At 46.9% G+C, this 272,415-nt stretch overlaps 2 protein-coding genes across 3 annotated transcripts; both read right to left on the bottom strand.

Annotated features, from left to right (window-relative positions):
* Positions 1-29,269: 29,269 nt before the first annotated feature.
* On the bottom strand, positions 29,270-34,579 carry LOC138520439 (amine oxidase [copper-containing] 3-like). The gene is made up of 2 exons (XM_069632828.1): positions 33,001-34,579; positions 29,270-29,688 (listed from the first exon to the last, which is right to left on the bottom strand). The coding sequence occupies exons 1-2, from the start codon at positions 34,577-34,579 to the stop codon at positions 29,270-29,272; spliced, it is 1,998 nt and encodes a 665-aa protein (XP_069488929.1).
* Positions 34,580-124,618: 90,039 nt separating this feature from the next.
* LOC138521388 (amine oxidase [copper-containing] 3-like) lies at positions 124,619-266,552 on the bottom strand. Of its 2 annotated transcripts, none has more exons than XM_069634176.1 (4): positions 264,822-266,552; positions 173,786-174,071; positions 130,038-130,167; positions 124,619-126,665 (listed from the first exon to the last, which is right to left on the bottom strand). In XM_069634176.1, the coding sequence occupies exons 1-4, from the start codon at positions 266,404-266,406 to the stop codon at positions 126,378-126,380; spliced, it is 2,289 nt and encodes a 762-aa protein (XP_069490277.1). In that variant the 5' UTR covers positions 266,407-266,552; the 3' UTR covers positions 124,619-126,377. The 2 variants fall into 2 exon arrangements, with proteins under 2 accessions (XP_069490277.1, XP_069490278.1); XM_069634177.1 differs by lacking the exon at positions 264,822-266,552 and adding an exon at positions 200,142-201,937.
* Positions 266,553-272,415: the final 5,863 nt, after the last annotated feature.

Here is a 272,415-nt window from a genome sequence, read left to right as displayed (position 1 = left end):
CCAACCTGTGTTGGTACTCATTTATCGACCTCAGAAAGATGAAAGTCTGAGTTGAGGCGTTTAAGAACAGGCTAAATCAGTGACTGAAGTGTGCTTGAAATAAACCTTTAAGGAGTCTAGCAATTATTACATAGAATTCCAGAAAGACACATTATTTGGAATTTAGGGTCAGTGCTGAAAGTGTTAGACTTGTGGCACTCCTGGTCATGGTGCTGGCCACAGCCCACAGCCCAGGAGCTTGCATTCCCCAAAAAAAGAAATTATTTTTTTTAGAGGTCGCAAGGGAGACCACAGAGATCGCAAGGGAGACCTCAGAGGTCGCACTTGTGTCCTCTGGCGACCCCTAAATGAACAGCTTGCCCAAAACAATGGCTATTGAAATGAAGCATTGCTTACGAATAGTGTCCACGTTGCATGCTCCGAAAAACAAAGAGAGTGAAAGGTTGTATTTGTGAGGTCCCAATTAGACCTGCCGTGCAGTATCTGATGGGCCTGCGCTGCCAGACATGGGAGGGGAGGTGTGGTGGCCTGGAAGGATGACAGGACACTCTATGGGTGGAGTGGGTGTTTATTGAGACACCTGGCAACAATAACAAGGTGGGAGGGGTAAGTATAGTCCTGGACAGGATTGGGGTCCATACTCACAGTTGCGCAGTCTAATTATTCAGTTAACGCCACTTCATACAAAGTGTCATGGGATCTGACACAACTTAACCAGCAAGAGCACCCAGGAGGCTGTCCTCAGCCTTGGTATTACGCTCTGCTGCTTGAGGCCTCTTTCAGATGGGCCCAGTCACAATCTTAAGCTCCTTTCCAGGAGGAGCACTGGGGCTGACTGGCTTGGTCAGCTTCCCGCCGAGTTCTGTCCCTTCTTCTGTCTTTGCGCTCTTCGCGCGCGTTACATTCGCGAGATCACGCGCTGCCGCGATCTCGCGAGGAGTCCCCACAGGAGATTATTTTTTTTTCTGTACCGTGTCACCGGGGTTGGGAGGGGATATCATCCTGCCTGACATAGCACAGCGCCTCTTGAAAACAAACTGCTGCATAACTTGATTTACAGTTGGCAGGTGGTGGGCGGACCGCCTAGTCTCCAGGTTTATCCCGGAGACTGCAGGTTTTTACGCTCTTCTACGGGTCTCGGGAAGAGCATGGAGACCCTGGGATTTCGTGCTGCCTGATCAACTCCACCCACACTTCCACGTGATTGTCATACAAACAGGAAGCTAGCACAAATCCCGCTCATATTGACGTCATTGATGTTGGGCTTGGGCTTATTTTTGCAAAAAATGTGGGCGGGAGGATCGGTGGAGTCTTGTCAAAAAAGGGTGGAGTGTCGATGATGTCACCCTCCTGTTTTCCTTCAACAAATGTTGGCAGGTCTGATTGTGGGTGCCTTCCTGAGCAGGGGAAGATGGTGGGTATGAATGAGGGGCCCATGCCCAGTGTGGCAGCAGGTCTGGCATTGTTGAAGCTGCTTTGAGATCCACCTCTGTCCCTCTCATGACCACATTGTGTACAAATCTAGATTTTGTTAATTCATTCGTTCAATTTTTTTGCTTTCTTTAATCCCATTTTCTCGGTGGTTGTCATATAGCATTTGTAGCAGTTGCATTACAAGTACAGCTGGACCGCCCTATATCTCACAAACACGCCGCAACCCCCTGCTCAATGACGCCTCTTTGGTGCAGTCACCTAAGAAGGCTAAGTGCATGCCCTGGCAGGAATGGGGCCAGCCAGAGGTGTTGTTAGGCCTGAAAAAGATCCGGGGCTACGCTAATGTCGGGACTGTCGAGACTCGGGGCTAGCTAGCCTTTCGGCTGTAGCCCATGAGCTTCTATCTGGGGCTGCAACCAAAATACCTGGGGCTATAGCCCCCTCACAATCCCCCCCCACCCGCGAGCGACGCCTCAGGGTTCAGCCTCAAGTGATATCACACAATAGCCAACTTCCCTCCAAGCACGTGCGTGTTTGCTTTGGGCTATCTGGCATGGGTAAAACCCATACATAAACGAACTCCATGTCCCGTCCCCAAGTGACCTTAAAAAACAGAGGGGAAAAAGGTAACACACAGGGGTCACTGCTGATAAATCACATGTGCTGGGAATCAAGCAAGGCACCCTCTGAATGTGCCATGAGGTAATGTAACTCCAGGCCCCAGCATTGCAAGCAAACCTGTACCAGTATCTCACCAAGAAATGGATGTGTGGGCTGCAGGTGACACGTAGATGACTGCAGTAGGCGCGTTAACCTATTGAGCTTTCGACTCCACAGAGACCAGGAGGCTGGCTATGTATCAGGCCTCCCTTCCGCCCATTGAATCCATCTTTCACCTGAATTCAGAGGATATTTTGCTTCACAAAGAGATGCAAATCTTCACAGCGCTATAAATACCGAGCAGAGCAGCTAAGGGTTTGGCTTAACCCCTTAAGTGCCAAGGGCGAGTCTTTTTGCATAGACTTGCATAATAGCCTGGCACTTAATTGATCATGGTGGGTATAGTGATATGGACAGGGCAGGGGTATAGTGATATGGACAGGGCAGGTTTCTGTCCTCTCCCACTGTACTGTTGCCACTGCCTGTTAATTAATATTTAAACAATAACACATTGCTCGCCTGGGTTTTACATTTGCTGGTATAAGCGCCAGGTATAACCTAAGAATGTTGCACTAGAGTACAGCTTGCAGGGACAGGCCATGTGAGCAAGGGCACACAGCTTGTGGGTGTTTGGTTCTTTACCCACCCATTGACTGTCAATGGCCATGATAATCACTACGGCCGTTCCCACCCACTACCTGCCCGTCCCCGCCCAAAACACACCCTTCTCGGATCTATTTGAGCAGTGGGCTATCAAGGAGTAACACAGAACTTTCTCCTGCCAGTGTTATTTCTAAGCAGTCTGTGGGAGGTAATGGCTTAGTTGCAGCTGTAAATGTGCTACTAGTGCAACACATGCATTAACCATGTGTGTCTGCATCCACATGATTCTGTTCCTTGCGCTGAAGTCCTTTAAAAAACAAACATTGACAAAACCTGCCGTGTTGGCTTGTTAATAGGTTTTCAACAGGCATCATCAAGGACATGCTATTATACACCCAAGTAATAAAGCCATGTTCCAGAGGAAGTGCCATTACAGCACTGGCAAATGCCGATCCCATGGCTACACAAAAGTCAAAACTGTTCACTTTGCCAAAGTTAGTTTACTATGGTCAGTAGAAAAAGGAACATGTTATCCATTTGGAATAGCATGCGGACAGGTTCAGCGTTTAAATACAAGAAAGAAGAGGTTATTCAAAAAAGGAAAAATAGTTTAAAGGTAGCATAGACGTATTTAGTAACACAATGATAACAAAACATAAAGCCTATTCTAAATATTAAAGATACATTCAGAAAGTCTTAAACTATGAAATAACATTGACTTACGTGATACATACTGCGACATGACTATAAGCAATTTGGTAATATGTAAACAAATAAATGTAACCATTTAGGAACAATAATGTTGTAATATTAAGCATGCAATTTACATGAATACGATTATTGTATAACTGAGATTAGGATGCAGTATTTTATAGAGATAATTAACCATGAGGAAAGGACATGTTGGATTTGGGACAAAAGAGAAAATTATATATGGAGACGAATATGTCTGAGCAGGCAGTGAAGCAACGCAAGCAGCCTTACAGATAAGGGATGTATAGGTCACTTTTACTCCCTAAATATAAGCAAATACTCCCTAAAGATAAAAACAGGGAGTAAAAATGCTCCCCCAAAAATGGAGCTCAGACACATAGCCTCTGTGCCCTGCATTCATCCAGGCAGCTCCATGGATATGTTTGAGCAGTAGTACACATAGTGGCACAGGAAGACACACTTCTATTTTTACTACCCGATCCAAAAGATATATACTGGTTTGTTAAATACTCTCATTGGGAATGAGACTTACCTTTTTACTCCCAAAGAAATAATTTTTCTCCCAAAATACTACCACTTTAAAATTTCATCTTGAGCACTGGATGCAATTATTATTCTTATCATTATAGTTTTTTTATACTGCGCCAGTTCTCCACTGTAGTGGTCTCAAAGCGAGTAAACTTTGTCCGAGATAGGAGCATTAAGTTTCTCCCACGGAACACAGGCCTCTAGCCTGCTGGAAGGTATTGCCTGGAAAAAGGGGTTATAAGAGAGATAGTAGAGTGTGTTGTAGATGGAATGGAGCTCACCTTCCGAGAGCTATTCTCCATACTCAAAGAACTTGAACACACAGCCCCACCGCCTCTCTTATCCATGTTGGAAAAGCTTGGTGCTCCACTATTCAAGCAGCCCTTGCATTAAAATTGACAAACTACAAGACAAAATCCTTTCCAAGCAGAAACTCCTCCTCTTCAAACCCCCTTCCGCAACCCAGCCGCCTTACTCCTCCCTACCCCCACAACCACCCCTGTCCATATTCCATTTTACGGCCATCTCTATGGAAGACATCACCACCACGGTCCAACACCTCACACCTTGAACTGCAGAGGCGATGCCTGCCCGGCCCACATAATTAAACTTTGCGCAGCCACTCTGGCTCTCCCCCTAGCAGACTTTGTCAATGCCTCCTTCCTATCCAACAACGTATTGATCTGTCTCAAAACAGCACGGGTCTGGCCCCTCCTCAAAAAGAAATTCCTCAATCCTCCCCTCCCCGCCAACTACCGACCGATCACTGCTGCCCGTTTCCTGCTCAAAATACTTGACCACATTGCGTATTCACAAATTCAAAATTACCTCGAACAACACCAGCTACTAGGCACCAGACAATCTGGATTTAAACTGAAACACAGCACCAAAACTGCCCTCCTGGACCTTAAAATCCAACTAGACCTTACCCGTGATGCAGGAAACTTGGCTATTCTTCTCCTCCTAGACCTATCAGCAGCATTTGATCTCGTAGTGCACAATGTCCTTTGCCAACATCTCCTCACAAACGTTCACTTCTCGCACCACGCGGTCCACTGGATCAAATCATTCCTCAGTGAGCGCACATCCAAGGTCTTCATAGGTGACTACTCGGCAGACCCCATCCCCGTGCCAGGCGGCATCCCTCAAGGTTTTTGCATCTCCCTGCAATGTACAATACTTACACCAAAACACCTTTTGATCAACTTGATGCCCTGGGAATCCCATACACAAACTTTGCAGATGACACACAAGACCTTTTGCCAATCACAGGGAACTACACCCAGGACAAAGAAGTGATCAACCAGTCATACAATGTTATACAGAATTGGATGGCAGCCCACAACGTATGCCTCAATGACGAAAAGACTGAGTTACTCACTGTGGGCTCCCCTCACTGTCTTCATTCCCTTGACCTACTCCTGCTTCACCATTGAGGGAACCTTCATCCAGGTCTCCAAGCACGTCAAGTCACTGTATGTTTATCTTGATGCAGAACTTAACATGTCCCGCCACATAAATCATAAATGCGCTGGCCTCATCCTCATGCACAGCCTACACGGCCAAGCTCATCTCTTTGAGCAGGAACTGTATCTCACCCTCCAACTGTCTCACGCTCACGCAGGCTATCATTGTTAGCAAGCTTGCCTACTGGAACGTGCAGTTTTCCGGCAGATCTCCCAAGAACATGACAAAGCTCCAACTCCTACAAAATAAGGCACTGAGAGCTGCTCCAGGCCTTAAACTCGCCGACCAGATCACCGCAGTAAGAAGGGAAGTTCATTGGCTACCTGTAAAAGCACGAATTGACTTTAAATCAGTTGTCCTATCACACTGATGTCTCCACCAGAACGCCTCTTCCTATTTCATCCGTGGATTGTGACTAAACCAGTGACCCGATGCCTCCGGTCCTCATTCAGCTGCCCCTTACTCACACCCAGATTCACCTTAAGCAAGCAGGGGGCACCAGCATCTGGTTAACTGCCCCCACCCTCTGGCACACTCTCCCCGACCATATCAGAAACCTGGCTTTTTTACAAATATGTGTAACTGAACTCAACTATGCTTACCTTCTACTGCTATTTTACTGTTTATTGACTGTTTGCTCTCACAATTGCTGTACAAGCAGAGTGATACCTCAAAGTCTGGGTGCTGTACAAATGAAAAAATTCAAATAAATAATAAAATAAATGGTGTGTATTTTAAACAGGGAAACTCTGTGTAAGCGAGTGCTCAGAGTATGGAGTTGTGGTGTTGTGAGTGCAAGTTTGGGCAATTGAAGGTATGATAAGAGGGTATGATTAAATGTATAGTTTCAAACTAATGGTTAAATTGGTCAAATATTGGTGCTTCATTTTGTGGGACACGCTATTGTTGATTGATGTATTGGGCGCTTGGAGCGTTGCTACGCCCATTGCTCTTTCACAAGCTTTGTAGAATGACGTATGTCCACAGGCCATGTGGATTAGGTAGAGTTTGCTGAGCGAGAGTATTGTACGCGGTAGGTTTTGAGCATGATGACGTCGCTCTCCATCAAGTGGTTGACATGAATCATGTGACATGGCTACTTGATTACATAATTTAGGTGGAAACTGTCACGGCTCGCTCCCTTCGCTCCCGTTCCCGCCACTTGGGGGCATAGTTTGGGGTTTATTCCCTACTGGACATTTCCTCCGAACCTTATGCTACAGTGTCCTGATGAATTGGGAGCGCTAAAACCTTATTTCCCAAATTACTTCCCTTCCGGATCCATTCCAGGTTTTTGGCAGTCAGCATGCTACTGCTACTTTAATCAAATGACTATGCTTCCCAGAATGCCTGGCTCACTGCTTCACCTCCTCCCTTGCAGGACAAGGCTGGGTGGAGGATAGGCAACACCTGTGGCTGCAGGTGCAGCAGGCGGCACGCCTGAGGGGTGTGCTCGTTAAGCAGCTTTAAAAGCCTCAGTTTGCTTCAGTCCAGCGCTGGTCATTGTTGCAGCGTTCCTGTCGTGACTGGTCCCTTGTTCCTAGTTTTTGTGCCCAGTTTCTAGTTAGTGTTTCTTGTTCCTTGTCCTGGAATTCGTATTTGTATGCCTAATTGATTTCTGCCTTCTGGAAATCCCTTTCTCCCTTTCTCTGTCTGCAGGCAGCCTTTCTCTGAGCTTTCCTTTTGCTGCAGCCCAATTGCCTGTGTTCACTGTTTCCTAGAAATTGTCCTTTGCTACTGAAAGACTTGTTGCATTAATCTTTCCTTTACAGGTTTTGTTTCCTGCCTTTTCACCTTGGATGGGTGGGAAGGTTTCCCTTTTGATATCGTTTTCACTGCTCCTGATCCTTACCTTCTATTGGGATCCATGCCATGTTTTCCTTTACACTTTTGCATTTATTTCCTATTTTATTATTAGGTGTGGGAAGCTGTTGTAACTAGCTCCTGTGTGATTATCTTTTGTTTTCCACACTGTACTATTCCTTCTTGCCTCTTGACTTGGGTTTAGGTATTTAGTTATCCTCACTCTTTGCCTTTACTGCCTTCTGGGTTCTTGTTTGATTTACAGGGTTGTGGGCTAGTACTGACTTTTGAGTGGTCTTTCCGGTCCTCGTGAATACGGACATCCAAGTGGTTTTTCCGGTCTTCGTGAGTACTGGCATTCATGTGGTCATTCCGGTCCTTGTGAGTACTGTTTCCAAATTCTTTATTCAGTACCGTCTAGAGTGTCAGCTCACAGATTCTGTCCCTGCTTGCCCTCTACGTGGGCTTAGCGCTGTCAGTATCTGTAATAGCATAGTGGGTAAGGAGTTTGCCGACTTTCCTTTCAGTCATAAGGAGGTTCTAAGTGCTTACCCTACATTCCTTTTTCATATAGTGGTATACACGAGTCTTGGATATTGAATGCACATTGTTAGATTCAAGGTTGTTTACTGTGTATTTTGTGCACATTTCCCCTGCCATATCCATCGCCTTCTTCCTTTCCTGACAGAATGACCAGCCGTTGTTCCCGTTTGAACATGGCCAGATTACGAAGGAAAGGTAGCAAGGCCTCTAACAAGTTTATACAGAAAGCTTCCCTTACAATTGCCCGTGAAAATCGAATCTCTGCTCCTGACTTAAATGAACTCCTTGACACGAATGGGTATTTACGTGCACAGTATTTTTCCCACTGGGTGGCCCATCGTACATTGCCTGATCCTAGCTCTGTCTTTAATTCTGATCCAGAGTCTATGTCCGCACAAGCCTTAGCAGTGGAAAACAACACACTGCTAGACTTTATACACACAAGTACCTCTGTTATTGAACCCCATGACTCCGATTGTGCTTTACCTCAGATTGAACAGTTTCATGATTCAAGCATGAAGAATGGAGGGGTTCCTTGCATATCTTCTGTTTTCTGCCCTCAGTCTACAGCTTACTCCTCTGCACAGGTTCTTACTGTGGTCTCTAATGCCAAGGGGTCTGATGCCAATAGTCTGCTTAAAAGAAACACAGACCACGTCGGTAAGAGAGAGTATAGATCACAAGACCTGCAAGCAGTAGATGACAATATACAATCAGTGCACTTCCAGATGGCTAGGGCAGGATCCAGCCCTGATGCCACCGTGCCTTCCCCTGTGCCTACTGATAGGGATGTACAGTTAAGGCGGGACATGCTAAAAGCAGAATTTGAGGAGTTAAAACAAGAATACATTTCCGTAAAAGAGGAGAATAAGATGTTACAGTCTTTTCTGAATACACCTCCAACTTTATCCGTTGATGAAGTGAATACTGTTCAGTCCCTGAGTGCGGAGACTTTTGTAAATCATGATACTTGTCAATATGTAAGATCTATTGGGAGTGAAAGTCTTTTTTCAAGCACAGCGCTTATTCAGGGCACAGGTTCTGACAACTGTCCTACCGTTTGTCTGGAATTGCTGTTAGCTGAAGATTCACAAGCCACTCCTTTACCTGAGGCTTCCTGTGTAGCAGTTTGTCATAACTCTGAGCTTGAACACACACATGCTTCTGATTTCCAAACACAATCCACAATGGTGGCATACACAGAATCAGTCACAACTGTAGGCTTAGGTTCTGCCCTTGATCTAGCTGCTGAGACTGAAGTTGACATTCAAGCTGATGTGGAAAACGATGCTACCTCTGTGTTTGCTCTTCCTCCTGCCAATTTCGGTCACTACGAGCAGTCAAAGACAGTGCAGAATTCATGTTTTGATGGACTCATTCCACAGATTACTGAACCAAAAACCCGGCAGGCGATCCCTGAACTGTTGATTGTTAATCAGCCACTTTCAGAAGCTAAGACAGAGGAATGGTCAATCGACGAAATCCTGATTAACAGAGACTTTACTATGGTGATTCCTCTGGTTGATTTTGACTTCTACAAAGGAAGAGACTCTGTGTCATCCACTAAGGAGAGGGACGGCAGGGGTACAGCTCAGACTTTGGTTACTGGTGCCAAGGGGTCAACTGCCTTAAAGGGGCTTTCCATTCCTGAACCACAAGTGTGTCTGTCGACTTCTGGGACTTCAGACTGTCCTCCTACTACCATTGACTCTTCAATAATCCTGTCCACAGCTCTGCAGTCATCGTTGGCACACGTATCTTCGATCAATAAAAAATTGCTATGTCTGCCAGTCACCCAAGAGCCTTCACCATGTACGCAGTCAGAGCCAAAGACCTTGACAAGTTTGTCTTCAGCTAACAAGATAGCTCCAGTTTGCATGCCCTCAGCCTCAGAATTTCCTCTGGCATGTCTGTCTTCGGCTACAGTGACTCATCCAGCAGATTATCCTTCAGCCATGGAGCCTTCGGTAGTACATTCTAAGTGCATGCCTTCGGTCCCAGAGCCTACTGCTAGATTGGCTTCAGTTCATGAGAGACCTGTATCCTGCTCAGCCTCGCTGCCAATATCGGAGGTGTACCTGTCTACACTGTCAGATCCTGCTGCATATTCTTCTGCTCCAGAGATCCCTCCTGAATCCCAACCATTTACTGATGAACGTCCATCTTGCCCATCTTATGCTTCAGGGGGATCACCAGAATGTCTGCCTTGTACACAAACCAATTCTCCCAACTACTTGACTGTAGCATCAGCGCCTCACGAATATGCAACATCTGAGCCTGAGACTTCTGCCAGCTCTCTCTTCAGAAACATCAAGCCGGATCACGACTCGGGAGGGCCTTACATGCGAGGCCGCTGGACTTGCCTGGAGTATTATGAGAGAGAAACGGATGCCATCCGCCACGGCCCAGTCACCGAACGAGTAGCCGACCAGGATAGCGGGCTGGACGGTCCGCGTTTGGAGTCCGGTTTGGATCAACCGCTTGACAACCCTTTTGTTGCCGGATCCCACATGAGCCTGAGGGAAGTGACGGGCACGGCCCTCCAGCTGCAGCGCCAGTTGGGTGCTAGTAGCCAAAGGAGGGGAATGTCTGCTGCAGTTCAAGATGTGCCTGTTTTTGCTCCCGCTGCTAGTATGCCTGATGTTCCGAGTACTGCGTCTAACACTCCTATCAGTATGCCAAACGTTCCTGCGGTTGTATCCCACATGCAACAAGGTGGCTACATGACTGTCAACGGGAGTGCCAGCCTCGTACAACCCATTGGATCTCCAGACCTCCAAGGCATGGAACATATGCAGGCGAATCTTTGTCACTTTCAACCACAAACCTTTACCCAGATGGATGACAGAGTATCCGAACCTCTACCTCAGCCGCCACCTTCCTCTTCCGAACATAAACATTTCCTGAAACCTGCTGTTTCCTCACCTCCTGTGTGTCCACTCTCGGCAGTGAGGCTAACAGAACTTCTACCGTTGTCTAAGGCATGTTGCACCAGCCTGCCTCTCTCCTCAAAGATGTATGCATATCCTCTTCCAGTGACTAAGCTTCCTGGACCTTCCAACTCTGCTTCGGGTCCTGCAAGTCCTTCATGCCTTTCTTCGACCCATGAGTCTCTTCCTCACCGAATTCCTGCCTATGACTCTTATAGACTGCGGCCTGATTCTATGCATTCCAGTCCTTCTACTTTTGCCCGCGGGTCATCGTTTCCATCAGTGCTGCCTCCAAAGACAAAGCGCTCCTGTCGTGGAAGGAAGATGTTTTGTGTGGGTGACGGTCACCTGGAGTCGGCCGTGGGAGGGGGTATACTGTCACGGCTCGCTCCCTTCGCTCCCGTTCCCGCCACATGGGGGCATAGTTTGGGGTTTATTCCCTACTGGACATTTCCTCCGAACCTTATGCTACAGTGTCCTGATGAATTGGGAGCGTTAAAACCTTATTTCCCAAATTACTTCCCTTCCGGATCCATTCCAGTTTTTTGGCAGCCAGCATGCTACTGCTACTTTAATCAAATGACTATGCTTCCCAGAATGCCTGGCTCACTGCTTCACCTCCTCCCTTGCAGGACAAGGCTGGGTGGAGGATAGGCAACACCTGTGGCTGCAGGTGCAGCAGGCGGCACGCCTGAGGGGTGTGCTCGTTAAGCAGCTTTAAAAGCCTCAGTTTGCTTCAGTCCAGCGCTGGTCATTGTTGCAGCGTTCCTGTCGTGACTGGTCCCTTGTTCCTGGTTCCTAGTTTTTGTGCCCAGTTTCTAGTTAGTGTTTCTTGTTCCTTGTCCTGGAATTCGTATTTGTATGCCTAATTGATTTCTGCCTTCTGGAAATCCCTTTCTCCCTGTCTCTGTCTGCAGGCAGCCTTTCTCTGAGCTTTCCTTTTGCTGCAGCCCAATTGCCTGTGTTCACTGTTTCCTAGAAATTGTCCTTTGCTACTGAAAGACTTGTTGCATTAATCTTTCCTTTACAGGTTTTGTTTCCTGCCTTTTCACCTTGGATGGGTGGGAAGGTTTCCCTTTTGATATCGTTTTCACTGCTCCTGATCCTTACCTTCTATTGGGATCCATGCCATGTTTTCCTTTACACTTTTGCATTTATTTCCTATTTTATTATTAGGTGTGGGAAGCTGTTGTAACTAGCTCCTGTGCGATTATCTTTTGTTTTCCACACTGTACTATTCCTTCTTGCCTCTTGACTTGGGTTTAGGTATTTAGTTATCCTCACTCTTTGCCTTTACTGCCTTCTGGGTTCTTGTTTGATTTACAGGGTTGTGGGTTAGTACTGACTTTTGAGTGGTCTTTCCGGTCCTCGTGAATACGGACATCCAAGTGGTCTTTCCGGTCTTCGTGAGTACTGGCATTCCTGTGGTCATTCCGGTCCTTGTGAGTACTGTTTCCAAATTCTTTATTCAGTACCGTCTAGAGTGTCAGCTCACAGATTCTGTCCCTGCTTGCCCTCTACGTGGGCTTAGCGCTGTCAGTATCTGTAATAGCATAGTGGGTAAGGAGTTTGCCGACTTTCCTTTCAGTCATAAGGAGGTTCTAAGTGCTTACCCTACATTCCTTTTTCATATAGTGGTATACACGAGTCTTGGGTATTGAATGCACATTGTTAGATTCAAGGTTGTTTACTGTGTATTTTGTGCACATTTCCCCTGCCATATCCATCTCCTTCTTCCTTTCCTGACAGAAACCTTGTTACTGCTTGCAGCGTGGTTTTACCACGCGATCGCTATGAACACATGACAAGACGTAGATAAGAAACAAATTTAAACTGTGGCGCTTTTTTCAATCCACAAGACCCATTTTCCTGGGATTATGAGTTTAAGGCATCCACTCCAAGGGACAGCTAGAGTCTTTTGTAAGGACAGGTACCTAGGTTCTCAGGTCAAATTAAACGGGTTTTCTCGCCTCTCTCTTTTTGGGTGTTCACATTACGTATTGGGATCCAGAGAGGAAATAATGTTTACCCAATAGGCCTTAAGTGTCAAAGTGTTCTGCCAGTTCACGCTGGTGGCCTTTTTAACATTTTTGTACCAGGAGGAGGCCAAACGGATAAAAGTACACAGAGTACATAGTTTGTTTCTGACATAACTCTATCTTGAAGTTTTCAGAGGAACCTGTAGAGGGGATCCTCACGGTTCCCTCCCTACTAGGCAACGTTACATCCCACAAACTTGCACAGAAAGACATGAGTGGAACAAAATAGAGGTTTTGAAGAGACTGATAAGGACAGAAGAACATGGAGCTCTCATGACTGAATATCTGAGGGCACATGCATCTCAAAATGGATTAATTATACACATCGAATGTAGAATATTTCTAAAGAATTTGCAGTTCCAAAAAGACTGGTCTGTCATAGCAAACAAATGCACAAGGGACTGGCTAATCACCTTCCCCCAGAAACTCAATGTCTCCAGAGCTCTTATCTTCTCCAGGCTGACTACTGCAACAGCCTCTTCCTCAATCTGCCTAACTCCTTCCTTTGCCCCCTTCAACTTATCCAGAACAGGACTGCAAGACTTATCCTCAAGCCCAGGGACGACATTTCTCCAGCCCTAAAATCTCTCCACTGGCTCCCAGTTGCAGCAAGGATCAAGTTCAAGTCCCTCTGCATCATCCACAAGGCTTTCTGGTGCATGGGACCCCGCTACATTCAACTCTCTCTCCCTAAATACCTCCCTGCCAGAGCCCTACGCAGTGGTGGGTGGTGAAATTTTTAACTGGAGGGGTGTAAATTAATGTCCCAGCTATGCCACAGTGACCAAGCATAGTGAGGAAACCCACACCAACAAAAAGGGAGTTCAGGAGGGTTCTCCCCCGAGATTTTATTAAAAATAATAGGTTAAAATGGTGAATTTTAGAGAGCACTTTTTAGAAAAATTGGGGAGAAAGCAAACAGTTTGCAATTGGTTTTGTAGGGTAACTCATGAAAAAATACAATAGATGCAAGTTACCAACAGTGGGCAGGAACATTTCTCTAACACATTTTCATGATGCCTTTTTGCAAAATATGAGCCAGTATACAATATTCTCACACTGGCTGTGCCCATACATTTCCATGCTGACTGCACCATTATACCCTAGTAGTCCCATATATGAACATACTCCTGTTTGCTTTGTGGATAATAGCAGTAATGATACTTTAAGAATACATGTCCGTGTTTGTTCTGCCAATACATGGCAATATCCCCATGTAAGAGCATACTCCAATTGACTTTACCATTAAAAATGCATGCCAAAGTATGAAAACATGTCCAAATTGGCTGCACTAAAATGCCAGTCCAGCTACATAATAACACGTATCATGCTTGCTTTATCAAAGGAACCCAATACAAAATGTCATACCGCAATAATAAATGGCTAGACGGGTTGCAAAAAAGTGCCAGTCTTGCTTCATAATAAGACTTATCATGTTTGCCTTACCAAAGAAGCCCAATACAAAATGTCATACCACAATAGGAAATGACTAGACTGGCTGCATTGAAATGCCATTCTAGCTACGTAATAACACTTATGCTTGTTTTATCCAAGATCCCTAATACAAAAGGTCATGCCACACAAAAAATAATACCACTGATCCTGCTTGCTTTATCAAAGATGCCCAATACAAAATGTCATGCCTCAGTAAGAAATGGCTAAACTGGTTGCATAAAAAATGCCAGTCTTGCTTCGTAATAACACTTATCATGCTTGCTAAATGTCATACCACGATAAGAAATGGCTAGACTGACTGCATTGAAATGATAGCCTAGCTACATATTAACACTTATCGTGCTTGCTTTACCAAAGACGCCCAATGCAACATGTCATGCCACAGAAAGAATAATACCACTGATCATGCTTGCTGCCCAATATAAAATGTCCTACCACAATAAGAACTGGCTAGACTGGCTGCATTAAAATGGCAGTTTAGCTGCATAATAAAACTTACAATGCTTGTTTTATCAACCGTGCCCAGTAAAAAATGCCATGCCTGCTCCATGGTGCACCAGCACCTTTCACTCAGACCTAATCACATTAGTGATAAATGTGATTATGAGTGATTGCGAGGTGCAGCGGAGGCCCATGGGGCAGATGCGTGTCCAGAGCTGGGGTCCCAGGGTACATCCATGGCATTTATTACTGGGCATAGATGCCAAGGAAAAATTGCCATGCACACCCCCTGAGGCCCAGAGCACCTCAAAGGCACACATTAATTGTGTGTGTGCAAGGTGCTAGGGGTCCCAGTCATGGTATTTTTTTTTTACTGGGCATCTATCAGAATGTGTCATTCGGCTGTACCATGTGCTTAGGATATGACGTCATTTCATCGCCAGATGTTTTTCATGGGTTTTTTACAGCAGATTTTATTCACCAAAAAATCATCAAATTTTTTGGGGGGGTTAAAAAATTATATAAATTGGGTGTGGGTGTACGGGGATATAAAAAAAATAAAGGGGATGAGGGGTTTGGGGGGTAACCCCCCAAAAAATTAAAAATGCAATGATTTTTTGCGAAAAGAAATCAGCAGTAAAAAACCCGCGAAAAAACCTCCCGCGATGAAATGACATGGAACTGTGTTTAGAGACCACACAATTGTGAGTATTTATTCTGTTTTTCTGCAGCTGGTCCATTTGTCGTCTGGGGATTAGAGTGTGTCTTCATATCTCTTGACCTTGCCTGTGGGCCCTGTCTCATGCGCCTTGCTCTCTGTCTCAGCTCATCTCCTGCTCAGTCATTTGAGGCCTGCCGTAATTTTCCTAAACCTTATAATGTAGTTTCTACAGTGTACATGTTATACTACATTCCCCATAGGTTAGTCACACTTAGTTCTGCCAGGTTCCATATATATTCCTGCAGTTCCATAGGGTTATTCGCGTTAATCATCTGCAAGCTTGCTCAGGATCTCTTGTGCCTTGTGGTTCTGCGTTGCTGCATTTGGCTAATGACAAAATAATAAAGCATTATGTATACCATAAAGTATGTATATGTATCTGTCCTCTAGCTATAGAACTGTGCGCTCATGTTGTTCATGGCTTTGAGTTTGTGTTTGTGTGGTGCAGTGCGGACTGCACGTGTGCTTCATGTTTAACACTGCAATATCGTGGTTTCACTAATAATGTCAGTAACATTGCTTCTTGGTGCTTAGTCCAGGCTGTCCATGTAGGTGTCTCTGTTCGCGATCATGGGCTCTTCTCCCACACATGGAAAGATCTGTGTTGCATTTAGTTCTTATGGCTGACTGAGAGGCTACCTCTCGGTATACTTGTCAATCATTGGTGCGTTTGGGATTCGTCCAAAATAAGCTGGGTGGCTGCGAGCATTTCTGGACTTTCGTCTCGTCGTGAACTTGCTGGGGAGGAGAGGTGGTACCAGGACCCCGATTCCCTCTTCACTTCTCAAGACCTTACTTTTCTCTTCTTCCTTCCCTCTCCCCCTCCCCAGCTAATGTCCTGTCTGCCAATGATTGGCTGATTGGTTTCTTCAGAGTCTTACAGAGCACCAGGCCCCCCTAGTCCAGTGTACCCCTGCTCTTGGTCTCCCTTGACCCAACGTCAACCTGCACTTGCCCTTCTGGGCCCCTCCCCCTGCACTGGCCTGGCTTTGCCTGCATCCTTGTAGCCTTTAAGGAGTTTAAAGACTTTAATCTAACTAATGAAATACCCAAACGAGTATACCCATACACAACAGACACTTATAATACGGATACGCAACAACAGGAACAGATACTGACCAACTATCAGGGAGGATATAGGCAGCAGAATAACAAAAAATTCAGGAAACAGCCCACTGTCGGGAATTGGAGTTTCTCAAGCAACAGCTTGGAAGATGAGAATAAAGCAAGCACATCCGACATCGGACAACTAAATAACGCATGTAGGAACCCAGAATGTGCCATTCACTTCCAAGACAATACAGTCATCCAGACAAATAACCAAAATTCATCAGGGCTTCCATTTTATGACAGGGCACACAGGGAAGGGGCAGGTTGCAGACCAACTCCCCATGAGTGACCAGGAGCAGCAGAGGGAGAGGTTGTTTCCCTCCACAGAGTTATTAGTAGTCAATTTGTTTACACATGATCTAGACAACTCTGAACTACAGGTACTACAAAAAGGTCTACTATTTGTCCCTACGGCAACATATGACCCCTTTACCACTAGTGACGAATTATCTAAGCTAATTTAGGGGAAGCAGAATGAACAGAAAAAAATGGCATGAAAGGCCGGCATAACACTTCAACCCACCAGCGAGTGGGTTGACAACAGAATCTTACACCTTTGCGAAAGCACTTTTCAAAGCAGTAGAGAAATTGGAACAAAATCTCAAACCAACTTTTAATAATTGCAGTAGACAAGAAAGAACTGTCTTAAAGACACTAGTCATGAACAGTAGGATCATAGTGAAACCGACTGACAAAGGCGGGCGGTTATAGTGATGAATATAGAAGATCACAGCAACATAGTTGTCACGCGCTGGGCTTCCCAATGCTTGTGGAATCGCTGGCGGCTTAGACGCCATTGAGCGTTCCATTATGTTCGGAAGCCCAGCGCTCGTCCTCGGTCTAGTGGTTGCGACGTGCGGCCGCCGGAGGATTGAACTTCCTGTTGTTGCCAGCGGCCGTTGCATTGCAACAGTGGATTTCCGTGTCCTGGTTTTACGCTGCCCTGTGTGCCCGGTTTGTGTGCTTCTCCATTCCGCCCCTTGCTCTGTTCCTCCCGAGCTGCTTCATCCTTACTTAGCCGTGTTCCCCCTGTCCTTCCTTGTCCCGTTCTACTCCTCCTTGCTGATCCCTTCTGGCTTCCATGTGCTTCCATTGCTCCTCCAGAGTTCAGCCCTCTGCCAGTCTGATCACATATACACCTGCTGTCAGAACTGCTACCAGTGCAGTCTTCAGTTCCCTACAGTCCACGGCAGAACAGGACCCACTCCAAAACTGAGGATCTCTATAGGTTTTTTTTTTTAGCCTTCCGTCTTTTTTCCCCTTCTGAGGGCTTGTTCCGAGAGAGCAGCCAGTGGTGCGCTGTGGTCTATCAGCTACCACGGTGGCTACCTCTTGGAGCAGGCCTTATCTCTACAAAAAAAAGGAGCCATCAGAAGGAAGAAGGAAAAGAAGACTCAAGAAACACCTCAGGGTTCAGGTGAGGAGGAGGGGATAGAACTGGACTTGGAGGGTGTGGAGAGCTCATGTGATAATAGTGAAGGTCCTCATTAATGACAGGAAAAGCTATGTCCCTCTTGCAAATGACCCTAGAAAAACTCTACAAGATTTGATTAAGCCAATCATAGCAGTGGCAGAGGAGGGTGGATAGATAATCAATAAGGAGGCAGATTTCCTGACACCCAACTCCCCACGAACATGTATACCACCACCAGAAGTCTCTATTCAATTGATCCTACAACTCACAGAGATTGCCCTAACAAGAAATGTTTTCTATTTGAAGGCCTTGTTTCATCAACAAGCCTTGGGCACAGCCATGGGGGCTACTTTGCCCTCAGTTTAGCCAATCTTTACGTGAACGCTTTCGAGGAGGATTGTATATATGCCTATAATCCGTATATCCAACATCTTGAGATTTGGTGTAGTTATATTGATGACATTTTTGTCATCTTGACAGGCAATGAACCAACTTCTTTGATTGGTTAAAAGTACAAAACACACATTTACATTTTCCCAAAACACAAAGCAAAAACACCACAGTTTCTCAGATATTCACGTAACTGCTCTAACCATCAAGACTATGTACAGCAATCTCAAGAACTGAGTGAGAAACTATTTTCAAGGGGATACCCTAAAAAAACAGTCAGGTGGGCCTGCAAAAGGGCACAGAATATCCTGCGAGAGGTTACCTTACAACAACACCCACGTACGGATGTGGGGCAGTATTATAGCAGTGTTAAGTAATTCTCCCCAGGCAAATAAAATCAAAAAATATATTCATTGACTATAATGTCAGCACCAATAACATCAATTGGCCTAGGTTCACGATAAAGACGACGCATGAATCTTAGGTTTGTCCTGGTGAGCAGTTACCAGGCCGCTCAACCACAGAGTAACAGAGTCAAAGTACACTATCGGCACTACCCCCGGTGTTAGGCCATGCACCCTGCGGTACCTGTTCTGTTTGCCCACAAATGACTCATAGTCAGACAATAAACATAGGTCTTAAGACACTGTGGGAACAAAGATCCTTTACTAATTGTAATACCAAGAAAGTGATCTACATTATCACCTGCCCCTGTGGACTCAGATATGTAGGGATGACAGCGAGGAAAGTTGCGCACAAGTCATGCATCAGTACTGGAAAAGTAACTGCCCGATGATCACACACTTCATGGAGAAATCACACCCCGAAAACAATCTAAGATGGACTATTACAGAACAGATAAAACTCCCAGTGAGAAGATGAAACATTGGCAGACTGCTTCTACTCAGAGAACAGACCTGGGTACTAGTACTGAAAACAGACACAATGGGATGAATGAGAGCATCCTGTGGCAACAACTAGCATTCTGTAGCACTACATACATGTTCACTTTAGAGAGACACTATGTAGGTTCCTCTTGATGAACACATATGGATATTTTCACCATGTGTTAGCACATGGGTGCTACATCAACATCACAGAGCCCATTTACAGATTGTTAAGTGACTGGAATTGCACCTGGAGCTACAATTGATGGCTTGTCTTTAGAGATGTGGATAGACTTTATGTTATAGAACAAGTCTGGCCCACTACACAACTAACGGCCCCTACAGAGTAAGAGGGCGCTTGCAGCACTCAGACTCTAAAGTTTTGAAAGCATTCTCTATGAAGATAGTCCCATTGATATGAGCCCAGAATACGTTTGATAACAAGAACACACTCTAGATCAGGTAACAATGATTAGTAAACTACGTGAACGAGACTGGAAATACAGTTCACAACAAACTGAAGAGTATATGTAGACGCTATCAAGATCAGGATAACATTGCTAGAACCCAGACATATAATATAGCCAAATACGATGAGAAACTATCCTAAAATGGCTGCCAGAATTGCCCGCATCATCCGTGTGGTGTCCGTTGCCATGGCCACGGGCGCACGTGTGTGCAATACACTGAAGTTAATGTGACTCAGTGAACAACCAGTCCAATCGTACACGCGCCAATTACCGACATGGAGACAACAACAAACACACCTTCGAGGTAAGCACTCACTGAGTTAAAACAGAGACTTCAGTAGGAACTGACGGTTTAATAAGACCCGTGATATGGATGTGGTATTCCTTATGGTTAAGGAAAATGCAATGATATTGGTGTATAAGTAGTAACACAGGAGCACCCAGTCGATTTCCCAGCAGACACAGAAAGCTAAAGTGTAATGCATCTACTCTAGATTTGCCTAATAAGACTGGTGATAAGTGTGTATCATTACACACTTTAATAACGCAGGAGAACAGGGAAAAAGCAATGATGTTTGAGTTTTAGAGCATGCACGTTGTCATTACAGGAGAATGGGGAACATGCAATGCCGCCTGTTTGTAATTGGAAATACCCGAGTATCCAAGCTTGTGTACTTCCTAACAGACACATGAAGCTAGAAATATAGGCCGATTTATTATTCAATTACAAGATGTGATCAATGCACATCGGCACAGTGAATCCAGTATGACTGATAAATAGAGTTACACAATGCAGTTTACCACTGCATGTCTATGCACAGAGGTACACCAAGCAGTCTATCATGGAGCATGGCTAAATAAAGGATCCAGCATTGTCTATAGGAGAAATATGACACCCTACACAATTACTTGAAAAGTATCCTTTGTTTTCCCAAAGGAAACAAAGACAAGCAATCGAAGTACATAATACAACTATTGACCACACTCTGTGATAGTTGAGCCTATTTTCCAGCCTAACAAGCTACGACTAGTACCACACTAGAGGTGCTTTTATCGATGAGTGTAAGCAAAAATGTTGAGCTAAACATAATATCACGACGTACTTCAAGAAAATCTCGATATCCGTATGACCGCAAAGAACTGAGTTTACTAGAGCACTCGTATGTGTCTCTTTTTAATGTCCCTACAGATAGTGGGATGAGAATTATAATTAGAACAGCACAAAGCTATCATAGCTGTTGATCGTTCTGGTAAAAGAATGAGAAACCCGGAGGTTTGGAAGCATCCCAGAATTGTCCTACCTGAAGAAGGTGGCACATGCAGATAAGTTCCACTGAAGCCAGTCGACTAGTGAGGATGCGCCTAAGATAACTGCACATGCCCAAGAAGAATGAAAATATACATTGATTGAAAAAGAAAATAATCTTTCACTTACTCTATTCTTTTGACAGTTTTTGGAAATTAATTTGGAGAAACGTACACAAAAAAAGCAAATAATTCATAAGAAGATATCTGCACAGGCAATACATCTGTACGAAGTTCTTATCTCTAGCAAGTTATACAATTGTTGTCCTTGACTAGAGTTTTTAAACAAGGGGCTTGGACAGTAAATAATACATTTTGAACTGTTTACTAGTCCAGACACACATTTTTAGCATTTCAGTGTTTTGTTGTCATACAAATCAGATTTAAAGTAAGAGAGGGCCAGTTTTCCCTTTCTATCCCTCACCTAGATAGACAGCCCACCACTGCTTGCTAGGATAGTGCATCCACTTCAAGGGACAGCTAGAGTATTTTGTAGGAACAGGCACCTAGTTTCTCAAGTCAAATTAAACTTTTTTGTTCTCTCTATCTTTTTGTGTGTTCACATAACGTATTAGGGTCCACAGAGGACATTTGATTGCCCAATAGCCCTTAAGTGTCAAAGAATGAGGATTTTTATACATACCTTCATAATAGTATCTAGACAAGGACATCTTTATTTCTCCATTCATAAACTGTAAAATAATTTCAGTCCCTTTAGATTCCATCAAGTACAAAGGAAACTGAAATCAGACACAGTCTGTATGACATAGGGAGGCCCAAGAAGACTATGCTTGTCGAAGGTACGTGGGATGTCTATTGAGGTACACAAAACAAAATGGAGTTGTTTTTTTAAAAAAACATAAGGAGAGTTTCTAGCCCTATTTTGGCATCTTTGATAACACTTTGGGATTATTTGTCTCTGCTCCCACTTGTGTGTTACAGGTCCTCAAGTGAAGGAAATCACTTTTGGAATGGTCTACAACCAGAAATCTATTTCTGGTAGAAGTATCTACTGTCTAATGAAACAAGTACTCCATAGCTTAGTATGCAACAATGTGTAGTTATTAATTTATTTAAGCATTTAAATTGGTGAGGGATCTATTTAGTAACACTGTCATGTTTCCTTTTGACCACATAGGGAATACAAATCATGCACGTCAAGAAATGTCGACAAGATGTAATATAATGTAGTGTCTATTTTGATTAGACTCCTAACTCCAGCAATTTGAGCCTTTTTGAATCACCCAATGGCCATACCACAATAGGAGACGAATTGAAGCAGACCCTTGAGGAATGTCCCACATTGAGAGGAAAAGGGACAGAAACATGTAGGGTCGAGTTTGTGGAATGCAACTTAATTGGTGGCACGGCTACTATTTCCATCATATTGATGGCATTGGGTTGTATTGAATGGGGATACACATGAACTAGCCTCAGTCTACCTTTGATTCTCTGAATTTACATTGTGTGTCAAGTCTCGTGGTGAATATACATGATGTAGGGTGGTCAGTCTTCTTACATGTTTTTGTTAAATACTACTGAATTGTTAATGTATTTGCACAAGTAATGTTTTTAATGTATATGAAAAAGAAAAAAATATGTTGTCTATGTTACCATGTACAATTATTGTGAATCATTTCATATTGTGTAAAATACATCTTCCATGTTAAATAATTCATGATTCTGTGATTTTTCAGAATTTCTATATGTTTATCGATATTTTTTGTATCATGGGTTATTTGGGATACTTGAAAAATATATACTTTTTGAACAAACAGTTGCCACATTAGAGCCTCTATTAGGAACCATAATGTCCTGTTTTGTTCAAATACCTTAATTTACCCAAGGTTTCTAGAGGAATAATTTCCCATTCATTTTAATATGTTTGTTGTACCAAATGTAATAATTGGAGAAAAGTCTTAACAGGAGGATAAAACATCCTTTAGTGTAATAGTTTTAAAACACCACATTATCTTTTACAATTGTTTATGAGGAGTACATTGGTATTATAAAGGTTGGGGACATCATTCCTTTTTCAATTGTGAGACACACCAAAGGGGTTAGAAATGTCCTCAGATAGGAACCAAGCATGTGATTGTTTAAAAATAAAGGTGACACAATACAATTTGAAAATCATGAATTTGACCACCACATTATTTTTGTTACATTAAAGTTCCCTCAGAGCAATTCATGATTTAACCCCTCTATAGAAATGCAACTCCATTTTATTGAAGAACAATACCAGAAATAGAGTGGGTTGGTCCTCAACTATAACAACACAAACTTGAAATATTATAATCATTCCATATATATTGTTGTGTGTTTTATCAAAATTGTTTGTACTCAATACTCAGTACTCAAATACTCTGGTTGGCTTTACTTTAAATCTGACTAAAGTTATGTGATTGATTGATTGGCTGACTGCTTCTTTTTTTTTTTTTTTTAAATATATTTTTATTGGCATTTCTTAAACATTAACTTTGCGACTCAACATAGTCCCAAACTTCCCTTTCCCACCCCCCTCCCTCCCCTCCGGTATTAGTGTCTCTGCGGTCCTTCGAGTCCCATGTGTGTTTCTGATTCAGCTTGTAAACATGTCTAAGATTCGGATGTTATGTGGGCACCATTGGAGCATGTAGTCACTTTGCAGGAATTCTATGGTGTCTCCCCAGTCTGTAGCGAATCTCTGTCTGTCCCCTTGGAGGGTATATGTTATCCTTTCCATCGCCACATATGTCCATATCCTGTGGAGCCATTCTTGCGTGGTTGGGGGGGTCTTTTGTTTCCAATGTTGTGCTATTGCCAGCCAGGCGGCTATGAGGAATCCCATAAAATGACGTTTTTGTGTCCTATTAAGTGTTTTGTCTGTGGGAGCCCACATGCCGCACATCCAAATCTCTTCTTCTAGGTTGGCCGTGTCCTTGAATATTTCTTGCATCTTATTTTTGACATCCACCCAGAACTGTTTTAGCTCTCGACTGTCCCACCAGATATGTCTCCAGGTGCCCACTGAGTCACATCCCCTCCAGCAGTTATTTTGTGTTGTCGGGAACATTTTATGTAGCCTTTCCGGGGTGTAGTGCCATTGGATCATCACTTTAGTCCATGCTTCCCTTGTTTGAATTGCTCGCGTCCACTTGGGAATTATATACCACAGGTATGTCCACTGCGTTCTCGGGATTTGTTTTCCTAGCGTAATTTCTCATTTTTTCATGTAGTACCATGTGATGTGTTCTTCTTGGACGTTGATGAATTTGTAAAGGGAGGAGACAAATTTCTTTTCTCCCGTTTGGGTTAGTATGTAGCTCTCAAACGGGGTTGGATCTCTGGTCAGTGCCTTCGTGATTCTGGGTGACATGTGCCAGTGGTGGATTTGCTCGTACTGGTATCTGTCCTTCTCCGTGAGGCCTAGTATATCCTGGCAGTCTGTGAATGATCTTATCTGCCCTCCCTCAAACATGTCGCCCACTTTCGTGCACTCTGCGTTTCTCCATTTCTGGAATGTGCCTTTTTCTACCCCTGGGGGGAAGTCTGGATTGTCGAACATTGGGATGAATGGAGCTGGGTCAATCGTGAGGGTTTCTCTTTTGGTGGCTCTGTCCCAGATGTCCATTGTGGTGCTCAGGATTTCGCTTCTCTCGATGTTTTGATGCCTGTGTGTGGGTCTCTTCTATAATAGATGTTGCAAGTTGGATCTCGCCACTGCCCTGTCCTGAGCCATCCACCATTTATCTGATGTGTCTGTGATCCATTCGTGTAACACCCACAGCTGGGCCGCTTCGTAATATTTCCTGAAGTGTGGGAGCGCCATCCCTCCGTCTGGTTTTTGGGCGGTAAGCGCTTGTTGTGAGAGTCTTGGTGTCTTGTTTTGCCATATGTATTTAGTGATTAGTTTTGTGAGTGACTTGAAAAATGATGTTGGGACTCTTATGGGGAGTGCTTGGAAGTAATAGAGCAGTCTGGGTAAAATCGTCATCTTAGTGACCGTTATTCTGTCCCACCAGGATACTTTCAGAGGGTTCCATCTGCTCAGGTCTGATTTGACTTGTTCCAGGAGTTTCGTGTAGTTCCCGGGGTATAGGTCTCTTATCGTGGGTGTAAGGGTTACTCCTAGGTATCTCACTCCTTCCTCTGCCATTTGGAGACCTAGATCTTTCGTTATCTTGCGTGTCTCCACTTTGTCTCCGGCCAACGTCATTACCGACGATTTCTGCTTGTTTATTTTGAGGCCTGATATTTCTCCGTAATCATCAATCAGTTGGATAAGATGCGGGAGCGTCGTACTGGGTTCTGTGATGGTCATCATCATGTCGTCTGCGTAAGCTGCTGTTTTATGATTTAGACCTCCCATTTCTATTCCCTTGACTTCTGGCGTTACTCTGATTTTTTCCAATAGTGGTTCGAGGAATATTGCATAGAGAGGGGGCGACAAGGGGCATCCCTGCTTCGTACCCCTTCCTATTCTGATGGGGTTTGAGAGCTCCTGATTGACTGCAATCCTAGCGGTCGGTGTGTTGTAGATGGCTCGGATCATGTTTATGAATTCATTCCCCATTCCCATTTTCTTGAGGGTTGCCATCAGCATCGTCCATTCGACTCGGTCAAATGCTTTTTCTGCATCTAACGATATTATTGCTGATGGAAGTTTCATGATGCCTGCCTTCTCTATGAGATGTATAATCCTTCTTATGTTGTCGTGTGTTTTTCTGGTGGGGATGAAACCGGCTTGTTCCTGGTGGATTAGTGTGGGGAGTAGCGGCGCCAGCCGATTCGCTAGTGTCTTTGTATAGAGTTTGGCATCTATATTGATTAGGGCTATCGGGCGGTAGGAGCTTGGGCTCTCTGGGTCTTTCCCCTTTTTATGAAAGACCAGAATCTTTGCTTCGTTCATCGAAGGGGTAATGTTATTTTGTAATCTGAAGGTGTTGAATAGGGTGGTCAGATGTGGGATCAGGGTTTCCGCATATGTTTTGTAAAATGCCGCGGTGAAGCCGTCCGGCCCCGGGGCTTTATTCTTTGGCAGGTCTCTGATTGCCTTCCTCACCTCTTTTGGCGTTATTGGCGCATCCAGGGCTTCTTTCTCTGACGGGGATATTGTTGGCAGGGAGATGTCCTCGAGGAAGGCCTCTTGTTCTTGCTCGTTCGGGTGTTGCGAGGAATATAGGTTCTGATAGTAGTTTCGGAATACTTCTTTAATGTCTGTTGTTTGTGTTTTCTTTGTTCCTTGTTCGTCTTTTATGGTTTGCACCGTTTGTTCCTGCCTTTTGCCTTTCAATTGTCTTGCTAATAGTTTGTCCGCTTTATTGGATTTCATTGCATACCAGTGTTTCGTGTATAACAGCTGTGTTTCTGCTCTTTTAGTTCTGATAAGGTCTATTTGGCTCTGTATGTGTCTGTATGCCCTTTTGATCTTTCTGGAGGGGTTCTTAGACATTTCTTCTCTTGTTTCTTCCATTTTTACTTCGAGTTCTTCTTCCCATTTGTGTGTGATCCTGTCTTTTTGTGCTTTTATAGCTATTATGTGTCCCCTCGTCACCGCTTTGAAGGCTTCCCATGTTGTGCTTGGGGTGACTTCCGGGGTGGTGTTGTCCTCAAAGTATTCCTCTATTTTCTCTCTGATGGTTTCTTTCGCTACTGGGTCTTGTATCACTTCAGCAGGTAATGTCCATCTCCATAGGTTCGATCTTTTCGCAAATTTTGGGAGTGAGATCCACAACGGAGCATGATCTGAGAGCGAGATATGGCCTTTTTCGATGTCTTGTATTTCCCCTACTAGTGTCCCCGTTGTCCAGATATAATCTATCCTGGAGCTTGTATTATGTACATGCGAGTGGTAGGTATATCCTTCTGTCGTTCCTTTGAGTCTTCTCCAGATGTCTTCTAGAGCTAGGTTTTGCATTGCCTTCTTCAGCGCCTGCTTGGGGGATCCTTGCTGGGTGCCTTTGGGGTTCGAGCGATCTTCCATGCGGTTCCATGCCAGGTTGAAGTCTCCGGTCAGGATTATCTCTCCCTCTGCGAAGGGTTCTAGGTTGTTTATTGTGTCTTTGATGAAGCCTTCCTGGCCTGTGTTAGGCGCGTACAGGGTGGCTATTGTAAGTATGCGGTTATGTATCTGGGCCTTCGTGAATATATATTGGCCTTCCTTATCTGTTAGTGTCTCTTTGATCCTTACTTGCAAGTGGTTTGCAAAGGCAAGGAGTACTCCTTTCTTTTTTCCTTCATTGTTTGATTGTAGGATTAGCTTGTAGCCTCTTAGCCTGAACTGTCCTCTCTTTTTTTTCTGTATGTGAGTTTCTTGGAGGGTGATTATGTCGAATTTTTCTTTGTGTAGGAAATGTTCTATTTTCTTTCGTTTCACTGGTGAGTTCAGTCCTCTGACATTGTACGTTAGGATTTTCAGCCCCATTCTTTTTGGTTGGTTTGTTGTTTCGTATTATTTCCACCTCGTGGGACTCGACTGCGTTCGTTGATACCGGTTTTGGGGTCCCTTCCCCTTTGAACTTTCCCTTCTATTTTCTCCCTCTCCCACCTCCCCCCCCCCAACTTTGTCCCTGAGGAGGGCACTGGGCCCTATGGTTGCTCTGGCGTTGTGCCTTTGCTCCATGCCCTCTAACTTCTCAGGGGTAGCGGTTTGCAGGGAGTCCTAAACCCTGCTTGTGGAGTGGATTCCATGGCCGTCCTCCGGCACGGCCGTGCTTGTGGTCGCCTCCTGCTCTGGCTGTCTTAATTTTGCGGATATTGCCTTCCCCTCCGGGTGGTTCTCTCTCGTGTAGAGGGGTTCTGATGTCTCAGCATTTTTCTGGTTTGCGTGATTGGAGTCTCGTTTTCCGTTTCTCCGTTTGCCAGCCCTTCGGTTGTCTCCTTTGCCTTCGGGGTTCACTATCGTTTGTGGTCTCTGGTTCCTGGTCTCCCAGGATCTTAAGGCCGTCTTCGCAATTCGTTACTTGGTGTTGTCTTTCTTCCCAAGTGAATAGGAGGCCGAATGGGAATGTCCATTTGTATCGTATTTGTTTTTCTGAGAGGATTTTTGTTACTTGACTCATTTCTCTTCTTTTTCTAAGCGTTGATTGGGCTAGATCTTGGAACAGCTGGATTTCCCTCCCGTTCATTCTTATTTGCCCCATTGTTCTGGCCTTCCTAAGAATTTGTTCTTTCTGTGTGTATCTTGTCATGGCCACAAGTACGTCCCTTGGGCGGGATCCGGGTTCGCTTGTTCTGCGGGGCCCTACTCTGTGTATCCTGTCTATTTGGATATCTTCCTCTGATCCCTCCTGTATGATTTCCTGGAACACTTGTTGTACTGCCGTTAGGAGGTCTTTGTCGTCTTTTGTTTCCGGCATGTTTTTAATTCTGATGTTCGATCTTCTAGACCTGTTCTCCAAATCCTCGCATTGGGATTCTAGTTCCTGCGCTAAGCGGGCAAGTCTGTCTTGCGCTTCCGCTTGTTGGAGTGCCTCCTCATCCATGTTCTGGACCGTCTTTTCCAGATTGTCTGTTCTCTCTCCGAGGTTGTCTATATCCTTTTTTAGTTCCTGTACTGCTTGCTTCATTTCGTCCTTCATGTTGTCAAATTGCGCCTGGGTAGATGCGATGAACTGTTCCTGAAATTCCTTGAACCAGGATTTCATATCGTCCCTCGTGGCCATATCTGCGTTTTCTACCTGTTCCGGTGTGTCGCCTCCTTTATGTTTTTGTTTGATTGGACGTTTGGGTATCGAGTGTCCCAGTCCCCAGATTTGGGTCAGGTCTTGGTCTTGTCTGGGTTTGCCTTTTTCCGCCACCGTTGCTTGTGATTCACTCTTCGTTCTGGGCTTTGACATGTGTTTGGGCCTCTTCGCTTGGATTTTTTTGATCTCCTGAGTGTGGGCGGTGGAGTCGTTTCTTCTGTGGGGTTTTCTGGGGCTTATGATTCGCTTCTGAGATTCCTTTAGCGGGCTTCTCCTTAGTGGTAATTCGTTTGTGATGGATGCTTGTGGAGTTCTGCTTTCTCGTGTTTCCCCGTGGTCTCTGCTTCGTTTTTCTTTCTCGGCTTTTTGTTACTTGCCGGGACCCGGGTTAGACCCTGCCTGATGGTCTCCCCTTTTCGCGTTTGTGTTGTGTTTCTGCTGTCTTTTGCTAACCCGCTTTTCTGCCTTGTGCCGGGGGCGGGGGGAGGGTCTGCCGTGGAGGTTCCCTATCTCCCTCCAACTTTGGGTGTTGCACGAGGATTTGTCTCCCCGTCTTCCCCCTGCCTCGACGTGTCTTTCTTTTTTCTCTGCGCTGGATGGGGGGAGGTCCTCTTGCCAACGACTTTTGTGGGGATATCTCCTTCCCACTTATCCCTCTGCCTTCCCCCCGCCTCGTACCTTTGATCCGTTAGTTGCTCCGGGGGCTCTCTCGAGGGTCTGCCGTCCGCCTCTCAGCCGCCGCGGGCACCTCGCTCCCTTCGCTGGGCTCGCTCGATTCCTGATGTGGGGGTGGGTCTCGCTGTCTGGTCTCGTCCTTATCGGTGTGCTTCCCGCCGCTGTGTGCGGCGTCGGATCTGGGGCTGATCTTGCGCTTGCGGGGTGCGCCGGTTGGGGAGTTGGGGAGCTTGCTTCGCTCCGTCTGGCTGTGACCCGGCTGGTTCCCCTCGTTCCGCCCGGGCTGGTTCTTTCGGCGGGAGTCGTGCCCCTTGGTGCGGGACGATTCCTTGCTTCGTGCGGGGGAGGGGAGGGTCCGGGCCGGCGCTCGATCTCTTTTGGTGTTCCCCACGTTCCGTTGCTTGTCGGAGGGAGGTTGTTTCACCTTCCTCCCTATCTGGGGGGGAAGTCGCTTCTCGGGTGTCTCGGTAGGCTCTCGAAGTGAGGTGCTTAATGTTGCGGCCCGAGCCGGGGGACGGAGCTACGCTCACACACGTCCGCTCCGCTCGGCCGCCATCTTGGAATCCTGGCTGACTGCTTCTAAACAACAACAACTAGTTACATATACTGAAGGTCAGGAGCCTGTGCAATCTGCTAATCTAGACATTAATGTGTGTGTAATAAATGTAATAGTCTTTTTAATAGAAGAAGAGATATTAATGCTGATATATTTAACATTAGTAGGGCACCATTTCATTCACACATCTTCAATTTTACCCATAATAAAAAACGTGTTTAGAGAGAGGATTTCTGATTTGTCCTTTCTTAGCTTACATCAAGAGAAGCATGAAAGAAGACCAATAGAATCCAGAAGACATCCAATTATGGCACCTAAATGCAACAAGAACATGCAATACTTTGTCTGCATATCCAAATTAAATGTCTGCCCTATTACCTTTGACATTGGGTATATCAGGGTTTAGTCTAAGCATTTCAAGGAAGGGCTGCATGCCAATAACACATATTATCAGTGATAACAGGTAGGCTTGCCTTGTGCCTCTTGACAGTGGAAAATGGTGAGAGAATTGGACATTTATAAAAATTGATTCTTTATGATTTGATTAAAGAAGCGTATTCAGAGAAATGAAGTTAGAAACAATGCCATGCCAATTTAAAGAATTGAAAAGAAAATCCCATTCTGCTCAAACAAAATTTTTCTCAGCATCTAAGTCTATATCCACAAACCTATCATATGATTGATGGAGAAGATGATTTATATTGAAACAGAGAAATGTGTTAGGCGAGGAGACGTGAACCTTAACATAGCCTATGTTATCTGGGTTAATGAAACAGGCAGACAACATTCAATCCAATTGGCACAGTATTTTGCAAACATGTCATTATCAAATTTAATCAAAGAAATTGCGTAGACAGTTTTGGATGGTTTGCTGTTTTTGCCATGTTTAGGAAATGAAATCACTATACCTCCGGTAAAACAGCATGCAGATTTTTGTTCTCAACAAAGGAGGCAAAAAGATCGAGTCATTTGGGCGATAAATCACTGAAAAATATGCATTGAAATGGTATGAAAACTCATCTTGACCAGGCACTTTACCCTTTTTTAGATACTTGGTGGCTTTATACATTTCACTTATGCTAAAGGGAGAATTCAGTGAAATAAGATCACAGTCTGCTTAGGTGATTCTCTGCAATATACTAAAAATAGATTCGAAATTGGTTGTGTTGTAATGTGCATCTTTACAAAGGTCAGTGAAGACTTGCAAAATATCCTTTTACATAGTTAAACTAACTCTAAATATATTTCTAATTTTGGGAGTCCTGTTTCGTTCCTATTTGATTTTCAAATAAGAAGCCATTGTCTTACTAGTTTCATTACTTTTTAATAGATAGTTTGAATTTGCCTTTTAGCAAGGACCCACCAGCATGCTCACATGTTTTTTTTTGTTGAAATCAATTCTTTATTTTAGAATATGTTTCAATAAATCAGGGTTACGTTTTTCATTAGATGGTTTCCGAAATTATTTTAACATGGGATTATGTGTCATCCTATTTTATTTTTGAAACAAAAGCTATTATGTGACCACTGAGAGCATCTTCATAACAATCCCATTAATTAACTATCAAGGTATCATCCTATTGATTTTAATAAATTGTTTTTGAAAATCCTTCATGGACTGAACACATTTTTTCAATACAAAGTAGGGTATTTTGAAACCTACATCTATTACAAGAAATTATTTAATCTGCAGCTCAAAAGAAGTGATCACAGGATAGTGATCAGATATTAAAATACATTCCATATAAGAGTCAATATTTACACAGGTATGGAACTTTGTATGACACATAGAATGAGTATGTGTTACACATATATTAAAAGATTATATCCTGCATTTATCCATTACAAAGCCTAATAAAAATTGCTAAACAAAATATTGTTTTTTAAAAAAAAAGGTTATAACATTAATATGAACATTTTAATCATCTATGCTAATTTTGCAAACTATTGTCTTTCTTCTAATGCACTGTCAGTCTGTGGTCTATCGGAGGTTCAGATCTCTTGCAGTAGTGCCCCTCTCAAAGCCCACAGAGCTTTGATGGCATAATAAATAAGTAAAACAATGATCAGATATCACACTGAAGCAAAACATTAAATACAATGCCAATGTTTACACTTATCATTATTCAGTAATATTTTTATGAACAATACATTAGATATGACTATTAGAAAAAATCCAGAAAGTGGTAGTGAAAATAAGTAGACACAATGATAATGAATAATATTTTAAATGATTGAAGTTATATGATTGGGAGTTCCAGGATGTTGCCTCCTTGATCAAAGAATTTAACTTACTGTTATGGAAAAAAGCTTTTTTTTTAAGTTTAAAAAGTGAAAGTGGCAATGGATTACAAGAAAAAAGAATGTATTAAAAATATAATTTCGGGGGCTATTATTTTAAAACTATGGGCCTCATCACGACTTTAAATGTGGCAGCAAAGCTACAACCGCTGCATTTAAGGGTTGGCCCAATTACGAGTATGACCACATTCACCTCCAACTCGAGCTGGAGGTGAATGTGACGGCGGAGAGGGCATTTTCGGTGCTAAAAGCACCAGCGCAATTGGCGCAAGCGCTAATAGCACCCCCCCACCCCAGGGATTTACTGCCTTGCAGCTACTCGTGATGCCGTGCTAATATCGCTGGACCGAGTAGCGGTAACGCTATTTGCGTTGGTGGTATCCCAGCGCAATTGAAAAACATTACCGATAACACACAAATGCCTTCATGGCAATGAGCTGGAATATCTCAAGGAGCGTCTCAAGTGGTACAAACCAACCCGTGACTTGCGCTCGGGGGTCTCAACATCTTGTGTTCTGCTAAAGCACCAAAGGCCCCCGTGCGGGTGGAACATCATTTCAGGTCTTAGCACCGGCATCTTGGAACGCTCTTCCTACCTCCACGAGGTCTGAATCTCCCCTGTTATCCTTCAGGAAAACATTTAAAACTCTCCGATTCTCTGAATTATTTTCGTAAAGCAACCCCCTGATGAGTGACTGATTTATAGCTTCTGCTCTGAATCTTACGCATTGCTCTTCAATTTCAGCCTTGCTCTTTTGACTTTCCCTTGTCCGTTAGGATGCTATGGTATTGCGCTTTGACGCCCATGTGGCTTTAGCGCACAATAAATAATTATAATAAATAAATAAATAAATAAATATAAATAAATAAATAAGAGATGGACTTGCCTGCGATGTCGAAGTCTACTTTATAGTTCATAGAATGGGTATGGAGGGTTCCCAAGATGTGTTCTCCAACTCTAGACCCGAAATCCAGACCATCGCCGTAGAGGAAGGAAGAACTGATGTAACCCGTTAAGGAGACTTTGGCTTCGATCGCTCCACTTTGATAGAAGATAAAGTCCCAAACGTAGTCATAGTTGCTGATTGTCGAGATGGCCCTGATGACTAGAACAGTACTAGATAACCCTCCATAACGCATAGACTTGTGACTGGAATAGTGGCGCCTCAAGGGAACACCAGAGTTTTGCTCAAAAATGCATATCGAGTTTTTGACAGTTTCGGGAGTCTGGGATTCCATTATATGGTGCGTATCCACGTAGGAAGCCAAGTAGGGGCAGTCTACCCCTCTAACCAGCTCACGAGACCATCTTCCAATGGCAAAACAGCTGTCTATGTACCTGGTCACTATGCCGCTAGGAGCATTGGAACCATAGATTGCAGTGGCCTCCTGCACGCTCAGCTCATAGATAATCCTATCCCCATTAAACCTTATGTCAAAAAGCCGCAATCCTGAATTGACATTTTTCCCAAAGGAGAATCTCCAGGACATGAAGTGCACTTGGTTGTCCTTTACACTGTAGCGTGGGCCAGTAGGTTCATACTGGAAGGGGGCGTTTGCAGTGCCGAACAGCTTGGGCTTCAATGAAGCAATGTCCTCTTTGGGTTGTTGCCCAACTTTTAGCACACTCACTTTGCCCGCCTTATACTCTTCTTCCAAGTGCACCATATCCTGGAAGTATTCACCCTTGTAAAACACTTTTGCCACCCTCCAGTTTGAGGTATTCAGACTTTGATGATCTACAAGAATTTCCAGGCCTGCCGGATACAGGAAAGTCTCACTGTCAGTCATATTTTGGGACAAGACAAACCAAGTTCTGCGGTCCCCAGATCGAAAACCCAATGGGGAGGAGTTAAGATCTGTACAGCTTGCCCCATTGTACCCAAACGTGTCTTCTATAAATGTCGGTGCCTTGGCAAGCTCTTTCTGGAAGATTAAATTGTAGACATCCCTGTGCTCTTTTTCAATCACTGGTCGGCGGTAGTAGGGGAGATGGCCTTTGTACTTTTGCAGCGTGATATCCAAGTGGTACGTTGGGGCAGGCAGAGGGCCCACTACATACTCTGTGATATTGGGCACTGGCTGGCTGCCGAAGAAAACCACTGCTAGCGCCTCCCTCTTTGGCCTGGGTCCACTTTTGTCCAAGTAATTCAGGGCTTCTTGCTTGTTGGGATACTGGACATCTAAGAAGTAAACACAATTGTCAGAAGGCTTTGCTTCGGCCGCGTCGGCCAAGTCCACGCCAAGGTTCTCCTTGAGGTACTGCACCACCTGAGATAGTTCCGTAGGGTTGAGGTCAGAAAACACCAGGCTTTGGAGTTGGCCAGTAGGGTCTTCCTCCAAGGCATCGCGAGTTAGTGAGGTGCAGTTTTCAGGTCTATCTCCCCTAGGAAAACTGACCCAGACCAGAGCCATAATGGTTATCCCAGCTACAGCAAAAAGCAAGAGACTCACCTTAACATTCATATTGTGGCGGTTTAGACGGCAGAGGGCAATTCACATGAATGCAACAATGTCACACGCAAGGCTTATATAGAGACCAAATCTTGTAATGATATACAGCTTATATCTAAATCCTCTGCAATCTGGTTTCGTAAGAACTGAAACATTAAGGTCAGCCAAAAAGGGAGCTTTAATGTTTGCGTAGAGCAGCAAGTTCTGGTGTTTGTTTGTGCTCAAAAACAGAGCAGTGACTCTAAGACTGGCTCTTTTTTTGTGATGGGGTGTGGTAAGACTAGGTCAGGGTGCGAGGCAGCGCAGAGCTGACTTCCTATTAGAAACAGCCTGATTATATATAGCAAAACACCAGCCATTGAGTCCCATCACTCAACCACAATCCCCTTACCCGTCCATAAGCGGCTCTCTGCAGCCACATGTTCGTCATTTGCACAGCGGAGTGCAAAAGGACAGGGCAAAATGTGGCATGCAAGTGTGTAAGATGCCTTTTGCCATGCGCTTTTGCCCTCCCATGCAAATGAAGTAAACACTACCTGTCATGTACGCATGGTGCAAAAAGCAGGCAGGACCCAGAGAGATCCCTAGCATGTGCACCAGAATGAACATGCGTACTGGACGCAAATGCTGGAGTATAGCAAATTACATTCCACCCCTCCTCTCCGCCATATAAATTGATGTAGGTGAACCGTGAGATAATGGAAGGAACCAAAGCCTTACTCTAAGCTTTTAGACCTTCCATTAATGTTAGGGCCCAACTAAAGTGAGGCCCCTAGTAGTCTGCAGGAGCCAATCATAGTGCTTGTTAAATCAGACCTTACCTGCTGAACTAGTGTCCTCCTCCCTCACCACGCATCCTCTCCGGGACGGCTCCTTTCTTGGAATGGCTGCCATGGAAAGTAAAAGAGGCCCTGTCCTTGAGCCCTCTTTCCCTCTTTATTCTGCTGCAATCAATGTTGGATTGAGGAAGACTGCCTTCTCATGATTGGACGCTAGTGCGAGCCAGGTTCGGACTGGAGCAAAACATTGTCTCGGGCACCAATGAAAAAGTGGCCCACATTTGCAATTGACAGGCAATTTAGTAGTGCCTAAGGGGGAGGATTTTGATGACATGTGATGCAAAATGTGCATTTTAAGGAATTATTCAGTAGCACTGGTCAAAACTACTAGCCGCCCAGTGAAGTAACTTATCACACTGGGTCAGATGGGGCAGAAAAGTGGCCCACTTTGACCAAAAATCTGGCCCAGGCTAGAATTTGGTGTTTTTGGTTTGGGGTTGCCCTATTCCCCTATAGGCCCGTCCTTGTGTGGTGCGAGTGTGCGCTCATCAGTGCTCTGTCTTTTTCAATAGCCCGCTGCCCTCTTTAAGAGCCCTTGTTACAATCACACCATTTATTTTAAAATTTGTTTATTGGCATTTTCAATAACATCTGTTACATATTTCCATGTTGTGCCTTATTCCTGTATAATCAAAATACATTTTAATTTTAACTTTAACAAACAGTAACAACTGTCTCCTTACAGTGTTCACGTGAATCAGCTTGTCTCATCCCTGGGGGATAGGGGTGTTTGGGAGGGGGCATTCATGTTGTTTGCAGGGTGTGGGGGGGATGCTTCCCAGAGGCCCGTAGTGTCTCTCATTGGCTCTCATCTGGTCTTCCTGTATGTCTTGTAGGCATGTTCGTTCTAAGCCGTTGGCTCAGGGGGGCTTGTCGTCGGAGGGGAGAAACATATGTCTAGTGAGCTCTTTCCATGCTTCTAAGGCTCTGCTGGACTCGTCGGTTGATCTGGCCACGCTTTCTTCCCAGGCCCTGGTCTCAGCCAGGAGCCATCGTTCCATTTCTCCATGCCATACAATCACACCATTACCTTGGGACGGCAGACCGTTGCCCGCTTTTAATACGGCCCACTGTCGGAGCAATTCAACATAATGTTGAGGAGAACAGCGTGAACGGCATTGAAAAGGCAAGCAATGACTTTCTAATCCCCTTTGGCTCTTCACCAAAATAAAATGGAAGGCACTCGGGTTGGGAGAAGGAGAAGCATTCGAATATTCTGCTTTATTGTCAATCTAAAGGGATCAAAACAGGTTTTGAAGCCAACTCCTCCTGGCAGTGAAGATTTCAACACATTATGCTTACATTTTCCAATTAAGATCCGCTTATATGATGGGAGCGAGTTAGACATTGTTAAAGCTTCTTTGGGGCACACCTCTGCCCTTCGGACACAAATTTTGGATTTTATGAACGCGTGTTCAATTTAAATATGTATGTGTTCAGCACTGGTCATTGGGCAGGATGTTCCCTGATTTCGGATACAGCAAAGTACTGCCCTTCTACATGCATGCTTGAAATCCATTTGCACCCTTGAAGTGTTTTAATGAATGCTTCCCTCTGCTTTTGTTGCCACTGGGATTCAAACCCAGGTCGCCAGAACCAAAGTCAAGAGACTTACCCACTAGATCTCAGGAACATTGGACCAGGGAGCTTGTGAATATACTTGTTAGGCTTGTTAGGCTTGTGCTTTGCAGAAAACATTTAGGTACAGCTTTATAGGCTTAAAAGGTGTGCACCTTTTATACTTTGTTTGCAACAGTGTAGGAAGCACTCCTCTTTACTTGGGTTATTTTCCATCTGTTCATCATTTCTTAATCTCATAAAATACAAATGTTTATTTATTGAGGAGGTGAACATTTCCTGTGTCCTCCTCCCTCTAACCATCACCCCACCCCAGTCCTCTCTGGTGGGATCCCACAGTTAATAATTTCCATTTCCAGCACTGTACGTATTCATATATTTTTTTGAATGGTAGCACTTTGGCTTGCACCGATTTGAAAGCATGTTTAGGAGTTGCATTTCAGAAACAGGTAGATGGTGTCATGAGTCCCTAATGCTCCCAAGCACAACCACAGGCCATCTGACCGATTGGGCCTCTATGGCGTAGTCAAGCAAGCAGCTTAGAGCTAGTCCTTGTATCTGGAGCCTATCCTGCCTAGTCTGCACTAGAACAGTGTCACAGCCTGTCCCTTCGTAGCCAAACGAAGATTAGCTGACCTCCATCTAATAGTGATGTCCTCAATTACTGCTCTGAACTGGCAGGAAAATGCACCCACCAAAGAGAGAGCCAGTGAAGACAAGGCAGGTCTGCAGACACCGAGGTAGTGTGAGGGATTTCGCCCTAAATTACCCATGACATGGACCCCTTGCTCACTATGCCTTAGAGAGGCTCAGCTTCACCTCACTGAAGAGGCCCAACAAGGCCAAAACACGTGGCTGGGGTTGCTAATGGTACTCTTTTTCAGAGGAGAATTTCCAAGCATTTTGGTGCTGGACTGCCCTTGTGTGTGGGGCCAGACTGTTATGCAAATGGCTATTTCTCTTCTGTGTGGGTACAGTGAGCTAAAACATGGCTGTAGACCCCCCCTGAGTGGATGAAATTCCACAAAACAGGATATTTAACCCATGTTCGTTCTCAGTAGAGGGGCCCTGACATCCTTGTATAATTTGTAAAACTTGGGGTTTCTCCCTAAGTTACTGAGGGTAATCCAGACATGGATCACCTCGTTCACTGTGCCTTAGGCTCAGCTTCACCTTTCTGAGCAGGCCTAACAAGGCGGAAACACGTGTCTGGGGTTGATGATGGTACTCTTGAGCAGAGGAGAATTGCCTAGCCTTCTGGTGCTGTACTGCCCTTATGGGTGGGTCCAGACTGATATGCAAATGGGTAGTTCTCTTCTGTGAAGGATGCAGTGAGCTAAAACGTGACTGCAGACCCACCTGAGTAGGAAAAATCCCATAGAGCAGGATATTTGACCCATGCTCATTCTCAGTAGAGGGGCTCCTACACCCTTGTTTTAGTAGTATGAGGGAATGCCTCTCACCACTCAGTTTGAGTCCCCGTCACACTTTGCACCCTAAATAAACTCAAACTCACTGTTTGTTTTTGTTCATTCTCCCCCTGAATTTCCTTTCCTACCTCACCCCCTACCCATCTTCACTCTCTCAAAGTTAACTGGTCTCTCCCAGTCCCCCCCCCATCCACCATGGTGTTTTGAATAAAATTAAAGAAAATTGCAAATGTTCATGCATACCCTTCCCTGGAGTCTGAGAGGTGCGTTGTAGTGATAGAAATCTCTACCTGTCGTAAATACCTATCGGTAGAACATTTAACGGCTTTGGTAATGTTACATTTTTCTATCTGTCAAACCATCCTGCAGCTGGGAAAATTTGTCAGTGTAGGATAATTTGACATGAATGGTCATGTCCATTTCTCCCACCCAACAGAAAATCCTAGCGTCACGGAAATGTAGTGAAACGTCAAGGGGTAGACGAACATTGCAGAGTAAGACAATTTGACAGTGTGCCATTTTCTTCAATCCATCAGAAATTCCTACCTATAGAAATATTTGAAAATCAGATGGGTAGGATTATTTCACAGCACAGGAAAATACTACAGCAAGGTCTTGTCATTTTCTCCCATATGTCAGAAATTCCTATGTGCAAGAATATGTGATAAATACAGATGAGGGAAATGTGATGGGGTAGTAAAACCTGACAGCAAAGGTAGTGCCATTTTCTCCTGCCCATCAGAAATTCATAGTTTCAGAAAAATAGAAAGGCTCCTGGAATAGAAAAATGTGATAGGACAGGAAAATCTGGCAGCAAAGGTTTTGTCATTTTCCGCCATCCATCAGAAATTCCTATCTGTAAAAAAATCCACTGATAGGCCAATTTTACACGGTAGGAACATTTTACAGTAGAAATGAAGTCATTTTCTGCTACCTATCAGAAATTTCTATCTGCAGGAAAATGCGAAAATCTGCAGAATAGCAACATTTGACAGGATAGGAAAATATAACAGTAGCCCGTCATGTTATGTTCTCCAATGCATCAGAAATTCCCATTGTAGTAAAATGTAAAATAAAATCCAGGAGTAGGACAATTTTACATGGTAGGATATTTTTTACAGTTGAAATCATTTCATTGTCTGCTAACCATCAGAAATTCCGATCTTCAGGAAAATGTGAAAATCTGAGGGATAGGAACGTTTGACAGGGTAGGACAATGTAACAGTAGCTTTCATATTATGTTCTCTGATGCATCCGAAATTCCTTCCTTCAGAAAAATCAGAATATTTTTGGTGTAGGTGAATTTAATAGAATAGCACAATTTGACTGCATTGATGATGGCATTTTTTCTAAGGGGTAGCACATTTTGATACATGGGAGGCTCCTTTGCCATCCACACACCTATGAATGTGCCACAGAACTTTGTTTAGGCTGAAATAAAGACATTGGAGGGTTTGATGAGGTGGGGCCAGGGAGCAGCAGGCATGTCCAGAGACATAACTCCATGTGTATGAAGAATTACCCATAGCTATGTGTTTGTACACATAGAGCTAATATTTGTCTGTCATCCAATTCATAAGAACAAGGGTCCTCTAGTAATGTTCTAATGTTCTTAGGGGCACACTTTTGTTCATAAACTCGGGTCCCGTGGGAATACCTAGATTCTAACGAGACTCAGAGAATATGTCATTAGGTCTCAAGACTATCGCGAACAAACGCTGTTGGTTCATAGAATAAGTATGTAAAAAGATGCAAGAACATACCGCAGCTGTGTCAGAAACTCACTGCTATCAGGAGTGTTCTTATCAGATTTAAAGAGCAGATGTCTTCAGTCAACTATTGCCATTCTGCGAGGTCTGCAATAAACAAATACCCATTAGGCTGAGTGTTCACTAAAGTATGGCATAGTAAGGATAGCAAGATATGTTAAAGTACGCTAGACTGGCAAGCGATTTACCGTCCGGCCCATCATACTCTGAAAGCATTTGTAACCCATAGCAACAAGAGACGCGAGTTTCCAAAATGGTTGTTTATAACAAGCGACACTTGTACGTTATGGCGTGATGACGTTGTACAACAATAGTGCGTAATCAACGGAGACTGACTTCTCATGATTAGATGCTAGTGCGAGGCAGGGTCGGACTGGGGAAGAAAACTGTCTCGGGCAGCAATGAAAAAGTGGCCCACACTTGCAATTGGCAATTCATTCCTTTTGTGACAGACTGTTTCAGTACTACCAAAGGTGGAGGTTTTTCATAAAATGTGATTCAAATTGTGCATTTTAAGGAATTATTCAGTAATACTGGTCAAAACTACTAGCCGCATGGTGAAGTGACTTATCAAACTGGGCCACATGGACCAGAAAAGTGGCCGGCTTTGACCGAAAAAACTGGCCCACACTACCATTTTGTGTTTTTGGTGCGGCATTGCCATATTCCCGTATAGGCCCGTCTGTGTGTGGTGCGGGCGTCGATTCATAAGTGCTTTTTCTTTTTCAAATTGTTGCTGGCAGCGGCCGTAGGCTGCACCAGCTCGGCAATAGCCCACCGCCCTCTTTAAGAGCCCTTTTTACAATCACTCAATATATTTTAATGTTTTTATTTTTATTAGTTTGTTACAAAATTTTAAAAAAGAATTAACCTTTTGATTAACAATTCATGATGTTTATTTGTTCAAAATGTACTCTCACAATCGTTTCCAATCCTTTATGCTAACCACATCTTTTATTTGACAAGTTATTTGTGGTTACCACTAAAAGCTTGGATATTGGGTCTAAGTATGTAGTTAGTGCGAATGTTAACTTAGTCTTCATTCCTTTACAGCATAGTTTCCACCATTCTGCTCCACTTAATGATGGTCTTTTTGCTATGATGACTCCCAAATGTCTTGTTCTCAATGATCTTAGAGCAGGGCAGAACAAGGTTATATGTTTTAGTGTTTCTGCTCCCTTATTGCAGAGTCTGCACTCATTACACGGACGACGGTAAGGGTTAACGGTCACCGTTAATGGCAACGGTGACAGTTAACCCTTACCGCCGTACTACGAGGTCCCTTTGCGGGTTGGAGGATTTAACGCCTGCTTCTTGCAGGCGTTAAAATCCAACCCGCTAAGGGACCTCGGAGCTAATTACGGCAACCGTAATTTACGGTGCGTAATTAGCACCTTCCCCATCCCCATTATGCCCTATGGGGCAAAAATGGGAATGGGGAAGGGCAATGGCGGAAAGGGGATTTACCGCCCCTCCAACCTTGGAATGGGGCGGTAAATCCCCTTTCCGCCAAGGCGGTGCCGGTATTTTACCGGCATGAGCCATGGCGCTAATAGCGCCATGGCTCACCGCCTACCGTGTAATGAGGCCCATTGTCTTTAAATGGGTTACATTTTCGGATTTCTAAAATGTCCTTTGTCGGAAGTACATTAAAGCGAAATTTCCTATATAACTTCCGATGATGACTATTCGGAAACTTTTCTAAATATTTCGGTAATGTATATATGGCTTTTGACTCATTACATATGTTTGGAACCAGTTTGTATTTGATTCTTTGATCTGAAGTATCCGTCCAATCTCGAAGCCAAAGCACTTTTTTCACGGCCTCTGGGTTGAGCTATAGCAGAGCCCTGTTTGTGTTAAGCTCCAACAGTGTTTGTTCACAGCGTTCAATCCATTCTTTCAATATGGGTTCATTCATAATACCGCCGTGTTTTGGCGCAAGATGTTAAATGTCGGAAGGATGTCGTCTGTCACCCTTTTTCTGTAGAGAGACAGCATATTCCCCGTCACTCTGGCGTTAATAAAAATCAGCCCCAGTTCATATCTCAGGCTGATTCTCTGCACCCCCCTTGGTAGCCGCAGAACTCCTCTCCAAAAGCTGTACTCCAAGGTTGGCCATAATGTCCAAGGACATCCCAGTGCACAGTCTGCTCCATGGATTAAGGCAGGAGCCACCTTTTTCTTGTAGAAAGTTGTAACTGCTCTAAGGGAAAATGTGCAATATTTCTTGTAGATGATGATCCCTTGTGCTGTTAGTTGTTTATTCTTTGCATTTATACTTGCAACTCAGGGGGGCATCATTTATGCTGGAATTGATCCGCAACCTCATTCCTAGATAGTTTAGCATTACCTTGGGAAGGCACACCATTGCCCGCTTTTAATACGGCCCACCGTCAGAGCAATTCACCATAATGTTGAGGAGAACAATGCGAACAGCATTTTAAAGGCACGCTTTGACTTTCTAATCTCTTTTGCCCCTTCTCCAAAAAGAAAATGGAAGGCAATCAGGTTGGGAGGAGGAGAAGCATTCACATATTCTGCTTTATTGTCAATCTAAAGGGATCAAAACAGATTTTTAAGCCAACTCCTCCTGGCAGTGAAGATTTCAACACATAATGCTGGCAGCGAGTTAGACATTGTTAAAGCTTCTTCGGGGCACACCTCTGCCCCTCGGATACAAATGTTGGATTTTATGAACGCGTGTTTAATTTAAATATGTATGTGTTCAGCACTGGTCATTGGGCAGATGTTCCCTGATTTCGGATACAGCAACAAACTGCTCTGTCTACATGCATGCATGAAATCCATCTGCACCCTTGCAGTGTTTTAATTATTGGTTTCCCTCTGGTTTCGTTGCCGCTGGGATTCAAACCCAGGTCATCAGAAACAAAGAGACTTACCCACTAGATCTCAGGAACATTGGATCAGGGAGCTTGTGAAAACTGTCATGGATCCATTCAAAGACCAGATTCTGATATCCTCTTCATAACACAGTTATTTTAATCACATATATATCAAATTTCACAAATACAGAAATGTTCAGCTCAATGCGTTTCGGGCATCGCCCTTCAACAGGAGCCAGTATCTTTCACGTCTTTCTACTTATTGAATTTTCCAAGTTACCTGCAATTTATATAATCAACATATTACTAAAGTCACATTAAATAAAACACTTCATTCAATGCAGCTTAAAAACAAAGGAAGGCCATCCCTTATCATTGAGGACTGTATTGCTTAGCCACTCTAACAATGTAGAATATCTCCCAACACTGTTGTGAGTCCCCTTGTCTCAAGACAGTTGTGCCTGTACATAACTCCAACCTTTATGTGAACATCTCACTCAATAAGTGTCTCATTGGCTATGTGTTACATCACACTATAGTATGATAGGTTGAAGCAAGTTTCATTACCTTAGTGCCCTTGATACAACAGGCTGCATGATTGTGTTCTTAGGTGCACACTTGTGTTTATATGCTCCGGTTTGTGGGAATAACCAGATTCTAATGAGAGTCAGAGAATATTTATTTAGGTCTCAAGACTATCGCTAACAAGGGCTGTAGGCTGATAGAATAAGTATGTAAAAATATGCAAGAACATACCGCAGCCGTGTCAGAAACTGGCACGGTTTTAAGGGATTTAAAAAATGATTTTGGTAATCGAAGGACTACTCAGAGTGAGTCCCTAATGGGTGTCAAATGCCTGTAAAGTAACAAATAACAATGTGTCAAATTCTCATATGTCAATCTCTTAGGGGTTAAATGGCCGTTCATGTAATGGTTACTCAGCGCTATCGGGAGTGTTCTTATCAGACTTAAAAAGGGGACGTTTTCTGTCAACTATTGACATTCTGCGTGACCTGCAATAAACAAATGCCCATTCAGCTGAATGTTCATTGAAGTATGACATAGTAAAGATTGTAAGACATGTTAAAGGATGCCAGACTGGCAAGTGACTTACCATCCGGCGCGTCGTACTGAGAAGTTCTAAAAGCATCTGCAAGCCATAGCAACAAGAGACACAAGTTTCCAAAATGGCCGTTTATAGGAAAACAACGCTTGTAATGTTATGGCATGATGACGTTGTACAACAATTTTGCATAATCAACAGAGACGCTTTGAATTGCGAGCGTCATGTCCAATCACCTCAAAATATAAATGTGTGGTATATGCTATATTAAAAAAAATAATATTGATGTTGCATGTGAGCTCAATCTGCCAGTATATATTACAGGCATCTCAGAAGTTCTCCAAAGGACTCTTTCGGATTGACACTGAAAGAATCAATGCATTCATAAGGAATCAACATCTTAAGACTGTTCAAGTAATCCTCAATGTGAGGGTAACCTGTTTCTATCGTAGCATAGCAAATATCAAATATGAGTTCCCCCACATGTCTCAGCCCTCCTGTCTGTCCTCTCAAAAGATAAATGTGTTAGAACTCACATTTCAATTAATAGTACAAGGTGCCTCAAGTCTGGTCACCCATTTGGAATCATTAATCCAGTCAATAGTAGAGCCCAAGAAGAGTCAAAATCTATTGGAAGTCAACTTGATGTCTGAGCAATGTCCAATTTCAATTTCAATGGTACATCGAGGTCCCACTATTAACAATATCTCATGAACTGAGCAGGTTTTAATCACTGTTATAATATACACATTGTCCAATAACCAAGGTATCACAAATCCTAAAAATAAGTATTAGTAAATAGACATTAGGTAAGAGTTACATGTTAAACAACATCACCAGATCTTATACAATTTTATTTTAAAAAAGAGTTAGTGAGAATTCCTCATTTAGTCCTGTAGGTTCCATAGCGTCTGGTTTATGAATCCAGTACATTTCCCTCTTTGTCAGCAAGGTGTTAGCATTCCCACCCCCTGTGGACATACGTACCATTTCCAGAACAACACATCTCAGTTGTACAATGTTGTGTCACATGTTTGCAAAATTCCTTGCCACAGGTGACTTCTGAGTGTTATTTCTGATGTTGGACTTGTGTTCATTTAGTCTATACTTGATCTTTCTGATGGTTTGGCCCACACAGAATTTACCACAAGGGCAAATGAGGCCATAAATAACAGATTTGGAGTCACAAGTTGCAAAGTTCTTCGGTGAGATCTTCTGTCCAGTACAGGGATGTCTTATGTGGTCCCCTTTTCTTTTAACATTGTTACAATGTCCTCAATGGAGACATGTGAAAGTGCCACATTTTGGTTTACTCAATAGCATATGACCTGACCTCACTTGTTTTTCTGCTTGGACTGGCTTATTTCTAAAATGTCTGCCTCTTTTAAAGGCTATCTTCAGTGTTGTGGGAAAAAGTCTCACAAGTAATGCATCCAATCTCGTGATTTGCCAGTTCTTTTTAGGTAGCCTCTTAATTTGATCACTTTGCCTAGAATATGTCATAGTGTGTATCAGGTGTGGAGTTTTACCCCTTTCTGTTGGTTGTAATAGGTTTGGTCTACTGAGTTTGTTGCTCCTCTCCATAGCCTTTGTTAAGAAAGCCTCTGGGTAACCTCTTTCTTTAAATCTTTCAGTAATCATGTTCAATGCCCTTTCATGTGTCCTGTCGTCAGATACTTTCCGTCTTATTCTCATGTACTGGCTAAGGGGAAGGTTATCTTTAAGATGCCTTGGATGAAAACTTGAATAGTGTAATGCATTAGTAACATCAGTTTCTTTGTGATAGACCATTGTTGTCAGTTTGTTCTCCACCTGCATGATCTCGACATCTAAAAAATGTATCGTCAAACCTGTTACCATAGGGGTGCAGGGGACGGGAGTGTCCATTACTGGAGGACACTTGTTCTCATTATTGTTTCATGCAGCTTTCATTGCAGGAGCTGCGATTATCTCCCCCGCATCCTTGAACAGCATTTAAACACATAGATATTATTCATATAGTAGATCACTACCATTTGGTGTGCTGGTCACTTATTCCCTTATTCTATAGAGATCCAATTCACACAAACATCTCCCAGCTTGAGTTGAGACATTGGGGGATGTTTGATAGGTTAGAGTCCCAATTGGTTTGTACACTTGCAGACAATATTTATCAGTGACGGTTTTACCAGTGTTGGTCGTCCACTTAGCTTTGATGGGAATGGACGGCTAAAGAAAAAGATTTTTGTACATTCCCGATATGTAGTGCAGTGTGGACGTTGACCTTAGGGGTGGCTACATGGTTTGAACTTGTTTTAATGAGCTAGAGGCTCCACCTCAATACATGCGTACAGCAGGGCACAAGTGCATTAGTTTTCAGCAAGTGACCTTCATATAACCTTAGGCAGCTGGCCAAGTGCTCTGATCGTGTTCACATCCCTTGGTTTGCATTGTAGCCAATTAGAGCATTCTGTCTGTATGGGCTGGTGAGCCAATAGTGCCAGACTCTTTGGCTAGAAATACGCCCCAGTCAAGAATGTTGAGCCTTTGGGGTGTATTTGGGAAGACAGCCCTGGAAGATAATGATGGAGGTTCAGTGTATGGCCTCCTACCAACCCAGAACTGAAAAGATGTTATCAAGTTGGCACTTCACTTTGCTGTTCTAATGGTCGAGTTGCCCAGGGTATCTGCAGTGAAACATTCACTGAAGGGTAATAAGCCAATGTCAGTAGCTGCTGACCTAACATGCCTGTCTCTTTATATCAAGTGCTGCAAACCCCAGATTTTACTTGTATTGGCAAACCTCAATGTCTGGCTACTAGGGTTCAAGGTAGCTGTGTTAACATCTCCCATAACCAGAATTATGGGCAACGTGTCTCCTTCCTTTGAGAAGGGAGCCTATATTAGTGGAGAGGCTAAACTGGTTAATACAGAAGAATCTTTGTTGTGCTGTTGGCCATGAATATACATAATAATAATAATTTGGCATTTATATAGCGCTATGAACCCTCAGGTATCTGAGCGCTGTTTATTATTACCCACGGTGTGTGGTGCTCATTTATCGACCTCGGAAGGATGAAAGGCTGAGTTTGGCCCCGCCGGGATTTTAACCTGCTTTAACAAGCTCTGCACGGATGTCAAAGCGAGCGTTCTACTCGCTGTGGCACTTGCCCGGCTAACATATTGTCAGGCCGATTCATGGAATAATTAGCGCGGCGCAAGTGGGCAAAAACGTGCGAATCGCAGTGGAATAGCGAAAATCGCAGTGCAATTGCGAAAATCGCACGAAAAGCAGCGCACGTCGATTCATGGAAGGCCGTGCGCGAGAAAACCAGCGGATGTGCGATAAAAAAGTGCGCGGCGCACATTGGCGCACAGGCCATCTAACAGCGTGCGCCAGGTCACAGCAAAAATCGCACAGGCCACAGCGAAATTCGCACATAGCGCGTCGCACGCAACAAAAGTAGGCGGAACACGGGCGTAACACTCGGAATGGGGAACAACTTGCCAAAACGTGGGCGTCACGGGGGAAGTACAGGGCACAAGTGCGCGGAACGCCCACACGCTCGCCTACAACACGTATTCATGGAATAGAATAGGGCAAAAAAGCGCACGCTCAAACCAGCGCACAGGCACAAACACGACCGCCACAAGAAAGCAGGCGGTAGCGTCTCTGCGGCTGTAAGAAATGTGCGCCAAAAGGTGCGCCAACAAATAGCACCTATATACTGCCATGATGAATGTCCCATACTGTGGCCCTCCAGGAAAAATGACGTGCAAAGGGGTACCCACAAACACGGACACCCGCTGACAAAAAATACGTGTGCGTGTATACCGGGGTGCGCGGGAAGTCTAACACGCGATTTCAGCAGGGTACGTGCATCACAGGGGTTCGCGTGAAGTTATTCACGCGATCGGGCCTGGGGGAGCGGGCTACGTGTATTTCAGGGGTTCGCGTGAAGTTTCACACGCGATCGGGTCTGGGGGAGCGGGCTACGTGTATTACAGGGGTTCACGTGAAGTTCCTCACGCGATCGGGCCTGGGGGAGCGTGCTACGTGTATATCAGGGGTTCGCGTGAAGTTTCACACGCGATCGGGCCTGGGGGAGCGGGCTACGTGTATTACAGGGGTTCGCGTGAAGTTCCTCACGCGATCGGGCCTGGGGTAGCGGGCTACGTGTATTACAGGGGTTTGCGTGAAGTTCCTCACGCGATCGGGCCTGGGGGAGCGGGCTACGTGTATTCCAGGGGTGCGCGGGAAGTTCCACACGCGAATAGCCTGGGGGCGCGTGTATTCCAGGGGTGCGCGTGAAGTTCCACACGCGAATAGCCTGGGCGCGCGTGTATTCCAGGGGTGCGCGTGAAGTTCCACACGCGAATAGCCTGGGCGCGTGTATTTCAGGGGTGCGCGGGAATTTCCACACGCGAATAGCCTGGGCGCGTGTATTTCAGGGGTGCGCGGGAAGTTCCACACGCGAATAGCCTGGGCGCGTGTATTTCAGGGGTGTGCGGGAAGTTCCACACGCGAATAGCCTGGGCGCGTGTATTTCAGGGGTGCGCGGGAAGTCCCACACGCGATTACAGCAGGGTACGTGTATTTCAGGGGTGCGCCGGAATTTCCACACGTGAATAGCCTGGGCGCGTGTATTTCAGGGGTGCGCGGGAAGTTCCACACGCGAATAGCCTGGGCGCGTGTATTTCAGGGGTGCGCGGGAAGTTCCACACGCGAATAGCCTGGGCGCGTGTATTTCAGGGGTGCGCGGGAAGTTCCACACGCGAATAGCCTGGGGGCGCGTGTATTCCAGGGGTGCGCGGGAAGTTCCACACGCGAATAGCCTGGGCGCGTGTATTTCAGGGGTGCGCGGGAAGTTCCACACGCGAATAGCCTGGGCGCGTGTATTTCAGGGGTGCGCGGGAAGTTCCACACGCGAATAGCCTGGGCGCGTGTATTTCAGGGGTGCGCGGGAAGTTCCACACGCGAATAGCCTGGGCGCGTGTATATCAGGGGTGCGCGGGAAGTTCCACATGTGATTTGACAGTGTGGGTCCTCCCAGGTGTACCCTGTACACCCTCCACGGCCCCTGCAGGACGCCCACACCACAGGGGACTACCCTGCATCCCTGGTCATGTCCCGCAGGCAGCCCACCCACCATGGGCATGCCCCCCAGCAAAGGCACATGTCTCCTTGAACTAATGAACACCAACTCATGTCCCCTTGCACCCCCACCCCCCAGCACTGTGGGGCACCTGCCAGCAGGCCCCCACCCATGTCCAACTCATGTCCCCCACCACCCCACCCCCCAGCACTGTGGGGCACCTGCCAGCAGGCCCCCACCCATGTCCAACTCATGTCTCCCACCAACCCACCCCCCAGCCACCAGGGTCACCCTCCACCAGGCCCCCACTCATGTCTCCCACCACCCCCACCCCCCAGCCACCAGGGGCACCCTCCACCAGGCCCCCACTCATGTCTCCCATCACCCCCACACCCCAGCAGTGCAGGGTCACCCTCCACCAGGCCCCCACTCATGTCTCCCACCACCCCCACCCCCCAGCAGTGCAGGGTCACCCTCCACCAGGCCCCCACTCATTTCTCCCACCACCCCCACACCCCAGCAGTGCAGGGTCACCCTCCACCAGGCCCCCACTCATGTCACCCACCACCCCCACCCCCCAGCCACCACGGGCACCCTCCACCAGGCCCCCACTCATGTCTCCCACCACACCCCAGCAGTGCAGGGTCACCCTCCACCAGGCCCCCACTCATGTCACCCACCACCCCCACACCCCAGCAGTGCAGGGTCACCCTCCACCAGGCCCCCACTCATGTCTCCCACCACCCCCACCCCCCAGCCACCAGGGTCACCCTCCACCAGGCCCCCACTCATGTCTCCCACCACCCCCACACCCCAGCAGTGCAGGGTCACCCTCCACCAGGCCCCCACTCATGTCTCCCACCAACCCCACACCCCAGCAGTGCAGGGTCACCCTCCACCAGGCCCCCACTCATGTCACCCACCACCCCCACACCCCAGCAGTGCAGGGGCACCCTCCACCAGGCCCCCACTCATGTCTCCCACCACCCCCACACCCCAGCAGTGCAGGGTCACCCTCCACCAGGCCCCCACTCATGTCTCCCACCACCCCCACCCCCCAGCCACCAGGGTCACCCTCCACCAGGCCCCCACTCATGTCTCCCACCACCCCCACACCCCAGCAGTGCAGGGTCACCCTCCACCAGGCCCCCACTCATGTCACCCACCACCCCCACACCCCAGCAGTGCAGGGTCACCCTCCACCAGGCCCCCACTCATGTCACCCACCACCCCCACCCCCCAGCCACCAGGGGCACCCTCCACCAGGCCCCCACTCATGTCTCCCACCACCCCCACCCCCCAGCCACCAGGGTCACCCTCCACCAGGCCCCCACTCATGTCTCCCACCACCCCCACACCCCAGCAGTGCAGGGTCACCCTCCACCAGGCCCCCACTCATGTCTCCCACCACCCCCACACCCCAGCAGTGCAGGGTCACCCTCCACCAGGCCCCCACTCATGTCACCCACCACCCCCACACCCCAGCAGTGCAGGGGCACCCTCCACCAGGCCCCCACTCATGTCTCCCACCACCCCCACACCCCAGCAGTGCAGGGTCACCCTCCACCAGGCCCCCACTCATGTCTCCCACCACCCCCACACCCCAGCCACCAGGGTCACCCTCCACCAGGCCCCCACTCATGTCTCCCACCACCCCCACACCCCAGCAGTGCAGGGTCACCCTCCACCAGGCCCCCACTCATGTCTCCCACCACCCCCACCCCCCAGCCACCAGGGTCACCCTCCACCAGGCCCCCACTCATGTCTCCCACCACCCCCACACCCCAGCCACCAGGGTCACCCTCCACCAGGCCCCCACTCATGTCTCCCACCACCCCCACACCCCAGCAGTGCAGGGTCACCCTCCACCAGGCCCCCACTCATGTCTCCCACCACCCCCACACCCCAGCAGTGCAGGGCCACCCTCCACCAGGCCCCCACTCATGTCTCCCACCACCCCCACCCCCCCAGCACTGTGGGGCACCTGCCAGCAGGCCCCCACCCATGTCCAATCCATGCCCCCCTGCACCTGGGTCCCAACATTCCCCAATCATGTCCGTAATGCCCATCCTCCCCTGCCAAAAGGCCCAACCAACTATCACACCCACCCACATATCAAAGGCAATTACATGTTACACCCCCAATTTAAATAATGCAATTGAACACATGTCTGTCACACACAATGGCTGCAAGTGAATGACAAAACACCCAACATGACATGCCTGAAAGCAATGAGATGATACGACACATTGAAGATTAAAAAAATAATATGTATTGAACAGCAAGTAGAATGGAAATGAAATAAGAAAAAACACAAAGCAAATCAAACAAAACAAGATGAATGTCCAAGAAAATAATCTGAAAAATTAAAATAAGCCAATGAAGAACCATGAAGAAGATCATCCTGGGTCCATGAGCCCAACCAAATTAAACCTAACTATGACTACTAACTAAAAACTGAACTATATACAAAAAAGTGTTGCATTGTCCAATCGCAACCAAAAAAAAATCAAAAAAACAAAGGAAACCTAACCCTAACTATACAACTATATACAAAGGCAGCGGGCTATTCGGACGGCTCACTGGTTGTTGTCATGGGCCAGGGCATCATCGAACTCCTGGTCAATGGCTTGGAGGCGGGCATGTTCCCTGGCCCCGAGGTCCCGCAGGGATAACGCAGTGTCAAGCTCAAACTCCCTGCGAAGACCCTCGAGGCACTCAGCCCGCCTCAGCGCCCTCCGCATGGAGTCCTCCGCCCTGACCATCGTGAGCCGTTCCTCCTCTGCCCGCTGCCGCTCCGCACCTATCCGCTGGCACAACCGCTCCCACACGGAAGCCACTCCCATTCCAGGGTTCTCCTGCCCTCCGGCCGATGCCTGCACCCCTGATGTTGATGGCCCCGAGCCATGATGCCTCCCACGTTGAGCCTGCTGCTGCCTCCGACGCAACTGCCTGTGCCAGCACGACGGCATCCAGGCTGATGGAAACCACCGACGCCGTCGTGCACGTGCCCTGCCCGATGATGCCGTCACATCCTCCATCTGCTGGGGTCCAGTTGCTCTGGTGTCCACCCCTGCTGGATCTCTGACTCCCGACTGTGGCAGGGATGGGATCCCCACTGAGCTGGCTGCATTGGTCGGGGCAGGTCCACAGGGGGCCCTGGTGGCATCTGGGCTGGAAGACGGCAAGGAGAACGACTGGTGGATAGCCTGCACAGAGGAGGAGAGGGCCGCCACATTGGCCAACACATGCAGGAAACCCCCGAACATGGCCGATCCCAATTGGGCCACGTCGGCACGGTGCACTTCGTGATGACGTGCGTGCTCCTCCCGGGAAGCACGCACGGCATCACGAATCACAGCCGTGCGCATCGCGACCCCAATCAGGACCTTCTCCGCACGGCCAGGGGTTCCCACGTCCGCAGGTGGAGGGGAGTCAGGTGACATGGACATCCCCTCTACCTGCGGACAGGCCTGGGACGGGGCATCCCTGCTGGTGCATGGTGGTGCACTCACAGGGTCAGGGACAGCGACATGCACAGGCCCCACCACGGTGACCTGTGCTGCCTCCTGCCCCTGGCCCTGGACTGCACCACTTGCACCAGCAGGGATGCCCCCACCAGGCCCCATGTGTGCCCCAGTGGCGGCCTCCTCCTCCTCTGTGCAAACCACCAACCTGGATGGCTCCTCACCGTCTCCCACCGTAGCAGGCCCCTGTGGGGGCTCACCCACCCCTTCCGCTGCAGCCGTGGGGGCATCCCCGCCGCCTTGCTCCACAGCGCCGTCTCCGCCCTCTTCTTCACTAGCCGCTGCGTAGAGGGAGACAAAGAACACAAGCATCAGGGCACTGTACAATGGTCCCCTAGACAGGAAGCAATAGCAGATGAGCACCACAGTCAAAGTACACTTCCATCATGTCCCTCCACAACACATGGGTCAGTCCAGGCAAAACACACACAGTAACAGGCATGGTGCATGCCATGGACATTTCCATGCATGTCCAATGGACTCTTGAAACATTCAATGATATGTAACTCACATGCATCATGGCTCATGCCCATCACATGCACACACTTCACCTCAGTCACATCCATCTGGCCCCAAACACACCAAACACAGCGGATACAAGGGTAATTTGGCTGCTTTACTGAATCTGTGCATTGTCACACACATGTGTCATGCATCCATGGCATGCACAAGTCACAGACACGCAGGTCAGGCACACAGACATGGCTACCATATATGTACCTGGCATCAGCACCCATCCCTCACCCCCACCCATGTCCAGGTACAGAGACTGGCATGCTCTCATGTTCAAAATCTGCATAGGGCTCCCCATGCGGCATTTCAACACATGCAACAACCATGTGCATCACACATCACTGGTCGCACATGCATTACCATGATGTCCCTGCACACATACATGCATACATGGCCTATGGCACACATACAGGCAAGTATCATAGAACCAGCACACCGCAACATGCCCTGTCTCACACAGTAATGCATGGACACTTACCGCTCCACTCCAGACGGGCCTCCCTCTCAAGGATCTGGGCGTGGAGCGCTGGGCGTACGCGTTCCAGGACCCTCATCTGGATGGAACTCATGCGGCCCCGGCCCCCCTCCACGAGGCGCCGGGCCTTCACAAGGGTCCTGGACCTCAAGTCCTCCCAGCGCTTCTTGATCTTCAGGACGTCGCGGGTTGCCACCCCCTCCGCGTTGATGGCAACCACACAGTCGGCCCAGATCCTCTGCCGTCCTTCCTTGCTGGCGCGGGACGATCCAAAGAGGGCATCATACTGCCCCAGGACATGCTCCACCAGGACACCAACTTCGGTGACAGTGAAGCTGGTGCCCCTCTGCCCCTCTGGCCTGGGGTTGCCACTGGTGCCAGATGTGGAAGTGCCCGACATGGCAACCCCAGAGGCAGGTGTGGGTGGGCAACTGGGTCCTGGGGCTGGGCTGTGGAGCGATGTAATCCCAGTCGGGAGTCTTCAGTTCCAGCAGGGGTGGACACAGCAACTGGACCCCTGCAGATGGCTGATGTGCAGGCACCAAATGGCAGGGCACGGTGGCAGCAGGCAGGCAGGCAGGCAGGCAGCAGCAGATGGCACGTGGGAGGCTGCTCGGGGCACTGGGGGGCAGTAACTCGGCCTTCTGGGCAGGAGCGTGGTCTTCCGTGTGTCTTCGCGTGGCCAGCTTGATACCGAGTGATTTGGCACGTGAAAATCCTGCACGTCAGCGTGAAATCCGAGGAAAGGCCCTTAGCGCGTAAGCGCGTCAGCACGCATACGCGATTCTATTGGACCAGAGTCCCTCAGCGCGTAAGCGCGTCTGTGACGTGACCCGCACGGGTGTTCCCCACTCAGCACGTGATGACGGGGCACACGTGGAGATACTGCACGTCAGAGTGTCATCGCGTGTAATTGGACAAAAGTGCGCGTACACGCGATTGGCCTATGTACGTGTATTTAATGGGTGCGCGGGCACTTACACACGCAAGTACGTCAGCGAACCTGTATCCCGTGGTGCGTGTGAATTTCCACACGCTATTGGACTGGGAACTGGATTCCAGGGGTGCGCGGGTCACACGCTGTATCCCGTGGTGCGTGTGAATTTCCACACGCTATTGGACTGGGAACTGGATTCCAGGGGTGCGCGGGTCACACGCTGTATCCCGTGGTGCGTGTGAATTTCCACACGCTATTGGACTGGGAACTGGATTCCAGGGGTGCGCGGGTCACACGCTCGCCTAGAACACGCGCAAAGCATAAATTTGCGGACTTTAACAATAACAAGCTCAGACGGCAGGATGAACATACCGTTCCTAGCAGCAGTGGCAGTGGGCTACCAAAGGAGGAGGAGGAGGATAGTCAGGGCCAGAATATTCACACCCAGAACCAGCCTTTTCGGGATGCCTGATGACCAGGTGTATGGGAGGTACAGGTTTCCACCACACATCATACTGGACCTGGTGAGTGAGTGGGAGGATGACCTCACATCACCCACCCTGTGCTCCCAAGCACTCAGCCCCCTGGAGAAGGTCCTCAATGTACTGCACTTCTTAGCCACTGGATCATTTCAGCGGACAAGTGCCATAGTGGGTGGGGTGTCACAGGCCACCCAGTCACGCTGCCTACACCAGGTCTTGAACATCATCACTGCACGCCCATCAGTCCGCAGGCACATATACCTGCCCAGAACACCTGCAGAAAGGCATGCTGCCGCCCTGGATTTTTACGCTGTGGCACGATTCCCCAAAGTGCTAGGTGCCATCGACTGCACCCATGTGGCTCTACGTCCCCCCAGGGCATCTGAGCACATCTATAGGAACCGCAAGCACTGGCATTCCATCAACGTGCAGGTAGCATGTAATGCCAAGGGAATCATCACCTCAGTATATGCCAACTATCCCGGCTCCACCCACGACAGCTTCATTTACCGAATGTCCACCCTAAGCCGGGACCTAGAAGCTGGGCGGCATGGCGATACATGGCTGCTTGGTGAGTATGTATGCCACTGCACATGCATGCATGTTGGATACTGAGCAAGGTCACAACCCCACCAATGATACCAATCACCACCTCCACAGGGGACAGTGCCTACCCTCTCAGCCCCCACATGATGACGCCAATTCGGAACCCCACCACGCCACCCCAGGTAAGATATAACACAGCCCACATTACAACCAGGGGCATAGTGGAGCGCACATTCGGAGTGCTAAAGTCACGCTTTCCCTCCCTTGACCGTTCTGGCGGGCAGCTGTTATACGCTCCCCCAGTAGTGTGCAGGATCATAGTGGCAGCATGTGTCCTGCACAACGTTGCAACACGCCGGGGCCTGGCCGTGGACATGGTGGTGGCCCCACATCCCCAACCACATGCACAGCCGCTGCGCATGGGAGGGGAAAGGGCACGGGGGGAGGCAGCCCGTACACAGCTAGTGGCTAATTACTTCACATAGAAATCACACCCCTGTGGAGTGCACACTGCCCTGGCACATTCCATCTGACAATCAATGATGACTCAACCTGACACTGATCCTGAATGTCTGGAGAATGAACCGGGAATACCATGTCAGCCTGAGATTGTTCGCCTGGAAGTGTCACAATGTGTGCATCCCTACCCACACAGACACCACCAATGCAGTTTTGTGAAGTTACACATTGAAGCAGCTAAAATGAATACCCACTTGCAAAATGCAACAAGAGGACAGTGCCATGTCAGCCAACCCAACCCCAGCACCGCCACACGACACACCGTGCCATGTCATGCTAATTGCAGGTAAACAAAGTAATCCCCACAACATGACATCAGTCTCACTATGTACAGTGGCACTATTAGAAACCTGCAACACCTGAAATGCTCACAGCAATGCCGGACCAACAACATACTTGAGCACGTAGTACCATAAACATGACATCACAAATGTTACATATTAGTAGTCTCACCACCTGGAAATGCCTGCACTCCCACCACTACCAACTGTGCAGTGTTGTCGCCATGTAGAGTTGTAGGTGCACTGCTGCCAACATGGTCCCCATCTCCAGACTAGAGGTCCTTGTGTGGACATGAGGAAGGGACCTGCAAATTGGGAGGTAGACACAGAAGAAGACTTACACATCAATGCAACATGCAGTGTACAACACAACAGCAATATGCACTAGGAATGTATACACAGTATTGACTACAGACTGGCCACACAGCTCATGGGAGTCCAACGTCACTGTGTAATTCACTGTCACTTGGGCACACCCTTTGCAAGCCCATGGAAACGGGAAGCAGGAGGGGTGTGTGTGACTCAAACCCAAGCATCTGAACCAAATACATTACAAGCCTGCATGTGCCCAGCCACAATGCAGCGTATGCCCACAGGAACCACGGAAGCCAACAGATCGTCCCAAAAAAATTGGGAATAAAAGAAATCGAAATAAAAATAAAAATAAGAAACAATCAAAAATGGCCATTGATGGGCCCGGGGGGGTTGGGGAGGCCACCCAGGAGGTCCGAGGACAGGATGCACACCAGAACCCACCTGCGTGGATCCTGGGAAGATAAAACACCTCCATGGGCTCATGGCCCACACGGCTACCCTATTGTGGGAGTATCACTGCTGTCGCTATTATCACCCTGTGCAGCTGCATCCGGAGGTGGTTGCACTATGGGAGGCAGCCCACGCAAGGCCCTAGTCTGCTCCTCCATGGCTGCAAGCATGCGGGTGTGGTAGGTCTGGTTCTGGAGGATGAGTGTGCGGAGGTCCCCATGCAACAACTCACGGGATGCCCGGACCTCCGCCCTCGTTGCCTGCATCTCAGCTGAGAGCGTACGGGTGAGACGCTCCAGCTGCTGTTCTGTCCTTTGGTGTGTTGAAGCCTCAAGCTCAACAAGAGTCGTCCTGAGGTGAAGGAGCTCCTGCCTCAGGGCTTCCCTGTGGCCCTGGGACTCAATGGAGATGGCCTCCTGCAGAGTCGCCAGTGCCGCCCGCCTGTCCCTGTTGGACCCCAACATGTCCTCCCTGTGTGACTGGCAGATGGAGTCGGTTGCCTGCTCTAGTCGCTCCATCAGCCTTTCTGGGGGGACAATGGAAGTGGCCACCCTATCCATGGCCTGAGCCATCATCTCGGATGATGCAGCCTGTTGGGTTGCCATACCGTAAATGGATTGCTCCCATGCGGTATTGCCGGGTGGCGTACGGCCACCACGTCGGCAGGCACCACACCTGTCTGGGGCAAGGCGAACTGCGCCTTGCTGTGCCGGCACTGCCTGAGGCTGCAGGACTGCATTCCCCCTCTGATCTGCTGGCCCAGGAACAGGATCAGATGTTGCGGAGTGTGACCCTGCATCCGTAACCACCGAAGGCGTAGCTGCCAACACTGACATCCCCATGGAGGGTCCTGACCCTGGTGCAGGTGGGTGAGACAGAACAGACTCCCTCCCTGGAACACTCACCTGCGACGGCACGTAGGTCTCATCCGAATCAACACCTGAGTACAGCTCGGGGGAGGTGCAGCCAGAGACACCCCTTGAGAGCACGACCTGCAGCACTTGTGGGTTCTCCCCCACCACCACACCACGTCCCTCACTGGTGGTTGGTCGGCCCTCGGACCCCTCCTGGGTCTGCACCATCTCCACAACCCCAGCAGTATCAGGTGCGTCTTCCCCTGCAAAGACATGAAAACAAAGAAATGGAAACAGGCATTAGCACCATGGCACACAATGAGGGCTGAGAAGCAAGAGAACCAGTACTTGATTGACACATGTCCCACATGACTAAAACCCTCCCATGCATGCACCCTCACTGCGTATGAAGTGCAGGCAAATGGCACACACTGATGACACCAAGATGGAAGATGAACACATTTTCTGCATGCTGCCTGGCAGTGGCATCACACATTGGCCTGTGATTGCCAGGTGAAACACACATGCCATCACACAGATGGCATGTACCATTGCTATTGAGTGAAGATGGAGAGGAGGGCAGCACCTATTCATTCAGTCCAGTTCCCGCATGTAATTGCTTTTCTAATTCTAACAGGTCAGATTTTTCACCTGGAGCTGCCAGTCTGAAATGGTCCAATTGCACAGGGACATGTGTGTACAAATGATATCCAGGTAACAAAGTCACTCCACTTTACCATACCCATGTCAGACATGTGACTAGTGGACAGCGACATGCCTAGTGAAAGTGGTGGAATGCAAACAAACTGACTGAATGAACAGTGAAAAATAAGCAAATATGTTGTGGCAAGGTGACACTTCAAGGGCAACTGGCGTGCAGTTGGGCTAGATGTCTACTGTTGGCAGAAGGGATACTGCTATGGCCAAATGCAGCTGCGCAGGAAGGATTGCAAGAAGCACATGGCTGACCCATACGACTCAGGTGCACACACTCTCACCTGGCACACAAACAGAAGCCCTCACACACACACCATGCACATGGATGACACACACATGCATGTGCACTCACCGGACAATGCCTCGTAATCAGCCAGATCTCCCACGCCTTGGATCTGTTCCTCCGTGACGTAGGTCCCAGCGACTGACTCATGTGGAGTGAGTTCCATGTCTACTACTGGAGACCCACCTCCAGTCACTAGAGTTGCGGCATGACTTGAGGCCAGCTTACTCTTTGCCCTGCGCTTTAGGTCATTCCAGCGCTTATAGCAATCATTGGCTGTGCGCCTCACAATTCCAAGGGCACTTACGATGTCCGCAACGGTCTGCCAGTGTGCCTGGCGTTGTGCAGGTGTGGTCTTGGATCCTGCAACAATGACCATCTCGTTGTCATGTCCGGACACATACTCGACAAGTGCATTCAGTTCGTCATCCGTGAAGCTGGGCTTCCTGGACGGGCCGGACTGTGTAGCCGTGTCTGGGGCATCAGCCTGTGCCGGACGAGCACTCTTCCTCTTCCGCTTGGAAGGTGGTGGTGATCCTGAGTGTCCTGCGCCGCTCTGGACACTAGGGGCAGGAGCCCTGGTGGACTCTGTATCAGGAGTGTGGGATTGCACACTCAGCATGGGAGTTGGTGCAGGCATTGGCTCTAGTGTGATGGTGTCAGGGGGAATGTCAGCAGCATGGACTAGGACCGACACTGTCCTGGCTGGGTGTGTGAGGGCTGGGGTGGATGGAGCCGCAGCTGCCCCTGCAGCCTCTCCGCCCTGCCTCCTTGGTGCAGCAGATGACCTTGCTGCCCCAGATCCACGTGGCATGATGGCATCAACGTGCACCAGCGCACGTGTCGTAGCCCTGCTGACCTGGAAGTCAGCCATGGAGTCAGCCAGGTCTGGTGCCACAATGGGCTGGTCCAACAAGGGCTGAGCATGGATGGTGTCAGCCACATCAGCCTCAATGGGAGGGGGGGGATTATGGGTGCCCGTGACTGGTCCTCCACACATGGGGGGACAGGCTCATCCTGCAAGTTACGACCACGCCCCCTACCGGATCCACCACGGCCACCACTTGTGGCTCTTCCACCTTTGCCACCCTTACGGAATCCTCGCCTCCCAGCCATGGCACTGATGTTAATGTGCGTATGGGAGTGGATGTAGACTATTGTCCTGGGCAATTGGGGGTCAAAGGGGTTGGGTACCAGATGGTAATTGTACCCTAGTGCTCTAGCAAGGCTGAATGTAACCCCTGGGGAAAGATGACGGGTCACGCAACGCACAGGAGGCCCAAAAAAGGGAGATGACGTGCACGCAACCCCTCCTAGACCACGTGTGCAGAAAGAAAAACCTGCACTACGCTGTGGCACCCAGAAACACAAGAATGAACGTATGCGTGTCACACGCAGCCTAGAATGACCTCTGAAGGGGTAGGCTACACACGGGGCAAGCACAGATGTTAGATACGTGCGTGACTCACCGTCTGCCTGGTAAACGAGCGTGTAAAAGGAGCACGTTTGGTTGGCAACACCCCCGCCAAAAGAAGATTTGTACGCTGTCTGAGGAGACAGGACAACAGTAGAAGGGAACACTGTTTGAGGGAACAGGCCCAGGTAAACCAGTAAAAGCGAAAGAAGAGAAAAAGCTGTCAGAGGTTACAGGGAATACGAACTTGAAACGCCGTGAAGTAAATCGCGTGTGAAACGACAAGAAGTACAGAATTCACCCACTCGCTCTCCACGAAAAGCACGTACAAGGAAGTGGTGTTCTACGGGTACCTTTTATACAGGCCCACACGTCCAGCGTCACTTACGCGGCGTGTACGCGCTAGGGCCATTTCCACCAATTACACGCTTTGTCACTTCTGCGTGTAGGGACATTTCCTCCAATTACACGCTTTGTCACTTCTGCGTGTAGGGACATTTCCTCCAATTACACGCTTTGTCACTTCTGCGTGTAGGGACATTTCCTCCAATTACACGCTTTGTCACTTCTGCGTGTAGGGCCATTTCCACCAATCACACGCGATGAGACTCTGACGTGCAGTCTTTCCACGTGTGCTCTGTCATCACGTGCTGTGCGGGAAACACCCGTGCGGGTCACGTCACAGACGCGCTTACGCGCTGAGGGCCTTTGGTCCAATAGAATCGCGTATGCGTGCTGACGCGCTTACGCGCTAAGGGCCTTTCCTCGATTTTCACGCTGACGTGCAGGATTTTCACGTGCTAAATCACTCCGTACCAAGCTGGCCACGCGTAAGCACACAGAAGACTACGCTCCTGCCCAGAAGGCCGAACTACTGCCCCCCAGAGCCCCGAGCACGCTCCCACCTACCATCTGCTGCTGCCTGACTGCCTGCTGCCCACGTGCACTGCCATTTGCTGCCTGCACATCAGCCAGGGGTGCTGTTGCTGTGACCACCCCTGCTGGTACCGAAGACTCCCGACTGGAATTCCATCGCTCCACAGCCCAGCCCCAGGACCCAGTTGCCCACCCACTCCTGCCTCTGGGGTTGTCATGTCGGGGCAAACACCATCTGTGACCACTGACAACCCCCGGCCAGAGAGGCAGAGGGGCACCAGCTTCAGTGCCACCGAAGTTGGTGTCCTGGTGGAGCAAGTCCTGGGGCAGTATGATGCCCTCTTCGGAAGTTCCCGCGCCGACAAGGAAGGACGGACTCGGATCTGGACTGACATCGTGACTGCCATCAACGCGGAGGGGCTGGCAGTCCGGGACTTACAACATGTCAGGAAGCGCTGGGAGGACTTCAGGTCCAGGACCCTGAACAAGGCCCGGCGCCTCTTGAAGGCAGCGGATGCCAAGGGGCGCCGGGGCCACTTGTCGGAAAACCAGATGGGGGTCCTGGAACGCATATCCCCAGCGCTCCACGTCCAGGTCCTGGAGAAGCAGACCCGTCTGGAGTCGAGCGGTGAGTGTACATGCATCCTGATTGTGAGCAGTGCGTGTGGTGATTATTCGGTATTGTGCAGGTTGCACATCTGTTTGTATGGGGTCGAGTATGGGTGGGGGTGTACATGGCCGTGGGGCTGACACATGCGAGGGCTGTAATGTGTGAGACATGGATGGTGGTTGTGTGTGTAGGCTTGCATGGCAAATGCAGTTGTGCATGCACACATGTTTGTATGTATGTGTATGTAAGTAGACATGTCCGTGATGTCACGCATGTATGTTGTATTGGGCTGCATGTATGAGCACTGTGTACATGTGCATGTGTGTGTATTTGACAAGGGTGCAACAGTGATGCAACATGGATGCATGTGACTGCAGTATGTGTAAGCCTGATTGGCAGATGTGACATGGATGCCCGTCTGAACAGTGCGACACTTGGCCGAGGTGTACACATGCATGCAAGTGTGGTGGTGTGTGTACATGTGTGGTGCACTTCCTGTGTTGCATGTGATGTCTGGGTCACCTTTGGCTGCTCATGCTGTTGTATGTGTATGGATGGTGGTGGCAGTTGCGATATGGCTGTGGTATGGCTCATGTGTGCGAGTTGCAATGACATGTGTGTTGGGGATTGTGATGACATGTCTGAGGTTTGCCAATGCCACTCATGTGCAACTGTCATGTGTGTATGTGTCCATTGTACAGTGCCCTGATGCCTGTGTTTTGTTTCTCCCTGTCTGCAGCGTCAACTGATGAAGAGGGCGGAGAAGGTGCTGTGGAGCACACCGGCGGGGATCCGACCGCCAGCCGGAGACGCAAGGCCCGGCTCCCCTCCCGTGTTGTCATCTCGTCGGGGAGTGAGGAGTCCGGTGCCGCGTCCCAGGCCGCAGCTGCCGGGGGGAGGTCCAAGAGGCAGAGGTTGGAGTTGGACTCCTCGGCAGCAGAAGGGGCAGCTGGGACCCCACAGGGCCCAACAGGGGAAGATGGCACGGAGTCATCCAGGTTGGTGGGGGGTCTGGTGGAGGAGGAGGCCGTGCAAGCACCAGAGACGGGGTCTGGAGGTGGGGATCCCACTGGTGCTAGTGGTGCAGTCCAGGACCAGGGACAGGAGGCAGCACAGGCCGCCGCGGAGGTGCCTGTGTGCAATCCTGTCCCCGATCCTGTCCCTGCATCATCTTGCACCAGCAGGGATGCCTACGTCCAGACCCGTTTCCAGGCAGGGGATGAGAAGACGTCAACTGGCCTTCCTCTGCCTGCGGACGTGGCTATCCAGGTCCGGGTTGAGCCTGTCCTGGCTGGTGTGGCGTTGCGTCAACGGGCCATGCGAGGTGACCTGCAGTCTTTTCATGGAGAGACTGCACGTCATCTGGAATGGCTCGTTGACCACGTCAGCCTGCTGGGACAGGTCACCCAGGCCGGATTCCTCCGTCTGATGGGGCTTGCTCCGACCCCCTCCTCAACTGGACCCCCTACGCGCTAGTCGTCCTCTGTGCCATCTTCCCACCCATCAGTCACCTGGGTGCCCTGTGGAGCGGCCTCTGACGGTGCGGCCAGGCTGGTGGAGGAGGCATCCCTGCCACAGTCGGGAGTCGGTGGTCCAGCAGGGGTGGCCACATCAACAAGTGCACCCCAGCCGGTGGAGGATGTGCAGGCAGCAGGAGGCAGTGCACGGGCAGAGGCAGAGCAGCAGCAGCAGCAACATGGTGGGAGCCATGAAGGCTCGGGGGTTTCGACATCGGAGGGGCAGGCATCGGCCGGAGGTCAGGGGGACCCAGGACAGAGAGTGTCTTCCGTGTGGCAGCGGTTGGGCCACGCCATAGGTGCGGAGCGGCGGCGGGCGGAAGAGGCGCGGCTCACAATGGTCAGGGCGGAGAACTCCATGCGGAGGGCCCTGAGGCGGGCCGAGTGCCTCGAGGCAATCCGCAGGGGGTTGGAGGAGGACACAGCGTCGTCCCTGCGGACCCTCGGGGCCATGGAACTGGACCGCCTCCGGGACATCGAACAGGAGTTCGATGATGCCCTGGCCCGGGACACCACAGAGTGAGCCGCTGGACTTGCCCGCCGCCTTTGTATATAGTTCTTTAGTTTTAGGTTTCCTTTCTTTCGTATTATGATTTGGAGTCGACGGACACTGCTCCACTTTTTGTATATAGTTGATTTTTAGGTAGATTTTTTAGTAGGTTTCCTTTGTTCAGTTGGGCTCATGGACCCTTGTTATTTTTGTACATAGTTCTTTATTGCATGGAGATTTTTTTACATTTGACTTTGGACAAAATTTTTTTCTATTTGGATTTCAAGTTTCATTTTTTCATACGGACATGCAGCTTACTTTTTTCTCATTCACATTGTAGTTAGTTTTCTTTCTTTAGCATTCTTATTTTTTTTCAATACAATTTTGTTTGCATACTTCACTGTGTGGTATCATCTCATTGGTTTCATGCATGTCATGTTGTGTGTTTCCCCATTCAATTGCAACCATTGTGTGTGACGGACATGGCTTCATTAGCTTCATGAACATTGGGGGTGTAACATGTGATTTCCATTTCCATGTGGGTGAATGGGTTACTTGGTAGGGCTTTTTGGCTGTGGAGGCTGACCATTACGCACATGATTGGGGATTGTGAGGACCTGGTGGGGGCTGCCCATGGTGGCAGGGCGGTGGGGGGTGGTGGGAGACATGATTGGGGGCCTGGTGGAGGATGCCCCTGGTGGCTGGGGGTGGGGGTGGTGGGAGACATGAGTGGGGGCCTGGTGGAGGGTGCCCCTGCACTGCTGGGGGGTGGGGGTGCAGGGGGACATGAGTGGGGGCCTGGTGGAGGGTGACCCTGGATGCTGGGGGGTGGGGGTGGTGGGAGACATGATTGGGGGCCTGGTGGAGGATGCCCCTGGTGTCTGGGGGTGGGGGTGGTGGGAGACATGAGTGGGGGCCTGGTGGAGGGTGCCCCTGGTGGCTGGGGGGTGGGGGTGGTGGGAGACCTGAGTGGGGGCCTGGTGGAGGGTGCCCATGCACTGCTGGGGGGTGGGGGTGCAGGGGGACATGGGTGGGGGCCTGGTGGAGGCTGCCCCTGGTGGCTGGGGGGTGGGGGTGGTGGGAGACATGAGTGGGGGCCTGGTGGAGGGTGCCCCTGGTGGCTGGGGGGTGGGGGTGGTGGGAGACATGAGTGGGGGCCTGGTGGAGGGTGCCCCTGGTGGCTGGGGGGTGGGGTGGTGGGAGACATGAGTGGGGGCCTAGTGGAGTGTGCCCCTGCACTGCTGGGGGGGGTGCAGGGGACATGAGTGGGGGCCTGGTGGAGGGTGCCCCTGGTGGCTGGGGGGTGGGGGTGGTGGGAGACATGAGTGGGGGCCTGGTGGAGGGTGCCCCTGCACTGCTGGGGGGTGGGGGTGCAGGGGGACATGAGTGGGGGCCTGGTGGAGGGTGACCCTGGATGCTGGGGGGTGGGGGTGGTGGGAGACATGAGTGGGGGCCTGGTGGAGGGTGCCCCTGGTGGCTGGGGGGTGGGGGTGGTGGGAGACATGAGTGGGGGCCTGGTGGAGGGTGCCCCTGCACTGCTGGGGGGTGGGGGTGCAGGGGACATGAGTGGGGGCCTGGTGGAGGGTGCCCCTGGTGGCTGGGGGGTGGGGGTGGTGGGAGACATGAGTGGGGGCCTGGTGGAGGGTGCCCCTGCGCTGCTGGGGGGTGGGGGTGCAGGGGGACATGAGTGGGGGCCTGGTGGAGGGTGACCCTGGATGCTGGGGGGTGGGGGTGGTGGGAGACATGATTGGGGGCCTGGTGGAGGATGCCCCTGGTGGCTGGGGGGTGGGGGTGGTGGGAGACATGAGTGGGGGCCTGGTGGAGGGTGCCCCTGGTGGCTGGGGGGTGGGGGTGGTGGGAGACATGAGTGGGGGCCTGGTGGAGGGTGCCCCTGCACTGCTTGGGGGTGGGGTGGTGGGAGACATGAGTGGGGGCCTGGTGGAGGGTGCCCCTGCACTGCTTGGGGGTGGGGTGGTGGGAGACATGTGTGGGGGCCTGGTGGAGGGTGCCCCTGCACTGCTTGGGGGTGGGGTGGTGGGAGACATGAGTGGGGGCCTGGTGGAGGGTGCCCCTGCACTGCTGGGGGGTGGGGGTGCAGGGGGACATGAGTGGAGCCCTGGTGGGGGCTGCCCATGGTGGCTGGGGGGTGGGGGTGGTGGGAGACATTAGTGGGGGCCTGGTGGAGGATGCCCCTGGTGGCTGGGGGGTGGGGGTGGTGGGAGACATGAGTGGGGGCCTGGTGGAGGGTGCCCCTGGTGGCTGGGGGGTGGGGGTGGTGGGAGACATGAGTGGGGGCCTGGTGGAGGGTGCCCATGCACTGCTGGGGGGTGGGGGTGCAGGGGGACATGGGTGGGGGCCTGGTGGAGGCTGCCCCTGGTGGCTGGGGGGTGGGGGTGGTGGGAGACATGAGTGGGGGCCTGGTGGAGGGTGCCCCTGGTGGCTGGGGGGTGGGGGTGGTGGGAGACATGAGTGGGGGCCTGGTGGAGGGTGCCCCTGCACTGCTGGGGGGTGGGGGTGCAGGGGGACATGAGTGGGGGCCTGGTGGAGGGTGACCCTGGATGCTGGGGGGTGGGGGTGGTGGGAGACATGATTGGGGGCCTGGTGGAGGATGCCCCTGGTGGCTGGGGGGTGGGGGTGGTGGGAGACATGAGTGGGGGCCTGGTGGAGGGTGCCCCTGGTGGCTGGGGGGTGGGGGTGGTGGGAGACATGAGTGGGGGCCTGGTGGAGGGTGCCCATGCACTGCTGGGGGGTGGGGGTGCAGGGGGACAGGAGTGGGGGCCTGGTGGAGGGTGACCCTGGATGCTGGGGGGTGGGGGTGGTGGGAGACATGATTGGGGGCCTGGTGGAGGATGCCCCTGGTGGCTGGGGGGTGGGGGTGGTGGGAGACATGAGTGGGGGCCTGGTGGAGGGTGCCCCTGGTGGCTGGGGGGTGGGGGTGATGGGAGACATGAGTGGGGGCCTGGTGGAGGGTGCCCATGCACTGCTGGGGGGTGGGGGTGCAGGGGGACATGAGTGGGGGCCTGGTGGAGGATGCCCATGGTGGCTGGGGGGTGGGGGTGGTGGTCGACATGAGTGGGGGCCTGGTGGAGGATGCCCCTGGTGGCTGGGGGGTGGGGGTGGTGGGAGACATGAGTGGGGGCCTGGTGGAGGGTGCCCCTGCACTGCTTGGGGGTGGGGTGGTGGGAGACATGAGTGGGGGCCTGGTGGAGGGTGCCCCTGCACTGCTTGGGGGTGGGGTGGTGGGAGACATGTGTGGGGGCCTGGTGGAGGGTGCCCCTGCACTTCTGGGGGGTGGGGGTGCAGGGGGACATGAGTGGGGGCCTGGTGGGGGCTGCCCATGGTGGCTGGGGGGTGGGGGTGGTGGGAGACATTAGTGGGGGCCTGGTGGAGGGTGCCCCTGGTGGCTGGGTGGTGGGGTGGTGGAAGACATGAGTGGGGGTCTGGTGGAGGGTGCCCCTGGTGGCTGGGGGGTGGGGGTGGTGGGAGACATGAGTGGGGGCCTGGTGGAGGGTGCCCCTGGTGGCTGGGGGGTGGGGGTGCAGGGGGACATGAGTGGGGGCCTGGTGGGGGCTGCCCATGGTGGCTGGGGGGTGGGGGTGGTGGGAGACATTAGTGGGGGCCTGGTGGAGGATGCCCCTGGTGGCTGGGGGGTGGGGGTGGTGGGAGACATGAGTGCGGGCCTGGTGGAGGGTGCCCCTGGTGGCTGGGGGGTGGGGGTGGTGGGAGACATGAGTGGGGGCCTGGTGGAGGGTGCCCATGCACTGCTGGGGGGTGGGGGTGCAGGGGGACATGGGTGGGGGCCTGGTGGAGGCTGCCCCTGGTGGCTGGGGGGTGGGGGTGGTGGAAGACATGAGTGGGGGCCTGGTGGAGGGTGCCCCTGCACTGCTGGGGGGTGGGGGTGCAGGGGGACATGAGTGGGGGCCTGGTGGGGGCTGCCCATGGTGGCTGGGGGGTGGGGGTGGTGGTCGACATGAGTGGGGGCCTGGTGGAGGATGCCCCTGGTGGCTCGGGGGTGGGGGTGGTGGGAGACATGAGTGGGGGCCTGGTGGAGGGTGCCCCTGCACTGCTTGGGGGTGGGGTGGTGGGAGACATGAGTGGGGGCCTGGTGGAGGGTGCCCCTGCACTGCTTGGGGGTGGGGTGGTGGGAGACATGTGTGGGGGCCTGGTGGAGGGTGCCCCTGCACTGCTGGGGGGTGGGGGTGCAGGGGGACATGAGTGGGGGCCTGGTGGGGGCTGCCCATGGTGGCTGGGGGGTGGGGGTGGTGGGAGACATTAGTGGGGGCCTGGTGGAGGGTGCCCCTGGTGGCTGGGTGGTGGGGGTGGTGGGAGACATGAGTGGGGGTCTGGTGGAGGGTGCCCCTGGTGGCTGGGGGGTGGGGGTGGTGGGAGACATGAGTGGGGGCCTGGTGGAGGGTGCCCCTGGTGGCTGGGGGGTGGGGGTTGTTGGGGTAGACATGAGTGGGGGCCTGGTGGAGGCTGCCCCTGCACTGCTGGGGGGTGGGGGTGGTGGGAGACATGCATTGTTGATCAGTAGTGCAAGGTGACATGTGGGTTGGCTGGGGGGCATGCCCATGGTGGATGGGCTGCCTGCGGGACATGAGCAGGGGTGCAGGGTAGTCCCCCGTGGTGTGGGCTGCCTGCAGGGGCCGTGGAGGTTGTGGAGCATACACCTGGGAGGACCCACACGGCCAATTCACGTGTAGTACTCCCCAGAACCCCTGAAATACACATACCCTGCAGAAATCGCGTGTGGAACTTCCCGCGCACCCCTGGAATACACATACCCTGCTGAAATCGCGTGTGGAACTTCCCGCGCACCCCTGGAATACACGTACCCTGCTTGCACGGGGCCAATCGCGTGTGGAACTTCCCGCGCACCCCTGGAATACACGTACCCTGCTTGCACGGGGCCAATCACGTGAGAGACTTCACGCGAACCCCTGAAATACACGTAGCCCGCTCCCCCGGCCCGATCGCGTGAGAAAGTTCACGCGAACCCCTGTAATACACGTAGCCCGCTCCCCCAGGCCCGATCGCGTGAGAAACTTCATGCGAACCCCTGAAATACACGTAGCCCGCTCCCCCAGGCCCGATCGCGTGAGAAACTTCACGCGAACCCCTGAAATACACGTAGCCCGCTCCCCCAGGCCCGATCGCGTGAGAAAGTTCACGCGAACCCCTGTAATACACGTAGCCCGCTCCCCCAGGCCCGATCGCGTGTGGAACTTCCCGCGCACCCCTGAAATACACATACCTTGCTCGCACTGGGCCAATCGCGTGTGGAACTTCCCGTGCACCCCTGAAATACACGTTCCCCACTTGGCTTTGCTGTTTGCCAGCCCGGTGAACTGGTCCAGGGTTAGCGCAGCCCTTTGCGATGATTTAGCGATTTTGATGGCTTTTCCTTGCGCGAGGGCGTTCTTCGGGGCGTTACTGGCGCTGCTGCAGGGTCGCTGCGATTCTCTGCGCCACGGCTGGTTTGGGAGCCTAAAATCCATGAATACGCTGTGCGCGGAAATCGGTTTTAGCGCACGTGCCTGGCGCAGTCAATCGCACGCGGACACTCTGCGCCAGCCGCTTGCGACACTTTTCTGCGAAATTCTATGAATTACCCTCTGAATATGTTAGGCATGGGAGCACCCTTCAAAGTTAGTTCTAATAGTTTCATGTCATTTCTATGTATGATATGATTATTAATCTCACCGAGGGTAGATACACACGCTGATGGCCCCCCCTTTGGCGCACAGGATAAACAGAGAACATTATCAGGGCTGTGCCCTTGTAAAACACATGAGACCTGACAGTGTAGCTCAGCCCTGTGGGATAAGATGAAAACCTTGGACAAGCGGGTGATCAGGAGTCAAAAACTTGACTTGCAGTTTAGTCATTGCATGGAGTGTAAGACAGCAACTGGTCAGGGCCTCTCAATCACAGCCATTACTACAGCTATCTATTTCCTAACGACACACATCACAAAACAACCCTGCTCCACTTGTATTGTCTGGCATGGACTGTGCTACAAATCATCATCACCACCATCCTGCAAGCTGTTGTGTTGGCTATGGGTAGATGTTGTTCTATAGTCTTCGTCAATGACGTTTGTGTCCATTTTTATAAGTGTCCATTCTTCAACATAAGGCACTGCGAGGCTTCCATTGCAGTTAGAGACAATTTACGACTTTGGAGGTAGCCATGCCCTTAATAAGGGCATGGCTACCCCCAAACCTGGGTCCAGGTTCCCTGAATGGGGAAATACTGGGCCATTCCGACTTTGGAGGGCCCGGTATTTCCCCATTCAGGAAACCCGGACGCGGTCCATCCCCATTCTCATTTGAGCCCCATAGGGCTCAATGGGAATGGGGAGCATACTAACAATGGGCCCGTTAATGACGGGCCCGTTGTTAGCATGCTGTGCTGCTCGCGGGACCCGCTAAGGACATCTGGTAAAACCAGGCATCCTGAGCGGGCCCTGCGAGCGGACCTCGTAATGGGGCGGTACGGGGTTAATGGCTCCATCACCTTTACCAGCGCCGTTAACCCCTTACGGCCCTCCTCATAATGAGGCCCAATATCAGAAGCTGCACTGACAACTGTTGTGGACTTCACACTGGTAGGGAGCAGCCTAGTGAGACGACAGCAGCTCAAACAATACTGCTGGCCAGATGGACTGCTTGCTGTACCCATACTGTAACAGGTCGTCATCCCTTCCCACGAGTGAAGTGTCTAGGGGGTAGGCATCAGGCATCCATGCAGACTGCAGTCTGTTGCCATTTATGACCTAGCTATAGTCAGGCTGCTGAATCCATGGGGAGGTTGTGCCACAGACTCTCCTCCCCAGAGGCTGCTTTTGCACTGCTCAGAAAGGATTTAACAGGTATTAGTAATGTGCTGCCCATTGACTCAGCCGTCGTCCAAGAGCTTGCCATGGCCAGTTTAGTTGGTAAAATTTGGACTGGTTATTCTTCCTGCTGATTATTGTTTGTGTGTCAATTGATGTTTCAAGCACTGCCGCAAAGCATCCTTGCACATTTGCACAATGCCATATCCTTGTGATACTTGCAACTGTGAGTCTCCCGTGAAACATGTGGATGAAAAGCGTCCACTTTTACTTTGAAATGTTGGTCCACAAGGAAGCTACTAAGAAAGGCAGAAATCAGGACCCTTCCAGCCATGCTGCATTTTCATCGCCTGCCATGGCATGGGCCCTCGCCATGTTGGTCAGGTTGTGCTCAAGCATGTACACCAGAGACGGAACCTCACTAGAGGATTTGTTGTGACAGCTAACCCACTTGGCAGCTTCCCCGAAAGATAGCTGCTGCAGACACAGGGCCTGATCACGACTTTGGCGGTAACCCTTAAATCCGGCGGTAGCGCTATTACCGCCGGATTTAAGGGTCCGCCAAATCAGGACTTCAGTGGATTTTGTCCCATCTCTGAGCTGGGGGGAAATCCGCCGAAAATTCGCGCTATTACTGCCGGCGGGAAATCCGCCGGCGGTAAGAGCGCAAAAATTCCCCATTGAGCCCAATGGGGAATGGGGCTTCCCGTATGGGCTCAATGGGGAATGGGGATTAACATTACCGCCGAACTCGTGATCCGGAGCTATTAGCGCCAGGGAGTACGGCGGTAGGGCTAATACCGCCGGCGGTAATACTGCTGGCGTTACTGCCAAAGTTGTGATCAGGCCCACAGTGTTAAAATGTCCCATATAGAGCAGCTCTGCTGTGTGAGTGTTGCAATAAGCTGTGATGGCATTGCACTGCTCAAGCATCCTGCCCAGCATGTGAAAAGTAGAGTGCCAAAGGGTGTCAAATAAAGTCTCCAGGTTGTGCAGTGGCAAATTGGGGTACACATGCAGTTGGCACAGTAGATCTTTGGCATGGTAAGCCTTGAAATGGGAGCGGAGCCATAGCGTCCATGCTCTCACAGGCTTGCAGCATGGGACCACAAGGAGAGGGACATGTACAAAACAGAGAATAGGCATTTTTTGTCAATTCCTAAAGCAGCAAGGACATTTGATCCATTGTCTTCTGCATTCAAACTATGAGGCCTTAGCTACTGTGCTTCCACCTCCTGCACCTTTTCTGAGATGTCAACTCCCCTGCAGTGTCTGTCCTGAAACTCTTCCTTGCACAACATCGCCTGATGTCAAACTGCAAACACCTGCTGCCCCCTTCAATTGCCCAGGGACACCTCTTAGCTTTTCCTGAAAGGAGAGGCCTCCCATTAGTTACAGTAATGTAGGTCAATGCTAGGATCACTGCTCTACATGTCCATGGTAAAGGGGAATTTTTGGCCCCCTGAACTTCTTTCATACCCACCTCACTGTAGCCATAACCCTGTCATTCAGTTATGGTTCAGCTTGTGAGAGAACAAATGTTCCAGGAACTTCCCAGTCATGAGAGACTTTTCCCACAAGGTGCCGAAATCCAAGATTTCCCACAAGTGAGAAGGCTAGAACATTATAACCAGGCTAGCATCGAGCAGGCGCTGGGGTTTGTTATATTTTTCTCCTTGCACAAACACTTCAGCAACTCTGCTTTGATGCAATGGTGAACACTGCTATGCTTCACCAGAGTCCAGGGGGAAGAGGTCTGCTCCCAGTTGCTCACACTGATGCAGCTGCAGTATTAGCACAGGTAACTGTGCAGGCTGGCGGAGGGATGCTGCTTGTCTGATGGTAGAGGGGATGAAGCATCGCAGATCTCTTGCCGTCTTCCTAGACCTGTGCTTGTTGTCGATGCATATGGGACTGCAAAGCTTTGCTTTGGCACGCTGTGGTCCAGCAGAGTGTGCAAGTGGCTAGATCCGGCTGGCTGCAGTTTTTTCTCAGGGAAGTGCTGCTGCACTTTTGACTTTCGCAGAAGAGGGCTAGTAGGGCACCGGCTAGGTTCATGTGGACTAGCTGGGGCTGGCCATGGTGTTGCTGGGGATGTTCTGGATGACACTGGATGAGGTGATGTGCTTTCAGATCGGCACCGGGGCTCTGTTTCTCAAAGAGACTCTATTCAGGTAGGGGAGTGAGGTTCTATTAATAGTGCAGCCTCTTTGTGGTGTTATTCGCCTCCACCTTGGCATCACTGCATTTCAGCAGCAATGCTTGTTCCCGTCAGGACCCTGATGGAGCATAGCCTTTGTCTTGATCATCATCGATGTCATCATCATTACTGTCCGACCACCTGGAGGATAGGAGCAGCAGAAAGAGGGACCTGGGATTTCTTAATCTGCTCATGCTGTTCACCTACTCCATCTGCCGTCTTCCCTAATCTTCTTTAGATAGGATCTGCACAGCTCCCCGCTCTACCTCTGAAGTGCTCTGATGAACTGAAAGGGCATTCTCCTCTAATGCTCTCGATGGATGTTCATTGTTGTGGTGCAATACGTGTGCATTTTCATGTAGTGGAGCATGTCCCACTGAGGTACATGTGACAAGAGGGGTAATGTTATGTCGTCTTGCATTTGTATAGCGCCTACTGCCATAGTTCATGGTGTCAAAGCACTTTTGCCTGCCAGAGGGGCAAAGGAGGAGTATGATAGAACATGCAGCAGTGGTAGGGAGGAGAAAAGTTGAGCAGCAGTGTTAAACATGAATTGGATGATGTTTTCAATTGACCACGTTTAATTCTGGCCTGCCTAACGTGCGCAGCACATGCTGAATCAGGGGTGAAAAGACTGTGAGCAGCACGTCTCACCCTACCTTTCACTCATGTGGGTGCTGGCCTGTTGTGCCATATGCGTGTTCTCTCTGAATCCCTACTACTGCCTCCCAGCACACATAGATCAGCGTTCCTCCCCCAAAAGCTGCACTCAGAGATTCCGACTCCTTCCGCTCCTCCACTCAGGTGTCGCCAAGTGGCTTGTGTCTCCTCCACTTACTCCAAGAAATGGACACTGCCCGGTGTGCCACCTGCCCAAATCTCTGCTGCTCCTGCACTGCAAAATCAGGCGAGTGTGCCCCTCCCAGAAGCTGCCCTCAAGGATTCCTAGCTCCTCGCGTTGCCCCACTCATATCCCATCCGATAGCATCTGTCTTGCCGACTCGCTCCAAGAGACGGACACTGACTGGTTTGTCGTCTGCCTCCCCAAATCTCTGCTGCTCCTGCCCTCAACAAAATCAGGCAAGCGTGCCCTCAGCATTCTGTGACTCACCCCCCTCCTGCTCCTAGATCTTGCCCTATAGCACCTGCCTTGTGCACTCACTTTAAGAGTTGGACATTGACTGGTGCATTCATTTCCTTTCTGAAACGCAGCTGCCACCTCACAGGAAAATAAACTGGGTGTGCCTCTCCCACAGGCTGTTCTCAGAGATTCCCGACTCATCCCAATCTTTTTCCCACTCCACCTGAAGGTATGTGTCTCATCCACTTGCTTCCAAAGACGAACACTGACTCCCGTGTCACCCGTTGCCACACCAAATTTAAGCTGCTTCCTCCACGCAATATCCTGTCAGTGCGTCTTTTCCACAAGCTGCCCTTAGGGATGCCCGGCTCCACCCACTCCTCCTCTCAGGTGTAATCCGATTACACGTATCTCACTCATTGGATTCAAGAAACACACCTCAACTGCTTTGTCTCCTGCTGCCACCCTTAATCTCTGCTGCTGGCTACTAGCACAATTAGGGGAGCGTAGCTTTCCCACACGCTTCCCCTCAGTGTTTTTCCGCTCCTCCCGCTCCTCCTCCCTCCCCAAATCCCTGCTGCTTCAGTCCCAGCAAAATCAGGCGAACCTGTCTGTTTCTGCCACAAGTTGCTGTCAGGGATTCCCGGCTCCTCCGCTCCTGGTTCCCGGTGTCACCTGATGGCACTTGTCTCGTCTACTTGCTCCAAGAAATGGACATTGACTGGTGTGTTATCCGCCTCCCCGAATCTCTAGTGCTGCCACTTGCTCTGTTCACTCGCTCCAAATCACTAAGGGTCACAGAGTTCTGCGTAAACACACCCAACCTTAAATCTCTCTCACTGGTCGCGCACTGCCTTTCCTACAACTACACTAAATATCCCGAAAGCTCCCCCAATATCCTAAGCCTGCTCAGTAAAACCTAGGAGAGTAGAGCAATGCCTCAGCTTGAAGCTGGTTATGTTCACCAATGCATGGGGCAGCAGAGATATATACAGCTAAGCGAGATAGAAGTCAGGTTACATATTTCACAGTAAATCCTGGGACCGCAAATATATACCTCTAGCCGAAAGGACACGTTCAGGTTAAACAGCTCTCAGAGATATACCTCAGGTTGAAGGACCTGATCTAGATAACGGTCAGGTCACAGATCTCTGAGCAATGCCTCAGACAGCAGAGCTGCCCTTCAGATGGAAGCAGTTTGGTTAGGTATGATATGATGGGTATTTATAACGCGCTTAATCCCCATAGGTTTCTAAGCGTGGACTGAACCTGTGTTGCTCCGTGTCGTCTTGCTTCCAAGGCAAGCACGTTGCCCCTGAGCTATCCTCCCAAGACGGTATCTTTAGGTTGCATATCTCTGAGATATGCTTGGGACAGCAGTTATATACCTCAGGGAGAAGAGGCTACACTAGGCAACATTCAGGTTATCACTCAGTAGTGCCTGGGGCAGAGATATACCTCAGATGGAAGCAGGTAAACTAGGCAACATTCATGTTGCGCATGAACAAATAATGCTTGAACAGCAGAACTATACCTCCCGTGGAAGCAGCTAAACCAGATAACGTGCAGGTTGCGCATTCCTCAATGGGATCTGAGGCATTAGAGATACACCACACGTGGAAGCTAAACTTTAATGTTACACAGTGCAGTGTAACGCCTGAGGCAGCAGATATATACCCAGGGACGTCATTCAGGGGTTGTCGGGGGTCGCAACCCCTGTGTTCTCCCTTGCTACCCCTGTGGTCTCCCTTGCTACCCCTAAAAAAAAAAGAACTTTTTAGGAACCTTGCAAAAAAAATATGTTATTTTTAAATTAAACTGAGGCTCCTGGGCTGTGGCCAGTAGCTTGTGGCTCTTTGTTTCTACAGCGGCTGGTTTTCTGATGGCTATAGCTGGTAAGATAGCTCAGTCAGTTGAACGCTCGCTGCTGCAATGCGTGTGTGATCTGTAGGTTGCAGGTTCAACTACCGGCAAGGTCAACTCAGACTTTCATCCTGCTGAAATTATAAATTAGTACCAACACAGGGTAGGTGATATTGTATGCATATTGTACGTTCTATATGAAGTGCTTAAGCGTAAGTGCTACATATTAACACATCATTATCGTTTGGCCTTGGACGTCTGCTTGCATTCACAGTAATTTGGTAATATGGGCCTATTCGCACTGATATTAACGATACATATGGTGATCTATTCCTGTATAAATGTATATCACTTTACAGTGATATTATAACCATATTTTTCGAAGTGTACTTAGAAACAATGCTATGTGATGCCATTCCCTGTTTTGTCAAGGGGTGAAAGGTCATGTTTCATCACTTCTTGTGATGTCACTTTCAGGGTGGGGTGAAATGGCCACTTCCTGTGATGTCATCAGAGGTCAAGGGTCGTGTGATGTCACTTCCGCTACCATTGGCATTTTGGTGAAATGATGTCCCTGTATATACCTCGGGTAGGAGTAACTAAACTAGGATACTTCTTGGGACAGCAGGGTTATATTATAGCCCAGGGTGCCTCTCAGTAATGCCTGGGACAGCAGAGAACTTTCTCAGGTGTAAACTAGGTAATGTTCATGTTACACATCTCATAGTAACGCCCGTGACAGCAGAGATGGACCTACAGCTAAAGCAGCTAAAATAGGCTATGTTAAGGTTTGAAATACCTTGTAAGGACTGGGACAGGAATTACAGAGCTCAGATTGAAAGAGCTAAAATAAGCTTAATTCAGGTTGCATATTTCTGCAAAATGTGCGGGACAGCAGAGATATTATTCAGGTGGAAGCAGCTAACTTAGGCAATGTCAGGTTGCATATCTTTCATTAATGCCTGGCACGGCAAAGACGTATCCCAGGACTGAGCAGCCAAACAAGGTAATGTTCAAGTAACACATCTGAAACTCCGCCATTGGCCAATCGAGCTATACGTCAGATTGAAGCAGCTAAAACACACATGGTTCAGGTTACACGTCTTTCACTAATGCCTGGGACAGCAGTGAGGTATCTCAGGTCTCAGAAGCTAAACTAGGTCGCACTTAGCTCCGCATGCCTCAATAATGCCTGGGATAGCAATGGTTCCATGTGTTAAAATACCCGCAAAAATATCGTCATACAAAAATATCGCCATTTTTTTGTGGTGATGTTGAGCCAATGAACCTGCGGGAGACATCCCTGCAACCCCCGGTCCCATTTACCCCATAAATTATCCCCACCAACAATATCGCCTATGCCTTACCCCACAACCATATAGATGGCGATATTATTGGTGGGGATAATATTACCTGATACCATAGCAACAAGATAACTCAGTACGGAGCTGCTAAACTAGGCAACGTTCTGGTTGCGCATCCCTCCAGAATGTCTGCGACAGGAGTGCTATAGCTCAGTGGAACCAGCTAGACTTGATATCGCCCAAGTTGCACTTGTTTCAGTAAGGCCTTGGAGAACAGAGATATACGTCAGGTGGAAGATGCTAAACGGCGTCACGTTCTGGTTGCACATCAAAGGGAAACGCCTGGGATAGCGGTGATATACCCCAAGATAAAGGAGTTAAGAAAGATTACATTCAGGGTACACATATCTCAGTAATACCGGGACAGCAAAGATATACCCCAGCTTAAACTTTCTGAACTAGGTAACCTTCAGGTTATACATATATCAGTAATGTCTGTGACAGGAACCGGGTACTTCCAAGCAGCACCCATCAGCACCACGGGTTTCTCATCTGCCTCTCCCATTGTCCCACTAATGAAGCCCATCCCCCTTTTTCTTGCAGTGCCACGCGCAGCGAGGCTGACAATAGCAGCAGAAGGGGTATACACAGGGCTACTTGTGTGTGAGGGCGAGAGATGAGATTGTATTTGGACTGACAGAAGATTGTGTCGCTTTGTCGGAGTAGCCCCATTCGACCTTCCTTTTATGTGGTTAACTTTTATAATGCGATTAGAACATCTAATAATAATAGTGCTTTGATTAAATTACGAGGATGTTCATCAGACATATCAGAGAATGTGTTGGAAGCCATACTCATTACCATTTTGGGGAGGAGATTTTAACATTAAACTAGGGAATGGTCCATTGGAGGAATGGACTGGCGCACAGGAAGATCTGGAATGGGGGATACCTAGCCCTGTGAATATATAGCCTCGTATTTGTTATAAGGTATGTCTCTTTGATATTTTCTTTTGGGAACATGGTTTGAGAACTGTGCATGGATGCACTACCTCACATATCCTGGCTCAGGAAACCTTTAGAAGGAGCAGAGGGATCTTGGCTATTGACTATTTTATAATCCTTGCTCAATATTGGAATGTTATGAGGGATATGAGGGTCATTCAAAGGTATGAAAGCGATCACCACCAGCTGGAACTTAAAGATCTAATAAGGAACACTAGGAATATATTGGAAGAACAATAATTGAAAGTGAACTAATGAATAACAGAAGAACTGCTATTTGTTTGTTTATTTTTTACATTTGCAAAGCGCACCAAGCCCTCTGGGATAAAGGCACTGGTTACTGGAGTAAGAACAACAGACAATATGACAGGTGGAGATTTAGATGAGCACGTGTCTTAAGTTTTTTCTGAATACTTGGTAAGAGCGTTCAGATCAGAGCTGCGTGGCAGATTGTTCCCAAGACTGACCACAGCCACTGGGAAGCTGGAGCACCAGCTCGTTTCCTCTGAACCTGCGGGTTCAGAGCGGTGGTTGGGGGACGATCTGAGTAGTCTGGCTAGTGAATGTTTCTTGATCCTTTAGCCAAGGTATGAGGGGGACTTGTTGGTTAGGCAGCGGTGGGCAATTGTGAGGATTTTCAATTTGATTCTTTCCCAGATGGGAAGCCAATGGACAGTCCTTCTGGCCTCCGAGATATGGCCAGATTTACTCAGGTCCAGAGCTGCTCGGAGTGCATTATTTTGATTGACTTGAAGCCTGGTCAGGTTTTTTTCTGATGTTCCACAGAGTAAGGCATTGCAGTAGTCCAGTTTGGACCCCACACGGGCGTGGGCCACCGTGAGATGGTATGCAGTAGAGAGGAAGAGAGGAACAGTATGCGTGCTCGTGTGAGTTTGGTGGTGCAGGCTGTTGCTGACGTGATATTGTTCATTTGATGAGTCATACTAAGTGAGGCATCTAAATAAATGCCCAATGTTTTCACTGAAGTGGAGACAGGTAACTTGTGGCCATCTATGTTGAAGATGCAGTACGCCGGGTTGAGGTTTGCAAGACTGGTTGGGGGCCAACTAGGAAAAGCTCTGTTGTTTCGTCATTCGGACAGAAGCTATGCTGGGCCAACCACGTTTGGATTGTCCCATAAACAATGTTTACAGTTGTTAGGTGGGAAAACATCAATTGTTTAGAAATGGACACAATAGCATTTACTAATCCTCTCCCTGAGGTATTTGAATTTTTAGAGAAGGAACTGGATCCTCATATAATGATAAAACATTTGGAGAAGCTTTTAAAGACTATTGTACTAAATGTGATACTAAATGTGATAGAGTCCAGACCCTTTCAGCAGGGGATAGGGACCTCTCTCAGCTGGGGCAACTAGGCCTACCACAGGGTTTCCCAGAGCCGGTTCTGCTCCAGAGGTTGGGTGTGGGAGTTTGGAGGGCCCCCGTCCCTGGCCATTCTACCTGTACCATCATGACCGAACTGAGCCCCAGCTTTTCTTTCCCCAAACCTGTTATGCACAGTGCTGGGCAGTTTCTGTATATTTACCACATAGGACTAGATCACCCAAAAGGACTGGCAGTTGAAGAGAGAGTGAGAAACCCACCCGGGGGAGAGCCTGCGAGGAACCGCAGGATTGCTAAGCAAGCCACACATCAAACCTGCAACTACAACGCTCTACGAGGCGCAAACTTGGACAGTGATCCTACTTATAGCAGGACCACGGAACAATTCACAAACCAATCCAGCACTGCATATGCTCTATGTGACTCAAAATGTAAGATGTTCCGACATTCAGTCATACCACAGAGCTAGCCCCATATCAAACCGGCATGCGACATTCTCTGTTCAGTCTTGATAGGATGTTGGACATTAACTGGATTTTGAGCCTGTCACCATTACCAAATGCTGGCCGCCACACACTCAAAAAGGAGATGGGGCTTGCACCCATGATATGTATTTTCTTAGCTGTAACCTTGCCCCAGTGGCTGGCCCGGGGAACCAGCTAAAAAAGGGGCACATGAAACAGTAAAGTGTGAGTTGGGTGGAACAGTCAAGGGAGAAGGAGGCCCAAAGACCAAGCAGAAGAAGGTGGGTACACACGAGCGTAAAGGAGGATTGCTAAAAGCTTCTTCAAGGTGAGGTATTAGTTGATGGGAGAAAGTGGGACGAGTGAGTGAGTGAGTGAGTGAGTGAGTGAGTGAGTGAGTGAGTGAGTGAGTGAGTGAGTGAGTGAGTGAGTGAGTGAGTGAGTGAGTGAGTGAGTGAGGCAAATAGGGGAGAGTATTGTGTGTATGAGATTGACCGGAAAGGAACCTGAGTGTAAAAGAAGAATGACTGAGAGAAAAGATGTGGGTAACGTGTTGTGTAGAGTAGTGTGGCCAGGGGGCAGTTTAGCAGTATGGAGAGGTGAGAGAGTAATAGTGTGGAGATGAAGAGAGTATAGCTTTCACGCACCAGCTGGGGGCAGACATCGGCTTTAACTGCCCACCAGACTGAGCTTGGGTAAGCCCAAACAAAGCTCAGGCCTCAACTCGAGCTGCAGCCTGTTAAAGCCCATGTCTGCCCACCAACTGGACCGTGAAAGCTATTTGCACCCTGGGATTTCCCGAGGTGCGGATAATTTTCTTTTTTTTTTGTCTGATGGGAGATGAGCGCAGCGCGAGCCCATGTTCTGTCGGAGAAAAACAAATGTCAAAAAAACAATAGCCGCCGGATGACGTCGACCATGGAAAGCATGTCCCTTTTCTATTTTAATGGCAGCAGCCAGATGTGGAGAGCATTGAGACCAAGGCACAAGGCTCCGGTCCCACAGCTAAAATGGGGTGGGGGGAAGGCAACTGTGTTTTTCTAACATGGGGGGTCAACAGGGAGAGCCGCCCTGTTGTCTCCACATGTTAGGGAAAGAAATTCAAAATGAAAATAAAAGGGCCTCGGGTGGCTGGAACAGTGGGCAGGGATTGTGTTTTCTTGCCTGATGTTCCACCCACCTGACTGGCTGAGCACCCTTCCCCACGTATGAATAGCAGTTAGCAGAGGGGGGAGTAGTAGTTGTTTTGTCGGGTCTCACACTGGAAACCGCACCTCTCTGTCTCATGCTCAGGGCCCACTCCTTTGCAAAACACACTGAGCCACTATCTCATTGAAGCTTCATCAGTAATTCTTTTTCTAGCTCTTCCCTTTCCTGGCCTCTAGTAACCCCTCCTCTTCCTCCCCTTCCTTCAGGTCCTCAACACTTCCTCTCTTCCCTTAAGGTCGTGCCAGGTAAAGGTGGCCCTATGTCATTTCGCCACAACAACTCTCCCCTAATTATCATCGAGCTACCTCCTCTCTGCTCAGCTCAGGCCTGGTGCAGAGTCGTCGGATGGTGTTGATGCTGTCTCCTGTCAGCCAGAACTTCTACTTTAATGCCATTATGTCTCGTCTCCTGTTTGCCCCCTACGGTTCATATGGGTGTCTTCGATGATCTCTGTATGGCGATCTTCCCTCCTTCTGTGTTCCCACCCGTGAAAGTCTCCTTTCACTCTGCTCCTACTGCTCTGAGCGCCCGGTTTCTCCTTTGGTGGGAAGTGAATCCCTTCTCTGCACACAAGCTCGAAGTGATGGCTTCTCCCGCATCTGGCACACCAATGCCCTAGTGCCGGACATGGTCCGCTGTGGGGGAATCGCATCCTGCACATGTAGCAGATACTTTCTTCTCCATCTGGCAGCAGCGTGTTGTATTGCAGTCTTCTCTCGAAGCCCAGTTGTCTTTATGGCCCCCGCGTCTGATGTGCGTGTATGCCAGCTACCTGCTCTCTCTCCTTCGGCCACTCCATCTCTGTTGCTTGGGTATCCACCCTTTTGGGGATGTGTGCCAGCTCCAGGATCTCTGCAAGAGAGAGAGGTTCCTTCAGAAGATGCACCCTTCTATTATCCGGAGAAAAGTATTGCCGCCTCGTGCGTGAAGTTTGCAAAGTCAGAGTGCACAGTCCTCTTTTGCAATCTGATAACAAATTCTCCTATTGTCTCCTGAGGTAGCTGTCAGCATTTGGTGAGCAGTTTCTAGATGAGTGTGGTGATGGCCATCCCATATGTCACTCTCTCTTGTGGTGGGATCGTCGTAAGAATCCCCTTGACCTCCCTCCCCACGATGTTTGTGAATACCCCGAGAAGCATTGTGCGATCATTCTCCCTCTGGGGTTTCATGTAATCTGTAAATTCCTCAGCCATTCTTCCCATCTGGGCCCTTGGTCCTGCTGTGGCTGCAGTTCAAACGGTTTTGGTCAACTAAGAAACGCTGCCCTTGCCGTAATTGCCAAACCACCCATTCCTGGGATTCCCTGTTCTTCCGGCATTCTACAATGTTGGCCTATAAGCGGTCTACCCCGCGTCCTCACTGTTGCTTCCCTTTTTGGCTCTTGGTTGCGCCCGGTGCGTCCTCTGTGACCATCTCCCCCAATTTCCATCCTAGCCAGTATGCGCTCCTGCCTGCCGCTTTTGCAGGTACCTTTCCCAATGCCACTTGTATACACCTCACTCCGTGTTTCTGGGGTCACCCCTTGATAAGTCCCCTTTACCTCCACGGAGAGCAGATGGCTGGTTTCTCTGTATATTTGCCTGCCCATTCTTCCTCGGGGCACCAGGCACTGGTGGGAGTGGATGGCCCATCTTCAGTTTTATGTTCTTTTCCCTTTTTCAGTGGACGCCGGGTTGCCACTGGCCGAGGAGCCCTGCCAATGGAGTGGCGCACCCTGGAAGATTGTGGGGTGCCATCTACTTCAGCTTTTTCCTCACGGATGACAGCCTACTTCTCCTGTGCAGCGGGCGGTTTTTCGTTGGGCCTCAGCAGGGCAGATTGCCTTGAATTTCACTTGCTCAGCGGGCAGAATGCCCTCCTCCCTCACTGTCGGCGGACTGCCGTCTTCTTATGTCCCCGGCGGACTGTGTGTTCTTGCTGGTTGCTTTAATGCAGCGCCAGCGGATTGGCCCCTTCTCTATGATGGCAGATTGCCTCGATCGTCAATGCCAACTGCCGTGGGGTGGTGGGCTTGTAGATATCCTGGTCTTGAGGGCTAGAGCAGCCGACGTACCCCCTGGATGGGTCGGCATAGTTCCTCTTGCAAAGGCATTGTGGGAGTGCCTCTTTCTGATCAATAGCGGGCAGACAGCCCTCCTCCTTCAGCTGCATGCAGGCTGTCACCTACGTAGCCCAGACTTGTGCTTCCGTCGGACATGGCGGACTACGGTGTTGCTGTCTTGCAGTTGCCGTCTATTTCGTACGTGCTTTCTGCGTAAATCAGGAATGACGGACTGCCCCGGTCCATGGGTGCGCATCCTCTCACCTTATGCTGTGTGCGGATTGCCCCCTTTCTTCTGGGTGGACTGCCCTGTCTCCTCTTGATTTGCCCAGGATCGGCAGACGTTGTGGGGCATACTGCCTTTTTACCTTTCGGCAGATTGCCCTTTACTTCTGGGCGGATTGCCCTTTTGCCACTGGGTGGATTGTCCTCTTTCTGCCGGAGCAGGGATCGGTCGGTAACATGGGTGGATGTGCCCTTTTCTGTCTATCGCACGCGCTGATGTTTCCTCTGGTCGTCACCAGTTGTTTGGTTGGGCCTCGAACTAGAAACCTCACCTCTCTGTTTCATGCTCAGGGTCCACTCCTTTACAAAACACACAGAGCCACTATCTCATTGAACCTTCATCTTTAATTCCCTTTCCAGCTCTCCCCTTTCCCAGGCTCTAGTAGCCTCTCCTCTTCCTCCCCCTTCCCTCTGGTCCTCAGCACTTCCTCTCTTCCCTTAAGGTCATGCCAGGTAAAGGTGGCCCCATGTCATTTCGCCACAACAGTAGTGAGGAGAGGGAGAGAGTAATAGTATGGAGAGAAGGGAAGTAGTAGAGAGCAAAGGAGAGTAGGAGTAAGGAAGAGAACAAGAAGTGTGGAAGAGAGGGGAGAGAGTAGAAGGAAGGGAGAGGATGGATAGAACATCAGAGCACGTATTTCAAAAGTTTGCAAGGGTAAGACCAAGTGAACCTGGGTGAGTGGGGGGCACCTCTTCTAGATAACATTCATTTTGTGTATCAAAGGTTAGGATTCACCTAGATTGTTTCAAAAGGGAGTGAGAGAGTAATGGTGTTTGCCTTTATGCCTTCACGACCAGATATCGTGTGCAGTGAGAGGTGAGAGGAAGGGTGTAGTGCGAGGTGAGAGGAGGGGTGCAGTGAGAGGGTAGGGGAGAGGGGTGCAGTGAGAGGGTAGGGGAGAGGTGTAGTGAGGGCAGGCTAAAGTGGTGTGTGAGAGGTAAGGGAAGGGGTTGATTAAGGGGAGAGAATGAGAGAGTAAGAAAGGTTGTAGGAAGACCAGAGGGAGTAGGAAGGGACAGGAGATGTTGATAGATAGAAAGTAAATTAATGGGGTTGTATGATCAGGGAGAGGAGTGAAAGGGAGCGACTGAGGATAAGAATGAACAAGCATTTGAGATTGGCACTTTATCATCAAGTCACGTTGACAATCGTGGGGAGTGTTGGGCTAGATGTAGATAGTAGGCAGGACCGATCACTAGTGGGGAATCTTGCTACGTGAGGGAGAGAAAGCCGTTGGGATATCAGAGAGCGACGCCCATTAGCGTATTTTACCACCCCTTCTACAGCCCAGTGTGTTACATTGAACAGCTACCTTTCATGACATTGAACAACCCGAACATTGTAAAAGTGAATATCCTGCATAATTTCTTTCCTAAAAAAAATAAAAACTCTTGAACTGTCTTGGAGACTCTGCACATTTTTTTAATTTTTTGTTTTTTAATTATTTTAAAAGAACACAACAATTCATATTTAACCTTCAAGTAGTCAAGTAACAAGGAGCAAAGTGTTAAACACAGTGAACGTTCCCCCCCTCGACTCATCTCAAGGGTAGACAAGGCTTTTGCTTCAAGTCTGTCACCTGCTAGAAAGCCCGTGCCTTTGCCTCTATTGGACAGTTCATGGGTCACTGCCACCCAGGATGCAGCCTTTTTTATTCCTGTGTGGGACATGCGACGTAGTGGGGTTCTCCGCGTTCCGGAGGTGTCTAATGCACGCTCCGTCCTCCCACACTAGCTCTTTCATTCTAAGGGCCATCAGTGACAGAACAATTCACAAAGACGTGTCTATAAGTAACGTAGACATACTTTTGACTTACTTCTGGAGAGAGACTATTTGATGCAGAAAGAAGTCAATATCAAGTAACCTTTTCTTACTCCTGATTTGCTGTTCAGTTAACTGAGAAGTAACTCCGAGAAACCTTGACTTACTCCCTCTTACTGATCAATTAATAAAGAAGATAGCTTGTGTAACTGGCTTACTGCTAACCTACTATTAGATTCACAAAGACGTTACTATGAGTAACTGGCATACTCCTGAGTCAGAGATGCTCATAGAAACATTTTATGAATCGAACATCCATCTCCACGAGTACCTCAGAGATACTCAGGGTAACCTATTTGTTAATTGTCCCCCGCCTTGATAATTGTGAGGTAGTTGGGAGATGCAGGATATTGTTATGCAATATGTTTGTGAGATAATATCCAAATGCAAAATCAACTGTTCTTGCACTCACCAGACACCGGGCGCAGTGTCTTATAAATAGGGACCTGTGGTTCCTCACACACACACACTCATCGCTGCCAACTGAGCTATCAAAGCATCGTTTCCGCACATATGTTACAAGGTCATCAAGTTAATATTAACATTTTAATCATCCTCTATGCTAAAGTAAGTGTACTTTATTGGGCAAAGTATTGTCCATCTTCTAATGCACTGTCAGACTTAGGTCTATCGATAATTCACATCTCCTATCTGTTAGGAGTGCACCTCTCAAAGCACACAGCATCAGATATTACACTGAAGCAAAACATTGAATACAGTGCAAACGTTTTACACGTATCAATATTCAGTAATTCTTTAAAAAATGATACATCAGACAGGAATATTAGAAACAATGAAGAATGTGCTAGTGAAAATAAGTAGACCGAATATTACATATTTACTAACATTTGAAATGCATGATGACATATTATTGGGGGTTCCAGGATGTTGCCCCCTTGCTTAAATAATTGAATTTATTATTAAAGAAAATTACTTTTAAAATAGGTAAAAAAGTTAAAAGGGCAATGGATTAAAATTAAAAATAAAGTATTGCAAATATAATTTAGGAGCCATTATAACAGCATATAAAAAATGCAAATGTATCCTTTTTTCGGCATTGATCACTATGGTTAAAAATAAAATGCAATGCTTCATTCTTCATACTCACTTTATTAAAGTGGCTTGTATTCGTGTTCACATGTGGGGCCAATTCACAAAGATCTGTGAGCGCAGAGATGTGAGGGCTCTTTTTCCCCACATCTATGCACATGCAGATTCCATATGACATGTCCCCGATTCATGTGGGGGACATTTGAGATGAAGGAGGGCTTAACATATTTTTTTATTTAAAACATCACAGGCAAACATTGATAACAGAGTGGAGGACATGGGACCTTGACAATGGAGTGAGAAATGTGACTTGAAGACCAGACGTTGCAGGGGAAGGTGAAAACATAAACCAGAAATGAGGATAGGGCACAATACCATAGGAAGGGATGGTGGCGGAAGTGTTAAATTAAGGATGGTGGGGTGATGGAAAAGTGATGTAGATTCGTCCCTGAGGGTAGGGAGGGAGGGAAGCAGGGTGATGGAGTAACATATAGTGCTAGGAATCAGCTTCTTCAGAAAGGAGGTGGGCTTTGAGGTTAGATTTAAATAGTGATAGAGTTGAAGTAGTACAAAGAGGGAGAGGAAGAGCATTCCAGAGTAGGGGGGCAAGGAGAGGGAGAGAGCGGAAATGAGTGGGAGCGCAAGGGGTTCAAGTAGTGGCAGGGTGGTGAGCTGAGGATGATAGTAACGAGCAAGGGCATATGGAGTGATATGAGCAGATAGGTAGGGTTGGACAAGTCCATGTATAGTTTTGGAGATGATGAGAAGAAATGTATACTTAGCTCTTTGTTTCATAGATACCCAGCCAATCGGGCGACAGGCAGAGGAGGTGGAGGTAAAGAAGACAGGTTGAAAAGTGTGAGGACCATGAAGTTGAGGACTTTCTCCAGAGGAGAAAAAGCCTAGTTGCGAAAGCCATAGAGGAGACTGTCACTATAGTCAGATCTAGAAAGGACTAAGGAGGAGATTAGCTGTTTAACAGTATTGAAAGAAAGAAGTTGACACATTTTGCTGAAATTGAGGATGTTGTGTCTGGCTGCAGTGGCAGAATTGTTAATGAAGAGCAAGAAGTTGTGTGATGGGTCGAAGATGACACCAAGGTCGTGAGCTGAAGCAGGGTAAGGAAGGTAGTTAGGAGAGAGGAGAAGAAGAGGGGCAGAGGAAGAGATAACCTGTTTGGATAGGAAGTAGAGAACTTCAGTCTTAGTGGAGTTGAGCATGAGCGAGCGAGATGCCATCCAATATTTGTATAATTAAAGGGGGTGGGGGGGAGGCAAGGCTGTTCAAGGACATCTGAAAGTGACTAGTGGCAAAGTATGAAGCAAAACAAGCAAGTGCCTTATCTCTGATGCCAGATAGATAATGTGAAGAGAAGGTCAGAATGGTCGACAGTATTGAAGGCAGGAGAGAAGTCAAGAAGAATAAGAATTGATGAACAGTTTGAAGAGCTAGTCCCTGGATTTCCCCTCTTGTCCCCCATAAGTATGTCATCCCGAAGAGCCAGAAATGCAAGATGCCAGTCACTGTTTTTCCAGCCCCCAGGAGGGCCGGTGACATCCACATATGCAAATTGATATTCTCTCAGACAACCATTCAAACAATATCCAGCAGACGTCTTCCTGGATATAGAGTGTCTCATTGATCATGGATGCAGGTGCCTCACTGGACTTGATTGACCAATGACATATATCTAACTGTGCTGATGAAATAGCAACATTAGCCATGAAGCATACTTGCATCCCTGCACGAGGTTACACAGACACACACATGCACACATGAAGAACATGCTTACACAGTTCTGTAGATAGAGGACAGATACATATTCTGCCCCCTCTTCCATTCCCCCTGGCACTTCTCCCCTTCCCTCCCCTCTTCCCCACACTTGCATGATCTGAATGACACAAGGCCTATTAAGATAATTATTTTGTCCTTCCTTGTTTCCCCCTCCTTGTCTTGTTGCGCCTAGAAATACCTGTGTACAGGCACGTTATAAATGCCACATCATGCCTTTCACTATTGATAACATTCCAATTACTGATCAAACCATGTTAAGACACTCAGAGTCTACCTCGACTCCGACCTGTCCATGGACAGACAGTTCAATACCATCGCCACCTCCTCAGTCTACTACTCCAAAGTACTTAACGCAGCCAGACCTTTCTTAGCCCGTCAAAGCTGCTTCACGATTGCCAGGGCAATCATCGGGTCTAGACTTGACTATTGTAATGCCCTTCTCATGGGGACATCCAACAAAAACTTGGCCAAACTTCAGCTAACCCAAAACAATGCACTAAGGGCAGCCACCGGTACTGCAAGAAGAAACCATATCTCTGAAATCCGAAGGCAAGTACACTGGCTCCCTGTCAAACAGAGAATTGCCTTTAAAACTCTTGCCCTCACCCACAAATGCCTTCACGAACTTGCCCCCCCTACCCGACTAACAGAATCAAAAGGCATTCCGCCACAAGACCGCTCAGATCCATCTATGCCAACACCATTGTTACGCCTACCTCACGGAAAGTGCGGCCCGGTGGCTCCAGCTTCCCCACCTTAGCAGCCACGCACTGGAACGCCCTGCCTCCTCACCTAAGGCTCATTGAGTCCCACCTAGCCTTTCGTAAAGCTATCAAAACCAGACTTTTTGTGTAAATCTAAATCGGTATCCTCCATTGCCTATATGTCTGCCAACACTGTAACTAAGAGCCTTCTAGCACCTGTATGTTATCTCAAATCTGTGTTTCCTCTGTAACAGCGCCTCGATGCCTTATGGGCTGCAAGTGGGCTTAACAAATGCAAATAAATAAATATCATATACATACTGACGAAAGCCTTTATTATTTTTTCTCATTAGCCAAACCCAGAAACGCAAGAGAAAGCTTGCAGCCGCTTATGCAACTAACCATATGGAACTAAAACATCATATAGGGAACCTTGAAGGAACAAATACCACTAACCCATGAGGAAACTAATACAATATAGATATATAGAAACTATAGCTCAACTATAGAAGAATTACATGAAGCCACAGGCCTCGGAAGATGGAACGAAGGAAAACAGATTTCGTAGCACACTGTTCAGGACTGGTGCTCGCAGCCAAGGTCAGAAGCAAGCAGAACATTCCTGGCTCCAGAGACAAGGAGCCACCTGCAAAGTAGCAGAATACATCCACACTAATTGCAGACCAGAAAGCTCAATTTTGCAGACTTCAGGAACGTGGTGTGGCCGAGCCGAACAATGGCCATTCACCCACGATGGGAAGAGGAGCAGTTCCCAGCGAAGCAGACACAAAGTGATACATGTGTTGTTTTACAATGTTGCAACCCTGCAGGCACTCTCTAGGGCAAAGTGGTTATAATGACGGCAACAATGGGGACACATAGTCTTTCTCAATGCCTTGAGAAGGTGCATGGAGAGCTGAGAACAGAGATGGGTCCCCGGCCTAGGGCGACCAGCTCCAGCCAATCAAGGAACACAAATCCAGGGGTGGATGGCAAAGGGCAAGGGCCAATCCAATGGTAATCCTGGGTCCCTGCAACAATGTAATAAATAGTGTCTGGGGAAGGCTCAGGCAAAGCCACTTGACATGAGAGGGCCAGTTAGCTAACCTCTGTAGTTGCCGGCTATACCACCCAAACACCCAATTGTGCATGCTCTTAGGTTTTTGGGGAAGAGCTCTGACTTGTCATGTCAGATCTCAACAAAAGCCCCTGACATGGGCTCAGGAGCTGTGATTGCTGGACATTCTGCATTCCCTCTATGATCCCTGTCTGTTATGGAAAATAAAGGACAGTTCAAACTTGCCCTTGGCTGAGTACTTTGTCTGTATGACCGGGGGAGGGTTTGTTGGGCATGGGTGCTCTGAACTGTGTAGTGAGGATCTCAGTACTCTGGAATAGCCAAAACAGGTTTGAATGACATCCAGAAGAGATGAAGCTGCTGACATTGAGGAGAGCTGTTTTGGTAGAATTTAGAGATTAGAAGCCATATTGAAAAGAGCCCGGGAGGTTGTGACTATCAAGGAACTCAGTGAGTCGTTTGGATGCTACTCGCTCTAGGAATCTGGAATAGTGTGGTTTAAACGAGACAGGATGAAAGTTGGAAGGACAGTCAGGATCAAGATTAAAGAGAGGGATCACAGTAGCTGACATATAGGATGAAGGAAAAGTATCATTATCACGAGAGGAGTTGATTAAGGAAGTAAGATGTGGAGAAACACTGGGAGCTATGTTCTATGCAATGTTTGGGGACAGTGGGTCAGTGAGGCACAAAAATGGTAAGCCATGAGAAGTAAGGCAAGAATCTCATCAGGGTTGGTGGACACAAAAGATGTCATAGGAGCGGTAAATGAGGACAGGAATGGTGGAGGAAAGTGAGCAAGAGGAGGGGATAGAAGTTAGATATTAAAGGTACTGTGAATGGTAGAAACCTAATAAGCAAAGTAGAGATCAAGACCATTTGCAGAAATAGAGGAGAAGATGGAAAAGGGTTTAGGAGGTGAGGGAATTGAGTTGAGCCATTTCTGGAGGCATCTAGGTTGGGAGGATTGAGACGAAATTAGAGAGGGATAGAAGTCATGTTTGGCAGAGTCAAGAGCCGAGGAGTAGTTTTGAAGAGCAGTGAGGTACAGTTAGAGATCTGAGGAGTGTCTTGACCTTTGCCAAGTGTAAAGCCTTTTGCGCATTGTTGTTTTCAGGGTGCGGAAGAGAGGTGTAATCCAGGACTCTGGAGCAGAGGATTTAGTAGTAAATGTGGAAAGAGGGTAGCGAAAGCAGAAGGGAGCATAGAGAGTAGTGTTAAGGTTAGTGAAAGCTTCTTCAGTGGATGGAAAGGTGAGTTTGCCATAGGAGAAGAGAGTTGTGTATGTTAGAGAGATAGTCAGGGATTATGGAGGAGGGAAACCTGTGCTTAGTAACAGTAGTATTAAATGGAGAGCATAAAGACAAAGCAGGAGTGGAGATTGAGGCAGAGATAATAGCATGATTGTAGGGAGATGGAGCGCTGGAGATATTAGAGGTGAAGAGTCGAGAGGAGATGAGAATAAGGTTGAGTTTCCATTTGAATGTGTGGGCAGTGAGTGGACAGAAGAGTGTTAGTGGTTAAGGTGAGAAGGCGTAAAGTCAGTGATAGAGCAGCAGAGAGGGAGAGATGTTAATGTCACCAATGACAATGAGGTGGTGATCAGGAGGGTTGATAGTCAATGTGTTGGGAGATGTGGTCAAAGAATTGACCTACTGTACCAGGTGGCCGATAGAGAGAGATAATATGAATGTGTTTGGGGCAGTGATTGTGGAGATTGTGTATTCAAAAGAGGGAGAATTAGCAGGAGATAGGGGAGTAGAAGAGATAGGAAGTTTGGATGATGAAAACAGTCATACACCACCACCCCTGCCAGTGAGGCGGGGAGAGTGGGTGAAGGTGTAGGCAGGGTCATGATGGGCAGCAAGGGTTCTAGAATCAGAGGGAGAGTTCCAGGTTTCGGTAAAGGTAATGAGGTCAAGAGAAGGTGAATGAGAAATGAAGAAGTCACAGGTAAAGGAGGTTTTATTACAGATAGACTGCACATTCCGAAGAGCAATAGAAAGAGGGTAAACTATAGAAGCATAGCACACTTAGTCTGAGAAATAGAGAGGTGCTGAGGTTATATGAGAGAAGAGGAAGTGTAATGAAAGATGGGGTTGGAGTAGGTTTTGTAAATGGAGAGAGTAGTGGAGCAAGATGAGGGGTGGTGTTGAGGAGAAGAGATGATAGGGATGGGAAGAGATTTGAGATGGATTTGAGCAGAGGAGAGCGCAGAGAGAAGTAGAAGGGAAAGATCGATCCTGGATGCATCTAGTAGGTCCACTGACCTCTGCAGGCAACCATAGCTTGATGGAATGAGTGCCTCTGGTGGTGTTGTAATGAGCTCTATGTTACGCTGAGCCCAGTTGAAGCCCCTTTTGGAGGTGGAAGGACCTTTCTTTTTAAACATATTTTTTAATTGTGTACTTCGGTTCCTTACAAAACTTTAATACATAACAACAAATCACAATTCACAATTCAAAACATAAAACTTCAAATGATATGTAAAAACATTTAGAAAGTAATTGACTACATTCATACAAAATGATCATACAAGCTTTTAATAATGTATATATTCATCCCTTCTAAACGCTTTAAAAGAAAATTCCAGATATAAAAAGCTGCAGTTGTAATTACCAAAGACCCGAAAGAAAAGTAGCCCAAAATTGATCTGACTCGATATTCTCCAATCTAAAAACGAAACTTTTATAGCCAGCTATATAATTTTCATGAAGCTCCGGGCAGCTAGTTAACGCAAGTCTAATGGATTCAACATTCCTATTACACAATCTGCACAAACGTAGATTGCATGGAGCCACAATATCAAGTCACATATTGGCCTACTCTTACATTTACGTCAACCCAGGATTGTTCCTCTATAGGGGACTCAGTACCCTTACCCTGTAGGCCCAGAGTCCGATTAACATTGGCCCAGAATTTGTTTTCCTTGTCATTACAAAGTTGGTGAAGCATGGATTGATAAGTAGATAACTAAAAGGATTGGAGAAACAACATGCCTGTTTTACATAGTCAGCAAACTTTGTCTTGTGTGCTAAATGATGTATTATTTGACATCTATCCCAAAGTTTAGATTTATATTTTAAATTTCGAATTGCTGACATTAAAATAGATAATACCTCCATCTTAAAATCAATTTCTCTGAACAATTCACTTATTTTTGCTTCAAATATGCAAATTGTTTTAGTTTTCTCCTTCTCTCCCTTTGCCGTAGCAGAAATATTCCTTAATAAAGTATCAGTTTTAATATCCACATGAACTAATTTAAGAGAAAACACACCTCGACTAACATTATTTCTCTTTTCAAAAAAGGCTCAAAGCCATACAAAATTCCTGGAACTATGCAGCTATTATTTAATTTCACTAATCCTGCAACAGAGTATCCACCTTTGTATGTAATAAGGACTTAATTACCTGGATTTTGTTCAAAGTCTTTGCCTTAACATAATCCCGCAATAGGTCCCTATTAAGCCGGGAGCTTATAACCGTTCCCAATTAATTATATTCTGTACAAATCTCAAATGTGGTATTTCCAAGTTTCCAATTAAACTTTCTTACTTTTTGTTTGTTTTCTCCTATTATCATAATTCTTGTTTTATGGGGATTTATAATTAGCCCATTATTTTTAGAATAATTCTCAAAAGCCCAGGTACTCCCCTGTAAGCCTATCGCCATTTTATTTAACAACAAGGTGTTCATCTAGGATTCAATGACCCACTTGACTTTATAATTGCAAACACTATAGGAACATTTGGCTTCTCCCAACACATTATAAGCCTGACTCACGACAAAGGGTGTATCCTTGATTGGTTGGCAGACTTCAACTGCAACATCTCAATCCTCTCGAATGAGCCTTGCCCGTGGTCGGATCATAGCATGGTCTCCTTCATTGTTCCCATAAGCAAATTACCCGTTACCTCACCACCTATGGCACCAGCCACCCTCACAAGAAACGCAAGGAATATCACAGCAGCCCATATTCTCCCTCTGCTGAAACCGCTAACAGCCTTGCAAACCACGACAGATGGCCCTATTTCCATGTTTGAGCTATACAACCAACCCCTACTGTATGCCATTGATGGGATTGCTCCTTTGGGCAATCGTTAACAAAAGCCGCTAGCTCACCTCAACACTTGATTCACCCCAAGTCTTAAATCCCTCCGCTCAACTAAACGAGCAGCTGAGACTGCCTGCAAAAAGAACCTTTCAGTGCCTAATAAAGATGTATTCACAAATCTATCAAAATCACACAAACAGGCCATATTCCTAGCCACAAGCTCCACCTACAATGACAGAATAGCTAAGGCCAAGTTAGACACCAGAGAACTCTTTGCTATACTCCGAGAATTAGAATCCTAGTCCCATTACCAGGCAGCCAACTGCTCCAAAGATCTCCCATGGTGTTCCAACATTCAAAACGCCCTTCTAACCAAAATCGCAGGACTACAACTAAATATTCTAGGGGGAAAAAAAGAGTACTCTCTGCTGGAGCCTTACCTGTCACAATACCGACAGCACCAGCCTCTCACTGCCAGCATTTTGAATTCAACCCTGTAACTGAATAGGAAGTAATCAGCCTCATCAAAGGCCTAAAACCCTCTAATTGTCAAGCAGACATTTGCCTAACCCAAGTCATTAAAGATTGCGCATCAGAGCTAGCGCCTTTAATCTCCTCGCTCATCAATTTCCTTTGTTCGCCACGGCATAGTGCTCTCCAATCTAAAAGCTGCATGGGTACTTCCCCCTCCTAAAAAAGCCGTCACTAGATCTCAACTTACCTACTAACTACCGTCCAATCATGACGGTTCTGTTTTTACTTAAAATCTTGGACAGAGCAGCCTATCTACAAATCCCAAAACATTTTGGAAGTGAACAACCTTCTTGGGCTAGTGAAAAACTCGCCCTCCTCCTCCTCCTAGACCTCTCAGCTTCCTTTGACCTTGTAGATCACAAAATGATTTGCCAAAACCTCTCCTTGGCAGCCCACTTCTCCAGTAAAGCTACAACTTGGATCGCATCCTTTTAATCAAAAAGATCTGCCTCAGCACCTCCAGCCCCAGTCACTTGCAGAGACCTACAAGGCTCAATCGTCTCCCCAACCCTATACAATATTTTTACAAAAACACTTTTTGCGACCTCCTCGACACCCTGGGTATCTCTTATACTAATTATGCAGATGACACCCTAATCCTCATACTATTATCAGGCTCCCACTGCACCGACAGCAACACACTGCGCATGGTTTATGAAACTATTGAGGCTTGGGTGGCCTTACACTCACTGTGCTTACACAACGACAAGACTGAGTTGCTCTTGATCGGATCACAACCACACTTGAATAAACTAGAAAGAGCATACACATTCTTCATTATTGACAGCCTCACCATCCCAGTCTCTAAAGAAAACTGTTGGGGTTTATATTGACTCCTTACTATCTCTAACTAGACAACGCAATCCCCTCTGTGTCAGTGTTAAGATGGATTTCTAAACTCTGACCTGGTGGGCAGAGGTTTAGGAGGCAACTCTAGTTTAGTGGAACAGGGGAACCTTCTGGACAAGCCAGACCAATCTAGGTAGCTTGGCAGGCGGTCAAGACTAAGGGCCTCATCACGAGTTGGGCGGTAGCCCTTAAATGTGATAGTAACGGTGTCAGTGCTGCATTTAAGGGTCCGCCCAATCACAAGTGTGGTGTGTTTAGCCCCTGCTCAGAGCTGGGGGTAAACATGCCGGAAAAATGCGCATTTTCAGTGCAATTACTGCCGGCGGTGTTCCCGCGTTTTAATTGCACTGACAATTCCCCATGGGTCTGGGGAATGAGGAGTAACAGTTAGCACCCAACCCGTGATCCGGCGGTAATACCCAAGCATCATGAGGGGTGAGAGCGATCGGAAGCCCACAATGAGCACACAGAGTAACGAACCAGAGATTACGCTTAGACAATTACATACCAAAAATATATATACATGTATTGTCGGCCGGACCAATTGACACAAGTAAACTTCAGTTATATAAAAACAATTACCACACAATTCCTATACTAAATAATATATACAGTACGTTTTCTAATGTGACAAAGGAGTAAAACACAGCCACAACCTGTAAGGAAAAGGGTGAGTTAATACACTAGGAGCATTAGACAATTCTTCAGAGTCATTCTCTAACTTTCGCAGTGCAGCCCTAAGAAGTTGGGAGCCTTGTGCTCGACAGTACAGTTGTGCGTAAAAACGCATGATTGCGCAGGTAGAACAAAAAGCGTGTCTTCTTTAAGGGGCTGTAGCGAGTCAGGAAGGGGCTTGAGGTGATGAAGAATTGGTTCCCACTATTCGTGTAGGATCTGCCATTGGCAGCAGAGCAATTTCCAAAAGGTAGGAATAGCTAAGGAACGGAAGCTAACCCAGCCAAAAGCGAATACCCTTTCAGGGACATTCGTGCATAAAAGAGATTGGTTGTGTGCCATGGGGTCACCGGTAAGTGATGCAAGTACTCACTGACTCTCAGCACAGTACAGACCAACCTTTACCAGTTTAGTCACAGTCACTAGTAGGTTTGAGTCCTGCAGTTTCACGGCGCTCCGACTGTCAGTGGCTGCGGGATAGAACGATTGTCTGTGATGGGACAGTTGACTTGTCTCAGCTTCCGAAGGAGATACAAAGAAAATTCTGGTGCAGCAGGCTTCAGGGCACGGGAGGGCAGGTCAGCAAGGCACCTACAGCGACCATCACCAACAGGTAGTGATGCAGGAATCGCAGATGTGTGCAGCGTAACGCACTCTCCTAATTCACGACCCAGGGCTAGGCCATCGGAATCGGGCATTAGAGGGCACAGAACCACAAGCAAGCAATGCGTTTCTGTGGGATACCCGGAGGTAGAGCTGGACAGGTCACTGAATAGCCCAGGAACACTTCCGAAAGAGCACCTTCAGTAGGTAAGCAGGGGAAGCCGAGAGTAGCTGTTCCCACTAATCCAAAGGGGTGAAGCACCATTGCAGGCCTTCTTGATAAATGAAGAAAACAGGGGTTTGACGGGACAGCTGAGGACTCAGGGTGCCAAACCTTCCAATTCATCTCCAGCGGTTTCACAAGTACATTTCTTCTTTGCAGGATACTTGGCTCCTTCTTTAGTTCAGAGAGAACTCAGGTGATCGATCTGGAATGGATGCAGGGCCCCTTCTTAGTTTTGCGCCAAAATCAAGGACTTCCAATCGAAGATCTGCTCTCATGGAGGCATCCCAGGCATGGACCAATCATGGCTGACGGTGGTCCCAGTCATGCAGGCATTCCAGTCATCCTGGCAGCAGTAGTGTGGTTTGGGACCAGACAGTCCCAACTCACTTGCTGAGCACACACACGTGACATGCAGAAGCCTGGTAAAGAGATTGTTTTTTGCGCAAGGCTGCATGCCCAAATAAGGAAAACCCAGGTCACTCAACCTGGGGAAAGGCAAGGGACCGAAATGGCCATAGGACAGAACAAAAGACTTTGTGGCTCGGTCATTTTCGGACCTGGCTACAGTCATGAATCAAACGCTGTAAAAGCGATGTGATCCTGTAAAAAGAAGTACAACACTTTAAAAAGTAACTGCTGCCCCCAGTTCGTCCTAGGCACACATGAACAATCACAAAAAAATCCTTTGAGGGTGTCTAGGGGCATAAAACAGAAAGGACCCCAGCGCACGGTACTGGAAGGTACATTGTGCACTGTTAAAAAGTTACCAAGAAATGGCAACAGTATGAAGGACATGTCAGTTCCCCCATAACAAGTCAGAAAAAGCCCATGGCTGTGCTCCACTGGCAAAAGTCAGGATGGGCTAGACAAACAGAAGAAAAAAGTTTGGGGGTCCACAAATGGGAAAATTACACATTGATGAAATCTCTCACTCAGCATACACTGCTAAATGGATCAACGTTAGCAGACCCTTCCTCTCCACCGAAAATTGTGTCACAATCGCCAGAGCCCTCGTAGTCTCTAGATTAGACTACTGCAAAGCTCTCTACGCAGGAACCACTACAGGCAAGATCAAAAAACTTCAGATCAAACAGAACAATGCGCTTAGAGCAGCCTTAAGCATCCCCAAAAAAGACCACATATCACTAGACAGAAGAAACGCTCACTGGTTACCCATTTGTGAGCGTATTCCCTTCAAAACTCATACCATAACCCACAAATGCCTCTCCAACTCTGTGCCTAAATATCTCTCCAGAAAATTCTAAAAACCACACTCAGTCAGACCAACCCGGTATACTCACTCCCACCTCCTCTCTACATCAAGATTCAGAATGCAAAGCACTTGGGGCTGCATTTTACCGGTGGTGGCAGCTAAGCATTGGAACGTCCTACCTCTAATTCTAAGAACAGACCCATCGTATTGGACCTTCCGATAAATGCCTCAAAACCTGTCTTTTTTAACAAGGCAACTAACTAGATCCAATCGCCCAATGCGATTCAAGCACGACTAAAATAATGTACCCAGGCTCAAGCACATTTTAACACTCTGTATGTATTGTTATATTTTGACCTTTTGTAACCAAGATCCCTCATCTCAGGTTTCTCTGCCTATGTATTATTAAGGGTTTCATTTTTTTAATTTTGAATTGGCTTATAAAAATCAACCTTTCAAAAAGAAGAAGAATTCTTTTATACAAATCAAAATGTACATCTAAAAAATAATTATCTTCCATTCACTGTATTTACAACATTATTATCACAATACAGCAAATTGTAATTAATTTATCACAAGAAAAAAAGGGGTGCCTTTGCACAATTCATATTTCATCAAATTAGTCATGCTCACAAGTGCAGATTTCACCAAACTAATCAAATTCTGTCTTTTCCAGGTTCAATCCATTCAAAAAGTGTATCACTGCCAACTTTATAGATGTTTGATTACAAGTAATCAATACCTCCCACTTTGTGTCAGATGTTAAGAGACAATAATCGCCAAGTAGGTGATAGAAATACTTTTTTCTCTGCACTATTAGCTCATTACATTCAGTTAACAAGTGTTTCAATGTTTCAATACTCGCTGCATCCTTGCAGAATCTACAAGTTGCATCACCATCTTTGTCAATACTCCACCTATGGGTTAGCTCCTTAGAGTGCCATATGTTCAGGCGAAATCTTAAATATTGATGTCTTGCTTTGGCACTAGGAAACCTCACCAGATAGGTTTCTACGACAAGCACTTTTTTGCTGGAACAACTGTGTTCCCTCCATCGCCTTGACTTTATACAAAGCTCTCTATTAAGGATCCAGTCCCATTGATATATATTTTTTTACCTCTGTCTGGGTTAGTCTCTAAAACATCATTAGAGACATTCAAATCTTTCAAATGTTGCTGGACTTTTGTTAACCAAATGCGCATCTGTTTACTTGATGGATTCAATACATGATTTGCAACCACATGCATGATGGATTTATCATTTGCTGTCAACAAGTATGTTCGATAAAATGCAACCATTTTCCATTTATATCCCATACTCAGGAATACCAAACCCAACTTGTGTCTAGTGGTCTGCATGGGTTGACCTTGTGGTAACCTCATTACCCTTCTCCAATAGGATCCCTCTAGCCTTGTCCAAAAGGGGTCGTCCCTCCATGCTCTAGTCTCTGCACCATATAGTAATAATGGTATTGCCTTTTGTTTATAGAAGTGCCGGACGGGTAGCAGAGAATATTTTCCGGACTTTCCCATGATTACACAGGCCTGAGATGTTACAGTTTTTACTTTCTTCTTGAGATCTTCATAATATGGTGCATCAGAAGGATGGTCATTTGTATTAAGAACCAGATATTTATATTCGTGTACAATATCCACAGGGTCATTCTGTAACAGCCACCACGGCTGCTGCGTCTTTACTTTCATTTGTGAATTGATGTTGACCAAAAGTTTGCATTTCTCTTTATCGGTTGTCAGATGGTTTCTCTCCACATATGTATGCACGTGATTCAGTAGCATTTGTAATCCCCTGGGAGTCATTGCCAGGAGATGACAAAGTTTTACCACTATGTAACTATTGTAACCATGGCCTGGATGCCTACCGGCTTGATGCGCTTTACAAATACCAAAATAAATCCAAATAAATACATGTGGTGATAAAGGAGGGTTAATCAATAGGATAGGAGGTTGGTCCTGCAGAAAGTAATTATCAGGGGAAAGCGCATGATGATGTCACAGTTGATGCATCATGGTGAGAGGTATTGAGTTTGTTCATGGTGGTAGCGGGCTGTCAAGTGTTGTGTATGTGATATTAAAGAAGGGGACGTTTTAGTGGTGCCTGAAGGTGTTGTCATATTCTAGCCATTGGTATCTTTCACTGGGTGCCATTAGTTGGTTTGGAAAGAGGGAGTCAGGGGGTGGTATGGAGTTCCTTCATAATTTGTCTTTGTGTGGGTGTTAGTCCATTGGGAGGTGCTGTTTCTGCTGTTGGAGTGTTGTCTAATTTCTATTGATTATGCATTGAAAACCTAGGATTTTCTAATTTCTCCTGCATTTCGGGTGGTCTTGTAATGTGCAAATGTGGCATGGTATAGTGTTCCAGAATTCCTCCTCCACATAGAGAAGGCAGTACCTCTGTGTTTTTCTCTGAAGAAGCTCCCGGTTATTATTAGTGCATTGATTCTAGATCTTATCTCTTTACTTGGTTAGTAGTGTGAGATCTTCTTTTGGATTCATTCTGCTGCTTGACCTTGGAGGCACTGTGCGAGACGTGGAGGGTCTTTATATTGATTATGTTTTAGCTGGTTGCCCGTGCAATGCTCTTAAGAGCTAGTGTTAATTGTCCCCTCTTGTTAAGGTTGGGTAATAGTAGAGGCACTGTGTGTGGGCTCCATTGTAGTTTGTTGGTGAGGTAGTTTGGCATACCTGGATATCTGCTGTAGGAGAATTGTTCTGTGTGGCGAAGTAAGATAAGCCATGTTCTTTTTGATTGAGTTTAGATGATTGAATCCTGTTTTGACTCATGTGTTGACTTGCGGTTCCAGTATGTGGATGATGTCCATTAGTATGTTGAGATTCTTGATCACGTTGGATGTTCTAGGAATGTTTTACACTTTGGGAGGGCATGGATGAGGAATTTCAGGAGCAGGGAGTTTTTGGAAGTTAGCTGTCATTCATTTACTTGTGTGGGGCAGTTGCTGGTTGGGTTACTGGAGGTTTTCTCCCCCAACATTTTGTATCTGACTTGATGTCACCCACATAGTTGTATGATCTTTATCAGTGGTGCCATTTAAATGTTGAAAAGGAGCTTTGATAGGCTTGATCCTTAAGGAACTCCATAAATTATGGTTTGTGGGTTCCAGATAAAGGGGAGAGACAGATAAGGTTTAGTGTTTTCCACCTTGTCCTAGTGGTAATTATATGGCCATTGTGTGTATGGAGTTTATGCATTGAAGTGTTGATAGTAAAAGGTATAATTTGAAGGTCGCTCCTTAGTACACAAATTGGTAGGGGGTTCGCAGGCCTTCTTCGCAGGAGTTTGCATAGAAGCTGTGGCCTGCAATGTACATTGGTCTTTTTGCTCATTTGTTTGAGATGAAAGTTGTCAATGTATGAATTCAGACTTGCGGACAGTGATTCTGATGGTTCCTCAAAGCAAATGTTGAACTCTCCAAGGATGCTTGTGTTTTATCGCTAGGTTAGCAATTACGTCTGAGATGTGTCCTGCGAAGGCTGGGTACCAAAATAAAAGAATGTTCAACGAAGGTTATATAACAAATAGGAGACTTTAATTACACTGGACATGCAAACACAGTAATCAAAACATAACACACCCGTGTAAGAGAGGGCACAGAATATGCAAGCATTTATGAAAGTGTTACTCTGGGTCTGAAGAAAGGAGTGCATATGATGTATTGTCAGTTGCAAAGTCACTTTCTATCTAGTAGTTCTTCAAAAGGTAAGCAGTGGGGTCTTAAAATGTCATGGCAATCAAGGAGGACAGAACCACTTCAAATAGCTTTAAGGCCAGTTCTTGGTGTTTGACATCATTAGGACAGGCTTTTAGGTGCTTTACGACACCAAGACTTCGAGTTGGTTGTTCCCAGTGGATCGAGTGCATAGAGACAACCGAGGTGACTCGAGATAGTCCAGATGTGCATTGTGGTCCTGTGGTCGTGATCATCTCGAATTGGGTAAAAGAACAAGTAGGTGATGGTCGAGTCAGTGTTTCAAGTTGGTCAAGTCATCTCGAAAACATCCAAAGAGGTGACATGGGTCTTCAGTGGCAATTGCCTGTAGAACAGCTGGAGCAATGCCAGATGATGGTCGAGTCAGAGGCTTGATGGCTCGAAAGAGGATCCAAAAGAGGTGAGTGCCAAAGGTATCTCTGGGTGCTTACAGCGGCTTGAAAAGCAACTTGAAGTGGTCGAGCCGCCTCAAGAATGCATTAAAGTGGTCAAACAGTGACCACAACTGGTTCCTGACTTCAGGTTGGGAGGAGACCTATGTTCTCCACTTCTCATCCAGGGTGGTTGCCAGAGAGCAGAGTTCCTGGGTACCAGTTGTCTCAGCTTGCAGCAGGCCTTGTCCACTCTAACTCTGCATTCTCTCCTGTCTGCCCTGCATCAGAGAGTCTCTACTAATGATTACATTGGTGTGAGCTCTCCATTGTCCTTGCAGGGCTGGCCTTCGAAGCAGGGATTCCCAGATAGCCCCACAGGGAGATTACCTGCCCTGAGAAGGCGATAAGGCTTTCCAGAGAGAACAAAAAGGATGTTTTTTTTGGGCTGAGCCCAAATAGCTGTTTTGAATTGAACCCAGTCCCAGGCGTGGATACACATACACATACGGCCCAACCAGTGAAATGAGTCCCCAGCAGCCAGTCTGCCAATAAAATGTCACTCAATGTTTTTGACCAGTATAATTGTAGATTCCTAGAGGTCACCATGTCAAAACTAGACACTCTTTACATTTATAATCTGTCACCAGAGTCCTGTAGCATACAATGATATAATATTGGATTAAGGCTGCCCACGTTTAAAAGCAGTTCCTGGCTGATGGAAAGGTTGGGTTCAATGAGGTTTTCCGCTGGAATACACATTTTCCTCTGCAACTGCCATGTTGACAAACTACAAGGCAGCTGCTAAGAGGTGTAAGAAGACATCTGGGCAGAGTCTGAGGTTTGCATTCTACCGTTCAGCATGGAGCCACAGCAAAGTGGAATTTGATTATCAGATCTCATTCCCAGGGACAGATCTACCTGCATGATTTGACATTAAAAATAAATAAATCTCAGGCTAATAGAGCTTGGAAGATGGCATTCTGTCACGTGGTGCCAGGATACTGAGAGCACTGGAAGCCCCAATGGAATTTAGCATGGGTTTTTATGAATTGAAATAAAATGCCATTGCTTTTTAGCATACTTTCTTAGTTAATAATATGCTTTCTATAAGTCTGTCGTTCAGTAATGATCGATTCGCCGTTTCTAATTGACATCAATATGAAATCAATTAATCTCCTTATGGCCAATGGGCTTTCACAGAGAGGCACCATTTTGTATGCATGTAAAGCGACATGGAGAGTTTGTCTCTGCTATGTGGGCAATTTGCATTGCAGATGCTATTGTGTCTTGCAAACCTGCATAGCAGACGAATGCATCTATCCCATATATGATTATGTTACACACTCAGTGAGCTGGAAGACAACTCGAGTGCAACCAATGACACCACCTGTTAGCCTTGGGGCCCACGGCTGACCCGAAAACGCAAAATGCTGGTGTGGGCCAGTTTTTTGGGGTCACAGTGGGCCACTTTTTTGGCCAATGTGGGCCAGTCTGATGAGTTACTTCACTCTGCGGCTAGTAGTTTTGACCAGTGTTGCTGAATAAATATTCTTTCAAATGCACAATTTGCATCACATTTTAGCAAACAACTCCCCCTTGGTTACTAGTCAAACAGTCTATCATGAAAGGAATGAATTGCTATGTGCAACTCTGGGCCACTCTTTCATTGGTGGCCGAGACAGTTTTATAGCCCAGTCCGACCCTGGTATCTTCCCTAGTTCGTTAATGCGGATGGCCTGAGTTCTACATGGGGTATATGGGGCGCTTTATGGAGGGGCATGTAGGCACCATGTGGCGATCCCAAGGCACTGACCCGGCTGGTAGAGTGCTAAAGTCCTCGCTTCGAGGCATGGGCCACTGCAGCAGGCCAAGCATTCCACATCTACCTTCTCTTCTCCCATCACATGGGTTTCACTGGTCATTGCATCTGCAGGTGTAGGGCCAGTCCTTCCCAGGCCCTCTATAGTAATTGCTATCGGCTAATGGGGGCATGTTACTCTCCGCCCTCTATCGCTCTTCTCGATCAGTGCCCTTAGTGATTGCTAAGCCCGCCCTTTAACAAAGGGGGTACATCCTATCAGGGGCATATAGTCTGGGAGAATATCTCAAGTGCAATGCGCTTGTCTTGGAAGCAAGACAGCGTCAAAACCTGGTCCTTAGAGGCTGGACTCCGGCATGAAGCGCAATATAGGAACATCATTTTTTGTTTTTTATAGAGTCGGCTGCATCCCAAACTTGAGGTGCCTTCTCCCATGCTCTAAATCAGCAGAACACAGCTAAAGGAGTGGGGGAGTCCTGGAGGGTCCTCAAGGATAATCCTCCAGAGTCGACTATTGTGTGGTTTACCCTCTTACCTGAATCATTAAGGCACGCTCACTTTCATCAGGGACGTCATTTGGGGGTCGCCAGGGGTGGCAACTGAGACTCCTGTGATCTCCCTTGCTACCCCTGCGGTCTCCTTTGCTTACCCTAAAAAAATATATTTTATTTTTTACATTAGTTTTATTTTTTTTTATTTTTTTTTACAAACCAAAGCTCCTGGGCTGTGGCCAGCACTATATGGCTCTTTGTTTCTGGAGTGGCTGGATTTCGTGTTCAGTCCTCTTAAAAAAAAATGGAAACAAGAAAACAGGGAGTTCCACAAATGTAACAGTGACCCTACATTTTTCCGATCTCCCTGGCATGCTGTTCAGGATATTTGTTTCCATGTATGAGTTAATGAACCCTCCCAATGATATGTATTTCGCAGACCTCTGAAGCCTGAAAAATAGATCCACGCAAGCTTGACATGTGGCCAAATTTGCACCAGAGCTGCAGATGAGCTGGCCTGCCGTTCACAGTTACCAGTTTAATTGTATCCACTACAGAGTGTAATTTGCTTTCTGACTTTGAGAACATCCAGACATGTAATTGCTTATTTTACTATAGCTGGTAAGATAGCTCAGTGGGTTGAGCTCTCTCTGCTGCGATTTGTGTGTGTCTGATCTGCAGGTTGTTGGTTCGAATCCCAGCAAGGCCAACTCAGCCTTTCGTCGAAGTCGCTGCATGAGTACCAACACAGGTTGTGTGATATTGTATGCACATTCGTTCTATATAAAGTGCTTAGGCATAAGTGCTATATAGTAACGCATCATTATCATTTCACCTTGGACGTCTGCCTAAATTCACAGTAATTTGGTAATATGGATCCATACAGACTGATATTAACGATACATATGGTGATCCATTCTTGTATGAAATGTATTTCACCTTACAGTGATATCGTAATCATATTTTTTGTTGTGTACTTAGGAACAATGCTATACCAGTTCCCGTTGTGTCAAGGGGTGAAAGGTTGTGTGCCATCGCTTCCTGTGATGTCACTTCGGGGTGGGGTCAAATGACATTACTTCTTGTGATGTCATTGGAGGTCAAGCGTCGTGTGATGTCACTTCTGCTACCCCTGGCATTTTGGTGAAATGACGTCCCTGCACTTTCTCTGTCCTCACTCTAACCTGGCAGCCAGTCAGTCAGTCCAGGCACTTCCCTTGTGTCTACTTTCATCAAATCTGGGACATCTAGTTGGCATCACAGGCTTACAGCAGGAAACAAAGTCACCAACTCATGCAAAATTGCTCTCCCCATCATACCTCACTCAGCTCAGTAGTTCTGATTGACACAGTGGCTGTGTCTCTGCAGGCTCGCACTGGCAAAAGGGCAATGCCCGAACCAAAAACGCAAAATGCTAGTGTGGGTCAGTTTTTTGTCAAAGTGGGCTACTATTTTGAGCCAATGTGGTCCAGTTTGATGAGTTATTTCACTAAGTGGCTAGTAATTTTGACCATTGTTGCTGAATCAATATCCTTTAAACTGCATACTTCACATTATATTTGATCAAAAACTCCCCCTTGGCTATTATTCATGGGCCTCTGCAAACATAACATAAATGAAACCTGCATACCATATTCATACATCAGGAGCACGTGTGTGAGATACACTGAAAATACAAAAAAAAAATATTTTTTTTATTTCTAATGAAGGCACAACTGTACTAGATATATTTTATGTTCCAATTCTAAGTCAGGTGGATCTTCCTTTAATTACTATAACATATGTCGGAGTGATGCCTACCCACACTAAATAAGACAAAACTTTTTTTCTATCTCAGCTAACCCACAAACATGACTACCATTCTGGGTGGGCCTGACATTGGTGACAGACATAAGGAACCATTTCGTCATTGATAAACAATATTTCAAATGCAGGCAAGGGGGCAGTGGAAGAATTCATCACTGCCGCTGCGGGGACCTAGACAGGCCTTAGCGGTCCATTGAGGCCGGCTCAGGGCACAGTAAGAAGTGGCAGGCTCTACCCCCACATAGAGTCCTCCTGTTCAAACTTTTAAAATCAAATCACTGATCATTTTAGCGGATTCGGCGAGCTTTGTATTAGCCCAAAATCAGGTGATTCAAAGTTTTCTCAAACTAATTTGATTGGGACTAACACACAGGTCGATGATATATATATTTGGTGGGGCTCTGCCTTTTTATTTGTAAACTTTATTTAACAAGTTGGCAATTGTATACAAGAGGTTCATTCAGTCGTATTGTTCACATTCAGTATATTTCTATTGCATGCATCACATTACAATCATGTTTTGTTTATTATACATTTACTTTCACGCACACAGTTCAGACCATAAATCCATTACAGTGTTTTTACACATGATATCAGTTTCCGGTTGTCTTTTCCATATACGTTTGGAATGGAGCCCATATGTATTTAGGCCGCAACATTGTTACAACGGTCTGTACATAACTCTCCTCTTTATCATTCACATGTGCCATTTCAGTGAGCAATCCTCATTCCGAGGTTGGAGGTCCGGTACCGAGTCCGCCCTCGTTCAATGGGGACATACCGGTTTATTCCGACCTTTGCGGGACCGGTAAGTCCCCATTGAAAAAGCCATTCCCCATTCCCATTTCAGTCCCCATAGGGCTCAATGGGAAGGGGGAAGGCGCTAATAACGGTAGCGCAAATTGCGGTACCGTTATTAGGTCTGAAGTCCCTTAACGGGCCCCGTCCATAACGTCTGGTAAAACCAGGCGTTAAGGAAGGGACCCGCTAAGGGACCTAGGAATAGGGCGCAAAGGGATTACCAGCACCAATTTCCTTAACAGTGCCTGGTATCCCTTTGCGCCCACCTCGTAATGAGGCCCAATTAGTGTCGGTGCCTCCTTAGCCTTCCATCTACGTAGTATACATTTTTGGCGATTATGCAGCCAATATTAAAAAATCTGCGGATTTTAGTTTCTGCCTTACCTATCTAACCCAGGAGATACTTTACTGGAACTAGCGTCTGGGGTATATCTACCATTTCACATAGCGTTTGTGCGATTTGTTGTCAGTAATCAGCAATCTGAGGGCAATTCCAGAACATGTGTATCGTAGCGGCTTCTTCAGTGCAACATTTTGGACAGAGGTGCACATTTAGCGGGTTGAATCTGGTGATATGTTTGGAGGTATAATGGAACCTATTCGGCACCTTATATTGTATCAACCGCAGGCGTGCATTAAGCGATACCTTCCTGGTTAAGTTGCACATTTTCTGCCATTTGTGTTTTAGTCGATCATTGACCCTGTATCCCCTTCCCATTTTTCTCTCAGTATGTTTCTTGGGGGAGCACCGTCTTGTATTTTTGAATATAGTCTTGCCAGTAGTTTTTTCCTGTTGTCATATTGTTTCATCATTTCCATATATTCGTTGAAATCGGCCTCTTCGGGGTATGATGGCCATTTTTGTCTTACAGACGCTCTCATGCAGTATTTTCACTGGGTTGTCGCCCAGTTTGTCTTTAAATTAATTTAATGTGAGAAATCTGCCTCTGGGGAAGAGATCTCCTAGTTTCATCGTCTTGTTAGGGTCCCACGCATTCTGGACATACGTGTCCATAGTAGGGGGACGGTCGGGATATACCACAGCGGGAAGTTTTTACTGTATGGCTTTATAATTTTTAGTCTTGCCATTATACGCCTCCAAGCATATAATGTACTGTGTAGCGGGTCGAAAGGGCAGGGGTCAACCCTATATGTGCATATCAGGGTGGTTTCTATGTCATTTGGCGCTGCAGATCGCTTTTCAAGGTCGATATGGAAGTATTTGCTGCCCGGGCTATACCATAGGCAAGCGTAGTGGGCTTGAGCAGTCAGAGGATCGGGAGGATAGCTCAGCTGCAACGCGCTTGCCTTGGAAACAAAACGACATGGAGCAACACAGGTTCAATCCCCGGGTCCACACTTAGAAACCTCTGGGTATTAAGCGTGTTAAAAATAACCTATCATATCATATCAGATAATGCAGCTCAAAGTCGGGGGGCCGCAAGCCCCCCTCTGTGGTATGGTTCAGTGAGGGATTCCCATCTTGTCCGGGCAGTGTTCCCACACAATATGAATCCCACCGCTAGTTTCCGGAGCGAGTTAAAGAACTGTTGACCAGGCCAGATTGGTATAGTATTGATGTAGTATAGGAGTTTTGGAGATACTATAATTTTCAGGATGGCGATCCGGCCTATTAGTGACAGCAGGAGTTTACCCCATAAGTTAATTTGTTTTTGAGTGGTAGTCTGCGTGATTGTTTTCGTATAGAAGTTTGTGTGACCGTGCCACCCTGACCCCCAGGTATTACACAGATTCCCCCGCCCACTTTATCCCATGCAGTTACACTGTTTCAGTAGTTTTGTCGTTAAGCGGGAACAATTCCGATTTCGTTGTGTTAATTTTATATCCTGAATATAAGGTAAAGGTGTTGACTTCGGTGAGGACTGGTACTATGTTTTCTTCAGGGTGTTATAGGTATATTAGGGTATTGTCCGCTTATAGCGATATTATCTGCGGGGGACCCCATATGTGTATTCCACTATGACTGTGGAACTCACAAATTCTACCTGCGAAAGGTTCTATTGTTAATGCAAAGACCAATGGAGAGAATGGACATCCCTGTCTGGTCCCTCTAGCTAGTTCGATTGCCTTGGAGTAGTTCCTGTTAGTTCATATCTTGGCTTCAAGGGCAGTGTATAGCAGTCTTACACATTTGTTGAATGCCTCCCCAAGTCTCATGAGCTTTAGGACCCGGAATAAGAAGTTCCATGACACTGAATCAAAAGCTTTTTCAGCATCCAGCACCATCGCTGCTGCCGGAATCTCAGGGTTTATCTGTGCCATAGTGCCAAACAGTCTTCTCAAATTTAGGGCCGTTGATCTGCCCGGAATAAATCTTGCCTGGTCCGGGTGCACTAGTTCGGAAATGTAAGGCAGTAATCTATTGGCCAGTGTTTTTGCAAAAATGTTTGCATCCAAATTTATTAGAGAGAGTGGGCAGTATGAGGACATTTTGTTTGGGGGTTTTCCTGGTTTTTCAAGGATTGTTATGGCCACCTTGGTAAGGGAGTGTGGCAATGCACCAATGTTGCAAGCCTCCTCCCATACTTTGAGCAGTTTAGGGGCTAGGATGTATTTGTAAACTTTGTACAGCTCGATGCTGATCCTGTCGTGGCTAGGGGCCTTACTGGATGCTAGGGAGGTTATAGCTTCAGCAATTGCTTCCTTTGTTATAGGGCGGCTTAGTTTATCGCTGGACACACTGTCTAGTGTAGGTAGTTTAGTGTGTGCCAGGTAGTCCCCCCACCTCCTCCTCTATCACTGTGCCATTGTTTGAGGACAATGTTTGATACTACTCCTTAAACATGTTGTTTATTTCATCAGGTCTGATAGTAGTTAGCCCATTGGGTTTTGTGATCCCACTAATGTGTTGTGTCTCAGGTTCCCCTTTAATTATCCCTAGCAGCCACCGGCCGGGACGGTCCTCTTCACCATATCGTCTGGCCTGTACACTCTTTGCCATAAACCGTGTTTCTCGATCAGCTAAGTCACAAAACTTCAGTCTGCTACCTTTAATGAGCAATAGTAATGGGTTGTCGTGTGTTCTACCATATTCGTTTTCTAGATCCTTAAAGTCCTCTTCAGTCTTCCCCAGTTCCCTTCTAGTGGTCTTTAAAATACCGGATGTCGATGCAATCATCACTCCACGGAGCCATATGTTGAATATCTCCCATACCGTAGAAGTTCCGGTCACTAAGTTCTCATTTTCTATGAAGAATGCTTCAATATTGATCGTAAGTGTCTCTACCAAGGAATCGTCCATCAGTGCTATTGGGGGCATTCTCCACATGGATTCTGGTTTGGGTGTGTATGTCTGATGTGTTTCGAGTACAGTTGGTGAGTGATCAGACCATGTGCGTGGTAATATTGTGGCTTCACACACGTCGTCTGCCCAGGACGCCAGAGGTCAATTCTGGAGTGGGTATCATGCACTGTAGAATAGCATGAGTATTCCGCGGAAGTGGGATGTTCTGCTCTCCAAATGTCTACTAATCCATGTTGGGACACAATCTGCTTTATCGTGAGGGAAGCTTTGGTCATGTTTCTATTTTTGGTGCTTGATTTGTCCATGGAGAGGTCAAGTATTGTGTTGAAACCCCCCCCCCCCGAGAATTGGGATGTCGGGGTTTGGCCTATCAGAGTTTCCACTTTAATATAGAATGCAGGGTCATCTGTGTTAGGACCCTATGTATTTACTAGGGTCAGCGCTCTGTTATTGATGGTGCCTGATACTACGACATACCTGCCGTCCGGGTCTATATGTGTTGATCAAGTGAATTAACGTTATCACTTCCCTTGCCTGTGATGAATAGTTTGTGTAGAATCTGTACTTTCCCCATCTATGTGCATCTGCCTGTGAGCGGCCTCCGGAGCGTGGGTTTCTTGGAGCATTACTATATCAGGTGTGTGACGTTCGATGTATGTCCAGATCTTTCTCACTTTTATTGTGTTGTTTAGCCTTCTCACATTCCACGAAATCAGCTTAAGGTTGTCTGCCATACCATACCATAGTCTTCCTCATCCCAATTCTATCCATTGTTCCATACCCTATTAATCATTGAAAGTAACCTAGCTTGCACACCAATTGACACTACTTTTCTCAACTTTTCTCCCCATAACTACCGGGCTGCTGCCAACGCAGATTGCTTGAACATTGTACAATTGTGTACCCCTCCTTACCTTCCCTTCCCACCCCCCACCTTCACCATCAACCCCAACTCGATGATGTGACCACTGTAAACTTTTGGATAAACCCTGGGGGGCTGTGTTGATAGCCTTTACCGTCTGTCCAGCTCAACGTACCCCCGATCTTCATTTCTGTTTGTCACCGTTACTGTAGGGTGTCAGAGTATTCCAAGCTAATTAAGTTATCTCTCATCACTTTCAATCATTGTCATATACATGTTCTTCCTAATTGTTATGCGGTTCATTAGTCTGCGGGTGTGGTTGTCTTGGGAGCATGGGTATTGATGCCTCTACACACAGTGCTTGTGTGGGATTCTCAAAGAAGGGCTCTTCCCCATGTTGAATCCTCAGTTTGGCTGGAAACATTAGGGAATACTGCACTTTCCGGGCTCAAAGTAGGCGTTTTACTGCGTCATAGGACCTTCTTTGCGTTTGTACACCAGCTGCAAAGTCTGGATATATGTGTATGGTGTTGGATTCAAAATGTTATAAGCCATTTTCCCTCAGAGGATTGTGTTTCTGTCCCTTTATCTCAACAATCTAGCAATTATTGTCCTCGGGGTTGGGGGGCTCGTGGGCGTGAGGGAGGGGCGAGTGTACAGTGCGCCCTCTAAACGAGAAATTGCGGTGACAGTTTGGAGGTATCAAACAATGTTTTTAAAAGGTTCTCCATAAATGCTTCCATGGGACCCTTACTTGCCGCTTCAGGAATCCCCACCACACGGATGTTGTTGTGTCTCGCTCTTGATTCCAAATCCTTGCATCTATTTGTCACTTTCTTTAACTCGGTTTGGATGGTATTCAGTATGCGGTCATGACGCAATATTGTGTCTTCATTTGTGCTTATTCGTGCTTCAGCATCTGTAATGCACCCACTTTCTTTCTCTAACTTTGCCTTCAGGGACCCTTTTGTGCCACCTATGTCATCCAGCTTACCGTTAATAGCCATGAAGCCGTTTGTAATAATTGATCACCCCTCAAGTTATCGTCTCCTCCTTCCATTGATGAGATGTTTGAAAGAGGGGGAGTTTTGGAAGTTGACGGTCTTGGGCCTGTGAATGAGTCCGTTGGGCCTTTCTTCTTGTTGGCCCCCTTTGTCATGGTACTGGCTCCGCTGCTTCAGATGAAGTTACCCACACAGGTTTCCTTTTTAGCGCCAGTGAGTCTTCTCTCTGTTGTTAATTTTGATGGTGTCTTTCGGTCATCCAGCACTCGTTCTGCAGATGGGGTGTCTTCCTCAGTCTTGGACTGTTAGCTTGAATTGTTCTATAGATTGTGTTAGGACCAGAGGTGATCCCGAGTGGTCTCAAAGTGGATCCGGTTTGACAATATCTTCTCTCTAGCTTCCTTACTGTTACCGCCTTTAGCGCTTCAGAGCTGGCAAGGGAGCCTAATCACATATAAACAGAATGTGGGGGGCTGTGACAGGCACTGCTTATTATACATTTGTTCTGCGATTTCTACAATTGAGGTGCTGTGTCCTGTTTATTTCTTGGGTCTGGCCTCATGGGTCTTGCAAATACATGCACTTGTGCGCTATGATTTATGCCCAGTGCTGTTTAAATTACGTGGCTGACTTGGATTTTCAGGTTTGGGCCGAGAGGTCCCTGTATCTCCTCACATTGTGTTCCTGCCCAGGGTGAGGGAGCAGAGCCTGTTCAGCGGGTTCTGCCCATGGTGCCTTCTTTCCCGGAGAATCTATGACTAGCTTAATTACCAGTCTGCTTCAAGAGGGTATGTGGCGAGTGGGACATTATCGGTGCGATTTCACTGAGCGGTTCAAATTACCACAAAAGAGAGGTAAGTCTAAGTATCCTACCATGTCTCCCTAGTCAGAGTATGTTGGATTCCGCGGCTTGTGCAGTCGTACTATTCCGGGTTTGGTGATCAGAGGTTGCCCTTCCGCAGTAGCGAAAATCGCTGGAACGTGTGATCCGTGGGGATTCTTCCCGGGTTGGGTTCTCTGGTACTCAATCTTGCACCGTGTTGCCTCCGGCTGCCTGCTTCGGTCTGCAGTCGGGGTTCGTTCTTCCGGGCGGGCACCGGTGGGGGACGCTTAATTCGCTTTATTCGCTTCCCACGTCTTTCACGATTCGGCTGTTGATACCCGAGTGTTCCTGCTACGAAGAGGCGGTCAACTTGGGTAATACAGCTGTGTGAACACACCAGACCTACAGTTTTGCAGATGTTAGCATTGTCCTGGTTTCCGTTCAAGCAAGTTTTGTTTTCTCTCGGGGGAAGGAATATTCCAATTTCTTTCCCCCTGCGGCAGATAGTTGGGGTATTGTGTTAACTCGTGGTGATGATCTGGATCCTGCTAGTTGCTTCCTCAGAGGCACAGTGTCCTGGGCGGGTGCGGGCACTTCACCCCTGCAAGCTGCATGCGCGTTCCTCCGGCGCTAGCTAGAGCAGATCTTCCAGCCGAGATATCTCACGTTGCTGCTACGTTGCTCTTACTGTTTTCAGGGTGGGGATGTACAACAGTCTTCTGCACCCTGTTGTCTTGTTTAATTCAGACAGTTATGTGCGGCAACATATATTGTCCTTCAGGATTGATAGTGGGTACGTAGCCTCACGTTTGGGCGGCCATCTTGTTTGGCTGCTCCACAGCGCCCCTGGGCTCTGCCTTTTTAAGTAAATGAACTGCAATTTTGCTAATGATTCCCAATGTATATCTGTCTCCCTCCTAAAATGTGTCTAACTTGGGTCCTGGACCTGACTCTACAGTCATCAAGCAAATAAGCCCATGAGCTACTGCTAACTAGAAAAGGCCCCTTTAAGTCTGTGTACAAATGAAGCTATCTTCTTACTGTCAACTGTCTTGGGAGGATAACTCAGGGGCAACGCTCTCGCCTTGGAAGTAAGACGGCGCAGTGAAACACGGGTTTGATACCTCGGTCGGTGCCCGTTATAAATAACCACTTACAATTACTCCCAAAATCAATGTCAACTGGCAGCGCACTACGGTTCTGCTACGACCATCAGGCACACAGTCATTAATCATCGCCCTTGCTGTAAGACATATATATGGTGTCATAACTTACTCTTTTATGGGGCTTGGCCTGGACATGCTAACAAGGCCCATGCACTGGCATAGCACTCCGTCATGCATTGTAAGTTCATTGAAAGCCGTCAGCTTCCATTTTATAGCCATCCGAACAAAGTACATAAGGTGAAATTCATCAGCTAATGCTTCCATGACACAAGTCGTTGTCAAACGCCAGCACAAGAACAACCGGTTTGAACCGCCGCATCAAACCAACTTTCATGGTAACACTCTCAGCTCGGGGGTTGGGGGAAGGTTCTCAAGGCTCCAAGTATCAACAGTCAAAATGGCAGCTGACTTAGAACAAGGAAAGGTTTATGAGAGTGAACAGTTCATTTAAAAAGTTCAGTGCATGGAGGAAATGTGCAAATCACACAGTCCTTATATAGAGTGTTTATTTCACCATAGCATCTGATCATGACACGAGGAGAAGTTGTGCAAGGAATACCTCCTCACTGTCCTTATATGGAGGGTTTATTTCACCATCGAATCTGGTCGTGGCATCACCATAGAATCTGATCATGTCAGGAGAAGATTTTGTGCAAGGAAAACCTCCTCACTGTCCTTATAGGGAGGGTTCATTTCACCATTCGGTCATGGCACAGGGAGATTCTGTTCAAGCAACACCTCACTGTCCCTCTATGGAGGGCCCATTTCACCATAGAATCTGGCCATGGCACGGGGAGAAGTTGTGCAAGGAACACCTCCTCACTATCCTCATATGGAGGGTTAATTTCACTATAGAATCTGGTGATAGCATGGGGAGATGTTGTGCAAGGAACACTGCCTCACTGAACTTATATATATGGATGGTTCATTTTACCATAGAATCTGGCCATGGCACGGGGAGAAGTTGTGCAAGGAACACCTCCTCACTGTCCTTATATGGAGGGTTCATTTCACTATAGAATCTGATCATGGCACATGGAGAAGTTGCAAGGAACATCTCAATGGGGAAGATCCACTTTTTTGTCTACTGTGGTTTTGCATAAAATCTCAAAATGATTACTCCTCTGATGGCAGGAACCCGCAGATGCAGACCAAGAGTCTGGGGTTACCCGATGGCTCCTTGTCATAGGGTAAGCATGTTCCAGTCTCTGGCTTTCTTGCAGTTAGGTACTTTACTCCAATTCGTCCTATTGAAGTGAACTAAAACTCCAAACTTTCTAGAGGCCACCAGTGGGCGCCCTCATGTTGGCTGCCTGAGCGAGGTACTCCCGGATCACAAGGTCAGAAAGTGTGAAGAGCCCCCACTTAAGGCCCCAACAGCCAGGCACCTGCTGAGCCACACAGTTTGGGAGGATACCGGTGGCTGACCTGAAATTTGAGAAGAATCAGCTGTGATTTGATGGAGATAAGGTGCAATGGAGATAGCAGCAGGAAAACTAACGTGTTTTCTGGCGCACAGCGCTCCAGGGTGATCACTCACACGGTGGTTCCCGGAGTGGTTTTGGGCCTGCAGAGTGCTTCTTGGCCCGGCAGAAAGTATGAAACCAACAGGACTGGGATTTTGGGACTGGAGGAGGGCTGGACAGGTATCTGCTGGGTGGCCCCCATCGCAGTAACGAGTTTAAACCTGCCTGAGTGGTGTGAGGTACAAGGAAACTGTGGTCCCTAGTTGGTTTGATACTGGGTATGGTCTCAGACATGAAAGAGTGTTCGGAGGTGCAGGTGGCCCTGGGGGACGATAAGGGCCACGAAAAGGATCTGCCACCTGTAAAGTGGAGAAGTTCAAACGAGCTGTGCTCAAGCGTACTGACAAGGTGGCGGGCTCCCCCATCATAGGTGGTAAACCCAGAGCCTGAGGCAGTTTAAGATGTACGCCCCCATGCTACGGCTAGGGGAGTGTGCCTGCCTCACTGGATGAATATCTGCACAGGGACAGGATCTGGCAGCTGAGATGTGGTAATAAGGGTTCGTGGAGAGAGGTACTAAGTGGCACCCTGTAGGACGGTAGAGGCTACTGGCTTCTAGAGACACTGGGAGCTGTAGAGGTGTGGGTGTGAGCGGTGACCGACTGGTGGTGAAGCCTGAGGAGGAGAGATACAGAAGCCCCGACCCCCGCATTGATTGAGCACCTAGTAGTGGAAAATCTGGAACATCACACAGCATTTGAAAGATGATTTGGCTACAAATGGTCGAGAAACCAGAAAAGCAAATATAGAGACTGAATTGTACCTGTGGTCGACATCAACCGAGTGCTTGTAGGTGCCCTGGAGGGGCAAAAACCCTAGAGGAGTACTAAGGAGGTGCTCATAAATATCAGGGGGCCTCCCACTTCGGGGCCCAGAGCAAGGACCCTCAGAAAGGTGGCAAATTATCAGAGGTCCCTACCTGTTGCAGTCGGGGGAGGGGGGTTCCCCTAACTTTACTTTAGGCTGAGTGGGCAGCTTTGACTGTCTTGACATTGATGACCTGGAGAACTACCCTACAGAAATTCCAGTTCCACGCCCCTACTCAGGCCCTTGACAACATTGAGTCTTCCTGACCTGCGACTATGCCGGAGGATCCAGTATCCACTAAGAAGGACAGAGCTACACTCATGTAGGAAATCACGGGCATGCCATTCAACGCTGGGGCAAAGGCTGGACAGAATAGACCAGAGGATTGACTCCATAGATGAGGGGGTCCAAGGCCTTGAGTTCAACGAGATATCTTTGGATATGATGGAGACACAAATAGATATGTGGATTTCGGAGCTGGAGAGCAGAGAGGCGGAGGTCCAATTGAAAATGGTTGAATTCCAAAACAGAGGGCGAAGAAATAACCTCAGTTTCTTTGGTTTCCTGAGAAAAAGGGAGAATCCAAGAGTGACATCAAATGCTCTATAATGGAGATCTTGAGACTTCTATTTGGCTCAGATGTCCTTGATGAGCCTACAATCGTTAGGGTGCACCGAGCGAGGGTGGCACCAGATCCCCAAGGACAATCCTGTCGATATTTCATTATTACTAATAAAAGATGAAGATACTGGACAGTGCCTCGAGGTCAGGCCCTATCGACTAAGACTCCACTAAAATGACTATGTATCAGGACCTATCAGCCTTCACACTAGAAAGGAGAAGGCAATGTGGTCCGCTCACAAAATGGATGAATGATAAGGGCGTGAGATACCGCTGGGGCTTCCCTTTTTCAATTTCGTTTGAACATGAGGGATATTCCTACAAGCTAGTCACCGAGGACGACATCCAAAGAGGTTCCTCTGAAATAATGAAAGAGCCCCAGCCCCAATTTCAAAATCCAGGAGGTGCAAGAGAAGGGTCTGTGGGCCAGGATCTACGAATGGACAAACGAAAGATCCCTTAGTCACACACATTTAAGAAGCTTAACACCCCTCCAGGCAGAAAACTGAGCAAATGACTGTGATGTTCTGAGTTCTCTACAATACTGCTTCCGTTGAAAGAGGTAACTTTAAGATAAGAGTTTATGTTTAGACATTTCTTTGCTCTGTTCTAGAGAGGTTTGGGGAGTGGAATAAAGCGCAAGGGGTTGGGGGAGTATAAACATTTTGACAGTGGGAGGGGGGCTCAGAGTATTGTGCTTTGCAGTGTTGCTCCTAAGATCAGGAGGACTGCTGGTGATTTGATCCTGTCTTGGGTGATGTGTCTGAGCAGGGTTGGATGCTGGGAGAGCGGGTGAGTGGGAAAGGGAAAGTTAAGGTTTAAGAGTGTGTGTTGGTTTCATGATAAGCAGCTTCAGACATGTGGGTGTTTACAGCCGGCCCATGCGAAATGTGTCTTAAAAGAGGGTTGTCTCAGGAGCGGGAGGAGACATGCAGCATTCTGGCAATGGGTAAATGATGACAATGAGTGAGATGACAACCGTCTCCCTCAATTTACGAGGCCTTAATTCACCAAGTGAAAGGTTGCTGGTTCTACAGGAGTTTAAGAGGGCAAGCCTGGACTGGCTATGTCTGCAGGAGACACATTGGGAGAGGGGTAGGAAACCCGACTTAATGGCCAGGAAAGTGGGAGAAGTAGTTGTGGTCTCATATGTAAAAAAGAGAAGGGCTGTAGCAGTCCTGGTCTCAGCTCGCATTGGGTTCCAGGCGGAAAAGTTCTTGACGGATCCAAATGGACGTTATGTCTTTGTAAAGGGATGTCTGAATTGCGACCTTATGACTTTGGGTTACATTCATGCCCCAAACTCGGGACAGTGTGAATTTTGGGAGGGGGTGAGAGACTAACTGAGTGTGTTTGTGGAGGGTCGACTAATGGTTGGAGGGGATTTCAATATGGTGTCAAACCCGCTGAAAGACTGCAAAAGATTGGGCAAGGCTGCAGAAGCACAATTGAGTGAGGGAATTCATTACATTTTAGGGAAGCAAATGAGAACCTGGGAGGGGTGGACTCAGTTTGCCCCCTCTTAGAAGGTTACACACCTTTCACTTATTTCTCAGCGGTGCACAATTGCTACTCCTGGATAGACTTAGTACTGGTCGACACACATCTGAAAGCTCAAGTAACGGACTCCCAGGGTACCCCAATCCCCTAGTCGGACCATGATATGGTTAAAGTGGTATTGGGGCCAGGACGGGCAGCACCCCCCAGAGGGAGGTGGAAGTGTAATGACTTACTGCTCCAAGACAGGGAAGTAACACAGAAATTGCTCGTCGCAATCAAGGATTATTTAAGCTTTAATGACACAAGAGAACAGAGTGTCCAGACCTGGTGGCAATGCTTTAAGGCAACAATTCGGGGTGTCTTGATAAGGATAGGATCCCAGAAAAAGAGAGTGAGGGGTGAACAGGAAACAGCACTCTGCCAAAAAATAGAACAGTTGCAGCTGGGAGGTAGCCTGGGTAACTATATGTCACCTGCAGTGTCGAGTAAGCTCTGACAATATTAAGCACAACTAAACAGTATCCTGGTTCAGGACACTGAGAAAAACTCAGGTTCTTGAAACAAAGTTTCCATAAAAAAGGGGATAAGGCTGACAAGATCCTGGTGTGGAGATTGAGGGAGGAAAGGAAGCAGAGAACAATTGGGGCATTGTGTTGGAAGAAGGGGTTGTTAAGTATGATCACCAGGTCATTGTGAAAGAATGTACTGAATGTTATAGCAATTTATATACTTCTGAATGGGAGAGAGAAGAGGAACACAGACACTTTCCTAGAAAGGCTTCCCCTCCCCGGTCTGACATATGATATGGCCGAAGACCGTGACCGAGACAGGGGTCAGACAACATATGGAAAACTATGGATCTTATCCACTGCGCTCAAATGGGGGACCAAGATTCTTGCTTAGTATATTTACATTCGGAGAAAGCCTTCACAGGGTGGAGCGGCCCTTTATGATGAAAGTCCTGGGGAGGATGAGGTTTGGCTGGAATTTCTGGAAATGGGTTTTGGCACTTAATCACAGCCCTAGGTCAAGGGTGCAAGTAAATGGCGGTCTCTCTGAGGTTTTTGGATTGACAAGGGGTACAAGCAAGGTTGCCCTCTCTCCCCACTGCTGTATGCCCTTACCATGGAACGCTCGGTAGTTGCAATACACAAAAATCAATGTATTGGAGAGATAGTTAGTGGGGAGACTGGATGTAAACTATTACTCTTTGCAGACGATATACTGGGTTATCTCACCAATGTACAGCAGTCACTCCTGGCATTAATGAAACAAATTTCGACCTGTGGCCACCTGTCAGGTATTAAAATTAATGTGCAGAAATCATGCATCATGCCAATTCAAATGCAGAGTCCCCTACTGGACCCACAGAAGAGATACTTGGGCATGGGGCTAGAGCATAAGAGAATCCAATACCTGGTGATCCAAATTACAACAGATTTGGGTGAGCTAGTGAAAATAAATTATGACCCCTTTTTGGAGTGGCACAAAGAAGATTTGAAAAGGTGGGCACTGCTATTATTAACGTGGCACGGATAAATAACTTCCATCAAAATGAATGTACTCCCGCGCCTCCTATATTTAGTTACTTCTATACCGAGACAACTTCTGGAAAGATTTGTTCTTGACCTAATGGGAGAAATCAGCTGATTTAACTGGCAGAATAAGACTCAGAGAGTGAAAATGGCAATGCTGATGTTCCCGAGAAACAGGAGCGGGTTTGGATTTCTGGATTCCCGACTATACTATAAAGCGGCTCAATTGCTAGTAATGTTGGATCATATGAGGGAGGACACAAAAACCTACTGGGTGTATCTTGAAGATTTGGTGGCCTACTCATTGAAGGTCCGGGACTAACACAATGTCACCCCTTATTGAGCTCCAGGACCTCCCGTCTGCTTCCCTGAAGACAGGCCTGGGGTGTCATCATCAATCACAACCATTTCTTAATAGAACAAGCCTAAATACAAGAAATAATATATTCGTAAATGGGAAATGCAGTGACCTGATTAGGGTAGGTCTGTTCTGCAGCTCTGGTGACTTCCAGTTTACAAGTCCCATAAAAAGTGCATTACAGTGGCCATTAGATCTTGAAGGGAGAGGCAAAATCTGAACACAGATCCCTCTGTTGACGTTATGTTCCTAAAGAGGAGAACTGAAGCTTAAGAAAAGAGGGGGGGTCTAATCAATTGAGGAGTGAAACTGCACATTGCTTTAACATGGGAGAAATGCATTTTATCGCATAAAATGGACAATGTACATCACACAAGTCATTCTAGGCTTTTATTAAAGGTGGCAGTTAACCCCTTCTAACCATTCTAAAACGATTTTGGTGGGATAAACATAACTAAAGTTATTAATGAAAATGTGATTTAGGCCTTACCATGATTACCAGAGATGTGAAAAGTTGATAAAAGCATGGCAATTATATTTCATATGATGCACATAAAGTGCCATATTTTTCACTGATGTGGTTCCTGAGTAAATGAAGAAAAACTGTATATCTACACAAAAAGGACGTTAAGAGTCCATAGTAGTCTCATCTGATTTGCCTTAAAATACAGTTGTCAAAAATGTATTCATACATGTAAAGTTGTGGAAATGAAGGGTACTTGCCATGTTGAGATACATTTGAGTCCAAAAACATGACCGAGCCCATCTGTCAAAAGTCGGATGATGAAGTTCTCTCCTCCCACTCCTAAGCCAAAGCACTCCCCCATCCCCTTGTCCTATCAGCACCCATGTGGGAGGGAGGTAGGGAAGGCTAATGTCTGATGTAATTTGCCCTATAACTAAGTCAGTTTGCTTGAAAGCTCGGTGTCTTGCAATAATTCCGAGAGGCGACTTGCTGCTGAAGAAACATCCTAGCAAGTCTGGAAGTTGATACAGGAGCCAGGAGACCTAGACGCTGATTGAGGCCCTTTGGAGGAAGGAGAGGAGACCCTTGACTGACCCCCTTTGGTGTCCCATCGGTGTGCCCTAATGCTCCCTGATGCCCGGCCCAGACCTCTCCTGTAAGTAGAACTACCCCTAAAAAGCCATACAGTGTGTAGGCCTCATATATTTTTCAGCATTGTTTTAGTTTTTTCCCCATTGAAAAATCCTGTTTGCCTCTGTAGATCCCTAGTATATTTGTCAAAGTAAATCAATTAATTCCCCCATAGAAGTTCACAGGATCTGTATTGTTGGTATTAGAAATCAACAATCTTTTCCCAGTGTGTTGTGAGCCGGTATAGTCATAAAGATTTGCCAAAAGAGATAACCCCCAACCCTGCTGTGTGCGCCGAGTGTAGAAAATCGAAATTCCCCATTGATCCCCTTCATGATAAATCAGAAGTGGGAAGCCCATAGTGCCTGTGCATGTGCAAGGTGCCAAAAACGAAATTGCCGCAGTGTACACCTTGTGCTCTGAAAAACACATTTTTCCACTTGCATTTTCTTTCTCACATTGCATCTGTGATTCCAACCCAAAAAAACGATTTTCCCATTGTGTGCTAACTAATACCCCGAAGCCCTGCCTGTCCTTGTTAGGTGTAGAAAAACGAATTTCCAATTTCTTCTTATTATTTCCCATTGCAGCTGTGTTAAATAATTCAAACCCGATTTTCCCATTGTGCTCTGCAAAACGAATTTGCCCATTACTTTTCTGTCTCCCATATTGTTTCTGTGAGCTAGACCACTAATCCAATTTTTCCATTGTGTTCCCACTCCCTGCCGCTGCCTTCCATTCAAAGTTATCAAGCCAAAATGATGTTTGGGGGGTGAGGGTTACTGGGAGAAATGCATAACCCAGTTTGAATTCATTGTGTGCCTCAAACTGTTCTTTTCTTCTGTTTGGTGGGTGATTTAAAAGGAAACTATTGTAACTGCATATGTTAATGTCATCTCTGTGTTAGTACTTTCCAAATAGGTTATTCTGTTTTTGTGTTGCCACAACATTGGTGGCTGATGTAATCTATTTATGATATTTGTCTAAATAAATAAATTAATAAATATATTCTTAATACACACCGGCCTGGTTCCTAGTGCATTGTGGGACCGGGTATTTGTTGGGTTGTGTGAGAGATGGGTTGGATGCCTAACCATATTGAACTCTTAAAAAAATCCAAAGCCCTTTTTTGTGTGTCACATTCATTGTGGGGGAAGGAGCTCCCCGACTTGGGTGTTACCGTGTAATAAACTGCGACACCCTGTTCATGGGGGGGTTGGAAGGGTTCCATGTAATAATGTCGCCGCAAAAATCTCGGCATGCAAAAATATCGCCAAAAAATTGCCGTTTTTTGTGGCGACATTTTTTTTTTTTTTTTGCCCCTGTCCCCATATATATGGTCACCCATATAATATCGCTGCAACCTTTTCCCGGTGATATTATTTACGGCGACCATATATATGGGGATAATATTACCTGATACCGTTGGACGGGAGATGTAATATTAATATCTGGCATTTCAACATGGTAAAATTAAATTTATATGTTTCATGCTTCAACAAATGTCAATAAAAATTCAGTTTAAAAAAACGTGCAACTTCCAGAATGCACTAGTTTATAAAAAAAAAGGAAAGCGCAGGACTGAAGGCCCACTGTCCCTGGCAACACATACCACCCGTCCCTCCCATGAGCAGTGTTCAAGCAAATAAGCCTTCCCATGGGCCTCACACTTGAGCCACCAAGCTAAGAGGATTCTGCTGGCCACAACCCATTAACCTCTAAATGTGATGTGAAGTAAGAGTTATACATAACAGCGCTGTAATGTAAAGCCTTTGCAGCACTGATGACCATCGTGAGTGATTGGTGATGTACTGGACTGTGGTAAGAATGTCATGTCAAAAATCTTGAGACCTCCCCATTTATGACCTTTTGCAATGTCATTGTGACAGCCGATGGGGGTCATTGTCGTGGCTAGTTCTCGCATGGGGGTGACCTATAAGCATCTTGCAATAGCTATTTGGTGCCATTAAGCAGGGGGCAGGGAGTGCGCCGGGTACCAACTCATGCCAGGGGAACTGTCCTGATGTGGGTTAGTAGGGTCAGTTAGGTGAGGTGTCTTGGCAGGATGGTCCGGTACTTGTAGGCCCTCGCCCTCTCCTGCCTTTCCGGGTTTTTGAGGTGATGTATGAATGTTTTTCTGAGTTATATCTGGTATTGCCATGCCAGGCCAGGATCAGGTGCCAACAGGTCATTTCCATCTTCTACTTTTGTCAAAGTCATGCTTTGTTGAGGTGATGCAGCAGGTGAGGTTGAAAGGTCCAGAAAGGTGTGTGGGGTTGTGGCTGGTGCCTCCAGGGCTTTCCCATGGTGCACCTGTCCAAGATTGCTCAAAGTGATGCGTGACTATCTGTGTGATTCTTTATGGGTGCTGTCCGGGCAGGGTGGTCTGGAGCAGATGCGTGATCCCATCTGCTAGCTGGATCTTTTGATGTGATGTACCCAGGTATATGGGATTCCTGCTCAGTGCAAGCAGCGGGGGATTGAGGGGTCAGGTACCATCAGGCTTTCCACGCCCCTTCCATCATGAATGTCACTATGTATGATGGGGTGTCACAGATGTGAGAAATCCTTGATTGTGGGGTACGGTACCGATAGCCCCCCCATCTCCTACTTGTGGGAATGTTAGGCCTCTGGAGTAAGCATAAGAAATAGTCATTGCACACCGTTCATAGGACCACAATATCTCCTTGCCAACAATTGTTCTTCAGCTCAGCACCCCAAGGTTGCCACAAAGCAAAAAGCAACACACAGTTCAATAACCAAACATGTGCTCTGCAAATATTAGTAAACATTAGGTAGACAGGCAATGGTGTAAAACCCTTTTAATTGACTAATCACAAAAAATTACATTTTGACACCACAAATTACTTTATTTTCGATATAATGACAACCCCATACCTGGCACAATAACAAAACATAATTCTTAAAAATATTGTATCCGTTAAACCCACTCTAAATATACTTTTGGTCACCCAGCAGCTATATTAAGTCTTTGGTCAATTTCAGCAGCATTGTTCCCACTAAGACTTAGCCTAACACCGCTCACCACCTTCCCCTCCACCCCCCACCCGCCTCCTCAGATGCTCATTTTCACAGAAGCCCAGATGATGACAGCATCCATCTTATCCCCGTCCACTTCCTATAGCACTCTCCCCTCCTGGAACCTGCACCCTCCCACTTCGGAAGATGCTATGGACTACAACTCCCATCCGCCCTAACCAGTATAGTTATTGGTGAGGAACCATGGAATTTATTTTCCAAAGCATCTGGCGAGCTACAGGTTGCAGACGCCCACAATAGAATAGTTCCCTCGTGGCCTCTGTGTTCTCACACGTCAGTGAGCTTGATGCAGCTGAACGCTGATAAATGTCACTTTTTGATGATTGGGTGCTGATCACCACCAGAGTTCAAAAGTAACATGTCACTGGTTACTAAGTTGCAAAAGCAGTACAAGTGACATCGCTCCTATTGGTGACATTGGCTCCCTAGCGGGGGCAAGGCCGTTACTCTGCATTTGGAGGGGAAGTGCTGTGTCACGTGCATTTTATCCAGTGAATAGCTGGGACCCCTAGTTTGTAACTGTTATAGGGTGAACACATTTTAAAGATGTATAAAAGAATAATGCCATTTTGGGTCTTTTAAAAGCAGTCCATGTACTAATTCAGTAAGTTTTCATGAAAAGATCAAGTGCTACGTGTTCCGATAGCAGCACATGTCCAGAGGACTGGTAGCTAGCTCTTTTAACAAGTTACTTGCCCAGTTATGCCAGCCAGTCCTGGTCATGGCTTCTTTAAGGTGAGATCATTTTTTTGTAGCCCCACTTGAAGGGAGGGTTTGTTCGCAAAGGTTCATTACGCATGGGTCTGTGAGCTACCAGTGGTACTGGTGTACGGACAGACGGACAGAGATGGACAAAAGGATAGATGGATGGACGGACCAATGGACAGACAGATGGATGCATGGTTGGATGGCTAGAGGATACATATTAGATGGACGGACAGACAGACAGACAGACAGACAGACAGACAGACAGACAGACAGACAGATAGATAGATAGATAGATAGATAGATAGATAGGCGAGTGGGTGGGTGGATGGATAGACAGGTGATACATTTTAAACTGATGGATTCCTGGATAGATGGATTATACATATTAGACGGATGGATGGACGGACGGACGGACGGACGGACGATACCTACTAGACCATAGATGGAGGAACAGCTAAGTTATGGGTGGACTGATAATGGATGAATGGACAGATGGGCGGAAAGAAAGAGGGCAGACCAATGAATGGACAGGTGTAAGTACAGGCAGATGGACGAACACGTGAATCAATCGATGGATGGGCAGCTCAATTGACGCATAAACGTAACGGGGAGAGCTGAAACAACATTTATAAACTGGGGATATGTTGTTAAATGTGAGTCGAAACTTGCCAGTCAGAATTTCCTAGTTCGTCGGTCAGCAAACCAATAGTGTCTCTTTCAGCAAACATTGGGACATTCTGAGTCCATGGTGGTTTTTTCCGTGCATGCGCAGGTACCGTGGTGGCGGCGATGACTCTTAAAGTGTCAGCTGAGCATTGTCCAAGCCTGTGTAGTTGAAAGGAGGAATATTGGGGGCGCAAGAGGCAGTCTTTGACAGACACGCCAACGGGTTCACAGCACAGCTGGTCAGGTCCATGTCCTTGGTGAAGTAGACAGCATCTCCGGAGTCGACAGATGGATCCTCTTTGAAATAGTTGTAGGGTCTTAGCAGGAAGCCGACCCCATTCCCTGTCGTCACAGTGTTGGGAATGTCCTCGGCATGTGGAATGTGAAGGAAGCCGATGGTGGGCCAAGCGACCAGGTCCTGGCAAGAAACAGAAGCAAATGGGAGGTCACATTACAGGTCAATTCCATGAAGTGGCCAAGTCATGGCAGCAATGCAAAAGAGGAGGAGACATAGTATGTGCCCGACTAGTGAGCTGTCAAAATGATCCCCCAAGGCGGGACACCTGGCAGACTCGGTCCAAGCAGGTGACCACTGAATTTGAACAATGGTGGCCACATAGCTGGACAACGGATTTCTGAGTTGGCCAGATGGCTCCATGGCCATTGCAGGACTCCCAGGCCACCATCTGCCCAGCACTAACACCCCATTTCTTGACCAACAGATGGAGCTCCTCTGCAAACTTTGTAACAAAAATATGCACATGATGGAGGACATTCATTTATGGCTTGAGCATTATTTCAATAAAACTGCCCAATCAGATGAGAATAACATGGGATACTTTGGATCCAAGCAATGTGTGTTGTTACTTCTGCCCTATACAGAGAGTTGCTCGCCCAATGTGCCATTCACGTAGAATCTGAAAGGAACTCAACCAATGTCACCAAACAGATCTGGTACTATCACTGCCTGCTTTCCAGTCCATAATGCAAAAGAAAGACCCTGCTGACCTGCAAAAAAGATGTGCCCTCCCTCCTGTTCTACCAAAATGTCCCAGTGCTGTTCTACACACCCTCTCAAGTCAGCTTGTAGAGACCAGGGACAAGCTATTACCGACGAGTCTTGGAAAAGTGAAATTCCAGCAGAAAAGAGCTGACAAATGGTGCAGCTGGACCTGGCTCACCTGGAAAGAGGAGGCAGGAGGTTGGAAAGGAAATGGTGGAACTCAAACTCCCTGGAGGGTGAATACGCCTCTTAAGCCTACCAACTACATGCCAGGGGTGATAAACATCCAATCAAGCCTCCATCGAGCTAACTGATCACGAACAAGCCGATTGTAGCATTAGACCATCTCTAGCGCTAACTGAGAAATAGGTCTGCTTATTTACAGAAAAAATAGGCATCAGTGATTTTACCAAATATTTTCTATTCAAGGTATTTTTTACCAAAACACTTTTACTGAGAAAATACAGGTTTTTTTTAAATATCTATATGGTAAGGGTTTAAACAAGCAGGGAGGCGGTGGGTGGCGGTTAAAAACATGGGGGAAACAGGGAGTTTGGTGGGCAGGGGGTGAACCCCGTCAAATAAACAATTCTATAAAAACTCTGTATTTTTTCGGTAAAAATATTTCAGTAAAAATTATCTTGAATAAAAAGTTTTCGGTAAAATCACAGTAAACTAAAAAATATATCTATGCAATCCATGATCAACTCTCAGCCTATGACCAGCCATACATACCCTTGTCAGCACTCCACGGTAAAAGGCAAGCATCTCTTGATTTGAAATAGTACCAGATAATTACATCATCAGTCTTCAGGTGCAGATGAAGGAACCATCTACTCTATGGTACCCTTGCCCAGCTTCCGTGACAAAAGACCAAACCTACCAGTGGGGCTCATATTTCGAAAGCGTGTAAGGCCCCCAGAAACAGTTCATAGAGCACTAAATCAGCCAATAATCAGACTACCGCCTAAAAAAAAAAAACTGACATCCCTGTTCTGCCCAAGATACAGGACAGCCCCACAACAACACCATTTTTAATTGGTTATTCATAACACACTTAATACCCAGAGGTTTTTAAGCGCTGACCCAGGGATCGAACCTGTGTTGCTTTGCATCGTCTTGTTTCCAAGGCGAGCACGTTGCCCATGAGCTATCCTCCCGAGACGGGCGAAACACAGTGAATCAGTAGGCCTATTCTACAAAAGGCAATCTGGATTCTGACAGGATCGAAGCACATATTCCACCCTATTAGACATGCTAAAAGTGCTCATCCTATCGGCTGCCTCCATCCTCACCTCCTATGTGGACTCTGTCCAGCTTTGTGCCTATAGCACTCACCGGATTTTGAGAATTAGCGTCAACAACCGTTTGGCTAGCAACCAGATAACAGTGTCCAGTCATTGCCCAAAAATGGATGCTATCAAGCGAACTGTGTTTCAATGTGATCAAAACAGAAATCATCAATTTCCGGTCTGCACTGGTCGCGAGCTTCCTGTGCAGTTGACCTTCTGCAGTAGGCAGACCACAACAGCACCTGCAAAAACCAGCAATCCAGGGAGTCCACTTCACTCAAGCCTCTGCTTCACCAATGTCAATGCCCTTACCAACAGCTCCCAGTGCCAACTGAGCCTCCTGAAAATAATTGTCCCATTTCTAAAAATCAACAACATGGAGAAACTGCTTCAAGCATTATGCTGAGCAAACTCGCCTACTGTATGACTCGCAGACCTCGGAAATAGCTGACGAAACAAAAGCAACTAAGATATCAGACGCTTGTATGAAGACTGAAGAACCACATCTCAACAGCCCTGAGGTCCATACTGGCTGAAAGGAGAATGCAGCTGAAAGCTGTATCCAAACCCAAAAGGTGTATAGAATTAAGCATCCGAGTACGATATACACGTCATCCAGTACTGTCTGCCCGAGAGGATTCTCCGATTATTCACACCCGAGAGACTACAAGTGGAGCACAGCAAAAAATGAAAGAGTTGGCACAAGACTGCAATCTACGCAAGGCCCGTCACTCCGCAACAAGCTCCTGCCATGACTCAGAGGACGATAAAACCCTGCATTGCACAAAAGAAACTGAAAGGTGAAATCCTCAAAGGGCCTTACTGAAGTGGTTGATGGGAGGTTGGTCAATAAGGCTAAGAACTATGACCCACCAGGCCCTGTCTAACCTATGGAGAACTCATGACTATTCACCAGTAAGCAACCACACCTCATTGCCCACTCTTTTTTACTCTCTCTCACACTCCTTCCCCTCACACTTCACATGCCCTGAAGCAATAAGTCCCCTGTGGTGCATGTACACTTTGCAAACAATAGATATACCTCAGCGGCAAACCATAGTTCCAGTCATGGGTTTCGGCTAAGGCATGCATGCAGTTTAACTCACTAAGTGCTAATGGCATATATTTTCGTCCTTAATTACATAGGAAATCATTGCAATCCCAGCCAATACCGGCATTGTAAGTAGTGGTGGTCTTGGTTAATTTCAATTGAATCAAATGGACCAAAGTACCGGATTACCGTGGATTTTAGTGGAACAATGGTGTCCCGGTGACATGGGGCAATATTATTACTCTGCCATGGCTAGGCTATGCTGGTGCATAGCTCTGGCCTGTGAATTGGTACTACCGTGTATGGGCCTGGGGTTCTGTCCCTGGGCAGGCAGTTACTATTCACTGCTGCAATGGCCCAAAGATGAAATGTTCTTTTGTTGGGCCTCCCCAAAACCTGTGCCTGGAAGCCCGACAGGACGATGGGACATGCGGCATCACCAACCTTATCTACGATGTTTTCATCATTTATGAAGTCATCGAATTTCACTGACGGCGTCCATGGGTCATTCTGATTGTAGATACATCCGCTCTGCGGCTCCTCTTCCTTGCGTTGAGTTATCGCCAGTTTGTACCTACAATTGCACAGAAACATGACACAATTAAACAGAGACAGGGGTGTGGAGGGAAGTCACAACCAGAGATGCCTAATCCAGGATCGCACTCACAAATTCACAATTGAACAGCAGGTTAGGGGTTGATTTCTTTCCTGTACCTACTTATATTGTGACTGAGGGCCCGATTCTGAGCTCATGCTAAAAGTAGGGATGAAAGCAGGCATTTCTCCCCTCCAGTTTCCAGCGCCATCATTCCAAGGTGGGTGGAAGAATTAGAGGGAAGATGTCATGTTTTCCAGCAGCAAGCCTTTTGATAGAAACATGTGCATCAGTAGCACTGCAAGCATTTTTTAAAGCACTGCCCCTTTTCTAATTTAAGAAAATGTCCTTAAGTTTTCAGTATGAAGGTGGATGTCCAAGCATGGCCCTCATGACCCCCACACGACTCTCAGCCTGAAGACAGAGAAACGAGAGGTGCACCTCACTCTTAGGCCCTTCTTCACCATCATCAGTGTATCGCAGATGTGAGAAACGTTACTCTCTTAGGCAGCCATTCAAACCGTACCCAATTGATGATATGGAGGAGATGGAGATGTCATCAAACAAACAAGTCGACTGATCACAAATCAAGAAATCAATTACGTCATTACTATTGATTTACTTATTTTGACATTTATATAGCGCACCTAACCCGGAGGCATCTAGGCGCTTTTACTTAAGTAGGATGGTTACATTGGTAGCTTGCATGAGTGTTCAGTTACATAGGTTTCTTACATAGGTTACAGCCAATGGTTACATTCAGTATCAAGCACACATTAGATTAGGGCCCTGTTGGTTAAGGTGCACACTTTGGCAAGCAACACCTCAAGGTATGGGGTGCTGCATCACACGTGCAGTAACAGGTAGGTAGAGTGCGACATAAACATTTTGGGTGCACAATTTGGAAAGTCTCACCTCATTGTATGGGGAGCTACATCAAACATGCAGTTATAGATAAGCCAGTATCCTTTGCCAAAGCAAAACTGCAAGAAGCCAAGTATGCGTATACCTAACTTGCACATGCTTGATTGACACTAACGTGGAGCGCCATAAGGACAAATAGAAAAAGCTATATGTGTGCTGAAGTGAAAGAGGAAGGGGAAACAGACTTTGAACACATGGAAGTGCTGACAAGATCACTGCAGCGAGAGGCAGGCATACAATAGCCTCCAGCGCAGACACAGTGCACCCCCAGCCAAGAACGAGTAGAGATGTAAAGATCCAGTTACTAAGAAAATAAACCACCTGCAAGAAATTCAGGCTAAAACCCTCATAATTCAAGCATGAGAGCTCTATTTTGTGGTATCAACACACGTGACCTGGAAAAGCAGGACAATGCCTATTCGCTCAAGGTAGATGGAGAGGAGCTATCCCCATCATACCAGAGGTGGGAAGATACAAGTGTTGCTTGATAATTCACAAATGAATGTACTCTCTCAGGCTTAGGTGATCAGAGGTGGCAACATTAGGGAACACAAAGCACCTCCATGCTCATTCCCATTGCCTTGCCTTGAAAAGGTACACTCAGCCTGGTAACCGTCCAGGGTCCCGAGGGCTGGGAGGACACATTCTGCCAAATACAGAGTCACCTTTCATGTGAAGACCTAATATGTTGCAGGAGCCAATAGTCTCCCCACGACTCTGCAACTTGGTATTGGTTACATGTAGAGGTGGTCCCAGGAGGAGCCACCAGATATTGCTACCCAATAGTAGAACTAACCCCAATAGAATGTATACATGGTTCGCCTAAACAGACCAATCTGCATGCCTGACAGTTTTTGGGATGGAACTTGGTTTTGTGACATCACTCCTGAATAAAACAGGGTGACACACGTTCAGAAGACGAGACCTCTAGAGAATGTATGGTTTTCTAGTGTGATCCCTATCATTTTGTTAGATAAAAAAAGACAGTGAACTTTGCCCTATGGCTGTGTCTTCCATTCTTACAGCATGGAGTTTTTGATGGGCCCGAGGATCTCTCTGCTGGTCATTGGGATGACTGCTACAGAGCCTCTACCACTCATTTACAAGTGGTAGCAGAGGGATGGTAGCTAAGACCTTTCGGCACTAAACCCATCTCATCCCGCCACATGCCCGAGGGGCTGCGCGTTGACCCACAAGAGTGGACGTCTAAGTCCACATGTGGGGAAAGGAGAAGAGGCTGACAGGAGCCACCTTTGGAGGGAATTCCTGCCTGCTTCCTGTGGGAAGCCTAGCTGACCAGATGGGAGAGTGGTAGATTTTGGAAGAGTCGCTGTCTGAGGGGCTTCAGTGGACCACGGAGCGTAAGTATAGACTCAGCTATTTGGCAAATGTGGGTGAAAGGAAATGTTCTTCTTGATGTTGTATTTGTGTGGTTTTCTGATTTGTGCAAGGACTACCTGTTCTTTAGGCCGTCAGTTTTGGTGGTTAGCTTAAACAGTCAGTTTAGCTTGCAGATGAAAAAAACTGAAGAAGAAAACGTTTTTCCTATGAGTTAGGCAATTCAGCTTGGTTCATGGATGATAATCTATGGTTACCTATGTATAGGTGTTAGTGGAAGAAGCTAGCTTTTATCACAGAAAGGTGGTTTCCTAGTTTCACCCATGAAAATGTATTCCTATATGGCGATACTATAGAAGAGGGGCCATGTGATTTAATGGTTTACCCTGTTAGTGAGGCAGGAAGACAGCCGTATGTTTTATGTCAAGGATTGTTATTGTGTTTTTGTGATTAATAGCGGACATTATGTATTGAAGGGTTAGATATCAAGGGCTTTTCCTCTATGGTTTTGGTGATGTCACCCATGAGGTTGCTTAATAGGACTTGAGGTGCACTGGAGGTGGTGGATTGCAGTTATTGGGTTGGTAAGGGAGTTCATGATCAGTGTTGAGCCATTGGGGAGGAGCTTGAGAAGCACATGAGTGGAGTTGCAATTTAAGCCTTCACGGCGGAGAACACAGTGGGAGCACGCCCGTGTTGATGATGGTGAGCCAGATAGGCTAATGAAAAGATTTGGTGCACTGTTACAATCTGGAGAAATGGTATTCAAGAGACTGCATAGAGTTTGTGCATAGAGTTTGTGAATTGCAAAATTGTAAGATAAATTGGATGTGTCAAAATCCTGATTTGAGGTCAAGTAAGTATTGATAAGTGTTAAATAAAGTGATGAAAATGAGGGACACACCCCTTCAACCCTTATGCAAGTCCCTCGCGCTGTATCAAGCCAAAACATGCAAGCATAGCACAGAATGGACTCATGATACCGAGGTCAAGTTGGCAAAGCCATGGCCCAAAGACGGAAGCTTTTCCAAATGTGTGCAGCAACATATGACCACTTGTTTACATGCAGCCTATGAGGGGAACCAAGTAGGTAAGCAGCTGGCCATATAAGAGTTATAGAAAATGTTTCAGGACGAGGCAGGGGACTCGCTGGATGCTTGGTCAACGCGATATGGAAGGAAAACCACCTCTGGCCCCCCTCCACCTCAAGCCGCAGATGAAGGTCCAGCAGCAGAGAGTAAGGGATTTTACCCCGTAAAGGAGTTGAAAGCAGAGGCGGGATACATGAATCCCACTTTCACACCTCCAGCGTATAGTGGCAAAGATACACTTAGTGGCATAAAGCAAGCGGGTAAAAGAGCGCAGGACACCAGCACGATTGTAAGGAGCACAGTGAGCTGCAAGCAGATCTAAAGGAGAATGACTTGGGGAAGACAGGGCTTAGCGGGGGACAAGAATATATAGTGCCAAATTAATCGGTAGGCAGACAGATATTGCTTAAATTAGATGGGAAAGCCACAAGTGAAAGGAAGTACCGAGTTGTATGATTATGGAGGAGGAAGCCAAGGAATGGGCGGAGATAATGGAGGAATTGTGCAGAAGGGGAAGACAAGGAGGAATATGAGAGGTTGCAGAAGGAGAGAGAGCAAGCAGAAGAAAGAGAGAGAGAGGAAAAAGAGGAGAGAAGAGAGAGCTAGAGGACAAAGCAAGGAGGAAAGCGGAAAAGAGCAAGAAAGGCAGTTGCACATAAAGAAGGAGAAAGGAAGGGTAGAAGTCAACCGACTCATTAAAGAGCGCCAATACAGGCAAGAAGAGGAGTGGAGACATGAGCAGGATAAAGAGGAAAGCAGAGAGACATGCTTTTTGAAGGCAGTGGAGATTAAGACAGACTTGGCACATTTAGATGACGAGGTTGGGGAAGGAATACGAAGGAGGGTAGGGGAACTTTACAACTTTACAGGTGTAGGAGAAACAGTGCTGCTGCCCCACGAGCAGATAGGAGTGCCACTGGGCCTTCATTGAGGGGGAACGCAGCAGTACAGATTGTGCCATGGAAAAGCATCTGGAAGACCCAATGTTAAGGAGTTAAGGAGGCTTCGCTATGAAGACGAGAGGGAAGGGGACACTGACAATAGTATCAGGACCATGGGGTCAGACGAGGATCGACAGGGAAGTGATGATGACAAAGAGGGAAGGCCTTATCGCCACTCCTAAGAAGCAAGCCCTGATAGATACACAGTGTGGGGAGGCTAAGAAGAAAGGGGCAGAGGAGTAGAAGGAATCAAAGGGCGACTAGTGCATCCCAGGGACAGATTGCACAATCCGGATGACATTACTCCATATGCGCAGAGGCTCAGGGCCCTGGCATGATGAAAACAGACAGAGGTGGCAAGGGCGTTCACTGCCACTAAAGACACATGAAGACAGGATGGAGGAATGGGACTGACGCAGTTCCCATTATTGGAGAAGGGTGGTGGGCATCCTCAGTATATTCTATGGCAGCAGATGGATAAGGACAATTTAAGATGCAAGCTACCATTGTTAACTGCTGGGGATGGAAAGTGGATTCATGAGCTCGAAAGAATGATAGCAGGGACGTCACCAGCAGTGTCCGACATGAATTGTTTACTTTCAGCTATTGTTGGGGAGATAGCAGACGATATGTGGAGAAGAGCAGGGTACCTCGGAGTGACAGCACAAAATACAGCACACAACGGCGCCCTGTTCAATAACTACTGAGCGCCCGTAAGGCACACTCTAAGGGTGCAATACCCAGACACCGCGGATATTAGCATAATTATGGCACAAAAAATGCATGATGAGGAAGACCCACTTCAATATATTCAATAAATCCAAGAGCAATGGCGTCTCGAGATCAGAGAGCCATGGGACAATACAGTGGGGTTATTTTACCACATATTATGTCAAGGGTTGCCTGAGCAGGTGCAAAAACAGCTTAAGAAGCTTGTGGGGATGGAGGCTAAGCCATTGTCAGAAACTCAGCTAACCATAGTGCATTATTGTAGGCTAATGTGAGAGAATGCGAGAAAGAAGTGTGAGAGAAAAGGAAGAATCAAAGCTAGTGCAGAAGAAATTATCAAAATACACAATGCTAACAAGCGGGGAAGGTGTAGTCACTCAGCACATGCAGAACAGGCTGCAGATAGCGTGGGGAGGCTTTGCAGGATGAGGTAACATAATTCAGTGGCCATGGGAATGAGGAGGGGCACCTTGGGGAAGAGGGTTTAGGTATTCAATGCAACAGGTCGCAGAGGGGTTTCATGGGGGACAGCAAAGACCAAAAGGGGAATCCTGTACAATGTGGGGTGTGTGGAAGAATCAGTCACATATCTTGAGTGTGTATGGACAGTGGTGGGATGCACCACAATGAGGGAATGCAGCACCAACCCACATACCAGACAGAGCAGACTGATTATTATGCTCAGTATCACACAAAGCACAGACATACATGCCACAACAGACGCGCACACACAAGACATTCAAATGCAGCCATACCTGCCCTTGACACATGCATCGCAGACTCCATGATGCAGACTCCCATGCGAAAACTGGGGGGAGCGATTATTATAGGGAGCAATTCATTGACAGGGACGGTAATGTCATTATACCCACAAAAGGACAGCACAGAGACAGAGCTGATGTGTTTAATCCCATCCATTACACCCAATCTCGCTGAGGAACCACGTATAGGAGTAACAATAGATGACAAGACTTTTTCTTTTCTTGTAGATACAAGGTCGACTCAGTCCTATATTAGGGAAGGAAAACACCCGATGGCAGGCATTGCCATGAATGCACAGCGATTCTCTGGGGCTACAGACTTGGTTATTTTTACTGACGAACTTACACTTTGTGTAGGAGAACATGACAGACCATGCCACTGTTATATTCCTGATCGACGCCAATGTACATAATAGGTAGAGACATGATGAGACGACTTAACATGACCATCTCATTTACAGACCAAGGGATAGTGTGCTTGACATCAGGAATTCATTACATGAACGCGAGGGAACTCATTTAGGCATATTGTGGGCAGACGGTGTAAAAGGGGGTGCCAGCAGACCTCGAGCTGTGTCAATATGGGGTGGAAGTGCTGATAGCATGGGTTCCAGGGATAGAGGACACACTATTACATATACCAAATGAGTTCTTATTTAGTCCAGAGATTCCCCTAGATGAATGAGAAGTAAAGGTGTTCCCAATAGAACTCGAGGCAGTTATAGTAAAGGACGAGAGAATAGTGTTGCATAGGACTTATGACACAGGAGGATCATGGAGGACAGTGATTGCAGTAGGGGAGGATTACAGGTTGACTGACGTGACAGATGAAGAATTGTTCCAGGACGATTGATCAGACAATGAGATGATGTTCGACATAAGCATTACACATTGGGTGTGAAAACATTACATGAAGGAGCCACAGAGGTTTATTGTGTTGTGAAAAGCAGCATCACCATTTCTCGAGGAAGACTTGGGGCAAGTACCCAGTGTCGTATGGACCAGTGGTCCTTATGACATGGGTTTGCTAAAAGGGATAGGGGCAGTCAAGATAAACCTTAAACCAAGGGCTATTCTACCAAGGGAAAGACAGTATGACCTATCGAAGGAAGCAGACAAAGGTATTTATCAGACGATCACCTCATCAGTGAAGCAAGGCATTCTGGTAACCTCAGAATCACAGTGTAACCCTGCAGTGTACCCAGTAAAAAAGGCAACCGCAGGGTTGTGGCAGTTTATTCAGGATGTGCGCCCTTTGAAATAAATTTATGAACCAGAATTTCAGTTAGTTCCTAATCCAGTGACAATTCTGTGTAGCACCCAGACAGGAGCTACTCACTTCACAGTAATAGAATAGAAGAATGCCTTCTTCTCTATACCGCTCCATGAAGAGTCACAGGACTTGATCTCCTTCCTATACAGAAACCGGAAGTGGAAACACACAAGACTCCCACGGTTGTACTGTGAGTCACCTGCAATCTTTAATATGGTCCTCCAGATGGATCTGGGCAACACACAGATGGGGAGCACCATCATACAATACGTAGATGACATTTTGATTTGTAGCAAGTCAGAGGAACAGTGTTGAAATGACTCAGTATACTTTTGACAGGTTGACAAGACAAAATTACAGTATTGCCTGGAAGAAGTGTTATATATTGGGCAGTTGATACCGCAGGAAGGCTTGAAAAGTGACTCCAGAACAGACAGAGACGATCCGCAGAATGCCAAAGCCAAAGACAGTAAGAGAAATGCAGCAGCTCTTGGGCCTCAGCAATTATTGCAGGGCATGGGTCTTTCATTAAAGCACATACACGAGACCTCTATTAAGTGGCTCAGGGAGGTGCAAAGAGGGAATGGCAAGTTGCTATGGACACACAAGATGACTGATGCATTCGAGGAGCTGAAGCAAGCAATTCGCACAGCTCCTGTGTTAGGAATCCCAGACTAACATGACAACTTCTATTTGTTCTCGCACTCCAACAGAATACTGATGACTGCGGTACTCACACAGACAACTACCTTAGGACACAAGCCACTGGGCTCCTATAGTGAACGTCTAGACCCAGTTATGAGAGAACATTACCCATGCAAACAAGCTCTAGCTGCTGCCGCATTCACGGTAGAAACGTCAGTGAGTATCACGATGAGGTGCAGCACCACTCTTTACATGGAGCATTCCCTCTTTGCAATCCTTGAAAGACCCAAGAGCATGTTAACTACACAGAGAGCTTCTGTGTACAAGGTAATCATCTCAAACCCAGATATAAAGGTGGTGAAGTGCTGGATTGTAAACCCAACGACCTTTCTAGCTGAACCAGTAGAAGAGGTTGACTATGTGCACAACTGTACTACATACATGGAACAGTATGACATTCCCAAAGTGAGAGAGAATGCACTTGAAGGGAGAGAAGTATTTTATATTGATGGATCTTCGATGATAGACCAGACAACAGGGGGAAAACATATGGGGATGGCAGTGGTGAGAGTAAAGTCAGACAGGATAGCAGAAGCAACAGCAAGAGTGAGATTGCCTTCACATTATTCAGTGCAAGCTTCAGAATTAGCGGCTCTCATCATGGCATTAGAAACACACAAGGACCAGGAAGTTACAGTGTACTCGGATTCGGCCTATGTGACATCTACAGTACACTCTGGGCTGTCATGAAAGCAGAGGAGGGGTTTTGAATGGTCTGATGGTACACCGGTGCAGCATGTGCCCCTATTGGGCAGGCTCATAGATGCACTTCAACTACCAGCAGCCATAGTGGGCGTGAAGTGCCAGGCCCATTCGAGAGGGGAGGTCCTAGACTCCCGAGGCAATTAAGCCGCAGATGTGGAAGCGAAGCGCACAGCATATTTCTCTGAAATAACAGAGTCTGATACCCCATTGAACACACGTATCCGTGTGCACAATATGATTGTAAAGGAAGGTTATAATACCTTGCCAGCCATGCAGATAATGGAAGGAATTTCAGGGAAGGACACTGGTGGAGGAAAATGAATTATGGCTGAGACAGGGTTGTTCATTATTTCCTAGGGATGCTTTGTGGCCACAGGGGAGCACAGACAAGCTAGTAATTCCAGCATCACTATTGTAGATTGCACTCACGCAATTGCATTACCCCACTCATCTAGGTAGGGACGTACTTGCTGCACACATTGGGGAAGAGTGTTTATGAACAAATATGGCAGTGCACATAGCTGTGTTCATGGAAATGGTGTCACTTGTAAAGAATTCACAGATGGTCATACTTTACTTGTAGTGAGAGAAGCTGTACCCTGCCCAATCAGGTATTTCCACACCTCCACATAGACTACCTCGACATGATCCGAGTCTGTCAGGGCTACTGCTACATGATAGTGGTTGAATGCCCATTTTCCCAGTGGATCGAAGCCGGTCCCTGTCACACCCCGATACTCTCAGAGCAACAAAATTCCTTGTTAGAGGGCTGTTCCCACAATGAGGGGTGTGTGAGGTCCTGCGGTCTGACAATGGACCTCATTTTGTGAATGAAACGTTTGAGCATATCACGGCTCTGTTGAGGATACAGCACAAATTCTCCTGTGCCTATCACCCGCAAGCTAATGGGAGCTGTGAGCGCCTCAACACCTGCTCAAAGAGAAAATTGCAAGGATCAAAGCCACATTAAAAAATAGGTGGCTCTATTGTTTGCCCTTAGCCCGGTACTCATTGCGCAATCAGCCCAGATCTGACTACCACTTAACGCCCCATGCGGGGGGTATTGGGGCAACGCATGTGACTCCCACTGGCTCCTCCCACTAGGGCATTGACAGATGCCCATGCAACTTCTGGTGTGTTTGGAAATGAAAGGCCTCTTTTATTTCTCGCCAACTGCATGCATGGCGGGAGAGGTCGAAGAACAGCGAGAAAGAAAACACCCCAGAAACGAACGAGGAACTATTAAAGCCATGACTACTTTACCTCGGGGACACTGGTTTGTTGAAGAGTTTCATCAGACCCTGGTTTAAACCTAGATTTGAGGGGCCCTATGTTGAACAAGCCACAGATTGTGCAGTAAAATTAAGTGGCAAGAAAGTCTGGAACTACATTGGAAACATTAAGCCCTTACCCGAGGTAAGATGAAGCAGGGCCCATGCCCATTCTACCACTCGAGGGTGCGTCCTTATGTTTCCAGAATGATGATTCGGTAAAGGTTGGGGAGAATAAAGGGTGTAAGCAGATCTAAAAAATACCAGACATGAAGGTCGGCACCGCAGTGCTTATGAACCACTACTGGGCCTGCAGGTTGAAGGCATACATGCAGCTCCCATCCAATTGGGGAGGAATATGCTCACTCAAACAGCTGAACACACCAGCATTGGCAGTGCCGCGGAAAGAGATACAAGTAAACTGATTCTTCAAAATGGATGCTCATCAAAGGAAAAAGAGACCTGTAGAGCTGACCAGAATGAAGTGCATCATCAAAAATGGAAGAGGCATTAGACGCGATACCACCAGAGCACAGATTGTTTAGCAGAACTGAAATGTTCTTTACGTCCATTGTTCCAGCAGTCCAAGCAAACGCAAACGCCAAATGGCTTCAAATAATGCATGGGAGATGCTGCAAAAAATAAATTCAACTGTCAAAGGGTTCAACGCCATCAAGGAAGAGCTTAGAGCGGTCATGTTAATGGCCCTCCAGAACAGATATGTTCTGGACCTTCTCACGGCCATAGTGGAACTCGTGTGTGCCAAAATTGTGCCTTCTTGCTGCAAGTTCATTGCTGCCCATGATGAAGAAACTGGGACCCTAACAGAGGCCATCACCCAACTATCAGAGGTGCATGCCAAAATGTAGGCAGAAATGTCCACTGTAGGAAAGGCCGATGACTGGCTGTCATACATCTCCTGGATACCAACATGGATGGCCAACAAACTAAAAGTATTGGTAGGAGCATTGATCCTGGTGTTATTCGCCTTTTGTGTCATCAGAGTAGCAATCCCACAATGCAAAAAGACCACTGAAAAGACCATAGGGATGAAAGTTCTGTTAGACGTAGAGACATAAGAAGTTGAAAAGACATGGACGCGAAATGCAACTAAATCACAACTGATGCAGTATCCTCTGTTCCCGGCAAAACAGTGTTTGAGTTCCCATTCAACACCCATGATTATTGGGTAAATGGGTCTGGTGCAACCCTGGTGGAGACTGCAGTTACCTATCATGGAGCCTGGACAATCGTACAAAGTACCATGGACATCTCGGAGGGATAATAAAGGTTTGGCTCCTGAAGTTGCACGTGAACAGAGAGAGTTGTGTAGATAGTGTGGCCGACTCGAGGTGTGAAGACAGAGGTCTAAGCATGGCCTTCATGACCCCCACACGACTCTCAGCCTGAAGACAGAGAAACAACAGTTGAACCTCACTCTTAGGCTCTTCATCGCCATCATCAATTATCACAGATGTGAGAAACATTACTCTCTTAGGCAGCCATTTAACCATACCTAATTGATGATATAGAGGAGATAGAGATGTCATCAATTGAACAAGTTGACTGACCACAAACCAAGAAATCAATGATGTCATCACTAAGTTTCCAAGGGTCGTCCAGACGTGGTCCCCTTGTTCACTGTGCTTAGAGAGGCACAGCTCCACCTCATTGATGAGGCCCAACAAGGCTGAAACATGTGAATGGGGTTGCTGTTGGTACGCTTGTTCAGAAGGGAATTGCCATAGCATTTTGTTGCTGGACTACCCATGTGGGCGGGACAAAGACTGATATGCAAATGGATATTTCCCATCTGTGAAAGGTACAGTGAGCTAAAGTGTGGCTGCGGACTCTCGAGTGGGTACCTTCCTAAAGAACAGGTCAATGGGCTGTGTTCGTTCTCGCAGAGAGGCAACTTTAGACTATTTTTTCATTATTTAAGGGACTTAGGTTTAGTCACCCTAAGTTTCCTAGGGTCATCCAGACGTGGACCCTTGCTCACTGTGCTTAGAGAGGCACAGCTCCACCTCACTGATGAGGCCCCACAAGGCTGTGTACGGGGCGTTCTCCCAGAGGGGCGCCTGTGGACTATTTTTTGATTTTTTCTTTTTTTACATTTGAAAACTGAATGCAAAGATTTTGTTTCTTAAACATATACCTTTTAAACAGCAACAGGAATGCAGCCTGTTACTTTTCCATGGGATAAATAGTTATAGCAGTGGAGCGGGCGCCAGACCTTATTTTAAAAAGGAATGCTTTTGTAGTTGAGAACAGGTCCCAAAAAAAGAACTACGCCTTATTTTTCTTTTTTAGAACAATGCTTGATTGCCCAATTCCCCTCTATGCGGGTAAAATAAACTCAGATCTGAAAGGAGGCCCACTTTAAAGGAGAACGCCAGCTAATTCATGATATCATCTTGAAGAAACCTGACCAAGTGTTTCCTATTGGGACTCCTGCTCCCTCTTTCTTCCCCTCACTCTGGCCATCCTCTATGAACTCTCCCCTTCTCCTTCATCTGAAGCCAGAAACCATGGAGTCATCTTCGACTCCTCTCTTTCTGTTCTCCCTCACATTCATGACGTTGCCAAGAAGTCCCACTTTCAACTCTTCATTCTCAAATGAATTCTCCCTTTTCTCACTTTCCCCCAGCTCAATATTACCAGAGCTCTGGTTCTCTCTAGGCTAGACTACTGCAATAGCCTTCTCCTGAATCTACCCTCCTCCTCTCAACGCGTCCTCTAGTTAATCCAGAATAGGGCAGCAAGACTTTCCTTGGCCTCAATCCCAGGGACCAGATCTCTCCAGCCCTAAAAACTCTTCACTGGCTCCCAGTTGCTGCAAGGATCAAATTCAAATCCCTCTGCATCATCCATAAGGCTGTCTGGGGGACCATGCTAGCTGCAACTTGCTCTAACTAAATACTCACCCTGTAGGTCTCTATGCTACTCTGTTACCGCCTCTCTGTGTGCCAAGCAATCCGCTATGCAGAGGGCCGGTGGCTGATCTGATCTCATTCCTCAGCTGCCTCCCTCCTATGGAACAGCCTCCCCCTCCTTCTTAGTCTTGACCTAGCTCTCATCAAATTCCAAAGGCTCCTCAAGACTTTCCTTTTCACCTCCACCTTCCCTTACTCCCTCCTCTGCTAATCCCACAGTCGCTGGGATTGGTGACCAGGGCTCATAGTGTCCTCTGGGGCCCTGGCCTCCCACACCCAATCGCCTTCAGCCTCCGCCTTCCACCAGCACTTTCTTTGGCACCCACTGGCCTATGCCACTATAGGCTTGAACTTTCCTATTTATTGCAGCTGACCTCTCCCTCGCACTTCCTCCACTGGACACTTACATCTGCTGCTCACTCACGAGCACAGGCACTCCTAGCACTTACCACTCACTCTTCCCCTCTCTTCTCTCTGCACGTGCACAGTCTGAATGCTCACAAGGCCTAGTAGGTCCATCTTCATCCTGCATTGTTTTACACTGTTCTTCAATCCCATGTTTCCTCCCTGTTGCCCTGTGGGCGCTTTGAAACACAATTTACTTGTTGTATAAGCACCTAACAAATGCACAATAAAATAAATAAATAAAGCAAGGGAGCCTTCCACAATCGGAAGTGGGATGAAACATGTGGAGGATCTTTAAATTACAATAAACCAAGAGAGAGCAGCCCTGGTTATACTGACAGGACATAAACTAAACATAATATAGTGAACATAGACAACTCAGTAAAACAGGGTGCGAACCTAATTCAGGAACAAAGATGATGACATTAAAAAAAAAGTTCCTGTGGGTATTTCCTTTAGAAAACTCCTTGCATTAATACCACCTTGTGCTAGATGAGGTAGCCAGAATCGTTCATACAAATGTACTAATGATACACATTTCAATGCAATAAAAATATAAAATAAATGCAGGATAAAAACCATAAACACTTGATGAAACCATTGCAAATTCCAGGTGATCGCACAAATATTGTACAACACCACAATCCCCTTATGATTTAGAAAAATATGTTCTCATTGTACTACAAAACACAGGGTCAAAAACAAAAGACAATGGCAATGTCGTATGTCATATTCAAATAATCACACTCAACAAAGCACGACATGACATGTTTCAATCCCATGAAAACTTGTGGGGATCTTCTTCAGGGTCAACACGAGTTGTGTGATGTACAAATTAATGGTACCTCTAAAATTGAGGAACATAAGTCAAATAGTGTGTACGCAATAGTAATTATGAAGCGTCATGATGTAAGTGGCAACAGCTTTGTAGCCTGCTCAGGGTCTAGAACCCTTGCCCTTGCACATACAATACACCAGATTCAGAGCATGAATCCTGTTCAGGAGAAGCCAGCCTGTAAGTAAATGAGAAACCATGAGCTTTATTTTCGCTTGTGTAAAGCACTGCATTCGTATAGTGGTTAATGGTGTACGCAGGCACACATAGATACGATGAAGATCACACGGTTTGTGTGATGTAAAGATGCCGGGATTGTTCTCTGGGTTAAAAATGCACATCTTTTCCTACATCATTTCTGGAGTTGGAAAGGGGATGAAAGGAGCAGGGGAGAATAGCCAGAAGGCCCAGCAATTCGGGGCGGGAGGGAAGGGGGTAACATTGAACAAAAACAATGTCTGTATGCTGGCGGAAAAGATACCACAGGAGGGAATTATCTGGCAAACACAAGGGACGCACAATTATGTGTGTTGCACCCAAATGCAAACCAAGAGCTGAGGTAGGGAAAAGATGTAAATGAAGTCGATTAAACACGCAAATACCGGCGTAAATATCCAACGCGAAGAAAGAGCCACAGGGTGCTTTGGGAGAAATTCCAACGCAAATGGTCCTCATTATATATAGGGCCCGATTGTGAACTCTGGGGAAATGCACTGTGGAAAGCTGGCATTCGCCCCTGCAGTTTCCAGCACCAGCACCATGAGGTGGGTCGCAGGATTGCTGCGGAGCCAGAGTGAGTTCCAGTTGCAAAAGGTGATTGAATCTGTTATTCTGGGGCTGCGTGTGCACCAGTATAACTGAGAGCGTTTCTACAAAATCTCCTGCTTTCGTGATTTACGGAAGTCTTGCTGGCCCTTCTGTAAATCAGCATGGCAGCACTGCCATCTGGGCAATGCCTAGCTTATGTGCTAAAGTACAAGAAAGACTGGGTCCTTATCTGTTAACCACCACCTCACATGTGCTGCTTACTATCCCCCTTTTAGTTGTGGCTTTTAGGTGATGCTTCAGTGCCCGCTATAAACCAAATCTATTGCTTTGTAGTGTAAATAGGAGGGAGATGACATGGGAGCCGGGGCACACAGCTTCTAGGTGCTGTTTGGTTATTTATCCGCCCCTCACTGCCCATCTGCATGTTAATCTATATGTCATTCCGACCCACTAACTGTCCCTTCCTGCCCAAAAGACATCCTCTTGAGATCTCTTTGAGCCTTCCTTATCAAGCAGTAACATCAACGTGTGTGCTACCTGCAAGTGTTGTTTCAAAGCAGTCTTCTGAGAGTTAATGGCTTAATAGCAGCTAAAAATTAGTGTATGTTCACTGCTGTCCTGCTAAAACAAGCATTGGCAACACCAACAGTTTAGGCTTGTGTTCGGTATTAGGTATTTGCCAGACACTGCGACCATATGCCAAGGTACTCATACCATCTTGCAGATGTTACCAACATATGGCCAGTTAGTACCATTAGGGCATGTCTAGAAAATGCCTATCCGATTACCCCCAAAAAACCAAACTCGTTGGATTTGTCGGTGCTTGTTTTGAAATGCAAAAGTAGAGCTTTGCAAGGAGAATTCCCCTCTCAGGGTCTGCCTTGCAACACTAGGGCCGTTGGCACGCTGTAAACCAGGGACATGTAACAATGGAGGCTTTGATGTCAGTACATCACTTTGTTTCTTTGACAAAATAAGGTGCTTTTAGGAAAAGTGTTGTTCTTCCGTGGAACAAATCTCCCAGCATCTATCTTGAATGAAAAATGCGACCATGCGGGGATCTAGCTTAGAGTATCTAGGCCTTGGGGGGGGGGGAGTGGGAATCCAACCCACTTAAGCGCCCTAGTAAGCTGAATTGTAGCAAACCCAGAGGTTGCCAACTCCAATAAAGGAATCATCTAAAATCGGTGGCTTAGAAAGGCCTGTTCCGGGTTATGGCCATTTGCGTCAAGAAAATAAATTGGTATCAGAGCTCACTTTGAGTTTGACTTAATTTTCGCTGCCAGGAATTTGGCTTGTTTCCTTGCTTCAAGTTGTTTGTGAGCTTCCAAATCGGAACCATTGCCATCGCGTTCATCGCCCGTGTCCCTGTTTGCCCCCGTAAGGGCATGTCAAGGCTGCACTCAGCAGCGTCAATAGCAGACTTATCTGTGAAGTTTTATCCGAGTTTTTCCAGATGGCATCATGGCACAGTCCACTTCCATCCCATAGGGCTATGAAACCTTTGGCCCTCCAGATGTTTTGGACTACAGCTCCCATCACCCCTTTGAGCGGAATTACATGAGTTGTAGTCCAGAACACTTGGAGAGCAACAGGTTGCAGAGCCCTCCATAGAAGATGGCAATGTCCCCATTCAGGTGGTGCTCGGTCTCTAAGCACGCCCCATTTCTTCACACCTGTGCTATGGGTATTAGCATAATTGACCTAAAAACATTTGACTGAAAACATTTGATCAAATTTGTTTGACCTTTTTTCGATCAAATTTAATTAAATATATATGAGGGTGGGTAAGGGTACAGATTAGGTTGAGGGGAAGTGGGGGGCTTGCGTGGGTCTCCCCCTGCATTTTAGACCAAAATAAATTCGATCGAATGTGATTAGGTCAAATGTTTTAGGTCAAATAGACCCAAACCGTGCTCTGACTGTCTATATTGCGTATACCTCTACTATTGAAGAAACAGGTCTTTGAGGTATCCAGATGTAACCATTTTTCTATTTTCTTGGGGTTTTGTAACACACAATATTGAGGCTAAGACACTTCAAAACTTTGATATTAAAATATTTGCTTTCAAAATTAATGACAGCAAAAGTGACAAAAATGTCATCCGTATACCCTGGATTTGATTTCCAGCCCCAGTTTAAAATGTAAAATACATTTTAAACTTTTTAAGAAACTCTAATTAAATTCACAGGATGCTTAAAGATCATTATTATAGATACATATTAGTACACTTTAATGCTGGTAAAGGAATGATAAAGCACATTTTTGGAGTGACCAGCAACAGACAACTTGCCACCATCACGCTGAGATTGTTCTACTTAAGACACAGAACCCTCACTTTGCTGTCGAGATGGGTAACATAAAGCAGGTTGTGGGATAAGGTGAGGGGAGAGACCAGCGAATTTGGAGGATTAGTCAGTATTGAAACAGTTTTATCCATCCAGGAATAGGGGCGGGTGTGGGGATCAGACACCCAAAATAATTAATGCTAGTGACATTTGGAAGAGAAGGAGAAGAGGACGAAAGGGAAAAGAGGGTGAAACAATGTTTCCCCCATTAAAAGAAAGAAATGTAGTACTTTAACGGTGAGAAGTCATAATTTCAAGAGTTGTCCTATTCTATGAGCAGTTGCTCCAGGTGCAGCATTTCGCCACACGATGAGATTTCATTGAAGGTTGCGCATATTAACACTTATGTTTGCTTTAACCTTGGGGGTAAAGCAAACATGATAAGTGTTATTACGTGGCTAGACTATCTAGCACATAATGACACTCATCATGTTTGTTTTACCTTTGATGCACCTGTGCATTGTGAAGCACAGTTACTGTGCATGAAGGGTAAAACAAACATAAGTGTTATAACGTATATACACTGGCCTACATTAGTCGTGCCAGTCTGCATTCATTTTCTTAATGTGGCATGACATGTTTTACTTGGTATGAAGTGTAATACAAAACATAACTGTTATTATGTGGCTAGACCGCCCTACATTAGTGGTGCTAGGCTGCATTCTTTTTCTTAATATGACATGGCATTTTTTACTTGGCATGAAGGGTAAAGCAAAAATGATAAGTGTTATTATGTGGCTAGACTGGCCTATGTAAGTAGTGCCAGTCCGCATTTACTTTCTTAATGTGGCATGTCATTTTTTACTTGGCATCAAGGCTAAATTAAACATTGTAGTTGTTAATACATGGCTAGCCTGGCCTACATTAGTGGTACCAGTCTCCATATACTTTCTTACTTTGGCATGGCATTTTTACTTGGCATTTAGGGTAAAGCAAACATAAGTATTATAAGTGGTATTACGTGGCTAGCCTGGCCTATGGTGTCAGTGTGCATTTACTTTCATAATGTTCCATGGCATTTGTTACTTTTTACTTGGCATCAAAGGTAAAGAAAACATGATGAGTGTCATTGCGTGGCTAGACTGGCTTACATTGGTGGCTCCAGTCTAGCCATATATTCGTTGTGTGTCAGAGCATTTTTGTACTTTGCATGAAAGGTAAAAGCAAGCATAAGTGTTATTACATGGTACACAGGCCTATATTGGTGTAGCCAGTCCGGAAAAACTGTCTTTATGTGGCATGGCATTATTTCCCGGCTGGGAGGGCTTATATGGTAATACTTGCATATATTGGTGAAGCCTGCATGGACATGCATGGGCACATCCAGCATGAATTCTTTTTATTTACTAGCATATGTTGTGGGCAAAGGCCTCATGAAAATGTGCTGCAAAAGGATCTTGTGCGCTGTTGGTGACATGCATCTATTGGGATTTTTCATGTGCTACCATAGAAAAACGATTGCAAACTGTGTGGCTTTTTATAAATTTTAAAAAGCAGAATTTTAATCCATTATTTTAAAAATGTTCTCAGGGGAGAACTGCCATGAACGACCCTTTGTTTGGTTTGGGCTCCCACGTTGCGCTCGGTCACTTCCGCAAGCTGCTAACAGGACGCCGCACCAGGAAACAGATGATCTGCCTCCCCGCGCTGGAATGAACACACGGAGCGCCCCCCCGTCCATGAGGCCGTGAAATGTAAAATGGCCGCCGCCATTGTTACTATGGGGACCAGTCAACAAATTGCCCCTAAATGCCCTAAGGCTCCCACACCTCTGCAGGCCCTCCCCTCCCGCTTTAAATGGCAGTGAGGTGCACCGCGAGGCGAAGCCACAGAGCAAAGGCCGTGAGAAAAGGCCTGCTCCACTCTTTGCAGCTCTGCTGAGAGCTGCTACCAGGACACCGCACCTGGAAACAGAGGATCTGCCTCCCCGCGCTGGAATGAACACACGGAGCAGCCCCCCCATCCACGAGGCTGTGAAGGAGTGTAAAATGGCTGCCGCCATTGTTACTATGGAGACCAGTCAACAAATTGCCCCCTAACGCCCCTATAGGTTCCCACACCTCTGCAGGCCCTCCCCTCCTGCTTTAAATTGAGGGGAGGCGTGCTGTGAGGCGAAGCCGCACAGCGAAGGCCGTGAGAAAAGGCCTGCTCCACTCTTTGCAGCTTCGCTGCAAGCTGCTACCAGGACGCCGCACCAGGAAACAGATGATCTGCCTCCCCGCACTGGAATTAACACATGGAGCGGTCCCCCCGTCCACAAGGCCGTGAACGAATGTAAAATGGCCGCCACCATTGTTACTATGGAGACCAGTCAACAAATTGCCCCCGAACGCCCTTATAGGCTCCCACATCTCTGCAGGCCCTCCCCTCCTGCTTTAAATGGAGCTGAGGCGCGCCACGAGGTGAAGCCGCAGAGTAAAGGCTGTGTGAAAAGGCCTGCTCCACTGTTTGCAGCTCTTCGCTGCTCGAAGGTGCAGAAGGGAGGTAAGACCTTTGATGCTGTCTACCGTTCCGTGCCCTGTACTATACCCAGCACTATTGACAGAAACGACCGCCTATGTGCACGCACGTCAAGGGTTTCCCCTCACATTTTCCAACCTAGCCACTCCTCCAGACTACGTCGCCTGCGGGCAAGGCTACCCTTTTCATCACCTGCCCCCCTCGAGGTCAGATCCTTGTGCGACACGGCTCGGCGCTTGCCTGCACTACTTGCTGTAAACATCCTCCGCCCCTCCGCCCTTCTGCCCACTCTGACTCCTTCTATCCTGCACTCATCCGTCTCTGGCCACTGCATGCTCTCCCGTTCTTGCTTCCGCCCAGTCCACCGGCAGCGGCAATTAAGCATTCAAGCGCTTCCGGTCCAGGACAAGCCCACATCTACTATGCACAGAAAAGGACCATGGCCCTGTACACCCACCTCCAACCACCTTGCAATGCTACCAAGTGCTAAGTTTGGCACTACCGCCGGTGTGCCCTCTATCAGGTCTGTAACCGCTGTTATGCTGCCATGTACTGATGCTTGCACCTCTGCCTCTTTGCCTGTACCCGATGTTATGCTGACTTGTAATTATGCCTGTACCCGCTGTTATGCTGCCATGTACTGATGCTTGCACCACTGCCACTTTGCCTGTACCCGCTGTTATGCTGCCATGTACTGATGCTTGCACCACTGCCACTTTGCCTGTACCCGATGTTATGCTGACTTGTAATGATGCCTGCACCACTGCCACTTTGCCTGTACCCGATGTTATGCTGACTTGTATTGATGCCTGCACCACTGCCACTTTGCCTGTACCCGATGTTATGCTGACTTGTAATGATGCCTGCACCACTGCCACTTCGCCTGTATCTGATGTTATGCTGACTTGTAATGATGCCTGCACCACTGCCACTTTGCCTGTACCCGATGTTATGCTGACTTGTAATTATGCCTGCACCACTGCCACTTTGCCTGTACCCGATGTTATGCTGACTTGTAATGATGCCTGCACCACTGCCACTTTGCCTGTACCCGATGTTATGCTGACTTGTAATGATGCCTGCAACACTGCCACTTTACCTGTACCCGATGTTATGCTGGCTTGTAATGATGCCTGCACCACTGCCACTTTGCCTGTACCCGATGTTATGCTGACTTGTAATGATGCCTGCACCACTGCCACTTTGCCTGTACCCGATGTTATGCTGACTTTTAATGATGCCTGCACCACTGCCACTTTGCCTGTACCCGCTGTTATGCTGCCCCGTAGTACTGCATGCACCACTACCAACAACTTTGCTTGCCAGCCCACACCTAGCCATGCGTCCACCATAGTGCCTCAGCGTTCTCCTGCTAGTCCCTCTCAAGCACAGGCCCCAGCCATACCTATCATTAAAGTCACTCTGTGTGCCCTCCCCCCCTCTGTAGCCCACCTATAATGTGCCCTTGTGAATTCAAGATATCTACCAGCACACTCCCTAGATATCAACGACCTTATTATTCATAACAACCTTGACTTACTATTCCTTAGTGAAGCCTGATTAACTGATGTCTCAGGACCTGCCCTTGCCTTAGCAATCCCTCCGGGGTACTTTATTTACAGACAAGACCGCTCCTCCCACAGAGGTGGGGGGGTTGCCGTCATCGCCAAAGATACCCTCTCAATTGGGACAATCCAAAAAAACCTTGATGAGAGCTCTGACTACCTTCTCCTGAAACTCAAGCTCTCCCACACTGCACTATAGCAATTCACCTAATCTACCGTTCTCCAGGCCCATCTAGTGATTTCCAAGAGGCCCTCACCCACTCGATCTCGGATAACCTTAAGAAATCCTCTAAAATCCTGCTCCTTGGTGACTTCAACCTGGGCCTCAACGACCCCAAATACACCCATGCCAAAGCCCTCAATAAAGAGTTATCCACCCTAGGGTTCACACAGACCATCTCCAGCGCCACTCACTCAAAAGGCCGTACTCGCAACTGGGATGCTCAACACAACTGCTCAATCAGCCCCCCCCTTATCTCACCATCAGCTTGGACCGATCATCATTGCATCACCTTCAACATCATCACCTCTAGGGACCCCCAACTCCCCACCATCCCACTTCCAGCTGCCCTCACGTGCAGCTCCAAACTCCTCAACCACAGTAACCTCTCCCAGCACCTCAAGGTAACCGCCCTCCTCCCCCCCTTCTCCAAGGACCCAGATATCCTTGCCAACAACTTCAAAAGGGTCCTCTCCCAGGCCGTTGACTTGGTAGCCCCTCTCTCACTTAAGAAAGAAAAGAAAACCAAGCACTGCAATGCCTGGTTTACCCAGGACCTCTTAAAGATGCGAGGGAAAAAACGAGCAGCCCTTACTACCTGGCGCAACAACCCAACAGAAGCCACCCAATTAGCCTTCAAAACCCCCTCCAAGCTATACAAAACCGCCATTACCAATGCTAAAGCAGCATCATTCAATGCCAGAATCTCCACTGCTAAATCGGGGAGCCGTGAAATCTTCTCCATATTCAGAGAACTGGAGACCCCCTCCTACCCACCTTCACCAATATTGAAGGATGGATCCTGGTGCAACTCCATCCAGTCCACCATGCTTAACAAACTTGAAACCCTACAAGCCAAAATACTCGCTCACCAAAAGGAGATCTCTAATTTAATAACCAGTAGTCAAAGCACTAACCCCTTGGCTGCGCATCCTAACCCCTCCCCCCAATTTGACTTCAAAGATGTGAGTGTTTCTGAGGTCACCTCACTCCTCCAAACCATCAAACCTTCTAATTGTAAGGGTGATGTCTGCCCAGCGCAAGTCATCAAGGACTGTGCTCCCTCACTAGCCCCTATCATATTGGCATTCATCAATGCATCCTTTCATTCTGGCCAAGTCCCACAAGATCTAAAGGAAGCCTGGGTTTGCTCGCTCCTCAAAAAACCCTCCCTTGACCGAGCCATCCCCACCAACTACAGGCCTATCACCACTGTCCCCTTCCTACTGAAAATACTGGATAAAGCAGCCTACCTGCAAATACAGAAATTTCTAGAGGACAACCATCTCCTTGGTCTTAGACAATCGGGGTTCCGGCCACGGCATGGGACTGAAACGGCTCTCCTTGACCTTTAAATCAAATCGATGACCTCAGAGACGCAGGTAAACCTGCAGTCCTCCTGCTCCTCGGCTGCATTTGATTTAGTTAACCACAAAACACTCTGCCAGCATCTATCTACAATAGCCAACTTCTCTGATAATGCCTGCAAATGGATAGAGTCATTCTTAAAAGACAGAACTATGAAGGTTTTCCCGAGACTCCTCCTGTGCCGACCCTAGCACCATCAAGTGTGGGGTCCCGCAAGGCTCCTGCACGGCCCCCACCCTTTACAACCTCTTCACGAGGCCCCTGTTTAAAATCCTCGACTCCATGGGCATCTCATACACAAACTATGCAGATGACACCCAGGTACTCATCCTCCTCTCAGGAGATTATGCATCTGACCAGAATACGTTAAACTCCATCTACTCAACAATTGAAACCTGGATGGCAGAAAACTGGCTCTGCCTTAATAGTGACAAAATGGAGCTTCTTCTGGTTGGTTCGCCATCCACCCTGAATAAATTGAGCAAACAGTACTCCTCATTCGTCATTGACAATATCCCAATCACTGTATCACTGTCCATTAAAACCCTTGGTGTGCTTCTAGAACCGGATATGACCATGAACAGACAGGTTAATGCCATAGCCTCCACGTCCGCCTATTATTCCAAACTTATCAATGCAATCCGACCCCTTTTGTCCCAACAAAACTGCCTCACCATCGCCAGGGCCATCATTGGCTCGAGCCTCGATTATTGCAATGCCTTATTCATTGGCACCTCTGCCAAGAATATCGCTAAACTCCAAATTGTTCAAAATAACGCACTCAGAGCCGCTACAGGCCTCTAGCGTAAAGAGCACATCTCTGAACTCAGAGGACAAGTCCACTGGCTTTCTGTCAAACAAAGAATCATCTTCAAAGCCCTGGCCCTGACTCACAAATGTCTCCATGACCTTGCTCCTCCTTACCTAACATGTAGGATTTCCAAACCCTCCACTCACAAACCATCCAGATCACAGTACTCAAACCTCCTGTCTGTCCTCAGGACTCGCAAAGTTCGTGCAGGCGGCTCCAGCTTCCCATTAGTTGCCCCCACCCTCTGGAATTCGCTCCCTCCCCACCTCAGAGCCATTGACTCCCACACTGTCTTCCGTAAAGCCATCAAGACCAACCTTTTTGTTTGATGTGTTAGAACCTACAATATACTGTAACATGTAACTACCTAAATGTAAATAAGTTCTTTCTGGGGCTTCTTTGTAACCCTTAAGTAAGCCTCCTTAAGCTCTGATTCAGCGCCTTGATGCCTGTGGGCTGCTTACGTGATCTACAAATACAAATAAATAAATATTAGGTGCACAACTTCACACCCATACAGTTAGTAAATGCACCCACTGGTACAAACTGTGACAAAAGATCACGGCCGGGGCCCATATACACTTTAATGTTAAATAGCCGTACCACATGGGCCAAAGCCATCAGCCTTGTCCACTGCCATTTTTAACTCCTTAGGGTGAAAGAATGTGACCTACTGACCGCTTTCCATCAATTTCGGTAAACGGCTGTGGCTCCTAGACCCATTAGTAGTAATTAACAGTGACCCATGTCCTATGGCTGCGGCCCATATCCTCCTTAGTGGCAAATAGTGTGTGTCCCCAGCCAGTTGGCACAGGTTTGGGTATACAATCTAGGCCCGCTTAGCCATGGCCCTCTACTGTGGCCAATACCCACTTTCCACCTATCAGAGTAAAACACTGCGACCCAGGGGAGTTGCTAGGTCTGGAAAAGACCCGGGGCTAGGCTGATGTCGGAACTGTTGGGACTGGGGGCTAGCTAGTCTTTTGGCTGTAGCTCCTGAGATTCTATCCGGGGCTACAACCAAAAGATCAGGGGCTATAGCCCCCTTAGCCCCCCCCCTAGCAACGCCCCTGCTGCGACCCACTGACCAGAGCCTCCCCTTTTTGTGTTACCTCACCATTCACTCATGCAAAATGTCCCGTGCCCCCCAGAATTTTCCACAGGAACTTAACCATGAAAACCATTGCACGGACATCAATTCCCACGAGAATGATTCCCACAAAAACGAATTTTTTGATTATTGGGGAAAGACAAAAAAAGCAATACATTAAAATGTCTTCCACAGCCCCCTCCAACGCTACATGTGCATCGCTCCTCCTTTTTTTTGTCTCCCACCCTGCCCCTGGAGCCCAAAGTACCCTCACAGCCTCTCCTTATATAATGTTTCCTTATGTAATTGTTCGCTCATTTCTTCCCGTGACACACTTCAATTCTCACGTGAATCTCACGATTTACCCACGGTATGTCTGTGAGCTTCCCATGGATAGATGAAAACAATCTAACTGAAAAAGTCCTCTCCAAAGTGTAAAATTCACCAATTGGTCCTCTTTCACCCTCACATACACCCTGAAATGAAACCTCGCCGTTTCCCTCCTTCAAATATCGTTTTGAGCACTTCTCTTTTGTTCTGCTTCTGCAGGATTATCAGAGGACTGGCTTACATTTCTGAAAAGCCTTAGTACTGCAGTGCACCATGGGAGACACACACTTTTTGGGAACTGCGAGCACCCCCTTCTCTGTCAACTTTGAAAAAACGACTCCACAGATTTGCACCACATCACACAAAAAGATATATCTGTGCTGTTTTTTTGCCCAACTTGTTTCTTCTTTTGAGCGAATCCATCCAGCGGTTTGCTCTGTGCATCTATTCAAATCATGCACATTTTCGCCCGTGGGAAAATGAACAGACTCGGTCCAAAAACAGCTTTCATTACATGTAGCTTTTGAACTGTTCGACGAATTTGCCCCAAGTTTTCCAATTTGGGAGGGTGCCCTTGCCAGGCAAATATTTGTTATTATTGCCCGACATCATTTTTTCGCAGAAGTCACTGGTCCATAGGTTACCCCTTAACTATAGTGCGGCGATTGCCACCCTACAATATATAGATTTATATATATATGCACTGCAAAAACAGGTGGAATTTGTGGAGTGGAGAAGTGAGGTGTAAGAAGACAAGAGATACCCAAGAGTTCTAACAATTATAATTGATTATATATAACACACTTAATACCCAGAGGTTTCTAAGTGCGGACCTGGGGATCGAACCAGTGTTGGTCCACGTCGTCTTGCTTCCAAGGCGAGCGCATTGCCCTAAGCTATTTTCCTGAAACTTGACGAATGCACCAGAGCTATTGACCATAATACAGCTTTGATAAAGTCGCTTTCAGGAGCACAGTGAGGTGGTGTGCTTGATAGCAGTCAATTCGAGCTGAGTGAACCCGCAGATGAACGAAATCTTAATATAGTGGGAGGAAGATAAGTGTGCAAGACAGCAAGCACCCATATGGATCGGGCCATGGGGCAAATAATTCCTGGACACTTAGAGCTAGTCAGGGGGCTCGGGTTCTAGAGCAAGGGCTCTCCAGATAGTTTGGATGGCAATTCCCCATCTGCCCTAGCGAGCATAGTCAATGGTGAATGTTCATGGGAATTGTAGCCCGAGACAGCAGGGGAGACGCAGGTTGCAGACCCCTGTTCTAGACCTAACTAGAAATGAATTCCTATGTTCCGTGGGCTTGGCTCTCTTAAATCTCCTGCATTGCGGTAGTTATGAGTTGCCAGGGGTTTTGAGCGAGATTGTTTTTCCCAGGTAGCATGAAACCAAGCCTGTGGGGGGGTGAACCTTGCTTGAGTGAAACTTGGAGGGATAGGTAACCGTGACATGTACTTTTATAAATCCATATTCAGGCTCCATAAAGAGTCTGTGAAATCAAAGGTAGGTTTTAGGCTAAAGAAGCGTCCCAGGAGAAAATGTTTGTCGGCTGATTCGAAAGTGAGGGGATCTGTTTATATAGCTACCATTGTACATTCATGGCCCAATTAAGAGGCCTGTGTAAAATTAGAAAAGTGTTGTTCCATATAGGAACAACACTTTTCCTGAAAGCACCATATTGTGAGAAAGTATGTGGTGTACTGCCATCAAAACCTGGACCCTTGCATATCCCTTATTTGCGGCCTAAAAACGACCCTGTTGACTGTCAGTACTGCAGGGCAAAACTGCAAGAGCATTCTGCTGGAAGAGCGCTTCTTCGTCATTTTACAAAAGAGGAGTTAAAATACGGAACCTGTGAAGCGTTCTTAGCATCTACTGCACAAGTCTTGCCTGCATAAACTAAGCATTTCCAAGCCTTCAGCAACACTTTTCTGATTTACCGAAGGCACAATAACTGTTGCTGGCTGTACCGTGGATTTTGGCCATACTTTGGATTGTGCAGCGTGAGCTACCCTTGTGGGAATCCTTTGGCGGTTATTCATACTTTGAACACCGAACCTGCTTGGCAACAGCAGAAGGACGTTGTCCCTTTAAAAAAAATGCCCTGCACACGCAAAGCGCACAAAGTGAAGCAGAAGTGCAATTAAACTGCAATTACTCATTTTGAATGGTGAGTCCTTTGAGTGACAATTTACAATCCAAGGAAAAAAGAACGGGGGAGGAAAAGACCCTGAAAAGGAAAAGTTATTGTTAGAAGACTTGCCTGTTAGCAACTCACCGGAGATCCCTCCTGCTTGTGGAAATACAGGACTATACTCTGACCCCTACTAATATCAACAGACAAATTACAGATATTTTCTTTTTAAACATCGCAGTGCTAGCCTGGGTCACCTGCTGTCCAATTGCTCTCCCCGCATGCAACGTCTGCCCGCCCCCTCTGAGAGGCGGAACGTTATAACTATGGACTATTTCTCTGCAAGTCCTGCAAGTTTGGGAGATGCAGCGTCACGTGAACCTACTCAGACGGTGCTCCGCTCTCTGTGTTCTTCGCCGGACACGCCCGCTTTATTTACTTCTCCTTTGGAGTATTTAATGGATTCCTCGCTTGATTCTTCCTCCGTTTCCTGTTCTTTCCACCCTCTAACCAAGGGGCTCTGAAAGAACTAGGCGAATCCTCAATTACGGCTCTCAATTTTGTACTGACCTCTCTTGTTAAGGTCTACGACCTTATTAGCATAGAGGTTAAATTGCATACAACAAAATTAGATTCTATGCAGGACAAACGTAATGAATGGTCCAAAGGGTTTATAGTGACTTTTTCGAATGGCATTTTTTCGAATGCCATTATATCGAAAAAAATTCACCGAAAAAAAATATTTCGAATGTCTTTTTTTAAAAAAAAAAATTAAAACGGGGGTTCCCCTCACACCCCCTTTTTTAAAACACTTTTTTTACTTTCAAAATCCCAAAAAAACATATTAAAACATATCAAATAAAAAAATAATAACTTTAAAATATTTTTTTCGGCAAAATTTTTTCAACATAATTGCATTTCAAAGAAATGGACTCAAAAAAATGACCGGATACCGCTCCAAAGCTATTGACCATAATACAGCTTTGATAAAGTGGCTTTCCAATGTTTCTACTAAGGAACTGGGGGAGCTTAACCTGGAAGCCATCGCCATTGACACACTTTTAGACATTCATCCTTCTAAGGTGTTGCTGAAGGAATTTGATAGATTAAGCAATCTCCTGTGGCCTTAAGACCTTCAACATCAGTGCCTTCTTCAGTTATATGTTTAGGCTCTCTTAAGCATCTAGAGGACAATGATCCAGGAAAACTATGGAGCAGAAAACAAAGAAAACTAAAAATCTAAAAATGAATATGGTCAATAAGAGCTCCTCATTGAAATGTATCAAATCTCTATCTCTAAAATGAAGAATAAGGTGAATCGAGTTGAGACTCCAAACTCCCCTCCTAAGCCACAATCCCCTTCCATCTTGATGCACTTTAGTACACAGATGGAGATCTGTTCTCTTTCTATTGGTAATAAAGCCTCCCTGGAAATCTACAACAATGGGAAGAAGGACCATGTATTTTCGCAAATTCCACAAGCTTCTTTAACAGTCTCAGAACCAATGAACAAAAGTTGCATCGAGGTTACTCTGGAAAAAGTAGCCTTTGGAATGAACTTCGATGAAGAGGAGCTTTTGAATGATAATGGAACATCTTTAATTCCTATATCTTAATCGAATTAGGATTCCCATTAGGTGAAAATGTTACTCTGAATTGAATAAAAATTATTTCCCTTTTCTATGACATCCCCTCTCTTCATTTGATTACTTCATGTGATATGGAGCATGTTGACTTCATAATTGAACACAGAACTGACAAACTTGTTTTCAAAATACCTGCACGTATGATCAATTAAATGTTATTGTCCGCAGTAGACTATTTAGGACAGAGGGACTTTGACATCACCAGAGGGTCATGAACTAGGTCTCATCTGAAAGAGATGAAAGTAATGAAATTGACGCACTTTGAGCCGTTTAAGATTTTATGTAATCCGGGATTAACTGCTAATCGGAAGGTGCAACTCTCAGCTCCCCCCCTAAATTGGGATGAGTCAAATGGAGACTGGTCTTAGTTACCTAACACTTCCAAGCAATAATAATTCAAGCATCCCGTTTTTTAAGCAGTACCTCTGATTTACGTGTGGTTTCTTGGAACTTGAGAGGCCATTTTAGCCTTTTGAATAATTTGGTTCTTTGTAGTAAATTATCTGGGTTTACAGTGATTATGATACAATAATCTCTAGTTCTTCAATATGTAAAACTACATGGTTATGTTACCATTGTGCAAAAGGCCTCGCAAGGGGATAAGGGCAGGCCTCAGGGCAGTCTTCTAACTGCAATACTTTCTAGCTGGGCCTCTCGAGTCTCAATTTATGATAGCACCACATTAGTTCTTGTAGTGCTTCATATTGTCACGCCCAATCAAGGGGTTTGCTTATAGTAAACATATTTAAACTTGGAGGAATTTTCTCTAGATGGTTTGATACATTTGTAAATAATAATGTATTGATTGCAGGGGATTTTAACAGTAATTGTTTAGCCAACCACATAAAACATGTCACTGTTGATAACTGTCTGACTCCCTACCAGGTGTGACAAAGAGCTAAAGGGGAATCAGTGGTTATGTTTTTTTGAAGATTGGAAGTTATTTCGACTAAATGGTAATTTCATGGGTGATCGAGATGGAAGCCTTACTTGGCACACAGGTGACTGCAAAACAAGCATTGATTTTATATTTACATCTGATGCATTGTTCAGCAATCATGCTCATCTCTTCATTGATGAGGTTGGATTGAGCGACCATGACACACTATGCACATTCTTTAATGGATTTAAGAATCCCTACAAGATCATCAATTTACAGGTGGTCAGTGTTTAAATGGGTGGCAATCATTTAATTTGGCACCCCAGAAATATTTACCATTTTGATATAACTATATCTTTCTTGTTTGTCGAAGCCCCATTGAACTGGTGAAATGAAACCTTCACTCCCCACACTTTTCCCACTTTTATACATCATAATCTGGGCCATAGATATTCTAAAGCAAAATAATCCTCTAAATGTCCACATGCTATATACATGCCGGATACCGCTCCAAAGCTATTGACCATAATACAGCTTTGATAAAGTGGCTTTCCAATGTTTCTACTAAGGAACTGGGGGAGCTTAACCTGGAAGCCATCGCCATTGACACACTTTTAGACATTCATCCTTCTAAGGTGTTGCTGAAGGAATTTGATAGATTAAGCAATCTCCTGTGGCCTTAAGACCTTCAACATCAGTGCCTTCTTCAGTTATATGTTTAGGCTCTCTTAAGCATCTAGAGGACAATGATCCAGGAAAACTATGGAGCAGAAAACAAAGAAAACTAAAAATCTAAAAATGAATATGGTCAATAAGAGCTCCTCATTGAAATGTATCAAATCTCTATCTCTAAAATGAAGAATAAGGTGAATCGAGTTGAGACTCCAAACTCCCCTCCTAAGCCACAATCCCCTTCCATCTTGATGCACTTTAGTACACAGATGGAGATCTGTTCTCTTTCTATTGGTAATAAAGCCTCCCTGGAAATCTACAACAATGGGAAGAAGGACCATGTATTTTCGCAAATTCCACAAGCTTCTTTAACAGTCTCAGAACCAATGAACAAAAGTTGCATCGAGGTTACTCTGGAAAAAGTAGCCTTTGGAATGAACTTCGATGAAGAGGAGCTTTTGAATGATAATGGAACATCTTTAATTCCTATATCTTAATCGAATTAGGATTCCCATTAGGTGAAAATGTTACTCTGAATTGAATAAAAATTATTTCCCTTTTCTATGACATCCCCTCTCTTCATTTGATTACTTCATGTGATATGGAGCATGTTGACTTCATAATTGAACACAGAACTGACAAACTTGTTTTCAAAATACCTGCACGTATGATCAATTAAATGTTATTGTCCGCAGTAGACTATTTAGGACAGAGGGACTTTGACATCACCAGAGGGTCATGAACTAGGTCTCATCTGAAAGAGATGAAAGTAATGAAATTGACGCACTTTGAGCCGTTTAAGATTTTATGTAATCCGGGATTAACTGCTAATCGGAAGGTGCAACTCTCAGCTCCCCCCCTAAATTGGGATGAGTCAAATGGAGACTGGTCTTAGTTACCTAACACTTCCAAGCAATAATAATTCAAGCATCCCGTTTTTTAAGCAGTACCTCTGATTTACGTGTGGTTTCTTGGAACTTGAGAGGCCATTTTAGCCTTTTGAATAATTTGGTTCTTTGTAGTAAATTATCTGGGTTTACAGTGATTATGATACAATAATCTCTAGTTCTTCAATATGTAAAACTACATGGTTATGTTACCATTGTGCAAAAGGCCTCGCAAGGGGATAAGGGCAGGCCTCAGGGCAGTCTTCTAACTGCAATACTTTCTAGCTGGGCCTCTCGAGTCTCAATTTATGATAGCACCACATTAGTTCTTGTAGTGCTTCATATTGTCACGCCCAATCAAGGGGTTTGCTTATAGTAAACATATTTAAACTTGGAGGAATTTTCTCTAGATGGTTTGATACATTTGTAAATAATAATGTATTGATTGCAGGGGATTTTAACAGTAATTGTTTAGCCAACCACATAAAACATGTCACTGTTGATAACTGTCTGACTCCCTACCAGGTGTGACAAAGAGCTAAAGGGGAATCAGTGGTTATGTTTTTTTGAAGATTGGAAGTTATTTCGACTAAATGGTAATTTCATGGGTGATCGAGATGGAAGCCTTACTTGGCACACAGGTGACTGCAAAACAAGCATTGATTTTATATTTACATCTGATGCATTGTTCAGCAATCATGCTCATCTCTTCATTGATGAGGTTGGATTGAGCGACCATGACACACTATGCACATTCTTTAATGGATTTAAGAATCCCTACAAGATCATCAATTTACAGGTGGTCAGTGTTTAAATGGGTGGCAATCATTTAATTTGGCACCCCAGAAATATTTACCATTTTGATATAACTATATCTTTCTTGTTTGTCGAAGCCCCATTGAACTGGTGAAATGAAACCTTCACTCCCCACACTTTTCCCACTTTTATACATCATAATCTGGGCCATAGATATTCTAAAGCAAAATAATCCTCTAAATGTCCACATGCTATATATATATATATATATATATATATATATATATATATATATATATATATATATATATATATATACTATATTTTTAAAGCCCAGATGCTCAGTGAAGTGAAATAAGTTAAACCTTACCGGCCCATTGCGTTATTAGATGCTGGCGCAAACCTCTTTTCAGCCCTTATATTAAGAGATCTAGAAAGATGGGCTATAGAGCAAGGCATTTTGAAAGTACAACAAACTAGATTTCGAAAAAGCTTAGGTACGAATCTCAATGGCTATATCATTGACCGTACCCAGCGAAATGCATGGTGAAAAAAAGCTCCATCTGTACATTTGGCTAGTATAGATCCTTCTCTGCCCTTTGATAAACTTAACATAAACCTACTGTGGGCAAATTGAATGATAGGGGCCACCCATCTTCTTTGCTTAATATCATAATTTGTTAACATAGTGAGATTACATTAAAAATCAGATTAAATATGCAGGGCCATTTTACGAAAATAAATGAATACCTATAGAGGCCTTGGACAAGGATGCATTCTATCTCTGAGATATTTTAATTTATTATTGGTGGACCTGTGAGAATAGTTAGAGAGCAAATCGTTTATTGCTCCAACAGTTGATTATTATAAGGTCTCATAGAGTTATTATGCAGACAATGTAATGTTATTCAACTGCATGCAGGTAGGATTGCCACATTTGCTGAATGTCAACTGAAACATTTTAATAATACATTTGAGAAGCTCTCCTTGTTGCCGGCTATCAAAATGTATGAAGAGAAAATTACCCCTTCTCTTTTATATGGCCTTGAATCATATCACCCCTTAGCAGATCTGGATTTGATACCTTTTGAAGGGATCATTTGTAGAAATATGTTGTCTCTTCCGAAAGTTATTCTGATGTCAACCATTCATTTTGAGTTGGTGTACCTTCTGCTAACATGCAGCTTACATGGAAAGGTCTATTATTATGTAAATAAAATTGTATACCCTCTGGGTAATTCTCTGTTTGAAAAATTCACAGAGAATGTTAAGGTTAGTAGAAATCTGTATGTCGAAAAATGTGCGAAACTCATAACAGCTAAATGCCTCTCCTTTGACAATATTATCAATAATGTTGTAGGCTATAGGAAAACACTCAGGCAATTTGACTGGTGGGAGACATGTACGCATATAAAGCAATACAAGGTCCTCCCCATCATAACAGAAAGTCACAAAGGGTTAGGGGTTATCCCTCCATACCTCAAAAAGTTTCCTTTGCCTGGACCGTGGGAGTGCATTATTGATGTATAAATGTAATCTTTTGAAAACCAGTGTAACATCTGTAGATGGGAAAGATATGGGCCTCATTCCTAGATTGGAGGTAGCCATGGCGCTATTTGCGCCATGGCTGCCTTCAATACCGGGTCCGGCACCAGTGTTGTTCAATGGGGACTTACCGGTGTAGTCCGACCCTGGTGGGACCGGTAAGTCCCCATTGAACAAACCATTCCCCATTCCCATTTGAGCCCCCATAGGGCCCCCATAATGCCCCCATAGGGCTCAATGGGAATGGGGAGGGCACCAATAATGGGCTTGCGACTTGCAAGCCCGTCATTAGCGCCCTATTCCCCTAGCGGGACCCGTAAGGGACGTGTGCTCAGACCACACGTTCCTTACGGTCCCCGCCAAGGGACCTTGGAATAGGGCAGTAAGGGATTACCGGCACAGGTCTCCTTACCGGTGCCCGGTATCCCTTAGCACCCAGGTCGCAATGACCCCCATGGTCCTTCTAATGCTAGCTGCTGATTTTGTCAGTCCTCCATTGAGAGTCTAAAACACCTTATTATAGAGTGTGGGGATCTTAGAAATCTTTGTATGTGTATTTTCGGGTGATTTGTGAACAATCATGCATACGTTTTTACTGAATCCCTCTGGGAAAGGATTAATCAACGTAATTCAATCGCCTTTTCCTTAGCCTTGCTCTGATTTTTGTATTGATGGAATCTAATTTATCAGTGAAATGGTGGGAGTATGAATCACTGTTAGCTGATAATAGGACGTTACCATGTTCGATGATGAACATATCGGCACCCTTCGATCTTAGAAGAATATGAACTTTATTATAACAATCTTTTTAATTTTTCATTACTATTTATAATACACTGATTTGTACTGCGTTTTGACTAACAATTCCATCATACTATGAATTTTATATTGCTATTTGAAATATACATTGGGAAATCTATTAATATTGTTTTAAGAGATGTAATATGTCATATTGTATATTGTCTTTTCAATGTTTTTTATTGTATATGCTTAAATAACATTCAACCTTTTACAAAATTGCACTGCAAGGTAAAATGATAGTAGTGTTTTAAACATGTCAATTAATTACCTTCTGTAAGTAAAAATCTTATAATCCAGAAATGTGCAATATCAACAGTTAATTTTTAAAATAAATTAACTTAAGGGTATAACATTCTCAGTAAGCTTCAAACATTTAATAGAGACCTACAACAGCCACAGCCACGGATGAAGGATGACCACCCAATAGTCGCTGCCACAAATGTTCTCAATCAATAAATAGAAAGTCATGAATCTGCTTGCTAAAATACAATCTATGATATACCGTTAACGCAGGGCAATATACGATAAGGTGCTTCATGCTTTCTCTAAAGCTAGTATTGCCACGATATCCACAATAGGCTTGTTCATCAGGGATCAATTTCCTCTCTGCTAAAATGTGCCTATTGGGAAGAAGGTCCAATCTGAATCTCAAATTCCAAGCGTTAACTACTGAATGGAAAAAGAGAAAGGTAAGGAGCCAATGTCTGCAGTTTCTTATGCTCCCGACGCAGATGATCCAGTGCGTGTAAGGAATCCATACTATCCAACCAATTTTTATAATGCAGCGTCAAATTTACCATGGAAGGATTTTGCACAAGATCTTCAGTGTCCAGATCTAGTTCCATTTTATAAATTGTGTAAGGTTTGTTGTTGAAAAACCGCAAGCACAAATTTAAAAAAAAAAGGCGCAACAACATGTTTTTAAATCAGAAAAGTGGCAGAAATTTTAGAAATCTTCACAGTGACACTGGTGCACACGCTGCCCCCACAACAATAGATTTTATTCATTTTTGGAGCTGTAATGCACGACATCTCCCCTCCAATCCTTTCACCCACTTCAGAATAGTGGTGCTGAAAACTTGATTGGAGCGTGTCGGCTTCCTGCAATACTTTTCCCCAGAGGTTAGAATCAAGCATTCAGACTCAACAAAGGATCCCTGTCTGTAGCGTACCGGCCAGCGGCACGCAGCGATCGTAGGAGGTGGGCAGCGTCACAATTTAAGAAGTGGGTAATTTAACAAAAAGCTAAACACAGGAAAAGTCTAGCGGAAAGTTAGAAGAGGTAAACGTATGTAATAATGAAACAATAATAAAGCAATGCTTTACCAAAGTTAAAAATGTGATGTGAGGAACTGCGCATGTGTGAGCGGGAGCACAATAAAGCTGTATTGTTCTATATTGGAACTGCTTGGCCTGAGGTTATTGTTGAAGGGTGAACCTTGGCTTATATCTAATACCAACTTTGAACAAGATATACCCGTGTCAGCCAGGGACATTTTAGACATATGTGGAGGCATTGCATCAAAGTAAGAACCAGGTGGAGGAACAGTCAGGGCGAGTGTGGGTCACATGTGCAGGTGCCAGACAGGCAGCTCGATCGAAGGACACAGGTTGCAGCACATTTCTGATCACACCGTGCAGGTGGTTTGTCACTGAGAATTCACCATGTGTACCATGGGCCCTGAAATGATTTTCTCAGCGCTCCCATTTACAGGCTGAGAAAAGGTCCAGGGCTGTCGGCTTGGCTGATCGGGTGGGGCTTGCTCCGCTTTCCCTGCGAGTCAGCGGCTTGTGGTGTGTTGACAGGGCTGTCTTTCAGAGTCTACACGTTTGCCACCCTCATTTTATTTAGTCTGTGGATACACACAATGAATATGTAGTTGTGAAAAGTCAACAAGGAGAGCTTGGATTCCAGTCCTCTTTTTTTTGTTTTTTGTTGGCTCCCACACATATGGACAGAACATATTTCCTGGTTAGAGTGTGCATAAAGGTGGATCGGATCGTCGATACAATCAGGATTCAGAAGCAGCAACTTATTTAATATCTGCAACTAACTACCGGAATTATATAAGCCACGAATGGAATGCAAAGGCCCTTTCCTCTTGTTTTACTTACTATTTTGCTGAGGTATTTTGATATTAGCCTCCAATGTAGCATCGTTTGGGGGCAGGGTCTAACATCTTTGGGCTGCAGATATTTGTTGCTGACAACTGTCATCAGTCTCAGCCAGCATTGTCAGTATTGAGGGATCATGGGAGCAGTAGTCCAAGTCAGAAAGTCAGTCCAGCTCAGAAATAAACGGATGGAACAAACCATGAGTGTTTCTGCTTGGAATCAGTCAAGCTGGAGAGGGACCATTCTGCAATTTAGACTTTGCATTCCTACAGGTGCAGCTTGTGCCATGATTTAGGAATTAACTTAAGGTTGACACTGCTGGGCCTGATGATCACTCCTTCATTCCTATGGAAGGTTGATGCCATATCCCTCTGCACATCCCCTCAGCGCCCAAGCGCTCTTCCAATTGCTCTCAGAACTTTGACCCAGCCCTGCAGAGACAATTCTTTACCCACTAAAGGGACCCACAGTCGTGGACCAGGGCGCACAAAAATACACTAGCCTCCCCCGCAACGCTCCACCTGCCCAGAATGTAGGCTAGGCTGATCTTCTTTCCCATCGGGGCTGCAGATGTAGTTTTGTTTACCCTCAAGCCGCAACTAGTAGATGGCGGGGTTGGTCAGCAACCCCGCGGATGAGCTTTCTTTCATCCTTAATGTTTTGGGGGGTGGGGAGTACAGTTACGGGGACCGGGAACAGTTCCAAATCTCGGACCACCCTTTTAATAACCAAGTTCTACACACAGACATCTCCAGACATGGCACACCAACATATATACACGGGAACTCTTCTGAGGCCCCTTAATAACTGCACTGCGCTGATGCTCCGAGGTAAACTCACCCCCATAACTCATGTGCCCGGAAAACACTAGGAATGTCCGCATCTTGACCTGGAACGTCCAAGGTCTCAATTCTCATAGGAAGCGCAAATCAGTGGAGAACAGGCTAGCTGCGCTAAATGAGGACATAGTAATCCTTCAGGAAACCCACCTACTGGCAACTGATGAGAACCAAGTCAGATTTAAACGCTTCAAACAGGCTTACTTTTCCTCCTCGTGTGAGAAAAAGTGTGGGGTGGCGATCCTCCTAAGCGACAAATTCCCTCTACCCAATCCCTCAGTCAAAAAGGACTCGGCGGGCAGATATCTCCTCCTACAAGGATTAATTGCTGATCAACCAATCACCATCGCAGAGATTTACGCCCCTAATACAGGCCAGGATAAGTTCCTATTGGAGGTACTCCCGATGCTACTAACCTTCACCACGGGATATCTTCTCATTGGGGGAGACTTTAACACAGTTCCTGACCCCGCGAGGGACAAGACCCTGCCCCGTCCAATCCAGACTTCACCTGGGCTCTGGCCTTAGCCAGATTACTGAGGAAATCAGGCACTGTTGATGCCTGGAGAGTGGCTAATCCAAAGAACCACAATTACACTTACTACTCCAATGTACATGGGTGACACTCCCGAATCGACCTCCTAACCACAAGTGCATTATTCCCCTGCCTAAGCAAGGTGGAAATTCACACACGCATGGTATACGACCACGCCCCAGTCTCTGCCGACCTTTTGATCTTGGGCGCTCCCAGCCCGCCCCCTAGATATTGGAAGCTTAACGACTCCCTTCTACTAGACCCAGTGATTAGGGGAGAGGTGGAAGAGGCCCTGACAAACTACTTTAAGGAAAACACCAACCCCAAAACCCCAGTAGGGACAGTATGGGAGGCTATGAAGCCGGTGATAAGGGGAGTGCTCATCAGCTCTGCCGCCGAACAATTTCAGATCTCCAAGCTCCATACACCGGCCATACATCGGCCCTGGAATCCAGGGTTACTACCCTAGAGAAGGAACTAAAGGCCCATTATTCCAGGAAGGCAGATAGGGAATTAAAAAAAGACCAGGAAAGCCCTGGAGATGCACTGGGTCGATCGCACCACCAAGGCGCTCCCCTACACAAAACAGTTTTATTACCACAAAAGTAATAAGGCAAACCACATCCTAGCATACAAACTGCAGAAGACGCACAGTCGAAATAATATCATTCACCTCAAGGGGCTTGACGGTAAAGTTAGATGTACTGCCCCAGACATAACAGAGATCCTAGTGGACCACCACAGATCTATTATGGCAGGTCTGCCCTCATCTCCAGAAGAGTTAGCCCAGCAGTGCCATTATCTCCAGCCTTGCCACTCCCCTTCCATCACCAGCCCCTTTGAAACCCCGATCTCCTCAGAGGAGGTCTTAGAGGCTATCAAATCCTTGAAGAGTACCGCCCCATGCCAGGACGGGCTGACAAGTAAATTCTACAAAACGTTCGCACAAATCCTAGCCCCCTAGCTAACTCTCCTATTTAACTTCTTCCCGAACACCGAGAGAGTGACAAAATCCATGGCTGAATCAATTACCATCTTAATCCAAAAGCCAGGGAAGGACCCTGAGGAAGCGTCCTCATACAGACCTATAACACTGATGAAGACGGAGGGGAAAATGTACTCCAATGTGTTAGCATGCAGACTGGGAGGGGTTCTCCCCGAACTAATATCCAAAGACCGGACAGGCTTCATACCGGGCAGAGGCACACCCGACAACATCAGGAGAACACTAAATCTTATAGAATCTGCCAATAGAATGGGGGTAGAGTTACTGATCATCTCCCTAGACGCACATAAAGCGTTCGACCTGCTAAACTGGGACTTCATCTGAAACACCCTCACACTCTTAGGGCTGGGCCACAACTTTATAAAATGGACTATGGCAAATTACACAACCCCATCCACACAGCTCCAAATCAATGGCATAAGATCAGCAACCATTCCCATATCTGGAGGCACACGCCAGGGCTTCCCTCTGTCTCCCCTGGTGTTTGCTCTGTCCATGGAGCCGTTTGCTGAAAGGATCCGGCAAAACCCAAATATCAAAGGGCTCACCGTGGGAGGGACAGAATACAAAACCGAACTGTATGTGGACGGTGTGCTCTTGACCATCACCAGCCCGGACACCTCCCTGCAACCCATGCTGGAGGAGCTCAAAGCCTTTGAGGATGTATCCGGCTTCAAGGTGAACTATGATAAGTCCTCAGCCCTGCCGATCAACCTAACAAAGCGTCAAAGGGATACCCTCGGCCCTGAACTCCTCATCCCATGGGCCGAGTCCACAATTGAATACTTAGGGGCCTGTATCCCCAAATCCAGCGCCCAGATCTACAAACACAGCTTTCTGCAACTCTTCAAGGACCTCCAAATGGACCTGAATCATTGGAACAACCAAGGGATCTTCTGGATAGGCCGAGTGGCAGCGGTAAAGATGAACCTGCTCCCTGGGCTAATCTATCAGTGCCTAGCTCTCCCAACTCATATTCCAGAGGGGGGCCTCAACTCCCTACAGCGGGAGATCATGAAATTCATATGGAAAGGGAAAAGACCCTGCATCGCAAAGAAAATCATGACCCGCTTAGGTGGCCTGGGAGCCCCAGACATATCCTGATACAGACGAGCGGCCCAACTATCACACGCCTTCACTTGGTCCCGAACCATAAATCGCCCATGCTGGTTGCAGTTAGAGGAGGCATGGTGTAAGCCACCCCTGTCTGACCTACCGCACATACAAACCTGGAAAGCCCCCCTACCCTAAACCCCCTACTGGCAACATGCAATAGAATGCAAAGCTGGAGAGCAGCCTCCGGGAAATGAGGAATCACGAGCTCGCTGGGCCCACTGACGCCAGTAATGGACAATCCAGGATTCTCCCAGGACTCTGCAACCGCAGCTTCGCTATCTGGAAAGCCGGAGGCCTTCAGAGGATTTCTGATTTCCTCGAGGGAGGGCATCCCCTCACATTCGAGGACTGGAAAGTTCAAGATCCCTGAGGAGGAAAGGTTCCATTATTCACAGATCCGCCACTGGATCTCCCAGCGAGTTATCAAAGAATGGGGTTCCAGAAACCTAACTCCCCTAGAGCTTACTCTAACAACAGCCCCTCTTAAGGGAAAAGTCTCCACTTTGCATAAACTCCTGGAAACCCGGAAGTGAAGGAGAGCTACATGACCATCTGGGAAAAGGACTTGGGGCACCCTCTGGACCCGTCTGCGTGGAACAGGATATGGACAAGGCTTCACAAAAGTACCCAATGCATCACCAACAGGGAGGGAGGGTACAAGGTGTGCTACGGGTATTACATTACACCGGCGCAGCTGCATAAATCTGGCTCCGCCCCCTCCCTGAACTGCTGGGAGAGGATGCTCCCTGCAGGGATCATTCGTCCACATCCTCTGGGAATGTACAAAAGCAGCAAGCTGCTGGAGGGGTGTGCTGAACCATATCCAATCAATCACCGGACTCTCCATCCCCTGGCACCCCGGGTTTGTGCTTCTGGGGGACACAGGGATTTGCCTTTATCAGGCAACATGGCCCGCCTATGTACTCAACTACTACCAGTGGCCAAGATAGCCCTCGCTAGACTTTGGAAGCATCCTGAGGGACATTGTTACAGCGGAAAAGATTACAGCACTTCATCAGGGTAGCATAAACCTTTTCCAAAGCACATGGGCCCCCTTCATGGACCATGCAGAACACTTCCCCGGACTCACACATAAGCCCCCGTTTACCCGTTGGTTGGACTGACCTGCGCAGCTAGTGACTGCTGCCACGCAGGGACTGCATCTCCCCGGGAGGAAGAGACTCACTCCCCCAGCTTCCGAACAACCTGAGCGCCATGCAGATAATGAATTGTGCCGCATTATGATTTGTAAATGCTGATGTCTGTTGTTTACCATGTTTAAAATCCGAATAAAATATCTATGTTGAGAAAAAAAAAAAGCCAGGCAGTGTGGGAGGCTAAGTCTTACATGTTACATTATTGTATCGTGCATTTCTATAGCACCTACTGGCATAGGTAATAGCGTTGTGTAGAGGAGGTCCCAAGTACGGCCTGCACTCCAACTGTCCATTTTGAAGTACCAGGAACGTTCATGCTGAAGTATGTGACGTATGATGAGCAAACAAACCAGCAGAGAGCCACAGTGGGGCTCTGTCCAGTACCTATCAGAAGAACAGCACCTATTAAAGTACCAACACCAAAGAAAACATGTACAGTAAGGTATCCATTGAGAAAACCATATCAACAAATGAAACGGAATGAAGATCATCTGAGTACAGTCCCTGAAGAAGCCAAAAAGGTCTTAATGGAAGACGAATGGTGATGCCACAAGAACCCGGACTGACTCACATATAGAAAATGTGCCGACCTGAGAATGATAAAAAGAAACGAAACGCCATGAATAAGGGACATTGCGAACCTAAAGTAAAAGGACGATGTCAAATGTAAGAAGATTATGCCATGAGCATGACAAAGATATTCCACCAGTTTACGTGCGTACATATGCTTGGAACCGCAAGAAAGCTAAGAAAATGGTGTGGCTTGCTATGCTTAGTAGTAAGATAGATTGCGGCAAGCGCCACCTATACATATCTACCTCTAAAGAAGCACGTTAAATAAGTATACTTCAACTATGCATAAGAGCAGAATCAACCAAAGGTTACTAGAGGCCGCATAAGGAGAGCTTCATAGCTAGCAAATCAAGAATAAAAGGTAGAAGCGAAACTCAGCAGAGACAAATTGCCAAAAAGCCAAGGTCATATCAGCTAAAATAGACGAACAGTAGCTACAATTAATGAAGCAAAGAACAGAATATCCGGCTCAGAAAGGTCAAGATAAGAAGCAGAAGGCAGGTGGTGGGTAAAACGAAAATCAAATACTCTAATTATATGGAGAAGAAGGCAAGTTTACGGTGTCTGAATCTAGTGACCAGCCGAGCGAGAAGAAGTGAGACTTTCACACCTACGAGTGGCGGAGTGCCATGCAAAGATATCAGAACTTTTTCCAGACAGAGATGCAGTCTCAAGGCCAACCACAGTGAAATAATTGACACATGACCACTGAAGTGATGATTGATTGTAGCAATAATTGGAGGAAAGCCGGGGGAGCTGATAGGCACCCTGCACCTGGCCAACCATTCTGCATTCTGCTAGGGAAAATGGAAAAGTATGAGTGGGGTTGGCGCCAACCCAATCATAGTGGACCAAGAAATCTAGGGTCCCATAGTTAGTTGAACCAATAGGACGTTGTACTTTTAGTGACGTCTACAGTAGCCATTTTTAAGGTAGGGCTTGGATGCCCCACCTGACAGTGTTTATCCAATCCCCTTACTCCGTTACCATATACAGATATAGTACCTATATTAAAGTTACCTTCCTAGAACCAATAGAATTGCACGCAACAGTTTAAGCGTTCCACGTCAGTGATGACGTGTTTTTAGTATAAATGATGTGTTTTTTATGAATTTCGTTGGAGTTGTGAAGCGAGAAGGAAGATCACGGTACTGCGGATATTCATGAAACTCCCTATTTTTTGTACTTGTCATTAAACGGACTCCCTTTGCCAAATCATTGAGTTGTCAATATTGATTTGATGCTTGAGTATTAATCTGCATCCCCAGCCATCTGACAGGTGCTGCTATTCCATCTTAAAGTGCTATTGGGCAACCCCCAGCTTTATGGGCCAGTTGGGGTCCTGGTGCACACTTGAATAGCTTTTTACCTGTGAGAGAGGCACAGGAGGAGTATGATAGAATATTCAGTAGTGGTCCCCTATCTAAGGTGAGGGATAATATATACAATGCTCAGGAAGGCATTGGAAGGAGAAGGTGAAGGACCTACGTGTACAAGTGGACAGAGTGTATTGTGGGACTCAGCTGTATTCTATGTGGCACAGGGCTGAAAGGAGTGGCAGCTGGAGAAAGGAGTTTGCAGCACCAGGCAGCATGTCTGGAATGAACTCATCTCATGGTGTGCCAAGGCATGTTGAAGCCATGCCCTAGAAGGCACAGATGGCAAAGCCCTTCTACTTCCTTCCTTCTCTAGGCCCCCAGCAAACATTTAGGAAGGGCTGCATGTCAGAAATCCGAAGTTGACAAGTTTGTAAAAACCTCCCCAAAAAAGCGAGCAAAAACAACCAAGAATCGTTGTTTTTCTTTGGGCTTACTATTTATGTCATGGTTGCCAAAATGATTTTTTACCAAAAGCCCAGGCTTGTGCTTCTGTGCAAGTTGCGGAAGGACACACAGCCTGTCTATTGCTCTGCAGTGATCAGACTCAACACTTAAGACAATCTTTCAATTTCACTGGCAGCTGCTAGAGGCTTACCATTTGGAGTGCCTGTGGAATACAAATTGTTGAGTGCCCTAGCGCTGGCCCTGGTTTTAATGGCCATACTCACTTTGCCCAACTCATGGCACCCGCCAGGGTGCTGTCCTCCGGCAGGTAGTCCCCCGCAAAGCTGACCATCTGCAGCCTGTAGGAGCGCTCGTGGCCCCATTTGTTGGTCTTCTTGCTGGCGAACTGAATGTAGCGCGGCATTTTGGCATCGAGCTTGAAGGAGGCCTGGTTTTCCGTCTCCAGGACTTTTCTGGTGAGCTTGGGCCGGTGGATTGTGTGCTCCTTACTCCATGGCGCTTTGACGGCTTCAAACTCCATGTCGTGTGCCACCACGTGGTTCTCAGTTCCTGCGGGGCAAAGACAGGATGGAAAACTTGAAATATCGGACAGCCAAATGAACGATCAACTTATCTGCAATTTAACTACTTTCAATCTTAGACTCCAAGAGCCAGTAACAACATCTTTGGGGCTGATTCACAAAACATTTTCCATTGTGGATGCAACCGGAAGACTACATGTACCAGAATTCTCTTTGCTTAACTCACTACAGGTGCCTTCATATAACTACCTTTCCGAAAATGCACAATCTTCCGCTGTTAACCACCCTACCAAAAAGGGATATGTGTCCTAGAATGCACTTTGGCACACACATTAAACGTTTTTCTTGGAGTAACCTACCTTCACTTTCCAATCCTTACCAAGCTATTCCACCCTCTGCTGTCTATAAACAAACAAACAGACACACACACACACACTTACTTATACAGAAATGCAGTCTGCCTCTCTCAATAAATCTATCCCGTACAACTACATATCCCATAATGCACCAAACTCAATGGAGATGATGGTTAACCATAGATGGAAGTAGTGACCACTGTAGCCCTCGCAGTCCTTAACATTAGCTCAGCCATGGGATCTTGGGTTTATGGCAAGGGTCTGCAACCTGTGGTGCTCTAGATGTTTTTGAGTACAAATCCCACTATCCTTCTCCACTGACTATGATGGAAAGTTCTGATGGGAGTGGTAGTCAAGAACATCTGGAGAGCCAAAGGTTGCAAACTCATGCTTTATGGGGAGGGGAGGGATCTCCGCAAACAGCGGGCTCAGTTACAGGTGGAAGTAGGAGGTGGCCAACCAGTGGAGAGAAACATTATGGCTTCCTTCTGCTGCCTTTCCATCTTGGCACAGGGATTTTTTTCCTGGAACGCTACACACTCAAAAACCAATGAAAAATTCATACACCTCTTTCTAGCATGTCAGAGACATTTTCTTACAGTTTTTCCTATAAAAATGTGACATATTATTATTATTATTATATTTTTGTGCTGTAAAGAAAAGGAGTACAGACCTGTGTCTTCTCCCCCCACTCACAACTTGTATCCCCTGTGTTGCTATGGATTGTGTTGCTTCGTTGGCATTCAGAGCAGCCCTACATCCTCCGTCTGTACTACATAAGCGGTATAAGCCAAATTGTTCGTTTACAATTGTTCGAATGAACAATTGACCGAATTTAAAGGGTCACAGTTGACCTTTTCACAATTGACCGTATATATATATACATATATATATAACGGTTTGGTAATATATATATATATATATATATGGGTTTTGGAGGTTTTGGCATTGGGTGGGGGGCTGTGGGGGTTTTCCCCCCACATATACGTTACAATTGACCTTCACAATTCGGTCAATTGTGAAAAGGTCAATTGTAATTCGAACAGTTGTAAAACGAACAATTCGTATACAACCCTATAAGCATCTCCTGCTTTTCGCTGAACATAGACCATGCAGATGCAGCGGTGCGCGGCATAATCCCCCGCTAACATAACATAACCTTTCCCCATCCTAGGATTCACTTAGGGATGGAGGCCATGCAACGAGCTGCATGAATACGGAGGCTTAGCACATAAAGGCAAGTTGCTGTGTAATACAGCCCAACCCAGGGCCGGCTTTATGCCCGGGCGGGCAGGGTGACTGACTCGCCCCGGGCGCTGTAAAAGCTATTGCCGGCCCTGGTCCAGCCCACATGACTCCTTTAAAGATAGCCTTGATCTTTTCAGTTTCTTTCTCCCCCACTCTTCCCGGAGTGCCCAGAGTGCCACGGCAAACAGAAAGCTTTTCAGAGGTTCCCCAGGACTAGGGAGGCGGGCTGATAGGTAACTGCCTCATTGACGTCTCACTGAAATTAGGTTGCTAAGTCTTGTGGCAACATTAGATCACAGTTCTATGTATATGGGTATATTCTAGGACAGCTCAGCAGGTTGGGTGCACCCTGATTTGATCTGTGTGTGATATGTAGGTCAGCAGTTCGAATCCCGGCCAGACCACACTCTTCTGAGGTTTATAAATGAGCACCAACTTTGGCTGGGTGGGAGTAATGTTCTATGCACTCCTCTTTGGCAAAAGTGCTTTATAAATAACACCGTGCTAACTTTATTCCAAAGGCCCTCAACGGGTTGTTCCACCACCATCCTGTCCACGGGTATTTTAGAATCCTCTAACACTCCCCACCCACCTCCTGACGGGAGCTACGGAAGAATGCCTTGGGAAAAGTGGCACTTTGCCACACCTTCACTGTCAAAAGGGGCAATATAGCTGCTGATGTCCCCCTACTAGGTTACCTACAGCTGCCCTTTTATAGAAAAAGCCCTACTCCAGAGCCCATCCAGAAAGAACCCCCATCTATTCGCACATCTCCTGACCCCTCTCAGAATGCCCGGTTCCATTATGTCCCCGCAAAAATGTCTCCTGACAAAAAAGTCGCTGCTTCTGCAGAGATATTATTACATGTTTTCCAAAGGGAGCAGGGGACAGCCCGGCAACCTGTCCCCATACATAATGTCCCCATATACAATGTCCCCATACATAATGTCCCCATACATAATGTCCCCATATACAATGTCCCCATACATAATGTTCCCATATATAATGTCGCCAGTGGCTTTTCCCGGCGACATTATGAATGAGGATCCCGCCCATAGTCTCCCCACCTCTAAACCCCTCTTTGAAGACCCCTAGCCCCCTCAGCGTAATTATGTAAGCCTCTGCTGCATCCCGCAATCCCACACACTTCCCAGCTTCACACAAAACGTATACACTACCTTGTCATAGCAGCCCGCCCCCAACCCCCGCCCACTCCCCACCTTCTATTAGGAAAACGCTCTTGCCTCGTAATGACTCATTCAAGCAAAGCCGGCACAAGGCACGAGGGCAGGCTGTGTGTGCTGGAACAAGGCCACGTCTTATGGGGGTCTCGCAGATGTTCCTCGCAAGCGTAACTGGGATGAGAGGACGCTTCTGAGAGGTCTCGGGATGGCTCTGCCTTACCAAATTCAGCAGGGCCTCCCACTGGAGCTCCTCAAAGCTTTCCTCAGCGCTCTTTGTTCTCAGCAGCGCATTTAGATATGTCGCCATGTGTTCCTGTTCTGTGCTCGCTTTCCTTTATTGAGGAACTGTGCATTCTCTCCGCATCATATGTAAGAATGGGCTGCATGCCTGTGTCAAACATTGTAAGCAGGTGATCCTGTCATGCCCGTTTTAAATATTTTGCATTCTAGTACTTGCAGTCTTCAAGATGTGGAGGATAAAATTAAAGCTACAATCTTTCAGCATAACGCGTTTCTAAACGGATTTATGCAACACATGACCAAGGGGTTGTTCCAATAGACGCGCATCGCGACGAGCAGACCTCAACTCACAGTACTTTACAGCTAGTCTCCGGAGGATAGCTCAGGGGACAGCGTGCTCGCCTTTGATGGATAAACAACACAGCACCACAGGTTCGATCCGGGGTCGCGCTTAGAAACCTCTGGGTAGTAAGAGCGTTTTTAATAACCTATATCATAGCACAAGTACTGGTTGCCTACAATCTGTACAGTGCTCCACTGATCTCAAGCTAGGTCTGTGCTTTTAACAATCCAAAAAATGTCAAATATGTAAATATTTGTCAAGGTGATGTATTCTGTGTTTTTCAAGTCATCTATATAAAGCAGAGTATTCTTGATGAAAACAAAAACTGAACACATATCTTTATCAAGTGCCTCAGTCTCAGTTCACCACTTAACTAATGTGTTTGTGGTCCCTGGAAAATCTTTACATCATAATGTGGCATTGTGCGCCCGATTTAACAGGTCGAGCAAAGCGGGAGCTGTTAATGAGGAACCGTGGTGGGTGTATAACGCATTAGCACTATGGCTTACCAAAGCGGTAACCCGGGGCACTAAAAAAAAGGGATTTTCATTCATTCAATGGGACGCTGCACTCGTCCATCATGTTCAATGAATGAAAATTCTTTGCTAAGATGGCCGCCATGGTTGTAGAAGGCAAAGCTCCATACGGAGCCCATCTTCCATTACCATGGCGGCCCGGAAAGCGGAAAGGCAGTGAAACTGCTGCCGCAAAAATCAGGTAAGTGGGGCAGGGGAGCGGGGGGAATATGGGGGAGATGGTGCAGGAGGCAGCCGGCGAGTTCCATGGAACGCGTGCTGAGATCGGAGGTTTCAGCCCACGTTCCGGGGGACCTCATTAGCTGGGCCTCCCACTCCGGGTGCTAATGTGCCTTAAGTGCAAAAATGATAAGTCCCCAGAAGTGAGAAGGTCAAATTGTACTCCCTTTAGAAAAGCCTTGCTCGTGGCATTCTTCCATATACAATGAGAGGTGCAGTGCATGTTCCTATATTACCCATGGCATCTTCCTGAAATGTAAGTTCCCATAATTCCCTCGAGTATCAAAGACTGAGCATCATTTTCTCTGATGTTGCTTCCAGAGATGTCAATAGATAAGCCAATACCGGGACCTGCTTGTCTTGTTCCTGCACAGGGCCGCGCCACTCCAGAGCTTGCCCTGTTCCAATCAATTGCAAACCAATGAAATAGTAGTCTACAAGGTGGGACTGGGACAAGAAATAGGCCCGGTCACCCAAAATAAAGTGGCCCACCCCTCGCCTCAAAAAAGTGGCCCACCCCTCGCCCCATGATGAGATCACCGGAAGTGATGTCATTTGACCCCATCCCAAAGTGACATCCCGGGAAGCGATGAAACACGATATTTCACCCCTTAACAAAACAGGAAGTGGCATCATATGGCATTGTACCTAAGCAAACTAAATTACTGTGAATGCAAGCAGACGTTCAAGGCCAAATGATAATATTGTATTGTATAGCACTTACGCTTAAGCTCTTTTTTATAGAACTAATATGCACACAATATCACCCAACCCGTGTTGGTACTCATTTATCGACCTAAGAAGGATAAAAGGCTTTTTTTTATTTTTTTATTCCAAACCGGCCCAGGCATGGCCAGAAACCGGCCCCCACTCCCTATGGACGATTTCGGCCCGGCCACGAGCCGAAAGGCCAAGGGGCCCATCCGACCCTGATAGTCTATGAAAAGGGTCAAATGATTTCACGAAACACAGGAATCAAAACTGAAAGAAGCAATCCCAGGGATATATTAAAGCAGATCTTTTTAGAAATGTAAAATACAAATGGGTCTTCGGGGTCACTCAGAGTTATGAGATATTACCGGATTCATAGACAGGCGGACCCCTCCGTTGTCCCCCATTATGAACCCCCATAGCACCGCCTGGGGATCTGTAATAACGGCATGTGACAATTAACCAACCACATTTGGTAATAGCTACTTGCTGTACGCTTCTGTGTGGCACAAAAACTCTGAATACCGCACGCCTCAGCATCACAACTGCCACCAAACTCTGAATGACCCGCACAGTGTTTCCTGTATATCTAGTTACTTAGTTCCTTTTGGCTATTAAGCGTCACCTATAAGACATTAGAGTACAACCAGGGTAAAATGGCATACGAGGAAGGACACAAAGCCTACAGGTGTTGATTAGTAATGTACCCACCCATTGACTGAGCATTGCCATGCAAATCCCTATGGCCATTCCCACCCACTATCGTCCCCTCCCCGCCCAAAGCACATCCTCCTGGAATCTCTTTGAGCTCGCTTATTCAAGCCTTACCATCAAACGGTGCGCTCGAAGTGCCTGCCATTGTTTTCAAAGCAGTCTTCTGATTGCGAATGGCTTAGTTGGAGCTGTAAACTTGCTGTTGGTGTGATAAAAAAAACGTCTTACTATATCTGCCTTCAGCCACTCGATGTATAAGCATGCTGTGTGTCCTTCACAGAAGTCCTGTTAACAACAAGCACTGGCAAAGCCAAGTGTTTTGCCTTGTTTAGAAATATTAATCCTTTGTCAGGTACTGCTACTAGATGCCCGGGTACTCACACAATTTTGCAGCTGCGACCACTGATGGCCAGTTAATACCACTACGGCAGTGCCTTCCAACAACTGCGTGTCCCATGCTTACACAAAGGCCAAAACTGTTGGCATTGCCAATGCTGGTTTTGTTTTGTGGCGGGCATTACATTGCTCAGATACCTTTCCCTTGCTTTTATGGGGAGGCCCCGATCCCATAACCCTCTTTGTCTGCGACTTCCCATACCCTACAATGAATCCTTGCCCCAGTGATCTATATATATTTTTCGGGGTCCGATAAGAGATGGGTCGTGAAGTCCATTTTTCCAACTTACTGAAAATCTGCTATTTTTCGCAAAGTTTTTATTTTCCTGCAATCACTCTCTTTCGAAAAAAAAAACACGATATCAGTGGAACAAACATAGCATTGTGGCGGGTACGAGGAACTTTATCGCCCACGTCGGAGTGTCCCGCGTTTCAAGGTTAAGAAAAAACACTTAGAAAATAAACAAATAGCGCCACTTAGCGTCCACTCTTGTGTACTGCAGCTACAGAATCCGGGGGCATATGCGCGTTGCCGTTTTGCAGCAACACGTAACAAGTAGAGGAAATACGGTAGGCCCATGAAAATACCACATCTCGGAATTTTGACTTTTGTGATTTTACCACATTGGTGGGTAATACACAGTAAACAGTATTTACCTCACCCATGAGGTATTGGATTATTAGACAAAACATGTTATTTTGGATTAATGTAAACTGAAAGCAGAAGGGTGAGTGTTTGCTGGAACAGGCGAGCAGGTTCTAATAACACGATTAAACTTTCTACGGGAAATTATCTAGAGATTTGGGCCTCTTTCCAAATTTGGTGGTAATTCTCCTCAATTACAGCCCGGTTACCGTTCCTGGCACTCTGACCCACAGATTTATCCCAGGATTCTGAGTGGTGGCAATTCCCCATTTTAGGAGTCCATGGGACCCCATTGGGGTTTTGGCAGATTACTGCCAGTGGAATTACTGTGTGGTAAATCCACAGATTTTTTGGCAGTATGGTGTTCGATTGTCTCGGGAGGATAGCTCAGGGGCAATGCGCTCGCCTTGGAAGCAAGATGACGTAGTGCAACACAGGTTCGATTCCCCGGGTCCGTGCTTAGAAACTTCTGGGTATAAAGTGTGTTATAAATAACCAATTACCTCCGGGTTTATGCTGGAGGACCTTCACCTGCAAATTCATAGTACTGCATCGGTAACAGGATTACCGCCATTCTTACCCACACCGCCGTACTTGCAATGCAGCCCCACAGAACATTGGACTGGCTAAAGGCATTCATTCATCTTTGAGTCGGGACTTCGAACTTTGGTGCTGGTCAATTATCACCTGATAACACCCCCTTCAGAATGCTATATTGGCCCACCCATGCAGTTTTACATCACCCGTGATTATTACACAACACAAATGGTATTGGTATTACCCTCATACATTTGATATGTCTGCAGTGACTGGTTGTTTCATTACCCATGAGGTATTATGCAACCCACGCGGTCATTATGCAAGTTCTATTTTGAGTACATGGCAAGCAGTGGAGACATGGGCTATTTACTCCAATATTTAGTGCCAACCCAAAGCCGGTGGTCATAAATGTGAAAACCACTGCAACAAAAAACTACCAAAAATGCGTTAGTGCTTAGGTACCATAAAACCGAGATGGGGACACAGTGGGCATCATTAAGAGTGTGGTACATACACGTGTTCGTTAATCCATTACAGTGACTTTATCCGGCAGTATTGGATTTACCGCCACTTAAAAGAAACTGCCAAATTCCAAGATAAGAGATGAAGAGGAGGAGTTACCTAAGGCATACAGCTGGAGGTAACTCCTCCACTTTACCTGAGAAAAAGAAGGAATTACCGCAGGCAGAATTACCACCCATGATAATTTCTTCAGCATCCCTATGGCGTTTTAGGGACTCCAGAAATTGGAATTAACACTGCCACTCTGCTGCTTACAAGGGTGCAGATTTCACTGTATTACAAGTGGTAACAGTAATGGATGTTGGCGGTAATTCTTCAGGAATTACTAACAAATTCGCAATGAGGCCCAATGTCTATCCCATTTGTAAATAAAAGTATATTATTACTTACATTTTATTATTTTTAAAAAAATCCCACATCAATGACACGAAGGCTAAAATGCCAACTGATATAAAATGTGTAGGCATCCCCGGTTCTGGCTACCCACTGCCCAGAACCAGGAGGTAGCGTCACACCGTGCACCTGTTTACATGATAACAGGGTCTTCAACCGCAGTTACGGCCTGGTAGGCACCTTTTGGGGAAATTGTGCAGATGCTCGGAGTCTACCGCATGTGGTAGAATGCGGACTGTTATCCCCAGAATGTGGCAAAATGTGCCTCTTAAAATGCAAGCAAGTATCCAACGCTTGTTGTAAACATAGGCCTTCGCCCTTCTCATGCAGTAAATTGGCATGCATTGGACAACTGATATGATATGATATTTTATTTATAGCATGTCTATAAACATGTTTGTTTGTTTGTTTGTCTATTGATTTGTATGGCGCACCAGACCCGAAGGTATCAGGGCACAGTATCAGCACCAAGTGCTACAAGGCTCGATGAGGCATGGGAAGGGAACAAGGGGGAACAAGAAACAATCTTACTAGTCCCAGTGACATTAAGATGGTACAAGTGCAGGGAGGGGAAGAGGAGAAGTGCCAGGGGATTCCTTTGTTGCGCATTTGGAAAACACTCCAATTGGACCAGAAGCAGTCCAAGTAGAGATTGGGATACCTGTCCGGGCGGATTACACTTAACTCAGAATGGGTTGTAAAGTGGCCCATATCTGTGCTCGATATAAAGCAGAAGACCCTTGCGGGCCCTTGCAGCTTTACCCCACTCGTGGTAGAATAGAGGTAGATAGTGAGGGGGGTGGGAGGTAACACCATATGGAAAAGGGACGATGGGCGAGACAAGGCCATTAGCATGAGTAAATGGGGCAGTGATGGATGGGAAGAGGCAGTGGAGGGATAGACCCCTCTAGTGTTTCCAGAAATTGGAATTAACACTGCCACTCTGCTGCTTACAAGTGTGCAGATTACACTGTATTAACACTTGAAACACTTGTGTATAGGCGCGTTACAAATGCCATATCATATCATAGTGTTGCCATTTCCCTACCCTTTAAAAAGCCTACAGGCCTAAGTACAAGTTTGGTGGTAGCGAGAAAGCATTTTATAACACCACATATTTTACCACGCCATACATTTCAGAGTTTCAGAAGGGGAGCTCAACTTTCACACCGGCTTTTGAGCGGAAGTAATGATCTCCACACGTATACATTACCACATGCTGCAATTACCACATGCGGTAATACGAAATCCCCATGAGTCCTTTGGAATTCCAAAATGGTGGATAACTCAAGGTCCTCAAGACTCAGAACCATACGGGTCTATCAAGCGGTTATGTTAATGTGTGGCAGTTTTTCCAGAGGATATACCACTGAAGTCATAATCAGGCCTAGAGTATTTTTGGGGTTCTCCATTTGTTATTCACTACCCATGGGATAGGATGAGAGGGGATTGGGGTTTCAGGGAGAGAAGGGAAGCATGCAGAGGAGTGGCGGGCGTGATAGAAGGAGAAAAGGACAGGGTCAGGGTAGATATAGCGTTTAGTCTGCAAATGTCCCTGCCACTTGAACATTTTGGTCTCCAGCCTTACACCGCGGTTGTCCAGGAGCATTGACCGCCTTGGGGGTGCGGGCACACCGGTCTGGGTGAGTGAATCATTATTCCTTAGCAGAACACACTAGGGGGAACATTGTTTTGATGTATGAGCCCTGCTGATGTATGCACCAGTCCCAAATAACACTCACTGCCAGTGGTTATTATAAGCACAAATTAGCAAGTGCTCTTTCATTTTTCAATATAGAGCACAAACCAAGCTAGGCAGCTGTGGAGCACCGTACCAAGGTAAATACCAGGTTTACAGCAGCAGTGGTATATTAGGTTGACTGGGCAGCCTGCACAGGTTTAGGCATTTTAAGTCCCCATGCGCTGCGACAGGAGCTTCCTGAACAGCAGCGGCGCTAGTTCAAGAAGTGGTCTATGGAGAAAGCCTTCTGCGAGCAGCCATATTGGATTTTGCCTAGCAGTGCTCTTTTCTCCGCCCTTCAGGAAGATAAACATGTAACAACCCCAGTCTACGAGGAGCTCGTATCAAACATAGCTCTCAACTTCCTGTGTGCCCACAGCGGGGGGGGTGGGGGGGGGGAACACACGGTATTGGCAGATGAAAGCCCATTTAAGTGAATGGGGCTTGGCGGGTGAGTAAACTGATTGCAGGGTGTGAGACACCTGCTAGAAGCGTGTGAGTTGAGAGGTATTCATCAGAACCTGCAAGTACTTTGGGGGTTAAACCCGTTTTTTGTCTGCTGGTGAGTTTGTAAGTGGTTCATAATGTGTTGTCACCCAACTAATTCAGGGGTTTGCAACCTTTAGCTCTCCAGAAGGTTTCACTACAACTCCCATGAGCCGTAGCTAGCATAATCAATGGGGAGGGACTGTGGGAGTCGTAGTTAAAAACATGCAGAGATCCACAGTTTGCAGACCCCAGCACAAATTCTTATGGATGGATGTCTTTACTTCCCTGCATTGACTTCGCCATACATTTACGGAGTTATTTTGACTTCTCCAAAACTTTACTTCTCCTGTCTGTCACATCCCCTACCATTCAGTTTGTCATTTCAGGGGGAGACCCCCAGCACCCCCCTTAATATTTAACCCCATATTCTACCACCCTGCCATCCCTTAACTCCAGCCCTCACCTTTAGCTAACCTTAGCCACACTTTGCTGTGATGCTACAGACGAAATGAAGGCCTGGAGAAGTGAATGTATAATAAAGTAGATGTCTGGTGAAGTGAAGGTAGTCTCAGAAAGTGTATGGGGAAGTTTCTAGGTGGAGTGAAAGGGGGATACCATTTATATTGTAGAGGAGCAGGTGGACACGTCACCCCTAGCTCCCGCCCCCTCACCACATTGAGTATATGAGAGAGGATCTGCATCAGACAACCGTATCGAATGCACCCTCGCACTGAAAGGGTGGAAGGATGTTGGCATACACCATGGGACGAGGACAGAGTGACATCATGAAGGAAAGATACTGAAACATACTGAAACGATATGCAAATACTTAAAGAATAAATATGTAACTGAAGTAACAAGCGAAACAAGTAATCAAATATGAAAAATCACATATGCAAAGAAGATTAAGTTGCCCTGCTGACTAATAAGTGTATGTACGCAGAAATGCAAGGTAGACGAGACATATCGAGGCTTGCTGCAGAAGAAAACATACCGTGGTTAGAGTGGCCATGATGGAAAGATGGACGTTGGACTCATATTGAAACCAATCAAGCTAACTCAGAGACAGAACAGGGCTGCAGAGTCAGGGACGCTGGAAAAACAGCTTTGTGTGAGGAACAAAGAGGATTATATTGGCCTGGGATCAAGGATGCTATTGCGAGGAAAATTATTGCAAGGCACAAGGGGAATCAAAAGGATAAGCCATGTACGTAAGACATATTTCTCTTAGATCAAGTAAAGAGGAAAACATCTGCAAGAGCCAAGTATTGGACAATTAAAGATGCAAAAAGCGTATGCAAGGTGGAGTGAGCAAGTCTCTAAAGGCAGAGAGGAGTAATGACACCCAGCACAATTGAATCAAATAGCGGTAAATAGAAGCTTGAAATGGACACATTTGTGGTCTCCTCGCACGTGATACAGAAGTTGAAAACAAGGGCTATTCATTAAGCTCCAGGTGAAGATAATGAAGATAATGGTGTACCTACACTCCCTTAAAAGTTCTAGAATAGAGAACAGGAGGCAAGGTCAACTGCAAAGGAGAAGCCTTGGCTTAGGGCCAACCCAATGAGAGATGGCGGACTAATTGGGAAAGTGGGGAGTATTCTGACGTTACTCTCGGTGCCTGTGTTCCATTTTACTTACGTGCTGCTAATGGGACGAAAGTCCAAGGGTGGGAAACCATGCCAACCAATCAGAGGGTCTATGTAGCAACATGCTATATAATATTGCATAGGCCAATCTGCTGCCATTTATTCTACTATAATCAGTATTATACATATTTAGAGGTGGTTCAAGGAGTGCCCACCAGATAAGGGGCATCCAGTGATATTGTTAATACTTACATGATATATAAGTTTATATGTTACATTAACCAATCCCTCCCTTCAATAGGTTTTACGGTTTGCTGCGTAGGATGACATCATAGATGACGCACATCAAGATATAAAACCTTTGTGTAATCAAATTTGGGTTTGGGTGTGTGGACTATAGGTTGTTGTTCACCAGATTGCCCTACTTTATTTTATGCTGATAATAAAGTAGTTTTGCCATATTCTTTGAGTCTGTCCGGTTATTTGGGTCCGAGATCATTATTGGTAATTCCATCTAGCACACAAGACGCTTCAAGGAACTAGAGCACAATATCAATTCAAAAATCGACTTGCGTCTTAAAACATATCAATATCACAAAAGGTCGGCTTCAGACTGCAGTCTTGAACGCTGTGCTGATGGTAGGTAATACAGACTGCTCCAGGAGAAAAATATATCCCATCAATATGCATTTTGCTAGCCTGAAAGCTGGTCTGCCAGTAAGGGATCAGAACGAGACAGATGTATATATGTATACATGGGAATTTCTATAGCACAAGCCCAGCTGGGATGCAACTCAGTGCACTACTCAGAAGGAAAGGGTAACAGTGGTGTAGCAGGGGGTGCAGCATAGGGTGGTAATTCATGGTTCAGAGCTCACAAGAGATATTCTTTAACCCCTTAAGTGCCAAGGACGAGTATGCTTGTCCTTTTTGCATAGACTTGCATAATAGCCTGGCACTTGCGGAACCTCCAATAGAACGGCATGCTTTGTTGGACATCATAATAAGTTATTAGTTATTTGACGGCTCATTGAGAGCAGAATCAGCAAAACAGGGGTCAGCAGTTCTGGATTACAACTCCCATCACCCCTTTCCAACGGTACAACGTCCTTTCATCGTTTGCCTTTTCATCCCCAGGCTTTTCAAAGTGCACATTCCATCGGATGTGCTCATCGAATTTTTTAGGGGGCGGGGGGAAGGGCAGATAAGGGTTTGGGCGGGTGGGTAATGGCAAAAAATAAGTGTGGGAGGGGGGTTTACCCCCCCAAAAAAATAAATAAACGATGAGCACATTCGAGGGAATGTGCACGTTTAAATGCCTAGGGATGAAAAGGCAGGCGATGAAATTACATGGAACCCTTTCCAACATAGTCAATGATAGGGTCTTGGGAGACCTAGTCCAAAACATCTGGAGAGACACAGATTGCGGAGCCCTGCAGTGGGACAGCGAAGAAGATGAGACATTTAAAAAGCACCAGGATCAGATGTCACCGTCTGTACTGAGCAAATGGGAAAATCTGGTGCTTGCTACACCCACCTGACTATAAAAGATAGAGGCGGGAGGGTCGCTCTGTATGACCCTCTAGCCCACTACGCATTACCCCTGTGACCACCGCAGGACAGTCAAGCAGACCTATTTGTGAGATCGAAATGTGCGTCAGGGGTCACCTACGGAGGTTGATCGGTTTCTAACGTGTGCTGCATGCTCTTGTACCCTGGCCATGTCCATTACCAACATACAAGGATCCACAGATGTATCCCATGGCATGGACCCTGGACACAGTAGCTGCATTTTGGTAGAAGTCATGTTATCCAGTATTTATACTGTGCCTATCACCAAAGCAGTGGTCTTAGTGCACCTTGTCTTGTCGGCAAGGGGGGATACTGTGATCCTGCCAGGGTGTCACTGCAACTCAGTTTAAAGGAAGGAAGGGGAGGCTTGCCTGTGATAATTGGTAAGCTAGTGTGCAGGACTCCGGAGAGTGCAGCTCAGTTTTATTGAGATGGCGGTATCGGGAACGGCGAAGCATCGTAATAGATTTAGTTAGTTGATGAGGGGTTGCGCGATGGCTTTGAGAGGTGCTGAGAGAGAGAGAGAGAGAGAGAGAGAGAGAAAGAGAGAGAGAGAGGGAGGGAGGAGTGGGAGAGTGACAGTGATAGAGAGCAAGAGAGAGCGTGAAAGTGGGGGAGGGCGAGAGAGAGAGAGGGGGGGAGAGATTGTGTTCTTTTGGGAGGGGATTGCTGCAAGCAGAAGAAATGGACTCATGAGACGGATGTGATGAGGGAACCTTCATTCTAGGCCATTGGGCCGCCCGGCAGTGCATGGTGGGGTCACCCAGTCATGCTAATAACACTGACTTGGGGAAGACTGGTGAGCCAAGAGGGAGAGACGTGCAGGGTGTAGTCCTGCCTGAGCCTCTGAAGGACTTGCCACCTGGAAAGCATCAAGGTAGAGGACCTAGGGTCATAAGGAAGAGCTGACTATGAGTGATTTCCCTTAGGCAGATCACCAGAGCTCACCCTGAGAACACACAATGCTACCTGGCTTTCCCCCCAGCAGCCTGTACCCTCTAGTTCCCGAGGGAAACAAATGAGGCAGCGCTCAACATCCTTTCCTTGAGTCGGCTGGGATCCCTCGTGTCTCGACACGCGCCATCTAACTCTTTTGCAAGATCCCCAGAGCTTCAGTATACGTCCATGTGTTTCTTCCAGATACTAGGCTTACCGTAGCTGATCTAATGGCACCTCTGATACCAGACTGTGACAGTACATCTGCCGGAATACTGGCAAACGGAATTACTGTTACTGCCACTTGGTCCCGTGGGTTTACCACAGGATTACAAGTGGTGGCATGTGGTGTAAATCCATTGAGTGCACAGGGAAAGCCATATAGCAAGACTTGAAGGTGAACTAGTTTCCAAAAAAACGAAATGTGTGCCTATGTTTGACACTTACAGAAACGGGAAGACTAGCATTGTGCCACATTTTATTATTGAAATTCAACATTCGACTCGGTTCATGGGAAAAGAGTTCTGACCAGTTTATATAGCCTGTGTTCCTGCTGTGTTTTCTGCCACAAAGAAGGTAGTGGCTGTGATTGAACAAATTATTGTTAATTGAGCTTATAATTAAAATAAATATATATTCTTCTTATACAACGGCCTGGTTCTTGGCTCACTGTGGGCACAGGGGGGAGATTTATGTGGCTCCATATGAGTCTTCAGTATGCAGTGCTAACAAAACTTAAGCAAGTGTTGTAGGGCTGCTTGATTGGGGTGGGAAGGAACTCCCTAGGTTATTTATTTATGTTATGTATTATTTGTTTGCTTGTTATGTGCTTATACAGCAAGTAAAATACTGTTTTAAAGTGCCCACGCGCCAAGTGGAGGGAACAAGGGAGTGAAACACATTACAAACACAATAATGAAAGCAGTGGAGGGAAAAAGGAACTAACCTACTGTGCCTTTTGAGTATTCAGAATGTGCAAGTGCCGCAAGGAAGAGGGCATAGGGGGCACGTGCTGCACAGTGCGCGCTCTTGGATGAGCCCCAGATTAAGTGCCTGGAGTGTTGAGTGCTGCATGTCCAGGAGCCTTGTTAGTTATAAGTGCAAACCTCCAGGGAGGAGTGTGTGGAGGGTTGTCTCTCAATATAAAGCGACAGCATACCTATATGTTTTGCACCCATAAAATAAGTTAAATACTCCCAACAAATACAAGCATTGGCCAAACCAACAGAGGCATTACACCAGCATTTCCCAGACATTTGGCAACCCCTGCATCATGTGCTCAGGTACTTAACACATTTGCAAGCTGTTACTGTCTTGTGGTGGACTCGGTTTGTGAGTTAGAGTTGGTGGGAGTTAGGTTCTGGGTTCAGTTATTAGGAGAGTTCTGGGTGAGTTGGGGTGTGTGGGTGGCATTTGGATGGCGGATTAAGATAGGATAGGTCGGTGGTGTTGCAGGGGTGAGCTTGTGTCGGTGGAGTTGCAGGGATGAGCTTGTGTAGGTGGATGAGTGAGGATTTGCTATATTGAGCTAGGGAAGATAGGTGAGATGTTGCTGGGGTGAGCTAGGGTGCATGGTTAGGGATGTTGTTGTCATGTGCGTGAGGTTATGGGTGTGAGCTAGGGTGGGTGTGGTGGGGTTGCTGGGTTCAGCTATGCTGGGTGGTAGTTTTTCCAGGATCAGATATAGGTTTTCTGTGGCAAGCAAGGGTGGGTGGTTCAGTGTCAGAATTTCTGGGCCGGGCTAGTGTCGGTGGAATGGTTGCTGCAGTAAGTTTCGGTGGGGAGTTGCTGGATGAGCTTCAGTGGGGCATTGCTGGGGTGAGCTATGGTTATGGGTGAATCAGAGAGGTGGGTGGGTTGTGGGTGTGAACGAGAGCATATGTGTGTGAGGTATGTTGGATGGGTGTGATGCTGGGGTGAGATGAGGTGGAGAACTCTGTAATTTAGTCTAGGTTGGTGGGGTGATCTTGAGAGGGGAGAGTGGGGTCCTTAAGTGTGCTTGGGCTGGGCAGGTGGTGGTTAGGTGAGTGGGGCAAGGGGGTAGAGTGAGCTTGGGTGAATGGATGATGGGAGAGGTTAGGTTGTGTAGGTGAGGTGAGGTGTTGGGCTGAGGTTGGCTGGATGATGTGGGTGGTAAAAGGTGGTGGGGTGAGGTTGGGTGGCGTATGTGGGTGGTGTGTGTGTGTTGATGACATAAGAGCGGCAGGTATTTGTAAGGTGAGGGTGTGGGTAGGAGGGTGCTGTGACTTGGTGAGGTGAGTTGTTGGGTGTGGTGAGGTGATGGTGTGAAGTGCATCTTTGGATGGGGTGAGGTTGGGTGGATTGGTTGTTGAAGCAAGGTGGTATTTTGAGGGTGGGTAGTATGGATGGGGAGAGGTGAGGTAATGAGGTGAGATTGTGTGATTGTTGATTGGTGAGGTTTGGGTGAGTGGTGTTATTGGCGTAGGTTAATGGAGTGGGAGTCAGTGGTGTGAAGTATTGTGGTGGGGTTAGGTTGGTGATGTGCTTTGGTAAAGTGCAAGGGTGCTTTGGATGGGTGAGATGAGGTGATATGCTGCAGTGATATTTTGAGGTGTGTTTGGTCTACAAACCGACCAGGGGAAAAAGAGGAGCCCTGCAGGGGAGGGTATGGAGATCACTCTTGGACATGGTCACATTGTCTGCATGGAGTCAGCCTTTGTATGGTCTTTTCTTCATAAGTCCAGGCCAAGTAGGGTGACTAGATTTTTTTTTTTTAAAGGACAGGTAATAGAAATAGGACTAAAGTAAATACAAATAAAACGTTAGTCCTACTTCTATGTCGCTGGCCTGTTGCCGGGGACGGGGGTGGGGTGTGCTCAGAGGTACACGCCTCTCATTGGAGGAGAGCGCCTGGGAGGGGAAAGGGGGTTAAATGGGGGCGTGAAAAGCATTTCGCGCAGGAAGAGTTGCGCCGGGACCAGATTTTGGGATTTCGAAATCGGGTACTGGCAAAACCCAGACAGGGTTTAAAAAATCAAAAAGCTGACGGGACCCCCGGACAGAGGGTGATTTCCCCGGACTGTCCCGGGAACACCGGGACGTCTGGTCACCCTAAGGCCAAAGCTCATCATAGGGATACGCCTGACAGCAAAATGGCCGCTTGGCGAGACATGGGATGGCAGCCAGACAGCACCTGAGATCTACATGAGCTGCTCACATGTCAACCCTCTGTCTGCAGCAATGCCTTTGTCTCAGCTAGGTGAGCCAACACTACAAAAGCATGTTGACCTTGTTCCAGCCTTCTCTGCGGTGCTGGTGTGAAATCCAGCTGCAAACGCAGCCACTCAGAGGAGGGAGCTGGACTGTTGTGTTATCTGATCTGAGATTGCAAAACACTGCTTGTGAAACATCATTACGGGTCACAGAGGAGGTAGAGGAAGGGCGTATGATCTCCGTGGGAGACTCTGGAATTCCAGTGGGGTGAATATGGCTCCTCATCCGGGTGCTGTTTTTCTTGGTGCCTCTTTAACTTCGTTTTCCTTTTGTATTTGTATTGTTGTGTAACAATGTTTTCATTATTTTTCTATTCTTTGCTTATCTCCATTTGTCTTCTAATTTGTGTGTGTTTTTAATGATTTTGATTGTTTTTTTACATGTTAAAGTTGCACCAAGAAAAACGTAATCAGAAAAAAAAAACAGCTCTGAAAGAGCACAGGTCCTAGTAGATGCCTCGTAACATTTCATTTTTTAGATATTGGATCCAGTAGCCGTGGGGTCCAAGAGTCACACGGGTTCTTGCGTATTGGAGGCACTGTAGTTCAGTGGTGAGAAGCAGGTGCAGGTCTCAGAAAGATTTGCCTCGGGAGGATAGCTCATACTCGCCTTGGAAGCAAGACGACACTGAGCAGCACAGGTTCGATTCCTGGGTCCGCGCTTAGAAACTGCTGGGTATTAAGCGCATTATAAATAACCAATCGCATCATATCAAGATCCACGTGACCAGAATCCTCCCGAGACTATGGACAAAAATGCAGTTCAAAATACAACATTACTTTGTAAATGGTAAATGTTTGTATCCCAAAGCTTGATGCACACGCTGCAATGTGTTCCTGCAGAACATTTCATTTCAAAGCAGTGCAGTTTTGCTGCAAGCATCATGTCACAGCAAAAGCACTTTGAGGCGGTGTAAGCACAGAACTCGTTTGCCAAAGTGCTCCCAGAACACGGCCCCTCCCCTACACCGCTGCAAAAAACTGGTCTTGTCTCCCAGCATTTCAGTGTTGGTTGCCTCCATGCATGCCTGCACTCATACATGCACCTGTGCTCGATTGTTTCTGCATTCCTTACCCACACTCAGAGGCCATTTGAAAGTGCTATTGGGAGAAACAAGAAGGGGAGAGGATGAAAGGGAAGCAGTTGGGAGAGGAAAGGCAAATCATTAGGTTGTTTGTATAGTGCAGGGGTGTGCAACCTGTGGCTCTCCGGATGTTTAAGACTCTGACTTGGATGATCACTCACCTTTGACTCTGGTGGTGCGGGCTGATGGGAGTTGTAGGCCAAAACATCTACAGAGCCAAATGTTGCAGAACCATGGTATACTGCTTAATACCAACATGAAACTATTTTAAAGCACTATGGTGACAGTCGAGAGATGCCGGTAGGTTAGAATAGGTGGAAAGGAGGGGGAAGGACTGTGAAGGTTGGAGAAGTCAGGAAGGATAAATGTGTCCTGCATCCTGGTTAAGGTGGGCATATCCTCACCTTAACTGTCACAGGGTTCGGTGAGGCCGGGGCCAAAAACGTAGTCAGGCCCCTCAACATTTTGTTCACTTGCCGAGCAGCGACGTAGCGCTGCATCTATACAGAACCCTGCCCCCACCCTGTGTTTTTTCCTTCTTTAATTCTCCCTTCCCAATCTTGTAACCGAAGTGGATTTTCTCAGTTTTAAAGGAGTTTTGCTTGTTTTGCATTTTAAGTTTGTATGTGTTTATTCACCCCTTCTTTTTTATTTTTGGGGACATGCCAGTTTTGTTATACTAACTGGCTAGGTCATGTTATGTCAGGTTTTATTATGTCATGTTTCATTACGCCATTTCACAATCTTATCTAATGTTCATGTCAAGCTCTTGGAAGCAGTCTTGAGGTGGCAGGCAGCACTGCTCAAAACACCCAAATAAATAACATACAGGCACAGGACTCCAAACATAACGCCTGAAGTTGACCTGTAAATCTAAGCTGTTACAGGGCCTCTGCACCCCTGTTTTGACCTATGATCCACACGCTGCCCTCTAGCAACAAGATAACTGCAGACCATGTCAAGCAGGATAGGCAAGAATGGGTTATGGAAATTAGCGCAGCCAAAGCCCAATAGGAGTCCTGCCACACGCATCACTAGAGCCATTTCTGCTCCTGGTTAACAAATCTATCCACGGAAAGGCACCACTGTATCTATCCTCATCTATCCAACTCTGCAAGACTTCTCGTAATCTTTGCTCTGCTTCCGCGACTACCCCTGTGGCACCTCGCCCTCCCTGGGCTTGCTCTCGCTTCCGGTCTTTCTCTCTTCTTGCTCTCCTTGCATGGAAGTCTCTTCCCGAGACATCTGAGAGACAGTCCACACCGATTTGTTCGAAACCAAACTAAAAGCCTACCTCCTCACCTCCGAGTTACTCTCTTAACCTATACTTCACCTGCCTTCTAGCCACCATTTTCCCTCTACCCTGCCTATGTCCTCCTTCACTTCCTCTGCCTGCATTCTAGCACTTCATCCATTATGGCCACATCCCTAACGGAGCTGGCCGTACTGCCTACCTACACTTACATTTTTTTTTATGTTGGCTGTCCTTAATCTGTGTATGTCCCCCCATGTATTGTCCCAGTGACTGTTCCATTTACTCCCCTACCCCTCCCAGAACCTGGTCAGAATGTCACTAGAACACACCCCACTGTAAGAAGCTGTCTGATTCCAGTCAAATATGATTTCTTATCTATTGTATGTTCTTTTCTGATTGAAAGAGCTTTGCTCCTCCCTGTATAAATAAATAAATACATGCCCACAAAGTGTAGGCCTTAAAAACTTCCATGCAGCCTGCTCCAGGCCTTTTCTCCCATAGGAGCCACAGTTCAAAACCAACCCTTTTTAAAAGTGCTCTTAGTTCATCCCAGCCTTCCTGTCTATAGAATTTGAATGCCCGTGGCATAGAAGGGCAATCTGGGTGCTCTGAGACTCCCACAGTGGTTATTGAGCACGGCATAAACACTTTGTAACAAAACATACATAAAAAAGTAAAATGTTCCCAAAATGAAAATTGAAAATGTTGCTTATTTTTCAGGGAGCCATGAAAATGGCAAATGTGCATGTATGGCATACAACCACACCCAAATGTTGTTATTGAAAGGCGTTTTCTCAGTGCCCAGATCACTATTTTCCTTGCCCGAGAGTGTGTTTTGGAGCACATTTACTTTGCTCCTCAGTCTTGTGCGGTGGCCTTATTAGGGCATAAAGCGCGTACAAGCAATCGAACATGTCCTTGCCTTTTTGCAACACATAGTATCATGATGTGGCATAACAGGGGGGCAGGGGTTGCCTGAATGCCACTGCATATGAAAGGACAGACATCTGGCGCTTCTCTACCTACCTGCACTGTTTGCCGCACATGCACCTCCACCATTCACACAAGCTAATGAGCTTATGCTGCATAGGGAGCCCAAGTATATGCACTCACTATAGATGGCTACGTATTGCTATACTTTGATAGGCTACTCCCAATTAAGGCATTACCCTGACTCATAGTGAACTCAAATAAAGTCGTGCAAGACATGGTAAGGAACAAACTTTTAATAGTGGCCTTTTTTACATCGATGAGTCAGGAGTTTTCATTATTGTACTAATTTGACCACTCCATCCCCTTACCTTCTGTTACATGCAACATTCATCTTTACACACAGTATGCCTTAGACTACTCCACACTTGGCTCAGCGTTGGGAGTCACAGCATTAAAATTCTAGGGGTTACAAAGTATAGAGATGCCGAGCAAATAAGCCACCAATCTCCCAGGATTCCCCAAGCACTCTCTCGAGCCCCTCATGCATCCAACAAGCCTCAATACAAGTCCGGCGGTCACCCTGACGATGCAACCGGCGGGTTACCGCCAGACTCGTAATGATTTACCGGCGCCCGTCTTCCCGGTGCACCGGGAGATCACAACTACGGCAGTCCCATAGGACTCTATGGCAGTGGGGATACGGACACGCTGCCATTGTTGCTAACAGTGCTGGTGCTTCCGTGAAGAGTTTGCCTGCCATGGCTGATGCGCCTTGCAGGGTCAGAACTCTCGGGCACAGCGGCCACGGCAGGCAGACACGTAGTTTGCCGGTCCAGAAACAAGGGTGCCAGTGAGTTTATAATGAGGCCCATTGTATACTAACTTCCAATTCTCTAAATGTACCTTGGAAACACAACGCAGTTATTACAACACTTGATGGCATATCTGCCTCCTCCCTAATGCAGAACAGTGGTCCACCTAACGGGACTGACATGCACCACAAAGCAGTCTTCCCACGCTGCGCCTCTTACTCCCTGCGCCTGGAGCATCTGTTTCCCACCTTTCCATTGTTTTATCTTCCCCTCGCTCATTTTCTTTTCTCTGCAGACTCTGATCTGGATACCCTTCACGGGGGCACTCCAGTATGCCCCTCCAATGGCAATCCCAAGTGCTCCAAACTACTAAGTTGCTGCAATATGAAAGCATGTCTACTTAACAGAACGTAAACTGGAGCGGTGTAAATTCCAGTGAAATGTTTCCACCTGGTTTCTAATGAATCCAGTTTCTCCCAGATGAGTATCTGTGCATCTGAATAGCCTTCAAGGAAGGTCCAGCGGTCATTTCATTTTATCAGGTTCATTTTGATAATCAAACCCGCATGCTTCTACTGGATACAGTAAATTCAACTAGAAGTGTACTGGCATAAGCTGCTCACAGCAGACATAGAACCACTTGCAATATGCCACCCCTACCGTAACCAGCATCAGGGTCGGACTGGGCCATAAAATTGTCTCTGGCACCAATTAAAAAGTGGCCCACAGTTGCACATAGCAATTCATTCCTTTTGGGACACTATTTGAATAGTACCCAAGGAGGAGTTTTTTGAGAAAATGTGATGTAATTTGTGCATTTGAAAGAATATTTACTCAGCAACACTGGTCGAAACTATTAGCTGCATAGTGAAGTAACTCATCAAACAGGCCCACTTTGACCAAAAAACTGGCCCATGCGAGCATTGTGCGTTTTTGGTTCTGCCATGGGCCTATTGCCCTATAGGCCAGTCCAAGCCTGACTAGCATCGTCTATCCCAGGTTTTTCATTTGAAGGCAGAGTGTCCTGTTGGAAATTCCACACCACTATTTGCTACTAGTGTGTACTGGATCCAGTTGCTAACAGGTGCTGTTTTGTACATTTCCTGAACCACTTTCATGAAGGTTTTAGTGGTGATCTTGTGATTGATTTTTGTCCACCTCTCCCTGAACAGACATCTGCAGACAGTGCCATGAAAGCCACACTCTTTCCCTTGCTGCCCGCTAACGAGGTTGCCCTCACTCCGCTTCACTCATCTTTCCCCCAGCACCCCCATGTGGTAGAGAGGGAGTAGGAAGGTGAGAAAGGCGATGTCCTGGTGGCAGTTTGAGTTCGGTTTTCACTGTGCGCTGAGCTTGGGTGTGAATATCGGATCGATGTGAGTCTCAGTGTGCTGTTGGTGCGAGTTATGTGCTGTTTGTTGTTGCGGTGCGTTGAATTGCGTGCGGTTTGTCATGCGAGAAGGTGGTTGTGTGGATTTTTGTGTGAGTTAAGTATGCAGCAATTTGAGCTTTTGCATTAGTGGTTTATTTGTCTCTTGAAGCTTTGCCGATGCTTGTTTAGTTTGTATATAACACTTAAGGTGGTCACTGTTATATACATTCCCAATTTTGACACTTAAGTAGACTGAGGCAGAGGTAACTAAGGTGATTTGCCCAGGATCACACAATGTTGGTAATGTGGGGAATCTAGATTTCCTATTTCCAAATTGTAATCCTGCTTCCACACCAGTTTGACACAAATGCCCTATCCATCCAAATGAAATCCCATGCTAACATGAATTGTCAAATCAAGCAAACATACAGCGCCCCCCGAATATTTAGTGTGCATTCGTGTGCATTGGGTAGAAGTGGTGGTCATACATTAGATTATTTGACCAGGGGACAGGATGCAGCAAATCTTTCGGAGACCCATCACCCAGGTACCCACCAAACTTCTAACCTATCATTTACTTGACTTTTTCTGTTAAACAACCGCGCGTCCTAAATGAACCTGGCAATATACAATGTTAGGGAAACACGTTACGAGGAAGTAATAAGCATGCTTCACACTATGAGAGGAGAAATGACCACGACAGGGAAGGCACACCTTCGAAAGTCATTGCAGTAAACTAGGCCAGTCAAAACATTAGAACCTCGTCTGTGTCATTCTACAAAGTGAAATGTCAAAAAACAAGTCTGAAGTAGGATCTAAGAAGTGTGTAAACTTAATGAAAGATGCAAAGGCCAGAAGGGTATATCTGGGGCAAGGCGTACGTCTTGGAACCTGTGCTTAGAACCTGGAGTCCGAAACCAAGCGCTATATAAATAGCTCCAGATTCCAATAGATCTGATAACCAACCCCCGGCCAACCTGATAAAGATCCCAGGCGTTAATTGGGAGGTTGCGTGAAGAAAGTAGGAGCCGCTCCGGGCACCCTGTCAGATTAGGCGCCTGGACTCCAAACGAAAAGACAACAAATAAACGCTTCGCTCGCATTGCTTTCGGGGTCCTGTTCATAGCGTGAGGCTCAGGGCAACTCCCCCTCCCCCACCCCGGTCTCCCCACACGGGTCGGCCAGGGGCACCACTCCCACTACAACAACCGAGGAGCGTCTTTGAGTATATCTATGGCTTAGTACAGTCTTCTAAGCGCTTCCAGGAGGCACAATAGTACGTCTGGGGCTTTTGTAAAGCATTCTTTGCTGCTGGTCTGCCTCTTATGTGTAGTTGGTGTGGTGCCCACCCTGTGGAAAGGAAGGCACTGGAGAGGCTTCAGTGGCGGTACTCACTGACAGTGCCTAACGGAGGATGAAAGCGCTATATGCCATGAAAAATTATAGCGCCACTGCTAACATGATCTCAAAGTGCTGTCTTTTTCCCTCCAAATCCGTGTCAGTCCAGTGTCTAAGACTTGGCTGACGCGGTCCCAGACATGCCGGCCTTGCCATTCATACCGCTTTCACCCGGTCCACTATAGAAACGAGACCGTTTTCAGAATGCTTGCTCGATTTACATAAACCTGCGTGGCCGCAAACGTAGAACCGGCTTTTTCCGCACTGCAAGGTGCGCCTCCATCATGTCTTCCAAAAAGAATCGGGCAACGGCGCCAACTGGCTGACCGAGCTTTATAGAAATTCGACAAGGGAGCGCGGGAGAAATCCCACACAGCGGGGAAGGAAGCCAAGGCGAAGCAGAGAAGGTGGAAATGGACCAGTTATCCAAACATGCCCGACCGCAAAAGTGAGTCAGTCGTCTGTAGAATCATGCCAATGGATAAGGACCACTAGACCACCTAGTACCTATAATGCTGCAACACCATACACTCTACTTAGTCTCTGTCCAGTGCTTTAAGTGGGAGCAGGGACGCCGACAGGGCCTTTCAACCTTTTCAAATGAAAGGGGCCTCCCCCCACCTCTGTTGCCAGTCATCACTCAGCAGCCTTGTAACATGGCAATATACTAATTTCTCTACTTTCGTTCTGGGACTTAAAATGGGCACTTTGCGGTGCTTGCATTACAAGCTGTGCTTTCTCTTCCCACTGGATACACAGACTTGTTATCAGTTCATCGCCTTCTAACACTGGATCCTCCACATCAGCCACTTGCTGACAAAGAAGGGTTTAAAGCTCTTCAGTGGGCATTTAGTGTTTACGCTTCCTGCTGGCTTAGCGTCTATTGATAATCAGCTGGTATCAACCTCATCTTTGTCACCCTTGTAACGTATGCACCCCACATGCCTGAGACTGTTTTTGCTCTGTGGGGGGCCAGAACCTGGGATAAAGAAATATAAGGAGAGGTTGAGCGCAGCAAAGGTATGATAGCAGTGCACTCCAGCTCTCCTTTTGTTTCTTAATGAAAGGAGCTTACCCCCAGCAGGCAGCCCTTTCATGCAAGGACCACATGGTTAAAGGGCTGCTTGAGGGGGTGAGCGTATCTGAGGTTAGTGGGAGGGGGCGGAGCCGGCAGATGCTTGGCTCAGGAGCCCTTCTTGGAGACTGCCTGGGTTCTGCCCGACTAGCTCCGGCCCACGTGAAGCCCTGTCTCTCTCGCTCTGTCTTTGCTCTCCTACTATACTTGCTATTCTGTGTTTGACATTTTGTGGTTCTGTTACTGATTTTGCACCCACATACATACATGCATCTAGCCTTCCATGATGATGAATATTGCTTATCAGTGTCAGTGGGAGAGAATGCATGGGGGGATTTGGGGGTGCAGTTGAGTATACTGCACCGGGTGCAAAGGGGGCCCAGCCAAAATGACAACTTTTTTCAAGGAGATTGGGTAAGGCAATGGTCGGTCACTCAAGAGCTGTGATGACGTTTGCCCCGTGGCCGATGACTGCTCTCACAGTCCCTGGCCCTTCTGGTGAAACTAGTCCTATGCTGGACCAATATCATGACACTAATACAAACTGAAAGACCTACCTGCTATGTCCAAGTCGACTTTATAGTTGATGAAATGGGTATGAATTGTCCCCAGAGTATATTCGCCGAGTCGGTTGCCGTAGTTCAGGCCATCCGCGGAGTAAAACGAGGAGGTGATGTAGCCCGTAGCATGGACCCTGGCCTCAATAGCTCCATTTTGGTAGAAAAGGAAATCAAACACATAGTCGTAGTTGCCCAAGGTGGAGATTGTCCGAATGACCAAGACGGTGCTTGGAAGACCTCCATAGTAGTCAGAGTAGTAGTTGGAATAGTGCCGACGCATTGGCAGGGCGGGGTTGTGTTCAAAGATGCAGATGGAGTTTCGGTTCTTGACTGGCATCGCGTCATCAATGAAATAATCGGAGTCCACATAGGTGGCCAAGTAGGGGCAGTCAACACCTCTGACCAACTCAAAGGCAAACCGGCCAATGCCGAAGCTGCTGTCCATGTATCTGGTCATCATACCACCAGGGGCGTTGGAGCCGTACATAGAGATGGCTTCCTGGACACTAACTTCATAGGCAACCCTTTCCCCTCCAAACTTGATGTCAAAGAGACGCATCCCTGAGTTCACGCTGAGGCCAAAGGCAAAGCTCCAAGACTGGAAGAGCACCTGGTTGTTTTGGACACTGTAACGTGCCCCGCTGGGCTCAAACTGTAATGGCACGGCACCCGTGGACGCGGCTCTGGATTTCAAGGACCCCATTTCCTCTCCAGGTGGCAATTTGGTCAGTTGGACCGTTGTGACCTGACCAGCCTTGTAATGCCGCTCCAGCTCCTCCATGCTGTCGTAGTATTGGCCATTGTAGAAGGCCTTGTCCATAGTCCATTGCGACACGTTCAGACTCTGGTGGTTCACCAGTACCTCCAGACCCAAGGGGTGAATGAAGAAGCCACTGCCAGGGGTGTGCCGGCAAATGACAAACCAGGTGCTTCTGTGTCCGGACTCAAAGCCCCTGGGTGCTGTGGTCATGATGGCCACATCCTTGTCACTGGAGACCCCCAAGACTTCCTTGAGGAAGAGTGGCGCTTTGGAGAGTTGCTTCTGCCTGACAAACGCGTAGACCAGCGTATACTCCTTATTGTACACCGGTCTGCGATGGTAAGGGAGGCCGCCGCTGTATTTCTCCAGTGTAACGTCCCTATGGTAGGTTGGTCTGGGGAGCGGACCCAAAAGAAATTCTGTAATGTTTGGTGTTGACTGTCCGCCGAAAAAAATCACAGCGAGGGCCTCTCTCGTTGGCATCTGTCCACCTCTATCCAGGAACCTGAGGGTCTCATCCTTCTTGGGGAGCTGCCGTTCAACGGAGTAGAGGCAGTTCTCAGAGGGGTCTGCTTTGCTGCAGTCCAAGAGGTCCACCCCCAGGCTCTTCTTCAGGTAGTCCATGGCCTGGGAGAGCTCGGCAAGGCTCAGGTCCGAAAACACCAGGCTCTTGTCATCGTGTTTGGCCAAGAGACCACCCTTAGGAGCAGGCCCACAGTCGCTGGGCTTGGACCCAGACAAAAGGACGCACACCAGGGCCAAGACGGTGGCCACGGCGAGGGCCAGGAGTATGAGAACTAACTTCAAATTCATCTTCCCAATGCTCCGGACCGCGCACGAGCCAGAGGCCTTTCCCGTCCTGGGCTGCCTGGCAGAGGAGCTCCGCTAATCGCTGACCGGTGGCCGCCCACTTAAGTTGCGGATAGCTGCAGGAAACACGAACGCCGGGGGGTGGGCGGAGGGCTGGAATTTTGCGGGGCAGAAAAAAGGTTCCTTTGCTTTTTTTTCTCTCTCTCAGAGGCTAACCAGATCGGATGTCTAAGCCTTCACGGTTCTCAGGGAAATGTGCATGCTGCTGCGATGACGCGAGTGGCTGTAAAACTGTGGTTTTGCCTTATCCGAGAATTACCAGATGCGAACGTGTTTAGGAATTTGGAACGATAAGGACCACACGTGTCATCTCGCCGGTCATTGCGCAGAGCCAAAAGGTCAGTTACTCCCCAAATGCCTAATGCCTTCAGCCTCTGCATATAGGCAGCGTCCGTGACCCCCAAAAATTAGCTTCCATAGGTCAGGCCGAGAAAGGTGCCTGCCACTCACTTTGGATGTATTTCTGATTCATACGTGACATATGGGGGCGTTAGTCGAAGTTGGCATCGTATGAGAACCGTGTCATTTTTTAAATATGTTTTTTTTAAAAACGACCTCCACAAGGCATCGAAAGGCGAAGCACGTACATTGTGTAAGAAAGCACGTGTGGCTATGGGCGCGTGCGTTGCGATTTATCTAATTTTAGGGTATTTTGTAACTTTGCCATAATTAAGCTGAGTAATGATAATGATGTGTTATTTATATAGCGCCTTAATCCAAAGCGCTTTACAGAGCACATATTTACATACAATATCACCCAAACGAAATTGGTACTCATTTATCGACCTTGGAAGAATGAAAAGCTGAGTTGGCCTTGCCGGGATTTGAACCTGCGACCTGCAGATCACGCTCAGATCGCAGCAGTGAGCGCTCAACCCGCTGAGTAGGGCTGGCATACCTTGTAATGTACCTCTCGTGTGTACCTGAATGAAACGCGCTGCACTAGGATTTTGTGGGGAAGGAAAATGTCAGCCGTGTAGGCTTGGTATGACTCCGACCTGGCCGTTCTGAAACGCAAGTGCAGAGCGCCCTAGCAGAAGTGGAGGGCTTCGGGCCCATCCTCGGACAAACCGGCCTGCCACCTGCATCAAACGGCAAAACAGACTCTCCGTCTTCTCCAAGAAGAGGGTCCACATTCAAGTCTGTGTCTCTGCGGTCTCTACCAGCATGGCCAAACCTTTTAAAATCTGCAAGGAGCTGGCCAATCCGACTGCAGTCTCTACCTCTCCTGTACCTTCCCAGGCACTCTGTTCGGCCCTGGCTTCTCATTTCACCACTAAAACTCAGGATATCCTTTCCACACTATGCTCCTCTCCTCATCTCTCTCCCTCTACCTCTCTCAGGCCTCCTCTGGCCACCCTTCCCTCTCCTCTCCTTCTCTCTCCTCTCTCTCCTATAACACCTGATGATGCTACTAGACAAGTCAGATCTATGAAAGTTTCATCGAAACAGGTGCTCCCTTGCTCCTCCAGAACCATTAAGGACAACATTGCTTCCCTCGCTCCAGCCTTGGCCGATTTCCCCAATCATTCCTTTGCCACCGGATCTTTCCCCTCTCCTCTCAAGCAATCCCTTGTGCACCCTCTCCTGAAAAAGCCTTCTGCTGATCCTTCCTGCCCGGCCAACAAGCGCCCAATCTCTATCACTCCTTTCCTGGGCAAACTACTTGAGAATCTGGCCATCTCTCAGCTAAACCTCCACACTGAATCTGCTGGGTGTCTCCATGACCATCAGTCTGGCTTCAGATTGGCCAGAGGCACGGAAACTGCTCTCCTGAACTCCCCTGAAGATCTGCTCTCCAACCTAGACTCCAGCTCTCACTCTGTCCTCATGCTCCTTGACCTCTCCTCTACCTTTGGCACAGACCATCACGCCACCCTGATCAGCTGTCTCAGTGTGAACCTTGGCATCAGTGGCCAGGATGTGGCGTGGCTGACCTCCTTCCTCTTGGACCCACCCTCCCAGGTCCAACTTGGGATCTTTCTCTCCACCACCTCTCTCTCCACATGTGGTGTTCCCGCAGGCTCTAACCTCCCACCCTGGCTCTTCAATATCTTTCTTGCCCCCTGGCCCACCTGATCACTACTTTCTCCGCTAACTTTCAGTGTTATGCAGATGACACACACCTCTCTTTCAGGCTATCCGCAGCCTCCTGTCCCTCCTCACTCATTCCTGACTGTCTGTCTGCCATTCAGGGATGGTGTGCCTCTAACAACCTCTGCCTTAATGCCAGTAAGACAGAGATTCTTCTCATTGGCACCCTGGGTTCCCGCTTTTCCTCTGTCAATCTGGCTGCTCCACTTGGGCCCCCTCCACTCACCCTCTGTAAGGCAAAAACCTTGGCATCATTTTCGACTCCACTCTCTCCTTCTCTCCACACATCACGGATCTTGCCAAGAAGGCCCACTTCCAGCTGCACCTCCTCAGATGTATACTACCTTTTCTCATCTTCCCCCAGAAGCTCACCCTCTCCAGAGCTCTGGTTCTCACCAGGCTGGATTAGTGCAACAGCCTCTTTCTCAATCCTCCCAACTCTACTCTTAGCCCTCTGCAACTAATCCAGCACAGGACTGCAAGACTTATCCTTGGCCTCAATCCCAGGGACTGCATCTCTCCAGCTCTGAAATCTCTCCACTGGCTCCTGGTGGCCGCAAGGATCAAGTTCCAGACCCTCTGTATCATCCACAAGGCTTTCTGGGGCTGTGGTCCTCTCTATAGCCAACACTCTCTTTTTAAATACTTTCCTTCTAGAGCCCTCTGCTCAGCTACCTCAAACTCTCTGTGGGTCAGACATTTCTCCAAGCAGAGACTGGCGTGTAGGTCTTGTAAGTGACTTCAATCCAGCAATCCAACTAAGCCAATGCTTAGGATGGGATGCCCAATGGAAGCCCTTATTTATATATTTTTATGTGAAAGTTTGTTAAATCTGGATGATGAACCCTTATATAACGCCCCTCTCTTTGAATCCCCCTGACCTTACTGAGCCAAGAAGTAGGTTTGTTTTGCAAATTAAAAGATTTATTTGAAGAATTAAACAATATATAAATCACACTTTTATGAACAAAATAATATCTGAATATCACACTTATGAATATGGACGGTAATCAACAATGGGTAATATTACAAAATTGACACTCTCTTTAATCACTTAGGAGTATGAATATGAAGGATACTGTAGCAGAGAATACTTTAGGTAATTCAAGGAAATGCAATAATGGGAAAGAATGCAACACAGAAATAAACCTTGATATGATTTCAATCAAAAGATAATATGGTCACCTTTTCCCTGTGACTACTCACTCCCCCCCTATGCAATATGAAGAGATGGAAATGAGGGCACACAGGTTTCAGTAATACAATCAAGAATGCAGTTCAATTCCAGTTCCCCCCAGCAAGCTTAGAGAAAACGGGTATGATTTTAAAACACAGGTCAAAACGCTTTGGAATGTGATTGCAATGGATGGAAAATTATGCTAAAATGATTTTAATTCACTAAAGGATATTCAGAATAAGTGATAGTTACTTTAGATTGGTTCAGGTCAACACTAGCAATGATTCATGAATGATTATCAAATTGGAAACGAAATTCAGCAGTGGAAAACAAGAAGCAGCTATTTTTACAAGTAGTGAAATGGAGCTAAATTGCAATTCGCTGCAATTTTTCCACGTGCGTAAACTGCGATTATGGAAAAAGCTTATGATCATAGCTTTAAAATGACAGTTACATTTCGCTTCTAGGACGTGCGGTTCAAAAGTTACGGATGTTTTTGTGAAGGTAGATTTTCAGAAATAAAGTCAAGATTTCAGAATGACAGATGGCGCTTTACAGATTGGAATCAACAGGATGAATTTAGGATTCTATAATGCAGTTCTGGATAGGTTGAAATGAATGGAAGAGGATTACTTTAAACTAAGAGATTGGTTCTGTACAGTTCTAGACTAGATATTCACTCCTAGTTTTGGAATGGAATGGAAATGGGCCTCGTCGCAATCTGGTCAGGTTTGGACTTCACTCACCACCGGACGGTCTCAGGCACTGTTTCTGCTCACAGCATGGCCTCTGGTCTGGATCTGACGGTTCTGGATACAGCACTGCTCTCCCTGGGTCTGGATTTGGGTTCTAGCACAGGGTCCTTAGCTAGAACAGCAAAACAGCTCAGCCAGGCTGTTGTATTTTGAGATGCCCCTTGGAAGTTTAGGGGTTAGAATCAGGTTGCTATATTCTACAGGCCTGCTGAGAAGAATTCAGCTTTTGGTTCAGGCCACTCTGCTTCAAGGTTCTAGAGTTTGGGTTCTAGAGTTCTGGTCTCTGGATCTATCTGGAGTCTGGAGTCTCCCGGCAGAGTGCTTCACAAGGAATCGGTTGAAGAGTGGAAATAGTGTGTCCCCTATCTGTCCTAAGCAGTCTCTTTTTATGTGTTTTCAAAGTGGGTGTGGAGGCTGATTTTACATGCCCAACCCCCTAAGGATTTGATAGGTTAGAGAATTTCCTGTCGCCTGACTGGAGAAGGGAGTAGTGTGTCATCCTGTGTCATCAGGTGTCATGTTTATGGCTTAAGAAAAGAACACTCCACTTTGCTTTTACTTAGAAAATACATTTTTCATAAAACACATATTTCCCAGATACACAAGTTGTTGAGAATACATGTACACATTACAGATTACTTAAGGTACATTCTTGTCCAACCCTGATCTTCCTAAGAGCTTTAGTTCAGACATAACAACTTATTTGCGATTTTGGTGGGTTTGCCAAGATTGGTTCTGCACCAAATTCTACACAGACATACACACCATCTCTGAGCATATTACTGTACATTTTATTTTTCTAGCATAAACACCGTATCTACAATATTAATAAATCCCGGGGTTTGGTCTCAGAACATCACCCGGCGTCCAGCTTAGTCTTGAATTGTGAGTGAATTTTTCATATTAACCGTCTCAAAGTTTGACATTTTGGTCAGCTTGGTACAATATTTTAGAACCATTTTCCTTAAACATATATTTGGTGCAATGTTAAATCCACATCCCAGTCTGGTCCGCCCCCCAGAGCTGGGTGAGTCAGATGGTCACATGGCCTGTCTCTCCCAGAGCAGTTGTTGTTGACAGTTACACCCAAATTTAGCATATTCTATTCAGTCAAGGAATCTATTGTCTCTTTTTCCTGCCAGCAGGGGAAATCTCCTCCTCTCACAACAGTTCTAATTAACATGTCCATGCAATATCCTCTCCTGTTGGTAGGAAGGCCAGGTGTGAAGAGTTCCCATGGACAGAAGGAAGCTTCTTTTGTCCAGGGGGAGGTGTGGAATCTGTTTGATCCCAGTGTGGGAACACTTTTTAACTCTGCAACCAATGTCTACAAATGGGCTCTTCTTCCAATATAACCTACATTTTTAATACATACATTAAACAATTTTTCCTTCAAGTCATTTCAGAATATACCTTTACATTGTCTCTACCCCTTAGGCTTCTGATAGCCAGTATTTCTTTGGCATAGTTTGGGTTCAGTTGTTCATTTTTACAAAGAATTGTTTTAAAACACTGGCTTCTGGTAGTGGTGAGTACCGGTATTGCTGACATTGTATTGATGTGGATTCTTGCAGTAGAATAATGTGGAACACCCAACAAGAAGGTTGGATCTTTTTGGTGATTTGTGAGCCATGATTTTAGCACATTTTTGACAATCAAGAAATGGATTCCCACACAGCTCTGTGTTGCTTTTGGCATCAGCATTGCTTTTTCCAAGTGGTTTCAGGCTACTGTGTGGGTAGCCCAATGGTGGGTGTTGGCAGTGGTCTCCTGTGCTCACTAATATAGGCAAAAGTGGATGGCAGCCTATCTTTCCGATTTTTACTGCGCATTTGTTTGGATGGTTTTGAGCGAGCAGCATGCTTTCCAGTGGTCATTCTGATGTGTCTGCTGCCAGCAATGCACAGTACTGTTGCAGGGCTCGGATGAGTGGGTTAATACATCCCACAGTCTCTCTTCTCTGCAGGGGTCTCCCTCTGGAATGGCCTCCCTGCCCCTTTTAGACTTGAGCCGGATCACCTGAAGTTCCGGAAGCTGCTCAAGACCTTCCTCTTCTCTTTTTCCTTCTCTCTCCCTCTCCCCTGCTAATCTACCTTTCTGCTCATCCCGACTGGTGGCGTGGCTGCCCTCAGAGTCTCATAGGGTACCACGCTACCCCCCTTGACCAGTCACCCTGCACTGCCTCTGGCCTACCCAGTAATTTCAGTCTGGGACTGCACCCGTATTGTCCTCTGTCGTCCTCACATTAACTCAGAGCCCTGCTGCCCTCACTGCACTTCCCCGGGACCCCTTCACTGCACTTATCATTGAACTTGCACGATCTGAATGTCACAAGGCCTAGTAAGATAGCTTGTCTTGTCACACCTCGGTCTGCCCTCCCTTGTCTTGTGGCACCTAAAAACACTGTGAAAAGGTGCGTTTTAAATATCAAATCATATATAATTGCAAGCAACACGACAACACAACAAGCAAATCAGAAAACCAAAACTCAAGGTGTTCTTTTGGGCACCTGGTGGTCCAGGCGATTGATGACTGCCACCAGCCAGCTGGTCTTTTCATAGCTCTTCTTAGCAGCCGACAACAGGTTTCCACTGTCCCTGAGCTCTGTTAGGCAAGTCCCATTTTGTGTCTGTAAGGTGGACCTTTTGCCCCTCCATCTTTTACCATTCCTCCCATTTCTGGCTTGCACCCCTTATATGTCCTACTGGCCATATCTCCTCTGACCCGTACCGCCACCCCCGAGTGGGTCCCCGGCCACTCGAATTCTCCCCAAAAGTACCCTTATACACCCTCCCTCTCCCAAAGCTGCAAAAATGCTGTTTGTAACTTTTTTTGCCACTTCCTGTCTCCTCCTCTGGTCTTCCAATGCTGCCCATACCTTCTCTGGTGTAGTTGTCAACACTGGATCTGCAACCAGCCTTAATTGCCTGAAAATATCCCACTGTGAATAAGACAGGGCGTCATCAAACTTGTTTTCCTCACCAGCGATATGACTGAAGGCAGTTATTGTTATTGCCCTCAACATTTCTGACACCAGCAGACAAGATGCTGCACCTTTGTGGAGTGCCTGCACCACTGCCATGTTATCTGCAGATATTGCCACCTCTTTGTTACATAGCTTTTCGCGCCATGCACAGAGCACCACCCATATCGGGAAAACGTCCAGCAGCGTAATGTTTTTTGCCCAGCCATCGTTGGTGCGTCAGTGAATAATCCCCTTTGTTCTCTTGGTCGATAGGTGTGTGCCAGATAACCGTGCCCTTACATTTTCACAGAAATTCTTGCCATATTGCCAGGTATTTTTTAATACTAGCTTCCAGTCTTACCCTGTGGTTTTGATGCATGGTCCCTCTGGTCTTCAGTCCAATGCTCCTTTGGAACCCTTGCCCTTGCAGAATGACCCTTCCTGCAAAATGTAGCTTCCCTGGCAGTAACTGGAGCTCTATTTCAAGTATGGGAACACCAGGAATAAACCCCTCCCCGCCCCGGTCAGCCCTGCTTAAAGCATAAACAATATATAAAATAAAGACCGGGTGCTGGAGTTCACTACTACAGGTGACCACACCAAGGAAAGAGAGAGTTGTTCAGAGAGAAAAACAAAACTATTCAATTTGCTTTCTTTGGTTACAGAAAGTCATTTGATCATTTATTAATCTTCAAAAAATACAACACTAATCACAATTAAAACTACAATTCATTTTTCAAGATAACACTAGAGGTTAATGCCTTAATAAACTAAAGCTTACTACATAAACATAATCAACAATTAATTTAAACATTAACACACAGACAAAATACAAAAAACATACATTTTCACACTAGAATTATTAATTCATAAAAGACAGCTCACTTAATGTCAAGCTAGAAAAAGTGCTAAAGTGACGATCTTTTCCAGCTTGTCTAGCCTTCAAAATAAGACTAATCGCTACCCAACATGTTTTTTTCCTATCAAGATGTTCAATAGAATTATAGGAACTGCTTCAGGATAATTCTGTTTAGATTCGGTGTCGTCGTAATGAAAACAGCCTCTAAAGAATTGTTAACTCCTACGATATGAAAAGGGATGAATCCTTAACGCCACCAAAAAGCTGCAAAAAGGGAAGACATACCTAAACATCTAAACAGTAAAAATACAAACAGCCCACGTTGTAGAACTAAATAAAGTGGAAAGCCATAGAAACGAACCAGAAGCCACATACAAGGGCTGTGGAGGAAAAACGGCATGAACTACAGATTATCATGAACCTTACGGAATCCGAATGCATGAAAAATTGGTATGCACAACAATAGATGAAGACAGGATATGTGGAAGGAAACCTAAAACGTCCACCACAGAAATCCTGAGACGTTCTCCTGAATCCATTACGTGGAAAACAAGACGAGAATGAAAATATTGTCTTTTTATGTTTGCATTTGAATATGATGAATTCATGTCATTAAATATGTCCTGAAGAAAGCGGTAAGACACTTAAACCCACTGAAACCAGTCGACAAGATTAAGGTTTAAGAGTGAAGACCTGAACCCTGAGACACACAATATATTTTCTGTGAGCTCGGTTAAGGAAGATATTTTTTTAACCACAGTATACAACCAAAAGAAAAAATGAGTTGTCTTTTAAAAAAAACTTGACATAATCAAGTATTTGATAACCCTAAGACACACATATTGGAAGCAATATTATTAAAATTGAAAATCGACTCCCAAACAGTGTGCACATACTTTTAGTCTATAGTAAAAGCAGTGAGAGAGGATAGGGTGAGGATAGGCATTACAACAGCACACTCTAGGGATATCAAGAGCACAGTGAGGGATAGAAAGTATCTCTTTGTAGGGACCTGTATTTAGATGTAGGGACTCAGACAGTAGGAATAACTTTTTAATAACGTGGTTCTGTCTACATTGTGTTATAAAAAATAACTCCTTTTTTGGCCTGTGGTATCCTAATGTATATTCTTTACGTAGGTGGTCTGAAGGAGTTTCATTTCCCTCATAGCTCAATTCTGGAGCTCACCAGCTGTACCTTTCTCCTTTTTTAAGCTCCTTATGGTGTTGTCTAGATCGGTAAACTTTTCTATGGGGATACAAATGACCCCCTCTTTGGAATCTATTTCTATTCCTAGGAACAGTATTGTCTGGGTGGGCCCCATTGTTTTTTATCCCTTGCAAGTGGGATGCCCCATTTCTCTGTTACTTTTATGAAACCTTCCAGTGTTTCTCTGCATAAGTTACACTCCTGTGGCCCTACAAACAAGAAATCATCCAAGTAGTGGGCCACCTGTGCCTCTGGAAGGATTCTGTTGAGTGCTCATTGCAGGAGGGAGCTCACTTTTTCACAATAAGAACAGGAGACTCCACACCCCATTGGAAGGCATTTGTCTAAAATAATATTTCCCCCCCGAACTGAAAACATAGCCATGGATGCGATGCCTCTTGCACCAGTAGCAGCCTAAAGGCCGCCTGAACATCTGCTTTAGGCAACCAGGTCCCTTTCTGCTGCTTTCTAACCACTTCCACTGCTTCTTGAAAGTCGGTGTAGGCTACCATTGGCTCTAGGCTTGAAATGCCGCTGTTTACAGACCTGCCCACTGGGTATGAAAGGTGTCGTATTAACCTATATTCCGCCTCTTCCTTCTTGGGTACTAGTCCAAGGAGGAAGCACATACATTTGTGAAATGGGATCCTATCGAACGGGCCACCTATCCTGCCCAAATCAATTTCCTTTTGTATTTTTTTCTGTACCAGGTCAGGGTTATCTGTTTCTGATTTTCAAATTTTGGGGAATTTCTTGTGACCCTTGCCCTTTAAATGGGATGGTAAAACCCTGCGCGAACCACTTCTTAATTACCCTGCCTATTTCTCTTTCTGGAGAGATGTGTTACCATTTGTCCGTTGCTCCTATTCTTATCGGCGACCTACCCCGTGTGAATGGCCCTTTATGGGCGCTTAAGACTCAAATTGCTTGGGGTCGGCTGCAGTAACCATCTTGGTGCACTTACTGCTGCCGCTGTGCTCTGCGCAACACCTGCTGCACTGGTGCCTAAATTTGCATTCCCTTCCCCAGCTGCATGTACGTGCCCTTATCTAACTTCCATCATATTGCGGGAGGCCCCTGGGGCGACCCTGCCCCTCCCCCACCCCCTTATGCAGTGGGAGGCATGTTGTGCTGTAACTCCTCTCTCCATCAAATTCCCTCCTCCAGAATGACTGGCCACTGGCTGCCTGGAAGCTGTTATGATATGCTGGGTCCCCGCTTTGCCAGTACCCTTTTCCTGCTTGGACGCTTGTGTACTGGGCTGTGGGCTACCCGGCTTTGGTTTTCAGTATATTGCATATGTATATGTTGGCGTTCTCTTCCCCCCCTAAAAATGGGTATCTATCCATCTGCATTCAAAACTCCCTATCATACTCTAGCCATGCATCACTGCCAAAAGTTTTATAAACTTTTAATACCCTCTCTCATAGGCTGCTAGCACTGCCCCCTCCTGCGGGTATTTTTCCATCCTTATGGAGGCCAAAATGTGAAATGCTGACAGCCAATTATCAAAGGTCTGTTCAATTGAGGCTCTCTTAGTTGCCCCTTTCTCGTCGTCCCCCTCTTCCTCCTCCTCCTCCTCCTCCTCTTCCTCCTCCTCCTCCTCCTCCTCCTCCTCCTACTCCTCCTCGTTCTCCTTTCTGCACACATCAAAACCCCTTCTCTGGAACTCCAGCAAAGGAAACATTTCTATACATTTCTTGCGCCAACTCTCCCTTTTAAGAGCCTTGTGTTAAATGCACCCCCACTATCGCTTTCCACCTCTGCTGGTGTTGACTTCCTCCCATTCATGGTGGCCTTCCTATTTACCCAGGCCCTTAAATGTCTCCTTTCATCATCCCCGCTAGACTCGCTGTCGTCTTCCCCACAAACATCTGTGGTGAATGAGTTAGACCTCACGTCTCTCATGCATGTACCAGCTTCCCCTCTCTTTCTGCTCCTGCAGCACTTCCTTGGCATTTTGCCCAAGCCAGTCCTGTAACGATTTCAAAATATATTTTGTATCCCCTTTTTATTTGTTTCAGTACCTGTCTGCTTCTCCTTCTGCTCTTCTTACGTGGTCCCTCTTTCGCAGCCTTCTCTGATGTCGGGGCGCCATTTGCTCCCCCTTTTCTCTCCTGACCTCTGGGGAGGGCCTCTTTTTCTGCTTCGTGGGATTCCCTTTGCCACTCTTATCTAACAACAGGGGCGACATCTCCCTGCTGTGGTCTGATCTTTGCCGGAGCGTCTCAGTCACCATCATGTTTTTACTTTGGCTTTGCCTAAGTCTTGCTCTGCTTGGGGCAGCGGGAGGAAGTGTGCCTGCGCCGGGCTCTGTTGCTAGGTAACGCATTGCAAACCTCAGTTGCTGCATGAAATGAGCTGCTCCGTGATGCGGCTAACACTGTCCGGTGTCGCGCTCTCAATTTTACGCCGAGTGTGTGCTCTGCCAAAGGCAAACTTGTAGCAACAATTGCAGGTTTTTCTTTGCTGCGGCCTCGTTCTGCCACTTCCTTCCTTGCTCTTCTTGCTCGCTTATCCGTGCTGGATGTGCTTGTGTTGTAAATTGCCGACCTGACTTCTTATTTCTCTCTGCCAGAGATATTCTGGCAGTGTGTTTTCTGGATGCCAAGGCTTTCGCCTTATTACACCAATGTAGCAGGTGGAAAATTAGGAATACATCTTGGTCTGCGTTACATCGCTACGCAGTGGGAACGCAGTAGTTCACAAGTTCAATACTGCTATTGGTCGTAGGTATTGATCAAATGGGTTTATGGTGATACCAGCAAGATTCCTGATCAGGGGATTTTCTGTATGATTCAAATCTTCCTAGAATTTTGTGTTCAGTTTTAGTAGATGTTTGTCTAGCATTACCATACCCAGGTTGCGATGGAGATCTACTGTCCTTGTCCAGGGGGGAGCACCCGCTGCAATTCGTAGTGTCTTGTTTTGGACCCTTTGGAGAATGTTGCGATGTTGCTCGTAGCAGCCACTCCAGTCTGGTGAGGCGTAGGTCAAGGTGGGCCTGATTATAGCTTGGATTACTTTTTTCTTGCTCTGTATCGGCATAGATCTACTCTTCAAAAGTGGGTATAGGGCCACTAGTTTGCCACTTGCTTTTTGCTGGGTTCTTTCGATGTGGTTTTTCCAGTTGTGTTGCTAGAGCCGATCCTTTTAATGGGAACCAGTTTGTTCCTGGTGTCGAGGTCTCCAGCTGACGCCCTGTCGGCATTTCTCACCTAATGTCGATGCCTTCATTCGTTCGGCTTGGCTTGGGTCTCTGCCCCCGTTCGACCTGCTCTTTGCTTCTTTCTCTCGCTGTGTGCGAGGCTGCCTCCTTTGCTGAGGTGCAGGCGCCAACCTGTGCCCCCACCCATCGGTGAACGGCGCAGACCCCTGCGCTTACTACCCCGTGCCCTCCACCTTTCTGACCGGTTGCTCCGCGGGGCGCGGGTCCGTGGCCTTGTTGTTGAGACATAAAGAAATATCTGGAAAAGCACTGTTAAATTTGGTGTGGTGTCCCCCCAACGAAATGAAACATATAATTTTTAAACTGAAACGGAAAAAAAAGAATTCATGTGTATGTCTTACTTGCTTGCGCATTCATTAATTCATTCATTATTTGTATTACTGTTGCTTCTACAGTGCTTCCGCGCTCCCCATGGCAAGCGTGTCACTATACGGCGCAAAAGAAGGCACATGATAAAATAACATAAAACATATTAGGAAGAAGCATCCTGGGAAACAATACATATAGATGCCAGAAAATTACAGTAACAAAATTAAAATCATTTTTTAAAAAAAGTAGGAAAGCAATGTGTGGTGAGGGAGGAAAGATACATAGATAGAAAGACTAGGTGAAAAAGATTGGGGGCGCACTTGATGTCGGGTGGACAGGGGTTTCATAGCTGAGGCAGGACCACATATAGCAGTGGTCTGAAACATTTTGCGCTTTAGCGGATTTGAAGTAGAGCTCCTATCAGCCCCAACATGTATAGTCAACGGCGAGGGATCATGGGAGTTTTAGTCCAAAACATCTGGCATCCAGGTGTGCCAATTTTGGGCCATTTCTGCACAAACGGACAGCCCTTTGTCAGGGATAGCTATTAATGAAGAAGACTCCCGAAGGACAGGGCCTTGTGTTAGGCAGAAACCTGTGCAGTTCCCTTAGGGACCACTGCAAAAAGTTTAAGACTACAGGTGTTGGCAGTAAACCCAATTGGTAGCAGTCTGCACCACCCAGATTTACCCGGTAGCTGTGTCTGAGCAGTCAGACTTCTCTCAAGAAGAGTTAGACAGTATATAGAGTATACAAGATAGGTACCAAAATACAGTAGCACAAGCAAACACTGACCAGAGCTTGGGTATAAAAGTATATAATTATTTATTTAAAAACACACTTGTAAAAATACACTGGCACTAATATGTCAAGCAAGTTCAAACACAGTCACTAGAAATATAGACACCTACCTGATTAATTATTCAACAAGTCTTAGGAAAATAACACCACTTATTATCAATACAGAGGTGAGCGCTTAACCAAGATGGCACTCCAATAATTATTTAAAAAGGGAGGGAAAAAGCAGAATTTGGAAAGCACACAATACCAACACTTTTAAAAGAACCACAGCAAATCAAGAAAGGCAGAGTCTACTGTAGAGAAAGAAAGTTCATAGGCCAGGCCCACTCTTGGAGAGAGCAAGGCGGAATGTGCCCAAGATCACACAGTTGAAGTACACTTTAAAAGTCTTTGCAGATAGTTCAAAAAGGAGTTGGATCAGTTCAGAAAAGTTAGTTGACAGGTCCCAGGTCACCCCGGATAGAGATTCAAGGATTTACGGGATACCTTGAACAGTCTGTTACAAGGGAGACCAGGCGGGACACAATACCTGAAATGGTGAGAAAGCTCCAGCAGGGGCAGTTGTTCCTGGCAGCGGGTGCAAGTCGGTGCTTCGTCCAGGGGAAGAGAAGATCTCGACGTGGAGGAAAACTGGAGGTCGTTGCACTGCCAGGGAAGAAACCAGCCGCAGAGTTTCCCGGTTAAAAGGTACTACCCTTTTATTCGCGGTAGTGGTGAAGCGTGGCTATCCGGCCGCCGGGGTGCTTGGCACGGGCGATTCAACCACGAGACAATCCAGGAAGGCGAAAAGAGGGCGAACTGGTTAACCCCACCAGTTCAAAGGAAGACGACTCTCCAGGAAGAAGATCTTCTCTGTCGTTGGGAAGTGGCGAGTCGGTTCAGCAGGGCTCCACCGGTGGTGTCGTTGTTGCAGGTCGGCTCAGCTTCTCCCTCTTCGGATTCTTTAGGTCCTGTGGCGACTTCTGAAGTTCCAGTCCCCAAAGCCCTGCTTTTATGCAGAAAACCCCCATTCATCAGTCCTAGCTGTCACTCAAACAATGCTAAGTGGTGAGCCGGGTGGCTCACCACTGGGCCAATCACACAAGAGTGTGACTTGAGTTGATGAGGCAACTCAGTCCAGGGTCCTTATTCCCCCTCCCACCATCCTGTAGACCCAGACAGAGTGCCACCACTTTTGGAGGCTTCTGTGCAGAAGCCCGCCAAAAGTGGAACAAAGGGCTCGACTTGGGTTGGAGTTACAGAGGAGAACACAAACGCCATTTTAAAACCGAGTCCTGGCAAAAAGACCCAACCAGGGAATAAATATTAAATAAATAACCCGGTGGTATCTTTAACATTGCACCAAAAAAGTGGTGAGTTTAAAATGAATGGGGAAATCCTATAGGAAATATTCCGGTGGAATATTTCGCGTGGTAACCAGTGCCAGCAGCCAGAAACTCGACGAGGGGGGACTGCACCGTGCCCCCTCGAAAAACAGGCCCAGGGGCAATCTAATTATCCCTACCAGTACTTCCACAATATGATGGTTTGTACTGGTTCTGTTCACAATTTAAGACTAGTAAAGTCAATTGTCACTTTACATGCCCTGGCAGCCAGTAGTCATTCCCAGGGTATGGAGTCTATGTTTGGGGGTCACTATGACACCCCTGTGTTACTGCACTGAGGGTGCTGTGTAACACACTTACCAAAAACACATGAAACCCTATGGAGTAAAAGACCCCATAGCCCATAAAACACATTGCAAAGTCAAAGGACATTCTCAAATCATGCCTAAGAGTGGGAGAAAAAGAGTCTAACTTTTAGCAGGAGAAAAAAATAAACCCCAAACATCCATCAAAAGCTGCTGGGGGATTCACTAGGTTTGGGAAATTAGCCTTAAAGGATAGTTCCGGGACTTTTTTTTTATTGTCCCTACGGGTCGGCCATGTGTTTGTAAGCATAAATCGGTAGATCGTAGGAAACTTTCCTATGGACCTTACCCGACTTTTCGCCCATTATCGCACTCGAAATCAGCCTCCATTTTGTGATAATCCTATCATTCCGCCGCATCGACCTGGCTCACCTGCCTTTGCGGCACTAAATCAAATCCCCCGCCCCTGAAACAGACTTTATGAAAACATTCATATTCCCCGCCTCTATCCGTGACGTGACTGAGCTGCGTAGGCAAACGCGCCCAGGCGTCTTCTACGCGACTCCACACAGACCCCGGAAATCAACACAGATCAGCTCACAATACAGCGCACCACAATTCGGAATATGAAACTGTACTTTGAAATCAAACCGCAAGATTGTAAATGTGGTAAAGTACATTTATTTGACATCAAATGTTTAGAGAATATTCAGCGATTTGCATTTTTATTTGCTCATGTTCCAAAAAGTTCGTATTGAGGAACGCGATGGTCGTTTGCTGTACACAGGGTCTTAGAGCATCTCACAATACAGCACCACAATTCGGAATGTGAAACCGTGGTTTAAAAGCAAACGGCAAGATTGTACATTTGGCAAAGTACGTTTATTGGACATCAAATGTTTAGAGAATATTCAGCGATTTGCATTTTTCTTTGCTCTCGATCCAAATTAGTTCGTCTTGAGGGAAGCGATGTTCGTGTGCAGTACACAGGGTGTTGGTTTACGATAAAAATAAGCTCTTCTGTCGCACTGATAATCGCATGGCTGTTCCAACAACGAGGCACTAGGCCACCACAACGGTAGGTATGTTGCATCTAACCGTTAGTACCGCGTAAGGGCATACTTGTACTTGGCGATCGTCCCATAAAATGGTCAGGGTGGTAACGTTGTTCACGCGGAGAAGCAACTGGCGGCTGTAGAAGCCGTCCGCCGGTGTCTGGTACTCGTGACACAGACAGTAGTGAATGATGTACCTAAAAACATAAAAAATGAAATTAGTCTCACCATCAGATCCTTATTAAAATTATTCATTTCATAGCGAGGACAGCGCTACTGGGTGTACACAAGTGTTTAAAGGCGTGGCGAGGCATGGAGGGGGGGGGGAGTGGAGTACAAGGTAAGTAGCATAAAATAATAAATAAATAGGGCCAGCTGGTGGCAAGTGCAAGGTAAGTGCAGAACAAGTGCTGGGAAGGGGGGGCTGTAGGATACTGAGACAGTCCCCCAGTGCAGGGGTTGACAGGGAGGCAGTGCAGGTGGAGAGTGGAAGGGCCCAGGACCGAGGTCGCAGACAGTGGACCAGTTGTAGCAGGAGAGAGGGAGAGAGAAAGCAGAAGCAAAGAGGAAGGTTTTGAGGTGCTTCAGTAAAAGCAGATGTTTCTCCTCCAGATAGTGCGCGGTAGAAAACACTATGCCACATAGAACGAACAAGTACAACTGAACCCGTCTTTAAAGCCACTGTACAGTAATGAAATTGCGGTATAAACTCATCAAAAGTTACTTACATTATATTTGCATTTTCCATTGTGTCTCTGTGTAGGGCAGACCCGAAACACCACTCCTTCTTTGCCGACGTTACTTCTTCTAATGAACGTGGCTCATCGTTTCGTTTCTGAAATTTTATTCATTATCTTTTCTTAGTCTTTCAGGATGGTCCCGGCCTGTCAAGGTCAAATCACAATAGAACCTTATATTGGGTCGTGGGCCGTTCCGCCACCCGAGCAAAACATCAAAGCAGCTGACCTTCACTTTGAGCGAGCACACATTTCTAGTTAGCTCCAGTTAGTGTAAGGGCATCTTGTCTGCGTGCCTTTTTTTTTATTGTCCCTATGGGTCGGCCATGTGTTTGTAATACGGAAACATTCTATAATTTTTGTAAAAATGATTTATATTACTGTTTGGTTTAATTGCAATGGGCCTGCAACATGAGGAGACTCGAGAGAACAGACAATCGAATTACAATCATTTAAACCGTGATGTGTATTTCTCAATGAGCTCTGCTTTAGGTGGACATGGAACAGAGGCAATGTTGGGTGGCAATGCAGTTGTCCCCTGCATAGGTTCGTTCACCACTCCATGTATGTGCCTATCGAGGACATCTACGATAAGTCTCTCAATAAACTCATATTGCATATCCTCAAACACTGGTTTGATCACCCATTGTTTACTTCTTTTAGTGAAGGCCTTATTGTAGCGAAGCGTCCCTAAAGTTCCGGTCGTCCTACTTTGTTGACGGCCAACATTATGGTTATGTGCCAAGACCGCTAGAAGAGTCCGATTTATCATGCCTTCCATGCCAAAATGCAATCTTTTGGGCCTGTACTTTAGCCACATATTGTGGAACACCTCCAAATCTCCTGTGTGGCAGAATTCCGTGAGTCCCCTCAAATCTCTTGTTATAGTTTTATCAAATACAATCTTTTCAATGGCCTTGTGAGTGGGTGATGAAGGAATCAACCACTTCTTCTTCCGTGCCTCCTCTGTGGACAAATGGCCATGTTCACATTTGTGGAAATGCTCATTTGTCGACCATCAATGTACGTTGCTACAGTGCAACATTACTGACCGCCATTTTTCCAGTAGAATTTCCAACGACCCTTCACATGTTTTTGAGCTCCACCAAAGATGGTTGCTGATTGACTTGGACCACTGTGAAATACCTTGCATATCTTTTTTTTTTCCTGCAGCCGACAATTTTTTATTGATTGATTTTGCAAGATGCCAAACGTCAAATTGGTGATTTATATTTTTGTACTGTTCTCTCATTGTCTTGGCAATTGAAACGTGTCTGTCCGTGGCTATCAGGTCGATCACCATTCCCCGCGATTGTAGTTCTTGCAATGATGCTACAAAGCCAACTTTCTCCATGGCCACTGAGGATGTACTTTGTGACACCTGCACGACCACCGAACTCACAATTTTCTTACTTTCCATGTCCTGAAAGTGGTAGGTGCAGTACTTGGCTGAAAATCCTGGACTGTCGCATTGTCCATCACCGGCTAGCCTGAAGCGTTTGCCCGCGAATGTACTTTCCATTGACATTTTTTCCATTCTCCAAGCTTCGCTGATGGCTGGAAATAGATAATCGGTTTGGTAATTGTAGAACTGACTTTTCGCAATGAAATGGATTCCCACAAACTGAAAGAAATACTGTAACTTTTTAAAACTTGAACCACTAAAAAGTGCGGCCGCTGCACAAAGTAGATTGCATGCTGGCAGTTGCCCCAGCATGGGTTGTGCAGACCATGCGAACGGATGATATTGTGTACAGGTGGCATGTATTTTAAGGTTAGTGCCTCGAATTGCACGAGTCACATTAATCAATGGCTCCCCACATACTTCCCCACCAACCCAATGCCCACATTTCATCATCATAATAATATCCATCAAACAGCTATCGAATACAATGAATTTGGCCTCTTTCCTTATACTGTCACTCTGCATCCCAGCTGGTTCGGCCTGTAACGTTGAGGACATGTCACTCGCATGAAAGGTACAATCTCTGATATCGTCTTCCGCTATGCTGAGTGATATTGATGGTGTTTCATTGTCGTCCACTTCATTCTCTTCCATTGCAACATCTGTTCCTTGTCCGGAGATGGGAGAAAAAAACAATGTCTTCAACTTTCGCGTGCTCTTATTTTTTGCGGGTGTGGATTCTGTGAATTGATCTACGACTGCATCCAAACTACCAGGAGGACATTCACTATCAATGGCTGGTGGTGGTATAGCTCCGTTGTCAATCACTTCATATTCTTCCCATTGGCACGATGCATCTCCAGTCTCAAGTCCCTGCCAAAAGGTTTGACAAGCAACATCTCTCGTTCGCTTCACTGTCTGTGTAGATCTAGTTCTTACACCCACTCGCAACTAGAGGACAGATTAGAAAAGGGATGTTCAGTTTAAACACAACTTACAGTATTGAACTATTGACAGTGAAAGACAACATAATATAGTGAACAGGACACTAACCTTCTTTTGCTTTCTTTTCTTTGAAACTTTCTTTCCTCGAACTTCAACATCTGGACGCTGTTGCTCCGACTCGTGTGTGCATGTCTCCACTTCCTCTCGCGCTGCAACGACTATACTTTCATGATAAGCACATCCATCACTCACTGAGGCTCCATCGACTCCCTGAAACATAGAACTTTCATTAGTATGTATAATAATATTGAAAACACAAAATGTACTTGGGGACCAATACCCATACGTACATCTCAATAGCAAAACACGAATGAACGCATTGTGTAGAACATTCAAACGACAATAGTTCACGCATTGTTGATCTAGTTAGATTGAACTGTCAAGATCCATACCTCGGGCTCCGCATAGACTTCCATTGATGATATTATTGAAGATGACGCTTCAGCAACTCCATGAAACACAGTAATTGCATTAGTATGGTTTTCTATTTTGTTTAAAAGAACATAAACTTTCTGCAGGCGTCAACGGCTCATCTAAATAGACCTGCACAAATGATCAGTTGTCTAAAATAAATAATGGATATCTAAATATGATTCTATTTGCTCCATCGTTGGAAGTGTCACCACCCAGAGATCTGCATCAACTACTAGGGGTGATGTTCTTGTTGAAGAAGCTCCGTCAGCTCCCTGAAACATAGTACTTGCGTTAATAAAGAAGGAAGTATAGCGGATGTAATCACGTCATTTGATCTCGCATGATTGATCTGTCAGTATCCATACCTCGAAATGCATAAGAACATCAAGGGACGCTGTAACTGCGGTGCACACTTCTGCAAGCTGTTGCGCCGACCCGTAACTGCATGCTCCCCCTTCCTCTTGGACTAATGCTCCATCGACTCCCTGAAACATAGGACTTTCATTAGTAATGAACACAATATTGAAAAAAGAAGACACATAGGAGGGCGACGACAGAAGGACATACCAATGGCTAAAAACGAAAGAAACATTGTGTGTAACAATCACGCTACAAGAATGCAAGATCTGATGATCTCCATCGATGGAACTGTCCGGAAACGTACCTCGAGCATCTGAGTGACATCTACGGTTGTCGTCAATGCGTTGGACTCCTCAGCATCTCCCTGAAAGACAGTACTTGCATTATTTTGGATAACAATAATTATAACTGAAAACAAAGACTAGAGGACGAGTACTGTGGTGTACCATTAGGTAAAATAATTACACGATCAATTAAAACTATTGATTTACATGCCTAAAACAAGTCAGTGTCAGAATAGCTAAGTAAGATTACCCGATAGGCGCTTGAAGTGGCTGATGACTGCAATAACGACACGGATGGAGAATCTTCAGCCTTCATATTGAGTGGATACATAAATGGGGAAATTATTGTTAGCTAATGCTACACACTACCGCAATGCCGAGAGATAAATACGTAAACTTGACTCACCAGTGGAGGGATGTGGACGAATAGAGTGGGAATAGCGGTTGAGAGCAATTTTCGCCTCGCTCGCGGTGTTTTCGTCCTTATTAGCAATGATGTGGAGTACATGTCTGGGCTAAAGTGCCTGCTGCAGATGCGGTATCGATCACCCCTCTTGTCCACAAAGACTTCTAGGACTCTACTTTCTATCTCAGAGGCTGGATATCCGAAATATCGGACCCATTCTCTTATCTGATCTATTGTCTTAGGGAAAACATGCATTATAGTACCTTCAGATTTGTTATGGGTCTTCGAAGGGCAACCGCCAATGGAACAGGCAGGCATTATGGAAAGTTCTGAAAAGTAAAGATCAACAATTCTCTATGAATACCAATGTGTTAAAACATTAAATGACACATAAAAGGTTCAATGCAAGGTCCGTTTTGGTTCTTGGAACTATACACGTTATTCACATGCGGATAAGTATTTCAATAACTTTCAAAAAATAGAAAAAGTAATTTGACTAAACTCAGAACATGTGACTAGTTCCTTGCATGTACTGTCGTGAACGAAAAGAAAACATGGATGCAATTTGATGACTACTAGCAAATAGATATAAATTAAAAAATTGGACGCAAAATGATTATGGTACATGGACTTACCTTGACGAACAAACAGTTAGATGCAGGGATCAGAGTAGTTTCTTGTCGTAGAACAGGGAGCAGTTCACAGGTTGCAAACTGACGAGTTTGCTCAAAGTGGTCACGGAAGTTCACAGAGACGAAGAGCAGATAACCAGCACCTTCACGGGTTGACTAGCAAAGCGCAAAGAAGTTCTCATTAGAAATATGAAGTGGGTTATAAAGAATTCGAAACAGGGGTGTGTTTGTGAATGAATGACGTGTATATGTCGTGGCATTATGCGGTCTGCAGGGGGCCGTCCAGCGTGAGGGGGGATGCTTGGCAGGAGACACGGGGTCTGTAGGTAGACATGGGAACAACAACCCATGCTCTATAGACCACTTTGAAGTGTACATGGTCTTTGGCACCTCTTGGCCTTTATCGCTCCCTGACAGCTCCACTTGCCAGCACAAGTACCCCGGTGCGAACTGCCTTTGATAGGGCGGGGGGTGGATCGGGGCGGTGGTCGTGCAGACAAGACACAGGAAGACTCGTGAATGGAGACACACTTATGTGGATTGCAGGGGGCCGTCCAGCGTGAGGGGGGATGCTTGGCAGGAGACACGGGGTCTGTAGGTAGACATGGGAACAACAACCCATGCTCTATAGACCACTTTGAAGTGTACATGGTTTTTGGCACCTCTTGGCCTTTATCGCTCCCTGACAGCTCCACTTGCCAGCACAAGTACCCCGGTGCGAACTGCCTTTGATAGGGCGGGGGGTGGATCGGGGCGGTGGTCGTGCAGACAAGACACAGGAAGACTCGTGAATGGAGACACACTTATGTGGATTGCAGGGGGCCGTCCAGCGTGAGGGGGGATGCTTGGCAGGAGACACGGGGTCTGTAGGTAGACATGGGAACAACAACCCATGCTCTATAGACCACTTTGAAGTGTACATGGTCTTTGGCACCTCTTGGCCTTTATCGCTCCCTGACAGCTCCACTTGCCAGCACAAGTACCCCGGTGCGAACTGCCTTTGATAGGGCGGGGGGTGGATCGGGGCGGTGGTCGTGCAGACAAGACACAGGAAGACTCGTGAATGGAGACACACTTATGTGGATTGCAGGGGGCCGTCCAGCGTGAGGGGGGATGCTTGGCAGGAGACACGGGGTCTGTAGGTAGACATGGGAACAACAACCCATGCTCTATAGACCACTTTGAAGTGTACATGGTCTTTGGCACCTCTTGGCCTTTATCGCTCCCTGACAGCTCCACTTGCCAGCACAAGTACCCCGGTGCGAACTGCCTTTGATAGGGCGGGGGGTGGATCGGGGCGGTGGTCGTGCAGACAAGACCAGTTTGCCGCAGGGCCTCACCAAGGAGAGGCCATCTAACTGAATGTAAGAGGATGGCTGCAGGATCTACTACATGGAATGCAGGGGGGTGAGTTTATAAATACCTCACCCTCCCAGGAGAATATACACTAGATTCATTTAAAAAATCAAAACAACCATTGTTAAAATATATGTTGGGCTTTATTTTAGATTTTAATTAAACATAAATAATAAACATTACACATTGTAAAGTTGAGGTTGCAGCACATCGAGGGAAAATCCGCGGTATTGTCCACTGTCACTGGGGAAATGTTGTCTAATGGCAAGTACCGCACAGGCAGGTATTACTCTCCGAACGCGGTGTCCGAGCCTCCCGTGAAGCCACCAAGTGAAGCAACGATAGGCCACCAGCCTGTACCACCTGTGAAAAAAAAAGATGCAAACTGTATTAAACTGACCAAACTTTCTTATCAATGTCGATTCAGGTAACACATGTCATTTTTCTTAGAAAAAAATTATATCTAGAAAATGCACTATATGGAACAAATTTACATGCGTTCGAATGATATGTAAATGTAATTTTATATGTGGGAGACGACCATGAAATAGTGGTGGCATCACTGACATCACAAACAGAGTATACTTACTCGTTACTCGGATTACGCGGACGAACAGTGCCGCGAAGTTCGTGCATAAGCACCATCATCATCCTCAACACGGTCCGTGAGAGGCAGGCTTCCCTGAACTCTGGCAGCTCGGTGATGCATTGCGGACTTTGCTCGCCTTCCTGCAGACTTTGCTCGCTTTCCGAAATGTAGGCCAAGCACCCGGAATTTTCACGGCAGCAGCAGTTCTCCTCCTCAGTTGGCATTAGCTCGCACCGATTGCACGTGCACCAGGTGGAGACGCCGTCCATGCGACATGGTCCAGGCTCTTCATCCGTTGACTGGTCCTCCCAACTGCCGTCCGAATCCCCATCGTTTTCGCGTGCTTGACTTTCCAGTAGTTCTTCCTCGGTGTACTCGGGCTCGTACATATACGGCATTATTGTGGCCATTGTGCGGTAAAGATAGTAAAATAATTTACAGAGATGGTACAGGTGTTCACACGGGCTACAAGCGGCGAAGGTAGCTGACCAGAGCACTGAAACGAGTCACAGAATACTCAAAGTAACACAGAGAGAGGAATGGAATCGAAAATCTGCTGCTGTGTGTTGTGAAACGGTCTGTTTATACTTATTGGGGAAAGAGGCGTCCTGCCATTTCCATGGCAACACGTCAATAGCTGAGGCGCAGCGATTGTTGACACGAGACGTGCTTGAAATGGGCAGTACGCGTCTGCTGATGTCAGGCTCAGGGGCGGGGGATTTGATTTAGTGCCGCAAAGGCAGGTGAGCCAGGTCGATGCGGCGGAATGATAGGATTATCACAAAATGGAGGCTGATTTCGAGTGCGATAATGGGCGAAAAGTCGGGTAAGGTCCATAGGAAAGTTTCCTACGATCTACCGATTTATGCTTACAAACACATGGCCGACCCGTAGGGACAATAAAAAAAAAGTCCCGGAACTATCCTTTAACAGAGAATTCTCCCTAACACCTTTCTAGTCCCCACCACCATAACATGTGCTGCCGGCCTCCACGGAGAGACCCATGCACCACACCCGTGTGTTTGGAAGGAGCTCATCCATTTGTAAGCAGGGCTATGTGCGGATACTGATTGCCCCCCAGGCAAAGTGTATTTTGGCCCCCATACCTTGCAGTGGGGGAGATTTGGAGCTATATTTATTTTGCATCACAGTGCAAGTGCAATTAGCACCAGGGCAAATATTGCGCTAGTGCAGTACACACATTCTTTCAGTGTAATTTTGCACTATCTCCGAGGACTAGGTCTAGGGCAAGCGTTGCCCTGGTGCGGAAATAAATGAATGTTTTTTGCACAAGGGAATCTTTTGCCATAGTGCTAATTGGAATCGCTCCGGTGCAAAGTTTCTTTAGTAACACTCTCTATGTTGGTAGATTCAAAATAGGACCATCTCAATGCACGTTTTCTTGTGTCACCATATGCAGCTGCCCTGAAATGCAGTATGTAACCAGGGGTGGCCCCAGGCCCGGGAGGATAGCTCAGCGGCAACGTGCTCGCCTTGGAAGCAAGACGACACAAAGCAACACAGCTGCGATCCCCGGGTCCGTGCTTAGAAACCTCTGGGTATTTAAGCATGTTATAAATACTCAACTAAAACAAAAAAAAACTATTACGCAACTAAACAATTCCTGTAACAGCGCCTCGATGCCCGCGGGCTGTGTGAGCGCTTTAAAAGTGCAACATTTTTTAAAATTAGGCTGCACAAATGTGATTGCACCAGTGACATCACAGAATCAGTCTTTGATACTCAAGGGGATCATGGGAAGCTACATTAAAAGAATTTGCCATGAGTAAGCCAAGAAACAAACATTGTGATGTCCAATATATGAATGGTCACTGATATTATTATAAAGTGTCAATATCATGAGTGAGGCTTTTTCGGGGGCCTGGACAGTGTGAGCTGAATGACTTGCAGCGACTTCTAATTTCATTAAGTAAGGCACAGTTCGATCAAATAAAATGACCTGGGGCACACACTTTGGTGAAGTGGCAAAAGCCGGTATTTGAGACCCTCCCGGCCGGCTCTAGTTGGAAGAAATAGTTTTCACCGCAGGTCCTTTTTTGCAACTTTGGTTTGAAAACACCATCAGCCTTGGGAATGCAGTGCAAAAGAATTGTGACTGTGCTTCGCTAAGTGAAGCAACTGTTGTCACTGCAACGGTTTCGTGTTTGCTTATCATATGTTTGGCAATATTGTCCAAACTAGCCAGCCATATGCTCTCTTCCTTCTCGAGGGAGGGGTGAGGATTATTTTGACTGTTAAAATACATGAGCCGCCAAGCAAACAAGACGAGCTACATACCTAGAGAAGGCCCTCTGCTGTGACCACAGGTTTCAAGGCGCTAATGGCCGAGATTGGGTTTGGGGCAGACAGCAATTTGCCTCTACTGCAGGATTGTCAAATCGTGTGATAGTTGCAGAGCCTCAAAGGTTAACAAAATCAGCACACGGTCAGGATCTGTCCAGTCTCCTTTCATCACACATCCCCGGCAGATCATCACGACTCCCTTTCCCTCCCCTCCTTGCACCTCCTCACCTCCATGTGTGTTTCCCAACAATACTCTGTTTTATAGAGCGATGACTTGGAAAGTACACACATCATAATAAATCACCTGGACACATTTATAAAACCTTAGAGAAATATGTTAAGTGATAAAAAGTGGGATTATTGTGGGATTTTCCAACATCTTGAATGGGAAACTACAAATACCAGAATGCAATTCTGCAAGGGGTAAAAAAAAAACGGGTCTGTGGGTTTGGTAAGTGTTCAAGAGATAATGGGCCTCATTACAGGTCGGGCAGTCAGGAAATAACAGTGGCGGTAAACCCGCCGCCACTGTTAATTCCGGACCGCCCGATCTCGAGTCCTGCAGGCGGACGTGGAAAAACCGGCACTATCACGAGATGGTGCCGGTGTTTCCATGGTACCCATTCCCATTGAGTCCTATGGGACCTATAGGACTCAATGGGAATGGGGATTTACACCATTCCGCCTCCGGAATTCCCGGATCACCGGGCTTGTAATGCCCCAGTAATTCCTGGAATCACAGAGGCGGAATGGTAATACGAGTCCGGCAGTAACCAGGCACTTTTACTGCTTCGGTTACCGCCGGACTCGTAATGAGGCCCAATGGGCCTCATTACAACTCACCCGGTATGGAAACAACGGTGGCGGTAAACCCGCCGCCACCGTTGTTTCCATACTGGGTGATCACGACTCCTGCAGGTGGAGGCGTCAATCCCGCCAGGTCTGACCTGGCGGGTTTAACACCGCCCGCCTGCAGGCGGACGAGGAAACACCAGCACCATCACGAGATGGTGCCGGTGTTTCCATGATCCCCATTCCCATTGGGTCCTATGGGACTCTATGGGAATGGGGATTTACACCATTTCGCCTCCGGAACTCCCGGGTCACCGGGGTTGTAATGCCTGGGTAATTCCGGGAATCACGGAGGCGGAATGGTAATACGAGTCCGGCGGTAACCAGGCGGTTTTACCACCTCAGTTACCGCCAGACTCATAATGAGGCCCATTGTGTGAAAAAGAAACCTGTTTGACGAATGCATGCTTCAATATGTGATGTGAGGAAAAGCTGACATTCTACAGAAAACAATGCTTGGATTGTAAAATACGCATATATGGAAATAAGAAAGATTGTAAATGTGTTTAAAAAAAGGCATTTACAGCTCTGGGTAGCTAAAGAGCGGATGCATTCAGAATAAAAATGCCCCATTTATCAGTTATCAGTACTTAAATGTTAAAATGTAAGGTTGTGTTCTGCAATCACGAGTTCTGCTCGCGGGTGCCGCACAGCCCACCATGTAAGACCAGGTAATGCCGGGCTCCCGATCTCCATTCTGCTCCATAGGACAGAATGGGGGTGGAGAGCATGGTTGCACCAGCACCGTTGAAAATGGTGCCGGTGCAATCACGAGTTCTGCTTACGGGTGCCGCACAGCCCGCCAGGTAAGACCTGGTAATGCCGGGCTCCCGATCTCCATTCTGCTCCATAGGACAGAATGGGGGTGGGGAGCATGGTTGCACCGGCACCGTTGATAATGGTGCCGGTGCAATCACGAATTCTGCGCACGGGTGCCGCACAGCCCGCCAGGTAAGATCAGGTAATGCCGGGCTCCCGATCTCCATTCTGCTCCATAGGGCAGAATGGTGGTGGGGAGCATGGTTGCACCAGCACCGTTGATAACGGTGCCGGTGCAATCACGAGTTCTGCTCACGGGTGCCGCACAGCCCGCCAGGTAAGACCTGGTGGGCTGTCAGGAACCCACAAGCAGAACTCGTAATGCAGCGGGCTGGTATGAACTGTGCCGGTGCCTTACCGGCACCATTCATACCGTGGCCGCCACCCTTATAATGAGGCCGAGTGTCTCTTGTGCTCTCAGAAAGGAATTCAAGCCTGTGCGTCCCGTAAAGAGGTCTGGGTCACCGAGTTTAGCAAGTGCTCAGCACTTAGACATTTTTCTAATTTATACATATATGTGTTTTCCCTCTTATGAAAGTTGTTGATTTTCAGGAAATGTATAAAGACAACGTAAGCGCGATGTTGGTATTTGTTCTGCTTTATTCCTTACTCTTTTTCGCTAAAGGCAACAGAGAGCATTCAAAGAACTGTAGTCTGAATTACTGTGATTATATTATAATTAGTTATGGTGTTGACCTTCAATATTTATAATGCTATGTTCCTTTTTCTGTGCTTGGTCTTGCATTGAACATTTAGCGGTCACTGGACCACATTTTAAGTTGGACTGTAATGAGGAGATATTAACTGAGGCAGGCCCTTAACTTTGGCGGTGGACAGGGTCTACTGCCTCTGAGGTTAATATCGCTATTAGCACCCGTGTAGTACACTATGCAGACGACTGTGACGTAATCAACATGAAAACGGACTTCTCTGACAGCAGCACTGCCCGGTGCCGAGCCGCGCCACAAAGGTACGTCTCTTTTTTACACCATTAGTACCCGTGTAGCAAACTACATTGGTACTAAGTGGTGAGGGGGGAGTGGGGAAGGGGAGCACCCTAAACCAATGAAAATGCTCAGAGTGCGTGCTTTCCTTGGTTAAAACAGCCAGCGTTCCAAGCATTTTGATTGGCTTACGGCGCTGCCCAGGATGCTAATAATAATTCCGGTGGTAGCCAGCAAAACTGCCAGTCATTAATGTCCTCCTGGTTACAGGTTCAATACGGCCCCCAGAAATGCTGCCATTTCATCAGTACCCGTGAAATAGCACTTGCGATAAATACTGCCGTACTGTAGGTTGGAAATGGTCATAAAATCCAGCCAAAAGTCCTCCAAAAATACCTCCATCCAAATGGGGGTGGTAATGAGAGTCAGAGCACAATCCAAGTTTAAAACTGCCTTCAGACTGTCCTCAGTTCCACCCAAAATATGTACAACGCATGCAACAGAACCACACATAACTGATTCGGGGGATATTCCTTCCTCCCCAATCATTTTGCATACAAACCTCCATTCCCCATCACATTGCATACAAAAAGTGATGTTTCCACAATGTGTCATAGACAAGGCCAAAGATACGTCACAGCTCTACGGCCACTATTCCAGGGTTCAACCTGAAAAAGAGCCGGAGGAGCTAGTTCCCCTGTACTGGCTGCTAAATTGTGGAAATCCCTCCCTCTCACCATCAGAACGGAACCATCCTTCTGGACATTCAGAGCCAAAGTAAAGAGTTGGCTCTTTGATAAGAAACACTAACTGACTATACTATACACTTCTGCGCATTGTTACTTTATTCTGCTTCACCGATTGTATCATTATCTGCTCAGTACTGTCGCCAAAACGATAACATCCGGCGACTTTCCCTCATGCTCACCTGTACTTATTTCACATCTCAACTATCTGTCACCTCCAGTCGACCCGCACTCATGTTCTTATGTACTTATCTTGCATCTCGGCTATCTTGTAACCCCCAGTCGACCTGCACGTATGTAACCTTCTACTAAATTGTGCGCCCAGTTACCCCAGGGTTCGGAGCACGTTACAAATAAATAAACAAAACTAAACTAAATTATGGTGGTGCAACCAGCCAGCACAAGGGGCAGGAAGACACCTGAGCAGCGTCAACCATGATCAGCCACAGGTGCAGCCCATTCCCCTGCAGATGACTAAAAAAACAGGTCCATAGGATGTTGAATCACACCACAGGTGAACATATTGGGTTTCTGAGTGCTGATCATAACATGCACTTCAGAAGACCCGGCCAACGGTACAGACCCCCACTGACCAGTAGCACACTCTACCACTATGACTGGAACAGCATCACAGCCCCATTGGAGCATACAACGTCTGTGGCCGGTTACCTGCATGTACACATGACATGGTCTTCCACAACCATAACCTTTGGAGGGACCTGGAGATGCACATGGGCAGAAGGGCAGCCTCGTGGTAAATTGGTCCGTACTGCATCAAGTTCCCTGTGCCCATAACCAACCCAGTCCACCACCAGGCGATAATTCAGCATCCCTGCCTCTGCTCAGTGCCCTCCATCCCCACCCAAAGTTGTGCACGCATCGGGCCACCACTAGGAAGATCAGATGAGATCATGTCAGAAAGGACACCACAGATCTGGTCTCACATCCGCCCCTCAATGGCCTTCTGGTAGTTGTAGTGAATACAATCAAAAGAATACAATGGATCCAAATCAAAGACTCCTGCGTACAAACACCATAACAGAATTTGGGTGCTGTAGGTCACATGTGTTAGAAGGGTGTTATGTTAAAGGTTCTTATATACTGTTGCCACCTGCAGGGTCTCTTGGCGCTCTAGCGGATCTGCAAGGCAAAGGGGGAGCAGGGTTTGTTCGTCGGATTGAGCAGGGGAAGAGCAAGAGAGCTGTGATGTGCTGTGCTGTTGGCAGCTTCAGTTTGGAGAAACCAGTCTCTGGGCATTGGTGCGTTTCCGGTCGGTAGGAGTCATGTGTTGAGGTGTTGAGGTGAGATTGTGTATGGTTTGGATTTGTGTTGGGGGAAGACTTCCAGAGATCCTATATTCCTCATAGACTTAATTTGGGTTACTTGATATGGGGCGTTCTGGGTTCTTTGTATTCCTCATAAGCACATATTAGGATAGTCCAGGGATTTCTCTTGTCCATAGATTTACATGGGGATGTTGCATTTTCTTTACATTCCCCTTAGACTTACTTGGGGAGGAGGCAGGGAGAATTTAAGGTTTTCAATATGTACACTTTTCATGGTCTAAAACATCTGGATAGCCTCGGGGTGCAGATATCTGCCAAAGGGAGACAGAGCACCCAAAGAGACAGAGAACACAAAGTGCACATATAAATAGTACAGAACGAGCTGGGGATTGGGGGGGGGCACTCCTGGGCCAACTGTGTTGTACCTTGGTTGGAGTACCCCAGCTGCGCATGCCCAATGAGTCATGCAAGACCAGCAATTTTACTTCCCCAGTGCATGAACCAATGCCCATGCTGGCTGTTCAACTGCACCCGAGAAAAGGCCTTCTGGGGATAGGAGCACCAAGAGCAATGGGTTCTTTCCTTTCCGCCTCACTCGCCAGGAACCAGTGCTCAGGGAGAGATGCTAGAATGACACCTCCTGCTGCTTCCTAGTTCCTGTCTGAAGTGTGCGCAGAGTGGTGCTTCCGAAGCAGCAGTGCAAGTGGGAGTCGGAGATGAGCAAATCATTATTTAAAAAAGTTATGTGTGTGTGTTTGTATATGTGTGAATATGTGAAAGCGCAAGTGAAGAATTGTGTATGTTTGGGAATGTGTGCGTTTCTGTGTGCATTTGTGGGAGCAGTGTGTATAAGTGTGACTGTATGCATAGAATATGTGCGGCACTGCAGAGAGAGGGAGCTGGCAAGTGAATCAAAGTGTGTAAGTGCAGGAGTGAATGAATGTGGGTGAAGAGTGAATGCAGGAGTCATGGATGACATTTGGGGATCTCTAGGGGTCTCAGCTGCGACCCATAGCTCCCCGTCTGCTACCCCTGGCTATGCCCTTGCGACCAAAGACACTCAGAGAGGGTCAAACAAGAGCTAATAAGAGACTTCCCCAGCTCTAAAGTATTTTAACACAAAGAATGGGCAAGAACCCTATAGTGTTAGTTATGTGCAACCTTGCATACATTCATTCCAGAGGGATAATGATGGTTTGCATCCCATGCAGGGCACACAAACTTCAAAAGAGGAGGGAAGGAAACAGAACCTAACTGACCCTGCCTATACTCCCTATCCCTATTGGATGGTGATGTGCCGCCAATCTAAAAGTGGATAGGTAAAGAAAACCGCAACTGAACTGTCACAGCCGGTTGCCGGGTGCTCACTGGTCATCAGATGTACATCATCACATCGCCTCTGTTCGGCCTCATTCCCACAATTACAAAATAACAACCTGCATGTAGAACCCAGCCGCCTATCTTCGGCAACTTGACTTTATTGGCCGATGGTCCGGCAATACAAGCTTGCTAAAAAATGTGAATTAAGAACTAAAAGATAGACTTGATCAAATCGGAGGGTCTAAGTAAGTTAGCCCCTGACTTACAACTGTAACTCGTGGCAATTATTAGAGGGCCATCTCCACATATGTCGACCGGTTTCAGTGGGGCACAAATTGTTCTGCCCACTTTCATCAGGACGGTCTTATGCGAGCAATGTGCTATACTCACATACGATGCTTGTTGAGGCATGGCCAAATCACGTTTTACCACATTGCACGGGTGCTGTGCGTAATGTCCGTGACTCTGCGGCTCAGTACATTGTAGCCATATGAGTTACTGCTACATAACCGGGTACAACGCTACGGTTTCTAGTTGCTAGACGGGGCAGCACATAAGCGATGTTCCGGTCACACCAGTCCCCTGTCTCGGAAGAAATGTGCTTGCCCTAGGTATGTCCTAGGCATCTGGAAGTGCCAGCATTGGTTCATCCCAGGTTCTCTGTTCACCGCCCTTGCTACCCCTGTCAAGGCGGACTGGGCAGGGTTACAATTTTCTCCCAGGACACTATCTTCTGATTTAACTGGGCTGCCTTGAAGTAGTTGCAGCACAGGCACTGACAGATGTGAGCAAAGACTCTTTCTGATCTTTCTTGCTGTCATCACTGACTAAAGTAATCAGGCCATGAGAAATGAAAGGGACCCGGCTCAGAGGAAGTTGATGTGCAACATTGTTGTGGCGGCGGCCAGGGCTGGCTTGGTGGACAGCCTTGACCCGCCCGGTATGCTGCTCAAATAAAGGGCGGAAACTGATGGGAACGAAGAAAAACAAAAAAGGGAAATCACTTGATCAATTACCGCGAGGAACGGAACTCTGCTCAGGAATAGTCTGTTACCAGGAGAAAATCTTTCTTATTGCACGTGCACGCACGCACGCATGCCTCTTAATGATGTCACTACACTACCCTATCCACATTCAGAACGCGACAAGTGGGGTCTAGATTTATTGGAGGGAATACACTTTTTGCAGTCAATTTCATGCCTTCATTTGAAACACAATGTAATGCTTCAGATCTAATCGGGATCTATGTGGAAAGTGAAAGTCTTTCAAAACACATTTGTTTTTTCCTGATACTTTTTTGTTGCCACCCTCGAGCGAGATGTACTTGTAGCTCTGTGGCTCCATCGAGCTGCTACAGTTCCTTGTGAAACACCCCTTGCTTTTTCATAAGATACAGATAGTTGCATGTAGGTAATAACTGCTGAACCCATATGCATGCATAATTATTGGCCGAACCCATACCCTCACTCAGAATAATTTGGCTCACACATTGTTGTCAAGTGTTGGCAATAAAAGGCCGTAGGTTTTTATTGTACAGATATGGTTATGGAGATAACAATAATCACATATCATAATAGTAACATACTTTTGGGCACCGGGTCCTGGGGTCACCCCCTCTGGCCCGTGGCCGCCTTCTCATGTCCCACGACTTGTTGTGGGCACCGTACAGTGCCTTATACTTCTTTTCCTTTGTTCTTCTCCCTTATTTGTAGGGTGGAAGGGTTCTGTGGTGCAGAAGCAAAAGTTGGAAGGCACTGAGTAAACTATGCACCTCCTGTTAGTTTGAGTCCCCGTTCAGGGTCCACAAACGTATGTGTTTTCTCAGAGCATGCCGCTCTGAATTTATAAGACCCAGGGAAGCCTGTGGTCCAGCCCCCCCGGCCAGATAGCCCACTGTCTGGCCCCCTGGAGGGGACAGGTCTTTGAACCTGGGCCCTGCCTGACTGTTGGTTTCCTTAGGTGCCTAGCACCTTGCTGCATGGAGGAAGGGGGTGAGGTGATAGTCCACGCCTCCCCCTTCCTCAGCTTTGTGTTGCACAGACTGCGTGTCTCTGTAGCCAGGGGGGAGGAGAGGAGCAGATGGGGGGAGAGGTTGGGCTGCTCCTCTCCTGGCCTGCTGATGGTAACAGCAGTTACCCTGCCTCGCTTGGCAGCATTGCCCAGAATTAGAGGGTGTTACTACCTGCCACTGGATTGCAGTGTACTGAATACGCTGTGTGCACCATACATTGATTCTCACGAGCTGCGTTGGATGGTGGGCATGGTTACATGCAATTATAACTAATGAAATAACAACTTATGAAAAAATAACGAATACAAAATAACGAATTCCAAAATAACTCATTCGTTTTTGGTCGTTTTTGGAGGGGTTCCCCCTAAAGCACCTCTCCCTTTTTTTCTAATAATACTTTGCCCCCACCCCCAAAAACACTATTCCCTCAGAGTCACAACCCCGTTTTTAGTTTTTTTCAAAATGTGTTATTTTGGTATTAGTTATTTTTCCATTCGTTATTTTTTCATTAGTTGTTTTGTATTCAATATAATCACTGCATACCGGTGTGCATTAATGAGCGCAGGTGATGTGCTGTCTGTGCCATAATTAAGGCACAATACATCAACGTATTACTTTCAGAAATGATTTCACTTGACATTGATCATGAAAGGGAGCTGGAAGAGAGGGGTGCTTGCCCTGGCCTTCACTCCAGCAACCAGCCTGTAAGTGAAGACAAACCCGGTGTGATGTGTCTGGCCCGCCTCCTCCCCCTCGCAGGTCAGGTCACTGAAGGCCAGAATAAACCTCTCAGTTTGGGTGTTGTGCGGTGCGGCCCACATTGGGCACCTCGTGGGCAATGGATACAGGCAGGCAGGAGACAGTAAATGCTAGGCTGAAGCAGCACACGTACTGCTGCAGCCAATCACCTTTCAGTGCGTAGGTCAAGCTGGACATCCAACCAATTGGCAAGCATTTCTCTTGTGTTGCCATGCCTGGGTGCATTCTGGGTCCATTAGCACATCGCAGACTCAAAGTGAACTAGCGCTGGCTATCCGGGACACCAATTCCACTGGGTGCTGGATCTGATCCTTCGGAAGTGGGAAAAGGGGCTGGGAGAAGGCAAGCAGGCGCGCGCCTCCTAGGAATTAACCACATGGATTCTTTGGCTTAAGGAGGATATGGCGCATGGGATTCCCTGTAAGTGGCTGTGACACATGCCCTCACAGACATGCTGATGTGGAGTGATTCCCTTCTTACCTTCATTGATATGAACAAAATGCTTTACTACAAAAATTAACTGTTTCTTGTCACCAAAAATATTCATGCAGTCCAATCAATTTATTTGTTTATTTATTCATTTTGTTATTTATATAGTGCTCAGAGCCCAAAGGCATCTGGGCACATTTCTTGACAAATGCCTTCCAAAGGGAAGTATAGGCTCGAGCATTGGGTCATGCGACCTTCATTAAAACCTTGTCAGAGTGTTATGATTTTGCAGCGAGCATCACACTTTTCAGAGCAGCTAAGACGTGACCAGGTTGTTTTTCTCCTTCTTGGCATCTCTCTTATGAACTCATTTGTTGGCCTCATTTTGTTAAATACGTAGAAGGGCCTGCGAAGTGTCTGCGAAAAATGCGACTTCCCCTGGAAAAACCTGCCTGTGTGTAGAGAGATACGGCGCGTTTCTTTGCTTTCACAACAAATAAATAATTGTAGTTTCCGTGAGGTAGGGTTATGCTACAGATGCATATCAGTCAGAGGTGACCCTGTGCTCTCAGGGAGAATAATCGATTGTGGTGTCCTGGAGGGCTCATTACGAGTGTGCCGGTCCGGAAGTAAACCAGCACACTTCCGGTTGCCGGTGGGGGCCACGGATCTGCAGGCAGGTCGGACCTGCCAGGAGTTCACGCCCCTACCTGCGAATGAATCAGTGCCGGTGATTCCCGGATATCCCATTCCATGTAGTGCTACGGGGCTCCAGCGGAATGGGAACTTACTGGCCATCTCCCACCCGTAACATCCCAGTACCACCGGGATACCGGGCGGCAGAGACGATAAGGGCAGTTTCCCGCCGGGACACCGGGAAACTCTTAATGGGGCCCAAATGTGTTATTTTCCTCTCACCTGCAGGTGAATTTACTTTACCTTTCTTCTGTTCACCCGCCAGCTTGAAAAATAAAATAAAAATAAAATTCTAGCTTACATAAGGCACTGCATCTTGTTATTTTAAAAGTTCTATAAAGATAGATTTTAGTAGAACCTCAGTGGCCCCTCATTTTATCGACATCGTAATGATGAAAGAATGAGTCGACCATAAAAGAATTCTCACCAGTTTTATACGTGGGTAACCCTGCAGTCAGTTATTAACCTGTCAAGGGATCCTACAAGCATGTGTCATGTGATATTGCTGTTTACCTACAGCTCTGCCAGGGGTGCCATGAGAGAAAACCAGCTGTGCACTTCCATAGCTTCCATTGAAGGTTATGTATCCCAGCCACTTCGTGCAGACCCCACATATTGTTATTTTATTTTATTTATTTAAATTCATAAAGCACACAGCGTCCCTTAGGCATGGTGCCGCTGTTACAGAAGGTTTACTTAGTTACAGGAGGACACAGTCACGTGACCTCTAACAGGGTGTGAGATCCACAGGGAGACTCGGGCTACCCAGTCGGTCCATGCATATCATTAATGCCCGGATAGTACAGTGCCTGGTCTCCAGGTTTACACTTGCTGATTACTACTCCATCTTTGAATCTTTCAGACATTTCTAAATTGATAGTATTCTCGTTGTGTCTGCAGCACTTCTGCTGCACAGGTGTCCTGTGTGAATGCACTCTCCTGTTTGGGAACTGTGATGGCTTCATGTTCTCCTTAAGGCCCTTGCACTGTCACACCATTGTTTAGAGTTTCAGGGGTAATTCACAGGGAGCGCCCCGTTAAGCAATGGAAAGCAGGACGGGTTCACTTGTCTGCCTCCCATAATGGCTGTGCAGCTGACAGTTGACTCAGATGAGACCAGGGAAGTCATGTGCGTTGCCAGAGATCAGACTGTGCTCAGCGCGAGAGCCAGGACTTATTTTGCTCAAACGATGGGCGGTGGAAAACTTACAGATGGTTCCTCATTGGCAAAAGGGCACCAAAAACGGCAATTTTGTTTGGTTTTAATGCCAGGTGTGGTTCAGCTAGTTGTGGTCTGAGGTGTCATGTGCCCCCTGCACCGGCTTCGCTTCATTATTGACTCTTATTTCTTAATTGCATATTCTCGAAAGTCAATGCCATTGCCCAAAGATACATCACCAATGATGTGGGTGAAAATAATATTAAAACCCCATGGGGCTCCGTCTATCAACTTGTTTGATTCATCTAAGAAAGTGTTGGTAGGTAGATCAGTCAAGGCAGCGGATGCAAAGGGGCTTGCTGTGCGCGTGTCTAATGATAATGCCACTTTCATAGCGCCTACCACAACCTTCGTTGCCATTCAGCACTAAAACAACACATGCCACTGCTACTCTCCTCATCGATATTCACTGCACCAACTCTCTAGAAGCATAAGAAACAGAATCGACCTTGCTTGGCCGAAAAGCTGTGCCACTCAGGGTACAACATGCAAGCTGAAACACACGCTGAACCCGCTGAGCTACCTTGCATTGCTGATAATGGGTTATCACAAATATCCCTCTCCTTTCTTTCTCAGGAGATCCCCCTGCAGCTTCGCAATATTTATTGTTGGGGGCGGGGAGCGCTGGAGGGGCCTTCGAAGCGACCCCCCCACCTTCTTTCTAAAAACACACCTGGAACTTACTTGGACCTCCTGGTTGGCAGCAGAACACAGAAGCAGATGAGCATGGAGCAGGTGAAGGGCGCCTTCATGGCTGCTGAGTGACTCATTCTAATTGTATGAGAGACCTCCAGCCAAACCTCACTCAAAACTCTGCACTGTGGGATTTGTAATGTAGGTTATTCCATTGAAGTAATGTCTGACACATTTATATGAGTGAGAGTGTGTGCCTTGGGGCTCTGAGGAAATGCATGCTTGCGGTGCCTGTGAGACATGGGCGTGCTTTACACAATGTGCTGCGAACACATACCAGTGCAATTGTCTCCCATGTTCCATAAATGCCATGCCATTGAAATACGGGTGGTCTGCAGACCTTGAGCCACTGCTGTGCCTGTGTGTTAATGGGCATATGGATGGCATATCATAAGCTGCACACTCGTACATGTATGCATCTGACACCACCTCACACTGAGTCATGCATTTCCCCTAGATGGGCACGCCTGCCCATGCAAGTATGCTACCTGTAAACGTGTGCCCGCTTCAATGTTGTACATGTGATCATGTGTAACAGATTTAAAATCTGAGAAATGCTCCCTTTCAAGAGTTACTTTTGTCAGCAACTGGACACGTTTATTTAGTTATTTATTTATGACATTTGTATCGCGCACCAAGCCCGGAGGCATCTAGGCGCTTTCAGTGACTAGTGATGGAGTTCATGAGTGGGAGTGAGTGGCTGAGTTAGGGAGTGAGTGAATGAGAGTGCGTGTGCGTGATAGTGTCGTCTAGTATATGTAGCTACACGAGTGAGTGAATGAGTGAGAGAAGCCTTATGAGTGGGCATGGGTGGAATTAATGGGGGGGGGGGTGACTGAGTGAGTAAATGTGTGAGAGTGGTAGTGAGTGTGGGTGGGTGGGTGAGGAATGTAAAAGAGATCTTTCAAAAGTGTACACTGTGCAGTGTCTCCAACCATTATTCAAATGACCTTTATAAATACTCACACATTAAACCACACAAGCAACAGAAATGTAGTGCTTTTAAACATAGCAATGTAGTTTCACTAGAAAATAAGAACTATTACAAAAATCACAAATAAATAACTCTGATATCCAGTACATGGAAAGAGCATGAATGTGCAGATCAAATGTAAACTACACACAACAAACAAATAGCAGTATTTTTTTAATGCGTTGAATGTTTCTTATGTTGCATTATAGCTACATTGTATTGTTTAACAGCATTGCATGTTTTGTTTTCTGTATATTGTAATGCTCATGTATTGGAGTGGTGATGTGGATGTTGCTGCACCTTGGGGAGTCGGGGGAGCTGCAACCATGGGCCACTGCACAGTAGCTGCCCCTCAGGGCAAAGGCTGCCAGTTCTTCCCATGTGTTGCAGAGGCAGCAGTGAAAGGAAGAACACATGCTCTCAAAGAACTGGGGCCAGATTATCAAACATTTGCTCGAGTTCTAGAAAGTGAGCAAATGCTTTGATAATGCAGGATTGAGCAACTAGGCTCTGTCACAATCGGTATTATCTAAAAACATTTGCACTGGGGCAAAAATGAATCACACTGTTTTTTGTGCTATGTTTGCTGCATAACATAAAAAGTAATCTGTTTGCTACATTTCCTTTCATGTTACACATCAAACACAGTAAATAAAAGTCGGTTTCCTTTTTGCCCTTCTGAAAACATGTTCAGGTAATACGGGACTCAATCTGTTTGCTCCATTCCCAATTATCTAAGCAGTAAAATCAGCGCTAAATTCATTCAATTATTTGCCCCAGTGCAAAATTTTGATAATCGAGCCCCTGCTGTGTACTTTATTGAGATATGTTACCAGCAGCAATGTCAACCCCATTATGAGACAATGGGCCTCATTACAAGTTTGCCGGTCTGGTAACAAGGGTGGCGGTAAGCTCACGACAGCCTTGTGTCTGGGCCTGCAAACTACGAGTTTATCTGCCGGGGCCCGCTGCACCCAACAGGTCTGACGCCACCGTGGGCAGCAGCCACGCTAGGCAGACTCTTCATGGAAGTGCCAGCACCGTTAACATCGGTGCCGGTGCTTCCATAATCCCCACTCCCATAGTGTCCTATTGGACTCTATGGGAATGGGGATTAACATTTTACGGGTGCCTGACTTCCCGGGCCACCGGACTAGTAATGTCCCGGTGGCACCAGGAAGTCAGCCGCCGGTAAAATGTTACGAGTCTGGTGGCAATTCAATCTCTTTATTGCTTTCATGTTACAACAAAAGCAAACAGTGCATCCAAGAAAGTGAGCAAACCTTCTCTAAGGTGCAACAAAGACATTCTGGACAACTTCCAGATAGTGGGGGTCATTCCGAGTTTGGAGGTAGCCATGGTGCTGTTAGCACCATGGCTGCCTCCAAAATCGGTCCGGGTCCGGGTTCCTTGAATGGGGACTTACCGGGTCATTCCAAACTAGGAGGGCCCGGTAAGTCCCCATTAAAAAAACAATCCCCATTCCCATTTGAGCTCCCATAGGGCTCAATGGGAATTGGGAGGGAGCTAATAACGGGCCCGTTATTTGCTCCCTGGTCCCTTAACGGCTCCCGCTAAGGGTGGCTGGTAAAACCCCTACCGTTAACCCCCTACTGGCGGGGTCGGAATGACCCCCAGTATCTATATCACGCTACTCAGCAACAAAGCAAACCAAACTAACTTCCCCTACCGCCCTGAGCCCTCCGCCGCCCTAACCCCAACCATTGGTCATACATATAAGCAAGATAAGTGGAACTTCGGAAGCATAGTCTTTTCAGCCTCCAGGGGCGCACAGTCTAAGTAAACATATCAGCAAGCGCCTAACATGTGTCAGCCCTCATGCAGATGTATGAATGTTCAGCAGTGCAAGCTTTGGAGAGGTATGCCCACCATTTCCGGCTAGACGGCGGGTATGCATCCTTCCAGTCTAAGAGAATGGCCTTTCGGGCCATACAAATAGCAATGGGGGTCAGCCTGCGGGCCAATGCATCGGGCTGCCGGTCTTCGATGCCCATCCCAAACAACATGGATATTGGGGTTACCTCCATCGTTATTCCTTGCAAGCCGCGGAGGTATTAAGATACACCTGCCCAAAACGGAGTAAGTTACAGGAAAAGCCAAAGCAGATGGCCCATGGTCCCCACTTTACTGCACCCCCACCAGCATTCCGCCAGCGAGGCAATACCCATGCTATGTAACCTGGATGGGGTATAACAAGCCTGATGAACAATTTTGAACTGTATCTCCTGTGTTTCAGGTTGCAAGAGGTATGTGGGAAATTAGCAAAGAAGTGCCTATATTCATCGCCACGCCCATGTCGTCCCCCCATATCTCTGCCAGAGTCATGTTCCTTCTGTAATTATTGTGAAGACTAAGGGTGTGAAACGTCTTCATTTTAGGCTATTCCCTGGGGTCCCTTGCAAGTTCCACCTCCCAACTGAAGGTTCATTCATTCTAGATTCCCTGGTAGTGTATGCATTGATGATGGCGCGTATAGCCTTGTATCTCAGTCTGTCAGGGGTTGGTGTACTTGCACTGCACGCCAACTGGTAGTGTGCCCTGTGTTTAGCCATTGCTTGGCCCATCCAATCTGAGCCGACATATAGTACATCCTCCAGGAGGGTCGCGCAAACCCCCCCCCCCCCCCGCATCAGCTTTGGCAGCTTGCAGAACCATCCTATTGAGTCTAGCTCTCTTACCCCTCCATATAAACTTCATGACATGTTTGTCAAATACCATATACATTGCTCTTGAGGGCGGCATCGGGAGCATAAAAGTTAAATAAATTAATTCGGGCACTGAGTTCATCTTGAGGGCGTTCATTCTCCCTGTGAGCGATAGTGGCAATGCGTCCCGGGAGATCATGTCCTGTTTGATCGTAAAAAACGTACAATTACTGCGCCTTTAAAATGCAGACTGCACATTTACTGCGCAGTCAGCATTTTTCAATATTTTGACTGCTGTTACTGCGACCAAGCGGAGTGGTAAGTGGGGGACAATAAAGTTAAAAAAACAAAAGATAAAGGACCCTGCAGCGTCAGCTCCAACACACGTAAGTGGGACGAACTGATGCCGCAGGGATAGTGGGGAGTCGGCAGCGCACAGAAGTGTGCCGCCATAAAGGTAAGTGGGGGCGGGAGTGGGTAGGGCAATGCGGGATGAGGGATGCAGGCAAAGGGATCTATCTGATCACTGCTCCAGGCCGTAATTTTTGACGCCTGCATTAAGGGTGGTGCAATGATCACATGCATCCATTTGATTTTAGCAACTGTAGTTTAGGTCGGGTAGGGTCCAGAGGTCAGGGCTGATCAAAACTCCCAGGTATTTAATATGTTGTAGCTGTAGTTTAGACGGGGCTACCCCTCCTGGATCCCAGGGAATGCCTAGCCGTAAGGGCATGGCCTCAGACCTATCCCAATTTACACTGTAGCCAGCTATATAGCCATACTTGCGTAGGATAGTAGTGATGCGTGGTAGGGATCGAGTTAGCTGGCTTATATATAGCAGTATGTCATCAACATACAGTGAAACCTTATGTTTTTCCATTCCCTTGGTGATGCCAGACCATCCAGTATCCCCCCTCAGTTTGGTGGCTAAAGGCTCAATCAATTGAAAGTGCATATAAAAGCAGCGATAGGGGGCACCTCTGGCGGGTTCCAGTGTGTAGTGGAAAGGGGTCGGATGCGATACCGTTGGTGATAACCGAGGCGCAAAGGGCTTCATAGAGAGGCTCCACCATGTCCAAGAAATACCCTACAAAGTCCAATTTGCAGAGCACAGCAAACATGCGCACTTTGTCGAACGCCTTCTCGGCATGAAGTGATGGGATCAAATCGTCTGGGTGAGAGTCACCCTCCGGGATGTGAAGGTGGCGGCGCAGGTTGTCTGAGGAGTGACGATTCATAATAAAACCGGGTTGGTCATGGTGGATCAGACGTTCAAGCCTAGCTGCTACACATTCCGCCAGTACTTACCGTCCGCATTTACAAGGGAAGTAGGGCGATTGGAGCTACAGAGCAGAGGGCCATGGCCCTTCTTGTGGAAAATCATGATATTGGCCTTCAGCAACGATGCTGGGAGGTGGTGGGATTCCAAGGCCTCCCGAAACATCTGTCCCACATGCAGAGTCAGCATATCCAGCATTTGCTTATACACATCTAGTGGCAGACCGTCTGGCCCAGCAGCCTTACCCGAGGCCGGTCCCAGGATGACTCTGAGAACCTCTTCATCTTCCAGAAGGGCATCCAGGAGGGCTAGGTTGTCCTGAGCACGCGCAGGGAGAGATAGCTCATTGAGGAAGGCTATGATCTGGGCTATGACCCTCTCCAGCGGGGCTGCTTACAGGTGGCTGTGGTAAGCTGCAAAACGCGCATTTATAGTTTGCTCCCCCATTAGGATCTCACCCCCAGCGCCTTTGATGAATGTAATCAGTTGTTCCCGCTGTCTACCCTTAAGGGCGAGAGCCATCATGCAGAGAGACCTGTCCCCTGCAGCGTAGAGATCAAGCACCCATTTGGAAAAAGCTTTCTGGGCCCTGTGTGTTGATATGTGCGATGTCAGCTCATAATCTGAGCAGGCAGGAGTATACTTAGCGGTCTCTATCGGCCTTATGGGTGTGTTCGGCCTGTTGTAGATCTGAGTTCAATTCAGTCTGCTTCTCTGCCTACACTAGTTTCTTATGCAAATTCACAAGGGGGGTCTTGTGAAAGATAGTGAGCTAAAGACTCTGGGTAAGTCTCTCGTAACCAGGACTAATGTCTGGCAGAGAGACTCCCAGGACCCCCCTTGTCAATTTACACTAGTTTCTTGTAAGCCCACCGTGAGATGAATGGTCCCCTGAAGAATGCCTTGAAGGGGTCCCAGCATCATAACGTGTTGTATCCCTCCACTAAGTTATAGGGCCAAAACCTGTGGGAGCAGCATGTGGTGTCTTCAGGAGGGCAATATGCATGAGCAGCAGGGCATGATTAGAAAGTGTCATGGGGAGAATCAAGCACACATCCACCATGTGTATCATGGTGCTCGGAGGTAGCCAGTAATCTAGTCGGGAAGAGCATTGGTGGCAGTTGGAGTAGAACGTGTAGTCCCTCTTGTTACCACGTAGCTGCCTCCAGGCATCAACCAGCCTGAGGTCTGACATTAGGGAGCAAAGCGTATGTACTTTCCTAGGGAGGGGTCCACTGTGCGCCTGCGCGGGGTTAAACCTATCTGCTTCTGGTACTAAGGCTACATTGAGGTCACCCCCATCAGTGTGAGGCGACCCATGTATCGAGCGCATGTGGTGAATAGGCGTACATAAAACTCAGGGGTGTCAGTCGTGCGGCCATCAATATTAACAAGAGTGATGCGCTGTTGGAAAAGAAGACTCTGCAGGATCACAAACCTCCTCTTTGTCAAAGTCAGTGATCAGAACTGTAAGGGGACCCGTTGGTGTACTAGTATAGATACCCCCACTTCCCGTGTGATGGGGAGTGAACAGCAGTCCCCACCCAACCTCTGCACAATTTGGCTGACTCCCCAGCATCCAGGTGTGTTTCCTGCAGGAAAATGATATCCCCCTCGCAGATCGTGTAAATGATTCAGCAGCCAGTGCCGTTTAATTGGGTGGCTGAGCCCCTGAATATTAAGAGAAATACAGGTGAGCGAGGTTATTCCTCACCACCCAGAGTAACAATAGCGCAACAGCCACAATCTGGCAGAAAATGACAGTGCCCCCCTGGGTCATCGAAACAAAGCCTAGCCAGGTCCAGTGCACCACACTGGCAGGAATGTAAGATAGTGTTTGTATTTCATGCCCTTCAGCACTTCAAATATAGGTCCGCCAAAGTCTGGAGACCTCAGGAGAGTAGTCATTAAAGATGCGGACGGTGGTGCCTTTCACCAGTATGGGCCCAGCCACCCCATATGTTTTCAATATTACCAGTTTGTGCTGGAACTTCCATAGACGTATTGTTATGGTGCGTGGGTGGTCACCACGTGCCGGTTTAGGTCTGGGGGCCCTGTGCACCCTCTCAATTGTATTGGTGCTGGCGTTGTCCAGATGTAGCTTTACCTGTAAGAGTCTGTAGATGAACCCCGCTAAATCCCCCCCTCAGTGTCCTCTGGAAGGCCAACGAGCCAGAGATTGTTGCACCTAGACCTATTCTCTTGGTCCTCCAGCTTGGCACCCAGGCGCTGAACCTGCCGGATGACTCCATTAATATCAGTGGCAGCTGTTTCGTACTTGTCCTCCAGGGTACTAATCCTCTGCTCATTGTCAGTGGTCCATTCGACCTGTGCGTTGAGGTGGGCATTCACATCCTGTATTTCTTTTTTGAAGTCCTGCACACTAACGTTGGTTTCTTGTGTCTGCTGGCCAATGAGTTTCATTTAGTTGAGGATCACTGCAACTGTGTTGGAATATCCATCTTTGGGTACCTTCTGATCAATTTAGAGGTGTAGCAGAGGGGTTGCTGTCCTCCACGCTGTCAGATTCAGTGGTCAGCAGCGCCCATCGCATACTCCCACCCCACAAGCTGGGTAAGGCCGGAGTTGGTGCATGTCAGCCCACGCAGGAACTGTCCCAGTGTCCTGGGCTTTGTGGGCTGGGGGCCTGTAGCATGAGTCAGAGGCTCTCCTGGTGGCTTGCATAATGTAGAGCGGCTGAGTCACCGCTCCTGGCAAAGGCCGGGGCGTCCAAGTAGCATTTGTGGATCAGGCAGTATGGTCCAGTCTGGCAGCATTCAGGTAGTCACTGTATCTGGTACCTAAATGGGCATAGGGCGCCACCGGAGTAGTATCACACAAGAGGAATGCCCTACAGTGCAAAGTCATACCATATGCAAAGCATGTCTCAGTGCCTGCCATCCCTGGATCAAGCCTGTAGTCTTGGGACTGCTTTATAGCCCGTATCGGGGTGAGCGCTCACTGTCTGTGGAGTAGTAGCAATGCGTTGACGGATGACAACCCGCTAGCTGCTAGGTGGCCCCCATGCCCAATGTCATATTCCCTCTCATGGTGGCAGCGGTGCGTTTGTGGTAGTGGGCTCAGGAGAAGCGTCTGTGTGTGACATGCACGCTGCAGGCTGGATGGAGGCTGTGCTTCATAGAGTGGAGTTCCGGCAATGGAGCGGGGCACTTGGCCCAAGCTTGTCATCAGCGTCTGCTCGCCCCCATGCCTCCTTACCTGTCTGGCAAACAGTGTTGGTGTCGGGCCCTGGTATATCCTAGGCATGCAATTCGGTCAGCACATCAGACCTCTACCCGTGACAGCCCGCCTCAGGTCTCTCTCATTCTGTGTCATGGATCGCTCTGACAACAAGGCGTCTTGGGGTCCGGCGCAGTCCACCTCCATCAACTTCCCCACAGCCAAGGGCATACACCAGCCGCGATGCGGCGGCCAACCATTACAACATCCCACGTGGGCCTGGGGTGGGTAGCAGATCCCAAATCTCTGTTATCGGCGATCGGACAGAGCCCCAAGTCAGTTGGCCGCATCTCTGGGCTCAGCAACTTGATCGGGCCAACGAAAAGGGATAGTATTTCGCGCAAAGATTCTTTGCGAGCAGAGCTCGTTCCCCCAGTGGCTACATTGCTCGGGCTCTTGAGCACCCCCCCCAGGAAACAATTATTTTGATAAAACAAGGCTGCAGACGAGGCATAAAAATAAATGACATTCATGCTTGCTCGATTATACTCATGGAAGAAAGAAGTAGGCCAGAATAAAATTAAAAAATTAAGTGCATGTTTATAGTTTGCAGTGCGCTTATTTATTTATTTATTTATTTGAATTTGTGTTAGCGCACGCCCTACCCAGAAGGTCTCGGAGAGCCTTACATTGTTCAAATATTGAACAGGTGGGAGTTGAAAAAAGAAGTTACAAAATGTTTTCAGGAAAAGATAGGAAGATTAGGATAGACAAGTGGTAGCAGGGAATATGGGTGGGCGGGGTCTTGTGTGGGGAAACAGGTATGTTTTGAGGCTCTTTCTGAAAGTGCTGATGGAGAGTGCAGTGCGTATGTGAAGAGGTAGCGTGCTCCATGTCCTGTGTGCCCAGTGGGTAAATGCTTGTTCTTTTGTGTATGTGAGTTTGCGGTGTGGAATGTGCAGAAGGTGTTGGCTTGCTTGTCTGTTTTTTGTGTGGGTGATTGGTTTGATTACCTCTTGATTACTAATGAGTGCTTCTCATTGCTTAAGCCGCTTTGCATTTTAAAGCAGTTTGTGCATAGCCTGCAAATGTATATTTGACATCAGAAGATTATGTACATACAGTACCACAGTACCTTGTGGTGTTACATTGTGAACGTCATGCAAGTCCTGCATCTAACTCTTTTGAATTCTCCTGCAGATGAATTCCTATAGTGCGGTTGCTGCTTGAAGGATTTCTATGCACTTTTTCAAAATCCCCTTATTCTGAAATGTTTGTAGTGATGGCATGCAACATCTCTCATGCAAAGTCTCGGGAGGATAGCTTAGGGGCAACCGACTTGTCTTGGAAACAAAACGACACGGAGCACCACAGGTTCGATCCCTGGGTATTAAGCGCGTTATATATAACCCATCATATCATATCATCCCAATCAAGCATTTCTAGTTCGGAATTATTTGCATTCACTTGCCTTCCTGCAGAGAGCTCCAGGGACAACAGCAGAGGATGGATGACATCAAACTAATGGCAGCGCACATCGACTGTAATTCTGCACTTACTGCCCAAACCATCTTTTTACGTGAAAAATATATTTCTTCCCCAGAAGGAACATGTTGCGGCAACATGCAAGATGGTACGGTCTGTGCAAGAGCCATATATTGGCAATGAAACCCTGCTTACTATAGTAAGTCATCCTGTTGAGGTCACAGATTATATGTACATTTGATCTCAAGTGATCCTCAATATTGAGGCTTATATTCTCATTGTATTTACTCTAAGTGGGCAAGCATTGCAATGTCAGAAGCTAGTTAGGCTGGGGCAGTACATCACGTAGGATTTGTAATTATCCTGTCTGCCTTCGATAACTTGTGACAGGTGCACAATTGCACAATGTATTGTTCTTCCCCAACTTTGTGGTCTCTTGATCTGCTTCTAGGTCCTGTTTCCTTGGCCCTCCATGCTAGGCACATTAGAGAGTTGTGTTTACTTCTTTTTTTAAGAAGCCTTAGACTATATCGGCATGTGTGTCTACCTTCGGCTGTACACAGGTTCCCAATACTATTATAGGTTGCTGTACCGGGGAAGCGCGTGTGTGCTGGGAGGTGTGGCCACCCTCCATGCTTAATACACTTCTGTTATGTGTGACTGTTGCCCTAATGACTCAGTCCTGAAGGTTGCCTAAAATGGCAGTTCTTGGGCATTTGAGGCAGCCCTGGACTTGTGATAGAAGCACCTGGACCCTGTACTTGCTTGTGATGACTATATGTGGTATGTATGGCTGGAACCTGTGAATTATGGCAGGTATTTGCCTTTGACATTGCACTTGGTATATTTCACATGTCATGTACATTGCATATGATAAGTTCACCTGACTTACAAGGCTTTATTTACCTGGCATAAGAAGACAGTGCTTGGGCATTTGAGGTTACACCTGGCACCTTGATGTGTAAATCTGTTCCATACATAAAATATACTATATCTGGATTAAGAAGCACTGCTGGGCATAAACTGACAGTATGTTGACATTCAAGCCTTTACTTGGCGTGTCATGGCAGTACAAGCAAAGATGAGGTTGTATGTTGGGTGTGATGGCTTTACCTTGCTTCGGAAAATGTACCTGGCAGTGGATTCCAGTAACCGTCCATGTGAGACTGTACTGGCATAGAATAACAGTGGCCCTTCCTGTGATGGGTGTGTGCCCCTGGCATAGATATTGCTGTGAACCTGGCACATCAAGGCAAAAACCTTCTTAATATATGTTTGATTACCGAGGTTTACAGGCAGAATACCGCCAAACTCGCAATGAGGCCCACTGCCTGGAGTGAAATTCTGTGTCTATATATGCATTACGTAAATGGGGCTACTTGCGGGAGAGAACTGTGTTCCCTGTGAATCCCATAGCTGTATGACAGTTTAGTGCTTTTTATATTGCATAGAATTACATGAGTAAACACATATCCTATCCTGCATATAAATCCTAAGGATGTCTGCGCTGTGAGCGAGCATGTGTACGCCAGACACCATCGCACAGCTCAGAAGGCCTTGACAAATATGACTCCACTAGTAAACAGCCCTTGGGAGCAAGCAGGGGGAGAGGCAGGACAAGGGGGGGAGGAGAGAGCGAGCAAGACAGAGGAAGAGAGCGCACAGAGTGCACAGAGAGACTAAAGCGCAGAGGGCATTGAGAGCACAGAGAAAGAGCACGCACACACTCAGGCAGAGTGCACAGAGCACACAGAGACAAACAGCAGAGGAAGAGTAGGCAGATAGCTAGAGAGCGCACAGAAAGAGACAGAGTCCACAGAGAGACAGAAAGCACAATAAACAGAGCGCACAGAGGAGAGACAGAGCAGACAGGCAGAAAGACAGAGTGAACAGAGGGACAGGGAAGCATAGCAGAGGGATAAAACATGCCGAGACAGTGGACAGAGAGTCGAGAGACACACAGGCAGGGTACACAGAAAGCACAGAAAGGGCAGTGCACACAGAGTCCAGGGAAAGAAGGAGAGACAGAGCAGCAAGAGCAGACAGGTGAAAGACAGAGTACACGGAGCAACAGAGATAAACAACCTACTACCCTTTTGTAAACAACGTATTTATTTTTGCCTTTGTATAGCGCACGCACACCCTGAGGCATCAGGGTGCTGTGGATAACAGGTTACATGAGGCCAATTACGCACAAGAGGCAGTAACAGGTTGCATTGATGCAGTGGTTACATTGTTGCAAATAGTCCTAAAAAGTATAAACAGTGCATACATATTCCTGCAAGGGCCCGCAAGTGGTGGGAGGCCAAAGTCATTCAAGTTAATTGAAGAGCCAGGTTTTGAGGGCTTTACGGAGAGCCCAGTATGAGCCTTCTGATCTGAGATTGAATGGGAGGGAGTTCCATTGCTTAGCTGCAATAACTGGGAAATGTGAGCCACCTAATTTGGCACGTTTGAAGGTGGGTTGATCTAGTCTTTGTGCATAGGGTGTTCTGACGGGCCTAGTTGATTGCGGTTTGGAGAATCTTTGAGACAGGCAGGGCAGCGCTGACTTGGAGATGCATTTGTGGTTAATGGTTAGGGTCTTGGTTAGGGTTCACTGATACGGAGCCAGTGTGCATTCCTGCAGGCAGCTGATGTCTGGTCAGTTTTGGGGAGTTTGTGGGCGTTTACAATGGTTTCCTAGACAATCCGTCTGTTTTTGCTTGCGCAAAAACCAGACGTATTCCATAGGAAATCATTGGTTTTCACGCCATCATTAAAGTTTCATACTGGCGTAAATCCAAGCTGTCTTTTAAGGTAGAGGGCAAACGCGAGGTGGAAATGTTACTTGCATTCTGCCCCGCCCTCCACCTACAAAACAATGAAAATCCCCCAGAGTGTGAATGGAGACGATAGGACAGGAATAACGGTGTTACGCCTGTCTTTAGCGTCTTAATTTACACTCAGAGGGACTTCAAAATGGGACAGAGCACCCAGAGAGACAGAATTCACAGATAGAGTGCACAGAGAGAGCATTAGATTGGCAAACGATGCGCCAGGAGCAGCTAGTTCTCTATATTGCCCATGGGCTTACTTGGGTATCGGAGGAGCGGGTAGTCCTGGGCTCTCTATATTTTCTGTGGACATATACCTGTGATGCCAATATTGTCTGTATCCCCTTAAGACTAGCTTTAGTGGAGTGACACTTCCTTCATATTATTATTATTATTATTATTATTATTATTATTATTATTATTATTATTCAGTTCTTGTTACGCCCAGCACACCCACAGGCCTCAGTGTGCACTTATAATGACAGACAATACAGGCGAAGTACAATTCAAGGGATTGCCAATCAGGGAACAGAAAACCACCTTCGAAGGACTCTTTATGGCCTTCTTAAAGTTGGTAAGACATGGAATATTTCTTATGCTGTGCAGGAGAGAATTCCCAAGACATGGCGCACAGGCATCAAAACAGGTGCCGCCAAAGTTTTTTAACTTGAATCATGGAGAAACAAATTTGTTGGATCCATTAGAATGTCAGAGTCGCGTAGCCGAGGCCTTATGCACCCGCTGCAGCAAATAGACAGGCGCTTTCCCTGTGAGACACTTATGTGTGAGAGAGAGGATCTTGTGTGATATGTGATGATGGACTGGCAGCCAGTGCAAGGATCTTCTTGCGATTGTGCATAGGTGTGAATAGGCAGAGCTCTGTTTTCTCTGTATACCCTCTGGATTTGCATCTGGCTAACTCTTGCCTCTGTATTCGTTTCACCGGAAGACATTGCCACAGAACATGACCCAGCGCACGCTGTTCCCTCTCCTGCCTGCTCCCCTACCCACTGCACAGCCGGTATGCGTGGCCTTCGCTGCCCCTCCCTATCCTTGCAGCCCCCTTTTTCTTTTCTTCTTTTCTCCTTTCTTCCAGCTTGCAAAGGACCCCCATTGTGGGTCCTTTCACGGGGGACACCCCTATAAATCCCATCATGTTTCTTTTCATTAGGGGTCACCCTCAAACCTCCAATCCATTTTTTTAATTTTTTTAAAACATTTTTTATTATTTAGTACTATGGTCTGCTAAATAATGGTCATGAAAAAAAGACCCACTCCTGTAAGTAGCCTATAGAGTACCATCATGAGAATTCTAGGTCCTGTATGTTCCCTCATTGGCTTACATTGGAGACGTGTCAAGTTCTCTACTTTCTCCATAGATTCATAAGTATCATAAATAAACGAATAAACAAAATTGCAACTCAAGCTTACCGAGCACCTTGTACTGCTCGCGCCCAGTTACCTTTGGGTTTGGTGCGCTATACCGAATAAGTAAACAAATAAACAAACAAACAAATTCTGCTGGGGTAACAATAGCCACATACAGCTCCCATTGGTTTACATAGGAAGGTCTCTGGTTCTCTGCACCCCTGCAGTCCTGTGTAGGATTATCTTAATATTCCCTGCAGAATTCCATGGGAGGATTCCCAGATTATCTCTGCATCGCTCATAGACTTTAGGTATGCATTCCAAGAACTCCTTACCCATAGTGAATTCTGAAAATCAGGTATTAAAAATACCCTTTTATTAAAATAACAAAACTCATCAATGAATACTAATCAACATTGTTTTTTTAAAAAAAAATGTTACTCCTTACTTATTTAAAACAAATGCAAAATGACACTGAAAACACTGCTAGCAGGGCCGGTGTTTGCGTCAGGCAGCCCAGGCGGCTGCCTGACGTCAGTCAGCCTCTAAGGGGCGCTGCATCAGCAGTCCACAGTGCCAGTGCTAGAATACACATGTAACACGTTCGTTTCCTAACATTATAAAATGTGCCTGTTCATTTTTATAATGTTAAGAAACAAACGTGTTACACATGTATTCTACCACTGGCACTGCTGCAGGCTGTGGCCTCGGTCAGAGCAGTTTCTAGACCATTTGGTGCCCAGGGCGAAACACTAGGAATGCGCCCCCCCCCGCACCCCATCCCATGCGCCACTCCCACCGCACCCCACGCTCCACTCCAGCCGCGCACCACTCCCACCGCGCACCACTCCCACCGCACTCCGCACACTACTCCCACTGCACCCTGCGCGCCATTCCCAAACTACACCGTTAAAGAACTCCTACCCAAAGTCAAACAGTCCGTCACACAAGGAATGAATTGCCATTTGCAACGGTGGGACACTTTTTCACTGGTGCCCAAGACAATTTTATGCCCCAGTCCCACTTAGGCTGCAGATAATGAGGACTGGGCACACCAAACAAGAGACCATGAATATGGCACAGGATGCAGTATATACAACCAACAAAGTACACAAGATGCTGAAGGGGGTTTGGAGGCAACCTAAGCCAAAAGGGCAATGACAAGGAGACACCTGAACCCAATAAACAATCACTTTAACATTCTTTGAATGGTAATCAAGTGTATGCTTTGATACAGTAAAGACTTGACTGTTGTAAGGATACATGAACCAGGATTATGTATTTATTCATGCAATGTTTGTCGGGTACCTGCATATTTATTTATTTATGCAATGTGTGTCAGATACAGGTATCCGACAAACATTGCATAAATAAATTATCCGTCTCCATGTACCCGACAAACATTGCATAAATAAATAAATAAACCGGTTCGTAGCTTAAAGAATATTTGCTCAGCAACATTGCTCAAAACTATTATCCGCATAGTGAAGTAACTCATCACCATTGCCATGGAAGTGGTTTAAAGTGTAATTGATATATAGTTTGGAAAAGAAGCGACATGAAAGAAATTGCGCTGCTTTAAACTATTATTTTGGCCATTTTCTGGGCTTGCAGGGACGCACCATGGGCCCAAACGGGTCTCCGTTTGTACCGTGTCGGGGCGCACGGTGCGTCCCTGCAAGGCACGCCCATTCCCTACAGCCCACTGCACCTCCCCTCCCATCTCAATGCCAGCACAAAACCATTTAGTGACTAATGGGCCACCATTAGCAGTTTCCTACCGGCATTGTGATGGAAGGGGCTGGTCTTAGCTGCATAGGGACCTAAAGTGTTTTTATTGGTGTGCTTATGCCCCCCACCCCAAGTGGCATGAAAGTGGTCAGAGGGAGCCTCTGACTTCTGTAATGTCACGTAGTACTTTGTACTACGTGACATTACAGTCGGAAAGGGCAGCGCCAGCACCTGACCTGCAGAACTTTCCCCACGTCAATGCGCCGCCCACAAACTGGGGAATTCCATCCCCTCCAGAGGCTCCACGGACCGAGGCAATTGCGCCCCTCGGGGCTATTGCTCCCCTTGCAGTTGCCCACCTCGCCCAGGCCAAGAAACGGGCCTGGCCTTGGCCCGGCAATTGGCAAATAAATTAGGAACATTTGTTTCTTTATTACCTTCCCCCGGCCCCGGGAGGCGCCGGCGCTGCTGGCGCCAGCCAGACCCATGGGCGCACATGCAGTGTGCCCTCCTCCAGGCTATGGGCACACACTGACACTGAAGTTTGGATCGATTGGGGCTGGCTGGTGTTGTCGGCCCCGGCCATTACAGAAAAGAGGAGCGAGTGGGTCACTAAATCCTGAAGTTGTTCCCATCACAAGCACACACTGCCAACCAGCAGCAGAATCAGCAAATACAAACAGTTGCTGCATCCTGCCCTCGCTGATTGGCCTTGTTTCAGGAAACCTGGCAGTAACTACAGCCTGCCGAGGCAAGCACACTTCTTTCCTCCTGCTCCCGTCCTCGCAGGTGAGGCCTATTGCTGCATAGGCAATTTATTTATTTTAAAATGGTATTGCGGAGATGACTGGCCCATCCAAGAACAGCCTCTGGAGGCCACAAAGCTAGACACTTTTGTCAAGGCTCAAGTAGTCATGAAAAAGGAAGCGAGCACTGGTGGTGGACTCTCCTCAGTAGATCAAAAGGCCGGTTCTCGGAAGACCTGGGCAGAGTGTCACTGTCAGCAGATCTTAGACAGTTTCACGTTCCAGCGGGGTTGGATTGGTCGGTCTGTTGGCCGGGCCAAAATCACTTCGAGGGCGAGCGCCTGGGGGCCAGTACCATGCTTGGGCCGGTTTGGGGGTTACTACGCCCCCCTAGTTCCCGCTCCCGAGCATATTGTTTGTCGTTCCCTCTTTCCTGGGCATGCACTGCTGACTTTATTTTAGTGCAAGAGTTTCATACATTTCACTGTTCGCTCAGACTTGTCTTATACTCTTCTTTGTCGTTGTGTTTCTTTTGTTTGAAATAGCAATCACGCTAGTCTAATGAGATAAACAAACACCTACACGAATGCACTTTGTGAATGATGGTGTGAAGGATGGACGCAGGCGCTGGACCAAAAGCTGAGCGAAGTCTGCACAGCAGCTGGCTTGGGAAAGTGACTCAGCAACTACAGTAGAAACCGTCTCTGTGGACAGTTGGCCCGTCTTCCGTATAATGCAAATACCCAGACTTGTAGGATGCATGCTTCACTTTCTTTGTTCCATTGGGGGCGACATGCTGTAGCATCAATTCATGGCCTTTAAAATACCCTGCACGGTGTAGCTTCTGATCTCCTTCAACACAAACGCTGGGAAATGGCCATGACTAGCTAACGCCACATTAATCAAAGCCAGTTCTCTAAAGAATGGTTCAAGTGTTGGGGAATCACCTGCTCACACTTTCTGTCGAGTGACCAACCGGTGCGCAAAATATGTTTCAGAGCGTGGGGCTCTTGATGCCACCCATTTCTGCATTTGATACACCAGCAGCTAAACGCACCCTGCGGAGGCAGCTCCTTCTGCATAGTCCATTTCTCTCCCAAGCTCGGGACAATGTTCTTTACCATAATGGAGAATGTGAAAAAGCGCAAGGCTGCAAGCCTGGGGGGGGTGAGGGTGGAGGGCAAAGCGCACTATGCTTGGGGTACACTGGAGATGCTTCCCCTGATACCCGCAATACTCCAAGTCCCTTGAAATGAAATTTGTCTATACACTGCACAATGTGCAAGGCCGCTGTTATTCAAGCAGCACGCAACTAGTAATTTCCAAAAAGTAAACTTAACGAGTCCCAAGAAAAGGTCATCGTCCACCCTTTAAGAATTTGATTGTTTTTGTTTTTATGTTGGGATGGTAGACATTGTTTTTCTTTGCGATCTTACAGTTTCATGGTGCTGTCGGGAGCTAAAATGAGTGATCACGAAGGAAACATTTAAGAATTTTGAGAGTTCACAAGCATGAGCGAAACAAACCCCAATACTCGAACTGCCATTTCTCTGCCGTGGTAATGCACTGCAGTGTGTTTCAATGTAAAGTCCACATTGTAATGTCATAATTTTAGAACGCCACCTCTCCAACATTAACATTGGGAGCTATGTTGAATTGTACATGCATGTTAACTCTCTGCATATGTTTAAAGTAGACTTTACCACTCACATGGAGTAGTGATATTGTTTACGTGTGTCCCTCCTAAATATATTGAACTTCCCATGAAATATTTGATGCAATACATCTTGCATAAATGCATGTATTTTAATGCTGAGATAGAAGGGCTTGTACAGCTATTAGTAGGTATGTTGCTGGTGCTTGTTCTTGGAGGTTTGAGTAACACTGTTCAAGACCAGTTCATCGCCTTTTAAGAGTGGCTAAATGTTTGAGGTCATACGAATGACATTAGTGTAGATATGAAATTGTCTATTCTCTGACCTGAGTCACAGCAGCAAACTGGTCATTGTTTCTAAACATGAAGAGCAATAGCAGACTGACATAACCAGGCCTGTTCGGGTTTGACCCTCTTATTGCTGTTTTCTGAGGTTCATGAAATTCAGCAGATGCCAGCATTGACAATTTTGTTAACTCATAGTCCCCACTCCTGCTGCTCAGGCCATGACACATGCATGAGATCACAGGTCGGGGTAGGGGGGTCGCCAACGATGCTTCCCGCCTGGGGTGCAATCTGTTGTAAGACCGGCCCTGACTGCTAGCCACTATTAACATTGTGCGAAGCAGGTATGATGGATGGACTAAGGGCATACAGGTGTAAAGGGTCTTTCCTCTGTGTCTAATTAAACATAAGTGGAAAAAGGAAGGCAAAAAAGAAATGGTGCGCAGTAGTGCAGTGGAACATGACGAGATAGGTTTCTGTATTCTGATATTTAAAACACAAAATGAATTGTTTTTTTTAAGAAGAATACACGTACATAGCAAATGTTTTATTAAAAATAAAAATGCAAAAAGTCCAAATAAATAGCAGCCAGAAGCATATCATGCACCAATCTGGCCATAGTTGAAGAAGTCAAACCTGAACCCAGATGACGTTCAGAACTATCGCCCTATTGCATGTCTTCCCTAGCCCGGAAAAATCTTAGAAAAAGTGGCCACAGCTCAGTTTCAAGACTATACTGAAAGAGAGGGTTTTCTAGACCCCCTACATTCAAGATTTCAGCGAAATTCGGTACCGAAACGGCATTGATTGTGGTGTGGGACGAGCTTTTGCGAGCGTGAGATAACAGTAAACTATCCTTGTTTGTAAAGCTCGATATATCCGCAGCGTTTGACACTGTGGATCACAGTGTCCTATTGGAACGTCTAAAAACTATAGGAAATGTCTCGGAGAGGGCCCTTGAATGGTTTGCCTCCTTTCTGAGTGGGCGGAGACAAGTACAGTTGGGGGTTTTCCTTTCTGAAACTCTCCCTCAACTCTGCGGAGTCCCACAGGGCTCTGCACTTTCACCACTGTTGTTTAATCTGTACCTTTGCCCACTGATGGACATCCTGAGAAAACATAACATCAGTTTTCAATCCTACTGTCATGAGACGCAGCTGTACACACAGCTGTATATCAGGCTTGATGACGTAAAAGACTCTCTCATCAGGGTGGGTAGGTGTTTGGAAGAATTAGGTGCATGTAGGGCGTCTAACTGGTTACAATTCAACCCAAGTTAAGACCCAAATAAGACTGAGGTCATTCTTTTTGGACGAAAACATCTATTGGAGGCAAACAGCAGGCCCCCTTCCCTCGTTTTTGGGTTCACGACTGAATTTTGTGTCCAAAGTGATAGGCCTGGGGTGTATTTGGCAGAGTGTGAAGGGCAATTCTCAGCAAAAGACCAAGCAGCATTTTACAACATTCAGCTGCTACGACAGGCTCTCCCATACATGCCTGAGAATGACCATGCTATGGTGGTAGGAGTCTTGGTGAACTTAAAGCTGGACTATTGTAGCAGCTTACTCACTGGGGCTCCTGCCAAATAAGCCCTCCGGCTTCAAAAAGCACAAAACTCAGCAGTCAGATTAGTGTTTGGGGTACCAAAATGTACCCCGATTTCTGATCTCTGCCTCTCTCTCCGCTGGTTAACTTTAGAGGAACGTATAAAGTTTAAGATTGGATATCTTGTCTTCAAGTGTTTGAATGGTTTGTCACCAGGATATTTGAGGGGCAATCTAATACAATATCAACCTACTAGGACCTTAAGATCAGGAGATAAATACTTGCTCACCATCCATAAAACAAGATGTGGTGCTAGGGGCGATTGTAGTTTCTCGGTTTATGGGCCTAGATTGTGGAATAGCCTCCCATTGAAACTAAGCAAGTGGACTTTTCGAATAATTTGTTTAACAACTTTGGGCTACTGTCAACACATGACTGGTGACTATATTCTACATAATGATGTATTTCAACTGCACCGGGATTCGATTAGGTTTGTTGCGTGTGTGTCATAAATTCCTCACTCACTCACTTAGTGTGAGTGTGTGCCCCTCGAGGGGTCTGCAACCTTTGGCTCTCCAGAAGTCTAAGACAACAACTTCTGTCAGTCGCAAACAGCACAAACAATGGTGACAGATCATGGGAGTTGTAGTCCAGAACATCTGTAGAGCTGCATTCTGCAGACTCCTGCCCCAAAGCAATGCGAGACGGCATAGGTTCCTGTAGGCCTAATGTGTGGATGCAGTCTGTGGCCGTTCTCCTCTCCAGCTGTGCACTTCCTCCCACTGGCTAAGGGCGCTGGGGGTCCCTGAAGAGGGCCACAGCAAGGAACACTGGTCAGCACTAAACATACCAGAGGCATGTCTATTGTGTGGGACAGCAAACCATTTCAAGTACATTTTGGAATTGATATGTTTAGGGAAATGAGAAGTCATCCTGTGCCCCAGGAACTCAGCCCACACTTCACACCCAAAAAGTGAAGACTGTCCAAATGAGTATATAAGGCTCGTAGTTTCCAGCCATTTTACTGTTAGGGTGTGTATTATGACATCACAGTTAAATATAAAAAGCAGTGTTCTTTCTTATGTACCCAAAATTCTCTTTGATCTTATGCAAAGCAGCCAGAAATGATTGTGCTAATTAATTCCATACCACACCTAAAAGGTGACTTTTTAACATAATGGTGGAGATCTTCTCACTGATTTAATTATTTATATGCTGAGTAAAGGACTGTTTTATTTATAAACAGCAATTTAGTTACAAATGGAGCCGCAGATATTTATTTACAATATGCATGTGCTAATATGTGGAAGATGCTAATACCCCTACACTGAAAATATTCACCTGCCACCACTAACCTTGAATCATTTATAATGCCAGTGTCCCTTCAGGAACCACGGCAACAGAACGTTGCCTCCACCACTTGCATGCACATGATAATGTTACTGGGCAAGCACAGTGGCGACTGGAACAATTGGGCGCTAGGGGCCAGGGCGATGTGCTGCCCCCTTGCTTCTATGCTAGGTGAAAGATGTACGTTTTAATTTAAAAAACATGCCTCTTTGCCTAGTAAAGTGCACACTACACCCCTACCGCAGCATGCTCATCACAAGCATTGTGCATGCATGCTCAGCTCGGCTGCGGAGCAGTGTGCACTTCTTCAGAGAGCTTGCAGGCCCCCCTCAGCAGGGCTCACAAGGGTGCCCCCTCATTAGTTTTGGATTAAGCACCACTTATTAGCTGAATCTAATGCTAGAGAGAGATGTCATATGAGGAAGGACACAACGCTTATAGGCGTTGTTTGGTTATTTACTCACCCATTGACTGCCCATGACCATGCTAATCGCTATGGCCATTACCACACACTTCCTGCCACTTCCCACCCAAAACACACCCTCCTTGTATCTCTTTAAGCTAACTTTACAAGCCTTAAAATCAAACTCTACACTCGAAGTGCCTGCCAGGGTTTTTTCAAAGCAGTCTTCTAAGAACTAATGGTTTGATTGGTGATGTAAATGCACTAATGGTTCAATAAAAATGTCTTAACCAGGTCTGTGTTTATCCACTTGAATTATAAGCAGTAAGCGTGTCCTTCACTGAAGTTCTGTTAAAAAACAAGCATTAGCAAAGACAACAGTTTCTGCTTACGTATATGTATTAGAAAGGCATTTGCCAGGTACTGCTATTATATGCCCAGCTACTTGCCCCATTTTCAAGCTGCTACAATTAATGGCCAGTTCAAACCTTTACGGCAATGCCTGGCCAATACCTTTCCCATATCTACACAAAACACCAATAAAGTTAAGGCAGGGTTTAAAAAGTCTTGAAAAAAAACCTTTCACCTGAAATGTGAGAATAGGATAGTCCATTTACGACAAGTCACACAATCCACAATGCCCCCTACTGGCCATCTCGGGAAATTCACCTACAGTTCTAAGCCACCCCAGCAGGGTATCGTAGACATGCAAATTATCCAAAATGCAAGGCTTTTTCTCCAGGAAATTGTCTGTGCCTTAGAGGGCAGTGCTATTTTATATATAATCAACCCAAGACAGACATTTTGCAAGGCTGTCAGAACCACTACATACCTGGTTCCCCCCTAATTAGAGATCAACAGTGCAGTATAGTCCTGACAGCCTGTTCAGTGGAGCATTGGAGCATGTATACAAAACACCAATAAAGTTAGATAGGATTTAAAAAGGGCTCAGAATTGGAGGTGAACTTCCAGCGATGCCTACTAGGTGGCATCGTGGAATGTGTGACTTGCCTCAAATGGACTATCCATATGTAAACAAAGGCCAAGACTGCTGGCATTGCCAATTAAGGTTTTGTGTTACGCGACTGTCCCTTCCTCAGCTCCCGCCTTGCCTTTCCCTCTTCATTTTAACTCTGGGCTATTCTTTGAATGGGTAAATGCCCTCTTCCTCTGTGTGACTACAGAGTGATATGAGGGAGCTCTTGATTCTCCATCTCCCCATAGATTTGTAAGGGAGAGTACACTGTGTTCTCTACATTGCCTATGCACTTCCATCGGGTGGGGGATGGGAGTAGGGGAAGATATAGGATCTATATTCTCCATAAACTGACAGGGAAAGGCGTGCGGCTTCACTATACTTCCGGTCACCCTGTTCCTCTGGAGACTGTGCATTGGGAGTCTCTCTCTCCTCTCTCCTTTTCTCTCCTCCCTTTTTCTTCTCTTTCTCTCTCTCTCTCTCTCTCTCTCTAAATTTCTCCCTCAATTCAGCCTTCTGTCTCTGGAGCTGGATTTCTAGTAGTGTGCAAGGTATTCGTCATCTCTCACTCCCCCTCTCTTCCTTTTGCCTTTTCACTCTTGCTTTTGTCCTCTCCCCCTCCTACTCTCCCCTCATCTCACTCTAGTGCCTGTGCATTGAGCAGTGTTTTCTCTCTCTCTCTCTTTCACTCTCGCTCTACCTCTCATGCGCTGGCCCTCTCTCTGTCCCTCTTATCATCGCCATCATCAAGTTATTGTCCTCTCTGTCTCCTTTTCTTGCCCCTCTGTGTTGCACTGTCGCTTCTCTCTGCCGCTCCCCCTGGCACCAGTTCGATAGTATCATGCAAGTATCTCCTCTTCTCTCTCCCGGTTACCAGACATTTGGTCGAAAAAAATTGGTCGACCAGACAAATGGTCGAACCAATTTGGTCGAAAACCAAATGGTCGCATTTTTTTTAAAATTATTTTCACCCCTTTTTTTATTTTTTTGGGGAGGTCCCGCCCAACCCCATTTTTTTCTCTAAAAACCCCTTTTTTTTAAAAACGAAAACCCGAAAAATAAATATATAAATAAAAAAAAAATTCGACCATTTGGTTTTCGACCAAATTGCGTCGACCAAATGTCATTCGACCAGTTTTCAGTCGACCAAATGACTGGACACCCTCTCTCCCACTCCACCCTTCTCTCCGTCTGCTTTCACATCTCATCTCTTTCACTCTCCATGTAGTTTGCTTGTTCTCTCTCCCTCTCTCCCCATCCTATGCCTCCCACTTCCACCCCCTCCCATCTCCTCTAGCCCCATCCTCTGCCTCCCACTTCCACCCTCTCCCATCTCCTCTCTCCCCTTCCTCTGCCTCCCACCTCCACCCTCTCCCATCTCCTCTCTCTCCATCCTCTACCACCCACTTCCACCCTCTCCCATCTCCTCTCTCCCCATCCTCTGCCTCCCACTTCCACCCTCTTCCATCTCCTCTATTCCCATCCTCTGCCTCCCACTTCCACCATCTCCCATCTACTCTCGCCCCATCCTCTACCTCCCACTTCCACCCTCCCCCATCTCCTCCCTCCCCATACTTTGCCTCCCACTTCCACCCCCTCCCATCTCCTCTCTCCCCTTCCTCTGCTTCCCACTTCCACCCTCTCCCATCTCCTCTCTCCCCTTCCTCTGCCTCCCACTTCCACCCTCTCCCATCTCCTCTCTCCCCTTCCTCTGCCTCCCACCTCCACCCTCTCCCATCTCCTCTCTCCCCATCCTCTGCCTCCCACTTCCTCCCTCTCCCATCTCCTCTCTTCCCATCCTCTGCCTCCCACTTCCACCCTCTCCCATCTCCTCTCTTCCCATCCTCTGCCTCCCACTTCCACCCTCTGCCATCTCCTCTCTACCCTTCCTCTGCCTCCCACTTCCACCTTCTCCCATCTCCTCTCTCTCCATCCTCTGCCTCCCACTTCCACCCTCTCCCATCTCCTCTCTCCCCTTCCTCTGCCTCCCACTTCCACCCTCTCCCATCTCCTCTCTCCCCATCCTCTGCCTCCCACTTCCACCCTCTCCCATCTCCTCTCTCTCCATCCTCTGCCTCCCACTTCCACCGTCTCCCATCTCCTCTCTCCCCATCCTCTGCCTCCCACTTCCACCCTCTCCCATCTCCTCTCTCCCCATCCTCTGCCTCCCACTTCCACCGTCTCCCATCTCCCCTTCTCACACCGTGGCTCCCCCTCCGTCTGTCTCCATCTCCTCTGCTCATTCCCCCTGTCACCCCATCCCTCTGGAGTTGTGCTTTCAGTACTGCCCACACTGTTCCTTCTGCCACTCCCCACCTCCCCCACCTCTGTCCCCCACCCCCTGGAGTCATGCATAAGTAGTGTCTGAGGTATAGTCCGCCCTCTTTCTCCTTATTTCTCCATATTTTCCCCTTCTAATCCCTGCTCTCTCCGTACCACATCGTACCACGCGCGTTTCTCCTCTCGACACCTCTCAGTCTCTAGAGCTGGTCCGTCAGTAGTGTGCAGGGCATTCTGGCCCCCTCCCCCCTCCCCCGTCTCTGCTCTGTTCCCTGTCTGTCTCTATCCCGCAAACCTCTCTTCCTCTCCCTCACTCCTTCTGTTTCCCTCTCTCTCCCTCTTCCTCTGGAACGTGTGTGGTGAGGAGTGGCCCCCTCTCTCTCCTTCCATCTCCCATCTCCCTGTCTCCCTCCCCTTCTGGAGCTGTGCTGTCAGTAGACCAGAGATCTATTATCTCTCTCTTGCTCTCTCTTCCCTTGACCCCCCTTTCCCTCCATCTCCCTCCCCACTGTTCTCTTCCCCTGCCCGCACCCCAGGAGCCATGCTGTCATTCGTACCAGCAGTATTCTCTCATCCCCTCTCTTTCTCTGCCCCGCTCACCTTCTCTCTGGAACCTGTGTATTGAAGATAGTCTCGGTCTCTTTCTCTTTCTCGTTCTCTTTCTCTTTCTCTCTCTTTCTCTGTCCCTCTCTCTCCCCCATCTCCCCTTTGGGACCCTGTATTTCGAGAACGTTCTCCCCTTTTCCTCTCCCTCTCACCCCTTTCTCTCCAAATATAACCTGGGAGTTTTCACCAGAGGCTCTGTTGTTCTTCCCCTCGTTCTCGCTCTCCCTCTCTTCTCCCAGCTGGGTGGTAGTGCCATGCATCTACCCTCCTTCACTTGACACGCAACTCCCTGAGGATAAAACTTCCCACCGTGTCCCATCACAACCATCTCGCTGATACAAATGGGTAGACCTACCTGCTACGTCCAAGTCGACTTTATAGTTGATGAAATGGGTATGAATTGTCCCCAGGGTATATTCGCCGAGTCGGTTGCCGTAGTTCAGGCCATCCGCAAAGTAAAACGAGGAGGTGATGTAGCCCGTAGCATGGACCCTGGCCTCAATAGCTCCATTTTGGTAGAAAAGGAAATCAAACACATAGTCGTAGTTGCCCAAGGTGGCGATTGCACGAAGGACCAAGACGGTGCTAGGAAGACCTCCATAGTAGTCAGAGTAGTAGTTGGAATAGTGACGACGCATTGGCAGGGCGGGGTTGTGTTCAAAGATGCAGATGGCGTTTCGGTGCTTGGCTGGCTTTTCGTTGTCATAGAAGTAGTCAGAATCGACACAGGTGGCCGAGGAGGGGCAGTCAACACCCTTGACCATCTCAAAGGTTAACCTTCCAATGCCGAAGCTGCCATCCATGTATCTGGTCATCATACCACCAGGGGCGTTGGAGCCGTACATAGAGATGGCTTCCTGGACACTAAGTTCATAGGCAACCCTTTCCCCTTTAAACTTTATGTTAAAGAGACGCATCCCTGTGTTCACGCTGAGGCCAAAGTCTAAGCTCCAAGACTGGAAGAGCACCTGGTTGTTTCCTACACTGTAACGTGCCCCATTGGGCTCAAAGTGTAAGGGCATGGCAGCTGTGTTCCTTAACCTAGGTTTCAGGGACCCCATTTCCTCCCCTTGGACAAAATTAGGGATTTTGACAACTTTCACCTGATTGGACTTGTATTTCACCTCCAGCTCCTCCATGCTGCCGTAGTACTGGCCATTGTAGAAAACCTTGTCTATAGCCCACTGAGATGCATTTAGACTCTGGTGGTTCACCAGTACCTCAATACCTAACGGGTGAATGAAGAAGCCACTGCCAGTGGTGTCCTGGAACATGACAAACCAGGTGCTCCGCTCCCCAGACTGAAAGCCCCGCGGTGCTGTGGTCAAGATTGCAAACTCCTTATCAATGGGGGTGCCCAACACTTCTTTAAAAAATGTTGCTGCCTTTGGGGCCTCTACCTTCTGAAGGTATGAGAAGATCAAGAAGTACTCCTTGCTGGTCACTGGTCTCCGGTTGTAGGGTAGGCCTCCTTTGTATTTCTCCATGGTGACATCCCTGCTGTATGTCGGATTAGGGAGCGGGCCCACAACAAATTCGGTGATGTTTGGTTTATCCTGCGCACCAAAGAAAACCACAGCGAGTGCCTCTCTCGTTGGCGGCTGTCCCCCACTATCCAGGAATCTCAGAGTCTCATCCTTCTTGGGGAGCTGACGGTCAATAGAGAATAGGCAGTTTTCGGACGGGTCAGCCTTGGTACAGTCCAGAAGGTCATCCCCTAGGCTCTTCTTGAGATAGTCCATGACTTGGGAGAGCTCGTCAAGGCAAAGGTTCGAAAATACCAGGCTCTTTTCATCGTGTATGTCCCATCCTTTGGTCTCAGCAGTAGGTCCACAGGTCCGTGACTTGGCCCCTGTAAGCAGGACGCACACCAGGGCCAAGACGGTGGCCACAGCAAGGGCCAAAAGTATGAGGACAATCTTCAAATTCATCCTCTCCATTGGTTTTCAGCAGGGTGCACAGCGAGGACTGCCTTGCAGAGAAGCTCTGCTAATCTGACACCGCCTATTTAAGTCTTTGGACAGCTTCAGGAAACGCAAAAGGTGGGGGCCAGAGCTCGGCTTTTTGGAACAAAATCGGATTTTTTTTTTCTATGAGTCTAAGCAGGTCCGCTGAAGTAGTTGGAGAAATGAAACATTTTGGATTCCGCGCGGATGAAAATGTTGCTGTCCTCGCTAAGTAAAATTATATGATAAAAAAGAAAAGTTCCCCGTGCTTTTTTATCAGTATATGCGTGACGCGCAGCAATGCAAACTGAATAATGGCCTCTAGGGGCCAAAAGAAGCACACACCAGAATGAGGCTGGAAAGTCCAAGTAACAATCATAAAATTTCTTTTTTTGTACGGCCATATAAAAGGCGAGACTCCGTGGCTTTCTATATTTATGCTCGAGAAAAGACAAATATACAAACACAAGCTGGCCAGTGGACACTTGAGCCAGAATAGGGCCGTGGGACTGGACCTCATGAATACCATAGATGTGGGTGATCCACTGCTACATGCAAGGATGGGGCTCCTGAGAGCCAAGCCAAGATGGCCGCTGTTTTTGGAGCTCCTTTCTTCTTCCTCTTGGGTAAGTTAAGTGGTCATGCATCTGTTATATTTTTATCCGTTTATACCCCTTTAGTCGTAAACATTACTGCGACAGGCAGCTTACACTGAACAGAGGCCTGTCACGTAACGTTGTCGTAGTGCTTAGTTTGTGCCAGTGTTTGCCGGTGGGCAACATCGGCAGTCTTTTTTGGGCACCGGAACATCAGGGGGCCAGCTCTCAAGTGCAATCAAGTTCCCAGGCCCTCACATGTGATGTGATTCCTATCACAGGCGAGGCCTGCTGCTCTCCAAACCCTGCTCCTGACAGACACTGGAGTCTAGGAGATAAAAATGACTAAAGCTCGGGAAACTGAAGGTGAGCAAACCTTAAAAGGTGTAAGAGTTTATATACACGTGAGAGAAATTTTCAAATTGTTTAAGCTCTACAAACGGCTGCTCTATGAGAGCTGAGATGCAGCGCATGCATGCATTATTGGTACTGTAGGCAACTTGCAATGAAGGGTTAAAACGCTAGTCTCTCTCCACCTTTCAGCTGTCTGTTGAACTAGAATAAAAAAACGTTTGTTTACTTCAACATTTCCCGTCCTCTAGCTGCATTTTGCATTTTCAAATAGTGCTTGTGACAGCTGCTGTAATGTGAAGTGTTAAAGAGAAATGGATTCCATTTTTAACCATGTATTTTCACGTCCCAGGCTTGCTTGACAGATTTGCCTTTTTGTTTGTTTATTCTTGTCACTTCGGAGCCCTGTGATAATCAGTTGCAACATGGACCTAAGTTATGGAAATAATATTTAGCCAGTAAAGTGGATGATAATAACCTATCAAATTGGGTATTCAGTTGATTAACTTTCCATTTTGAAGTGCACCTGTAGGCTTCAGACTGTGGCCATCCATCCATCAGTTTGGTGGGATAAAATGACTCTAAAGTCTACGCACACCATTTCCCAGTCCTGGGCTTTCATGAAATAACAATGTATTCTGGGAGCTGAAGTCTTTTAACTTCAATTAGACATAAGTAGCCGATTCAAGTGATTTGCAAAAAAAAGAAGCCCAGGACTGGAAAGTGGTGACCTGTTTTCATGAAGCTTTCCAGGAAGTTTATCATCAGTACTTTGTTAGCATGTCTTCTTGAGGGCCTCTGGACCTCTTGGGAAATGTGGGACACTTATTTTTGGTGCCCGGGTAGATTTTTTGTTCCAGTCCCACCCTGAATGTTGGTGTTTTTGTCAATGCTGTTTGCTTTTATGTATGCGTGCATGCAAGGAGTTGTGTGACTGGTGGATGAATGCATAGGTAAAAATGTTGTATGTGTGTGTGCCAGCCACAACTCCTACATTTATCGGCCAACAGGCCACTAAATTTAGGAGTTTAGGAGGGGGCATGGCATCAGGGTTGCACCTAGGATACAATTTCAGGCGGAGAAGCTAAGACCTAAATGTTGGGAGAGGCGCTAACTTCAGAGGCTATGGGGCAGAGGCTAACTTACTTGTGTGTGGGCATCTAACCAAATTGTGCATTCGAATGAGACTATTCTGGTGATGCTTCAATGTTACAAGCAGTTAACCCTGTCCTTCATTTCTGAAATGTCACACGTATGTACTGATGTGAGAATGTGCTGTCTTATGTCCCATGTCCCCACTTGCAAGTGCTAACCCCACATCATGATTTCAATTGCCTAAAAATGTACGCATATGAATGCAGGTGCTAAAAGTGAAATGTTTTATTAATTGAAAGACCTTAATTAACAGCGAAGCCCAGGCACCTTTTAACGTCGGTGTCCTGTTCCATCCGCTATGGCTCTGTACGTCAGCCAGGCAGGGGAGCAGCCAGCCTCAACATTTTGGGGGCTAGATTACCGTTTTGAAAGCGGCTAGTGAGTGGGGTCAATAAAATAATTGCACTGTTGGACTCTCCACTGGGGGATGGTGTCTGGGCCTTTCAGCTTTTACAGTTGAAAGGGTCCCTCAAGCAGCTTCCCCATATTGGCAGTCTTATGACACAGAAACATACTGATAGTCTGCAGCTTTTAACCACATTTCTGCATTCTTTTGATTTCATTATTGATTTAAGCACTCCATAGGTGCCTTGGCCTATATTCCCAAACGGTAAGGCAAGGGGTGCCCCCCCAACATCAAGATGAAATGGGCCCCCACCAGCCCTGACACATCTTCATCCAGTCCTGCTCCCACTTCCCTCCCAATTTCCTGAGCCCTGTTAGGAAGCTGAATAGCGGTTTCGTATTCCCTTTGGCCATTAGTCGTACCACCCCAATTCAGTGGCTATTTAATTTCACAATGCTATGCTAATCACTGGAGGCGTGGGCCATCTAAAAGCCGAGCCCAGAATTAAGACATGACCAAAGCAAACATAAGTGCTCCTACAGGGCTAAACTGGACCACATTGAATGTAGGCAAGTCTTGCCAGTAATAACACTTATGGTGCACAGCCAGCTTGGACATGCTTTCTGCGGCATGGCATTTTAACTGGCTGGGAGTCCTTGTATGGTAATACTGGCATATATTGGTGCAGCCTGCATGCACATACATTGGAACAACCAGCATGAATATATTTTTATACTGGCATATGTTGTGGGCAAAGGTTGGTGACTTGCAACTATTAGGTTGTTTCATGTGCTACCATAAAAAGACAATTGCAAACTGCATGGCTTTCTACCCAATTTGCAAAGAAAGTGCTGTAAAATGCATCATTTTAACCCAATGTTTCAAACATTTTCGTGGGAGTGAGAAACCCCCTCAAGCGCCCCTTGGTTGGTTTGTTTTCCCTTACTGTGCTCTGTCGATCCTGCATAATTGGTGCAAACATTTAAGCCTCTTCAGTTCAGAAATTCACCAGCCTCTACTGTACCTCATCTATCTGTCACTGTGTATGATGTGTGTTTTAATGCGCACACAGCGGCAGGGTTCTCCTCACGCACCACACGCTGTCATGCCATCCTACATATATTTATGCATATGATACAAAAGTTAGTCTGGCATAAACCTCTCTTCAGCAGAGAAATCTAACTTTGCTGTAGTTGATTTGCAGTTGTAGTAATAAAGCATATTTGTGTCCTCCACACAAACTCAAGGGGAGATTTCTCGTATCTTCTGTTTGCAGCAGTGCCTCCACTGGCCCAGTGCAAAAAATTGTAAGGGGGCCTCACCAAATGTTTTGCCCCGGGCCTCGCCAACCCTTGTGACAGCCCTGGGGACCAGCAACAGCAATGCAACAACAAACTGTTACAAACAGCCAATGAAAACTACCATTCTGTTGTTACTATGCAGTATTTTGATAAATTCCAGAATGTGCAGTTTTCATTGGCTGTTCTGACTGACATGGTGACGTGTTGTTATTGCCACAGGAGGCAGCGCAGCGCCACATTGGTTTCACGAGTTACTGTGAACTGAAGGTGTCTAGGCGTGGCGTTGGTTCTTTGAGAGAGCCTGCTGCACTGCTTTGTTGCGTGCGGCCTAGTTGCTGGGCCCTGCTTTTTCACTTGCACTAGTGCCTGCCAGTCTGCCACTGCCCCCCCAGGCCCCGACAGGAGACAGAGAGTCCACGCCAGCAACCGACTTCAAAATCAGGTAAGTGGACACTCTCTGACCGTGTAACTTAAGCAGTGTGAAGATTCCATGGTCTGGGCCGGGCCGGCCCAGAACGGTGGTGCGTTCCCCTGGTGATGTCCACACTCCTCTTGGAGCCTGGCTGGGCCTGGGCCCTTGCGAGGACTGAGGACCCAGAGCCAGGACTCAGGAGTCACTGAGCCAGGAGGACACCAGTAGACCATGCCGCCGCCTGGGCCCGGCTGTCTTGTGTTCACGCTTCTAGTCACGGTGGTAGCCCCCCCACCACATACAAAGGCAGATGTCTGTCTGGAAGCCCTTTCGAAAGGGAGAGCGAGTGCGCCACGAATCGCTAGCTTTGGTTCTGGCGGTTAGTTGGACACGACGTAAGCAGAGGACTGTCTGTTTGAGATTGTTTTGTTCAAGAGGAGTCAAAGAGGGACCAGTATCTTTGTCATTGTTCTAGTCATGTGCGTCACGGTTATCATCAGTGGCCATTTGTGTGGATGTCCTCGAAGGCTACATTTTGTTGTAATTTGGCACGCCTACTCCTTTGAAGTCAGTGGCGTATGGTGTTTACTAGTGATTTTCATTTGCCTCAGTGTTGAACCTTGAAGTGACTTTATACATTTCTTCATCCATGTTTTTTTTACCAGGTGTTTGCTGCGAGTACTATGTGGCTCTTGTCCCGCAACGCACAGTTTCCCGCTTGGGAATTCAGGATGGTGTAGGTATGAGGCCAGTATTGTGCCCTCCAGGAGTGCTGTTTTCAGTGCTGTTATGTTGATTTTTACTGTGCACAGCACAGGCTCTTCCAGTTCCGAAATGTTTTTCTGTCGTCAAAGTGAGTACCCCAGATGTTTTTGGACTATATTATGATAGGGTACCATGGAACTTGGGTTTGTTTATCAGGCTGTTAGGGGGCACTCCGCCTTTGCAGGTGTTTCCCGACCCTTTATCATCCTGAATACAATGCTCGCATGGGTTTTTAATGCACTGCCTATGGTGTTGGTGTGAGGCGCTCCAATCTTTGCTCCGACGTGCGTGCCATGTATTCTTTAGTCTATGCTAGTCTTTGTAGTATGGGTCCAGGGATTGGGATGGCACAGCGTCACCCGTCATGTAGTCCCGTTATATGTAACCAAATGGTCCCTCGCCGCTACGTAGGGGGCTCATTACGTTGTCCTCGGTTTCCCTTCCATCTGTGTCCCAGGGAATTCAGGCGGCATGGATTGGGATTCCAGCTGTATGTGTTTCAAAAAACGATTACCATGTTTAGGACGCACAATGAGTTTGGATGTTGGTTGGTTCGGGTGATCAGTACTGCGAACATTGGTTGGTGTATCCTGGGGTGGAACTCATTTGTACTTGCTGGAGGCCGCAATGCTCTGAATACACATTTGCCAGCATGATCCATTCTACTCTGTCTCTGTGGGTGATTGCAGTCAGTCTGTGTGTTTTCTTTAAATTTGGGGACTTGTAGTCTGAGTTTTATAAAGAGATAAGCAGAACTACAAGTCCCAGAATGCAAAGAAAAGACCTAGACTGGAAAAGCACCAGATTGGAATGGAACATGTTGGCAACTATATGAATATTGGTTGGTTGCGTGAGCTGCAATATGTTTGTCATCATTCCTTGTTTTTGAGCTGCACTATAAGAACATTAGCAGTAGTACTGGGAGCTGCACTATATTATCATTGGGTTGTCATTGGGTTGTGGCCACAATACAAAGAGAGTGAATTTCAATGTATTCTCTGTGGGGGCTTGGGCCCTGCACAGCAACTACGCTAATGCTGCATAGAGCTTCCCCGAAGAGGACGGATTTCCCTCCCA

Source organism: Ambystoma mexicanum, chromosome 13, assembly GCF_040938575.1.
Source record: "Ambystoma mexicanum isolate Mex_15411 chromosome 13, UKY_AmexF1_1, whole genome shotgun sequence".
NCBI classification, from domain to species: Eukaryota; Metazoa; Chordata; class Amphibia; order Caudata; family Ambystomatidae; genus Ambystoma; species Ambystoma mexicanum.
The sequence above is the reverse complement of the archived record's forward strand: the minus strand, read 5'-3'. Positions and strand labels throughout refer to the sequence as shown.

What these genes read in the sequence shown, in the direction of transcription:
- LOC138521388 (XM_069634176.1), bottom strand. Translation starts at nt 266,406, where the DNA reads ATGGAGAGGATGAATTTGAAGATTGTCCTCATACTTTTGGCCCTTGCT. An exon ending in AGTCGACTTGGACGTAGCAG is followed by an intron (nt 174,072 to 264,821) that starts GTAGGTCTACCC and finishes TTTGCCCCGCAG; the next exon opens with GAACTGAGAACCACGTGGTG. An exon ending in GGTGCCATGAGTTGGGCAAA is followed by an intron (nt 130,168 to 173,785) that starts GTGAGTATGGCC and finishes GTGCAATTGTAG; the next exon opens with GTACAAACTGGCGATAACTC.
- LOC138520439 (XM_069632828.1), bottom strand. Translation starts at nt 34,579, where the DNA reads ATGAATGTTAAGGTGAGTCTCTTGCTTTTTGCTGTAGCTGGGATAACC. An exon ending in AGTAGACTTCGACATCGCAG is followed by an intron (nt 29,689 to 33,000) that starts GCAAGTCCATCT and finishes CCCCCCAGATAG; the next exon opens with GGAGGAAGGTGAAACAACCT.